Source organism: Phyllobates terribilis, unplaced genomic scaffold (assembly GCF_046119375.1).
Source record: "Phyllobates terribilis strain yellow unplaced genomic scaffold, ASM4611937v1 Scaffold_13__5_contigs__length_258822181, whole genome shotgun sequence".
In the NCBI taxonomy this organism is placed as follows: Eukaryota; Metazoa; Chordata; class Amphibia; order Anura; family Dendrobatidae; genus Phyllobates; species Phyllobates terribilis.
In genome coordinates, this window is record NW_027362773.1 from 129,266,302 (window position 1) to 129,554,659 (window position 288,358).

The window sequence follows — 288,358 nt, forward strand, 5'->3', positions numbered from 1 at the left end:
TAACAGCATCGTCATCTGCTGAGGTTTTCCTACATCCACTATCTGGGTGCACCACCATATCTGTAATCAGGGTTATCTGGTAAGGGGCCCACTCAGAAGTTTCGCCCACCCTGAACCAAAACCCTAGTTATGCCTCTGCTCATGACATTAACTAATGTGAGAGGCCTTTAGTCGCTTAGAGGTTACCTTGAGTTCCTTTGTGACCTTGCAGACTATAATAGGTCTTGCTCTTGGAGTGATCTTTCTAGGTCAACTACTCCTGGAGAGAGTAGTAATGGTCTTAAATTTCTTCCATTTATACACAATCTGTCTGACTGTGGATAGGTAGAGTACAAACTCATTACAGATAGTTTAGTAAGCTTTTCCAGCCTGGTGAGCATCAACAACTCTTCTGCTAAGGTCCTCAGAAATCTGCCTTGTTTGTGCCATGATACACACTCACTAATGTGTTGTGAAAATCAGACTTTGATAGATCCCTGTTCTGTAAATAAAACAGGTTGCCCACTCACATCTGATTGTCATCCCTTTGACTGAAAACACCAGACTCTTAATTTCACCTTCAAATTATCTGCTTCTTCTAAATTTTCACATACTTTTGCCCCTCACAGACATGAGATATTGGATCATTTTCTGAATAAAAAAAAAATGACAGAGTCTAATATTTTTAACTCCTTTATTTGATTTGGCTCTCTTTATCTACTTTTAGGACTCGTTTAACAATCTGATGCAGTTTTAGGACAAATTTATGCAGAAATAAAGAAAAAAGGAAAATTCCAAAGGGTTCACAAACTTGCAAGCACCTCTGTAGCTGAAAACATCTGGATAATGAAAATGACAAAACATTTTTGAGAAAAGCTAAAAAAAATCACAAGGACTGAAAAATGTAGTATAAAAACTATAACAAATTTTCCGCAAAAATAAAAATGCCTAAAAAACAAACTTTAGGCAAAAAAAGCACAAAAAAGAATGGTGAACCAGGGATTTGGTGTGTTAAAAAGTTGTACAACTTTTTATTATCCAATATTAATTATTCCATTATGTAAAAGCAAAGAACAGATCAATTTTCCAATAAAAAGTCTGTAAGGGTAAGTGGTCACTAGATTTTCAGGAGGTCAAATGTAAAGGGTATGTGACTGAGGAAGTCAAATCCATGCTTGGATCGGGCAGTGTTCTGGACCAGAAGTCTGATGAGGGAGCTATTTCTATTGAATCGTTCCTGTTAATAATAATAAAAAAATGTGATTAAATGTGTGTTGGTTCAAGTCGAGTAGAAGTTATACATTCCTAAATAATATATTTTAAAATTCAGCAATTTGCATTGTATCATTACTACTTACTGGCTGCCAGGTGACCGATACTGGATGAGGGTTACTGGGGGCCAGTCCTGTAAAAATAGGCATAGGAACATTTTACCTAACAATGACGCCACAAATATAGGCTTTCCAAGAAAAGACATATACACATTAGCATACGATGCAAACAATGAATAAGGACTCTTGTCAGAAACGCGTCTGCAGTTACTAATATTTGTGAATTTTAATGGATTCTGAATAAAAGAAGAATTTTACGGGACCCTTTGCTGGATTTTTGCACATTTCTTTAGTGGAATCTTTCTATACTACAAGGCTTTCCGGGCATCAGGGATCCCTCAATCCATGGATGAGCTGACTATTTATGGTCTCTGAGGGGTTTCCACATTATTTATTCTGCTGATAAGGGGGCCCTCCTACAGAGTTGGAGCTTCTAGTGGGGCCATTAGAGTGAGGGCTACTAAGGGGGCCAATATACTGTGTGGACTACTGTGGAGGCAATCATACAGTTTAGTGACTACTATGGGGGCCTACAAACAGTGAGGGGGCCATCATACAGTGAGGGTGCTACAGTGGTAATATCGTACAGTGTGGGGGAAATTATACAGTGTGGGGGCTACTAAGGCGCCGTTATACAGTATGGAGGCTACTGTGGAAGCATCATATTTTTCGGGCATTATACTGTCTGTAGTGGAACTATGGGGACATCATACTGTGTATAAGGGAGTTGTGGTGAGTCGTGACATATTGTGTAGAGGGGAGCTGTACAGGGGAAGCCTCGGGGGAAATTATTAATGTTAAGTAGACACTTATTGTTATAGGGGCACTTAGGGAATTGTGACTGTCAAAGTGCCATGCAGGGGACATTATTACTTTCTATGGGGCAAAATGTGGGCACTGTTTTCTAGGGTACTTGCACAGGGCATTATTATTTTTTAGAGATCTGTTTTACCACCTGGAGGGCACAATGAAAGTGTTTTACTTTGTAAGCGGCACAGTGGTGGCATTACTATGTAAGGCACCAAGAGGAGTGCTGTTATTGTGCCACACAGCAGGTGCAGTAATAGGGACACATACAGCAGCAGCAGCTCAGTATTGGGGTATCAGCAGGATGGGGAGTTTGTGAAGGTTGGGAATAGATGTGAATGGGGTTGGAAATGTGAGAAATCAGATGTGTCTTTGTTGTAATCTCTGCAGATGAGTTGTGGCTGGAGAAGTTGTCATGTTGGTATGGGCCAGATGGAAAAGACGGGAAAAGTGAGAGACTCCATCAGAACGAACATCAGCTGTAAGTCATTATTTAAAACTGTACTGAAATCTCTTACATGTTCAGCAGGGCTGGCATCTACGACTATATGGTCACCGTGTGGTGGTAATCTCAGTGTTGGTCTTTGTGTAGTGATTTACTATCAGTAACAGAATGGTCATCTGCTGAGGTTCCCCTATACCTATTATGAGAGTGCGCCACCATAGTTGTAATCAGGGTTACCTAGTAAGGGGTCCACTCACAAGTTTGCCCCCCCGCCTTCCCGAGCTGAACCCCCAGCTACACCTCTGCTTATACATTAGTTTTTCATGGCAAAGGTAGGAATGAAGCCTGTGTGGTGATACTTGACGCACCCCTGGGCCTGTGTCGCGCAGCGTTGCGCATGCGGGAGCTTACCCGGAGCCGGATCTGTTGAGGGTTGTAGTCTCGTGGCGGTGACCCGGTCCGTGCCCAGGGAGTCAGACTAAGTGGCGCTGTATTAGCGGTAGATGTTGTACGACTACGCCACCCGTTGAATGCAGCGAAGGAGCTGCCGCTGCAGGGCAGACCGCTGAGGCCGGTGGAAGGATTGTGCAGCGTGATAGTATCACCCCCAACGGGAGGGGTATGGCCTCAGGGCAGCCGACGTGGATGATGGGGGTAGCAGGAACCACTCGGAGACGGTACGGTGTAGTTCAGGGTCTTTACTGGTGACAAAAATAGACCCTCCCGGAGTACTGGCTAGCGATTGGGGGCCTGGTCAGTCCTTGAGCAGATGGGATCTCCCCTGGCCAGGCGGAGTTGTAGGCCTCCCAAACTGACTGTACTCTTCTGGCTACCTTGCTAGAGGCGGGTATAAGTAGCCCACGTCCCTGAGTGTACCGTGTGGTGCTCACCCGTATGGCCGGTGACTCGGGGCCTTCTGGTAGCTGCCGCTCCACGACGGCGGTGCTGGTCCCACGCGTGTGACCGTGCCTTCGGGTTTCTTGGCCGGAGGACCTGAAATCCCCTGCCGGTCGGTTTCTGCTGCTGGGTAGGAGTTAGTCCCCACAGCCTCGGACTCCGGGTCCGGTGATAGCTTCCCAGTCAGGGCGAGCTCTGCAGCTGCCAGCCCCTGACTCCTTATAGCACTGCTCCCACAGAGCTCCTGATGTTCTTTTCCTATATCTGCTTCTCTTCTCCGTCTCTACTTCTTCTCTACACACTAACCCTGCCTCAGCCCTAGGTTTATATAGGGGAAGTTCTTCCCCTCCCAGGACTGGGCAGGAGGTGTGGCATGCATAGGATCCCTGGCCAAGAGACCTCCCACCTGCTCTCAGACATAACATTGCTGTTACTGTGGAAACCAGACCCCTGGGGTGCCACATTCCCCCCTAGTGAAATTTAGTACTCCGGGACTAAACATATTTTTTAGAAAAACATAACAAGGTATAAACAATAATAATACAATAAGAAAAACACATAAAGATGGTTACGGCGTGTCCGCAACCGGGTGCAGTTTTGAAGAAAAGCAAGGTGTCCATTTCACCAAAACAGGGAGACGTAACCAGGTAGGGGTCTGTCCTGCCCCGAGTCCTTAACAGTCTTTAGTCCATTCCTAGGTTACGCTCCAACCAATTGTAAAAAGGATTCCCGGTAATCCACCAAGGACTCCTAAAAATAACTAGAAACACATAATTATTTACACGTAACAGACAGGTAACCACAAATAAAACAATTTAAACACTTCAAATCCTCCAACGTGCGGGTAACTGGCCTCTAGTGGCCCTAGTGGACCTACGGAGCTGACTGTCTGGCCCTGAACTACAGGGTGTAGGAGCTGTCAAGGGTAAACTGGGCAGCTGTCTACGGGCTCTTTGGCTCACTAGGGGTACGGCAGGCTCACTATGAGCAGAGGGTTGATCCTCCTGTTCTGCTTGTGTGGAGTCTGCTGCCTCCTGGACCGGCTGCTCTTCCAGCTCTACCTGTTGCTCCGAAGACACTTGGGATGCTGGTTGGAGGAACGTGAGGACGGGTACCACAACTGCACCATTGACTTGAGTCCAGGACCGAGGGAAGTCTCCGAGCACAGTACTAACCATATCTTCCCTCTCCTCTACGGGTCGAGGGTCTTCTTGCTCTTCTTCTGGGTTCCGTAGCTGTTCGGGACACTTCTTCAGGTGATCCCGGGATACAATGGCTGTGGTTTACCCTCCGTCTTTACTGATGGTACAAACCTTTGGGTTGTCGTGGCTTGAGGGCAGTACGGTGTACGGGTCCTTCTCCCACTGGTCGTCCAACTTGTGGAGCCGTCTCTTCCTCTTCAAGACCTGCTCTCCGGGTACCAGGGGAACAGCGGGAGCATACTGGTTGTAAGTTTTCTCTTGTCTTTCCCTAGAGAGACAGAGACTTCGCTCCACGCTCTCCTGTACTTTCCAGTACTGCTGCTGCCTCTCTGTGTCCCAGTCTGCTTCCGGTGAAGTGTCCTCGGGTGTCAGGACTCCCATCTCCAGGTCAACAGGTAGCTTACCAGGCCTTGCCCTCATTAGGTAAGCCGGGGTACAGTTGGTGGACCCTACAGGGATGTAGTTGTACAGGTCCACCAGGTCGGGCAGCTTCTCAGGCCACAGACTGCGTTCTTCCAGGGGCAACGTTTTCAGAAGATCCATTACCACCTGGTTCATTTTCTCACAAAGTCCATTAGTTTGCGGATGATAGGGTGTCGTCCTTATCTTCCGGCAGCCATACAGATTGCAGAATTCCTGGAAGACCTCCGCTTCAAAGGCAGGTCCCTGGTCCGTCAGCACTTGGTCCGGGTACCCGTGTGGACGGCAGAAGTGCTGCTGGAAGGCTCTAGCTGCTGTTTGAGCTGTTAAGTCCTTAACGGGGATGACAACCAAGAACCGGGAGTAATGATCCACAATGGTTAACGCGTAGACGTAGCCACTTCTGCTTGGGGTCAGTTTTACATGATCCAAGGCTACCAGTTCCAACGGCTGCCTGGTGACGATGGACTGAAGGGGGGTCTTCTGGCTGGCACGGTCCTTCCTTCTTAGGTTGCACGGGCCACAGTCTCTGCACCACCTCTCGATGGTTCCCCTCATGCCTACCCAGTGGAACCGCCCGCGCAGCAGGAACTCCAGCTTCTTCCATCCGAAGTGTCCAGCCCCGTCGTGGTATGCCTCCATCACCATGGCTGCGTCTCTTCGTGGCACCACTACTTGCCAGATTAGTTCATGCGTCCGGGAGTTAACCATTCTGCGGCACAACTTCCCCTTGTAAAGGAACAGTCGACTCTTCTCAGCCCACAGTTGTTTGGCTTCCTCCGGAGCGTCTGGGTCAAGGCGAGCCTCTGGCCGAGTCAGCATCTCCTTCACCAGTCGGACGGCAGGGTCACTGTCTTGCGTTTCCTCCCAGTTGTAGTGAGGCAAGGGGTTAAACGTAGCGGCTTGCTTACTCCTTACCCGATGGGAATACTGGATAGTCCCATGACGGTGGAACGCGGGGAGTTCGACTTCTTCCAGTCCCTCTGGATCTTCTCCTACGTCCGGTAGGTTTGGCATCCTGGACAGGGCGTCCGCGTTGGTATTGGAGCGTCCTGCCCGGTATTTGATTGTGAACTCGTAGTCGGACAGACGGGCCATCCATCTCTGCTCTAGGGCACCGAGTCTTGCCGTGTCCAGGTGTGTCAACGGGTTGTTATCCGTGTACACGGTGAACCGGGAAGAAGCGAGGTAGTGCTTAAAGCGTTCGGTGACTGCCCACACCACTGCCAGGAACTCTAGCTTAAATGAGCTGTAATTCTCAGGGTTTCTTTCGGTGGGTCGCAGTTTTCGACTGGCGTAAGCGATTACTCGTTCTTTCCCCTGCTGGATCTGGGACAGTACGGCTCCTAGCCCGATGTTACTTGCGTCGGTGTAGAGGATAAAGGGCTGGCTGTAATCAGGGTATGCCAGGATTTCATCCCCCGTGAGGGCCATCTTCAGCTGGCGGAAGGACTCTTCTTCTAACTTCTCCCATTTGAAGGGCGGCTTCTGGTTCTTGGCCTTCCGGGACTGGCCTATCAGGAGGTCCTGCATAGGAGCTGCCTTTTTGGTGAAACCGGGGATGAATCTGCGGTAATAGCCTACCAACCCGAGGAACTGCCGCACTTCCTTTACACTGGAGGGACTTGGCCATTCCTTAATTGCGGTGATCTTATCAGGGTCGGGAGCCACTCCGTCAGCGCTCACCACGTGTCCCAGGTACTGCACCTTTGGTTTTAGGAGGTGACACTTGGAGGGTTTTACCTTTAGGCCGTAGTTTGCCAGAGCTTCGAACACTTCCACCAGGTGTTTCAGGTGGTCCTCATAAGTCTTGGAATATACGATGACATCGTCCAGGTACAACAGGACCGTCTCGAAGTTTCTGTGGCCCAGACAGCACTCCATTAATCGTTGAAAGGTTCCTGGTGCGTTACAGAGTCCGAACGGCATGCAGGTAAACTCGCTAAGTCCCATCGGGGTGGTGAATGCGGTCTTCTCCCGGTCCGCCTCTGCTACAGGAACCTGCCAGTACCCGCTAGTGAGATCCAAGGTAGAGAAGAAGTTAGCAGATCTTAAAGCAGCCAAAGACTCCTCTATCCTTGGTAAGGGGTACGCATCCTTGTGTGTGATACGGTTGATTTTCCGGTAATCTACACACATCCTCATGGTGTTGTCTTTCTTTTTGACTAAGACTAGTGGAGCTGCCCAGGGGCTACAGCTATCCCTGATCACCCCAGCCTCCTTCATGTCCCTAAGCATCCCCTTGGCGTGTTGGTAGTGTGCAGGGGGTACGGGTCGATACCTCTCTTTTATGGGAAGATGGTCTCCCGTGGGGATGTGGTGTTCTACCCCCTTGACTCGCCCGAAGTCTAACGGGTGTTTACTAAACACTCTCTCGTACTCTTGAACCACCCGATAGACTCCCTGTCTCTGGTGTGAGGGAGTGGAGTCAATACCCAAATGTAGTTGCTGACACCAGTCCTCCATTGTTTCCTTAGAGCCGTTACCTTCCTCCGGGGAAGATGGAGGCAAGGGTCCTACGGACTGTATGGAATTTTGATTGATGGTATACAATTTGGCTAGCGTGGCATACCGGGGCAGGTACACTTCCCTCTTCCCGATATTTATTATGCGAACGGGCACCCTCCCATGGCGTACATTGACCACCCCCCGTGCTGTCAAAATGGTGGGCCTACTGTCTGAGTAAACTGGTTCTACCATTGCCTGGTAATCTCTACCTCTCAGACCAATAGCTGCCCGGCACCAAATCATCATTTCACTTTTTGGGGGCATGGCAATAGGAAAAGGGTCACACATTCTTACGCTACCAATCTCACCACCGGAGAGTTCTATCTGTTGCCGTCGCATCAGTGCCCGGATCTCTTTCTGGAGCACTCGCTGCTGGCCGGAGCTGGCGTTCTTGGCAACCTGCTGTAAAAGGAAAATCACCTCTGCAAGACAATTTTCAATTACATTAGTTCCTAGAGTTATCTTTGGGTGACTCTCGTGCTTGTCAATGTCTACAATGATCAGTCCCTGTGCCGCCAGTTCGACTCTACCGATTTTAATGGTCACCTCTTTAAATCCAATCTGTGGCACGGGCTGACCATTGCTGGTGATGATACTCAAGTCGTCGTCAGGGTAGCGGGTGATATCCGAGTCATTCCAGTACTGCTTGAAGAGCACGTACGGGATAGTGGTAACCTGTGACCCGGTGTCCAGTAGGGCACTCATAGGGATGCCATCCAGTACCACAGGCAAGACTGGACGTCCTCCCACATATTTGTCGCGCCAGTTCGATGGGCCTGATGATCTTTTTCCTGGGGTTTGGCCCTCTACCCCAGGTTGTGCCAGTTTAAAGGACAGTACCTTGCCATATGTCCGGGTTGATTGCAGCGGCGGCAGATGGGTTGTCCGTCCTCGTTGTATCGGTCGCTGGGTCTTCCTCTGGCCGGTGGGGTCCTCCTTGGTCGACGCCACGGGATGTCCTCCGGTCCGGATGCCAGCTGGATCTTCCCTGGAGTAGAAACCTGTAAAGACTGCACAGTTCGGGTTAGCGCGGCAACGCTTTTAGCTAGCTCTTGGACCTGATGGTGCAGGTCTGGAGCCGGGTGATTGTTCAAAGCCTGCGCATTAGCTCCCACAGGCCCTGCCGACAAGGGCGCCGCCTCCTGGTGGTAAGTGGTAGTGGGGCGTCTGTGGGTCACAACGCCACCTGGTGCCGGTTCTCGGAGCACCCGGATGGCTCTGTCCTTGAACTGTGCAAATCCCAGATGAGGGTCCTGTAAGGCCATTGCCCGCAACTGGGTTCGGTGGGCATTGCAATATAAACCCTCTATAAATTGTTCAGTCAACAGCCTGTCCTCGTCTCCCACGCCGTCAGGGTCGGTCTGCTTAATGGCTCTCAGGGCCTCTTGTAGGTTCAGGGCATAGTCCCTTATACTCTCGTGTGCTCGCTGCTTGCACCCGTAGAATCTAAGCTTGATCTCGGCTGAGGTGCGGGTATCAAAGGTGTCCCTCAGCCGGGTTAGTATCCCTGCAACAGTCCTCCCCCCAGGTGGCCAGGACTTTACCTCCCTTTGGGCTGCCCCGGTTAATTGGGCCACCAGGATGCTCACTTTTTGCTCTTCTGTGAGGGGATACACCTGAAAGAGGCTATCCAGCTTTTCTCTAAAGTCATGCAGGGTATGTGACTCCCCTGAGTACTGGGGTAGCCAGGCCGCTCCCGGGATATAGGGCATGGTGAAAGGCATGACTGCAGCAGCGGTGGCGCTGGCGGGGGTTGAGGCAGTGAAGCTCTCCTCCGTATCCGACATCTTCCTCCCCCCTAGTGGACCGTGGCCTACCTTGCGATGATCCTCTTCCGTAGGCCGCGGCTCCGCAGTGGATCGTCAGGGTTGAGGACCTTCCGTCGCGCTCCTGTGACGTCGGTGTCTGCTGGGCTCCTTCCAGGACCTTACGCAACGTCCGGACGTGAGGCGGGGCTTCAGTTCTCGCGCGCTTTCGGAGTCCACGCCCCTCTTCTTCCTGCGCGGCGTCTTCAAGATGGCGTCCAACGGCGGGAAAACTCCACGGATGGCGGGAAGAAGGCAGAAGATGGCGCCGGATGGCGGGAAAACTTCGCGGATGGCGGGAAGAAGGTAGAAGATGGCGCCGGATGGCGGGAAACTTCACCACTGGTAAGTTTGAACAGTCTTTTTCAGGCACGCAGTACCCGGTGGTTGCGGGCACGAGATCCTGCCGACTACGCCAAAAGTTGACGCACCCCTGGGCCTGTGTCGCGCAGCGTTGCGCATGCGGGAGCTTACCCGGAGCCGGATCTGTTGAGGGTTGTAGTCTCGTGGCGGTGACCCGGTCCGTGCCCAGGGAGTCAGACTAAGTGGCGCTGTATTAGCGGTAGATGTTGTACGACTACGCCACCCGTTGAATGCAGCGAAGGAGCTGCCGCTGCAGGGCAGACCGCTGAGGCCGGTGGAAGGATTGTGCAGCGTGATAGTATCACCCCCAACGGGAGGGGTATGGCCTCAGGGCAGCCGACGTGGATGATGGGGGTAGCAGGAACCACTCGGAGACGGTACGGTGTAGTTCAGGGTCTTTACTGGTGACAAAAATAGACCCTCCCGGAGTACTGGCTAGCGATTGGGGGCCTGGTTAGTCCTTGAGCAGATGGGATCTCCCCTGGCCAGGCGGAGTTGTAGGCCTCCCAAACTGACTGTACTCTTCTGGCTACCTTGCTAGAGGCGGGTATAAGTAGCCCACGTCCCTGAGTGTACCGTGTGGTGCTCACCCGTATGGCCGGTGACTCGGGGCCTTCTGGTAGCTGCCGCTCCACGACGGCGGTGCTGGTCCCACGCGTGTGACCGTGCCTTCGGGTTTCTTGGCCGGAGGACCTGAAATCCCCTGCCGGTCGGTTTCTGCTGCTGGGTAGGAGTTAGTCCCCACAGCCTCGGACTCCGGGTCCGGTGATAGCTTCCCAGTCAGGGCGAGCTCTGCAGCTGCCAGCCCCTGACTCCTTATAGCACTGCTCCCACAGAGCTCCTGATGTTCTTTTCCTATATCTGCTTCTCTTCTCCGTCTCTACTTCTTCTCTACACACTAACCCTGCCTCAGCCCTAGGTTTATATAGGGGAAGTTCTTCCCCTCCCAGGACTGGGCAGGAGGTGTGGCATGCATAGGATCCCTGGCCAAGAGACCTCCCATCTGCTCTCAGACATAACATTGCTGTTACTGTGGAAACCAGACCCCTGGGGTGCCACATACTCAGTGTGCCAAGAGTGGGAGGTCGAGTATGGGCGCATAGATTCAGAATTTCTACAAAGCCACAGTATAACTGTTAGATTGGTTAACTGAAGGTCAAGATATTGAAACATGGCATCTTGTGGGAATGTGTCATCAGAAAACGATCAGATTTTGTGTTGCATGTGTTTTTTTATTTGATCAATGTTTTTTTTCATATCATGATCTATATATAAAATAATATAGTAATCTTGCAATATTCAGAGTGGCCACAAGGGATTTTTTTTAGACACATACTTCCTGTCCTTTGAGGAAGAGTTAACACTAGTTTCCTTTATCATCAGAGGCAGGATTACAATGACAGATAACCCCTCTGTATCCAGCTAATAACACAGGATCCTCTAATCACAATAGATGATGCCACAGCTGCTCCTCCACCCTTCATAATGACCTGTGCACACACTTATTAGATGCCTCAATACAAAAGATAGGGTCCAAGTCTGATCATTGTGGCTAATATACATGTGTTGTTTCCTGACACATCAAAAGTATATATCTAAAAAAAAAAAACAGTGACCAGTTTGAAAACTGACATTTTTTATATAAATTGTGACATGGAAAAAAATATTGGCAAAAAAATACATTTAACATGAAAACCTGATTTAAACAGTAAGTCATTTTCCGATGATGGCTGCCCTGTACTGAAATATTTATGAACTGTTTTATTCATATGTGTGTTTCCAGAGTATCAGACTACAAACAAAAACTGTGAGAAGTCTGGTCCTGTTCAGCTGTGTTTCAGGCCATGACTATGTTGGGCTGCTAAGTAGTGATGAGTGAGCATGATCTGTTAACCCTTTCAGCGAGCATGCTCGGGTGATCGCCGAGTATCTTCAGCGTGCTCGGGTGTTATGCTTGAGTCACTCCCGTGTGCATGATTTGTGACTGTTTGACAGCTTTAATACATGTGAGGAATGCCTAAGAAACAGGCATTCCTCAAATGTATTAAAGCTGTCAAACAGTCACAAATTATGCACACAGAGTGACTTAAACATAACACCCGAGCACGCTGAAGATACTCGGAAAACACCCGAGCATGCTTGTAAATCTCGAGTAACGAGCATGCTCGATCATCACTACTGCCAAGGCATTCCGCACCTAAAATGGCATCATGCTTGGCAGAATACTTACATGTATATTGCCCTGCCATATGTTGTCTGGTCATTGAGGTTTGACTTCCCTGGCACTATAGATTGGGATATTGCTGTCTTAGTTTCTGACTTTGTCCTTTCTTTTTTGCTGTGCTTCTTTCTTGGCTTACGATACTTGTAGTGCCAGTGGTGGACACAGACTGATGAGAGACCCTGTGCAAGAACAGTACATGGGCCTTTTTCTGTGTCTGTCACAGACGTGGGCCCCTTACCTCTTTGGCCCCTGTGCAGCTGCACAGATTGCACCAATGTTATGCTGGATCCTATGTTAGTGGTACTCCTAATTCAGACTCGCAGCTTGCTCAAAACTTTGCTCCTGTCTCATTTCTTGGCCTGTCATATCCTAACTGCTCTCCTGATGATGACCCTTGTCTCTCTTTCAGACCTCACCTCACTCTGACAGTACTAACACTGACAATCTATTCATTATGCAAATAACCATTTCAGAAATGAAAATAACAGAAATCTAGTACCACTTAATGGAGGTAGCAATACTGCAAGTCAGCATTGACCATTTACCTTACCACATGACTTAGCTTAAAAAGCCAAACCAGAAATTCCATTTGTAAACACGTGTTTAGGGGTTTATGCCTCTCACCAGGGCAAAGCAGGAGAACTTGTTTGGCTGCATGAGAGGCCTGTGACAGAGGAGAGTGCCAAGTCGCCATAAGAAGACTTGTGGGTCATACAATGCTCCTCTGGGAATTTATATAATGTATTCATGGGACTGTGACCTCCAGTCTAGCCAGTACCAAATGGATTGCAGCTTACAGAGTCCACATTCCTGCGTAAAACATCTAACTAAATGTTTCTTGCTAGTCTACAGTCTGTAGAATGGGAACGTATGGGAGGAAGAAGGACAATGCACAAGGTTTGTAATCTGTACCCATGAAAATACATTCGTTTGACTAAGCTGTGAATGGAAAATGTTAGGACATTTACAATCAAAACTGTTTGTAAAATTGTTTCATGTTTTAGAGCAATAAAATCTATAGCATCTAATATTTGTAGAATTGCATAATGCTCACATAATAAATATAATAGATACCTGAATTTCTGAAGGCTAAGTAGAGCTTTGGTCTAATGCAAGTTGAGTAAGGCGACATATTCTGAGTCATCCCTAAGTCAGGGGAACCACAGGTCCTATAATAAACACAATCAACACCTGTCTATGCAAAATTTACTTAAAGGGGTGGTCCAAAACTAACATTGATTGTAATTCTAAATGTCTATCTATTGTAAAAATAAAAATTATTTTCTAATACACTTTAATTAAACAGTTCCTATCGTTCCCTCTACTCTCTCTCTGCTTTATTTTATTTTATTTTTTATTTACATCCGTTTTGATGACATTTTTTTGTTTTGTTTGAGAACTTCTGCCACATGCTGGGATACTCTAACGAAGCATCATCGGGGGCATAGGCTCCGGTCACTGCCACAGCCTCTGTCCCAACTCTGAAGTGAAGCATCATCGGTGACGTCCGTTTCAGGGGCTGGGCTAGTCCCTGTTCTACTGAGCATGTGTAGGTTGTCAATTACGACGTATGCTGAGTATGAGCTCCCTTGTCTCTGTGCTATATTCTTTTCAATGCACAATGACAGTGCACTCCCTCACTCTCTCTAATGAAAAGTGATGGGCTAGCAGGAGAGTGCACTTTCAGTGTTCACTGAAAGGAGTAAACAGGTGAGCAAAGACCAGTCCTTACACTGCAAGTGAGGTCTGTTTTGGGGCAGGGCTTGTCCCTGCTCTTCATGCTTGTCAAGTTCACTCATTACAATGCACACTGACCGTGCACTCTCTTGCCAACTCATCACTACTCATTAGAACCGGAGAGGGAGCGCACTGTCACTGTTCATTGCTAAAAATCACAAAGTATGAGAAGAGAGCTTGTTCTGAGAATACATCAGAATTGAAAACTGACGCATGCGCAATAGAGCAGGGACTAGCCCAGCCCCTGAAACAGACGTCACTGATGATGCTTCATTTCGGCGGGGGATTAGGATTAAAACCAATGTTAGTTTTAGACCACCCCTTTACCTTTACATCCAGCCAGTCACAAGCCAACCTATAATCATACAACTATAGCAAAATATGGGGAAGAGCATATCATACCAGCACTCTTATGTTACAGTATCGACAGTAGTAACTTCCAACCTTTGCACCATGTTTGAATCTATGAAACATTTTTCTTCTCTTTTTTCTTCTCATGCGGAACCTCTAAAAGACACCATTCCTATTGTATTAATGACATTTCATCATGGCGCCGTCTTCTGAGGATTCACTAACTAGATATTATGGGGTTTTTTGGAATCCCTTTTTCCAACTTTGCTGCTTATGCATTGACTTCTGGAATACTCAACATCTTGATAACTTATATAAATGTTTGCTTAATGACAGCAAGCAAAGATAGAAATGACAGAAAGGGTACTTTGTCTACACAAGTGCTACCTGTTGAGAGTAGTAGTTGGAAGAGTGGTAGAATAAACCTTGTTCTGTTCCATCACAGGTCTTATTATGGCTTTTTGATGTTTACACAGGCTTGGTCTCACTGTCTCTAGCCTGGATGGTGACTCCTTATTCCTAAGAGAAGCAACCGACTAAAACACAAGAGAAGCATAAGGTATAAAATAATAAAATGAAAGTATTTAGAAAAACACAATAAACACATTTTACAAGTACTAAATTAAGAATTATTGTTGATGGACATAGGGCACGATTCAGCAAGGTGTCTATGCCATAATTCTGGTGTAAAACACCTTGAAATGCTGCAATATTTTTGCCAAATTCGAAGTTGCGAATTTTGGTACTTTTTGGAATTATGGAGAATTTGTCTCCCATACAGACTGGCAATCACTTTATTTCGATAAGAGAAGAAGTGTTCCCGCACAAGGAACGTGAACCATATATTCTCCTCTAGAAACAATACTGTATATACCAATACTAATAATTCCATATTCATCATACCTGCCCATTTGGCTTTGTTAGAACAGTGATGCATTGTGCGTTGCTTCGGAAGTAAACTCGTCCTTTCCACACTAAATCTGTTGGTAGATTTTGAGAAACTTTTGCTCCAGATGCCCAGATCTAAACAAGATAAAAGGGGGAATCACATGACTCATACTTTTCCATAGAGAATAAAGTGGAAAAGTGGGAAAATATAAGAAAATTAAACAAGCTTTTACATTCTTTACCTTAGAGCTATGTTTTCATCCACCAGCAAATGGCTGTTTACTGTGAATTGCTGCTTATATATGAACTAGATGGTGGCCCGATTCTAACGCATCGGGTATTCTAGAATATGTCTCCCGACGGTGGCGTACTTATTTTAAATCTGCCGCCAATTGGCCGGAGACCGTGTTTAAATTTGGCGCTGATATCACTGATTGGTCGCGGCCGGTGGCTGCGACCAATCAGCAAACCGTGTTAGTGAGGACCGGGGAGCATCTACCTGCCTTATAATGCCCCATGCAGGATGTCACTCCCCCCCCCATATAATGCCCCATGCAGGATGTCACATCCCCCCTCCCTTATAATGCCCCATGCAGGATGTCACTCCCCCCACCCCCATATAATGCCCCATGCAGGATGTCACATCCCCCCTCCCTTATAATGCCCCATGCAGGATGTTACATCCCCCCCTCCCTTATAATGCCCCATGCAGGATGTCACTCCCCCCACCCCCATATAATGCCCCATGCAGGATGTCACATCCCCCCCTCCCTTATAATGCCCCATGCAGGATGTCACATCCCCCCCTCCCTTATAATGCCCCATGCAGGATAATGCCCCATGCAGGATGTCACATCCCCCCCCTATATAATGCTCCATGCAGGATGTCACATCCCCCCTCCCTTATAATGCCCCATGCAGGATGTCACATCCCCCCCCTATCTAATGCCCCACGCAGGAAGTCACATCCCCCCTATAGAATGCCCCATGCAGGATGTCACCCCCCCTATATAATGCCCCATGCAGGATGTCACATCCCCCCCTCCCTTACAATGCCCCATGCAGGATGTCACCTTTCCCTCCATATAATGCCCCATGCAGGATGTCACACCCCCCCTTATAATGCCCCATGCAGAAAGTCACATTCTCCCTATATAATGCCCCATACAGGATGTCATTCCCCCCCATATAATGCCCCATGCGGGATGTCACTTCCCCCCTATATAATGCCCCATGCAGGATGTCACCTCTCCCTCCATATAATGCCCCATGCAGGATGTCACATCCCCCCTCCCTTATAATGCCCTATGCAGGAAGTCACATCCCCCTTATATAATACCCCATGCAGGATGTCACATCCCCCCATAGTGCCCCATGCAGGATGTCACACCCCTCCTCGCTTATAATAGCCCCTCCACAATGTCACACACCCCCACCCCACCATTTAATGCCCTATGCCCCCATACAATAAAAAAAAAAATCCAATACTCACCTCTCTTCTCAGCTGCTGCTCCGGACTCCAGCGTAGCCGGCATCTTCCCGCTCTGCGCTTTGACCGATCAGGAGAGAGCGCGGTGTACAGACGTCACCGCTCCCTCTGACCTGAGACGTCACAGAGCATCAGCGGAAGACACAGGAGCTGCTGCGGAGGCACGGAGAGGGGTAAGTATGGCGCCGGGTGCCGGGGCCCTGAGCAAGCGGGGGGAGGGAAGAGGAGGACAGAGGAGGAGAGGGGAGGGGAGGGGAGAGAGGAGGAGAGGGGAGGGGGGGCATCACACTTGCCGTCGGGAGATAAGCGGCCATAGCTGCTGATCTCCCGACGGTAGCCGCATGGAAGTCAGCGGCGCCTCCGGTCGGGGGACTTATGCTGCGAGCAGCCGGCTGCATCTCCCGGCTGCATCGCCGCTGACCTCCGTGCTGCAGATGAGCCGCTAACGGCCGCCATCTTTTTATGAAATGCCGCGTCGCTGATTGGCCGCGGCCAGACCAATCAGCGACGCAGGATTTCCTGGACAGAAGGACAGACAGACAGGTTTAGGCCACAATATTAGTGATGAATATACAAAAACATTTCAACATTGTCAACAGAGAAAATAAATTTGCAGGAAGTCCTGGGATTGGACTGCAAAGGACTGGAGTAACGTTATTTTCTCTAATGAAGCCCCCTCCAGACTGAGACATCTGGAAGAATGATTGGCTGGAGAAGTAAAAGTGAGCGCTGCCATGAGTCCTATGTCTGCCAACAGTAAAGCGTCCTGGGACCATTCATGTGTGGGGGCTTTTACTCCATGGAGAGGTTCACTCTAAATTTTGCCCAAGATCACTGCCATGAATAAAGAATGGGATCTAAACATTCTCCAAGAGTAACTTCTTCCATCGACCCAAGAGCAATTTGGTGATGAACAATGTCTTTTTTTTTCCGGCATGATGGAGACCATGTCGTAAGTGATAACTGTGTGGCTCAGTGAACAAAATATTGAAATTTTGGGTTCATGACCAGGAAACACCCCAGATCTCAATCCCATTGAGAACCTGTGCTCAATCCTCAAAAAAGCAGGCGGCCAAAAAACACAGAAATTGTGATAAACTCCCAGCACTGATTAGACAAGTACGGGCAGTCATCAGTCAGGATTTGGCCAAGAAACTGATATCCAGCTGCCAGGGCGAGGGGCAGAAGTCTTAGAAAAATAAGGGTCATGCTATAAATATTGAGTCTTTACATAAGCTTATGTATTTGTTAACAAAAGTTTAAAAACTTTTGAAACGCTGATAATTGTACTTCAGTGACCAGAGAAACATCTGACTAAAAGAATGAAAAACTGAAACAACTTTGTCCCAAAAGTTGCAACTGAGCTCTAACCTTCATTATTGCTAATATTACTCAAGGGAAATACCCCCTTACCGTAATGTGCTGCAGGGAGGCCAGAAGTAGATTGTGTGGGAAGCGATACACTGATACCACCTGTCCTCCCTCCAGCTGCAGCAGCAGGTAGCCACTTATATCAATATCTTGGTCTTGAGAAGTGTTCATTATTCGGATAAAGTGACCTAAGGAATTGACTTCCACAATCTTCAAAGGACCAGATGAACTTTAATAGAAAAAAATAAATATAACTAACTTTGTTTTAGTAACACATTATTTTTTCATTCTTTATATTCATCGTACAACCACTTTGTTTGCAATCGCAAACTTGGGATCCTGTGAATAACCTAATTTATTTGACATTGTTATTGCTTGTGAACCGTAGAATGTCTTAAAATATTCAGTTGCTTCAATAAGACCCTGCAGACATGTTTCTGAATGTCTTTGCAGTGTCTGCAGCTACAGACACAGAGAAGGAAACCGGCTGCCAGAGACAGCAGGGCTCTTGATAGAGAAGGCAGAGACGGTTTATTACAGCTTCTGTCTTCCTGACCACAGAGCACAATAACAGCTATGTACATCCTTTAGTAAGTAGTGATGTGCTGTCTTCTCCAATCCTAGTGATCATGTGATTACCCGGTGCTTAGGGGCTGCAGTAGTTGCTGGGTTTTTGTAGACCTTGATCAGGATCTAGATCAGGACTATGATTAATTCTGCAGTCTTTGTCAGGAGTCTGTATTTCCCCTGTAACTTGGGCTAATATGTTAGACTGAGCTAGGCTATGTTCATCATATTACATTTACCCTCACTTCAGTGGCCCCGTTGGTGCTTACATCTGAGGTCCTGGAAAATGGTAAAATGCCTCCAGAGGTTCTTTTAAATGAAATAAGACATCACCAGAGTGAGACATGTAATAACTGACAGCCTGCTCTCCTGATCTACATGTGTCACACTGGTAATGCCTCCTTTAAATAAAAATAATCTCTGGAGGCAGATTCTCAGGGAGATCTATGTCCGGCCCATAGATCTTAACAGCTCATTTACATATAAGAAAAATGTGGATTTCTCTGGAATAAAACATCAGAACACAGATATCTTATTTATTCAGTTTCCTATGACCTACATGCCCATATAGACAACTTAGGATGGTTGATCCTACGGACAGATTCCCTTTAAACAGGACCCAACACCTCTGCTGATTAATAAATAAATAATACTTGTATTTCTAATTATTTAAAAAGTCTTGATCATCTTTTCTCAAACTCTGCATTGTGCTGTTCCTCTGTTAGGGTGCTTTCACATTGCGTTCTGTGTCCCCGTCGGGGCATACGTCCTAAAATTCCCCACAAAATGGGGTCCGGACGTATGCTGTGACGGGGCCATAGACCGCAATAGGCTGCTGCGTCTGAATGTCCGGCTCCTGTGGGCGTACACACCCGAAAAAACGCACGGCAGAGTGCACTTTCGCTCTGCCGTCACCATTGCAGTCTATGGACCCTGTCACAGCATACGTCCGGACCCCGTTTTGCGGGGAATTTTAGGACGTATGCCCCAACGGGGACACAGAAGGCAATGTTAAAGCACCCTTACTCCACCTGATTATTCATAAATAAGTTAACAAATGGGAGTTACCATTCCTCTTGTTAAAGGGGCATTTCACTTCACAGTCTAGAAGAACTGATAGGACAGTGAAGAGATACACCCCTCCCCCCCAACTGGAGAGTCCCAATTGTCAATTTATTCATACATTTCTAGGAGGAATAACAGAGGCGTAGTACAATAAGAAAATATTCTCTAGAATTGTTATTTTGTGGAGATTACAAGCATTTGCAAAGTCTGGAGAGCTGACACATTCCCTTCTTCAGAGCCTAGCAGTATTGTTCATGGCCAGCAGATGGCACTATGTAGCTGTCAATCTGCTGCACGTTTTTGCTCAGTTTGTGCCTTTGATAATTCCGTCCTAAATTTTGTTCATATTTGTTTTCCTTTTCTAACATTGTGTCAGCTTATCCCATAGCAAAATAACTGTGAATATTATAAAATATTTCTTCCCTGTTATTTCCATGCAACATAGTAGCAATTTTTGTGTGTATATGGCTGTTGTACATTTCAATACTATAAATATTGCTCATTGTATACAATAGGGAGGATGACCACCGGCATACAATATAGCAATATACTGATAGAGCTAATTCAACAGCAATGAAAAGTAGCATCACTTAGGAGGTTATATTGTAACACTTTATTAAACAGTTAGTTTATTGTAACTCTAATCCATCAAATCATAGACGCCGCATAGGAGAAGCGCTGGTTTGTAAAGTTGCTTCAGGCCCTTTTTTAATGATTTTTGCACAGTGTATATGGAAATAAGCCAAGTCAGCTATTTTCCAGTCTTGCCTGAAATCGATAATAATTATGTCTCCTCTGGTTTAAATAAGACATAAATATAATGGCCAGAAGGGGCAAGAATCACACAGTGACATTGCCTCCTGCTAATTAATGTTTCCAAGTGGAAGGAAAGAGCAAACTCTGAGGAGCACGACAACCACCCCCTACAGAATATGTATTGTGCCAGTGAAGTAACTGCCATACTAGTTATGATTGTCCTGTTAGGCTTCAGAAGTATCACAAAAAAATTCTGCTGTGAACTGACCCTTTAAAGGGAATCCGCCAATAGGTTTTTGTTATGTAATCTGAGAGCAGCATGATGTTGAGATAGAGACCCTGATTCCAGCGACGTATCACTTAGTGTACTGGGTGCAGCAGCTGTGATACAATCAGAGTTTTCTCTGCTGTAGATGCAGCAGAGCTCAGAAAGCTAACCCCGCCCACACCACAGCTCTCTGTGTACATTGTATATTGACAGTAAACTGCTAATCAGTGCTGGGGGCAACTCTGCAGTTGGGGTTGGGCCCATTAAGCTTTGGAGGAATCCGGAGATCCAACCAAGTGGTTGTAGAGCAATTCTTACACCATAAAATTTAGACAGATATTTATAGTTGACCCAGTGGAGAGAGACCTCAGAAGGAGAAGTGGTCCTGAAAGTAGCTATGGACCCTTGAGCTATTACATCTTCATGCTGACCTGCAAGTATAGACCACACTAGTCTGCTTACCTCGTAGCTGCCTCGGAGGACAATAAGTGAAATTTTGGTAAGCAGTAGTGATGAGTTAGCATACTTGCAAGTACTCGGTACTCGCCCGAGCATCTCAGTAGTCGAGATGCTCGGAGCTCGCGGAGTACTTGCGAGATGCTCGGGCGGATGCTCGGGTCCCCTCCCTGCATGTTTGGCGCTCTTTACAGATTGCCTGCCACTCACTGTAATGCCGTAGCCATGGTGGTTGTGACATTACAGTGATTGGCTGGCAGCACAGCATCATCAGGTCTATATCAGACCTGGGGCCGCCATGCTCGTCACAGTCACTCCGGAATTAGACAGTGTAGGGAGAGCTGCTGCTGTGTCAGGGAGAGATTTGCTTGTTTCTAGTTAGTGTAGGTATAGCAGCATATATAATTCACATATCCATCTCAACAAACAGTCCTTCTGAGGACTAAGCCATCTGCAGAGATATCAGGCAGGCAGTGTATATAGGCAGGGTATACAGCAGTGCACATAGCACAAGAGGCTCCATTCCAGTTCTGTCTGCTGCTCCTGTTAGACATTTCTAGACATAGGCCCAGGAATAATTTTTTTGGGGATATTAATCCTCATTATTTGCTTAAAAAACAATCCAGAGAACACCGTTTTTCTGCGCCATTTGGCACTGCAGAATACAGCCAGGTCCTTTCCATATTACAGTGCTAAAAATCCAGCTATTTAAAACTGTGGCTTCTCCGCTACACGGATCACATATACGCTTTCAGAAAATATTGCCATTTCTGGCCTCCATTGAAAATTTGTTTCAGTGTGTCAGCGAAGTTTTTGACACCAGTTTGCTGTTCGAAATAGTTACCTACAGGCCAGGTATTTAAAACTGTGTTTTCTCCGTCACACGGATCACATATAACTTCGCTCCAAATTCAGCCATTTGTAGTGAGCGTGAAAGATATTGTCCTCCATTTAAAATGGGCAAGGCGCATGGCAAGGGACGTGATGGTGATGGTGAATGCCGAGACCGAGGCCGTGGGCAAGCTGAAATTGTGCCACAACAAACACCCACATCTTCTCGCCCGACCTTCCTGTCCCAATTCCTAGGGGACCGCAGCACACCACTATTGAACACAGAGCAGTGTCAAAAAGTTGTTGGTTGGATACCGGATAATGCTTCCAGTCACTTAGCCACCACCACCACCAAAACCCTGTCTTCCACACGGTCAAGTCTCAGTAGCCATAAGTCTGAACTGCATATTCCTCACCCTGATACTCCTTCCTCCCACCATGCCGAGTGCCCGGAGACAACTGATCCCACACTTGGACACTCTGAAGAGCTGTTCACTTTTCCATTTATAGATTCGGACCTCTCGCCCAGTCCACTTGAAGCGGGGCAAGAGGAGAGCGCATGTAGCGATGCCCAAATATTTGAGCAGCCACGGTCACGCGAAGGTGACATTGGGAAAGTGTCACAAGAGGTGGACGATGATGAGACACAATTGCCAGAAAGTCAGGAGGAGGACCAGGGTGCTGAAATGGAAGACGAGGTGGTGGATGATATAGTAACTGACCCAACCTGACAGGAGGACCTGCAGACCGTGAACAGCAGCTCACAGGGGGAGGGAGGCAGAGCACCCCAACAGGCAGGAAGAAGTAGTGTCGTGGCTGTAGACAGAAGGCAGGCAACCGTTCCCCGTAACACCAACATGAAGGAAGTTGCCAGTACAACTGTTAGGTCTTCCCGAGTCTGGTTGTTTTTTAAATACTCTGCCAATAACCCCAAAAAGGCCATTTGCACCACATGCCAGGCCAGCATCAGCAGGGGTGGCAAAACTACCAGTCCACCCCCACCAGACCACCACCAGCATGATCAGGCGCATGGCAACAAAGCACCCGACTTTGTGGGCCGAACCCCAGGGTCCAGGAACAGTGTCTGCGGGTGGCACCACTGCTTCTTCCGCTGTTGTGAATGCAAGCCAATTCCCTGTCCATGGTGCATGTGAAGATGCCTCCTGCCCTGCACCTGTCGTTGCACACTCTCAAGTAGCAGCATCAGGAAGCACGTCCATGTCCTTGTCCCAGTGCAGCGTTCAGTTGTCCATACCCTAGTCCTTGGAACATAAGTGCAAATACGCAGCCAACGCCCCACAGGCCACACTACTAAATTCCCACATTTTCCGACTGCTTGCGCTCGAAATGTTGCCTTTTAGGCTCGTGGAGAAGGAAGCATTCAGCAACCTGATGGCGGCGGTCGTCCCTCGGTACTCGGTCCCCAGCCGCCACTATTCCTCCCGGTGTGCCGTCCCCGCATTACACAAGCACATGTCCTAAAACATTAGCTGTTCCCTCAACACGGACACGTAGACAAGCGCTTATGGGCAGGGACGGTACATCTCGCTGACGGCTCACTGGGTTAACATAGTGGAAGCTGGGACCCAGTCGGACCTTGGAACGGAACACGTCCTCCCGACGCCAAGGATTGCGGGCCCTAAGTCAATCAGGGTTGCTCCCACAGTCTACAGCTCCTGCACCTCATTCTCCTCAGCCTCCTCCTCCTCTTCAGCCTCCATCTCCAAAATTACCACATCAGTCACAAGCTGGAAGCACTGCAGCACTGCCTCGGCCAAGTGGTAATAGGCTGTGCTGAAGCTAAAATGCTTAGGTGACAAACCGCAAAATGCTGAAGAGTTGTGGACAGCTTTGAAAGAGCAGGCACCGCTGAACCTACAGCCAGGCATGGCTGACAATGGCCGGAACCTGGTGGCGGCTCTGAGGCGAGGCGAGCTTAAATATGAGTGTCTGAGCAAAGGGTCTGAATACTTATGACCATGTGATATTTTATTTTTTCATTTTTAATAAATTTGCAAAAATTTCTACATTTTTGTTTTTTTTTCAGTAAAGATGGGGTGCAGAGTGTACTTTAATGAGAAAAAAAATGAAATTTTTAGAATTTACGAAATGGCTGCAATGAAACAAAGAGTAAAAAATTTAAAGGGGTCTGAATACTTTCCATACGCACTGTATGTACCATCCTCCAAAACTTTGAGGACTCCACCAAGATGGTGAGCGGCGATGATGCCATAATTAGCGCACCATCCCGCTTCTCTGTCTTCTGAAACGCTCTCTGCTCACAATCAAAGAGGATGCATTGCAGGCGGAGCACGATGAGATGGAGCAAGGAACCATACAGGGTGATTTCACACAGCCCATCCTCATCTCATCACAAGGTGGATTGAGTGACAATGAGGAAGAGGAGGAGGAGGAAGAACAGGAGCTAGTTTCCTGCGCTATAGACGGCACTACCTGCACAACTGTCATACCATCTGTTCAGCGTGAATGGCCTGAGGACAGAGAAGAGGAGGAGGAGAGCATGGTCAGTCGTCCTTTTGGTGAGGACATGGAAGTCTTACCTGTTAGCAGTCTGGCACACATGGCTGAGTTTATGTTACTCTGCCTTTCCCATGACCCTTGCATTCTCAAAATTTTGGGTGACAGCCATTACTGGTTGGTGACACTTCTAGACCCACGCTACAAGGAGAACTTTATATCTTGTTCCTGAGGCGGAGAGGTCTACAAAAATGGGGCAGTACCAGAAGGCCCTTGTTGCTGAACTATTAAAAAATTTCCCATCTGAAAATGCTGGCGGCAGAGGTCATAGTTCGTTGGACAACCAAGGACTACAGGGGAGAGAGACACAACTTCAATCCAGCAGAGGCAGGGGAACACTGTCAAAGTTCTGGGAGAATTTTCTCAGCCCCTTCCATCGCACAGGTCCTGAGGCGCGGGGTACTCTCACAAGAAGTGCAAAGTTTGGGAAGATGCTGAGGGAGTACCTTGCCGACCACACCAACGTCCTCCGTGATTTCTCTATTCCTTATAATTGTTGGGTATCCAAGCTGGATACGTGGAATGAACTGGCTCTCTACGCCTTGGAGATCCTGGCCTGCCTTGCCGCTAGCGTTTTATCAGAGTGGGTTTTTAGTGCCGCTGGTGGAATTATAACTGATAAGCGCATCTGCCTGTCAACTGAAGATGCTGACAGGCTCACATGAACAAGGGCTGGATTGGGCCAGACTTCTCAACACCACCGAATGATAGCAGCGTAACATAAACTCAAATCCAGTGTCTTTTTTTGGGAGGTGTATTCCCATGCACCTTTTCACACCCACACATGGGTATACGCTTCCTGATTTTGGCTATTTGCTCTTGTCCTCCTCCTTCTCCTCATCCTTCACCACCATATCACCAGGGTGATCGTGGTCTGTGATGCAACACCCACATAATTTTTTTAAAGATTTATGATGCCCGTAAAAAAAATTTTTATACAGTATGTTCATGTATACCCCCCAGGGGTAAATGTTTGTCAGCCCATACACTTAGTGCATGGGCATTACAAGTATAGGAGACCTGCTCCTTTCTAATGGGAACATTGTTTTATGAGGCCCTCCCCCATGTCTCTTCCAAGGGGCATTGGAGTGCCTCACAATTTTTGGCAGCCCTTGAATTCACTGCATAGGCCCACACTATGGGAGACCCACTTCCTAATAATGGGAACATTTTTTCATGAGGCCCTCTACGTCTCTTCCAAGGGGCATTGGAGTGCCTCAAAATTTTTGGCAGCCCTTGCATTCACTGCATAGACCAACACTATGGGAGACCCACTTCCTAATAATTGGAACATTTTTTCATGAGGCCGTCTATGTCTCTTCCAAGGGGCATTGGAGTGCCTCCCAATTTTTGGCAGCCCTTGCATTCACTGCATAGGCAAACACAATGGGAGACCCACTTCCTAATAATGGGAACATTATTTTCAGGAAGCCCTCTGACCTCCACGTCTCTTCCAAGGGGCACTGGAGTGCCTCCAAATTTTTGGCAACCCTTGCATTCACTGCATAGGCAAACACAATGGAAGACCCACTTCCTAATAATGGGAATATTGTTTTCAGGAGGCCCTCCTCTAAGTCTCTTCAAAGGGGTATTGGGGTGCGTCCAAATTTTTAAAGGGGTTTTGGGGTGCGTCCAAATTTTAGGCAGCTCTGCCACTCACAGCATACGCAATAACAGTATAGGAGACCCACTCTTTAGTAATGGGAAAAACAAGTGAGTACCGACTGCTGCCCCTTTAAGAATAGTAAAGGCCGCCTGATGGCCTTATAAAAATAGGCTTTGTGACTTTCAGAGTCCCTCCTTCATAAATGAAACACGATGTGTCTGATGATATCTCACACACCACATGGCCAGATAAGGTTGTAAAATGTTAAAATGACATTTCCTGGTGAATGCATTTGTCATGGTTGAAAGAAATACAAAAGTTCAAAAACGCATCAAAAACGCTACGTGTGAACATAGCCCAAGGTGTGGAGGAGCATTTTTGTTTTTGGTTATTTACTTTGCCTTATATACAAGTCATTACCCTGGAAAGGATGTTCCTTTACATATTTCCCAGGAAAATCCATTTTGGTTTCGTTTTTGAACGTTTTATTGTGAGTCCGTAAAAGTGGTGTAATATTCTGACCACGTTGTTGACAGCAGTGACCTGGGAGTTAGAAATGCTTCCAGGGGTCTTCCCCATGCTGTTCCCATGTCATTTGAGCACTGTTCCCATCGATTTGGACAATTTTTAGGCCCACTGCAGACCGCCGGGGGGAGCCGCCTGAAAAATGCTTGAGTTTCCCATAGACTTACATTGGGCTCATTACTCGGGTCGAGCACCCGAGTATTCCAAAGTGCTCGACCCAAGCATTGAGCTCCCGAGCATTTTAGTGCTCGCCCATCACTAGTAAGCAGCTGTGACCTGTGCCCAGTAGAGTAACTATATTGGGCTCAAATGCTCCCAAGTACTGGAGACTACAGGAGCCAATAAGAAAAGACCAATACTTTTAAAAACATACTGTATGATAATTGGGGGCCCGTTGGAGAGTTTGCTTTGGAGGCCAGGAGCTTCAAGTTCTGCACTGTACCCCTGTGTTCTTCTGTGGCCTACACCAGTTAGTAACTTCACAGAGCAAGTGCTCCTATGTATGGGGAAGTTGCCAGAGATGGCTGTCGCCTGAACAAAGCATCGTTCGGCTGACAGCCATCTAATCTGTATGGCCAGCTTAACTGATCTAAGTAATGTGAAGGTAAGTATGTGTCACTAAGTAGTCACACGAGCCTGGGGAGAGCAAAGTTGGTCATTCCCTTGATTACCTGATGGGTCCATGACTCCATTTGTGCTATTCGATTGTCATGTAATCCAAGCATCCAAAAGGATGTGAAGCTTTACCTATATAAATCATTTACCACTTCCTACAGCTATTCTGTCAATTCTTACAGACAAATAATGACTAATCGCTATACAAAGGTCAGATGTACTTGTTCTTTTTTTCGCCATTCATGTTTTTGCAGCTCGCCTGCCAACTGAAACCTAGATTAGCATTACCCTTTGCCTCTGTTGTCATTACCGGCCATCGTTTCCCAGTAATCAGTCTGTCTGGACAATTACCTTGCTCTCTTAGTTTAAAAAGACATTTATATTTGAGAGTTCATTTTGATTTTCACATGAGAAGCACATTATTAGTGTAATAGCCCATGAAAAAAAAAACAACAAGAATTGCACCACCCCGAAAAGCAGATTATAGATTGAGTAAAATATATAATTTTTAGCACTGGGCATTAATACAAAGCTGCCATATCCCTGGTGTTTTGTCAGGGTAAAGTAAAGGGTGAGATGTTGCCTCAAGATGCACAAACTAATTTTTTATTTTTCATGGCGACCAGTTCATCAAGGTACAATTTACAGCATGAATTTGTTCCAAAATATTAAACATTTGAAGGAAGACCAACGCATTGGTGATAAGTTGTTCTAAAAAGTTAAAATTGGAAGTATTAAGACAAAATGATTACAATGATGTTGGCACTATAAGCATTGGCAATGTATAGGGGTACCTGCGTACGACATCCTGAGGCTAAATATCATGACTCTGTTGTTGGATATCCTGGGGATTCTTTCCTGTACCTAATGCTAGGGGCGCCCTAGCTATGCCTGCTCTATGGATTACTTCTAATGGTGAAGACACCGGTGCCACATGCCTTGCTGAGCTCCTGAATCAGCCCTTAATCTGTTCCCTCCCCCACCCAGGGAAGTGGGAAGTAGTAGTATATAAGAATACACAACGCAGACTAACAAGAGAAGACATAAAGGGATAAATAAAAATACCAATGATACAACTATGCACTCACAAACAACAGAGTGGAAAACTGGGGAGCGAAGTAAGAAAAAAGCAAAAATATGAGAGGAAGAGGATTTGCACACAGCCGAATCACCAAGCAACAGTCTTTAGATAAACACTCCAAATGCCTCCTCAAAAAACCAACTCCTAAAGCTCCAGAACCAGGCAGCATGAAACTAACACTGACATCCCTGACAGCCAGAGGCGAAAATATATATAGAAGAGGGGAGTGGCCAACACTGAACAGCTGAGACAATCACGGATGGAAAGCCCTAGAAGCTCTCAACTGAACAGTTTAACCCCTGTACTCGTTTAATATGATGGTGAAGTGCTTCTAATAAGTGCAGGAGTACAGGAAATCAGACACTACGATCTTCTGGCCCCGCTCTGTCACGGTAAACCCGTCACACTGAGGCTCAGTATGAGGACATCATCTTTTAGGAAAATTTGGACATACACTCTGGTAGCATGTGGGGCATTTGGAAGATCTTTGTGGCTGGCACATTCTTTAAGAAATTGTTGGCATAAAAAAGCAACTATGGAATAAAAAATGTGCTAAATACCTGCACATTTCCTGTATTGCTCCATGTGAGGCTGGCCTCTGCTGACATCCTCTTGCCGTCCTTTTCTTGCGTGCAACCTTCAATAACAGTCAAGTGTCATTAATATTACCATAGAGAACTCCTGCACAGGATCAATTCTGTATATGCAAAAATAGATAACCTAAGCAAGAGAAGTCATAAATAGCTACACCCTAGTTATTCCAGGATGTATCTCATTTCCATTTTGTGGCTTAAAGGGGCTCTTCAGACCAATAACATTGATAGCCTTATCTAAGGATATCAATGTTTGAACAGTAGGGAGTTGATACACGGGAATCTCTGAATAACAGAACAATGAAGGGCACCTATTCTTTTTTCCATAGGTATGCCAGGTCATCCATTTGAGCTGATGTTCCTGGTACTGAAGCTTTTCCCATTGACCCATAAGTGACACAGTCTCTTCATTATCCAATATGGATCCTGGAAGATTGTTATGGGGTGATTAGAAATATAACCTATGAAACCTTACTGGTGATATATTCTGTTCCCAATAATACCCAAAAAGTTTACAACGCCAAAGAACTTTGCATGTTTTGTATAGGTGGGTGTTATCACTCAGATTCATTTCCTTTGTAGGATCCAGTCTGATAGTGTCCATATTTACAGTATAAATTAGAATACTAGAATTACATTTTTTAGGTGGCAAAGACCTAAGGTATGGTGGATCAAACAAAAAAATAGTATATCAAAATAGTAGTATAGTAGTATATATCAAAATCAAAATTCAACAATCTTAAATACGCAGATGATACAACGTTGATAACAACAAGCGTAGATGGAATGAAGGTCTTATTATGGAATGTCAAGATGAAAACCTCGAACATGGGACTACTACTCAACACAAAGAAGACAAAAATATTATTGACTACTGCCAGGTACGACCAGGACACATTTGAGATGAACGGCGATGAACTGTAAGTTGTAAAAGACAACTCGGATCAATGATCACTCAAGATGCAGTGATGACACCGGAAGTCAATAGGAGTATAGCTATGGGCAAATCAACAATGAAGTCACTGGACAAGGTCTTCAAATCGAGGAGCATTTCACTGGCGATGAAGACACGACTCGGACATAGTTTAGTCTATACAATGGTAACAAATGGATGTAAAACCTAGACCATAAAGAAATAAGACAGAAAAAGAATTGACACCTTTGAAATGTGGTGCTGGAGAAGGATGTTATCAATACCATAGATGGCAAGAAGAACAAATCAATTTTGGAACAAATCAAGCCAGACATGTGACTCGAAGCAAGGATGACCAAGTTACGACTTGCCTACTTTGGACACATCATACAAAGAGAGCAAACCCTGGAGAAGGACATCATGGTAGGAAGAATTGTAGGAGCCAGCGAAGAGGAAGAATAGTAACCTGATGGCTTGATACTATCAAAAGAAGACCCTGGTGGACCTATCTAGGCTTGCACAAGATCGATCTTCCTACAGAGCGTTCATCCATGAAGTTGCCATGGCTCGAGATCTAGCTGAAGGCCTTTTAAAAAAAAGTAAATATCCTGTGAAAATACATTATACAGGGGAGGAACCACAAATGCTCCTGGCATTAAACATCAGTAGTAGCATTCCTTTTTCGAGGTCTAGAGTACATAAAGTATTGCTACATGACCGCACATGACATTATAAATATCAGACCAGACACATCATATATAATGTGCCTTGGGGATCTTCTCATGGAGATACAATCTCTGTGCTTAAAAAAAAAAGTCAGTTGAACATCTGTACATACTTGTCCTTCTACCATACACTCGGTACTTTTGGATGTGGCGGCATTTTTGCTCATATTAACATTCTGAACAAGACTTTTTACTTCTCGAATAAAAATAATAAGATTGAAGCCTCATGCATATGAGTGTTTTACGACCATGTACAAATTCCAGATGCCGAAGACTACACTTCCGAGCTTTAGGCGGCATACACATGGCGGTATCGGACTCTGTGTTGTACAGAGTCATAATCGGACACTCATAGAGCTAAATGGACCTCTACTTGGACTTTACCTCCATAGATTTCTCTTATGACAACATCTTTTATGACAAAATCAGGCAAAGCTTTTGCCTAACGTCCCCACAGCCCTTCTTCATAACTACTCAACATTCCTCCTCCAAAACCAGCTTTTCCGCCATTACAGAAGATCAACTTTCCTCTTTACTCTCCAAACCACATCTCACCACCTGTGAACTTGACCCAATCCCATCCCACCTCATCACAAACCTTACCACAGTCTGCATCCCAAGCCTAACCAACCTCTTCAACCTGTCACTAACAACTAGTGTCTTCCCCTCATGCTTCAAACATGCCTCAATCACACCCATCCTCAAAAAGCCTTCACTTGACCCATCATCTCTTTCTAGCTATCGCCCCATATCACTTCTCCCCTATGCCTCAAAACTATTGGAGCAACATGTCCATTTTGAACTGTCCTCCCTCCTCTCCTCCTGCTCCTTCTTTGACCGCTTACAATCTGGCTTCCGACCACACCATGCCACTGAAACTGCCCTGACTAAAGTCACCACTGACCTACTAACTGACAAATCCAATCCAAGCGACACTACTCTGTCCTCCTCCTACTGGACCTGTCATCTGCCTGTATCATGTTGACATGTCTTTTTAGTAATGAGTTCATATTACTGACAGTATAAATTTCTCCTGCAATGACTTAGTCCGGCCATTAGGAGTCAGCAACAAACAAGTAAAGAAAAAGCCCAGGGATCTGTAAAAAAAAGCCCGGGAAACACAGAACCAGGAGGTCCTCCGAGGAGACGAGACGTGACTGATTCCTAGGGAACGTTTGGGAGCTTGTACAGACTGAGCCAGACTGTGTGTCCAAGAAGAAGCTGTGCCTTGTGAGTAACTGAGATATGTGACCGGTCACCAACTGTGCAGTCAGTTAGGGGAAGCTAGTTAGTGATTCCAGTAGTGCTGAGAACTGCCTGGTGTATATCACTGCTGATGGACTGATCAGGCTTGATCCAGAGTTTGTGAAGGATCTGGTATACTAAGACTGTGTACGAGGATACTACAAAGGAGCCCTGTTGTGAACTACACTTTGAGACTGAGATTGATTCTAATTCCTGCTTACACCTGAACGTGCTGGAGAGCTTGGTGAGAAGGAGAAGCTGATCAAACCCTGTGGCCAGAGATCAGGGTCTAATAAAAGGTTTAGTTTGTTAACTGTATATGTATTAAGTCTGAGAGATTTCTCTTTGCTCTTGTAAGAAAAGAAACTGTATACTGTATAGGTAAATGGCTAAATATATATATGAGTTTTCTCTAAGGGGAAAACACGGGTACCCAGATCCCATTGTATTAGTGTGGGAGGGGGGTGTAAGGTTATATTCCTGGGAGGACCACGTGCCACGTCCGCAGTAACATCCTGGGTAGGCCCTGTACTGAATAAGGGTGGGAGCGGCATAGCCCAGGAGTAGTTTGGCTCATTCCCGCGAGATAGGCACTTGGGCTCTCTCGGGCTGGATAACTTGTAATTTGTGTTAGTGGCTGTTGTGGCCCATATTTTGTAGAATTGTTTAACCCTGTCATTTGTGTGACCAGTATAAAGAAAGTTATTTGCCACTGTACGAGGTCGGAGTCATTCATAGCAGCGCCATATCCATCATACACATTCGATCGGCGTTCCAGTCGTTACATGCCTTTGACACAGTGGACGATTCCCTCTACGGACTCTCTCATCTCTTGGATCACAGACTTGGCCCTATCTTGGATCTCCTCATACCTAACAAACCAAGAATCTGCAAAAACACTAGTGCATACCATCATCATCTCCCGCCACTACTACTGCAACCTCCTGCTTTGTGGCTTCCCCTCTAACACACTCGCACCCCTCCAATCTATCCTAAGCTCTGCTGCCCGACTAATCCGCCTATCCCCCCGGCCTCTCTTTTCTGTCAATTCCTTCCCTGGCTCCCCTTTGCCCAGAGACTCCAGTTCAAAACCCTAACTTTGGCATAGAAAGCCATCCACAACCTGTCTCCTCCATACATCTGTGACCTAGTCTCCCGGTACTTACCTGCACGCAACCTCCGATCCTCACAAGACCTTCTTCTCTACTCCCCTCTTATCTCCTCTTCCCACAATCGCATACAATATTTCTCCCGTGCATCCCCCCTACTGTGGAACTCTCTACCCTAAAGCATCAGACTCTCGCCTACCGTGGAAACCTTCAAAATGAACCTAAAGACCCACCTCTTCCGACAAGCCTACAACCTGCAGTAACCCTCACCCCACCATACTGCTGCACGCCCAGCTCTACCCTCACCTACTGTATCCTCACCCATCCCTTGTAGACTGTGAGCCCTCATGGGCATGGTCCTCTCTCCTCTTGTACCAGTTTGCCATTGCGTTTTTGGTCAAGATTTTTGTGAGTGTTTTTGCTATGTATGCCACTTTTTTCATATGTAAAGCTCCATGGAATAAATGGCGCTATACTAATAAATAATAATAATAATGCCTAAATCCAGCAGAAAAAAAATTCTATGTTCCATTCCATGCTGCAAGGGGAGAATTGCCACACATTTGACACCTAACATGACGTCTTACTCCACTTCACGCGGACGGCAGTATTTCTCTCAGTATTATGCAACAGTATTTATAAGGCAAAACTAGGAGTGGATCCAGAAATCAAAACAGGTGTGAATCTTTCCTTGATACTTTTTGTTTGTATAGGCGCCACTCCACAAAATTCTGTAATCCGGCCGATTACAGTGTAAAAATGGTTTCCCTAAGACTCCAGGGGATGAGTCATCATTGAATTTACATCTCTTTTTATAAGAAATTTTCTCCTTTTTTTGCCATTTTTTGCCTCTTTCATTATCTGTTTTGCACTTTTTAAAGATCTTTTCCATGTTTCTTTTTGCTGTTCATCAAAGTGGCAGTAGTTAGTCAATTCGAGATGTTTTCTCCTAATTCAATATTGCAGCTTTTTCAAAAGTTACAACTTTTTAGTGCAAATGTGTTCCACTATCCTCTTGGTGAAGCACTCTCTGATGCAACTAGCAGAGTCAGCTTCGATGAAGCGCAAGGACACTGAATCTGGCCGGATCCAGTTATATGGCTAGCTTCTGGGCAGCACTTGCAAGCTGTGTAGGAAAAAGTCTGCAAATGTGCAGTCTTTGCCTAGGAAACCAGCCACCTCTATAGACTGCAGAGGTAGCCGGTAACTATGGCATCAAGCTGTAAATTATGGAATTAAAAATCCCTTAGTTCTTGAGACCGGAGATGATTTTTAATAACTGATAAATTGCAAAGTTGCTTGTATTAACAATTTTACCAATTTAAAGGGAATCTTTCACCATGTTTTTGCTATTTAATCTGAGAGCAGAATAATGTAGTGACAGAGATGCTGATTCCAGCGATTTGTCACATACTAGGCTAGGTGTTGTTGTTTCAATAAAATCAGTCTTTTATCAGCAGGTAATTATCACAGCAGGACTAGATCTCACATGCAGTCCAGTCTGGCTCACCAGTCTGACCAAGCCCTCCTCACTGATTGGCAGCTTGCTGACAGTGTACACAGGCAGCTGCCAATCAGTGTGTGGGGGAGGTTAAACACAGCTCAGCATTCAGAGCACTGCTATATCTACAGCAGAGAAAACTGTGATTCTATGAAAACTACACTAAGCAGCTCAATAAGTGACACATCCCTGGAATCAGGGTCTGTCCCTACATTATGAAGCTCTCCGATTCCAAAGCAAAAACCTGCTGACAGATTCCCTTTAATAGGAGAAGATGACCCCTTTAAGTGAAGAAATATAGGTGGAGCTGGAGCATGCACAAAGAATTAAGCATGCCAATTCCTTCAGGGTAGATGAGCTCATCTGCGCAATCAAAATGAAAATAAATCTTCCTTCACATGACAGTTGTGGTCAGTAATTTGTACCAGTATTAATAAGCCAAAATCAGGAGTAAAATATAGAGAAATCTATAGTGAAAAGATTTGCAGCTCCTTCATATTGTGAACTTACTGCTGGTTTTGGCTTATAAATAATGATGCAAAATACTGTCCAAAATTCATCAATGGTGACCAATGGGTGCATTTACATTTGCTATTTTTTATCCTTTTTGCTGCACTAGTTTGTAAAGGTGAAACACATTTTCCTTTATGTTTTACCGGTAAAAATAGCTGTAACGAAGGGGCGTTTAATGCATTATTCGCTCCTGGCCAAAAATGTTTCTGGCGTTTCACAAATGTAAATATGCAACTCAAAATACAGCTAAAAAAAATCACAGCTCTGGCATTTTTGCATGCACTTTAAAGTTCAGAAACACAACACTGTGTAAAGGAAGCCTTCTACTTTACCTTGCTTTATGACTGACTACTGACTTTGGCTTGTAAAAAAAAAAACTGCAGAAAAAACTCTTTACATTGATTATGAAGCAGAATCAGCTCCAAAATCCACATAAAAAACTGCTTCAAATACACTTTAAATACTCTTCCGTCTTATTTTGATGAGCATTCCAGATTGCTGACAATACAGCGAGTTATTTTCTGATGAGATTTTGAAATCCTTGCCAAGGTAAAAAAAAAAGAAGTTACATATCACTTCTTTGTTGTCGATCCCTTGTGGACCCCTCTGTAATCTTTACAGTCAAGTCAAACGGCTGCAAAAGCCATGATGAATTTGAGGCGGATTTTGAAGTAGATCTGCTCCAAAAAATCACTTCAAATATTCTGAATGCTCTTCCTATGAATTTCAATGGAAATTCCATTTTGATGTTCGGAGAGTTTTTTTAGCGTTTCACTAGATTCCAGGGAGTTGATTTTAAAATCCTCAACGCTTTGAGCACCCTATCTATTGATTTCAACTGAAAATCCACTTTGCTGCTCATACAATGAGTTTTTGAGTATTTTTACCCTACAAGTTTTTGTAAACTTTTTTTGCAAAAAAAAAAATTAGTGCTATGCCGATACTTTGAGGCAGATTCCTTCTGGTATTTGCTCCAAATTAGTCAAAAGGCTGAAAAATGCTGTGTGGAAACAATGCTTCCTAAAATCTTCCAAGGCTATGTGCACATGGTGTCTTTAAGATGCCAGCAGAAATGCTGAGTTTTTCAAGGAACTTGTGTCTTTGGTCTATACTTTCAAGAGTGGGTGGATTCTAAACAAAGCCACCCCAAGAATGAACATGTTACTTCTTTCAACTGCTTCAAGGTTTCCGAACCTTGAATCGGTTAAAATAAGTGAAAAAAAACGGAACACGTGGGCAGCATTATGCTCATTTTTGCGGCGTTTTTTGTAACAATTTTTCAGGCAGAATTCACTTAAAAAATAAGCTGTGTGCACACACCCCACAAAACGTTTCAAAAACCTCTCCAAAAATGCAGTGGATTCTTCTTAAAAAATTAGTTGGATTTTTCCATTTTTAAAAAATCCAGGTGAATATACCTAAAGGGTGTATTCACACTGAGCCTTTTTGCTGAGTTTTTGGAATGGAAACTGAGTGGAAACATTCAAAAACGTAACTCTTCAAAAACTTGGAATTTCCTCTCTAAGAACTAAGTGAAAATGTACATACTTCTAAAATTAGATTCCTATTGATTTCAATGGGAAGATGCTCTTACAGTGCACATGGGGCAGTATTTTTAAGCATGCTTTTTGGAATGCTTCCCATGAAAATCAATAGGAAGCTTATTTAAAATGTTTTCTGCTGTTTATTTATAATGCACATGACAAATTTTTGTCCCATCATGGCCTTAGACCTCCCTTGGGTCATCATTACTGGAATTTGAACACCATTGGCATCTTTAATAGGGTTCGTTCACACGTCTGATTTTTACGTACGAGTGCTATCTGTGGTTTTCACGGATAGCACTCGTACCTATGATATTCTAAAATGGGGCTGTACACATGTCCGAATTATTCTTTTGAATGCAGACATGTCCAATTTTGATCAAAATAGGCAAAGCAAGTCTATGGGTCTGTAAAAAAATTGGAATGCACTTGGATGGCATCAAAGTGCGGTCTGATTTTCACAAACTGTCAAAAAAGGAGACGGTGGATAAACTTTTTAATTTTTTCTCTATGTACGAGAAAATTGGATGACACTCAGACCATACTCTGATCAAAATCTGATTAAAATCTGATCAGAATACTTGGACTCTTTTTTCTCGTACGTGAAAAAATCAGATGTTTGGATGAGCTCTTAACAGATGGATCTCACACAGTTAAAGATAAAGCCCTCTAGGCACCTTTAATGCCATAAATGCGGTTCTGATGAACTGTGGGAGGTCCAGATGTTCAGCCTGTGCTTAGACCACTTATACATATAGAGTTATATGTAGTATATGTAAACTTCTGGTTTCAACTGTATATATATATATATATATATATATATATATATATATATATATATATATACTTAGGATTTTGTGTATTATTTGTAAGGCAAAACATAAACAAAGAACATGTACCGTAATCGAAAAACATGAAACTTTTCGTAGTTCTAGAACTTTTTCAGGTTAAAGTTTACAAATACTGACAAAAATACTGTAAAAGAGCCTTGGGCTATATTCACACAGAAACCCTAACAGCATCACGGCGCGGGGACACATCTGCTGATTGTGAGGACAAATGCTTCACAGGTGAGTCATTTTGTTTTTTTGTTACTAATGCCTTAGGCACAGCACATACCAGAACTGTAAAAATGTTTTCGTCTATATCATTTTTTGCTAATTAAAAGCAGATACTGATGCATATTCCTTTTTCTTATCTGTTCTTTATTATCTGATGGCTTTTTTATGCCATTCTCTGTACATTATTATGAGGGAAATCATCCTGAGGAGCTGATGGCAGCATTCAGAGATAAGCTTTACACAATCACATGGACCTTGGGAATAAATAGTCTTTTAGACGCCGGTGTACTCGCTGAGTTTTTTTTTCCAGCCAAAACTTCAGAAAAATGCTGGCTGTGTGTTTCCTGAAGCGTCTCTTCTTCTTTTCTGAGGCTTTTTGCACTATTTTTTTTTATGTTATACCTAAAATAATAAGTGGACGAGTCATTTCATGGTTTTGGAAGCCTGAAGGGGTTAAGAACTTTATAAAGACTGACAGCAAGTCATTTTTACATTGCTGCGCATTATTAAAAGACTAAATCACTACATAGGTACACACACATAAAGTAAGTTGCAGCAACAGCCAGCAGTAGTGTTGTGGTGCGTGCGCTCTTTTAATTGGACTAGTAAAACGATTTGCAAATATTGACTTTTTTTAGACGATTTTATTTTGAATTTTTTTTTTTAATTATACCCAGCTTAAAAAAATGCAATATACCAATGGGTTCATGACTGGAAACGAGCATGAGGCAACAGCATGGTCGTAGGGTATAAAAAATTTAAATTGGGCAATTAAAACAAATATTCAAAAATTTAAATGTGCTCTTTCTTTAAAAGATTTTAAAAAAAACACCCCCAGACCTTAAAAAAAAGAAAGAAAAGAAAAAGTAGATAGGGTCACAACTCAAAAGTAAGCAATGAAGCGTGCAAATAAAAGAAAAATTACTACTCGCAGACTTTGTGTGTGAGAAAGATAATTGTGTTTAAATTTATTTATTATGGTGATTTTTCTTTTGCCTAACAAAAAAATTATGGCTTGCTTATCTCACAATCCGGGAATCACACTTTGTCTTTGCCTCAGGTTTCTGGTTAAAGGGACTTTGACTGACAGCCACCTGTGCACCGATGCACTGCAGAGGCGGCTGTCAGTCAGTGCCGGAGCGTGATTACAGCTGCCGCTCACTATGTACTAAGCAGTGACTGAAGCTGTGATGGCCACACCTCTATAACTGAAAGCCGGAGGCTGCCAGGAGATTTAAAGTTCATTTCCTCACAGCTTTCAGTGCTGTGATGGCATGGCTTTAGAATGCTATTAACCTGCAGATTAACCCCATATATGCAGGTTAATAGCACTTTTCACATGACAGGTTACCTTTAAGTAGAAAAATTAGGACAGAGGGATATGAAACTGTCCTTGTTTGGAGTAGAAAAAAAGGCTTTTATTAGGTGCAGTTACTGCAGTATATCTAAGATCAATTAATTTGTAGTCACACTGACTATACAGGTCCTGCACTTCCCTATATCACATGAATCTTTGAATTAGTATTCACTGACTATCACTTCTATTTTTAATGTGCTTTAACTCTAGCGCAGTAGTACAAAACAATACAATTTAATCGGAATCTGTCAATTTAAGCTTAATCTATTCCTACGTGGAAGGAGCTACAGTGGTGGCCAAAAGTATTGGCACCCCTGCAATTTTGTCAGATAATACTCAGTTTCTTCCTGAAAATGATTGCAATCACAAATTCTTTGGTATTATTATCTTCATTTAATTTGCTTGCAAGGAAAAAACACAAAAGAGAATGAAGCAAAAATCAAATCATTGATCATTTCACACAAAACTCCAAAAATGGGCCAGATAAAAGTATTGGCACCCTCAGCCTAATACTTGGTTGCACAACCTTTAGCCAAAATAACTGCGAACAACCGCTTCCGGTAACCATCAATGAGTTTCTTACAATGCTCTGCTGGAATTGTAGACCATTCTTCTTTGGCAAACTGCTCCAGGTCCCTGATATTTGAAGGGTGCCTTCTCCAAACAGCCATTTTGAGATCTCTCCACAGGTGTTCTATGGGATTCAGGTCTGGACTCATTGCTGGCCACCTTAGAAGTCTCCAGTGCTTTCTCTCAAACCATTTTATAGTGCTTTTGGAAGTGTGTTTTGGGTCATTGTCCTGCTGGAAGACCCATGACCTCTGAGGGAGACCCAGCTTTCTCACACTGGGCCCTACATTATGCTGCAAAATTTGTTGGTAGTCTTCAGACTTCATAATGCCATGCACACGGTCAAGCAGTCCAGTGCCAGAGGCAGCAAAGCAACCCCAAAACATCATGGAACCTCCGCCATGTTTGACTGTAGGGACCGTGTTCTTTTCTTTGAATGCCTCTTTTTTTTCCCTGTACACTCAATGTTGATGCTTTTTCCCAAAAAGCTCTACTTTTGTCTCATCTGACCAGAGAACATTTTTCCAAAACGTTTTCGGCTTTCTCAGGTAAGTTTTGGCAAACTCCAGCCTGGCTTTTTTATGTCTCGGGGTAAGAAGTGGGGTCTTCCTGGGTATCCTACCATACAGTCCCTTTTCATTTAGACGACGACGGATAGTACGGATTGACACTGTTGTACCCTCGGACTGCAGGGCAGCTTGAACTTGATTGGATGTTAGTCGAGGTTCTTTATCCACCATCCGCACAATCTTGCGTTGAAATCTCTCGTCAATTTTTCTTTTCTGTCCACATCTAGGGAGGTTAGCCACAGTGCCATGGGCTTTAAACTTCTTGATGACACTGCGCACGGAAGACACAGGAACATTCAGGTCTTGGAGATGGACTTGTAGCCTTGAGATTGCTCATGCTTCCTCACAATTTGGTTTCTCAAGTCATCAGACAGTTCTTTGGTCTTCTTTCTTTTCACCATGCTCAATGTGGTACACACAAGGACACAGGACAGAGGTTGAAACAACTTTAATCCATGTTAACTGGCTGCAAGTGTGATTTAGTTATTGTCAACACCTGTTAGGTGCCACAGGTAAGTTACAGGTGCTGTTAATTACACGAGTTAGAGAAGCATCACATGATTTTTCAAAAAGTGCCAATAATTTTGTCCACCCCCTTTTTTAGGTTTGGTGTGGAATTATATCCAATTTGGCTTTAGGACAATTCTTTTTGTGTTTTTTCATTGAAGACAAATTAAATGAAGATAATAATACCAAAGAATTTGTGATTGCAATCATTTTCAGGAAGAAACTGAGTATTATCTGACAGAATTGCAGGGGTACCAATACTTTTGGCCACCACTGTATAAGCCCTGACCTCCTATCCCTACACTAGGAAAGCCTAAAATGGCACTGCTTTGCCAACCTCCAACTTTTATACTGGCTGAAATACTCCCCCCTGATTGGCTGGGCTACACCATGTGATGAGATAGCTGCAGGCATTATGGGAAGCCCACACAGCTGCATAGTTTTTTGAAATAGAAGATGCTTCAGGAAAACGTCAGCAGTGTTTTTTCCTGAAGCGTCTTTTCTAACTTATTTTTGGATGTCTTTTGTGCAGCTTTGCGTTTTGAGGAGGATTTGGAGAGTTCTTGCTCAGTTTCTTTCTTCACCTTGGAAAACTCGGAGAGTAGACAGAGTCCCTTGATGTGGATTTTGAAGTGGTACTGCTTTACAATCCACATCAAAGAGTGAAGCGTTTCTGAAGTGCAACTGCTTCAAAATCTTCATCTAATGACTCAACAAATACATTTTTCCAACCGTATTTTCATGCTTTTTTCTTTTATACAAATGCTGCAGCCAGATGTTATATAAAATATCACAATAAGGCTGTGTGCCCACGTAGCGTTTTTCAAGCGTTTATGCTGCGGAATTTCCGCAGCGGAAACGCTTGTGAAACGCTAGGTAATCCGCACCCCATGGTCCCCAAGGGGATTCCGCATGTTCTATGCACATTCTGCGGATTTTTCCGCAGCGTTTATGCTGCGTACAAAAATCCGCAGCATGTCATTTAATTTTGCAGAAGCGCAGCGGAACTCCCGCCATTGACTTGCATTGAGACGCACAGAAACCGCGACTGTACATTTTTACAAGCGGCTTCTATGCGTCTCTATGTGCGGATGGTACCCAGTTCTGGAGGAGAGGAGACTCTCATCCAGACCTGGGTACCATTGTACCTGTAAAAAAAGAATAAAATAACAAATAAAGTTTATATTCACCTGTCCGGCGTCTTCTCTCTGAATGCCGGCATCGCTTGAGGACCTGCGGTGACGTCACAGTCATGTGACCGCAGGCCCTTCACCGCTCTGTCTCGCGATATGCCGGCAGCCGGGAACCAGCCAGGAAGCAGCGCTGCAGCCACGCCGGGGCCTCGGGGGTGAGTATAGCTTTATTTGTTTTCATTTTTACGGTTCACACTGTATAAATCCATGCTGTTTGCATGGATTTATACAGTGTGACCTAGTTGTCAAGCACTTTCCAAGTGATGCTATCGCCTGGAAAGTGCTTGTCAATCTGCATGCGGAAACGCATGTGAACCCGCATGTGGATCCGCATGTATTCTGCAGGAAAAACGCATGCACAATCTGCATGCGTTTTTTTCTGCCAGGGAGATGCAGAAATGCTGCAGAAATTTTCTGCTTCATTTCTGCATCGTGGGCACATAGCCTAAAGTAGAAAGCATATTACAAACAATTAATTTTTCCTTTGTATCGTTTTTCCAAGCATTTTGTTGCAATTTTGGTTAGTGGCATTTTTCAGTGACCTTTTTATGCTGTTCTCAGTCTGCTGGATCCCATTTTCATTCATTTTGGTCCATGTGTCCATTTTTGCCATAAGGATGGCATCTGTTTTGTTGTATTGTTGGAAAATTAAAATTCAAGCTTCTCCTTCCCATTACATTGCAAAATAAAAAGCGCCAAAATGACACACAGATGGCATTCATGGGTTGTTCATTTTTATCGCGATCCCATTGAATTAAATTGGCGAATTTGGGGGGGGGGGGTTATGCAGATCCCTCCTCTGTCACCAGTTGTCAAGGATAACAGCCGGGGGGGGGTCACACAGTGCCCACCACTGTTACCACTTTGTCACAGATTACACCGGAGAGATCACGGAAACCCCACTGCTGTCACCAGTTTGTCAAGGGAACACAACTCCACTGCCTCCAGTCATCGGGACAGTTACACAATTGGCTGACAAGGCATGGACGAGGCCACAGCTGCTTCCACTAGTAGGCCAGTTATTGGGGAACTCACAATGAACGTATGGTATATACCCCTCCGATTTCAACGCATGGAATATGTTACGGATCCGGGTGGTGGAACCTCTGTGCTTTGATGCAAGGAGGGACCAGAGGGGTGTAACGAAGTGCCTACTCGGACCAACCCAGGTCACACGGCGACTTAGTCGACTCCGTGAACCAGGGAGGGACCGGGCAAGTGGACCAGGTGCCACTCTGGGACTGACCGTGTGTGAGAGCAGGTGACTCCCACGGGTCAGATGACAGGAGCTGACCGGTACAGCGGATGAGCACGGCAGGTAGGCTGGCGGGTGATCCTGGGAGACTAGCAGGAGGGTACAGCAGGTAGCTTGGCAGATGCTCCAGGTAGGTGGGCTGGCGGGCACGGCAGTTAACTGGCAGGTGCTCTGGGTAGGCAGGCTGGCAGGCACGGCAGGTAACTGGTTGTTGCTCCAGGTAAGCAGGCTGGCGGGCATGGCAGGTAGACAGACTGGAGGGCAGGACAGTTATACAGACTGGCGGGCAGGACTGTTAGACTGGCGGGCAAGGGTCCTGAGGGCTGAGGAGAGTGTTAGAACACAAACAACAACCTTGCACAGGCACCTCCATTTTGGAGGAGGTGCTTAATATAGGGGCAGTCCTCCGGCCATTGGCTGGGGACTCTTTAAGACGGCGTGCGCGGCCCCTTTAATAGGGAGGGAGCACGCGCCCTAATCACAGTGCCCGGTAGGCTGCGTGCAGTGCGCGCCACAGCAGCAGGAGAAGAGGAAGACGCCGGACCGGGACCGCAGCGGTGAGGGGATCGGCATCTCTGCCCGGCAGGAGGCAGAGACGCCGATGCTACAGTACCCCCCCTTTACGCCCCCTCTTCTTTAAGCCCACGAGAAATTTTTCTAGAAGATGAGGGGCATGAATGCTCTCCCTGGGCTCCCAAGACCTCTCCTCAGGGCCAAACCCCTTCCAATCCACAAGAAAGAAAGTCTTTCTTCTTACCCTCTTGGTGGCCAAAATGTTTTCTACCTCAACGACGTCCTCAGCGGAGACTGGAAGTAGAGTGGTACCTGGATCGTCAGAGAAAGAATTAAGGACAACCGGTTTGAGGAGAGACACGTGAAAGGAGTTGGGAATCTGTAAGGAGGCCGGGAGTTTAAGCTTGTAAGCCACCGGGTTAATTTGGTTCAGAACCTTGAACGGACCGATGAACCGCGGACCCAACTTGTAAGATGGTATCTTAAGACGAACATATTTGGAAGAAAGCCAGACCTTATCTCCTGGACGGAATAGAGGCAGATGCAGAAGTCTCTTATCAGCATGCTTCTTCATCCACTACGAGGACTAAAGAAGCGCAGATCTAGTGTCTTCCCAAATTGCAGAAAATTCGCTGACGAGAGACTCCGCGGCAGGATTGTCCACTGAAGAGGAGACGGGAAACAAAATCCGGGGGTGTTGACCATAGACCACAAAAAACTGAGTTTTAGCAGGAGACTCGCTCTCATAGTTGTTATAGGAAAACTTGGCCCAGGGCAGGAGCTCAACCCAATCGCTATTGTGAGCGTTAACAAAGTGTCGAAGAAAACTGGTGAGGATTTGATTGATGCATTCCACTTGGCCATTGGACTGAGGATGATAGGCCGAAGAAAAATCCAAGGAGACATCCAGCAGCTTGTACGTGGCTCTCCAGAAGCGCGAAGTGAATTGAACTCCGCGATCCGAAACAATGTGGAGCGGTAGGCCGTGAAGACCGAAGATGTGATGGATGAAGTCCTTAGCCCGCACTGGTGCAGACGGAAGACCAGGCAGGGGAATGAAGTGGGCCATCTTAGAAAAGCAGTCAGCAACCACCCAAATGACAGTACAACCGGCAGAAACAGGGAGATCCGTGATGAAGTCCATTGCTATATGTTGCCACGGAGCGGAAGGCACGGGAAGAGGAAGAAGAGGAAGCAGACAGCAGCGACAAATTCCGCAATATCCTTGCACAGGGTGGGCCACCAATAATGTCGGGCAATGAGCAGAAATGTCTTCCTTTGGCCGGCGTGACCAGCCAGTTTGGACGAATGACCCCACAGTAAAACCTTCTTCTGATCCTGAACCGCTACAAAGGTCTTACCGGGAGGTAGATGAGACAGGTCAAACGGAGCAACAGTCATTATTTTGGAGGGGTCAATGGTATGTAGGGGCTCCTCCTCCTGGTCAGTAAACAAAAATGAACGGGATAGAGCATCGGCTTTAATGTTCTTCTCTGCCGGGCGGTAGTGAAGAGTAAAGCAGAATCGAGCGAAGAATAGTGACCAACTGGCCTGACGCGGGTTTAGTTTTTGGGCATTCTGCAAATAAGCAAGGTTTTTATGGTCAGTGTAGATGACTACCGGGTGCAGAGCCCCCTCCAGCAAGTAGCGCCACTCCTCCAGCGCTAATTTGATGGCCAGCAGCTCTCGATCTCCAATGGAGTAATTGCGCTCGGACGAGGAGAAGAGCTTGGAGAAGAAGCCGCAGGTTACCATTCTCCCGGACGAGGATTTCTGGGCGAGCACTGCTCCGGCCCCGGAGGGGGAGGCATCGACCTCCAGAAAGAACTGCTTGTTGCAATCCGGACGGTGTAGCACAGGAGCAGAGGAGAAGACTTGTTTTATGGAGACGAAGGCTTTCTCCGCCTCGGAAGACCACTCCCTGGGATTTTCTCCTTTACGGGTGAGAGCAGAGATGGGAGCAGTCCAGGAGGAAAAATGAGAAATGAAGAGGTGGTAATTGTTCGCAAATCCCAGAAACTGTTGAATCACCGTCAATCCCTCAAGTCGGGGCCACTTTAAGACGGCAGACACCTTCTCGGGATCCATCCGTGGACCAGTCTCGGAAATGATGTAACCAAGAAACAGCAAGGAGGTCTGCTCAAAGAGGCATTTCTCGTATTTAGCATACAGGCGATTCCTTCGGAGACTCAGCAGAACCTGACGAACATCTCCCCGGTGTGAGGGCTGATACAGGGAGAACACCAAGATGTCGTCCAGGTACACCATCACGCAGGAATACAGGAGATCTCGGAAGATGTCGTTAACTAGCTCCTGGAAGACGGCTGGAGCGTTACAGAGACCGAAGGCCATAACGCGGTATTCGCAGTGACCGTCCCGGGTGTTGAATGCCGTCTTCCACTCGTCTCCCTTGCGAATCCGGACCAGATTGTACCCCCCCCGAAGATCAAGCTTGGTGAAGATCTTCGCGCCTTTTAGGCGGTGAACTCCGAGATGAGAGGCAGGCGGTACTTATTTTTGATGGTAATCTGGTTTAGGCCCCTATAGTCAATACAAGGACGAAATGAGCTGTCTTTCTTCTTGACGAAGAAGAATCCTGCTCCAGCCGGAGAGGTGGATTTCCGGATAAATCCCCTAGCAAGATTCTCCTCAATGTACTCAGACATAGCATGGGTCTCTGCCAACGACAAGGGGTAGATTCGCCCACGAGGAGGTGAAGCACCAGGTATTAGGTCGATGGGGCAATCATACGGCCTATGAGGTGGTAGTGTCTCAGCCTCCTTTTTGTCAAAGACGTCCACATAGGATCAGTAGGGTTGACATCCACATAGGACCAGTAGGGTGCCGGCAGGCCAGGTAGGTTAGCCAGCATAGACGGGGGTCGAGCAGTATGAACCGGAACCAAACAGGATTCATAGTATTCCTGACCCCAACAGAGCACTTCACCAGATCTCCAATTCAGGACGGCCTCATGTCTCTGTAAACAGGGCAGACCAAGCTAGAGGGGATAAGAGAGACCAGACCGCACATGAAAGGAGATCTTCTCCGAGTGCAGCATTCCTACCTGAAGAGTTACAGGCTCAGTAACCAGCAAGATGGTCTCCGGAAGAAGCTTCCCATCCACTGAGGAAAACGCCAAAGGTTCAGCCAGACGTATGGTAGGAATCTGATAACGTTCCACAACAGCCTGTTAAATGAGATTCCCTGCGGCTCCGGAATCCAGAAAGGCAGTCTCAAAGAAGCAGGTCTCACCATTGGTGACAGAAATGGACAGAGTCAAGGATGAAGAGGAAGAACTCTTGCCTAGGATGACCTCTCCGAGCGGTCCTAGACACTGGAGTTTCCTGGTCTCTCCAGGCAGGAACGGATCAGATGTTCTATACTGCCACAGTAGAAGCAACTCCCCTCGGCCACGCGTCTCTCCTGGCGAGACTTGACCATCTTGGCTTGATCAATTTGCATTGGCTCTGGAGAAGACTCCCAGGGGATTGCTGGTTGCGAGACAGGCCTTTGGAAGGTTGGAGCGAGACGCGGATGTCTTCTCTCCCGGGTTGTCTCCTTAGCACGTTCCAGAAAGCAAATGTCGATCCAGGTAGCTAAAGACACCAGGTCGTCCAGGGTGGAAGGTATGTCTTAGCTGGCTAGCTCATCCTTGATCCGTCCAGAAAGGCCCTCCCAAAAGGTGGACACCTGTGCCTCATTATTCCAGGCCAGTTCAGATGCAAGGGTGCGGAAACGCACGGCATACCGTCCCACAGAAAGACTCCCTTGACGGAGTTGGAAAAGTGAGGAGGCAGTAGAAAATCTTCGCCCAGGTTCATCGAACACCTTCTGGAAAGCCGCGAGGAAAGCCTGGAGATCGGACACCAGAGGATCCGCGCTCTCCCACAGAGGGTTAAGCCACGCCAACGCCTCTCCGGTGAGGTGAGACATGATGAATGCTACCTTGGCCCCGTCGGAGATGAACTGGTGTGCCAGAAGTTCAAAGTGCAGTGTGCACTGATTTATGAAGCCCCGACATAGGACAGGGTCATCATCAAAACGTGGAGGCACAGAAAGCTGGGGTCCAAAGCCGGGTGCCACAGCGCCACAGGGTAGAGGTGCCGCCGGGGTGCGTGCCGCTGGAGTGGGTGCCGCTCGATTAGAGACGGACCCCATCGGAGTAGACAGCGTGTCCAGGCGGAAGTTGACTGTCCGCAGATAGGACAGGATAGTCTCCTGTTGGGATCTCTGAGGAGAGACATCCTGGTACAAGTCAGAGAGCGAAGGAGCCTGGGAGCCACCGGATTACATGGCCTGTGCAAACTGTTATGGATTTGGGTAGTGGAACCTCTGTGCTTTGATGCAAGGAGGGACCAGAGGGGCATAACTAAGTGCCTACTCGGACCGACCCAGGTCCCACGGCGGCTTAGTTGACTCACCTTGAACCAGGGAGGGACCGGGCAGGTGGTCCAGGTGTCACTCTGGGACCGACTTTGTTTGAGAGCAGGTGACTCCCACGGGTCAGATGACAGGAGCTGACCGGTACAGCGGATGAGCACGGCAGGTAGGCTGTCGGGTGATCCGGGTAGACTAGCAGGAGGGTACAGCAGGTAGCTTGGCAGATGCTCCAGGCAGGCGGGCTGGCGGGCACGGCAGGTAACTGGCAGGTGCTCTGGGTAGGCAGGCTGGCAGGTACAGCAGGTAACTGGCAGGTGCTCCAGGTAAGCAGGCTGGCGGGCACGGCAGGTAGACAGACTGGCGGTCAGGACAGTTAGACAGACTGGCGGGCAGGACTGTTAGATAGACTGGCGGGCAAGGGACCTGAGGACTGACGAGTGTGTTAGCACACAAAGAACAACCTTGCACAGGTACCTCCATTTTGGAGGAGGTGCTTAATATAGGGGCAGTCCTCCGGCCATTGGCCGGGGACTCTTTAGGACGGTGTGCACGTCCCATTTAAAAGGGAGGGAGCGCGCGCCCTAAGCACAGTGCCCGGGAAGCTGCGCGCAGTGCGCACCACAGCAGCAGGACAGGAAGACGCCGGACCGCGGCGGCGAGGGTAACGGCGTCTCTGCCCGGCAGGAGGCAGAGACTCTGATGCTACAGAATATATGTGTAATATATATACGTATATACCCCTGTACGGTCACTGCCAGCTTCACAATAACAAAAAAATAGGAACCACTACTAGCTGCCACCATCATTCATTTATACAGGCCGATTTAACACCCGTTACAGGTAGAGTATGGCTTCAAGGGTGCGGGTTACAGAGCAGAGGAACAGAGTTATTCCATTTTCCTGTATATATTTAATCCAGACAGGTAGGCAGTGTTTATAAAAATATACAAAGATGTTACAAAATTGGAACAAAACAATATGATACATACAATTCCATGAAATAAAAAGGAATAACGAAAGAAAATGACCTAACCTAATGTCAGGGAAATGGCTCAGAGTTTAGCGAAGGGAAGCATTCCAATTGGGAAAATGAACACTCTCAGAGTGAACTTATGTCTTCCAGAATGAACAAAGACAGAGACCCAAACTTTCATTTTTATTAGCTCAATGCTATGCCCACATACACCCCCTTGATGTGCTCATACGGGGACTGGTTGTGAAATGTGCTAGGACTTTCAGAGTTCTATAAAATCCTCAACTTACAGGATATCTTTGCCCCTAGACCCAGGTGGTAGATATTGCTGTCATGTTTCCTATTGTGATTTTATATTTTTATAGAGATGAAACATGACATGTATAGCACCACCCATTGGACTGATATTAAGTTGAAGGAGTTCTAATGGCCCTATGGTGATTCGAGTGAATGCATGATGTGAGTTCCTTTGCAAAGACGCCTAAAATATATCTCCTATAAATATCCGATCGATGCAAAACTCCAATATTCATATCTGGACACCAGAGACAATAAGTCTCATGACAGTTCTTTGATCTGAGGATGCTCTTTCCTGGGGAAGTGTATTACTCTACCTCTTTGTAAAAGAATCTCAGACTTGCAGTCTTTTTCTCAAAGCATTTCTTTGCTATAATTACCTAGATGATGCGGGAGGTCCCTTCTTCAATGGTGGTGGATGTGTCAGCACGCTCTCTCTCTCTACTTCCTCAATTTTAATTAGTTTCTCTCTCCCCTAGATATAATTAGTTTCTCTCTTCCCAGTTATAATTAATCCCATATGTTCAAAGTGAGGGGGACATGTCCTCGGCCTGGAGATGTCTGTATGGGTTTTAATTTTTTCTTTGCGACAAAATTTTACACAAATGTTCTCCAGTCCACAGTGGAGTGATTTTATGTACACCAGAAAACTTTAGCACACTAAAGTTACGCTAAGCAGTTGCAAAAAATTTTAAAAACAAAACTAAAGATGATTTTCTTATTTTTCGCAAAATTCATGACCAGCATGTGCCATTTTGAAGAACTTGGTATAAAAAATGGTAAGGACTATTTCAGGACATAAAAGAAAACTGACTTAAAAAAAAATTCGGTTGTTAATGGTTGTCTAAGGGTGCTTTCACACTACGTTCCAGCACCCGTTCAGTGGCCCCATCGGGGCTACATCTGAACCCCCCGAAAAACGGGATTCAGGCGTATGCGCCATCAGGGCCATGGACTTATAATGGTGCTGACAGAACGAATGTACATTCTGTTGTGTATCATTTTCAGGTATGTATGCTTACTGGAGATGGACACCCAGAAACAGTCTGGATTTATAACACCTGGCCACATTTTAGGACAAGAAAACACCCATAAAAAATGCATGAAAAAATTTTTTTTCTAAAAATATTTTTATTTTTGTGGAATTAGCTAAATCACTGCATATTTATAACAGTATTTTCCACTTGTCACTTACAGACAGATGATCGACTTTATAGGATCAGACTTGCCAGGGAGCACCTTTATAAATATTTTTCACATTCCCAGCATTTCTAAAGGAGGCCCCAGTCAACTAGACATATCTGCCATGTACTGTAATAATTCATATACTGTGTGTTCTGCAATACAGAACAGCATGTACTAATTGTAAATGTGTGCAAAGAATAATGTATGTGATATGTGTATATGAACGACAGCTAGCTATGGTAAAGCGCTGTTCAGACTTGCATTGGTGATTCCATTGAGGTTTCCATCAGTTTTGACAGCATGTCATTTCTTAGTATTATTCTTGATATGAAGATGGCCAAAACTGAAATCGAGCCCTCGATGCACTTTATTATAGTTTCTAACATCCTTTATTTGATGTATAGTAGATCCACCAGAGTGACTTCCACTTTTTGGAAATATTTTTGGAATAGCTTACTATTGAAAAAAACAACCACATAAATAAGAGGACATTTAGAATCAACAGTGCACTAAAATAAAATGTGCCAATTTTTACAAGATGGTGCATCTTGGAATAGTATATTGGCCACAAGATGAAATGTACTCAAGGAGCAATCTCATCAACCAACCATATCCGTGGAATGATGGGGATGAATTTTTGGCCATTCCTCCATGAAAATTTAAAAAAAAATCTCTGGAGTTAAGCACCTTATCAATGCAAAAAAGTAATTCTCCTGTGTAGTTTTTACCCCTTTCAGCCTCTTCACTCATTCATCTGTAGTTCTAGCATTTTCACTTTATGTGGATGGGCAGTAAAAATAAAAACAAAAACCCACCCCAAAAAACAGATAACCCTTAAAGCGCACCTGTCAGCAGGATTGTGCTTAATAAACTAAATACACTGTGCGCCGTTACACTGAGTAAAATGATACCTTTGTTGACGAAATCCGTCCTGCGGTTCTTTTATAATCTTTACTTTCATTTCTGCCATAATGATATGTATGTGCTCTGGTGCTCTCATTATGTATTCATGTATTCCTATCTGTGCCTTGTGACAGGTCACTATGCTTTCAGTGACCTGCCTACTATTTGAAATACTGACTGTGTAATTTGTGTGTCATTTTGAAATTTACATTCCCCAAAATAGCCGCTGCGGCCAGCGCATGCGCAGTAGTATCTCTCGTTTGCAGAGAGATGCTACTGCGCATGCGCAGGCGCCATTTTGATTTTGTAAAAATAATTTTGGTGCAGCAATATGGCGCCGTGCATGAGCAGTAGGATCTCTCGGCAACTGAGAAATGCTACTGCGCAAGCGTGGGCGGCGGGGGCCATATTGCTGCAGGCAAATTTCTTTTTTCTTTTTTTGCAGGCAAACGAGAGATACTACTGGGCATGCGCTGGCCGCCACAGCCATTTTGGGGAATGTAAATTTCAATATGACACACATATTATACAGTCAGTATTTAAAATAGTAGGCAGGTCACTGAAAGCACAGTGACCTGTCACAAGGCACAGATTGGAATACATGAATACATAATGAGAGCACCAGAGCATATACTTATCATTATGGCAGAAATGAAAGTAAAGATTATAAAAGAACAGCTGGATGGATTTCATCAACAAAGGTATCATTTTACTCAGTATAACGGTGCCAACCCGACAGTGTATGTGGTTTACTAAGCACAATCCTGCTGATAGGCGCACTTTAAGCTGCATTTACACTAAAAGATAAATGTGAACTAGCATCTCAGGATAATCTTTCAGTGTTCGTCATTCTTGTCTTGTGTAAACAACTTACCAATCAGCAGTCGTTTAGTGCCACCGGTCGGTCCGTGTAAACCAGGGGTCTCAAACACGCAGCCCGTGGGCCGCATGCGGCCCCTCCAGCTGCTTCATGCGGCCCGCAGGCACATAGACCCGGTAACGATTGCGGCTCGCTCCAGCAGCCGCCGACATCGGCGCTGTAGTGCTGTGTATTGCCACGCAGAGACCGGCTCTCTGCACAGCAATACCAGTGCCAGCTGCCGGCCTATCAGAGGCCAGCAGCTGACATCTGCGCATGGCAGTGACGTCATACGCCGCTGCGCTGGGACACAGATGTCAGCTGCTGGCCTCTGATAGGCCGGCAGTTGGCACTGGTATTGCTGTGCAGAGAGCCGGTCTCTGCGCGGCAATACACTGCACTACAGCGCTGATGCCGGCAGCTGCTGGACGGGGCCGCGATCATCAAGGGGTCTATGGTGCCTGCGGGCCACAGGTGCAGAAATTATGCCGAGGGAATGGAGGACAGGTGAGAAGAATCTTCTTTTTTTTTTCTCTGTCATGTCTATGTGAAATACAGCACAGGGGACCTATACGCAGTATAGGGGGGGGACCTGTGCGCAGTATGGGGGGGGACCTGTGCTCAGTATGGGAGGGGGAACCTGTGCGCAGTATGGGGGGGGCACCTGTGCGCAGTATGGGGGGGCTACCTGTGCACAGTATGGGGGGGGTACCTGTGCGCAGTATGGGAGGGGGAACCTGTGCGCAGTATGCGGGGGGGTACCTGTGCACAGTATGGGGGGGGATGACCTGTTGACCTGGATGGGGGACATGTCTGCAATATGGAGACCTGGATGGGGGACATGTCTGCAATATGGAGACCTGGATGGGGGACATGTCTGCAATATGGGAACCTGGATGGGGGACATGTCTGCAATATGGGGACCTGGATGGGGGACTTGTCTGCAATATGGGGACCTGGATGGGGGACATGTCTGCAATATGGGGACCTGGATGGGGGACATGTCTGCAATATGGGGACCTGGATGGGGGACATGTCTGCAATATGGGGACCTGGATGGGGGACATTACGACAAGAATGGGACCAGGATGGGGACGTTACTTCAAGATGAGGACCAGGATGGGGCCATATCTACAATATGGGAGCCAGGATGGGGATATACCTACAATATGGGGACCTGGATGGGGCACATTACTCCAAGATGGGGACCAGTTCAAAAGGAGTCTAGAAAAAAAATGGTATCACTAAAAATGTCACTTTGTCCTGCAAATAATGCGGCCCCCCAAATTAAATGTTTTTCCGTGTGCGGCCCATATACCCAGCTGAGTTTGAGACCCCTGGTGTAGACCATACACGTCAAACTCTGGCTCGTGGGTGAAATCTGACCCACAGGGTGGTTATATTTTGTTCCCAACACCAGTACTGCAACCCCTATGTGGGGCCATTATACTATATGGAGGACTATGTGGGGCCCATTATTCTGAATGGAGGACTGTGTGGGGCCCATTATTCTGTATGGAAGACTATGTGACGCCCTTTATTCTGTTTGGAGGACTATGTGGGGCCATTATACTATATGGAGGACTATGTGGGGCCCATTATTCTGAATGGAGGACCGTGTGGGGCCCATTATTCTGTATGGAGGACTATGTGGGGCCCGTTATTCTGTATGGAGGACTATGTGGGGCCCGTTATTCTGTATAGAGGACTATGTGGTGCCATTATTCAGTATGGAGGACTATGTGGGACCATTATTCTGTATGGAGGACTATGTGGGCCCATTATTCTGTATGGAGGACTATGTGGGGCCCGTTATTCTGTATGGAGGACTATGTGGGGCCCGTTATTCTGTATAGAGGACTATGTGGTGCCATTATTCAGTATGGAGGACTATGTGGGGCCATTATTCTGTATGGAGGACTATGTGAGGCCCATTATTCTGTATGGAGGACTTTGTGGGGCCATTATACTGTATGGAGGACTATGTGGGGCCCATTATTCTGTATGGAGGACTATGTGGGCCCATTATACTGTATTGAGGACTATGTCAGGCCCATTATTCTGTATGGAGGACAATGTGAGTCCATTATACTGTATGGAGGACTATGTGGGGCCAATTATTCTGTATGGAGGACTATGTGGGGCCCCATTATTCTGTATGGAGGACTATGTGGGCCCATTATTCTGTATGGAGGACTATGTGGGGCCATTATTCGGTATGGAGGAATATGTGGGACCATTATTCTGTATGGAGGAATATGTGGGACCATTATTCTGTATGGATTACTATGTGAGGCCCATTATTCATTATGGAGAACTATGTGGGGCCCATTACACTGTATAATGGTTGGCCCACGACTTTGTTCAAGTTTTTCATTTTGGTCTTCTGTGTGTTTGAGGTTGATATCCCTGGCGTAGACAGACCCTTAACAACAAGCAATTAAACTTAATTTTTAATCCATTCCAAAGCAATTTTTCTGAGAAGAAAATTAAGAGGTTCAAAGCAGATCAGCAGAGGTTGGGGAATGTTGCAGGGCAGAGTAAGTTATCTTACCTGCTGCATTGCTTCTTTAAGAGGATGAGGGGTCTGCAGGTGAAAAGTGGACTGTTTTTCCCTTATTTTATTTTTCTTCTGAATTTTCCATTTTTTTAAATCCACCATACATTTACTTAAATATGAGTCTTTTTATTTAGTGCTAATTTTTGTCATCTTTACCAAGGAGGTGTGGTTCACAGGGTAAGGGCTTGGGCAGAATACTGTATATTTGGTACCAGTGCAATCCGACAAAACATCGGATCGCACTCAGACCAATGTTATTCTATGGGGCCATGCACATGTCCGATTTTTTTCCTCAGACCAAGCCTGTTGGAGGAAAAAAAGTGCTGAATGCATGATTTGCATCCGTTCTTTGTATCACACTCGGCCATGCAAGTAAATGAGTGCGTGGAAAACATTGGACTGCACTCGGATGACATCTGAGTGCAGTCCGATTTTCACGGACTGACAGAATGGAGAAGATGGACAAATTTTCTTTTCCATCTTCTCCTCATCCGAGAGAATCGGATCACACTATGATCAAGCCCTGTGATTGGCATAATCTGACCGATTTTCGTGAATGAGAGAAAGTACTGTCGTGTGACCCTAGCCTAATAATGCAGAGCAGCCTAAAGACCCCCTCTCCCTCCCATAAAATCCTATGAGCCATGCCCCATTGGTAAAAACCCATTGGAACTATTTGGAGGGTTTTAAAAAAACAAACAAATAAATAAATAAAAAACACGGAATAGTCAGGGGAGCAGTGGAAGTAAAATATTAGCAAAATCTGGCCACTTTTGACCTCTTTAAAAAGAGAATAGAAGCTTCAATCATAAAAGAAATTCTATAGTGATTACTTGTGACCCCAAATAATAAAACAAAATTACAGTATAAAAAATAATACAAATATTATGAAACACTTCAAGTTTTTAGGACCTGTATTGTGACCTGTGTGATTTCTAATATTACCATTTACAGAAGTATTACAAGTTATGTATGTACATAAAATTATCATCTATTATGTGGACAGTCCTAATTTTGATGGATATTCTGATTGACTTTGGTTTGGGGAAATGTTAGACTTGACATGTGTTGTTTTTTTCACATAAATCCCCAACCCCGCAAGTTGTAATCTGATCTGTTTGTGCAGTGAATTCCGTGCATTATTAGATCCTTGAAAAGTGACATGTGAAAATGTCTACATGTTTATACTACGGCTGGTGACATGAAGAATTAGTGTCTCCATACAAACATGATATATTGTACCATGTTTTTATCCCTTAGGCGCCAGTTTTCCTCTGAATACTTTTCATTCACAATAATATTAAGATTGCCTGCCCAACCTTGGAAATGTACAAATGTTTCAGATCAGAAATTTGAAAAATTGTTGATCAGGATTCATGCAATTAAAGGGAATCTGTCTGTAGGATCAACCCTCCTAAGCCGTCTATATGGGCATGCAGGTCATAGAGAGTTGAATAAAATGATATCTTGATATCTGCAATCCAATGTCTTATTTCAGAAAAATCCACATTTTTTAATATGCAAATGAGCTGTTAAGATCTATGGACCGGACATAGAGCTCCTTGAGAATCTGCTTGCAGAGTTTATTTTCAATGAAAGGGTCGTTACCAGTGTGAGACATGTAATGACTGACAGTCTGCTCTCCTGATCTACTTGTCTCACACCGGTAACACTCCCTTCCATTTATAATAAACTCTGAAGATTCTCCGGGAGATCTATGTCCGGCCCATAGATCTTAACAGATGATTTACATATTAAGAAAAATGTGGATTTCTCTGGAATAAGACATCAGATCGCAGATATCAAGGTATCATTTTATTCAACATTCTATGACCTACATACCCATATAGTCGGAATAGAAGGGTTGATCCTACTGATAGATTCACTTTAAGGGCATCACTTGGGAGAACATTCTTGTCTAAACCATGGTAGTAAAATATTTAAATCAACCATTAAGTGCGGGGAAAGATGCAGGCTCAGCGTCAGAGCCCGCATCAAAGACAGGGACATGACCTTCAACGTACCTATATGCCAAAGGTCATCAAGGAGTTAATGTTACAGCCATTACTGTCTTGATATACAGTTGAAACCAGAAGTTTACATACACTATATAAAATTACACATATGCATGTTTTTTTCAATATCTGACATGAAATCAGAATAAACCTTTCCCGTTTTAGGTCAATTAGGATTACCATAATTTTTAATATTGGCCAAATGCCAGAATAATGAGAGAGAGAGAATGTTTTAAGGCATTTTTATTACTTACTGCAAAGTCAAAAGTTTACATACACTAAGATTACTATGCCTTTAAACAATTCTGAACTGCCCATATGATGATGTCATGTATTTGGAAGCCTCTGGCAACATCTGAGTTAATTAGAGACACACCTGTGGATGTATTTTAATGCACACCTGAAACACAATGCTTCTTTGTGTAGCATCATGGGAAAGTCTAAAGAAATCAGCCAAGATATCAGGAAGAGAATTGTGGACTTGCACAAGTCTGACTACAATTTCAAGATACCTGAAGGTGCCTCATTCATCTGTACAAACAATTATAAGCAAATACAAACAAGATGGGAATGTCCAGCCATCATACCGCTTGGGAAGGAGACGTGTTCTGTGTCCCAGAGGTGACCGTGCTTTGGTCCGATATGTGCATATCAACCCAAGGACAAAAGCAAAAGACCTTGTGAAGATGATGGTGAAAGCTGGTAAGATTGTGTCAATATCCACAGTGAAACATGTACTATATCAACATTGGCTGCAAGGCCACTCTGCCAGGAAGAAGCCATTGCTCCAAAAGAAATATAAAAAAGCCAGATTAATGTTTGCAAATGTACACAGGAACAAAGACCTTAATTTTTGGAGACAAGTCCTGTGGTCTGATGAAACTAAAATAGAACTTTTTGGCCATAATGACCATCGTTATGTTTGGAGGAAAAAGGGAGAAGTTTGGAAGCCTAAGAACACCATCCCAACTGTGAAACATGTTGTGGGGTTCTTTTGCTGCAGGAGGGACTGGTGTACTTCACAAAATAGATGGCATCATGAGAAAAAGAAGATTATGTGGCAATACTGAAGCAACATCTCAAGACATCAGCCAGGAAGTTAAAGCTTGGGCGAAAATGGGTCTTCCAAATGGACAATGACCCGACGCATACTGCAAAAATGGTAACAAAGTGGCTTAACAAACAAAGTCAATGTTTTGGAGTGGCCATCACAAAGCCCTGATCTCAATCCTATTGAAAATGTATGGGCAAAGCTGAAAAGGCAGGTGCGAGCAAGGCGACCTACAAACCTGGATCAGTTACACCAGTTTTGTCAGGAGGAATGGGCCCAAATTCCGACCAACTATTGTGAGAAGCTTGTGGAAGGATATCCCAAACGTTTCACCCAAGTCATTCAGTTTAAGGGCAATGGTACCAAATACTAATGAAATGTATGTAAACTTTTGACTTAGCAGTAAGTAATAAAAATGCCTTAAAACATTCTCTCTCTCTCATTATTCTGGCATTTGGCAAATATTAAAAATTATGGTAATCCTAATTGACCTAAAACGGGAAAGATTTCATGTCAGATATTGAGAAAAACATGCATATGTGTCTCCTTATATAGTGTATGTAAACTTCTGGTTTCAACTATACCTTTTGATTTCTGCTTGTGTACGGCCTATGAGCATTTTCGGCATTTGTTGCACGGATATTACCTACATCTGTACTGATTTAATTCTATCTAATATCATAATCTACTACCCATTCACTTTTTTTGCCCCTCTGCATTCCTACTTCTTTGAGTCTTCACCTTAGACCCCTTGTTTTACAATATTTTGTTTTAGTAATTAATTTTCTTATGCTGTATTTTAGATTAATTTGATATATTATAAAATGTGATTTATATTTTTCTATTTTTTATCTCTGTGGGTTTTGCAGCTCCTTATATTTATAGGACTTGTACTTTCAGTGGAGTTTTTCCCCATATAATTATATACATACTAGATGGTGGCCCGATTCTAACGCATCGGGTATTCTAGAATATGTATGCGGTCGACCAGGCGCAATCAGCAGAACGTTGTTTAAATTTGGCGCCAAAATCGCTGATTGGTCGTGGCCGGCAACCGCGACTAATCAGCAAAACGGTGTTTAAATTTGGCGGCAATATCGGTGATTGGTCACGGGTGCTGGCCGCGACCAATCAGCGAACTGTGTTAGTGAGGACCGGAGAGCTTGTTTAAATTTGGCGATAAAATCGACCAATCAGCAGAGCGTTGTTTAAATTTGCCGACAATCGCGCTGATTGGTCTCGGCCGGACGGCGGCCGGGACCAATGAGCAGAGCGGTGTTTAAATTTGGCGCCAAAATCGCTGATTGGTAGCGGTCGCCGGTGGCCGCGACCAATCAGCAGAGCGTTGTTTAAGTTTGGCGTCAATCTCGCTGATTGGTCACGGCTGGCGGCCGTGACCAATCAGCACAGCGGTGTTTACATTTGGCGCCAATCTCGCTGATTGGTCGCGGTCGGCCGGCCACCGCGACCAATCAGCAGAGCGGTGTTTAAATTTGCCGCTCATCTCGCTGATTGGTCGCGTTGGCCGGCCGCGATTAATCAGCAGAGCGGCGTTTAAATTTGCCGCCCATCTCGCTGATTGGTCGCGGTAGCCGGCCGCGACCAATTGGCAGAGCGGCGTTTAAATTTGCCGCCCATCTCGCTGATTGGTCGCGGTGGCCGGCTACCGCGACCAATCAGCAGAGCGGCGTTTAAATTTGCCGCCCATCTCGCTGATTGGTCGCGTCCGGCCACCGCGACCAATCAGCGTCGTATTAGTGTAGGCCCGGGAGCGGCGCTGCTTGTGCGGCTCTGTATTAGCGAGGACCGGGCAGCGGCGCTGCCTGTGCGGCTCCTTCTGCTGCGAGAAGCCGGGAGATGAGCGGCTGCTCGCAGCAGAAGCATCCCGACCGGCGGCGCCGCTCCCCGGTCCTCCGTTCACACTTGCTGTCGGGAGATCAGCGGGCCAAGCCGTTGATCTTCCGACGTTAGCCGCATGGAGGTCAGCGGCGCCGGTCGGGGTAGTTGTGCTGCTAGCGCCACTCATCTCCCGGCTGCATCGCCGCTGACCTCCGTCCGCCAGATGAGCCGCTAACGGCCGCCATCTTTTTTTCAGAAATCCCACGGCGCTGATTGGCCGCTGCCGGACCAATGAGCGACGCGGGATTTCCAGGACAGACAGACAGAAAGACAGACAGACGGGCTAAGACAATTATATAGTAGATTTGAGGGTCTATGGTTCCTCTATTTTTTCATATTACTTTTTATGTTTGGATAATATAATAGGGAAATAAAAAGCCCGTAAAAGCCAAATGGTGCAAAAATGTTTAATGAAACCCAATTGCAAAAATGGGTTTTACCCTCAAATACATGCACGTCAGGACCTTCTATATAAAGTGACCTCTAAGCCTGGTCAGAGAAAATAACTTTGGAAGAAATACCGGGATTGGACTGCAGAGGAAAGGGGTAAAGTCATTTACTGTGCTTAAGCTCCTTCAGACTGTTAGGAACATCTGGAAGAAAAGGTGATCATTACCATGAGTCCTGTGTCATGTCAATAGTAAGTGTCTTGAGATCATTCATGTGGCTTTTCATCCATGGAGGGTCTCAATCACAATTTTGCCTAAGACCATTGTCATGAATTTAGATTGGCAGATAAATATCCTCCAAGAGCAATTTCTCCCAACTATCCAGGACCAATTTGGTGATGAACAATGCTTTTGCCAGGATGATGGAGACCATATCTCAAGGAAAAAGTGATCACTAAGTGGCTTTGTGAGCAAAATAAACTTTAGGTGCATGACCCAAAAACTTCCCAGATCACAATCCAATTAAGAATCTGTGCTCAATCCTCAAAAAGCAGGAGGACAAACAAAAACACAGAAATTGTGATAAACTCTGAGCACTGATCAAGCAAGAATGAGTCATCATCAGGATTTGGCCCAGAAGCTGATATCCAGTCTGTAGGACTAAGGGCAGAAGTCATGAAAAATAATAGATAACTCTGTAAATATTGAGTGTTTGCAAAAACTTGATGTATTTGTCAATAGAAGTTTAAAAACTTGAAATGTTTATAATTGTACTACAGTGACCAGCGAAACATTTGACTAAAAGATCTAAAAACGCTGAAGCAGCAAAACTTTCTGAAAAACAAACTTTGTGTCAATCTCGAAACTTTAGGCCACGACTGTACTTAAATGTTGATTTATGATCATGATGCTACTACTTCTGCATTTCAGAACATGATTTTTATGGTTTGAATATATGCATGATTTATATATGTATATACCTGCTTGTCGTGTGCATTTCGGAAGAGGGCTGAGCCGTTCTCCTCTCGCCTATTCATTGTTGCAGTAAGAGGTACATTTGTGTTGATGTTACTATAACTACAATGGATCGAGTCCAGCCCGGTCATAAACCCATCCTATTAGGATGGGAGGCGGAAACTTCAGCTGAAGAACCGCAGTCATTCCTCCCTGTTATGTGATACAAGCGCTCAGAGTGCAAAGCATTAACACCATCACTGCCACATAGCACTGGCTACAGTCCCAACTAGGATTTTATAACTAGCCATTGGCAAGGGAGAGACAAAGTAGCAATCAAAAGAGTCAATATTAACTTTTAAGATTGCAACTCCCCAATAGGTGGCACTAGAGTTCTTGTCCTTTTCCTCTCTGAAGTTGCATGTGTTACTTGTGAACTTTGCAACAAATGTCCAACAAATCTAGCATGTGTGAGTCAAGGCCCTAAATGAGAGATTTATGCCTAAACCTGTTGCTATTGAGTAGCAGTAGTGAAATCTTAAGCGCTAAATACAGATCATGAAGAGTTAATACACAAAGCTTGAGAGTGGAGTTAGTAATCACATACATGGCCATATCTCTTTGGCATGTGCAGAGATGTTAGAAGGTATTGTGTTCTTTACTGAAGGAGATATGGAGACTAGTAGTCTGGCAACAAGCATGAGAGAAGAGAGCTCCATAGAAAATGTCTTAGAAAGATAGAAAAAGGGTTAATAATACTTGCCAACTGAGGTGCCACCCCAGTGAGCTAGGCTTATGCCTGAATTCCAAGGGCATCCTCTGTGCGTATGCCCAAGTGTGAAGAGGATTGCCAGCTCAAAGACTAATGTCTGTGTGAGGAACTTTGACACTGTGAGTAAGTGAGTTGGTCCCAACAGTGTGCGCAAATTGCCAGACAAAAGCTTCTGCAGGGCATTTCTGCCAGGAGAAATGACCATGAGGAGGGTCCATGACTTACATTGTGGATATGTGGGGTGCTCCATTGTGAAAGAGTCAAAGAAACTCTGCCTGAGTGAAGGAGGTGCTGCTGAAGTGATTACTAGCAGGTGTAGCCTATCACAAGTACAAGTCAAGTGTCACAAGTTTAAGCTCATTGGTATATACTAGCTTCTACTACTCAAACTTGTTGCCTCCTGGTGAATAAAATCTTCTTGAATTGTTTCTGGTTTCTGCTTGTGTAGCACCCTGAGGACTCGGCTGCTACAGGGGTATTGCACCTCAAGCCAGAGGTGTGGTATTCCACTCCCGGGTAAGGATGGAGTGTGGGACTGAGCTCAGATAGCTGCATACACTACATACATCCCATTTCCGGGGGACAGACCGACGGTACTCCCACCAGTATATGTGCAGGTACGACAGTGTCTGTCCCTGGCTGGAGTGGGAGGGGGGTGGAACATCCCAGTAGTGTAGGGGCAGATAGGGGGAGCAGTTTGGGTAAGGCTAGGAGCTCATTGGGTGCTGGTCACCTGAGCTCACACATAGAGGGAGTATATAAGGTGGGCACCATCTTAGATCAGGGTCAGTCTTCTGTAGAGGGTCAGTCAGTCCTGAGAGAGGTCCAGGAGCGCCTGCAGAGAGAAGAGAGAGAGGAGAAGAGAAGGACCCAGAGGGGGAGAAGAAGGAACCCCAAGAACCCAGTATACAACCAGAAGGGTGAAGGGTTGGCACGCAAGGGAACCGGATCCCAAATTAGTGGAGGAGAGAAACAACCCTCAACTAAGAACCGGAGGCTGCGACATTACATGTGGAGCAGCCCCTCACCAAGTCCACTAAGAAGGCACACCGAGCATAGGGTCAGGGAAGCCAAAGAAGGTTCACCCAATAGGAGACCCGAGGGAGCCGGACATAAGTGGACCCCTGGTGGGAACGGCCAGTAGAGAGGACAGTCAGAAAGGGAGCTCAGGACCACGCTCCAGAATTGCTTGGGGGTTGGCCGAGTCCAGGACCTGGTGGGCGCAGCACGGCTCGGTCGGTCACTTAAGGCCAGAGTGACCACAAGAACAGCAGTAAGTAAAAACCCTGAACTGCACAGCCCGACTCTGAGTCTTCTTACCATCCACACTGCACCACCACTACCACCATCCTCTACACCTGACCCCCTGAGGCTATACCCCTCCCGTTGGGGGTTATACTACCACAGCTGCACATATACCACCAGCCTCAGCGGACCCTGCTGCAGCGGCGGCCTTTTGACCGCAAATCAACGGGTGGCGTAGTCGACACTAAGAACAACTAATAACATCTGTAAAGACTGCCACACACTGAGTTTGACACCCTGGGCACGGACCGGGTCGCCGCCACTCGGAGACTACAACCCCCATCAGATCCGGCTCCGGGTAATCCCCAAACAGCACTGGCCCAGGGGGCGCGTCACTTGCAATTCATCTCTGTGCAGGGATACAACTCTGACCATCAAGAACCAGCATGTCAGTACCCATCACCCATGCACATTGCTTACAAACTGGAATCAGCAGAGTTTAAGATTTAATTAAAGGGGCAGAGCTAATTTTTATTTGGTCTTTATTACGCTCTTAACACCACTTCCCCGAGCAATAGATGAAGCAGCCCAATGTATCCATAGAAGAGGGAAAAGGAGAAAAAGCTAAAATCTCACAGTGAGATCAATGAAAACAATATCACCGGAGATGATAGGCATATTTTTTGCTTTATTTTTTAACTCTTTAGTTAAAAAGCATAATCCTCTAAATAAAACAAAACATATCTGTAGATAAAAGCCTTTAAGCAGCAGTTTCTTGTCAAGTTCAATAATTTACTATTTGTCCATATGTTCATCTGCAAAAGTTCTACTTAGTTCTACTTTTATTGCTGATTCTCATACAGTTACTTTTACTATTATGCATATTTAGATTTAATATGCATTCTTCGCTATGCACTGACACACTTAGGGGACGATTAGACTACGGTAATAAAAAGTGACCAACCCTTTGTAAACATAGTTAACAAGGATTAAATACTATCCGATGACCTGCTGCATACAAGTCTGGGAGGTTATAGCCATGACTGTTACCTGTCACACGTACAAGCTCAATATGATCCCTTAGAGGACGTTACGGCAGGCTGCATGGAACAGATAATGCCGGACTCTTCCGATAACCATGGGCCCACTTTTCCTCCCTAAAGAGAATCCGCTACAAATATTTTATTTTAATGGGTGGGGGTTGGCCACGGCTTTTAATAAAAAATGCATTTGCAGTTATTTATTCCAAAGATTGTGCAACCAAATATTAAGTTGAGGGTGCTAACAATTTTGTCCGTCCCATTTTCGGGGTTTTGTGTGAAATTATGTCCAATTTGCTTTTTTCTCTCAGTTTTTTTTGTGTTGTTCCAACACATACAAAGGAAATAAACATATGTATAACAAAACATGTGTAATTGCAATAATTTTGTGGAACAATTTCAAGGGTGCCAACACTTTCGGTCATGACTTTATATATAGGAGGCTATGTGGGGCTCATGCTGTATATAAGAGGCTATGTGGGGGCTCATACTGTATATTGGAGGCTCTGGGGGACTCATACTGTATATTAGAGGCTATATGGGGGCTTATACTGTATATTAGAGGCTATGTGGAGTTCATACTGTATATTGGAGGCTCTGGGGGACTCATACTGTATATTAGAGGCTATATGGGGGCTTATACTGTATATTAGAGGCTATGTGGAGTTCATACTGTATATTGGAGGCTACATTGGTGAACATAGACAGTAAAGGGCCCCTGTACAAGAAAATATATGGGCCCTTTCAAGTCGAAAAGCTCATCATAATGCACAATAATTCCATCAGCTTTCGCGGTAGATATGGCTCCCTTTTAATCTTGGCCCCTTGTGTGACTGCACAGGTTGCACCAATGATATGTCTGCCTCTGGGAGGCTATGTGGGGGATCATATTCTGCATTGGAGGCTATGAAGGGGCTCATACTCTATATAGGGGACTGTGTTGGGGCTCTTACTGTATATAGGGGGCTGTGTGTGGGCTCATACGGTATATAGGGCTATTTGAAGGCTCATATTGTCTATAGGTGCAATGTGGAGGCTCATACTGTATATAAGAGGCTATGTGGGGGCTCATACGATATATAGGGGAGCTGTGTGCAGGATCATATGGTATATAGGGGGATGTCAGCATACTTAATTCTGTTCAATATTAAGTGATACAATTAAAATTAATATAAAATAATTATTATTAATATGTTAATATTAATATTGAGCAGAATTAATTTCAGTCTATTAGTTCGGCTCTCCACAACAGTCAAGGTCTCTCATGTGGCCTCTTGGGAAAATTAATTGCCCACCCCTGCTCTTATGCATTGTCTGGTCATTGGCCGTATATCAAAACCAACAATCTGTCAATCAACCAAAGGAAGGTAGCACTAGGCTGAGCAGCTGTAAGTGCATCCTCATGCTTCACTGCACTTCCAGACTGATATACAGTGGGTACGGAAAACATTCAGACCCCTTTAAATGTTTCACTCTTTGTTTCATTGCAGACATTTGGTAAATTGTAAAAAGTTCATTTTTTTTTCTCTCATTAAAGTACACTCTGCATCCCATCTTGACTGGAAAAAAAAACAGAAATGTAGAAATTTTTGCAAATTTATTAAAAAAGAAAACTGAAATATCACATGGTCATAAGTATTCAGTCCCTTTGCTCAGTATTGAGTAGAAGCCCCCTTTTGAGCTAGTACAGCCATGAGTCTTCTTGGGAATGATGCAACAAGTTTTTCACACCTGGATTTGGGGATCCTCTGCCATTCTCACTTGCAGATCCTCTCCAGTTCCGGCAGGTTGGATGGTGAACGTTGGTGGACAGCCATTTTCAGGTCTCTCCAGAGATGCTCAATTGGGTTTAGGTCGGGGCTTTGGCTGGTCCAGTCAAGAATGGTCACAGAGTTGTTCTGAAGCCACTCCTTTGTTATTTTAGCTGTGTGCTTAGGGTCATTGTCTTGTTGGAAGGTGAACCTTCGGCCAAGTCTGAGGTCCAGAGCACTCTGGAAGAGGTTTTCATCCAGGATATCTCTGTACTTGGCCGCATTCAGTTTCCTTCAATTGCAACCAGTCATCCTGTCCCTGCAGCTGAAAAGCACCCCCATAGCATGATGCTGCCACCACCATGTTTCACTGTTGGGATTGTATTGGGCAGGTGATGAGCAGTGCCTGGTTTTCGCCACACATACCGCTTAGAATTATCACCAAAAAATTCTATCTTTGTCTCATCAGACCAGAGAATCTTATTTCTCATAGACTGGGAGTCCTTCATGTGTTTTTGAGCAAACTCAATGCGGGCTTTCATATGTCTTGCACTGAGGAGAGGCTTCCATCGGGACACTCTACCATAAAGGCCCGACTGGTGGCGGGCTGCAGTGATAGTTGACTTTGTGGAACTTTCTCCCATGTCCCAGCTCATTGGGCAGTTCCTTTGAGCTCATGATTCTCATTTAGTCTTACATGCACTGTGAGCTGTGAGGACTTATATAGACAGGTGTGTGCCTTTCCAAATCAAGTCCTATCAGTTTAATTTAAACACTGCCGGACTCCGATCAAGGAGTAGAACCATCTCAAGGAGGATCACAAGGAAATGGACAGCATGTGACTTAAATATGACTTTCTGAGCAAAGGGTCTGAATACTTATGACCATGTGATATTTCAGTTTTTCTTTTTCAATAAATTTGCAAAGATTATTACATTTCTGTTTTTTTTCAATCAAGATGGGGTGCAGAGTGTACTTTAATGCGAAAAAAAATGAACTTTTTAGAATTTACCAAATGTCTGCAATGAAACAAAGAGTGAAACATTTAAAGGGGTCTGAATACTTTCCGTACCCACTGTATACTGAACGTGGAAACGTGATTTTGCGTTGCTGGAGAAGCTCTTTGGGAAGTCTAACCTGACCGAACTCGTTCTTTCATGCGATCATCCTCTGTAACGTCAACTACTGAAATCTCTGATCTCTCTTAAATTCTCTGTGCTAATCAGGTGTGAGAGACATACAGCGCCTCATTTACAAGCAACAAAAAGCAGAATGTATCCAAAATAAAGGGAACAAAATTCTTTTTTATGTTGTCTCATCCTGTGCGTGCTTATATATGTATTCTGTGTGTTTTCTCAGACTTTCCAGCTACCTGACCTTAAAGGAAGCCTGTCAGCGCATTTTTACATATACAAGTAGTGGTATCACTGTATAGGTGTTTGTTCCTCAATATAAATGATACTTTTTGTGCAGAGATCTGATGTACCAGTCACTAAAAATCTAGCATATTAGCAACCATATCCAAATCAGGCTTGAAGTGAATTGGGGGTGTGTCACTGCACTTGGAAGAAGTCTAAAAGCGCTGACACCCCAGTGCAGTTTCGGTCTGATTTGAATATCGCTTATTTTTTTGTCATCGCACTCTAGCTAAACTACCCCAAACTGGTGTTAATAAAAACAACAACCCAATGTGCAAAAAATAAGTCCTCACCAAGCTACATGGATGAAAAATAAAAAAAATCATGGGTCTCAGAAAATGGCAACAAAACAAAAAAAAATATGTTTTTTATTACTAAGTGCAGAATTTTTTTAACCACTAAAATATAAAAAGTTTGGTATCGACAAAATCGTACTGATGTGGGGAATCATATTCTCAAGTGATTTTTACCCCATACTAAACACCATAGAAGCAAAACCCAAAATACAAAAAAGGAATTGGATTTTTTTCCACCCTTTCACCCTACTTGGAATATTTTTCCTGTTTTCCATTACATTATATTTCAAAATGAATGGAGTCCTTAACATTTACAAAACGTCCCACAAAAAACAAGCCTTCATTTGGCTATGCCAATGGAAAAATTAAAAAAAACAGAAGCAGAAAGCAAAAAAACGAAAAGAACAAAAAGGAAAAATTGCCAGGTCTTGAAAAATTGAAGGGTTTTAGGACGTTTTTTGAAAATCTATCAAGGGATTGGTATAAAATAATAAAAATAAGCATTACTTACCTCCTGAATTCCCCACAGTTCAAGCACTACAGATTTATTTGTCTATAGTAACATGGAAGACAGAATCGGAATGCTGTGTAATTTCCTGTACTATAAATAGTCTTATTAAAGAATTTCGGTCAGTTAAGATCATTCTAATAAGGATGAAGGTACAGACCCCTGCAAAAACTTAAAACCTGCGTCATGCACTATTACCAAAGTTACTCATTCTCATAAAATCCTTGACTAGAGCAGCAAAGACATCCAGGTATGAGATGGTGGCATCCAAGTTTGTGATTTACCAAGTGCCTTGTTGATGAAGTAACAGTGAAACAGTAGAACAGTTTCGGCAGTGTTCTGTTCAGACCAGATTATTTTATGATGAAGCACTGACCTGTTTTTTGTTTTTTTCTACTGCAGGAATCATCAGCACACACAGAATGAGATTTCCTACTATACACTTATGCCATGTCAGTGACTTACAATACCGTCAAAACTTTTAGGCAGCTGTAAACAAAAATACTGCAAAATAAGAATGCTTTCAAAAATAGAAAATGTTCATAGTTTCTCTTTATCAACTAACAAAATGCAAAGTTGGATTTTATGAAGAAACAGAAGCCGATATCCACTGAAGATCTGTGGTTAGTTCTCCAAGATGTTTGGAACAACCTCCCTGCCCAGTTCCTTCAAAAACTGTGTGCAAGTACAGAGGGTGATCATGACGCGCCCCCAGGGCCGTGGGGTACTTGGCAGCCGGGCCTCTGGTTGCTGGGGGATATCACGGTAGCTGGCCCGGTCCGTGACCCAGGGTGGTCAGTAAAAGGGGGATATATTTTATAGGGGATTTGGGAAAGTGTTTGTGACGCCACCTGTGGATTGCGGCTAAAGGGTGCCGCCGCTGCGGAGCAGTTCTCTGGAGCTGTTGTTACGGCAGCAGAGATGGTGTGGCTCTCCACAGGTAGAGCTAGCTCCAGGGCAGTGTAGAAGTTGCTAGTTGCGCTGGGCGTTGTAGTGCAGGGAGGGAAAGATGGCGCAGATGAAATAAGGGATGGAGGCAGTACGGTGCAGTCATCCGAGTTTTTACTCACAGTTCTTATGACAGTTCCACTGGTGCACTGTACAGTTGTCGGCCTCCCACGTTGCGCTGCGTTCACCAGGCAGGGGTTCAGCACTTCCTCAGGCAGATCAGGAGTACCTGGCAGAACCCAACTTTCTAGTGTTCCTAACTAGACCGTCTTCACGCTGGGTCTTTCTCCCTCCTGCCCTGCGCTTCCCACTCTCAATCCCGCTCGGGTGCTCTGAAGTCCCTCCTGTCTCGTCGGAGTTCCCGGACCTGCTTGACCCTCACGGGGATTAGAATGAGGCTTCAGCAACTGGCTATAGAAGCCAGAAGCCTCCGGTTTTCCCAGCCGAGACCTGAAGTAACACGGCTGGACCAGGGGCCGGTCCCCTTCTTGCAGCCTACGATCCCTCTGTCTTCTGACAGATGCGGGGCGTACAGGTGCCGTCCTGCCCTCGCCGTACCCCCTAGGATCCCTTCTTAGAACGGAGCCTACTCCTCTGCTCCCCACCTGGGCCTCTAGGACTGGGCCCTACTTGTGGAGCAGAGACTATGCTCCCTGTCTGACTGACACTCTTCTCAACTACACAACTGAACTGCCACCCTAAGATGGCTTCCCATTATATACCTACTACTATGGTGCTCCCCTAAACTACTTCCCCCACCCACACACACTACTGGTTCCCCCTACCTCTGCGTTCCCCCCCACTCCAGCCAGGGACAGGGCTCAGAAGGAAAAACACATTGCATCTTGCCCTTCCAGCCGGCCTGGAGCAGTGTAGTGTTGGATGCAGGTGTTGGGGTTCCGGGCAGCACTCCCTCCTTACCCGAGAGAAGGAGATGTGGCACCCCAGGGGTCTGGTTGCCACATTAATAGAAATATTATGTCTGATAGCAAGTGGGAGGTTTCTCTGGTCAGGAGCCCTTAAGCATGCAACACTGCCCGCCCAGACCTGGGAGGGGAGGAATCTGCCCTTAAAAACTGGGTCTGGGGCGGGATTAGGGAGTGAAGTCCCAGACAGAGACGCAGTCTGATCTGGAGGACAGCAGACACAGGGAAAGGAAGACCTAGGAGCTCTGTAGGAGCAGCAGCGAGTGCCAGGGGCTGGAAGCTAGTTAGCTCGCCCTGGCTGAAGACACTAAGTCCGGACACAGAGTCCGAGGCTGTGGGGACATCCAGGTCCAGCAGCAGAATCCAACCGGCAGGGGATTCCAGGTCCTCTGGCCATAGAAGCCCGGAGGCACGGTCACAAGCAAGGGACCAGCACCGCCATCGTGGTGCGGAGGCTAACAGAAGGCCCCAAGTCACCGGCCATACGGGTGAGCACCACACGGTATACTCAGGGACGTGGGCTACTTCTACCCGCATACAGCAAGGTAGCCAGGAAAGAGTGCAGATAGACGGGGAGGCCTACAACTCCACCTGGCCAGGGGAGATCCTACTTGCTCACAGACTGACCAGGCCCCTACTGCTAACCAGTAGTCCCGGGAGGGTCTGCCTTATAACACCAGTAAAGACCCTGAACTGCACTGCACGGACTCTGAGTTATTCCTGCTGCGCTCGTGCACCATCACTCCCATCATCCACACTAACTGCCCTGAGGCTATACTTCTCCCGTGGGGAGTCATCCCATTCTTAGCTGCACACACACAACACCGGCCTCAGCGGTCTGCCTTGCAGCGGCGGTCCCCACTGACCGCAATCCACGGGTGGCGTAGTCGGACAATTATAATACTAATAAGACTGCCACTGGTTTGACCACCCTGGGCACGGACCGGGTCATCGCCACGGAGACTACAACCCCCAGCGATCCGGCTCCGACACAGTGCACGACACAGGCCCAGGGGGCGAGTCAGAGACACCACACCTCTGGGTGAGGTGCAGTACCTCTGTGGCGACTGAACCCTCAGGGGCGCCACACTCACACCATATATTGATTTGATTTACAGTAGATTTCTCTTTTGTTCATTCACCTTGCATTTTCTTCATTGATAACAATAAACTTTGCAGTACTTTTCCCACATCTAGCTAAAATGTTTGCATTGTACCGTATAAGTTTGGACAGTGAGTGCAAGTAATGGAAACCTTACTTATTTCAGTAACAGGTGTCTCCCAGGTTCCATGTTTGCAGGAACGAGATGTACGCACATGCGTAGTCATAATTGCATTGATTTTCCAGCATTCATGTGCCGTGTTATAAAACTGCACCATATATGAACATTGAATTGCTTATTTCTTGTTTGTCAGGGGGCATAACTAGGAAGAGTGACAGGCGGGGCATTTGTCCAGGCCGCAGCCAGAAGGGGGGCACCACTGGGCCATCTAATGCGGCGGTCTGAGATGTCTCCGCAGCTGTGGCATTTCGCCTCTGCCTGGGAGTTAGATTCAACCATTCTTGGTGCCAGTTGTCAAACTTACAACAGGCTCAGAGAACATGGAAAATGCCGACTACTTGCATTCAATTGTACTCTTGTCTTTCAGGAGCAAATACAATTGAATCTCTAACCACCGACACTTCCGAGATCAGGGCGGCATCAGAAGCTTGAAGATTCAGAAGAGTTTTTTTTTATTGTGTCTGGGGTGGGGGGGATCTTATGAGGAGACAGTATGAGGGGGAAAGTGTGAGAAGACAGTATGGAGGTAAGTGTGAGGCGAAAGTATGGGGCTATGTGTGAGCGAATACTATTGGGGAAAAAGTGTGAGGGGACAGTATGGGAGGAGAAAAGAAAAGTGTAAGGAACAGTATTGGGGAGAAAAGTTTGAGGGGGCAGTATGAGAGGAAGCGTGAGATGATAGTATGGGGGGAAAAGTGTGAGTGGATAGCATGGGGGAAAATGAAAGGAGACAGTATGGGGAAAAAAAGTGTAAATGGACAGTATGAGGGAGAAAATGTGAATGTTCAGTATGGGGGGAAGAGTGAGGGGACATTATGGGGGAAGAGTGAGAGGTCAACATGGGCAGGAATGTGAGAAGACAAGATGGGGAGAAAAGTGTTAAGAGCAGTATGGGGGAAGAAAATTATGTGGGGCAGTATGGGGGATAGTGTGAAGGGACAGTATGGGGGAAGTGTGAGGGGTTAGTATGGGTCAAAAAAAGTGTGAGGGGATAGTATGAAGTAGAACACAATGAGGGGACAGCATGGATGGGAAATGTGAGAGACCAGTATGGGGGAAAGTGTGAAGGGATAGTATGGAGGTGAATAGTGGGAGGGAACAGTATGGAGGGGAGAAAAGTATGAGGGGACAGTATGGGGTTTAAAAGGTGAGAGGATGGCAGTATAGTGGGGGAAAGAGTGAGGGGACAGTATGAGTGAAAAGTATGATGGGGTAGTATGGGGGAAAATTGTGAGAGGACAGTATGAGGAGAAAAGTGGCAGTCTGAAGGTCAAATCTGAGTTTGGCCAATGCCTGAGTACCATTACCTGCCTGACTGCATTGTGTCAGCTGTAAAGTTTGGTAGAGAAGGGATAATACTATGGGGTTGTTTTTCAGGAGGTGGCGTTGGTTCCTTGTCTAGGTGAAAGGAAATCTTAATATTTCAGCATACAAGACATTTTGAACAATTGTAGCTTTCAAACTTTTGGGAGAAGTTCGTGGAAGGCCCTTTTCTGTTCCCCATGACTAGTTCCAACTGCACAAATCAAGGTCCATAAAGACAAAGTTGGGGGAGTTTGGTGTGGAAGAACATGACTGGTTGCACAGAGCCCTGATCTTAATCCCATCCCATATACCTTTTGGGATGAACTCCAAAAGAGACTGTGAGCCCGACCTCTGCTCCAACATCAGTGTCTGAACTCACAAATACTTTTCTGGATGAATGGGCAAAGAATCTCACAGACACCTCCAAAATCTTAGGCTGCGTGCCCACGTTGCGTATTACAAGCGTATATGCTGCGGAATTTCCGCAGCGTAAACGCTTGCAAAACGCATGTATATCCGCACCCCATGGTCCCCAATGGCATTCCGCAATGTCAATGCCCATGCTGCGGATTTTTCCGCAGCGTATATGCTGCGGTCAAAAATCCGCAGCATGTTCATTAATTTTGCGTTTCCGCATGCGGATGGTACCCAAGTCTGGAGGAGAGGAGACTCTCATCCAGACCTGGGTACCAAAGAACCTGTAAAAAAAAGAATAAAATAAAGTTTATACTTATCTTCTGATGTCTTCCCGGTGTTTTCCCGCCGTCGCGAGGTGTGTGAAGGACCTGCCACGTCATTGAGTCATGTGACCCATCACATGACTCAATGACGTCACCGAAGGTCCTGCACACAACAGCGTGAGCCGCTCAAGACTCCAGACGGGGCACAGAATGCATCGGTAGGTGAGTATAAACTTTATTTTTTTATTTTTTACCATTCTGATTCTTTTTTTTTAACTATTACTTGGTCACACTATATAAATCCATGCCAGTTGCATGGATTTATATAGTGTGAACAAGTTGTCAAGCACTTTTCCAAGTGATGCTTGAATCACTTGGAGAAGTGCTTGATAACCCGCATGCAGAAATGCATGCAAAGACGCTGCAAAGACGCCTCACAAACGCTTCTACCTGGCGGGAAAACCGCATGTAAAATACGCATGCGATTTTCCCGCCAGGGAGAAGCGTAAAAAATATGCTTCATTTCCGCAACGTGGGCACATAGCCTAATAGATCCTTCCCAAAAGAATGGAAGCTGTTATAGCTGCAAAGGTGGAGACCAACTCCATATTAATGTCTATGGATGTAGAAGAGGATATCCTAAAAGCTCCTGTAGGTGTAATGTGGAGGGGGCACAATACTTTTTCCCATATATTTATACTCCCAAAAAAACAAGTTAGTTTGGTGCATGTTTAGGAGGCAGGATAACTGCAAGTGACGCGCCCCCTGGGCCTGTGCTGTGCAGGGGGATACCCGGAGCCAGATCGCTGGGGGTTGTAGTTCTCCGTGGCGGTGACCCGGTCCGTGCCCAGGGCGGTCAAACCAGTGGCGGTCTTAAGTAATAACAATGTCCGACTACGCCACCCGTGGATTGCGGTCAGTGGGGACCGCCGCTGCGCTGCCGACCGCTGAGGCTGATGTTGTTTGCGCTGCCGAGTATGGGATAACTCCCCACGGGAGAAGTATTGCCTCAGGGCAGCTAATGTGGATGATGGGAGTGATGGTGTGAGCGTCCCAGTAGTAATGGTGCTGGTGCGGCGATGAAACACAGAGACGTGTGGTGCAGTTCAGGGTTTTTACTGATGGTATAAAGCAGACCCTCCCGGGAGTACTGGTTAGCAGTAGGGGCCTGGTCAGTCTGTGAGCAAGCAGGATCTCCCCTGGCCAGGTGGAGTTGTAGGCCTCCCCGACTATCTGCACTCTTTCCTGGCTACCTTGCTCTATGCGGGTAGAAGTAGCCCACGTCCCTGAGTATACCGTGTGGTGCTCACCCGTATGGCCGGAGACTTGGGGCCTTCCGTTAGCCTTCGCTTCACGATGGTGGTGCTGGTCCCTTGCTTGTGACCGTGCCTTTGGGTTTCTAAGGCCAAAGGACATGGAATCCCCTGCCGGTTGGATTCTGCTGCTGGACCTGGATGTCCCCACAGCCTCGGACTCCGTGTCCGGGTTAGTGTCTTCAGCCAAGGCGAGGTTTCTAGCTTCCAGCCTCTGGCACTCGCTCCTGCTCCTACAGAGCTCCTGTTGTAACTTTCCCTGTGTCTGCTGTCCTCCAGACCTGACTGCGTCTCTGTCTGGGACTTCACTCTAGGCTCTGACTCACCTAATCCCGCCCCAGACCCAGTTTATAAGGGCAGATTCCTCCCCTCCCAGGTCTGGGCGGGCCATGTTGCATGCTTAGGGCTCCTGACCAGAGAAACCTCCCACTTGCTCTCAGACATAATATCTCTATTCCTGTGGTAACCCAACCCCTGGGGTGCCACATTCCCCCCTAGTAAATTTTAGTACTCCAGGACTAAACACATTTTTTTTAAAGAAACATAAATACAGGGTATAACAATAATACAATAACATATTTACAAGAAGCTTTAGTTCTTTAAAGGTCACGGCGTGTCCGCAACCGGGTGTCCATATCACCCAAGGTGAAGTTTTAAGCGAAGTAGGGGACCTGTCCAAAGCAAACCCCTTGCGTTGGCCCTGGGTGTGGCTGCAAGGCTGGAGCTAACTACTTTGGGCCGCAAGGAGGCCAAGCCAGACAGGTTTTCTCTTCCGCGGCCGTCTTCGCAAGAGACACCAAGGTGCAACTATCTACAAGAATTGTTCCGGTTATCCAGTGTCCATAACCTGTTAGTCCATAGAAATCTGCAGGGTAACTGAGAAACATAATTAATAACAGGCAACAAACATAAACCATAAACAGTTAAACAGATAAATTCACAGTGCATTACTTTATATTTTCCAGCGAGCGGGCATATGACCTCTAGTGACTCTAGTGGACCTACGGAGCTCACTAACTGGTCCTGCACTACAGGGTGTAGGAGGTGTTATGGGTAAGCTGGGCAGCTGTCTGCGCACTCTTTGGCTCACTAGGGGCACGGCTGGCTCACTACTAGCAGAGGGTTGATTCTCCTGGGCTGCTGGTGTGGATTCTTCTGCCTCCTGGGCCGGCTGCTCTTCCAGCTCTACCTGGTCTTCTGTAGGCACTTGAGGGGCTGGCTGGAGAAAGGTGAGGACGGGCACCACGATAGCGTTGTTTACTTGTGTCCAGGACCGGGGAAAGTCTCCGAGTACGATGCTGATCATTTCCTCCTTTTCCTCTACGGGTTGAGGGTCTTCCTGATCTTCATCCGTGCTTTGCAACTTCTCGGGGCACTTTTTCAGGTGGTCTCTGGAGACAGTGGCTGTGGTCTCTCCTCCATCCTTGCTGATGACGTACACCTTTGGATTATTGTGGCTTGAGGGCAGTACGGTGTACGGGTCCTTTTCCCACTGGTCGTCCAACTTATGGAGCTGCCTTTTTCTTCTCAAGACCTGCTCTCCAGGTACCAGGGGAACAGCGGGAGCATGTTGGTTATAAGTCCTCTCCTGCCTTTCTCTTGATTGACAGAGACTTCGCTCGACGCTCTCCTGTACTTTCCGGTACTGCTGCTGCCGTTCCGTATCCCAGTCTGTCTCTGGTGAGGTGTCCTCGGGTATCAGGACTCCCATATCCAGGTCAACAGGCAGCTTACCAGGTCTTGCTCGCATTAGGTAAGCCGGGGTACAGTTGGTGGAACCTACCGGGATGTGGTTATACAGGTCCACCAGATCGGGCAGTTTCTCAGGCCACAGACTGCGTTCTTCCAGGGGCAATGTTTTTAGCAGATCTCTCACCACCTGGTTCATCTTCTCGCAGAGTCCATTGGTTTGGGGGTGATAGGGCATTGTTCTTATCTTCTTGCAGCCATACAGGTTGCAGAACTCCTGGAAGACCTCCACTTCGAAGGCTGGTCCTTGGTCCATCAGCACTTGGTCCGGGTACCCGTGTGGGCGGCAGAAGTGCAGCTGGAAGGCTCTGGCTGCTGTTTGTGCTGTTAAGTCTTTGACGGGGACCACCACTGAGAATCGGGAGTAGTGATCCACGATGGTTAGGGCGTAGACATACCCGCTTCTGCTTGGAGCCAGTTTAACATGGTCCAGAGCGACCAGTTCCAGCGGCTGCCTGGTGATGATGGGCTGCAGGGGAGTCCTCTGGCTGGCACGGTCCCTTCTTCTTAGATTGCACGGGCCACAGTCTCTACACCATCTCTCAATGGCTCCTCTCATGCCTATCCAGTAGAACCGCTCACGCAGCAGGAACTCCAGCTTCTTCCATCCGAAGTGCCCTGCCCCATTGTGGTAGGCCTCCAGCACCATAGCTGCGTCCCGTCTCGGTACCACCACCTGCCAGATCAGCTCATGTGTCCGGGAATTGACCATTCTGCGGCACAACTTCTCCTTGTAGAGGAACAGTCTGCTCTTCTCCGTCCACAGTTGCTTGGTCTCTTCCGGAGCGTCTGGGTCTAGGCGGGCGTCAGCCTGGGTCAGCATTTCCTTCACCAGACGGACTGCGGGGTCACTGTCTTGCGTCTCCACCCAGTTGTAGTGAGGTAAGGGGTTGAACGTAACGGATCGCTGGCCCCTTACACGGTGGGAATACTGGGTAATCCCATGACAGTGAAATGCAGGGAGTTCGATCTCTTCCAATTCTTCTGGATCCTCACCTTCGTCCGGTAGGTTTGGCATCCTGGACAGGGCGTCCGCGTTTGTATTGGAGCGTCGTGCCCGGTATTTGATCGTGAACTCAAAATTGGACAGGCGGGCCATCCATCTCTGCTCCAGGGCACCCAGTCTTGCAGTGTCCAGGTGTGTCAACGGGTTGTTGTCCGTGTACACGGTGAACCTGGAAGAGGCAAGGTAATGCTTAAAACGTTCGGTTACTGCCCACACCACTGCCAGGAACTCTAGCTTGAACGAGCTGTAATTCTCCGGGTTTCTTTCCGTGGGTCGCAGTTTTCGGCTGGCGTAAGCAATTACCCATTCTCTCCCCTGCTGGATCTGGGACAGTACGGCTCCTAGCCCGATGTTGCTTGCATCCGTGTAGAGGATAAAGGGCTGGCTGTAATCAGGGTACTCTCAATTGCAAAAAGAACTTCGGCACTCCATACATGAAAATATAAGAAATATTGTATCTAGACTAATGTCACTTTGAAAAATGAAGTTTTTTTGCGCATAATTTGGCCAATTTATGTGTGCCCATCAACCACGACAAGGTCACCTTCGTATGATGGGAAACTACGCTATGCTACCACTGGATATGCCACTCTTGGGCTGTAAGCCTGTATGGACAATATGTCTATGCTTGGGCTTTTAACTTACAATGTATGGGCTGGTAGAGCTAGTTAAAACCACCTGTGACTGAATGGGAGGGACACATGGTCAGAAAAAAGGCTGTCAAACTTCTAATAGTGTGAACACGTACCTGCTGCAATGCTCCAGGAGCGGGATCCCAAAAATGATTAATAGAAAAAAGAGAGGGGTCGCTCACTGGTCTATTCGGGTGCTCTGAAGAAAAGAGTAATCTCAATTGCAAAAAGAACTTCGGCACTCCATACATGAAAATATAAGAAATATTGTATCTAGACTAATGTCACTTTGAAAAATGAAGGTTTTTTGCGCATAATTTGGCCAATTTATGTGTGCCCATCAACCACGACAAGGTCACCTTCGTATGATGGGAAACTACGCTATGCTACCACTGGATATGCCACTCTTGGGCTGTAAGCCTGTATGGACAATATGTCTATGCTTGGGCTTTTAACCTACAATGTATGGGCTGGTAGAGCTAGTTAAAACCACCTGTGACTGAATGGGAGGGACACATGGTCAGAAAAAGGCTGTCAAACTTCTAATAGTGTGAACACGTACCTGCTGCAATGCTCCAGGAGCGGGATCCCAAAAATGATTAATAGAAAAAAGAGAGGGGTCGCTCACTGGTCTATTCGGGTGCTCTGAAGAAAAGAGTAATCTCAATTGCAAAAAGAACTTCGGCACTCCATACATGAAAATATAAGAAATATTGTATCTAGACTAATGTCACTTTGAAAAATTAAGTTTTTTTGCGCATAATTTGGCCAATTTATGTGTGCCCATCAACCACGACAAGGTCACCTTCGTATGATGGGAAACTACGCTATGCTACCACTGGATATGCCACTCTTGGGCTGTAAGCCTGTATGGACAATATGTCTCTGCTTGGGCTTTTAACCTACAATGTATGGGCTGGTAGAGCTAGTTAAAACCACCTGTGACTGAATGGGAGGGACACATGGTCAGAAAAAAGGCTGTCAAACTTCTAATAGTGTGAACACGTACCTGCTGCAATGCTCCAGGAGCGGGATCCCAAAAATTATTAATAGAAAAAAGAGAGGGGTCGCTCACTGGTCTATTCGGGTGCTCTGAAGAAAAGAGTAATCTCAATTGCAAAAAGAACTTCGGCACTGCAAAAAACCTTCATTTTTCAAAGTGACATTAGTCTAGATACAATATTTCTTATATTTTCATGTATGGAGTGCCGAAGTTCTTTTTGCAATTGAGATTACTCTTTTCTTCAGAGCACCCGAATAGACCAGTGAGCGACCCCTCTCTTTCTTGTAATCAGGGTACGCCAGGATTTCATCCCCCGTGAGGGCCATCTTCAGCTGGCGGAACGACTCCTCTTCCAGCTTTTCCCATTTGAAGGGTGGCTTCTGGTTTTTGGCCTTCCTGGACTGGCCTATCAGGAGGTCCTGCATAGGAGCTGCCTTCTTGGTAAAACCAGGAATGAATCTTCGGTAGTAGCCTACCAACCCGAGGAACTGCCGCACTTCCTTTATGCTGGATGGTCTTGGCCAGTCCTTAATCACGGTGATTTTGTCAGGGTCGGGGGCTACTCCGTCAGCACTCACCACGTGTCCCAGGTACTGTACCTTTGGCTTTAGTAGATGACACTTTGAGGGTTTTACCTTTAGGCCATAGTTTGCCAGGGCTTCAAACACTTCTGCCAGGTGTTCCAGATGGTCCTCATAGGTCTTGGAATAAACGATGACATCGTCCAGGTATAATTGGACCGTCTCGAAGTTCCGGTGTCCCAGACAGCATTCCATCAACCGTTGGAAGGTTCCTGGTGCGTTGCAGAGCCCGAACGGCATACAGTTAAATTCGCTGAGTCCCATCGGGGTGGTGAATGCGGTCTTCTCCCGGTCAGCCTCTGCTACAGGAACCTGCCAGTACCCGCTAGTGAGATCCAAAGTAGAGAAGAAGTTAGCAGATTTTAATGCAGCTAAGGACTCTTCTATCCTTGGTAACGGGTACGCATCTTTGTGTGTGATACGGTTGACCTTCCTGTAGTCTACACACATCCTCATGGTGTTGTCTTTCTTTTTCACTAAGACTAGTGGAGCTGCCCAGGGGCTACAGCTGTCCCTTATTACCCCAGCCTCCTTCATGTCTTTTAGCATCCCCTTGGCGTGTTGATAGTGTGCAGGGGGTACGGGTCAGTATCTCTCCTTTATGGGAGGATAGTCTCCCGTTGGGATGTGATGTTCTACCCCCTTTACTCGCCCAAAGTCTAGCGGGTGTTTGCTAAACACTCTCTCGTACTCTTGAACCACCCGATAGACTCCCTGTTTTTGGTGTGAGGGAGTGGAGTCAGTACCCAAATGCAGTTGCTGACACCAGTCCTCCATTGGTTTCTTAGAGCCGTTACCTTCCTCTGGTTGAGATGGAGGCAAGGGTTCCACGGCCTGTACAGAGTTCTGGTTGATGGTGAACAATTTGGCTAGCATGGCATACCGGGGCAGGTATACTTCTCTCTCCCCGATATTGATGATGCGGACGGGCACCATCCCATGGCGTACATCGACCACCCCCCGGGCTGTCAAGCGTGTCTTTCAGCCGGGCTAGTATCTCTCTGACAGTCCTCTTCTTCCCAGGTGACCAGGACTTTGCCTCCCTTTGGGCTGCCCCGATTAACTGGGCCACCAGGATGCTCACTTTTTGCTCTTCTGTGAGGGGGTATACCAGGAAGAGGATATCAAGTCTTTCCCTAAAGTCACTCAGGGTATGTGACTCTCCTGAGTACTGGGGTAGCCAGGTTGCCCCTGGGATATAGGGCATGGTGAATGGCATGACTGCTACAGCGGTTGCGCTGGCGGTGGCTGTGGCAGTGGAGCTCCCCTCGGTGTCCGACATCCTCCTTCCCCCCTAGTGGACCGTGGCCTACCTTGCGATGCTCTTCTTCCGTAGGCCGCGGCTCCGCAGTCAATCGTCAGGGTCGAGGACCTGGCGTCGCGCTCCGATGACGTCAGCGTCGCTCTTCCTCCCTTCCAGGACCTTACGCAGCGTCGGAGCGTGGGGTGGGGCGGAGCTTCGGATCTCGCACGCTTTCGGCGTCCACGCCCCTCTTCTTCCCGCGCGGCGTCCCGAAGATGGCGTCCGAAGGCAGGAAGCAGCTGCGGATGGCGGGAAGAAGGCAGAAGACGGCGGGAAACGGTCCAAGATGGCGTCTGATGGCGGGAATCGGCTCCGGATGGCGGGAAACGACTCCGGACGGCGGGAAACTTCACCACAGGTAAGTTCAAAAGTCTTTTTCAGGCACGCAGTACCCGGTGGTTGCGGGCACGAAATCCTGCCGACTACGCCAAAGTTGATGCGCCCCCTGGGCCTGTGCTGTGCAGGGGGATACCCGGAGCCGGATCGTTGGGGGTTGTAGTTCTCCATGGTGGTGACCCGGTCCGTGCCCAGGGCGGTCAAACCAGTGGCGGTCTTAAGTAATAACAATGTCCGGCTACGCCACCCGTGGATTGCGGTCAGTGGGGACCGCCGCTGCGCTGCCGACCGCTGAGGCTGATGTTGTTTGCGCTGCCGAGTATGGGATAACTCCCCACGGGAGAAGTATTGCCTCAGGGCAGCTAATGTGGATGATGGGAGTGATGGTGTGAGCGTCCCAGTAGTAATGGTGCTGGTGCGGCGATGAAACACAGAGACGCGTGGTGCAGTTCAGGGTCTTTACTGATGGTATAAAGCAGACCCTCCCGGGAGTACTGGTTAGCAGTAGGGGCCTGGTCAGTCTGTGAGCAAGCAGGATCTCCCCTGGCCAGGTGGAGTTGTAGGCCTCCCCGACTATCTGCACTCTTTCCTGGCTACCTTGCTCTATGCGGGTAGAAGTAGCCCACGTCCCTGAGTATACCGTGTGGTGCTCACCCGTATGGCCGGTGACTTGGGGCCTTCCGTTAGCCTTCGCTTCACGATGGCGGTGCTGGTCCCTTGCTTGTGACCGTGTCTTCGGGTTTCTAAGGCCAGAGGACATGGAATCCCCTGCCGGTTGGATTCTACTGCTGGACCTGGATGTCCCCACAGCCTCGGACTCCGTGTCCGGGTTAGTGTCTTCAGCCAAGGCGAGCTTTCTAGCTTCCAGCCTCTGGCACTCGCTCCTGCTCCTACAGAGCTCCTGTTGTAACTTTCCCTGTGTCTGCTGTCCTCCAGACCTGACTGCGTCTCTGTCTGGGACTTCACTCTAGGCTCTGACTCACCTAATCCCGCCCCAGACCCAGTTTATAAGGGCAGATTCCTCCCCTCCCAGGTCTGGGCGGGCCGTGTTGCATGCTTAGGGCTCCTGACCAGAGAAACCTCCCACTTGCTCTCAGACATAATATCTCTATTACTGTGGTAACCCGACCCCTGGGGTGCCACACAAGCTTATTCCATAACAGAAATAAAACCGTACAAAGTGATTTAATAATCATCAGAAACACATTGCACATCACTCATGCATGTTTTGGGACCATGCAAGGTCCTTTATAAAGTCATGATTAACAAACATTTGATATATAACTTCAGAGATATATTTTGACTTTGTATGGTCACAGGTTCACTTTGATGGTTTATAAGACGTCCAATAAAATCCCACTTCTAAGCCACTTTTCATCCAAAGTTCTTTAGTGTTTGATTCTGTGTTGTGGGTGGTGGATATGTTTAGTTATATGATGTCAATTCTTTTGAATTTTAACGACAATTTGTTGTCGACTGCATATAGAATTATGAACTGTTTTATTGCTCTTCATAGTTGACAATGACAGTATTTAGGGACACCCATTACAATGTAATGTATTCTAGTCACAAACCCAGTCCAATAAAGTCTAAAATTATGGCTAATGAATCATTAGAATTAGGTGACACTGTATTACTCTATACTAGGGGTGCATAACATTTTTTTGTCCAAGAGCCACATTGCCTTACTGAACCAATCCCAAGGGAAGCAAAAAATTTTAAAGAGGTATTTACATGAATACATCACCAGAACCACCATCAGTACATTAATACATCACCAGAACCAAGTTTTGAGTATTTGAGAAGGATTTGGAGAGTTTCTACTACAAAAAATCAGTGTGAACACGTGCTAACTTAAGCTGAGGTTTTGGAGCAAAAACTCTCTAAATCCTCCTCATAATCTCAAATCTCTAGATTTTGAGAATTTTTAAGGTTTAGCATGATCATAAAGCAGATTATGGATTGCTACATGTGTACAAGATCAGAACCACTGACAGCACATGAGTGCAGCACCAGAACCACCTTAAGTGCATGAATGCAGCACTAGAACCACTGTCAGTACATGAATGCAGCATCAGAAACACTGTCAGTACATGAATTTAGCATCAGAACCACAATCAGTACATGAATACAGCCCCAGAACCACTGTCAGTACACTAATGCAGTGCCATAACCACCGTCAGTACATTAATGCATTGCCAGAAACAGTCAGTACATGAATGCAGTTCCAGAACCACCATCAGTACAAAGATTAAGTTTAATGTCAAGTCATCCCCATATGTAACTGAATCACATGAACCTACAACTCCCAGTATGTTAGTAACAATGGTAAGGAGATACTGGGAATTGTTACCAGCTATCACTACACTATGGACTATACTAGAACCACAGTACTGATGAGACGTCGTCAGTATCACAAATATTTTCAACCAGGTACCTTATAGATGACATCTTCTCTGATGACTTTTGTCTCCATGTAGTACAGACGCCATGATAAGATTTCACACCTACAGCTCGTCTCTCCAGATTTCCCTCCTCTCAATATTCAGCAGCACAGACCGACATGGTGCTCTTAAAAAAAAGTATCATTATACTGCCCCATAAATAAAAATATATAACATGCTGTGTACCTGAATAAATAATTGCCCCTCACTGTACTTTATGTACAAAATATCCCCCCAACCCTACCCACTCCAAAATAGCCTCCCACACTGCCCCTCTCCAAAATAGTCCCACCACACACTGCCCCACTCCAAAATATCCACACCTACACTGCCCCTCTCAAAAATAGCCTCCACACTGCCCCTTTCCAAAATAGCCCCCCCACACACTGCCCCTCTCCAAATAACTCCCCTCCCTACCACTCTACAAAATAGTCCCCCAAAATGCCCCTTTCCAAAATAGCCCTCCAAACTGCCTATTTCCATAATATCTCCCATACACTGACTCTCTGCATAAAGTCCCACCCGCCCTACTACCCCTAACTATAATATGCCCCCTTTCACAATTCTCCAATTGCCCCATAATGTCCCAAATTGCCCTATAATGTCCCTCATGAGGTGGCCTTGCATTAACACAACCCTGAGTAACACAATCCTCCCCTCCCCTGGTCCACTCATGTAAAATAATACCACATTTAAGCTTCATCTCCTCCATGGAGCACTTACAGGTGCATGCTGCCTCTGTCGCCTGTGCAGTGCCGCTGGCTCCAGCTGCAGTGTGATGGGGTCAGCAGCATGCTGACCTCATTACACTGCTGCACGTCGGGGCGGGGGCTGACGAGCGCTACTCTGCCCCAGTCCCTGCGCCACAATCTTCAAATGTATTCACGCATGAAAATACATTTGAATATAGGAAAAAGGGAAGTCGCCATCCCCCGATTCCTGCAGACAGAAACAAATGTGCTGGACTTTTCTTCCACTTGGGAGAGCGCATACAATCTAAAGTTTACAGTCTCAATATGTTATCAAGTTCAGCATTACAATTTCCTAGACCAGGGATTAAAAAGTGTTTCTTAGCCCAAATAGTAGTCCCAAACTAACTACAGGTGACCAATCGAGAGTGGCCCTCTCCAACAAGGGAGTTATGAACGTACAAGCCTTATGAATATTTTGGTCTCTTCTCTTTCCCCTTTCTCCTACTTTTTGGTCTAAAACTTATTTGCTTTATTCTTATAATCATTTTTTTTTTTACTTTGTGATGTTTTTTTTTGTTCATGTGTTTATCCATTTTCTAGTTTCACACCACACAATAAGATGACATTTTCTGCAGCTTTGTTGTTAAAGTTGCCCATACACATTAGAGCAAAATCATCCAAATCAGCCAATGGTGGGTCTACTATCTAACTTGTTTGCGGGTGAGTCTAAGGATTGGTCATGTTAAAACTGAGCATGTCCAATCTTTGTTTCTACAGGAAGTAATACATTGACAAATATCTTTACCCTAATTTTTTAAAATATATAAACTTGACTTATTCTGGACAAATAGCAGGTGGATAAACGAGTGTTTGGATTTTGAAGGCGTATAGGAACATTTAGGGCTCGTGCACACGACCGACCGGTTATATCAGACGAGTGCTATCCGTGGCTTTCACTTTCATGTTATTCTATGGTGCAGTGCACATGTCCGATCTTATTTTTCCTTGGACCAACTGGTCCAAGGAAAAAAAAAAATCGATGATATGTCCGATTTTGATTCGATTGTTGGATCAAAATCAGCAATGCAAGTCTATGGGTCCATTGAAAACATTGGACTGAACTCGGATGATACCTAAGTGTCATGTGATGTTCACGGAATGAAATAATAGAGACGGTGGAGAAACTTTTTTTTCTCTCTCCACCCCTGAGAAAAACTGATTTCTCTCTGATCAGAGTCTGATCAGCATGATCAGACCATTTTTCTTGGATGGAGATAAAACGGTCATCTGCACCTACCCTTAAGCCATGACTGAGTCGGCATAAGAAGAGGATAAAATTACATTTCTGCTAAACTTCTAGATAAGGTATGAAAACAACATCGCAGGCCTTGTATGCATCTCCACTTTCAGCCCATGGTCTCTGGGGAGGAGCTGTACTCCATCACTTCCTATCGCAGTGATAGTTGGTTGACATTTCTCTGACCGTTAACTTGTATCCAATGAAGTTTTGAACTTCAATTATAAAGTTTTTCACATTGTTCTTTTTGTGTTTAAGCTAAATATGAACATACACGGAATAGCTGTAACTTTAAAACCACTGACAGATGATGTACATAACATTTATTGTGTTGTGACAACAGTACTTGTCGAAGGGTGGGCTATGTAAGCCAGAAAATGAAAAGTCGGTTCTTGATGTTGATATGTTGGAAGCAGGAACAATGATCATATGATTGACAAGAGCCAAATGGAGTTGACTAAATAACTGAGTCGGAGCATCTCCAAAATATTAGGTCTTGGAGGACGTTCTTGGTGTGAAGTGGTTAGTACCTACCAAAAGTTATCCAAGAAAGGACCACCATTGGCGCCAAATGATCTCTGATGCCCTTGGAGAGTGAAATCTAACCAATTGGATCCTATCCATAGAAGAGCTACTGTAGCACAGATTTCTGATATAGTTAATACTGGTATTATAGAAACTTGTCTGAACACACCGTTGATCACAGTTATCTCAGAATGGGATAGCATAGACACAGACCAGTCAAAGCGCCTATGCTGACACCTGTACACAGCTGAAAGTGCCTACAATGGGCTTGTGAGCATCAGACCTGGACCATAAAGCAATAGAAGAAGGTGGCTTGGCTTGATGAATAATTTTTTCTTTTGCTTAAGGTGGATGGTGGAGTGAGTGTGCATCACTCACCTGGGAAACATATGATACCAAAATGTACTATGGGAAGCAGGCAGTGTTATGCCCCCCAAACATATTAGATGGCTGTCTGCTGAATGATGGTTCGGCCAACCATTTGGCCAGCAGCTATCTATGTCGTCATTCCCATACACAGGGGTGCTCATTCGGCTGAGCGTTCCTCTGTTTTCTACATGTCAGCTGGCGGCTTATCTCTGGGAGAACAATACGATTAGCAGTCCGAAAACTGACATGCCTAATTGACATTTCCCTGGACAATCAGTCAGCCAAACATGTTGATATCGGCAAGTTCACCCTACATTGGTCTTATGTGTATGGACGGCTTTATTGTCCGGGCAAATCTCTGCTGAGAAACCTTAGGTACAACCATTCATGTAGATGTTACTTTGACATGAACTCAACTTTAACTTTAACGGCCTTTGGCACAATTTCGAGTCATGGTGACTTGGTGGATGAACGATCTGTAGGAAGATCATCTTGTGCAAGCCTAGATAGGTCCACCATGGTCTTCTCTTCCGTTATCTTGATAGCATCAGGTTATTGGTCTTCCTCTTTGCCTTGTTCCTTCTATTCTTCTGACCATGATGTCCTTCTCTAGTAATTGCTCTCTTCGTATGATGTGTCCAAAGTAGGCAAGTCGTAGTTTGGTGATCCTTGCTTCCAGTGACATGTCTGGCTTGATTTGTTACAAAATTGATTTATTTGTTCTTCTTGCCATCTATGGTATTGATAACATCCTTCTCATGGACATGAACCACCTATCTAAATATTGTTTCAGACCAAGTACATCCCTTCATGCTATTTAATATTGGCAGTGGCCTCTTCCAACCGGATAGTGTGTCCTGCCATACTGTAAAAATTGTTTAAGAGGGGTTTAAGTACCATGACAAACAGTTGGCGATATTGAAGGCCCATGAACGCCCCAACTCACAATAGCTGTCTAGGTGCCAGAAGAACGATCTACACAGTATTGGGCAGGTGGCTTTAATGTTATGGCTGATCACTACTTCAAATCAGAATTTCAATTTGCAGACACAGTGTTTCGACGTATTGCCCCTCATCAGTGCAAAGTATGAGAACTGATTTGGCTAGGTGAGAGGCTCTGGACTGAGGTCTAAGGGGTAACGTTTCTCCTTGTGGAGAGTGACATACCGGCTCTGGCATGCCAATGTAAGGAGGCTTATTCGCCAAGCAATGCTCCTCTGGGAAATTTAATATGTATATTGCCTCTTCAGAGAGGAAGAAGACTTGAATATATATATGTATATATATCCACATATATGCACACCACTAAATATTAATGCTGTGTCTCTTCGGAGTACTCACATCACTGCACTTTTTAATTGAATTGTCTATTCTTTGGCAGACGGATATTTCTCAGGTAGCAGAGTCAACATAGAAGCGGATGCTGCAATATTTGTCTTTCTAGGACGACTCATTTCTGTAGGAACATTATGAGCTAATCCAGCCGATTGTAAATAAGGATCTGAGTGCAGGAAAAGCACATGATTAAATCTGACTGTAATGTATAAACAAGACGACAAACAGATGACCAATATCACACAAAACACGACATAAACACTTCTACGTATTATGCGGCAAGTAAGGTTTTAATGGATTTCGACACTATATTAAAGGGAATGTGTCATAATTTTTTTATTTAAAGATTGGACTTTATGGTAAAAAGTTTATTAAAAAGTGTATAAACTTAAATGGTGTAATGTTTGGGTGTTTTTTTATAACTTGTTAACTCAGCCACTGGCGGCTGCCATTTATTTTTTTTGCTGGTGTATCAGAGCATGACACTTACAAACTGCAAATAGCCACAGGGCATGAAGTCACCGCCGCAGTGCTGGTGCCTGGAGCTGATGAACGCTCACCGGTAATTACTCTGATCTGAGCGCTGCAATGTCATGACAGCTCTGCTCAGATCTCAGTCCTTATCGGCGAGCTGTGTAATCATATCATATGTAATATAGTCCACAGAGCCATGCAAGAGCAATGTATCTTACCCTATCATGTGAGATGCAGTCCGCTGAGCCGTGTATCTAATCCTATCATGTGTGATACAGACCACTGAGTTGTGTATTTAATCTTAACTTGTGTGATACTGACTGCTGAACTGTGTATCTAATCCCCAGTGTTTCTCAACTCCTGTCCTCAAGACCCACCAACAGATCATGTTTTCAGGATTTCCATTCACAGTGCTCAAGTGATGGAATTATCACCTGGGCAATACTAAGGAAATCCAGAAAACATGACCTGTTGGTGGGCCTTGAGGACAGGAGTTGAGAAACATTGCTTAATTGTATGATACTGACTAATAAATGGTGTAATTACTATGATCTGAGTGTTGCAGCCGCAATGATATGACTGCTCTGCTCAGATCTCTGTAAAGACCAATGAACAGGATAGTAGCAACTCACAGAATAGGCGCTGCAAGCTCTTCTCAGTGACACTGTGATTCTAGACTTCTTTCACCCTTATCCTTTTGCAAACACCCGGAAGAGGAGGGTAGGAGTGACATCACACACATGCGAGCAGATACCCCCACATTTACTGCAGTCGTAATGCGAGCTAGCAGTGCACTAGGTTTTCATGGCAAATGTCAGCAGCTGCTCCTTCTGGTGTTTAAAAGTTGAACATAACAAAACTTTTAAAATATTTTTTCATATTTTATACCATTACAAAAAATATATAATGAAATGAAAACATTATTACTTTACAATTTTTCACTTGTTGATGACAAATTCCCTTGAAAGGAACGTTTGTAAGCTAATAGAGTGTGGTGAATTCACTGTAGTTTTTTGCCATCCAAGAACACAATTCTGCTCTGGAATTGCTCTTTCTTTTATTCTCCACCTGCTCCTGATCTTCATACTGACCTCTCCCAGCTTCAACTTGTCTGTGCAGTTTACTGCCTCGCTGTCTTTAGTTTGCAGGTGGTGCAACAACATCACCACGCTGCCTGCGTCATACAGAAGGAGCTGAGCCATGCTGCAGGGAGCTGGCTAAGGCTTCTGGCAGCTTCACTCTGCTGATATACTCAACTGCATCCATGTAAGAATGTGGCGTTGCAAAAAGCAGTAGGCAGCTCACTACGCAGCAGGAAAGAAGCAGGTGCGCCGCTGATTGTCAGGTTTGTCAGTGATAGCCGAGACACAGGTTGTCTTCTACCTCTGCTTACGCTTCGTCCTGACCCTGACTGATGTTTCCGGAGAACTTGCAGCAAAATGTCTGTCTGCCTCTAGCTCCTCCCTCCTCCATAGAACATCATAAGCACCAACTTTTATCTCCTATATCAGAAATGTGGAAATCTGTATTCACTGAAGACAGATTTTACCCATGAATTAAGAGTGAAAGATCAGTCCAGGAGAAAAAAAAAGCAGATTTCTTTGATATATTACAATTTCTTATTTTTATATCTACTATTAAATCCCTGAAAAAAAAATGAAAACCAAAACGTTTTAATGTTAGTGGTCAAACTCCCAGTCTTAGGTAGTACATTTTTTTGTTTTCTTGCAGAGTGGAATGAGTCTTGGAGGAATGTTATGAGAAGATAATCGACACAAGTCATTAGGAGAACAAGAAATGCAGAAGATAAAAGGGAAAAAAATAAACAACACGAAATCTGGAAGGTTTAGAATTGTGAACAAAAACCAGAATGCTGACACTGGCAGTGGCAACTATTAAGCTGACCATAGACAGAAGATACAAACCAGCCATCGAATCCATCAGTCATCTGACTACTCTTCACTGATAGTGTTAGAAATAGTTACAACCTTCTACTAACAACAAAAGATGAAAAAGGGAGAAACAACACATATGTTATGCCTGATGCACCTGTGTGAGTGAAAAACCACAAAAAGAAATGTTGACTAATGTTTCCATGATCTTGAATCAGTCTAGTTAGGTGGCAATAGTTCTGGCAGCAGAGGATGGATCACAGCAGTACTTTATCATTCTATTTTCAGCATCTGAATTTAAAAAGAAAGAAAATATCTTCCATGCAATAACAGTAATCAGCATGAGAAACTGGGAGGAATTCACATCTAAGTAACAGAACTTTACAGAACTTAAAGAAGCACTCCTTCTCCTATCAAAATTGTTATCTAAATATATTGCAGTTATCATATTATACAGCACTGTGCACTTACAATTGCTCATTTTGCCTTTCTACTGTTAATTATTCTCTTTTCCATTAGGTTTATGATATCACAAAATTAAAAACTGACTAGCTGAATCCTTCTAAGCTCTATGTAGAAATAGGAGGTCAATTTTCTCTGCACAAATCATGAGTCATCACTGCAAAAGTCTATGGCAAGAGGAGGAGGGAGGAACTGGGTCAGGAGGTGAAGAGGGGAATGATTCATGCAGGGACAAGAGACTTCCTGTTTCTACATACAGGAGAGAAAAGAGAAGAATTAGCTGGGTAGAAAGGCAAAATAAGCAATTGTAAGTACACAGTGCTATATAATATGATGATTGCAATATAATAGGAGGATAAAAACTTTGATGGGAGGAGGAGTGCTTCTTTAACTATGCACTTGCAAAACTGGTCAACCATGTTGCACAGAATTATAGCATTTTATGTGCAGCAAGTACCTTTTTTACTTTTTATAAAAATTATTTCCTGGAATTGGGCAAAGCATTGTTAAAAGTAAATTTGTGTTTCACCCCAAAAAATATCCTGTCTAAATGGCTAAGTCTTCATGACAATACGTGTTTGGAACTTGCACATGTTAACTATGCAGTGCAGAAATTTCTGAACCATTTCTGTATGTCTTAGCAGGCAAAACGCAGTGGCAAAAACGTGCGTTTTTGACTTGTGTTTTTGGTGCAGATTTTCCCCCACTCATTAGGCTATGTTCACACATGTTGTGTTTTTCAGCGTTTTTTTTGCTGCAGATTTTTATGCAAATTTTCAGCTGCGTTTTGCAGTACCAGCAAAGTCTACGAGAAACCAGAATTCTCTGTTCACACATCATGTTTTTTTTTGTTGCGTGTTTTGTGCCTTGGTTGGGTTTTTGGAAAATAGAGCATGTCACTTCTTTCAGTGTTTTTTCAGCATTTTTTCACCCATGGGAAGTAATGGGGGGTGAAAAAAAGGCTGAAAAAATGCATCAAAATTTGCATCAGCGTTTTTTCAGCATTTTTGATGGTATAATAGAATGGGGTTCTTTTTTTTCACAGAACTATATGTACATGCATAAATAGAGACAGAAGGACAGTGAAAAAAAACACTGAAAAAAGGCACAAAAAAAGGGTAAAAAAGTAGCAAAACCTGTGTTTTTGACGCAGCTGATTTTCTGCCAGTGATTGGGTTTTGCGATAAATTTGTGAAGCTGAAAAACCCAACATGTGTGAACATAGCTTTAGTATGGGTGAAATCTGCAGCAAAAACTCTGAAAGAATTGACACGCTGCAGATTTAAATCTGCAAGTCACAAATAAGCAGCGTGTGCATGAGACATCAGGAATCTCATTCACTTAGCTGGTATTAGGAAATCCATCAGGTTTTTTGACAAATCTGCACATAATAAAACACGATAAAAGTGTGACAAAACCGCAACATGTGCACAGACCCTAAGACAGCCCCATTTTTCGAATCTGTGGCTTTACATAATAAGGGTATGTGCACACGATGCAGAAATGCTCAGGATTTTTTCCTGAGCGTTTCTGCATCTCTCTGGCAGGAAAAAACGCATGCGGATTGTACATGCGGATTGTACATGCGGTTTCCTGCCAGGGACGTGCGGAAATGAAGCGGTCTTCACTTTCATTTCCGCATGCGGGTTGACAAGCGCTTCCCAAGCGATTTTAGCATCACTTGGAAAGTGCTTGTCAACTTCACACTATATAAATCCATGCAACCGGCATGGATTTATATAGTGTGTGAATGTCAAAAAATAAAAAATAAATCTATACTTTACCCTCTGATGGCCCCCGGTGTCCTGCTTCATCGGTCCCGGCTGCCGGCAGTGAAGACTTTAGGACCTTCCGACGTCAGCGTCACGTGACCCGTCACATGACTCTGACGTCAGCGAAGGTCCTTCATTCAACCGCGAAGTGCCCGGGAAGCCGGCAGGACGCAGCGCGGGCCGTCAGAAGGTGAGAATATATATATTTTTTATTTTATTCTTTTTTTTTTAATGGTACCTGGGTGTGGATGAGAGTCCTCTCATCCACACCCGGGTACCATCCGCACATTAGACCGCATGAAAAGCGCATCAACATATACAGTGATGCGGATTCCATGCGGTCTAATGCAAGTCAATGGCGGCAAAAGAGCAGCGTTTCCGCAAAATTAATTGACATGCTGCGGATTTTTGACCGCAGCGTTTACGCTGCGGAAAAATCCGCATCATGGGCACAGCACATGCGGATTTCCATTGGGTAACATTGCTGCCCTTCTACCATGCATTTTTCATGCGTTTCCGCGGCGTTTACGCAACTGCAAAAACGCCGCGGAAACGCATGAAAAACGCATCGTGTGAACTCAGCCTTATAGTTTGGAATGCTTTATTGATGTCAATGTGTTTTGAGTGTTTAATAAAATCTGAAATTTACTAAAAACTAGTAAAAGGTGCAGTTTCTACCCTTAAAGGGAAACTATGACTCAATTCAGGCTGCCAGGACCACAGGCACTGTTAGAATACTGGCATTGACGCCATATTCATGACCTTCCAAATAGGTAACACAGACATGTAAACTACTTGTGTAAATTAAGCTTCTTTTTTTTTTTTACATAAAAATAAAGTTCTAACTTTTTAAATGATTTTTCACATCTCTATTGTGAGTGAGATTGGGAAGTTTTCATACCCAAAACTTTTTTTCTTACTGAATAATTCTGGAATTATAAGATGTGTAATTACAGGAGACAATTTCTGCATTATTTCAGCCGCCCAGTGCACACTGCATTTTCTTGCTTTGATGATTCCAGTTTGCAGGACCTCTACCCTTACCCCCCTCCTAAATGTCCCTTTACCCTCCTCCACTCCAATCCCTCCTCTTCACAGTAATTGTTGTCCCCCCTCACGAATGCCAAGGCACTCACTCATGGCTTTCCTGATTGGTCACAAACTTCTTTTTAAATCATGGGTGTCCTTGGTAACCACAAGCCCCCTTGTAGCAAGAGATGCCCACCCACCATAGCGAGTAAGTGGGACGCAGTGCAGAATTACACCCACATATCAGAAGTTTCTTTTCCACATGCAAACAGGTCTTGACTCTTGTGCAGACATCTGACAAGGTGAGGAGAAATGATCTAGTCATAGAAGGTAATATATAGAGGTGGGTATTAATCGGACAATACTGCAACTAAGTATTTCAATTTTTCCTAGTAATTAACAATAATCTGATTATTTAGCATTTTCGCATATAATTAATAGCATGATCATGAGTGAGCTATTTTTACAAACATCTCATCAACTTTTGTACAAGACCTATATACCTTGATAAAGGGAGACTTGATGGCACCCAGCACCCAGGGAACAAGCCCCATCAGTCCCCAGCTACACCAATGCCTAGTAGACAAAATTGTAACAGAAAGCTAATTTATTAGGCACATTCCTTACTTGCCATCTTGAAATGTCCTGGATTCCATGGATACATAGTGTCAGAGTAAGAAAACCAGTCCCATGTGCCAGATAATGAAGGAACACAAAGGTTGTATATCCAGTGTTTACACAATGTTTGGTCTAAAGCTGTAAATATTTACCTTTATTTCTTAATTGTTACTTGCTTGGATAAATCTGCAATTCTCTTTTGTGCAAAAAGCAAAATAAAAGTTTAAGGACAGCAGGTGTGATAGGGGCGATGGTACAGTACATAGGCAGTGTATGTAAGCAATATACTCATAGAGATCTGCATATTTACATAAGGGTAATAATCAAGACTCACCTTCTAAAATGATATTTCAATATACATGGTACTCCTGGGGCTTGTGTATAGTTTGGTTACTCACCCCAACCTGTCATTGCCGAGCTGCTGTAAGAATATAGCTAGCATGAGCGACAGGTTAGAGACCAAGAGTTACATAGTAAGTGCATACATACCGGTGCATTACAGAAATCCAGCTGCAGATATGTGTCTGATCTCATTAAAATACACTTTGGCCGTGACACATCATGCAGCCAAAAATTGCAGGTGAATGGAGTCACATTGCAACTATCAAGGTACTGCAACTGCAACAAGTCCGTCATAAGAAAACTAACAAACTTTTTGTGTCTTACTTATAACAATATCTTGTAGGATGCAAAATGGCCCCATTCATCTGCATTAGGGCAGGTGCAGACAGCCATATTTTCGGTCCTAGTGCGATCAGACAAAACATTGGATCACACCTGAACCAATGTTAATCTATGGGACCACGCACATGTCCGATTTTTTCTCGCACAGAGTCTGTCCGAGAAAATAATCGCAGCTTGCCCAATTTACATCTGATATTCGGACAGCACACGACCATATGCAAGTCAATAAATGTGTGGAAAAAATTCGGACTGCACTCGGATGCCATTTGAGTGCAGTCCGATTTTCACTAACTGGCAGAATTGAGAAGATGGAGAAATTTAGTTTTTTGCATCTTCTCACCTGAGAGAATCAGATCACACTATAATCAAAGTCTGATGAGAGATGAGAGAATCTACGCCATCTGCACCTGCCCTTACGCTGCGATGTGGCAGCGGCATGGAGCGATCTTTGGACGTGTGACCTGAATCAAGGCCAAAGTCAGTGTATTGCCCCATAAAGAGGATTTATATGCCCTTCTGTCATGTCTGTTTTAAATATAAATACACAGTCTGACAGTGTCCATTCATTGCTAAAAGTATCAGATTTTGTATGGACAAACCTTCAACGGAAACAGCTACTTGTCAATTAATTATTACATTTCCAGGAGGAATAAGAGAATACCAGCACAACATAAAGCTGTAAGAAAAGAAGCTTCAGCATTATTATTTCATGTGGGATATAATTATTTGTTACAACGGATATGTCAGACAGATTCTGTTTATGGTAAAATGTATATATTTCATCAAAGTAGCATCAATATGACCCAAAAATGTTGTCATCTCTATACAGTGCTCCAGATTATGTTGGTGGGGAGACATGGGAGGGACCCAACCCATTATCTAAGTGCTGTGGAGTATTTTGAGGAGTATAGCCCTCAACTCTAGAATAGATTTCGATAGTACCCAATCATAACACTGATGACACATCTTGACCCCCCCCCCACTTCTAATTTGAAAATCTTTGTTCCAGAAGTTGACTAATTACCAAGTATAATGATACCCTTCCAGCACTCGGTGTACAGTCAGTGCGCTGCAGACTGGTTAGACCTGCCCTGAGAGTTTTTGTACTTTCTCCTGCAGACCATAAATATCACTATTCTAATCTAAAATATCAACCTTCCCATAAAGCTCCATAAATCACTTACTGTTCAGTCTCGACCACTTTAAACAATCACATTTACTATCAAAACATCAGCAGTAAATACAGTATAAATGCTCCCGTCATCCTTCTATTCAACCATTTCTTCAACTGGCCATAAGCATGAAACTTTTGTTGGTCAATCTGCCAACAATCCAATGTCAATGAGACCCGCCCTACAACTCCCATAACTAAAACATAGCTTATCTTTCCAATTAATTTTTGACCCATGATTAGCTGCGCCAATCATTATCTGGCAGCTGCTCATCTCACCTTAAGTGGACTTGTCATTCTTTTATAAAAAATTGAGTTAAATACCTTAAAAATCCCTGAACTCCCCTGATTCTGACGCTTTTTTCCATTTTGCACTGTGTCGCTCCATTACAAAGATATTTATATTTGTTGCTTTTGGAGCGCACTATGTGAAATCTCTGGTTCTGGTTCAACTGGGTGTTTCTTCACACTCTTCTCTGATCTAGAAGTATCAGATGCTCCCGAGCTGTGATTGACTTCATCTGAGAGGAAGGGATGAAAGCACACGCCCTCAGAGAAGACTCTCAAGAAACACCCACTTGCACTGCAAGCCGAGATTTCACATACTACGCTCCAAAAGCAAGAAATGAGATTATCTCTGCAATGGAGCGACGTAGCGCAAAATGGAAAAGAGCGACATAATTCGGGGAGCTCAGGGATTTTTACAAGGTATCTAACTCAATTTTTTTAAGCAAGTGACAGGTCCTCTTTAAACTTATATAGTAAAAACATAACTATTTACCTGGTGTAAATTCTGCTGTTCTCCTGAATATGGAATTGTTTTTCTTTTGTTCCTTCAAGTCTCCATTCCTGAGATATGGTTCTCTCTTCCCTATTTTTAAATTTAGCATTTTTAGCCAAGTGGGCGTGACATCAACTCATCTCTCTAACAAGATTAGATTTACCTACATGAAGATGGGTCATATCTCAGGAATATATAGGTGTAGGAACAAAAGAAAAACAACGCCAAATTCAGAAGATGTACCCCAGGTGAAAAAAAAAATTACATATTCACAGCAAGTGACAAATCCTCTTAAAAGAGAAAGTGTCTATCTGTCTCTAGCTTTAGTTACATCAGTTTCTTCCTTCACCTCCAATAGGTATTTATCACCCAACTATCACAGACACCTGAGTGGCAAATTTACATTGCACAGTCATACAGTTACACACCACAACAACTAATCACTGCACAATGATGGAGATTTTCTGGACAGCAAAGAGAGAATCCAGCACCATCCGTGATTGTGGCCATGTTACCATGTTATTCATCACCCAGATACAGCTAAGAAAACGCTCTCTAAATGATCCCTAATAAAAAAAATACACAGAACAGTATTACAGGTCATCTGCTGCCAGTGTGAACAGTGTGGGAGGATCCATGGCGCAGTGTGCTGTTAGTCACTGTTACCACTATGACCTTTACTAGCTGTGGAGTGGAATGTTTTGTTTGTTTTTATACAAATTCTTAAAGGTAAAGAACCAGGTGGACCTACGTGTGGGCGGGTGTATATAAACATATATATATATGCGTGTGTATATATAAATATATATATATGTGTGTGTATAAATATATATATATATATATGTATATATGTGTGTAAAGTTAATGGAGGGTAGCTGACTCTATTTAGGATATATGTGTATGTGCATATATATGGCTTAGTCTTTTCTTAATATATATTATAATAATATACTATTTATTATATATATTATATACACATACAAAATATAAAAAAAAATATAGCAGCAGTCATTAGTATAGGGTGCAAAAAAGTAATGCATGTATGTATATATGTGTGTATATATATATATATATATATATATATATATATAAATAAATAAATATATATATATATATATATATATGTACACATTAGTAGGTCCACCTACCACCTAGTGCTGTACATTTAAGAATTTGAGCAAACACAAACAGAAAAACCCCAAAAAGACTAATATAAGTAAAGTCAGCTAACCTCCATTCATTTACAGAATGTAAGGGCAGGGTCCTCACCCCTCTGTATCAGTCTGTCATTGTTACTTTGTTCACTATAATTGATATCTGTATTATGTATGTAAGCCCTCGTCATGTACAGCACCATGGAATCAATGGTGCTATAGAAATAAATAATAATACATATAGATATATATACAGTATATAGCTATAGATATGCACATATATAAGCACACATCCCAGTAGATCTGCCTGCCATCTAGTGCTTTACTTTTAAGAATTTTAGTAAAAACAAACAAAAAATGTAAGATACATATATATATATACTCACACATACCATATAAAGTCAATGTGTAATGCTAAGGTTCCTAGCTTTATATGGATATATATGATTTCTTTCTATTATACACACACATATAAAGTTAGTGGCATTAGCATTAGTGACAGAGCTGGCTATAGGGAGGTGGTGTCACAGGTCTTACCTGGGCGCGCAGGGGTTAAGCACACCTCTGCTCTCTGGAATGACATCACCCTGCAGATGACACCTGGCCCCGCCCACACCTGTACTCACAGCCGGTGACAGACACTGCGGCCGTCCCATAGGTTTCCTTACCTGTGGGCGTGGTCGGGAGGCCGGCTCTGGCCAATCAGGTGTGTGTGTGAGGTGCTGCAGGTTGCTTCCTGGCTCTCAGTCCGGGGCAGCGCAGGGTGGGGGAAGGATCAGCTGATCGGCGCTGCTGCTGGAGGTGCAGGAGTGACAGGAGCCTGGATCTCCCCGCCTGCTGGTTGGATCTTCTTCAGATCTGAGATCCATTCTGCTGGGATCCGGTAAGTTACACTCAACAGGTGACACTTCCTGCAAGTCTGGGCTGATACTTCAGTGTTTGTTTTTCCCTGTGATCCATGTTGCTGTGTTGAGTGCTGGAGTAAATATACGTCCAGTGCCAGGATTCAGTCCACTGCAGCACCTATGTATCAATATGTTTAGTAAAGTGCTGACCAGGTGAGCCCAGGTGACAGGTGCCACATCTGTCAGAAAATGACCCCATATTCAGTGACATCTCATTTTGGGGAGGAGTTACATAAACACAATATAAAGAATAAGAGAGAAATGGTTAATTTTTGTTGAAATTGTGCCTATAAGGTGGCAGTATAAGAGGCAGTGTTACAGCAGGACTCGGATTGGCTTTACGTCTTGTAATATTTTGGGGACTACAGTGGATATTTTGTATGAGTGACAGGAGACGTCCCCTTAGTCTGTATGGAGAAAATATGATCTGTGTCTGTCCCCTATTATATTATCACTGTGGGTATCACTAGTGCTGCACTCTCCATGGCAGCTTGTTGCTAAAATGACAGGAGATTTTGCCATTGGGTGAAAAAAGAGAACTACAATAGGGAATTCAAAATCCCCAAAGCTGTTATCCTGGGGCCTGGAAAATAAAGCATCAAAGGCGATATAATGCACAGGTATGGATCCATTCACAGATACAGGAGCAACAAGGGTCAGCAGGAGAGCTGCTGCAGGGATCCTCCATTCACAGATACAGGAGCAACAAGGGTCAGCAGGAGAGCTGCTGCAGGGATCCTCCATTCACAGATACAGTAGCAACAAGAGTCAGCAGGAGAGCTGCTGTAGGGAAGCTCCATACACAAATACAGGAGCAACAAGGGTCAGCAGGAGAGCTGCTGCAGGAATGTCCATTCACAGATACAGGCACTACAAGGGTCAGCAGGAGAGCTGCTGCAGGAATGTCCATTCACAGATACAGGCACTACAAGGGTCAGCAGGAGAGCTGCTGCAGGAAAGCTCCATTCACAGATACAGGAGCAACAAGGGTCAGCAGGAGAGCTGCTGCAGGAATGTACATTCACAGATACAGGCACTACAAGGGTCAGCAGGAGAGCTGCTGCAGGGAAGCTCCATTCACAGGCACTACAAGGGTCAGCAGGAGAGCTGCTGCAGGGATCCTCCATTCACAGATACAGGCACTACAAGGGTCAGCAGGAGAGCTGCTGCAGGGAAGCTCCATACACAGATACAGGAGCAACAAGGGTCAGCAGGAGAGCTGCTGCAGGGATCCTCCATTCACAGATACAGGAGCAACAAGAGTCAGCAGGAGAGCTGCTGTAGGGAAGCTCTATTCACAGATACAGGTACTACAAGGGTCAGAAGGAGAGCTGCTGTAGGGAAGCTCTATTCACAGATACAGGTACTACAAGGGTCAGAAGGAGAGCTGCTGCAGGGAAGCTCCATACACAAATACAGGAGCAACAAGGGTCAGCAGGAGAGCTGCTGCAGGAATGTCCATTCACAGATACAGGCACTACAAGGGTCAGCAGGAGAGCTGCTGCAGGAATGTCCATTCACAGATACAGGCACTACAAGGGTCAGCAGGAGAGCTGCTGCAGGAATGTCCTTTCACAGATACAGGCACTACAAGGGTCAGCAGGAGAGCTGCTGCAGGAAAGCTCCATTCACAGATACAGGAGCAACAAGGGTCAGCAGGAGAGCTGCTGCAGGAATGTCCATTCACAGATACAGGCACTACAAGGGTCAGCAGGAGAGCTGCTGCAGGGAAGCTCCATTCACAGACACAGGCACTACAAGGGTCAGCAGGAGAGCTGCTGCAGGGATCCTCCATTCACAGATACAGGCACTACAAGGGTCAGCAGGAGAGCTGCTGCAGGGAAGCTCCATACACAGATACAGGAGCAACAAGGGTCAGCAGGAGAGCTGCTGCAGGGAAGCTCCATACACAGATACAGGAGCAACAAGGGTCAGCAGGAGAGCTGTTGCAGGGACCCTCCATTCACAGATACAGGCACTACAAGGGTCAGCAGGAGAGCTGCTGCAGGGAAGCTTCATACACAGATACAGGAGCAACAAGGATCAGCAGGAAAGCTGCTGCAGGGATCCTCCATTCACAGATACAGGAGCAACAAGGGTCAGCAGGAGAGCTGCTGCAGGGAAGTGCCATACACGGATACAGGCACTACAAGGATCAGCAGGAGAGCTGCTGCAGGGAACCTTCATTTACAGATACCGGAGCAACAAGGGTCAGCAGGAGAGCTGCTGCAGGGAAGTGCCATACAAAGATACAGGAGCAACAAGGGTCAGCAGGAGAGCTGCTGCAAGGAAGCTCCATACACAGATACAGGAGCAACAAGGGTCAGCAGGAGAGCTGCTGCAAGGAAATTCCATTCATACGTACAAACACTACAAGGGTCAGTGGGAGAGTTGCTGCAGGGAACTTCAATTCACAGATACAAGCACTACAAGATTTAGCAGGAGAGCTGCTGCAGGGATCCTCCAGTCATAGATACATTTACTATGAGGGTCAGCAGGAGAGCTGCTGCAAGGAACCTCCAATCCTTGCCGCTGCGCCAGCTGCTGCAGAACTCCATGCCCTGGCATGCTAGGCAGAGGTTGCCTAAGCCAACATTATATAACTAATGTTTATATTCATGGTATGACCATAATGTTGTGAAACTGATGTGGTATGCAGGAACGATACTAAGACGAGACAGAAAATTACTAGGTTTATTATTCACGTAGTTGGATCTTCTCAATAAAGTAAATTTTTGTGAACATAAGGTTGAGTTGAGATGACTGTTATAATGTATGGGCAGGTCATGTCAGCAGCTCCGTATACTTTCCGCAGCACAGATGGGCATGTGAGCTATGTGCAGTTCTGCACAATTGAAAATAACCTGAGGTCCAGGTGGAAAATGGGTCACGTGAATTTACAAGCTTAGAATTCTACTTTTTATGAGAATACCTGGAAGTATCTCCACCCGGTGGTTTTGACATTCGTATGTGATCGTGTGAGTGAGGTTACACTACCTGACTCTTCCCTTTGCCAGATCTGCCTGGTTATGGGACCGTCACTTGACTATGTTCTTCTGGATCACTATCTGCTTGGATCAGCTTATGACCGGAATGGAACAGTAAAATGTCTCCTAAATGCGGGTTTGATGTGGTTTACAAGGTAGTCGCACTAATATCCCTCTACATGGACCATCTGCCAGGTACTTTACATGTTAATACACACATAGGGGCAGCATTATTAATCCTGTCCTATATTTAGACAGTGCAAATTTAGACTAGAAAGTCTGCAAACTGCACCTGATTCATCACCATGGCTCATGCTGTATGAAGGTGCAAATATGAAAAAAGGACTATTTTCAGTGACCATTTCCTGATGTATAGAAGCTTGAATGCCAAAGTGCAGAAGAAATTTCTCCTTATTGGACATACAATGCGTTTCGGCTACAAAATATATGTCCAATAAGGAGAGATTTCTTCCGCACTTTTGGCATCCAAGCTTTTATACGTCAGGGCATCGTATGCAAAAATAGTCCTTATTATTATGTGCCCCACGTTCAGATTGGAGGTCAAGTCGGACTATGGTGTCTTGAAACCCCTTGATTTCCTCCCATACTCAGTGGAATTGTGCCTATTCACTGCTCAATAATTCAAGGTGATCGTAATTCCTCCTCATCATCTCTTATCCTCCGAGTTATTAACTCTCGTATGTTGCACTTGGATAGCGCCTCCTCTCCTATAGCTTTCTTGCATCGTTGCTAGTCTCCATCGTATTTATGCTGGATGATCTTTAGACACTTTTTGTCTAACTTTACTACTTATTAATTGGCTTAATTTTCTTGGTTTGTTGCATGGTGCACTCTGACGCATTTTCACCATGCCCCATTCCTGAATGAGGGTCAGTGTTCTAGACATACAATGTATAGGTCTAAATCTGGAGGCAACAATTGGCACCAAAATGCTCCAAAATGTAGCTCCTCCTCCTCCAAATTTTGCACAGAGGCATAAACGCTCTTTTATACATGAGCCTGCTATTGCACTTCCGTGCGCGTCTGATTGGATATAAAGGCAACGGAAAAATGAAGCATTACTTCTGGAGGAGAATAGCTCTAAATACACAATCGCCGACTGAGCCAGTGCAGGTCTATGTTCATAAGGCTTTCAGACAAGCTCGGACTGGCCCTCGGGAGGACAGGAGAATCCTCCGGTAGGCTGCCCCTGAAAGGAGTGCTAATGATCAGTGCTATTACACTTGATTCACAATTTGCAGAAAAAGGTATAATCTAATCATTCATTAAACAAGCTAGCCAAATTAATATTACATAGATGCAAAAGTAAATTTGTTTACTAGGGTCCGGTTATTTTTACATGCAGCTGAACAGTGGGTACCAAAAATCACGGTTACTGGTGGGCCTTTGCCAACCCAGTCCCGATACTGCTTGTAGATAACTAACTGTATACATCTACTACTTACAGTATGTGCAGAGACATATGTGATCTTTTTTTTTTTTTCAAAAATAGGAACTGTGAAAATAGAGGGGAGGACGAAAACTTTTCTTCCCCCATTTTTTGTTACACTAAAATAATATTCACCAAAAATATGGGTGTATAAGTCATTAGGCACTTTTACACATTCAAGCTGCAGAACCTTTACTGGGCCACCATAAACAATGTGTGCCGCCATATGGCATCTTCATATGTGAGTAGAGACATAGAGGTACAGTTTTTCCTGCAGACCCCTATAACTGCAATATTGCAGCTTCTTACAGTTCCAGAAAAGTGGATGGGATTAATAGAAATCCCATACCCACTGATTCTGCGTAAACCTAAGGTGCATGTTTGAAATCCGCAACATGTCAATTTCTCTTGTGTGTGGATTTTCCCCAAAGATTTTCATAAAATACGGAAAATCCACAGGAAAAAAAATGCATATAATCCGCATATGACTGGATCAATAAAGTTTAATCCAAGCCAATTACGAGGAAGTATCAAAAACAAAGTAGCCTAATTTAAAACATGATAAACCAAAAGAAATAAAAATGCACTCAAAAACGCAAGTAACCTAATAACATCAAAATCTCACCAAATACTCATCATGGGAACGTAGCTTAAAGAGTATGGTGCAGGTAGCTAATGACACATGTGTATCGTGGTTCAGAAAGTGGTTGATCAATAGTTTAGTTTTATATTAGATGTCCTATGTTCTCCCTGATGTTACCTCTTGTATGTGCTATCAGTGCAGGTGTGATGGCTGGGTCCCTGGACAGTAACCAGTTACTAAACCTAGATTTATGAAGCAAATAGTTAATGACAAATTGTATCCTGGTTCAGAAAATGGTTGATCAATAGTTTAGTTTAATATTAATTGTCGCATGTTCTCCCTGATGTTACCACTTGTATATACTATCAGTGCGTATGTGATCGCTGGGTCCCTGAACAGCCCAAGAGTTACTAAACCTAGATGCATTTGTGAACTATGGTTAAAACCAGAGCACTTGGAGGAAACCTGCAAAAAATAAAGGAAGAGTATCCAACCCATGTATACATATTATCCTCAGACTAAACCCATGAATGCAGTGCTATAAACATTAATATGTCACTAATATATAAATACTCTACAGACTGAGACTTCCTATTTGTTTTGAAGCAAGTCAATGCTGGGATCTGTAGTGTCACACGAGTTGGAGAGCCACAAATATATTATCCTGTATGGTGCAGACAGCTGTAGTTCGGCTTCTTCTTGTATTTGCAGTATGTTGCATTACTCCACCATTCAGATCCAAGAATGACCTGATGATTGCAATATTGATCTCTTTATTTTCAGACAGTTTCATTCCAAATGTAATTTCTCGCCTGTAGATTATTTTGGATGCTTCCTCATTTCTATTGCTGGTTGGATTTTAGCAGCAGGTGGTGGCCGGAGGTTGACATCTTGAACCTAAACCATCAGTTGTATTGTGCTCATAGTGAAATCCAATATGCAGACAATAGGGCAATGATCATGGTATGGATGTCTGTACTGCACGGCCGCTGCTCTCGGCCCTCTCTACATGAGACAGCTGTCACAGTCTAATTAGCAACATGATGGGTGAGATCTGAGACAATACGGCTACGATAAAAAAAAATACAAGAATGGGGCCTCATTCAGATGACCTGATTCATGTATGTGTTCTATCTATTCTACACAGGTAGAACATGTACCCATTATAGCCCATGGCGATGTTCATATACCCATTGTATTTTTTATTTTATTTTTTTGCGGACAGATTCTATCTTGATCATTGTTGCAGATCAGACACCAGTGCAAGTCATAGGTTCCATAAAAAAATGGATAGCACTCAGATGTCATCAGAGTGTTGCCGTGTTTAACATTTTAGGGCTACATTCACACGTCCACATTTCTCATCCATGTCACTGACTAATAGAGTTTAAGGCAACCATTTGCACATACATTTTATTTTTATGGAATTTTTTGTCTGTTCCGATAAACTCAGTGCATGTCCTATTCTCATTGTTTTTTGTGAATTTGACTCTGAGATTGAAATTTATACTGTCAAAAAATGGCATATGTTTTTCAACAGATCCATTGCTGAGTGTCTTTTTTGGGGGGGGTGTTTTGAAAAATGTATCTCATTCAGTGTTGAAACATATATTAGAAAAAGTTTGATCTCAATGGATGTGAAAACTGAAATGGATGTGTGAATGTAGTAAGTGAATCGGAGTATATATACTGTGTGTGTGTACACGCAGTATATATACACACATACTCCTAGTCACTTGATGGATATGACAATAGGACATGCACAGAGTTTATCAGAACGGACACAAAAATCCATAAAAAATTTTTTTTTATATATATATGTGTGTGTGCGTGTTTGTATATATAGTATTTATTATTATATTTATTTATTTTTCATGAAAAATGGATGCCACACTGACCAAAACAAGGGTGGACATAGGATTGTAACCACTGTTCAAAATCGATCCATTTTTATCATATGCAAAAAACGGGTTTCCCTCAAGTTCTGATAAACTTCTGGATCATGCAGGAATGATGACAGCTGTTCTCTATATATCATGCACCATTAAAAGTCTATAAAAACCATATAGTCATAATACACTAATGTGTTTTACAGGATGCATTCTTACCTGCTTACTAGACTCACCTGTACATGTTTCAGCCTGGTTACCTGCCATAGAAGCATGTGGTCACGTGAGCAAATTGCCAGCTGCTCAGGTCACAACACCTCGGCTCGTGCCTGGTGACTGAGACCTGTGCAATGATCCAAAGGGGGAGCATCAAATGGCAATTGGGAACTTTTAGGAAGCACAATGCTAGTTTACTACTAGTCTCTTGTCACAATTTGCAGTTCTCATTGTTTTGTAACAAATCTAATATTTATCAACAAAAAACTAACTGGATCCATTACAAATGTAACAATAATGGATGAAGATTGAAACCATGCATTTTAATCCATTTCCCATAGACTTCAATGTTAAAAAAAATAAAAAAATAAATAAAAAATATTGTTTCTATCCACTTTTTGGGTCAGAGAAAACAGTTGTGCAGAATACATTTTTGATCCAATTAAAAAACTGATAGTAGATGGAAAGGAGGCAAATGGAAGACATTTCATGACCCTTCTGATGCTACAAAAATGAATGGATCCTGTACTAGAACATTTTATTTCCGTGTTTTATGATCACAAAATGGGAAAAACTACTGGACATGTGAACCGAGCCCTAGCACATCGCACCTGTCATTAAGCAGAACACATGGCAGTATATAATGCTGTGTGCCTGCAGGAATGATTTAGTTTTTTTTGCAGTGGTTCATCAGTCGGGTAAATACTATTTTCTATCTATCTTTCTCGCGCTCTCTCTCTTTTTCTTTATTTCTCACTTTTTTTTGTTTTTCTTTCTCTATTTCTTTCCTTCTCTCTCTCTTTCCCTTCTCTCTCTCTTTCCCTTCTCTCTCTCTTTCCCTTCTCTCTCTCTTTCCCTTCTCTCTCTCTTTCCCTTCTCTCTCTCTTTCTTTCCCTTCTCTCTCTCTTTCTTTCCCTTCTCTCTCTCTTTCTTTCCCTTCTCTCTCTCTCTTTCTTTCCCTTCTCTCTCTCTCTTTCTTTCCCTTCTCTCTCTCTCTTTCTTTCCCTTCTCTCTCTCTCTTTCTTTCCCTTCTCTCTCTCTCTTTCTTTCCCTTCTCTCTCTCTCTTTCTTTCCCTTCTCTCTCTCTCTTTCTTTCCCTTCTCTCTCTCTCTTTCTTTCCCTTCTCTCTCTCTCTTTCTTTCCCTTCTCTCTCTCTCTTTCTTTCCCTTCTCTCTCTCTCTTTCTTTCCCTTCTCTCTCTCTCTTTCTTTCCCTTCTCTCTCTCTCTTTCTTTCCCTTCTCTCTCTCTCTTTCTTTCCCTTCTCTCTCTCTCTTTCTTTCCCTTCTCTCTCTCTCTTTCTTTCCCTTCTCTCTCTCTCTTTCCCTTGTCTCTCTCTCTTTCTTTCCCTTGTCTCTCTCTCTTTCTTTCCCTTCTCTCTCTCTTTCTTTCCCTTCTCTCTCTCTCTTTCTTTACCTTCTCTCTCTCTCTTTCTTTACCTTCTCTCTCTCTCTTTCTTTACCTTCTCTCTCTCTCTTTCTTTACCTTCTCTCTCTCTCTCTCTCTTTCTTTCCCTTCTCTCTCTCTCTTTCTTTCCCTTCTCTCTCTCTCTTTCTTTCCCTTCTCTCTCTCTCTCTCTTTCTTTCCCTTCTCTCTCTCTCTCTTTCTTTCCCTTCTCTCTCTCTTTCTTTCCCTTCTCTCTCTCTCTCTTTCTTTCCCTTCTCTCTCTCTCTCTTTCTTTCCCTTCTCTCTCTCTCTCTTTCTTTCCCTTCTCTCTCTCTCTCTCTCTCTCTCTTTCTTTCCCTTCTCTCTCTCTCTTTCTTTCCCTTCTCTCTCTCTTTCTTTCCCTTCTCTCTCTCTCTCTCTTTCTTTCCCTTCTCTCTCTCTCTTTCTTTCCCTTCTCTCTCTCTTTCTTTCCCTTCTCTCTCTCTTTCTTTCCCTTCTCTCTCTCTCTCTTTCTTTCCCTTCTCTCTCTCTCTCTCTTTCTTTCCCTTCTCTCTCTCTCTCTCTTTCTTTCCCTTCTCTCTCTCTCTCTCTCTTTTTTTCCCTTCTCTCTCTCTCTCTTTCTTTCTTTCCCTTCTCTCTCTCTCTCTCTTTCTTTCTTTCCCTTCTCCCGCTCTGTACAGGTACACACACTTGCCACACACCATACCTATGTATCTGACTCCCAGGCGCAGGGCTGGCAGAGCTCGGCACCAGGTGAATTCCTAGCATTCCTCCTTCAGCACACTCCCCCACTTCAGAGCCAAGGAAGCTGTTCTCCCCATATCTCCAATCACTGCTGCACCTCCTGGTTGTAAGAACTATATTTCCACATGCTGAATTAGCCACTAGGCATTTTCAAGGTTGTTTGTGCAGGTGAATGTGAACTTGCAATCCCTCCTTATAGAGTATACGGCTTTATTTATATGTAGTCATGGCACCGTAGGTAAATGGAGCAATCCCAGGCGCAGGTGTACGGTATCCTAGATCATTCTCCAGCCAGCCATACACATGGGAGACACTTGTTCAGCCGTCGGCTGTCTTTCCTGGTTCCCCCACAAATATGCATACTGACAGAGCTAGCTGAGCATTATTACTTTAATAGGAAGAGGGGAATACGCTGCAATAAGACATTTCTTGTAGCAACTTATCTTTAATGCTGTGGACACAGGGAAAGAAGGATATGTGTATATGTTAAATGGAACTTGTATTTAGGTTCATGCTGCCCAAACCACGGGAAGCATGGATCAGAGTCTGGCTAAATGATTGCAGCCAGTATGTTTTACTTTGAAATGCAGCGGAAATTCAGAGATGTTTCTCTTGCAGGATTGTCCCTCCCAGTAATACAGGTTGGATGTGAGCTCTGTGTGTATTCAGGGTGCTGCTGTCTTCTTTTGCTATCATTTATCAGCATGGCTCCAGAGCTGCTTTTATTTGTTCTCCATCTGCTTTCTCCTTGTCTATACCCAGTTTTTCTCTACTCTCCATAAAACTTTAAATGCTTTCTCCTCTCTGCCTTAGAGATAGCATGCGGTTATACACAGATGTGCTGTGGAGAGAGGAGAAAGCATTTAAAGTTTTATGGAGAGTAGAGAAAACTGGGTATAGACAAGGAGAAAGCCAATGGAGAAAGCATGTGTGTGTGTGTGTGAGCAGAGTCTCTCGGATGAGAAGATGGAGAAAAAAAAAGTCTCCATCTTCTCCATTGTGTCAGTCTGTGGAAATCGGACTGCACTCAGATATCATCTGAGTGCAGTCTAGTGTTGTCCACTGACTCATTGACTTGCATGGCCGAGTGCAATCCAATACGGTCCAAGGAAGAATATCTGACATGTGCACAGCCCTGTAGAATAACATTGGTCCGAGTGCGATCCAGTGTTGTGACGGATCGCTCTCGGACCGAAAATATGGTCGTTTGCACGAGCCCTAAGGCACACAGCAGCAGCAGCATGGTAGAAAATTATGTCCCCAAATACAGTTTGTTGTAAGGAAAGAAAAAAAGTGATTAGCTCATCCTCCCCGGGTCCAGCGCTGGAATATCTGAAAATGGTTGAGCAAGTTTTTTTTTTTTTTTTCTCTGGACAAGTGAAACCAGCACAGGAACAGAAATATGATGAAAACCTGCATTACTTCTGTATTATTCGGACCCATTGCTGGTTTTGGTTTGCTACATGAAGGTGATGATAATGATGCTCTACAGGACCGGACTTGTCTTTAAAGGGCGCGTTCACAAGTTCCATGTTATTTGCATTTTGACCCCTGTGATTTATTATGGCGGAGGGAATGTAGTAAGAGAATTGCTGGAGTTAATAGTTAATATGTAGGACCATCCCGAATAGGGTCACCCTGTCGCTGGTGGGATGGCTTTTATGATTTTTTTTTTTTTTTTTATCAAAAAACAATGTTTACTAAGAACCCTATGTTATATAAATGCACTATTGCTTTTTACTTATTTAGTTACAGCAGTGTTCTCTGCTCATTTTGTTTTGTTTAGGTTAGTTATAGAATAGAAGCCTTATACAATGTATTGTGATCTCCATTGCGTTAATGAAGACTATTCCCCGAACATGAGCTTTGTTCCCCAAAATATTTTCAGCTTTATGGTGGACCGCAGAAATATCTGCAACAAAAAAATCGATTCCATGCGTCTGAACAAGGTTATTTCTGCTGCATGTGTATACGTTTTCATCAAATCTGGAGCTGCTACCTAAAGCCTCATTCAGACATTTGTGTTTCATGTTCTGTTATTTTTATGATGAACGTACCCTTTCTAGACTATGGGCTGAGTTTTTTCGCAGACCCGAGTTTCCCAAAAAAAAAACAAAAAAAACAAAGCGGACACGTTCAATTTTGATTGGAGTCATAGATCAAATTTGTGGGTCAGTGGAAAAATTTGACCAGCTCACTGATAGTGTCCTAGTTGCATCGTAGTGCAATTTATTACACTTCTTTATGCTGCGCCATCATATTGCACAGCGCTTTACAGACTATAAATTAAAAAAAAAACCGCTGGAGTGGTGCTTTAAACCGGGGGCTACACAGAGACATGGATCACACAACACTGAAATTGACAAGTGCCATAGCCTTAAAAGATGGATTTTACAAATGCAGCCCCCTATACTTTTTTTTTTTACACCATACCTTTCAAAGTTAGTAATGTCATGAGAACAATGAGTTGTTGGGTGCAGGGCTACAAAGCCAGACCAAGGAATGCTGATGGCATGACCCCCAATCGCTGGCAGGGGCTGCATTGGAGGAAAGTGTTTACGCTATACTAGAGTATATATTTGGATAACTTTTGTAGATAACCCCTAAAAAAAAAAGGGGTGAGAGACGAGGTAAATGTTTACATTTGGCAAAATGATTAGGGGTAAAAAAAAAAATAAAAATAAATAAATATATATATATCATCATGACTGCTATGAATCTACAAACCTACCCTCCTGATAAGGGGAATTCTAGGACTTGTACTTCCACAGCAATGTGATCCCCACCAATGACACGGTTTATGGGAATGTATTAGTGAAAGAACATAAAATATTCATTAAAAAAAATAAGCGATCAGTAGTAGAGTTGGAGCATTGTGCATGATATCAGTGGATTTTGAAGTAGAAGGGCTAATCGCCTCACTCCCTATAATGAGTCCTCTTCTCCCTTCAGTGCGGTCGTCACACCTGCAGATCAAAGTCAGAAGTCCTTTTATAGTCCCAGTCCTCGGTCTCCCTCCCAGCCTTTCATCATGATCTGCTCTGATGCACTGAATGAGGCGCTCTACCTACAGGTGCATCGCGCCCAAAGAGCTAGAAAACACCTCGCAGTTATATTTGTCTTTTTTTTTTTTTTCTTGCATTGAATAAGTTGTAAAAAAAAAAAACTGAAAAAACCCCCCACACAATGGAGGATCGACATTTCATAGAGTGATTTGTGGAACTTCATAAGGTCACACCACAAATGGTTGCATTAAGCGCTTGTGCACGCGACTGATTTTCTAGGACGAGCGCATTCTATGGTCTTTATGGATGGCACTCATACCCATGATATTCTATGGGGTTGTCCACACGGTCGATTATTTATTTTTTATTCCCTTGGACCGAGCGGAACACGGAAAAAAAATCCGAGACTTGTCCAGTTTTGATCCAGGTGTCGGATATTACGTCTCACTTCTGTGCTGCACATTTTGGTGCCATAAATGATGTTGCTTTGGATAAAATGTTTGCATTGTACAATGGAGTCGGTGACACAAGGTCCAGCTGGAGGTCTGGTCCAGTGAGATAACGCGACATATCGTTCGGAAAGAAAGGCGACGATTTATAGCAAACAATAAATGGCTGCCGTCTGTTCTTGTACAGATAGAGTTATAAATGTAAGTGGTGAGACATTCATCTGTGCAGATAGAAGGAAGGTTCCCATCATACAGGGGTCTCCGAGCTTGGGGAACTGTTAATAGGCGCCATGTCAGTGTTTCATAAGGAACTTGGCTCTTGTGGTTGTAACATTTGCAAGCGCGCCTTCACACTGGACTCTTTTCTCGCATTTTAAATTGCATGTAAAAAATATATTATTTTTTTAATTTTTTTATTATTATATAACCTGAATTTTTTTGTTGCATTTTTTTTTTCTTTAATATTATTTTATTGCATTTATCCGGATGTTTATCAGGTCCCATTGAAAATCCAGAACGAAATTCCATACTCAAAACGTACTGTGTTTTAAAAAAAGCAAAATCTACACCCAAAGACTTAGAATACGATTCATTATTGCATTTGCGTCTTGTTTTTTTGTACAGTTTTTAGTGTTTCGCACTTTTTTTTTTTTCACCAAGTTTATTTTTGCATTTGCGCCTTTCAAAGTCTTATTTTATGTGTTCACCTGTTTTTTCTTTTGTTCTTTTTTTATGTTTGCCATTATGGCCAAGGTTTGGGGTTATTTAGACATTTTCACTTGATTGGTGATTTTTGACTCAAAAACTCATAAAATTTGACACAAATGTACTTCAGTCCCTCCCTGTCACGTAAGGTGAGGGAAGGAATAAGTGAACAATGACGGGAAGAGGGGGAGGGCAGCCCAACAACTAGGGAAAGGGAGAGTGGAGACCCCTAGGCCGATCTAATATTACCCTGCCTACCCTACCGTCCCTCTATAGGTTCTGCACTGCCGAGCAGGAACCTAAACCCTGAATGTCCCTAGAGCTAGGCCCTAGATAGGGAGGGGACTGGGCGAGCACTAGTCAAGCCCGACTAAAGACAACAAGGTAAGCAAACAAAGGGGTAACACTTAGCTTGAGCAGACACCAGAGAGAGAATGCCATCTGTCCTCCAAGGGCACCAAAGACGAGACTAGCCGACTGCTAGTGATGCAAGCCTGCACAGAGGTACATAGAACTATCACCAGCGAGTCATTGGAGAAACTGAGGGTTTTTAACTACCCAGCAAGAATGTGTCAATCAGCAGCAGAAGGTGGAGGTCGCTGCTGGGTCCTAAAGGGAGAAGGATTATTTATTTATTTATTTTACTCACTTATATAGCACCATTAATTCCACAGTGCTTCACACACAATATCGAATATCACTATACTACAGAGATGAGAGAATCAAGAAGGCGTCTGCAATGCCAAACACAGTGACCTTCTACAGCCGGATCCAGATCGACTGTCTGTCACACCTGAGCACTCCCTGGAGAGATTTTATGTATACCCATAAGCTTGGCACAATTTTTCCAATATTTTTCAAAACATGTCTCTTTTTGAGCTAAAGCGTTGTAAAATCTTTTAATAGACTGTGAAGAGAAACAACCTTAATATACAGCATATAAATTTGGGGGCCATAAAGGGAATTGTTAGAAGGATTTTACCCCCCCCAAACTATTTATATGCACATGTAGCTCTTTTATAGATCAGTCCAATAATACCTTTACATGGCCAGTCCATTCCTCCATTACTGAGAAACCAGCGTTTGAATTGATGTGCAAATGGGGGTGAAGGACTATAGTAGATCTGAAACCTCCGTCACTCCAGCTCTATTTTCCATCCAGCGCAGCCGCCTCCTGCTTGACCGATGGTCTTTTGCCTGAAGTCACATAGCATGGAGACTGTAAGTCAAGCAGGACGAGAGGAGGCGGCGCTGGGTGGGGGATAGAGCTGGAGTGACGGAGGCTTTAGATCTACCATAGTCCTTCAGCCTCATCTGCATATAAATTCAAAGGCTGATTTCTTAATAACGGAGGAACGGACTGACCATGTAAAGCTATTGCTGGACTTGTCTATGAAAGAGCTACATGAGCGTTTCAATAGATGGGGTGTGAAATGCTGCTAAAAAGAATAAATATATGTATGTGTTTCTGCAGATTTCTTACAAGTACTCTGATCATCATGTCACATGGGTGGTCTTGGCTGGCATAAAACGTAGAATTTCCAAATGGTAGCAACCAAAGTGAGAAAAAACAAAACATTTGGATCGGTTTTTACACAAGACACCGCAGCTCTGTAACTTTTTACATTTTCTGTATACCTTCCAATATTTGCTTTTCAGCATAAGAAAACTGAATATCATGCTCTTTGCTCCCCAGATAAACCTTTCACGGGGGTCAGCTGCAGTGTTACCTCTATGCAACCTATTCCTATGCAGTTTATGTATAATAAGCTCACACTGTGCAGTGGTATGCTGAGCACTGTATGGCGGTATTGTAAAAGTAAAATCTTGCTGTGTGTTCTGTTCCCACGGGAGAGCTGCTCATTGCCAAGTGCTCGTCCTTCATAATAACGCCTTGGTTTAATGGTTAATATGTGCTTTTCATGTTGGATGGGGGGAGGAGTAGTGACCTTCCCAGTTGTACCTTTCTTATCAGGCTGGTATGTGCTCTGTAGGGATGAGGTCAGTAGTGGGGCCACAATGTGGGATAAAGATTTCCAGTCCTGCCTGGCTGACACTTTTTCCCCCCAGCATCATAATGTGATATCTGCAGGGGCGTAACTATAATAAGTGCAGGGGTTGCAATCGCACCCGGGCCCTGGAGACTAGAGGGGCCCAAAAGGTTTTTTTTGCCCCATATGAAAAGACTATTAGGGGCCCTGTTGGAGATTTTGCATTGGGGCCCATAAGCACAAAGTTACGCCATTGGATAGGTTTCTTTTATATTTAGGATCAAATCTGGATTAGGGTGATGAATGGAATGTGGTTTAAACCGGCGATACAATTTGGCACCTACTAATTTGGCCAGAACTGATTGATCTTGTATGAATGGGGGAAATAACTCCATGATGACAGATGTAGGATATCAGATCCTTTGTCAACTCCGAAGATAAACAGCATCTTATTCCTCTCTTCCCATCTTGAAATTTGTAGATGTGGACATTAAAGCCTGAGATTGCTACCTTGGCTAACAGCTATTCCTCCAAACACATTGCTCTAAATAGCTGGGACCATGATCAGGCATGTTGTAATTCATTATGCCTGACCTGTCTTATCCCACTCACCCCCTACCAAAATCTGCCATTGCCATTGGCTGATTCATCTGAAATTAGAGCCACTTTCACTTTTCAGGAATCTGATGTTTAATTATTGGAACTTTTGTCCAATGACAACACACATCTTTATAAATATAAGATTGTTATTAAATAAAGAAAATAAAAAACGTAATATAAAGTATATTTATTAGCATCTTTTATGATGTACAATAAACAAATTATTATAGTGTGGTACCGTGTTGGCTAGAAAATCACTATTAGAGTAGGTCCAGGAGGCCGTATTATCTGTCCGAGTGTGATCCGACAAAACATCGGAATAATGTTATTCCATAGGGCTGCGCACATCTGATATTCTTTTTGGTTCTGTCCGAGGACAAAATCACAGCATGCCCTAGTCTTATCCCATGTTTGGGTCTCACTCGGCCATGCAAGTCAATGAGACCATGAAAAACATCAGACTGCACTCGGATGACATCTGAGTGCAGTCCAATTTCCTTGGACTTACTCAATGGAGAAGATGGAGTAAAAAACAATTCTCCATTTTCTCCTCATCCTAGAGAATCAGGCCAAGTTTATTGACTGCGCTCTGACTGAAAAGGAAGAGTCATCTTACATTTCCGGAGGTAAAAAAAAACAAAACATTTTGCCCCTTTGACGACAGGTAAAATAAATGAAATGATCCATGTACAAGGTCTCTGTTCGTCCACCTATGTCTAAAGGCATTTTTTTTGGGACACGTTACTTCTGCCTGAAAATCTCTCATCGTTGCAGTGAGGTTATGGGATGATAGGATTAAAGCGTTAAATGTGGACAGCAGAAGGGTGAAAGCCTGATGATTAGTCAGGGCCAGTGTTTATATGTTAAAGGTCCTCAGATAAGGGATTTTCTACACTGTGTGTCTTCTGATCACCATCAGGTGGAATTTACGAAATAGCCAGGGGTGGATGTGAACGGACACTTACTCCGCACCTATCTGATGCGCTGAACTTACACTTGCACCTTCAAGGCATGCTGATGAAATACTGATCAAAAATACTTGTGTGAATTAAGGCTAATGAATAGGAGAAACTTGAATTATTTTATTTTATTTTTTCTGCATATGATGAACACTGATGATAAAAATTGAGCCATGGACCAAAAATGGATGACCATTGGATACGGCACACATATGAAAAACATGCTCTTATTTATTTTTTATTTTTTTCTCATATGCAAAAAAAAAAAAAAAAGTCAGAATAAGGCCTTAGACTAGATTTTATTTCTTTTTTGATAGGTCGCACATATGGGAAAGTGGGCAGAGGAAGCGTGTGGCCTAAATTGAGTAACTTGACTTATCTTTGGGGAATGAAATAAGCCAAGTAACAGATGATGTGAACTAGACTAGACAGACTAAAATCGCTTCACTTTGATAAATTTAGGACTGTAAAGTCTGTTTTCTCTTTGTAAAAGTTCTATGGCTTTAGTCAATCATCCAAATATATCAGCCTGCAGTCCTGGCCTATTAAATTGATTCACAAGTTTTTTTGGGTTTTTTTGCATACCATTTTTCATCATTTCGCTGGATCTGATTTTCATCTGTTCTTGGTTCGTGTCAATTTTTACCATTATTGCTGCATCATTATTTCTCATATGAAAATTGTTATTTTTTTTAAAAGTTTTCCAAACTTTTATTTATTAGACAGTGTAAACCGCACGGCAGTAAGACAACACTTGTCCTCCTACTGTCCTTTTTTTCCTTTTTATTTTCTTTCAGTCTTTTCATGAATATTGACTCGAATGGATGATGATTTATTTATTTTTTTGATCCATGAATCGGATTAAAATCGGGCATTTCTCCTTATTTGCAGACTGATGGTTCATTGACGGCAAACTGATATCTTGAAAATGGTGAGCAACTGAACCATAAGGTGCAATGGAAAGCGCGTAGCGCATTTAATTTTACTTTCTACAGTATTATTTATTTTTGCATTAGAAAACTACTAAACTTGCTAAACTCTTGTTTCAATTTGGTTTCGACAACATAATATTGCCATAAGGTGTTTTTTTTTTTCGTTGGTGATTTTTAGAGTAATGTTATGAAAACAATGGAACCATTCATCTTCGTTTCTTGGAACAGCATTATCCCCCCTATACAAAAGACCCTTTTAGTGTTCCATACAAGATAAGAGAGGGAGAGGGAGGTTAAGTATTGGGTAAAGGGGGTTGGGGGATAAGTTTTGGTGCTAAATTAAAAAAGGACGTAAAGGGAAACAAAGCGATCTGTATGGAGTATTGGCGCTTTTAGCAGATATATATGTAAAGGAAGACTAGGTGGGCTTTATCTTATCTGCAGACTTCTCAGTAGTGTAGTCTTCTTTTGAGTGAAACCATCCACCCGAGTTCTCACAACTTTGTTTTACTATATGTGATACAATGGAAAGATCGTTTTCCCATTCTTCAGCTCTCCTGCTAATAGACATTACTCCTGTCCACATTCCTTTATGGTACTCTCTGCCGCTGTCCCTTTAATTCAGGAAGCCTTGTCACTTGAGATCAGAAATGTCAAGAAATATCACAAAAGGGTGAAATCTTAATCCTGAGTATCGGCCTCATTACAATAACAATAACATTCCCATAGTTGCTTTCACTGAGAAAACGAGGGGGGCTCGTCCCTTTATTGTGATGTGAACACCGCTATAGACCCGAGACCATGAAATGCAATGACTAAAAGTCACATTGGTAAGAATGACTGATATATTGCCGGCATTGTCATCCATTTACTCACATGTTATGAATGCCCCCTGCGTTGTGACACAATACATATAATTGGAGAATTTTGAGGCACAATCCAAGGGTGATTTGTGGGAAAACTAAAGACTTACACAGTGGCATAACAACAGTCCTATCGGTGCAAAATTTGGACTGGGTTCTCAACAGCATGTTGGTCAGATATACGGGCCCCTGTAATAATGACTCCCGTCCTGGCAGATATCCTGAAATAATGTCCTCCAACCTGTAATAATGTCCTCCGTCCTGGCTCCTTACTGTAATAATGTGTCCTCTCCGGTAATAATGTCCCATCTTGGCCCCCCGTCTTTTAATAATGTCCCATCTTGGCCCCATTCTGTAATAAAGTCCTTTGTCCTGGCCCCCATCCTGTGATAGTTCTCTGTTCTGGTCCCCATCCGGTAATAGTTCTCCGTCCTGGCCTCCATCCTAATAATAATATGTCCTTTCCTGTAATAATGTTCCAACTTGGCCCCCATCTTGTAATAAAGTTCTCCGTCCTGGCCCCCATCTTTTAACTTCTTGGGCCTTTTAGTTTATAATGTCCCCCTCTCAAGCGCGCTTCTAAAACACATTAAAAAAAAATCAACGATTCTTCTTGGCTGTCCGGGCTCCTGCAGCGAGCAGTGTCCTCTTCATCCTCCGATTCCATATCTGCTATATGGTGATGGGCGGCGCATGGCAGTGACATAATGACAAACCCGCGAAGGACACGCCGACTTCAGCTTCTGGCTGGCCAGAGGTCTGCGTAGCTATTCCGGTGGAGGGAGCTGGCGGCTCTCTGCACCGCAATAGATTTCAGCCGAATGTGTGTCCAAAGATCCATATTCTACTGAAAACGGCACTGTCATCGGTGGACCCCCTGACTCTACCTGGTCAGGGTCACACCCTCTGTGACCTTAATCGTTATTCTCCTGCTTTTACATGTAGTAGACAGTCATTTATTTTTATCTTGTCTAAAATTGTAAGTAAAACGCCATAGACAAAATGTACATCCTGGTCTCCGGTCCACAGGGTAATAAGTCATTTATTGTGCTTATTATTGTTTTTTACTACTTTTGGTTGCATAAAGCTTTCTAGTTCACTTGTTCAAAATTCCTTTTCTTGTCATATCATTTTATTCTTATGTCGTTCTATTAATATTCTTTGTCACGGGGCCATAGTCATCTGCCAAATGTAATATCCGGTGCTGGATAGTTCATGCTTTTTATGTGTTTATTATATTGCATAACAAGATTTGCAGTAATTTTCTAAAATTCTAACTGTTTGGGTTTTTTTTGTGGATGGTGGGGGTTGGGTATTCATAGCCCTTCTAGTTTTTTTTTTTAATATGTTCAACCAAATATCTACATGTTTTGATCAAATGAATATATAGAATACAAAAACACGAGGTTAGGGTATGTTCACAAGTAGTTTTTTGTTGCGTCCATTTTACTATCGTTTTTTTTTCTTCCAGTTGATTTAATGGGATTTTTTTGCTTGTGTCTTTTCCATGCTGTAATGGCCTCAAGAATTGACATGATTTTTTTTTTTTTATCTTGAATCCAGCAGAGATGAACATGCCCAACCACCGCTCCATTCATTGTCTATGGGACTGCTAGAAACAACGGTCAAGTTTACTTGGCTTTCTCCATTGGTCTCAAAGACAATGAATGGATTGGAGGTCGAGCTTGCGCAACTTTGCTTCTTCCAAGACGAAGTTGTGCAGATCATGGTTCCCGAGTTGTAGAGCAGTGTTCTCCGGATTGCTGGAGGACCCATCAGTCATACCTATAGATAGGGGATAACTCACTAGTTTAAGAATAACTTAACTAAAATATTTTTCATAGCTGACCCTACTTTCATGCATTTATTAGAGTTGGTGAATGATCCAAAAATTTGGGGGTTTATCATTTATACTAAAATGGTTACAACACAAAGAATATCCCATAGTATAGGAAGGAAGTCCATGTAAGTGATGCCCATGCTCACACTGGAGGCCTTGTAAACTGGTAAGGCTGTCACATTTGCATGTGTCAGACAGAATGAACAAGTGTTAACACCACATGAGTATATTCTGCTGGCAACTTCATAAGTGACTCACTTGCTCAGAAATACAAATGATGTCATACAAGTGTTAAGGGTAGTGGACTGTGCTATCTCATTCCTGCCCCTGAAGACATCATCACTTTGTGTGTGTATTATTGTGTGTGTATTATGTTATGCATCTTTTGTACATATTGTGATGTGGCTATGTATATTGTGTAGTAATGTATAATGTAGGATGTGATACTGTAATGCATAGTGTTATAGGATTGGTAATGTAGCATAGGTAGTGACATTAGGGTAAGACAGAGTTAATGTTTGGGACTAGCTCAAAGGGGTGGGGTTAGGGTTAGGGCAAGTGACTGCTTCCTGATAATTAGGGAGTTTGGAGTGTAAAGTGAGCAGTGCTGCCTAATGGGTGAGCCATAGTAAGAGGAGACCAAAGGCAAGGGATAGCAAGAGTCTGACGAGAAGTTACCGACAAGACAGAGTGGCCTTCCAGAGAAGGGTCCTTGGAGAGGACGCAGAGTCAAGAACCACAGAGCTTGTAACGCAGAAGGTAACGGGACTGAACAGGACTGAGTATGTGGGACTAGTGGGGGTCCCAATCTGTAGATCCAGGGTGCCAGTAGTGGAAGAAATAGGACATGGAACAGCTGAGCAAGTAAGGGACTTGCTGATCAGTACTATAGCATTAAATCTGGGTTGTGGCGAAGTAGGAAGAAACAGTGTGCCTCACTAGCCCTGGAGTAAACTACAGAGTAAGGATAATGTGTGAAAGAAAATGCTTCATACTGTAGAGGAAACATTCATAGAACATTGTACCCGCTATGCCTTGTATAAACCCTTGCGAAGTTATTGTTCAGTAAAGACTTTATTTTTGCATGGTAGTCTCCCTTATTAAACTATGGAACCTAAGGTCCTGGCCAGCCTATACCATCGGCTACATGCGGCCTGCATGGGCTTAATGCCCTCACAGCACAAGTCCATGCACCCAGCCAGGACACACACTTTTATGTAGCGCGCAGGGGCGTAAAAGGAGACAAGTGCTTCGCCCGCAACTACAAAACTGTTGTAGCACCCTGAGGATTCGGCTGCTACAGGAGTATTGCACCTCAACCCAGAGATGTGATATTCCACTCCCGGGTAAGGATGGAGTGTGGATCTGAGCTCGGTAGGCTGCATGCACTACACACATCCCATTTCCGAGGAGCAGACCGACGGTACTCCCACTTAGAAATGTGCAGGTACGACCGAGTCTGTTCCTGGCTGGAGTGGGAGGGGGGTGGTACATCCCAAGTAGTGTAGGGGCAGATAGGGGGAGCAGCCTGGGTAAAGTTAGGAGCTCATTGGGTGCTGGTCACCTGAGCTCACACATAGAGGGTGTATATAAGGTGGGCACCAACTAAGATCAGGGTCAGATGCAGAGGATCAGATGCAGAGAGTCAGCTGCAGAGAACAAGTCAGGAGCAGAGGAGAGAAGAAAGAGAGAGACCCAGAGCACAGAAGAAAAGGACTCTGAGATCCCAACTAAAAGCACCGGGTGAAGAGTCGGCATCAGGGTACCGGAACCCAAGCTGGTGGGGGTAAAAACATTCCCCAGCCAGAGACCGGAGACCGTGGGCAGCGTCTGCCACGGTCACCCATCACATCCACCCCGAAGGCACACCACATGAAGGGTCAGGGAACCCAGGGCCAAGGGTGTCCCAACAGAAGGCCCGAGGGAGCTGGACCTAGGTGGATTACTGGTGGGGACGGCCAGAGAACGGGACAGAAAGAGAGCTCAGGGCCACGCTCCGGACTTGTTTGGGGGTTGGCTGGATCCAGGACCTGGTGGACGCAGCACGGCTCGGGTGGTCACTAGCAGCTGGAGTGACCAGTACAACACCTGCAGTAAGTAAACACCCTTAACTGCACAACCCGACTCTGTCTTCACTGCCGTCTGCACTACACCACCACAACCCCCATCCTCTGCGCCTGTCCCCTCTGAGGCTATACCCCTCCCGTTGGGGGTTATCCCACCAAGCTGCGCATCCACCATCAGCCTCAGCGGAACCTGCGGCAGCGGCGGCCCCAGTGACCGCATCACAACGGGTGGCGTAGTCGACACAAAAGAACTCTTAATAACATCTGTAGGACTGCCACATAACACTGAGCTTGACGCCCTGGGCACGGAGCCGGGTCACAGCCGCTCAGAGACTACAACCCCCCATCTGATCCGGTGCCGGGTATTCCCCTCAAAAAGGAATATGTCCCAGGGGGCGCGTCAACTTTGGCGTAGTCGGCAGGATAGCGTGCCCGCAACACCCGGGTACTGCGTGCCTGAAGAAAAGTGCAAGTTTACCTCAGAAAGAAGTCTCCCGCCGGTTCCGGAGGGTCCACGCCATCGGACTCCATCACCAGTCGTTTCCCGCCGATTGTCCGCCATTTCCAACTTGTTCCCGCCATCTGCAGAGTTTCCCGCCACTGGGCGACGCTTCCCGCCAAAACCGCAGATTTCCCGCCTTGGAAGAGCAGCGGACGCCATTATGGGCGTGCCAAAGGAGGGCGAGAGGCCGCCTCCCATCGTGGGCCAGGACAGAAAATGGTGCCAAAAGTGGAAACCGCCCCCACCAACAGAGACTGTGATGCTAGAGGTGTCTGTCAGCGTGAAAGAACTTCCCCTGGAGCTGACAGTCACCGAGTTGCCCCGGGACCGCCCTCGAAGTGGGAGGAGACGAGAGAAAAGAGCGAAGATGGGTGCCGCCTGGAGCAGTCTGGAGCGAGCGCACCCGGAGGCAGGAAGCCTGGAGAGGAGCAGCAGAGAAGCTCACCCGGAGATGTCCAGAGAGCAGAGCAGCACCGGCCCGCTGGCCAGGAGCCTGCTGGAAGAAGAGCAGAGCAGCACCGACCCGTTGGTCAGGAGCCTGCTGGACACCACGACCCCACTAGGCCTAGTGGAGGTCCTTGCACAGCTCCCCCGAGACCGGGAGTGTGCACAGACTGCCCTGGAGGGCCTCGCACGGAGGATGGCCCGGGTACAGCGCGAGATATTGGCGGAATGGAGCCGGGAGATGGCCCAGCAAGCTGAAACCAAGACGCAAGCTGAAAGCAAGATCCGGAGCACGCCAGCCGAGATGAGGAAGGAGACCGCCTCTGAGGATGGCGCGGGAGGACCAAAGGCCGGAGACGGCGCCGAGAAGGGAGCCGAATGCATGGAGGCAGGTAAAGGGGACGCCTATACCCCAAGCCGTGACACCGCTTACCTGCCCCAGCTCCCCGTCGCAGAGCCCGAAAGTCCCCCTGCTGTGCCCGAAAACGCCATGTCAACGACGCAGACTAGGCCCCAACCGGAAGCCGCCGCCGCGACCCCTGTGACGTCACACGCCTCGACCCCGAGCGTGACCAAGCAGGAAGTACCACCAGCCTGGTCGCAAGGCCTAGTACCCCCGGGCGCCGCAATACCAACAGCGCCCCCTACCTCCGCGGAGCCTCCGGCCTGGTCGCAAGGCCAGGTAGCCCAGGGTGCCGCCGTCCTAACGGTGCCCTTCACCTTCCAGGTGCCCCAGGCCTGGCCGCAAGGCCTGGGCAACCCGGGCGCCACCACCACCGCGCCCGCACCCGTGAAACCAAGGGTGCCGCGTCTGGGAGAGGACTTGTTTGCCCAGCACACGTGGCCGGACGGGCAGCCTTTCATCTGGCCCCAGAAGTATTACGAACTGGAGCACCAGAGGAGGGTTGGGGCCATGTGTGCACCCCTGATTCCGGCTCCGAAGCCCGTAATAAGGATCTCGCCCCCGCTAGCGGAAGCACAGTTTGAGTGGGACCCCACCGGAGAAGATCTAATGGGGTTCACTCAGGAAACTAGGGCAGCTGCAGCAGAGCGTGCGGAGTGCTGCCACCAACAGCTTGAGGAGTTTGCGAGGGAGCGGAGAGAGAGGCGGGTCCGGGAACAACAGGCCCAAATAAGGAGCGCGGAGCAGAAGAGCCGGACCAGGAGGGACCCCCGTGCAGCGCACAGTCCCCGTACCACCGGGACTGTAATCAAGTTTAACCAGCAGCACGGGTGGGGGTTCATCAGAGACAGCAACACCCCCGGCGACGTCTTTGTCACGCGCAGAGACGTGGAGTCCCATCTGCCGGAGGGGCACAGAGGTCGTGACCTCTACATCGGAGACGAGGTCACCTTCACCCGGCACAAGTGTGCCAAAGGACCTTACGCCCTCCACGTACACCGCCTGACGGAGGAGGAGTTGCGGTGCGAGGAGGAGGAGCAAGAGGACCCGGACGGGTCTGAAGTAACAACCAGCTGTAAGCAAAGAGCAGGAGGAAGACGCCGTTGAGTGCGGCAGAGAAGTGATGTAAATAGTTACCCGACCGGGTACCAAAGAAACTGTTGATACTTATATATAGTCCCCGTTGGGACCAGCTGAGTGAACTGTTTACCCGTTAACCCCTTAATCCCACAGGCTGAGGACTGTGAGCAGCCATTCCCTTCCCTCTACCTGGCCGAGGACTGAGAGCGGCCAACTTCCCCTGTATATAGTTGCGCGTCCTAAAGCGCCCCCTACCGGTTTTATAGAAAACCAGTTTTTCTAAGAGACTGTCGCACTTTTCCCGGACACACGTTGTACAGTGTCCGGAGGAGGAACCTGAAACAAGAGACGACGAGAATGTTTATATGAAAAGTTTTATATATATAATGTTTTATATGTTTTATATGTTTATATGAAAATTTTTGTATGTTTTGGTGTTTTTGTCTTTACAGCCCGAGGACGTGCTGTGATTTACCAGGGGGGAATGTAGCACCCTGAGGATTCGGCTGCTACAGGAGTATTGCACCTCAACCCAGAGATGTGATATTCCACTCCCGGGTAAGGATGGAGTGTGGATCTGAGCTCGGTAGGCTGCATGCACTACACACATCCCATTTCCGAGGAGCAGACCGACGGTACTCCCACTTAGAAATGTGCAGGTACGACCGAGTCTGTTCCTGGCTGGAGTGGGAGGGGGGTGGTACATCCCAAGTAGTGTAGGGGCAGATAGGGGGAGCAGCCTGGGTAAAGTTAGGAGCTCATTGGGTGCTGGTCACCTGAGCTCACACATAGAGGGTGTATATAAGGTGGGCACCAACTAAGATCAGGGTCAGATGCAGAGGATCAGATGCAGAGAGTCAGCTGCAGAGAACAAGTCAGGAGCAGAGGAGAGAAGAAAGAGAGAGACCCAGAGCACAGAAGAAAAGGACTCTGAGATCCCAACTAAAAGCACCGGGTGAAGAGTCGGCATCAGGGTACCGGAACCCAAGCTGGTGGGGGTAAAAACATTCCCCAGCCAGAGACCGGAGACCGTGGGCAGCGTCTGCCACGGTCACCCATCACATCCACCCCGAAGGCACACCACATGAAGGGTCAGGGAACCCAGGGCCAAGGGTGTCCCAACAGAAGGCCCGAGGGAGCTGGACCTAGGTGGATTACTGGTGGGGACGGCCAGAGAACGGGACAGAAAGAGAGCTCAGGGCCACGCTCCGGACTTGTTTGGGGGTTGGCTGGATCCAGGACCTGGTGGACGCAGCACGGCTCGGGTGGTCACTAGCAGCTGGAGTGACCAGTACAACACCTGCAGTAAGTAAACACCCTTAACTGCACAACCCGACTCTGTCTTCACTGCCGTCTGCACTACACCACCACAACCCCCATCCTCTGCGCCTGTCCCCTCTGAGGCTATACCCCTCCCGTTGGGGGTTATCCCACCAAGCTGCGCATCCACCATCAGCCTCAGCGGAACCTGCGGCAGCGGCGGCCCCAGTGACCGCATCACAACGGGTGGCGTAGTCGACACAAAAGAACTCTTAATAACATCTGTAGGACTGCCACATAACACTGAGCTTGACGCCCTGGGCACGGAGCCGGGTCACAGCCGCTCGGAGACTACAACCCCCCATCTGATCCGGTGCCGGGTATTCCCCTCAAAAAGGAATATGTCCCAGGGGGCGCGTCACTGTGCTACACCAGTCCATGAGATACCACTTGTTTAGGTATCACTCATAACTTTGTGCAGGACAAACCACCTCAAACAACATGTGGAACTGCCGCAACACATGGTAACTGTACAACAGGCTTGCGACAGTGAAAAGTATAAACCAGCAAAAGAAAAAAAAAAAAAAGGAGCGTTCCCTGTGTAAAACTGCAAGGTGATTAGGGAGTTGATGGGATGAGGATCGCTGACCTGGGTGAGTTGTGTGCAGTAGAACTCCAATATGTGCATAGGATCAAACACCAGAAGGCTGCTGCTCCAGCTGTTGCACTCGCACCCAGCGGGTGGAGAGAAAGATCAAGGCAGTAGATAGGAAAACTATTGTGGTGTCTGGGCGCTGCCAAGGATGTCACGATGAACCAGGTGTTGAAGAAACAGATTTATTTTAAAAAAAAAAAACACGTTTTGGGCTTGCATCAACTCCTTCTTAAGTTATGATTATACCTTATATCTGAAGGAGTTAATCCAACTCCGAAATGCGTTTTTTTAAATAAATCAGTTTCTTCAAAACCTGGTTCATGGTGACATCCTTAACAGCGTCGGGACACCACCTCCGTTTCGTCTCTACTACTTCAAGTATATAACATGAGAACAAAACAATAATATAATTGATGAATACTTTGTGCCCGAGTTTCGGAATTTATAGAACGTTCTCCATAGTTGTCACTATCCTGGATGACCCTAGGGCAAGTGACCCTCCTACCCACCACCAGTAGCGATTCAGTCCTGTGTGTACATGTATAGGTGTAATATTTAGGCTGTCCGGCATCCACTACGTATTTTCAGCAGTCAAATAGGTCATTTATAAAGTCCGAGCAATTTCCTTCTTTTGGCTATCACGGAAGAAAAATGTTGGACGTCAGTAAAATAACATTACAAGTTGCAGGCGGTGCGTATTCTGCGGAGTTATCTTAGTGAGGCTGCAGGCAGAATAACCCAGCCCTTCCTTCTTAAGACAATGGCTCCTTTATGATGGTGCCAGAGGGTGGAACCCGTATTCTGGCAAAAATGAACAAGAGCTTCATATATCTTGTAGAGTGTCAGTTCTTTTGGTACAGGTGTAAATGAAGCTAAAAAAAAAAAAACAAACTTTACGAATAATAAAGGGTGACCGAAATCCTATCTTGCTGAAATGAAGCCTAGATGAGGGATTCTGTGCTGGTTTGTATAGTCACACTATGTATACTTTATATTCAGCTCCGCTAACTACTTAGGGCATGTGCACACATTAAGTATTTGGTGCAGAAATTTCTGCACCATTTCTGCATCTCTTGGCATGCTCTGCAGTATGGACTTTCCACCAGAAGCCCTACTGTAAGACCGTGTTCAGATGTGGCAGATTTCTACACTGGAAATCCACAATAAGACTTGTTAACACACGCAGCGTTTTTCCGTCTGTCGCTTTTTACAGCATCCGCAAAATGAATTGGATTGTTAAAATCTCATTCACACAATGCCTTTTTTCCCATTGCGTTGTTTTTTTTTTTGTTTTTTTTTCGTAAAAACACACTATATCTGCATTTTTTACTGCAGTTCTTTAGCTTTTGGCATGAATGAGGCTAAACATGGGGAAAAAAGTGCACCAAAAAATAAGCAAAAGATGCAACAAAAAAAGTACGAAATTCTCGCTGCAGTTTTCCACCCATAGACAGCATATTTGATGCTGTTTTTTTTTTCTGCATGAAAAAAACACAAGATGTGAACATGCGCCTATAGTAGAGCACAAAGCCACTGAATAGGGTTTTATATTAACCAATTGAAACAAGACTGTGAAAGTATTGTAGATTTTCATGTAGTGACAACCAGCAGAACTGTGAATGCAGCTCTGGAATACAATACAGACTTTTGATGATTCAGGATCACTACAAGATAAATGATTTAGAGGGGGTTGGTGGGGGCTAAAATATTGATGAGCTATACATAGGATAGGTCATCAAAATGAGATTGGCGTGGGTAGCAGGTGTCGAACCCCCACCAATCTGCTTCAGGGGCAGCTTGATGTTATCAGTGTATGGAGCGGAGCTTTCCCAGCTCTCTACATTGTTAAGTAGCTGCTGCTGGGACATATATTAGCTGATCAATGGGATAACACCAATCTCTTACTGATCACCTATAGGATAAGTCAATACTTTGATCCTAAACAACCCCTTTAATTTACACTCCGATGAACTGTACATGGTATTTAAAGGTGGAGATGCCTTTTAATTCTACATGTAGGTGCAGACGTATTTGTTTAGTTTACTTCACCTGTCATTCTTGACTGTAAAAACTGCTGATTGATTTTTATTTTCTTTATGTGGAAACTGTAATTCATTGTTTCTCGCTGACCTAGAATGTGATTTTTCAAATCTGCAAGAATGTTCATACAGAGGTGAACAATGAGGAAGAGCGCAGATAACGGCGGTCCAGCTCAACACTCTCTGCTCAACCTGTTTGACAGGCTTACCGACACAGTGGCTTCGAGGGCTATGATCACAAAAAAATGAACTCGCAAGTGGCATCTGATCTAACCACAGATTGACTGCTTAAGGCTCTCCAAACATGAGACCATGAGAAGTCTTGGAAGTAGAAGACAAAGGTCTTGTGTGTTCATTAGTCACCTAGCGCTGAGTACAGAGAGGACTCTTCAGGAACTGCCGAGGAGCCCTTGTCTGTCGCCAAGTGTTGCGTATATTTACTCAGATTGGTGGCCATATTAGCTTTCCCCTTCATACACGATGCTGCACCTGAACTTGGCATACAAACACAAAAGTTTCTTAAGTTCTTCAAGGTCTCAACTTCAACCTCATTGTTTATACAGGTAGCCGAGTCCATCAGATAAGATTTATTTCGTCCAACGGGCAAGGCAATTATTGCTATTGTTTAAGTTGACAGACTGGTAAGGGCAGAAGGTTGATCTACATGTTTAATCAGGGAATGACCACCTATTGTTTAAATCAGGCTTTTGTGTTTAAATGTTTTATTTTTTTTTAATTTTTGGAATTTTTTCTCCCTTTAATCACAATCTGTGTTAAAAAAAAAAATACATGTTGAATTCAAGCAATTTTGCACAATGGCCACTGGGGCGATTTTAACTTTGTTTCAATAAATTCACATGTACATTAGCAGCAATAGATTGACCCAGACCCGGTCTTGTATTGCAGCATCTAATGAGCATGTGCAAAGAACATTATTAAGGGAGGAGGAGGTGAGCTGTGACATCACCTATTGTGATTGGTGGATCCTGTGTTACCAGCTGTATATATATATAGAGCTATGTTATCTATCATAGTAATCCTGTCTCTGATGATAATGAACCTGCTGTAAACACTTCCTGGAAGCACAGGAAGTATGAGTCTAAAAAAGCCCAGGCTGTGTAAGGGCTATTTGACCAAGAAGGAGAGTGATGGGGTGCTACGCCAGATGACCTGGCCTCCACAGTCACCAGACCTGAACCCAATCGAGATGGTTTGGGATGAGCTGGACCGCAGAGTGAAGGCAAAAGGGCCAACAAGTGCTAAGCATCTCTGGGAACTCCTTCAAGATTGTTGGAAGACCATTTCCGGTGACTACCTCTTGAAGCTCATCAAGAGAATGCCAAGAGTGTGCAAAGCAGTTATCAAAGCAAAAGGTGGCTACTTTGAAGAACCTAGAATATAAGACATATTTTCAGTTGCTTCACACTTTTTTGTTAAGTATATAATTCCACATGTGTTAATTCATAGTTTTGATGCCTTCAGTGTGAATGTACAATTTTCATAGTCATGAAAATGCATAAAAATCTTTAAATGAGAAGGTGTGTCCAAACTTTTGGTCTGTACTGTGTGTGTGTGTGTATGTATATATATATATATATATAAAATTTTTTTTTTTTTTTTACAATAAAATACTGGACAAGGTGATTGGAGCCCCAACAGACTATGTAATGGTTATAGTTGTTGGTGTCCATCATATGATGCATAGTTGACAACTATCCAATATTTCCAGGGACACCTAGACTGAAAGCAGTGTGGGTGTTCCATGATGAATTAGGGGCTTTCTCAAGAGGGATGATGGGGAAGGGTTGAGGTAGTGTATAAAAAAAAAAAAGTTAAAATAATACAAAAATTTGCCAATTATGATGATGGGTCGTGCATACCCTCATTTTTGGTTTTGTGCTCCTATGATAGCACAGAAAACAGGATGTTTAACACATTGAATGTATTTGGCTGCACAACTAGGATGAAATTTGGTGTGGCCAGGGTCGCCGTGTGTGGCCATGGTCGCCGTGTGGAGCCGGGTCGCCTTGTAGGCCGAGTCGCCGTGTAGCCCAAGCCTAAAAACTTTTATATATAAATTTTCTGAAACAAACCAGATGCTTTAAAATGTGACCCGACTGTGGTTGCATGCTCCGTGCACAATGAGACAGCAGGGTGACCAGCGTGTCTGGATGGCTTTCCTCTTACTGTGTCCTGACTATACAATTAATCACAGGTAATATAATGTTACCGCGGTCACATGACCTGTACACGCCATTGTTATGGACAGGCGACTAGGTAACAGGAAGTTTTTATCCTCACACTGACAACCTGGAGAGTTTCCAGAGGTACAAATCATAGCAACTGAAAAACACTGCACATTATATTAGCATTAGGTTCCAAAGTAAAAAAAAATATATAGTAAAAGTGTCATCTGGGGGAGAAGCATCGTCTCCAAGACTTTCGCCACTTTTTTTTTGTATATAATTTTGTCCAGCATAGAAAGTTATGAAACTTTGTGCAAATCCCTTGATTAGAGGATTTGTCTTCATTCCTGTAAAACAAACAAAAAATAATTTTAATTCCATATAAACAGATTGCAAACCGCTGCTTTTCCTTCTTCCCTTTCCCTGAGCCGAGTGAGTGTTTGCCCAAGCAAGAATATTTATTCCATGTGGTGAATGCAAAAATCTGGGGGGGGGGGGGGATAAAATAAAAATGCCAGAATTCTTATTTTTTGGCCTACCTAAAAAGAAAAATGGAATAAAGAGATCAAAAATTTTAATATTGGACCTTAAAATGGTAGCAGTAAAAACTATAGCGCGCCCAGAAATAAACATGCACTCATACAATTTATTTGAAAAATAAACGCTATCGCTCTCAAATTTATATAATTTTTCTTATGATGTAAAAACCAAGCTCTCACATTGCAGTATGGACGGAAAAATGAAAAGAGAATGCTTTTGGAACAAAGGGAGTAAAAAACCAAAAGTATGAAAAATTGCCTTATCGGGTTAAGGAAAATTCGCACAATATGTTCACTGTATTGCAGAATTCTACAGTCAGTATATGCCAGTATTATTTTGGCACTTTGCGGCAGTATTATGTCTATATTCTTTTTTTCATTCATTTACTTTCTAGTACATTATTTGTATAATAATGGTTTCGCCTCAATTGTTAGTGTCTTCTGGGTTGCCGTGAATTAAGAGTGTCCGAGTCCAGTCTAGTCTTGGAGTGTTCTCCTGGACTTGTGCTTCCCCATGGACACGGAAGACATATGTGTCTTGTATCTAGATTTATAATAACAGATACTGAGTTGCAGTAGTGTTGGCTTTGGAAAAAAAATACTGTGGTTTGTATCAGCCCTATGAGGAAATTTTAATTTGCAGGACTTTACCAGGGTTTTCCAAGATTAGGAAATCAGAGTTAGGTCCAGGAATGGCACTGTGCCTGTTCATGGCCTTTATCTGGTATTGAAGATTAGTCCTGTTCACTTAAATGGGACCTGAGTATCTCCTTCAATAGCTGCTGCGCCACTGATTTTGGAACAGTTTTCTTTTTTCTTCTGTGCCCCTCCATTCCAAAGTTATTCTCCCCCCAGTAATAATGATGCCTATTTTCCCTTTAATCAACAGAGTGTATGGCGCAGAACTTCTATGGGCGTGGCCATGTTTTGATTGGCCAGCATCAGAGGAGAAAAAGCAATCAAAACATGGCCACGCCCAGAAAGAAGTTCCATCCCTTGTTGTTTTAAGAGCAAATTTGCATCTTTATTTCTAGGGGGCATAACTTTGGAACGGAGGGGCACAGAAGAAAAACAAAAACTGTTCCAGAATCAGTGGAGCAGCAGCAATTGGAGGAGGTACTAAATTTAAATAAAAAAATCAGTGAAAGATCTTCTTTTAAATTGATATGAGCTGCAATACCACACACAGCCAGTGGCCCGGAATGGCACTGTTGCTGGAAAAGAAGAGCCCTTCGTAAATTAGATGATTTCCTAAGCAATACTTTCATAGACTGATATTTTTCAAGGAGGACTGTTCCTGAATAAAATGTTCTTGTTTCATATAATGGAGTTGTCTCTGCAGTAGATAACATACTATGACCTGTATCAGTGCTGGTCACTACAGGAATTTATTTTTAACAGTTCATATAAATGACCCCCTTTCTTTAGCCCATGACTGCTATAGGCGGATTAAAGTAAGACAGAGCCATCACTGCATGCATGTTTCTTTTGATGTAGACTGTGAGATACAGTTGATTGACTATAGTTGGTAAGTGCCAACATTTCTGTGTTTTGTATCATGGCGGAAATCCAGAACTGTCACATGACGTTACCTTAGGTGAACTCTAATAGTGATAAGTGTTAGCATTTTCCCAAGGTAAATTACAGTGTCTGCTGAAAACATGGTAGTCTGCTGGCCGGAGCCACATAACATGGGATGTCAGTCCTAGCTGAGGTCATCTGTGGTCAAACGAGTATGACAAGGACCAGCAGAATACCAAAGGCCATCATTCTCATTAGCAGCTGCAAGGTTTGCTCTATGAGCTCTCCTGGAGGAGAAGCCAGGGCCCACCAGAGGATTCTCCGGTTCTCTGGTGGGCCAGTCCAACCCAGTCGAAAGTGAGTTATGTGGAAACCTCCAGTGGCTTCTTCATCTGCAATAAACTACATTTTTGTTACTTGGAAGCAGTAGACAATGTATTTCTCATGCACATTTAACATTGTTGTCTTTTCGGGACCCATCTTTGCATGGATGGATGACCTTTGCTCATGAGGAAAGGTCATCCATGCAAAGATAGGTCATGAAAAGACAAGTTCTCACAAGGGACTTAATCTTAAACATTTGTTATTGACACCTTGTACCATTCCGAAAGACAGTTTTCAGCCCCCTCTCCTCTATAATGTGAAAGGAAAGCTTTATTATTAATGACTTTGGGAAAAACCTACAGGATGGGATTCATTCCTGTCCTTGGTGCAATTTTTTTTTGTGCCAAAACCTGATCAAATAGAATGTTTTTTTTTCACTGAACTTTATGTATATGCATAAAGAGACAAAAGGACAGTGAAAAAAAAACGCACCAAAAGTGCAGCAAAAAAAAAGCAAGAAAAATCCTGAACAAACCTCCGGGCAAGAGATCAGGTTTTGCTGCTGAAAAAAAAATGCTGAAAAAACACAATGTGTGAACATATCCTAAGTTGCCAAACTATACAGGTGTTAACAATGACACTGCTTTATCCTGGAATCCATCGGTAAACTGTTGCAAATCCAACTACGTCCAAAGATGTGTTTAGGTTTTTAGACATTTTTAAATATATTGGGCATCAAAAACCTGACCCTAAAATTTGACCACACAGGTACCATGACTGCATGAATTTCCATAATCTGAAAAACGCTGCATGTCCCCAACCATAACTATTAACAAGTATTTAATTAAACATATTATCCAATTTGTAAATCCCCCAATCACAATAAGCGTCTGTGAAAATATTACTTGGATTCTGATCTGTCCTCCAAGCTAAGATGAGGGTCCTGAACTAGGGAATACCCATCTATTAACTCAGAGTTCCCAAATAGGGTAGTGAAAAATTGGTCTTCTAAATCCTATACTTCAGATGAATGGGACAGCAGGCTGACCATCGAATGTGTATGTGGCTCTCACAACTTTTCCCATCCACAGATGTCATGGGAAAGCAGGGGTCAGGCATGTTGGATTTCAACATGCCTGATCTTTTGTTCTCACAGGAGATAGTTCAAATATATGAATAAAAGATAATGGATTTCTATACATACAGTGAAATCATCAGCCAGCCCAATAAACCACGGAAGATGGCTAACCTTGCACTGACACAATGACTTGAGGTCTTTGCACAAAAGCAAATTGTATTTAAATGAAGCTCTTTAGATAAAGTATTTACTGAGCAAATAGGAACAAAAGCGCAAGTTTATCATCTGGATACAAAGAGAAAGATAAAGTGGGGCTGTTTGTAGAAGCTTAGGGACTTATCCTATAGAATAGTTACTTTCCGGTCAGATGTGATCGGATACCACAATGCCGCCTACTGTATCTTTGTCTTCAGATCCATCTTATCATCTCTCCTAATGAAGGTAAACTCCAAAGGCAAAAATCCATTTCCCCTCTATAATTGGCCTTTAATTACTGGAGTAATTGGGACTAATTTGCCTCCGAGCCCCTCGCTCAGCACATAGCTTCATTGTCTCCCCTATTAAACAATATCTGGTAATGAGGTCACATCGGTGAATTATTTCTCACTCTGTAAATTCCACATAGGAAATGATGTGTAAGAAAAATGTGTTGGGAATTGGTGGACCTCGCAGAGAACTTGAAAAAAAATTAGGCATTACCCGTGGATAATATTAGTTGCAATCCTCAAGCTTATGCAGTGGAAAAAAGTTGCACAATATTGTTAATGGTTGTGCCAAAGCTGAGCTTCGATTAAACCCTCATTCAGATGTCCGCTTTTTACATTAGTGTGGCAAAGAGCAATATATGGGCCCTTTGCAGTCCAGTAGCTCATCATAATGCACAATTGCTTTGGAGGTGGTAGTGGCCCCCTTGCCACTTGGCCTCCTTGGGGGCTGCACAGATTGCACCAATGGTATGTCCGAGCCTGTGCCAATCGCTATTTAGGACCCTTTTCGGAAGGCCACGTGGCAATTATCAACCATCGATTTACATTGTAGGGCAGAAGGTCATAGTTCCTGATCTAAACATACACATGCTCACTCAGTCAAGCATACATGTATTCTCAGTAACCACTGCCAGAGACCCCTGACCAGTTTATCTCCACTGAGAACAAAATGATTAGGCATGTTGACATCCAACCTGCCACCTACTTCTTTCCATTTATAAACACCCTCATACATAATAGATGGTCAGTTGATCTCCCTGAAATTGATGGGTTCCCTACTAGTATTTATCTTTTTAAAACAAGAGATTTGGGAAAACTTAGCAGGAACTCAATGTCTGGTCATCTCTAATTACTCAACTGTACGTCTACAATCTTATTCATGTTTCTCAATGATAACTACAATGCTCGATCACACCCAAACAGCTTAGGAAAACACACGATAAATTAATTTACATGTATACATAATACACTTAATGTTCTACAAGAAACCATTCCATTGAGATACCCTTAAGTGAGATGCACCTGTAGAACGATACTTGAGAGGCTTTATTGTTATGTACAGGAGGGAGTGAATACCTGGGAGGAGGTGAAAGTTGCTGATGTTCTCATTGTTGATGATTAGACACCTGTCCACAGTCTACTAGGTTTCTTCTTCCATTGATTTGTCTAAGGCTAGGGTGACATCAGGATATATTCTCTCATCCGAGAGAATCGGGCCAATTATTCTGATCGTGCTCTGATCTGCTCCCAGCCCCTCACACTCTGATCTGCTCCCAGCCCATCACACTCTGATCTGCTCCCAGCCCCTCACACTCTGATCTGCTCCCAGCCCATCACACTCTGATCTGCTCCCAGCCCATCACACTCTGATCTGCTCCCAGCCCATCACACTCTGATCTGCTCCCAGCCCATCACACTCTGATCTGCTCCCAGCCCATCACACTCTGATCTGCTCCCAGCCCAGATCTGCTCCCAGCCCATCACACTCTGATCTGCTCCCAGCCCATCACACTCTGATCTGCTCCCAGCCCATCACACTCTGATCTGCTCCCAGCCCATCACACTCTGATCTGCTCCCAGCCCATCACACTCTGATCTGCTCCCAGCCCATCACACTCTGATCTGCTCCCAGCCCATCACACTCTGATCTGCTCCCAGCCCATCACACTCTGATCTGCTCCCAGCCCCTCACACTCTGATCTGCTCCCAGCCCCTCACACTCTGATCTGCTCCCAGCCCCTCACACTCTGATCTGCTCCCAGCCCCTCACACTCTGATCTGCTCCCAGCCCCTCACACTCTGATCTGCTCCCAGCCCATCACACTCTGATCTGCTCCCAGCCCATCACACTCTGATCTGCTCCCAGCCCATCACACTCTGATCTGCTCCCAGCCCATCACACTCTGATCTGCTCCCAGCCCATCACACTCTGATCTGCTCCCAGCCCATCACACTCTGATCTGCTCCCAGCCCCTCACACTCTGATCTGCTCCCAGCCCCTCACACTCTGATCTGCTCCCAGCCCCTCACACTCTGATCTGCTCCCAGCCCCTCACACTCTGATCTGCTCCCAGCCCCTCACACTCTGATCTGCTCCCAGCCCAGATCTGCTCCCAGCCCCTCACACTCTGATCTGCTCCCAGCCCATCACACTCTGATCTGCTCCCAGCCCAGATCTGCTCCCAGCCCATCACACTCTGATCTGCTCCCAGCCCATCACATTCTGATCTGCTCCCAGCCCAGATCTGCTCCCAGCCCATCACATTCTGATCTGCTCCCAGCCCATCACGCCCAGATCTGCTCCCAGCCCATCACGCCCAGATCTGCTCCCAGCCCCTCACACTCTGATCTGCTCCCAGCCCCTCACACTCTGATCTGCTCCCAGCCCCTCACACTCTGATCTGCTCCCAGCCCCTCACACTCTGATCTGCTCCCAGCCCCTCACACTCTGATCTGCTCCCAGCCCCTCACACTCTGATCTGCTCCCAGCCCCTCACACTCTGATCTGCTCCCAGCCCCTCACACTCTGATCTGCTCCCAGCCTCTCACACTCTGATCTGCTCCCAGCCTAGATCTGCTCCCAGCCCATCACACTCTGATCTGCTCCCAGCCCAGATCTGCTCCCAGCCCATCACACTCTGATCTGCTCCCAGCCCAGATCTGCTCCCAGCCCATCACACTCTGATCTGATTCTCTTGGATGAGAAGATGGAATAAAAAATGTCTCCATCTTAACTATTCTGTCAGTCCATAGAAATTGGACTGCGCTCAGACATCATCCGAGTGCAGTCTGATGTTTTCGACAGACTCATTGACTTGCACGGCCGAGTGTGATCCGATAATCAGATCCAACTCTGTCATGCTGCTATTTTTTTTTTTTTATCTTTGGACCGGCTCTGTCCGAGGAAAAAACTCACATATGCACAGCCCCTTAGAATAACATTGGTCAGAGTGCGATCCAATGTTTTGTTGGATCGCACTCTGACCAAAAATACAGTTCTGTGCACGAGCCCTAAAAGTGTCACTAGGGCAAGGGGGTAGTGGGGGGCATCTACCTTCTGTATCATTGAATGAGTCCATCCCGGGTAACTCAATTATCATTGGACAATAAAACAAAGTTTAGGGATCTACCCTGTTTACACAACTGTTTGGAAAACTTGCTTAGAAACTATTAATGCAGTAGTTTCTTTCAACAGGGATTAATACATAGCATTTATATGTTCTTCTTAAGTTGTGTTTTACACAATAGTATACTGAAGCGCCCAACCGGTTGATCCGTGTAAGGTGGGTCTACACATTTCAGTGTAATTGATTCCAGCATTTGAAAACGGCACCAATTTTTTGTATGAGTGCAGGTTAGCTAGAACTCTTCGGCCATGATGCAATCAGCAACCAAATCATGCCCATTGCCTTCGGATTTTAGATCACCACAATAGTATAAAATTATACTGTTCTCTCTAAGCATTAGGTAGCGTTCACACATTGCAGCCAGTGTTCTGTTATTGCAGCAGTATTCCAAATGAGAGAAAAAAAATTCTAGTTTCGCCGCCATATCATAAGGCAGGGTTGACCTCACGTTTCACCCTACATTTGAGACTTCATCAGGGGCTTCCATCTAAAGTCCTGAAATAAGGTATTAGGATGAAACTTCCTGCAGAGCCATCGTACTGTCAGTCCATTTTTTCAGGTGGACACAAGTGTGGTCTGCTTTGCTTTTGTGTCTGCCTTCGAGAAAAAAAAAAATATAGAAATGAGAAAAGACCGTTTTGCTGCCAAAATATTCAAGCACTTTATTCTCATTGGACATTTTATGTTTACAAGTGGCAACATTATATAGATTTTCAGTGTGGAAGCATTAAAATATATTAAGGAGGGCTTGGTGTATGGACGCTCTCATGCATGCAAAATTGAGATGGATTTTTGCTGCAAATTAAGCACTTTACATTGCAGGAAATTCTCTGAATTTGCACATCTGACCTCTGCAATAATTTTTTTTTTTTTCTGCGATGGTCATTATTTATACAGTAAGCCCTGACGTATTATGTGCATCAACAATAGTAAACCTATCCATCTCTGCAAATCCACCTTGACCTAAAACCAATTTTACCTGTCCACTAGTAGCACACGGATAATATAATGTTGGCTACTATATCCCCTTTGTTTAAAGGAGGCTGGTTCGACAAGTCCAGCTGCCACACCCCAGTCCCGTTTACCCTGAAACTGGGGAGGGGGAAAGAGCAGAGGGTGGGAGCTTAATAAATCAGGCTTTTCAAGGGCAGATTGAGATCCATTTCCAGGCAGGACAGTAGCCGACATCATCTGACCCATAGCTCATATGGACTTTATCTCAGCGGAGCAGAACAGGGTCTTGGTGTCTTAGGTGAGAATAGGCGATGCTTAGAAAACCTACGTTAAAAATATGAGATGTTCTGGAAAATCTAAGACGTTCTTGTAGCTGGACAGGTCGATGTGTGTAGAAGTCTCGTAAAACAGGTGACTCACCCACAAGAAGTATCTGAGGAATCTGTAAGTATGCTGCTGGAAATAGTCTTCAGTAACCGATTTTAGAGTAATTCCTTCCTGTATAATTATTAACCAAAGCCTTAATTCTACCGCAAATTATCAGTAATGGATGATTATCCATTATATTGTAAAAGTTATGGCTGATTTCCTCTGCTTGTTTAGACTGAGCGAGGCTGACTGATATTTTGTGCATTGACGTCTTAATCTTTGACTTTAAACCAAGGGTTTGTCCAAAATGTAAAAAAAAATGTTTTCTTCCGAAAGTGGCGCCACACCTGTCATAGCCTCCTATGGCGCCTCCTATGACCATACTGTACCTCTTCATGCCTTTAACTTTACACACAAGTATAAAAAAAAAAAGTAGGTGTCTTGTTTTTTTTTTTTATTATTTCTTAAGACCACAAAAGCCACTAAGTACATTTTAAATTGTGTTTTTCCTCTCCATAATAATTATTTTCAAATATCAGACATATCTTTAGTTATTTACATCAGGGTAGGACTAGAAACTAAGGAGGTTTGGACTGGCAGGGACTTTCTTTTTTAATTTTTGTGTATGAATTTATTCTAAAATATATATATATATATATATATATATATATATATATATATATATATATATATATATATATATATATATATATATATATATATAATTTAATTAATTATTTCAACCCATAAGGTCTTTAAAAAATTATGTATTTAAAATGTGGAAATGCTCCAAAATGTCTTATTACTGATTTACCCTGTAACTGGTGTTGGCATATTAGCCCCAGTTACAGGGCAAACTCCGCCTTTTATCTACAATGTTATGCTGATCTGGGTTTGCTAACACCCAGCAGCTTGTACTCCCTCTCAACACCCGGTGTTAGCTTGAAAAAGCGCTGTTTGTGTTTCTGAAACTGTATGCCCCATGTTCATACAGGAACGATCTGGAAGGCAGAGATGGTAATAAACCATGTCTGCCTTCTCAATGGAGAGTCTGGTATCTTTGACCGCCGATTCCCCACACCTCTAGCTGCACGATCTCCATACAGCTACTGAATTTGCATGGATGTTCTAAAATGTCCTTGTAGAGTCATATGTGGACCAGCCTGACGTCTTAAGACGTTAGGTAGTCCACAAGTACACTATTTCACAAGTAACATATCAAACCTCTCCAGAGCTCAATTTATACTAATTGGGAGGTAGACCAGAAATACATTCAGATTTCTTTATACTTCAAAGCTGAAATCTCCTAGAATTTCCTACTTGTTTAAAGGGGTATTATTATCTTAAATATTTATGCCATATCCACTATGTAAAAAGTCGCTGCTAGACACATCTGGCAGCGGCTTATGCTTACTGAGAACAAATGGATCGAGCATGTTGAAATCCAGGTTAGGAGGTCTTTCTAAACATTAGATCCCAAATAAATAGTCCAGTTCGTTAATCTAATGTGTACAGCCAACTTCACTGTCCCATTATATTTCTAGCTTAGCTCTTATAATGTATCTGTCGCCAATATTGTTGACTTTCCACTAGTGACCAAGCGGAACCATTAGTGTAGCTCTGGACCACAGAACAGGCTGTAACTTGGGATAAGTAAAGCAAAGTATTCACAAAGTTACTCAACTTTATATAAATATTGTATCGATGTATAAACCGTAAATGGTGTTTTATGATGGGCATGTGCTATAAATATATCCTTACTTGTATTAGCAGCATAGTTATCATGTTAATTGCATCAATTATATTTCCTAAGGGATTGGTTCCTGCTATTGCAGCTTTTTCTTCTGGTGACCTCATACAATTCATTACCTTTAGATAGCTGTGTCTGCATTCTTCACATTATTTGTGTATTTCCATATGCAAATTGCACCATTAATACGTGTTTCTCGTAACTATTTAACCCATTCAGTGCTTTAAAAGTTATATACGTATTAGAGGTCCTTTAAAATATAGATATATATATTTAATTATGATATCTGAATATTTGCACTTCCGGGATAACAATGATTACCAGTTAAAATAATCAGCTAATAATGCAGTTTCGCTGATTGGTTTGAGTTAGGACAATGACCATTTCTGAAAAGTGACATGCTTGCTGAAAATCCAGGAGGGCTGTGTGCAGTTCAATGGGATAGATTCAATGTGTTTCACTACATTGAGTAGAACATAAAGGGTTTGTCCCCTCCAAAAAAAAAAAGTATCAAATGTATCTGCAGGTAGTACAATTCCTGGGGGTCTGCTGCGGAATCCAAATAACGGTGAGCCCAAAGTCCTCGATGCGAATGGAATCGTAGTGCACATGTGCGACCACCACTTCCATATATAGTGTATGGAGCAGTGGTCGCACATGTTCACACTCTCACTGATCACACAGGGGACTTTAGGACCCTTGTTCTTGTGATGCCAGCAATCGTACCCCCAATAATCATACATTTACCACATACTGTACCAAAAGTTCCAGAATCTATAATAAAATAATTGTGGCTTTTGATTCAGATTCTAGGCTGGTTAGACCTTGTTTTACCATTGCTGTGTGTGAACCCGGCTAACATGTCCAACTACATGTAATAATACTTAAGAAAAACTGCTCATAGGGTCCACTATTGTGATCCATTTATCCAGATCTGATGGTATGAAAAAGATAAAGTATTGAGTTGAATAATCTGGTTCCATTTCATACAGAGAAATGATCTCCCCTTCTTCCTAGCATGACCTAGCATTGTGATGTCACTTCTATTTTCTGCCCGGTCTGTCTCTTATTGTGTAGGTCCTGTAATGACTCGATACCATGAGGCATGGTGTTGTGTACCTGCATAGATATAAATATACATGCACTTGATTTGTATGTCATGTCTCAGGATTTTTCTATGGTGACTCATTGACTCTCCTCCCGTTTTGACAAATTGCACTCATTGTTCCTTCCACCTTCTCCAAGTTTTTCTGATTATTAACACATTCCGGTCTCAAGGTAGCGACACGTCACTATTCCCACCCCATGGATGTCGATAAGACTACTTCCTCACGTGGACTGGGTACATATTATTGTCTTCTAGATTGCACAATGGTACTTCTCATAGTAGAGGAAATAGTATCTAATCTGTTCAGAACTTCAAAAATAATTATTGTTTTTTCCAGGCTTCTTGTATCGGCATGCAATCACGTAAACATTTACTGTAGACTTAATTTCTGAAGGACTTTGGAGTTGGACATGTTGCTTCCCAGAAATCCTAAATGTCATACTCTTTCTTCCTGCCCCCTCTATCCTCAATTTTCATCCAATGAGTACATCTCCTATGATTTAAATAACTTCATAATTCCCTGATTGACCGATTAAATTACGGCTTCCCAATGCGAACTGGGAATTGAACTATGGCACAATGTTTCTGTTCTTTTTGATGATTTTGGTAATGTAAGTGAGTATGACTATTGCTCTATCTAACTCTTATTTTCTTCTCCTCAGGTTTACATCTTGGGAACTGTGATGAGATACTAAAGTGACCATCATCCATTTTGCCCAGTCTTCTTTCCAGCACCAAATCACCTGTCTACATCATGGAATTAAAAGTTTGGGTAGATGGGGTCCAAAGAGTTGTGTGTGGGGTAACAGAGCAGACATCCTGCCAGGACGTGGTCATCGCCTTGGCCCAGGCCATTGGTGAGTGTTGGGTTTTACTGTTTTGTCTAGCCAATGGTCATGAATACTGACATAGAAATTTCGTTGATGGAGCAATTCCGTAAAGTGACTTAAATTTTTTAACCATCTAGTTCAGAATGGGAGTTGCCTAAAGCTATGTGCACACGATGCAGAAATTCTCTGGATTTTTCCTGAGCGTTTCTGCATCTCCCTGGCAGAAAAAACGCATGCGGATTGTACATGCGGATTGTACATGTGTGGCACCCCAGGGGTCTGGTTTCCACAGTAATAGCAATATTACGTCTGAGAGCAGGTGGGAGGTCTCCTGGTCAGGTTCCCTAAGCATGCCACACCTCCTGCCCAGTCCTGGGAGGGGAAGAACTTCCCCTATATAAACTGGGGGCTGAGGCAGGGTTAGGAGAGAAAGAGAAGAAGAGGAGTCCCAGACAGAGACACAGTCTGGTCTGGAGTGGAGCAGCTATAGGGAAAGAGAGATCAGGAGCTCTGTGGGAGCCGTGCTAAAAGAGGTCAGGGGCTGGAAGCTGTAGAGCTCGCCCTGATTGAAGAGTTCGCACCGGACCCGGAGTCCGAGGCTGTGGGGACTAATCCTTACCCAGCAGCAGAAACCGACCGGCAGGGGATTTCAGGTCCTCTGGCCAAGAAACCCGAAGGCACGGTCACACGCAAGGGACCAGCACCGCCGTCGTGAAGCGGAAGCTACCAGAAGGCCCCGAGTCACCGGCCATACGGGTGAGCACCACACGGTACACTCAGGGACGTGGGCTACTTTTACCCGCCTCTAGCAAGGTAGCCAGAAGAGTACAATTAGTTGGGGAGGCCTACAACTCCGCCTGGCCAGGGGAGATCCCATCTGCTCACGGACTGACCAGGCCCCGATCGCTAGCCAGTACTCCGGGAGGGTCTATCTTTGCCACCAGTAAAGACCCTGAATTACACCGCACCGTCTTTGAGTGTTTCATCATCCACGTCCGCTGCCCTGAGGCCATACCCCTCCCGTTGGGGGTTATACCATCCACGCTGCACAACCGTACCACCGGCCTCAGCGGTCTGCCCTGCAGCGGCGGTCTCATGACCGCATTCAACGGGTGGCGTAGTCGAACAATATAACATCTTATGCCAAGCATCGCCACTTAGTTTGACTCCCTGGGCACGGACCGGGTCACCGCCACGAGACTACTACCCCTATCGGATCCGGCTCCGGGTAGGCCCCCGCGTGCGCAACGCTACACAACATGGCCCAGGGGGCGCGTCAACTTTTGGCGTAGTCGGCAGGATTTCGTGCCCGCAACCACCGGGTACTGCGTGCCTGAAAAAGACTGTTAAACTCACCTGTAGTGAAGATTCCCGCCATCTGACGCCATCTTCTACCTTCTTCCCGCCATCCGTGGAGTTTTCCCGCCATTGGACGCCATCTTCTGCCTTCTTCCCGCCATCCGTGGAGTTTTCCCGCCGTTGGACGCCATCTTGAAGACGCCGCGCGGGAAGAAGAGGGGCGTGGACTCCGAAAGCGCGCGAGAACTGAAGCTCCGCCTCCCGTCCGGACGTTGCGTAAGGTCCTGGAAGGAGCCCAGCAGACGCCGACGTCACAGGAGCGCGACGGAAGGTCCTCAACCCTGACGATCCACTGCGGAGCCGCGGCCTACGGAAAAGGATCATCGGAAGGTAGGCCACGGTCCACTAGGGGGGAGGAGGATGTCTGATACGGAGGAGAGCTTCACTGCCACAGCCACCGCCAGCGCCACTGCTGCTGCGGTCATGCCTTTCACCATGCCCTATATCCCGGGGGCAGCCTGGCTACCCCATTACTCAGGGGAGTCACATACCCTAACTGACTTCAGGGAAAAGCTGGATAGCCTCTTCCAGGTGTACCCCCTCACAGAAGAGCAAAAAGTGAGCATCCTGGTGGCTCAATTAACAGGGGCAGCCCAACGGGAGGTAAAGTCCTGGCCACTTGGAAGGAGGAGGACTGTCGCAGAGATACTAGCCCGGCTGAAGGACACCTTTGATACCCGAACCTCAGCCGAGATCAAGCTTAGATTCTACGGGTGCAAGCAGCGAGCACATGAGAATATAAGGGACTATGCACTAAACCTACAAGAGGCCCTGAGAGCCATTAAGCAGGCCGACCCTGACGGCGTGGGAAACGAAGACAAGTTGTTGACTGAACAATTTGTAGAGGGTCTACATTGCAATGCCCACCGAACCCAGTTGCGGGCAATGGCCTTACAGGACCCTCATCTGGACTTTGCACAGTTCAAGGACAGAGCCATCCGGGTGCTCCGAGAACCGGCACCAGGTGGCGCTGTGACCCACAGACGCCCTACTACCACTTACCACCAGGAGACGGCGCCCTTGTCGGCAGGGCCTGTGGGAGCTGATGCGCAGGCTTTAAACAATGACCCGGCTACAGACCTGCACCATCAGGTCCAAGAGCTAACTAAAAGCGTTGCTGCGCTAACCCGAACTGTGCAGTCTTTACAGGTTTCTACTCCAGGGAAGATCCAGCTGGCATCCGGACCGGAGGATATCCCGTGGCGACGACCAAGGAGGACCCCACCGGCCAGAGGAAGACCCAGCGACCGATACAACGAGGACGGACAACCCATCTGCCGCCGCTGCAATCAACCCGGACATATGGCAAGGTACTGTCCTTTAAACTGGCACAACCTGGGGTAGAGGGCCAACCCCTAGGAATAAGATCACCAGGCCCATCAAACTGGCGTGACAAATACGTGGGAGGACGTCCAGTCTTGCCTGTGGTACTAGATGGCATTCCTATGAGTGCCCTACTGGACACCGGGTCACAGGTCACCACCATCCCGTACGTGCTCTTCAAGCAGTACTGGAATGACTCGGATATAACCCGCTACCCTGACGACGACTTGAGTATCATCGCCAGCAATGGTCAGCCCGTGCCACAGATCGGATTTAAAGAGGTGACCATTAAAATCGGTAAAGTCGAACTGGCAGCACAGGGACTGATCATTGTGGACATTGATAAGCGCGAGAGTCACCCAAAGATAACTCTAGGAACTAATGTGATTGAAAATTGTCTTGCAGAGGTGATTCTCATTTTACAGCAGGTTGCCAAGAACGCCAGCTCCGGCCAGCAGCGAGTGCTCCAAAAAGAGATCCGGGCACTGATGCGACGGCAACAGGTGGAACTCTCCGGTGGTGAGATTGGTAGTGTGAGAATGTGTGACCCTTTCCCTATTGCCATGCCCCCGAAAAGTGAAATGATGATTTGGTGCCGGGCAGCTATTGGTCTGAGAGGTAGAGATTACCAGGCAATGGTAGAACCAGTCTACTCAGACAGTAGGCCCACCATTTTGACGGCACGGGGGGTGGTTGATGTACGCCATGGGAGGGTGCCCGTTCGCATAATAAATATCGGGAAGAGGGAAGTGTATCTGCCCCGGTATGCTACGCTAGCCAAATTGTATACCATCAACCAAAATTCTGTACAGACCGTGGAACCCTTGCCTCCATCTCATCCAGAGGAAGGTAACGGCTCTAAGAAACCAATGGAGGACTGGTGTCGGCAACTACATTTGGGTACTGACTCCACTCCCTCACACCAGAAACAGGGAGTCTATCGGGTGGTTCAAGAGTACGAGAGAGTGTTTAGTAAACACCCGTTAGACTTCGGGCGAGTAAAGGGGGTAGAACACCACATCCCCACGGGAGACCATCCTCCCATAAAGGAGAGATACCGACCCGTACCCCCTGCACACTACCAACACGCCAAGGGGATGCTTAGAGACATGAAGGAGGCTGGAGTAATCAGGGATAGCTGTAGCCCCTGGGCAGCTCCACTAGTCTTGGTTAAAAAAAAGGACAACACCATGAGAATGTGTGTAGATTACCGGAAAATCAACCGTATCACACACAAAGATGCGTACCCCTTACCAAGGATAGAGGAGCCTTTGGCTGCTTTAAAATCTGCTAACTTCTTCTCCACTTTGGATCTCACTAGCGGGTACTGGCAGGTTCCTGTAGCAGAGGCGGACCGGGAGAAGACCGCATTCACCACCCCGATGGGACTTAGCGAGTTTACCTGCATGCCGTTCGGACTCTGCAACGCACCAGGAACCTTCCAACGATTGATGGAATGCTGTCTGGGACACCGGAACTTTGAGACGGTCCTGCTGTACCTGGATGATGTTATAGTTTATTCCAAAACCTACGAGGACCACCTGAAACACCTGGCGGAAGTGTTTGAAGCCCTGGCAAACTACGGTCTGAAGGTGAAACCGTCGAAGTGTCACCTGCTAAAACCAAAAGTGCAGTACCTGGGACACGTGGTGAGTGCTGACGGAGTGGCTCCCGACCCTGATAAGATCACCGCGATTAAGGAATGGCCAAGACCCTCCAGCGTAAAGGAAGTGCGGCAGTTCCTCGGGTTGGTAGGCTACTACCGAAGATTCATCCCCGGTTTCACCAAAAAGGCAGCTCCTATGCAGGACCTCCTGATAGGCCAGTCCAGGAAGGCCAAGAACCAGAAGCCGCCCTTCAGATGGGAGAAGCTGGAAGAAGAGTCCTTCCGCCAGCTGAAGATGGCCCTCACGGGGGATGAAATCCTGGCGTACCCTGATTACAGCCAGCCCTTTATCCTCTACACCGACGCAAGTAACATCGGGCTAGGAGCCGTACTGTCCCAGATCCAGCAGGGGAAAGAACTGGTAATTGCTTACGCCAGCCGAAAACTACGACCCACCGAAAGAAACCCTGAGAATTACAGCTCATTCAAGCTAGAGTTCCTGGCAGTGGTGTGGGCAGTCACCGAACGCTTTAGGCACTACCTCGCCTCTTCCCGGTTCACCGTGTACACGGATAACAACCCGTTGACACATCTGGACACTGCAAGACTCGGTGCCCTGGAGCAGAGATGGATGGCCCGCCTGTCCAACTACGAGTTCACGATCAAATACCGGGCAGGACGCTCCAATACCAACGCGGATGCCTTGTCCAGAATGCCAAACCTACCGGACGTAGGGGAAGATCCAGAGGAACTGGAAGAAGTTGAACTCCCCGCGTTCCACCGTCATGGGACTATCCAGTATTCCCACCGTGTAAGGGGTAAGCAATCCGCTACGTTTAACCCCTTACCTCATTACAACTGGGCGGAAACGCAAGACAGTGACCCCGCTGTCCGACTGGTGAAGGAGATGCTGACTCAGCCAGATGCCCGCCTTGACCCAGACGCTCCGGAGGAGACCAAGCAACTGTGGGTTGAGAAGAGTCGACTGTTCCTTTACAAGGGGAAGTTGTGCCGCAGAATGGTTAACTCCCGGACGCATGAACTGATCTGGCAAGTAGTGGTGCCAAGAAGAGACGCGGCTATGGTACTGGAGGCATACCATGACGGAGCTGGGCACTTCGGATGGAAGAAGCTGGAGTTCCTGCTGCGCGGGCGGTTCCACTGGGTAGGCATGAGAGGAACCATCGAGAGGTGGTGCAGAGACTGTGGCCCATGCAACCTAAGAAGGAAGGACCGTGCCAGCCAGAAGACTCCCCTGCAGTCCATTGTCACCAGGCAGCTGTTGGAACTGGTAGCCTTGGACCATGTAAAACTGACCCCCAGCAGAAGTGGCTACGTCTATGCGCTAACCATCGTGGATCACTACTCCCGGTTCTTGGTTGTAGTCCCCGTCAAGGACTTAACGGCTCAAACAGCAGCTAGAGCCTTCCAGCAGCACTTCTGCCGTCCACACGGATACCCAGAGCAGGTGCTGACAGACCAGGGACCTGCCTTTGAAGCGGAAGTCTTCCAGGAGTTCTGCACTCTGTATGGCTGCCGGAAGATAAGAACAACACCCTATCATCCGCAAACCAATGGACTCTGCGAGAAGATGAACCAGGTGGTGATAGACCTTCTGAAAACATTGCCCCTGGAAGAACGCAGTCTGTGGCCTGAAAAACTGCCTGATCTGGTGGACCTATACAACCACATCCCTGTAGGTTCTACCAACTGTACCCCGGCTTACCTAATGAGAGCAAGACCTGGTAAGCTGCCTGTTGATCTGGATATGGGAGTCCTGACACCCGAGGACACTTCACCAGAAGCAGACTGGGACACAGAGAGGCAGCAGCAGTACCGGACAGTACAGGAGAGCGTTGAGCGAAGTCTCTGTCAAGCAAGAGAAAGACAGGAGAAGACTTACAACCAGTATGCTCCCGCTGTTCCCCTGGTACCTGGAGAGCAGGTCTTGAAAAGGAAGAGACGGCGCCACAAGTTGGACGACCAGTGGGAGAAGGACCCGTACACCGTACTGCCATCGAGCCATGAAAACCCAAAAATCTGCACAATCAGTAAGGATGGAGGAGAAACCACAGCCATTGTCTCCCGAGATAACCTGAAGAAGTGTCCCGAGCAGCTACGAAACCCTGAAGAAGATCAAGAAAACCCTCGAACCGCAGAGGAAAGGGAAGAGATGGTCAGTACTGTACTCGGAGACTTCCCTCGGTCTTGGACACAAGTGAATGGCGCTGTTGTGGTACCCGTCCTCACCTTCCTCCAGCCAGCATCCCAAGTGCCTACGGAAAAACAGGTAGAGCTGGAAGAGCAGCCGGTCCAGGAGGCAGAAGACCCCACACAAGCAGACCAGGAGAATCGACCCTCTGCTTATAGTGAGCCTGCCGTGCCCCTAGTGAGCCAAAGAACCCGTAGACAGCTGCCCAGCTTACCTTTGACAGCTCCTACACCCTGTAGCTCAGGACCAGTCAGTCAGCTCCGTAGGTCTACTAGGGCCACTAGAGGCCAGTTGCCCGTACGTTGGAGGATCTAAAGTGTTTAGACTGTTTTATTTGTATGTACCTGTTTATAGTTGCTTGTAAATAATTATGTATTTCTAGTTATTTTATAGGTGTTTTTTTATGGATTATCCGGAATCCTTTGTATATATGTTTGGAGCGTAACCCAGGAAAGGACTAAGACTGTTAAAGACTCGGGGTAGGACAGACCCCTACCTGGTTACGGCTCCCTGTTCTTTGGTGAAATGGACACCCTTGTTTTCTTCAAAAACTGCACCCGGTTGCGGACACGCCGTGACCATCCTAATGTGTTTTTCTTTATTGTACTGTTTCTGTTTATAACTTGTTATGTTTACAAAAAAAAAAATATGTTTAGTCCCGGAGTACTAAATTTTACTAGGGGGGAATGTGGCACCCCAGGGGTCTGGTTTCCACAGTAATAGCAATATTACGTCTGAGAGCAGGTGGGAGGTCTCCTGGTCAGGAATCCTAAGCATGCCACACCTCCTGCCCAGTCCTGGGAGGGGAAGAACTTCCCCTATATAAACTGGGGGCTGAGGCAGGGTTAGGAGAGAAAGAGAAGAAGAGGAGTCCCAGACAGAGACACAGTCTGGTCTGGAGTGGAGCAGCTATAGGGAAAGAGAGATCAGGAGCTCTGTGGGAGCCGTGCTAAAAGAGGTCAGGGGCTGGAAGCTGTAGAGCTCGCCCTGATTGAAGAGTTCTCACCGGACCCGGAGTCCGAGGCTGTGGGGACTAATCCTTACCCAGCAGCAGAAACCGACCGGCAGGGGATTTCAGGTCCTCTGGCCAAGAAACCCGAAGGCACGGTCACACGCAAGGGACCAGCACCGCCGTCGTGAAGCGGAAGCTACCAGAAGGCCCCGAGTCACCGGCCATACGGGTGAGCACCACACGGTACACTCAGGGACGTGGGCTACTTTTACCCGCCTCTAGCAAGGTAGCCAGAAGAGTACAATTAGTTGGGGAGGCCTACAACTCCGCCTGGCCAGGGGAGATCCCATCTGCTCACGGACTGACCAGGCCCCGATCGCTAGCCAGTACTCCGGGAGGGTCTATCTTTGCCACCAGTAAAGACCCTGAATTACACCGCACCGTCTTTGAGTGTTTCATCATCCACGTCCGCTGCCCTGAGGCCATACCCCTCCCGTTGGGGGTTATACCATCCACGCTGCACAACCGTACCACCGGCCTCAGCGGTCTGCCCTGCAGCGGCGGTCTCATGACCGCATTCAACGGGTGGCGTAGTCGAACAATATAACATCTTATGCCAAGCATCGCCACTTAGTTTGACTCCCTGGGCACGGACCGGGTCACCGCCACGAGACTACTACCCCTATCGGATCCGGCTCCGGGTAGGCCCCCGCGTGCGCAACGCTACACAACATGGCCCAGGGGGCGCGTCAACTTTTGGCGTAGTCGGCAGGATTTCGTGCCCGCAACCACCGGGTACTGCGTGCCTGAAAAAGACTGTTCTCTTGATGAGCTTCAAGAGGTAGTCACCGGAAATGGTTTTCACTTCACAGGTGTGCCCTGTCAGGTTTAATAAGTGGGATTTCTTGCCTTATAAATGGGGTTGGGACCATCAGTTGTGTTGTGCAGAACTCTGGTGGATACACAGCTGATAGTCCTACTGAATAAACTGTTAGAATTTGTACTATGGCAAGAAAAAAGCAGCTAAGTAAAGAAAAATGAGTGGCCATCATTACTTTAAGGAATGAAGGTCAGTCAGTCTGAAAAATTGGGCAAACTTTGAAAGTGTTCCCAAGAGCAGTTGCAAAAACCATCAAGCGCTACAAAGAAACTGGCTCACACGAGGACTGCCCCAGAAAAGGAAGACCAAGAGTCACCTCTGCTTCTGAGGATAAGTTTATCCAAGTCACCAGCCTCAGAAATCGCAGGTTAACAGCAGCTCAGATTAGAGACCAGGTCAATGCCACACAGAGTTCTAGCAGCAGACACATCTCTACAACAACTGTTAAGAGGAGACTTTGTGCAGCAGGCCTTCATGGTAAAATAGCTGCTAGGAAACCACTGCTAAGGACAGGCAACAAGCCGAAGAGACTTGTTTGGGCTAAAGAACACAAGGAATGGACATTAGACCAGTGGAAATCTGTGCTTTGGTCTGATGAGTCCAAATTTGAGATCTTTGGTTCCAACCACTGTGTCTTTGTGCGACGCAGAAAAGGTGAATGGATGGACTCTACATGCCTGGTTCCCACCGCGAAGCATGGAGGAGGAGGTGTGATGGTGTGGGGGTGCTTTGCTTGTGACACTGTTGGGGATTTATTCAAAATTGAAGGCATACTGAACCAGCATGGCTACCACAGCATCTTGCAGAGGCATGCTATTCCATCCGGTTTGCATTTAGTTGGACCATCATTTATTTTTCAACAGGACAATGACCCCAAACACACCTCCAGGCTGTGTAAGGGCTATTTGACCAAGAAGGAGAGTGATGGGGTGCTGCGCCAGATGACCTGGCCTCCACAGTCACCAGACCTGAACCCAATCGAGATGGTTTGGGGTGAGCTGGACCGCAGAGTGAAGGCAAAAGGGCCAACAAGTGCTAAGCATCTCTGGTCACTCCTTCAAGATTGTTGGAAGACCATTTCCGGTGACTACCTCTTGAAGCTCATCAAGAGAATGCCAAGAGTGTGCAAAGCAGTCATCAAAGCAAAAGGTGGCTACTTTGAAGAATCTAGAATATAAGACATATTTTCAGTTGTTTCACACTTTTTTGTTAAGTATATAATTCCACATGTGTTAATTCATAGTTTTGATGCCTTCAGTGTGAATGTACAATTTTCATAGTCAAGAAAATACAGAAAAATCTTGAAATGAGAATGTGTGTCCAAACTTTTGGTCTGTACTGTATATCTATCCAACCGGCATGGATTTATATAGTGTGACCGTAAAAGAATGGTAAAAAATAAATATATACTTACCTTCTGATGGCCCCCGGAGTCTTTATCCGATGCGTCCTGGCTTGCCGGCAGCTCGCGGTACACTAAAGGACCTGCCGACGTCAGCGGTCGTGTGACCCGTCACATGACTAAATGACGTCATGGCAGGTCCTTTTCAGACCATCACGAGCTGCCGGCAAGCCGAGACACACCGCTAAAGACACCGGGGGCCATCAGAAGGTGAGTATAATGTATATTTTTTATTTTATTCTTTTTTTTACAGGTACTATGGTACCCGGGTCCGGAGGAGAGTCTCCTCTTCTCCAAACCCGGGTACCATCCGCACATTGAAACGCATGCTTTCCATGCGCTCCAGTGCAAGTCAATGGCGGCGAAAACGCCGCGCTTCCGCAAAATAATTGGTAGTGCTGTGGATTTTTCTGCAATGATAATCCGCAGTGGAAATTTCCGCAGCATGTGCATTGGGGAACATTGCAGCGGAATTGCCGCTGCGGAAATGCTTAAAAAACGCATACTGTGCACACAGCCTAAAGAGCGGTGGTATTTTATGTAAGTCCCATAGATTTTACGACCACTCGAAATTGGCGTAGGATCTCTGTTCTCCCAATAGATGACAGTCCTAGTGGAGGAACTTGCACCTATCATGCGTTTATGACCTAACCAATGGAAGCGCCTATTTATCAATTAGCTATAAACCATCCAATTAATATTTTATATTGATTATATGGTTTTGCGGTTATGCTATGTATTAAATACTCTTGAAAAGTCAATTGGTTATATCACAAATGTGGATGATTGGTGGCTGGCGATGACAGCTTCGTCTTAGGAATGCTCGTTCCCAATAATCAACCAGTAAAAGTGCCCTTCTACCAATCACTCGACAAACAAACAGAAGGCTTGTTTGTCTGGTGATGTTTATATTTAAGCTTGCTTAAAAATCATCATTCTCGGCAGGACATCATTTTTTGTAAACAGGATGATGTGCTGCTGAGAAAATGACAGGAAATACCATTTTGGTTTTTTTCTATGTTCATGATCAGGTCAGTCTGTCTAAACGGGCTATTAAAGGACCACAAATTGGCTTCTATGTAGCTGTTCATTTTTTTTTGTTTCTTAACGCCATGATTTGGCAAATCTTAATGCAGCTTAACTTTCTATCTTTACTTTTCACTATATTACAGGTCAGACAGGACGATATGTCCTTATCCAGACTCTAAGGGAGAAAGAAAGGCAACTTCTGCCTCACGAAAAACCACTGGAATTCTTGTCCAAGAGTGGACAATATGCCAATGATGTCCATTTTGTATTAAAGCGCACTGGACCCAGCTTAACCGAACGCCCTTCTTCAGACAGTGTTCCTCCTCCTCCAGAAAGAACTTTTGTCAGGTCTAGTTTGCCTCTTAATCCTCGGGCACTTAGTACAGAAGTTACAAAGTCAAAAGAACCCAAAAAATCTTTGACGTTTAATTTGGGACCTATGAGTTCAAATGATATTTTGCTTAAGCATAGACAAAAGTATCAAAATGGCACCGCCGGTAAAGACACTGCCCCGAGACAACCAACCAAAGAGGAAATATTCAAGCAGGTGCTTCAACAACAAGAGCAACTCAAAGCCCTGGAAATGCAAAATTCCTCCATCGGCAAGGACATTCAAACATGGGAAAGGGGCAGAGCTGGCGGACCTCACGAGGAGGATGATGAGATCGCTTATTTGGAACGACTTATCCGCCGAAATGATGCTGAGCTGGCAGAGGAGATGTTCTGGTTGGATGAACTCGAAAGAGAAAGGCTAGATGAGCAAAAAAGACAAGATAAAATGAGACAATTAAGAGCGACAATGGAGGATTACACCCGTAAAATTAAAGAGCTGACCGAAAGGACTGAGGCCTTAGAGCAGGAAATTCAGAAGGAAACCTCAAAAAGAGTTTTAGGGCAACCCAGTCCTGCTGATATTGATGAAATGGTAACAAAAATGAGAAAAGAATTGGAAGCCAAAATTGGACACAGTCAAGAACTGGAAAGTAATCTGTCTAATGTGGAAAGAGCTTGTGAGGAGGCCAGAAGAAACCTAGAGGTAGGCTTACTGCTTATCTGTAGTAAAGCCAGGCTTGGCTTATGCATGTGAAATGCTACAAGGCTATTCCTTTCATATGGACCTTCTCTATCTGAATATTCTATTTAGACTGACTCGAATTAAGCTACAGCCATGACAGACGAGCATATGCTCAATCAAAAAGAACATAGACGACGGGACGTTGTGTTTTTCTTGGCATAGAATGAGACTATAGAATAAAAGAATAGTTTTATTTTCCTCATTGGTCTTTTCTAGGTGAACATGACATGACCCGTGCAACGCCAAATGTTCCTGTATTACACGAGATTAATATTTTTGGAAATTGTTAATCTGTCCATAGAACATTGTTGGTAGTTTGCAGAACTTGTCTGTTCCTTGATTTCAATGAATTGTCCTCAAGATACAGAGGCCAAAACATTTTTTTTTTTTTTTTGCTTCAAGCTGAGATTTCTCAAGTTATAGGTCAAATGTCAGATTTTTTTGTTTTGTTTCTTTGCTGAATGTAACAAATGTAGTGTCTGATCCTCTGTGGATTCTACAAGATCTGCAGAATAATGTGAAACATGAGCTTTGCACCTATGTTTCACCAGCATAGCTCACTATTTAGTATTTGCCCTTTTGAATAAAATATTTCTAAAATGTATCAAGGTTAGTTTGTGATGCTTTTTCGTTGTGCTCCTAGGAGTAATTTTATGGCCTTTATTTTCACCACTGTTAGTGATATGTTTAGTTTTAAAAAATGATTCCATATCTACAAATGAAACGCGTTTTGATGTTACGAAATAATCTCAGTATTTTTACTCTGAGCGAGAAATAAGACGGAAGGGCACCTTCTGTTTTTTTGTTTTTTAAATTTTATTAACTCAATTACTCCCTCTTGTGGACTTTATTTAAATTGTCCTCTTAAGATACAAAGCTGGATACTCCATGTGACAGCCCTTCTCTAATGTTAGGCCAGACAAAGAAGATTAAAATAAAAGGACGTGGCGAATAAAAGGCTAAAACAGTCTTTTACTTTATTTTTTTCTGTAAAAACTACCAATTTAATATTTACTAAAGTGTGACAGCCCCGATTGCAAATATGGTTATGCCTGTTTGCAAGAATCCAATCACTCAATGGTATTATATGGATCTTATGGTAAAATGGACTTCTATATTGGAAGAATGAGCTAAGGTACCATATATACTCAGGAGATTGGATATCAGATTCACAATGCTACTTATTCAATACCATCTAAAATATGGATCTGCTCAGACAGTGTGCGTGAACAGTGTGTATGTATAGGTGCATCTCACTAAATTAGAATATCATCAAAAAGTTAATTTATTTCAGTTCTTCAATACAAAAAGTGAAACTCATTATATAGAGTCATTACAAACAGAGTGATCTATTTCAAGTGTTTATTTCTGTTAATGTTGATGATTATGGATTACAGCCAATGAAAACACACAAGTCATTATCTCAGTAAATTAGAATAATTAACAAAAACCACCTGCAAAGGCTTCCTAAGCGTTTAAAAAGGTCCCTTAGTCTGTTTCAGTAGGCTCCACAATCAGTGGGAAGACTGCTGACTTGACAGGTGTCCAGAAGGCAGTCATTGACACACTCCACAAGGTCCCAGAGTTCCAATTTTCATTTGGAAATCAAGGTCCCAGAGTCTGGAGGAAGAGTGGAGAGGCCACAATCCAAGCTGCTTGAGGTCTAGTGTGAAGTTTCCACAATCAGTGATGGTTTGGGGAGCCATGTCATCTGCTGGTGTAGGTCCACTGTGTTTTATCAAGACCATAGTCAGAGCAGCCGTCTACCAGGACATTTTAGAGCACTTCAAGCTTCCCTCTGCCAACAAGCTTTTTGGAGATGGAAATGTCATTCTCCAGCAGGACTTGGCACCTGTCCACACTGCCAAAAGTACCAATACCTGGTTTAAAAACAACAGTATCACTGTGCTTGATTGGCCAGCAAACTCACCTAACCTTAACCCCATAGAAAATCTATGGGGTATTGTCAAGAGGAAGATGAGGGACACCAGACCCAACAATGCAGACGAGCTGAAGGCTGCTATCAAAGCAACCTGGGCTTCCATAACACCTCAGCAGTGCCACAGGCTGATCACCTCCATGCCACGCCGCATTGATGCAGTAATTGATGCAAAAGGAGCCCCGACCAAGTATTCAGTGCATTTACTGAACATACATTTCAGTAGGACAACATTTCGGATTTTAAAAACCTTTTTCAAGCTGTTGTTATAAAGTATTCTAATTTACTGAGATAATGACTTTTGTGTTTTCATTGGCTGTAATCCATAATCATCAACATTAACAGAAATAAACACTTGAAATAGATCACTCTGTTTGTAATGACTCTATATAATATATGAGTTTCACTTTTTGTATAGAGGAACTGAAATAAATTAACTTTTTGATATTCTAATTTTATGAGATGCACCTGTGTATGTGTGTGTAATAAATATATATATATATATATATATATATATATATATATATATATATATATATATATATATATATATATATATATATATATATATATTACAGTCATGGTCAAAAGTGTTGGCCCCCTTGACATTATTCCAAAAGATGAAGTATTTCTCCCAGAAAATTATTGCAATTACACATCTTTAGTTATATAGATGTTTATCTCCTTTGTATGTATTGGAACAACACAAAAAAAAATTTGAAAAAAATGCAAATTGAACAAAATTTCAGATAAAACCCTAAAAAATGGTCCAGACAAAATAGTTGTCACTTTTCTAAAATTGTGGCTAAACCACTTTGTTTCAAGCATGTGATGCTAGTTCAGACTCACCTGTGGCAAGTAACAGGTGTGGGTAATATGAAAATCACACCTGAAACCAGATAAAAAGGGGAGAAGTTGACTCAATCTTTGCATTGTGTGTCTGTGTGTGCCACACTAAGCATGGAGAACAGAAAGAGGAGAAGAGAACTGTCCGAGGACTTGAGAACCAAAATTGTTGCACAATATCTACAATCTCAATGGTACAAGTCCATTTCCAGAGATCTTGATGTTTCTTTATCCACGGTGCGCAGCATAATCAAGAAGTTTACAACCCATGGCACTGTAGCTAATCTCCCTGGCCGTGGACGGCAGAGAAACGGGATAGTCTGGATGGTGGATAAGCAGCCCCAATCAAGTTCCAAAGAAATTCAAGCTGTCCTGCAGACTCAGGGTGCATCTTTGTCAGCGTGAACTATACATTGAATGAAATGAAATGCTATTGCAGGAGACCCAGGAGGATCCTGCTGCTGACAGAGACATAAAAAAAACTACTGCAGTTTGCAAAAATGTATGTGAGTAGGCCAAAATACTTCTGGGAAAGTGTCTTGTGGACAGATGAGACCAAGATAGAGCTTTTTTGTAAAGCACATCATTCTACTGTTACCGAAAATGGAATGAGGCCTACAAAGAAAAAACACAGCACCTACAGTCAAATATGGTGGAGGTTCAAAGATGTTTTGGGGTTGTCTTGCTGCCTCTGGCACTGGGTGCCTTGACTGTGTGCAAGGCATCATGAAATCTGAAGACTACCAAAGGATTTTGGATCACAATGTAGTGCCCAGTGTCAAAGCTGGGTTTGCGTCCTAGGTCATGGGTCTTCCAGCAGGACAATGACCCCAAACATACTTCAAGAAGCACCCAGAAATGTATGTAAACAAAGCGCTGGAGAGTTCTGAAGTGGCAGCAATGAGTCCAGATCTAAATTTCATTGAACACCTGTGGAGAGATCTTAAAATTGCTGTTGGGAGAAGACGCCTTCACATATGAGAAACCTGGAGAGTGATCCAAAATTCCATTTGAGAGGTGTAAGAAGCTTGTAGATGGTTATAGAAAGCGATTGATTGCAGTTATTTATTCCAAAGGATGTGCAGCCAAATATTAAGTTGAGAGTGCCACCACTTTTGTCCGGCTCATTTTTGGGTCGGCGCTCATAGCAAGTCAGCATTTCTGCTACACACAGGCGATCTGATCATTGCCTGTGTGTAACAGAAGGAATCCGATAATTGCAGCTTCTGGTCTCCTATGGAGACTATAAAAAGAAAGCGAAAAGTAAAAAATAAAAAGTTTAAAAATATTTAAAAAATTTAAATCACCCCCCTTTCAAAATAAAACACTAAAAATACGTATTTGGTATCGCCGCGTTCAGAATCTCCCAATCTATCAATATAAAAGAATAATGAATCCAATTGGTAAACGGCGTAACGGGAAAAAAATTCAAAAGGCCAGAAATAGGGTTTTTTTGGTGGTCGCTACATTGCAATAAAATGCAATAGCGGGCGATTCGTATCTACACCAAAATTGTATAAATAAAAACGTCAGCTCGGTGCACAAAAAAAAATAAGCCCTCACCCGGCCCCAGATTCCTGAAAATGAAGACGCTATGGATCTCGGAAAATGGCACCAATTTTTTTAACAAACTTTGGATTTTTTTCACCACTTCAATAAAAAAGAACCTATACATGTTTGGTATCTACCAACTCATAATGACCTGGAGAATAATAATGGCAGGACAGTTTTACCATATAGTGAACGTGGTAAAAAACCAAACAACTACTGTGGAATTGCACTTTTTTTGCAATTTCACCCAACTTGGAATTTTTTTCCGTTTTCTAGTACATTATATGGTAAAATTAATGGCGTCATTCAAAAGTACAACTCGTCGAGCAAAAAACAAGCCCTCACATGGCCATATTGACGGAAAAATAAAAACGTTATGGCTCTGTGAAAAAGGGGAGCAAAAAACTAGAACGCAAAAACGGAAGATGGCTCAGTCGTGAAGGGGTTAAATGGAATCCGCCAGTAGGATGAACTCTCCTAACTCATTATTTATGGGCATGTAGGTAAGTTGAATAAACTGATACCTTGATATCTGCAATCCGATGTCTTATTCCCGAGAAATCCATGTTATTCTTAATATGTAAATGAGCTGTTAAGATCTCTGGGCCGGATATAGATCTTCCTGAGAATCTGAGTTCAGAGCTTATAATAAATGGAAGGGGACGTTACCAGTGAGAGACATGTAATGACTGACAGTCTACTCTCCTGATCTACACAATGGTAACGCCTCCTTTCATTTATAATAAGCTCTGGAGGCAGATTCTCAGAGAGATCTATATTCGGCCCATAGATCTTAACAGCTCATTTCCATATTAAGAAAAATGTGGATTTCTCTGAAATAAGACATCGGATCACAGATATCAAGGTATCTTTTTATTCAACTTTCTATGACCATAGGACGGTTGATCCTACTGACAGATTCCCTTTAATGTATAGATCTTTGCTGGGCATCAGTTGAAGGGCACTTGTAAAGAAGCATAGACTGGGCATTAAAGCAGCATAGTGTTTGGGGGAGAAATAAGAAAGATAAGGTAATGAAGTATGTTACAAGAGTTCATAACTTTGCAATATCTGGAGGATAAATAGCAGTTTAGTTAATCTGTAACTTGCTTTTGGCATGGATTTACAAGTCTGTGAACAATGTGGAAGGAAAAATGTGAGAAGAAAAAACACTGAAACCCATTGAAATGGGCATTACATTTTGAAGTCCAAAACTTCCTAAAGAATGTTATTCACACTTGTGTAAATACTTTTTGGAAGTTCTTTAAACTATAGAGACTAGTGATTAGGAAAGCAAACATGTTTCGGGACTTTTTGTTGTGAAGCCTACAGTCTTCTCCTCCTCAGTCTGAATGGCCACTTATCGAAAACAATAGATTGTATTGTACTGCGCAGAAATGTCACTACCTGGTCAAAAGCTGTATATATCACCACCATGTCACTGCTTGGTCAGACCTGGTGTATATCTCATTACTATGGGTTAGTTCAGTATTCATTTCCAAAGCTATACTGGCAGAATCGCTTGCACTTTTCTAAGGAGGCTTTCTGCACCTTGCCGAAAGAGACTGTTCCTACAGAGCTATAATGTCATAACATAAAATCTCCTAGAGAATTAAGAATTCTTAACAAAGAGATCCATCATCTGATGCAAACCTTGGAAAATTGCCCCAGATCTTCATCCCCCTTTTGGCAATTTATACAGTACTTTGTGATGGATCAGTATTCCCATGGTCTTAAAAATCAAATCCAAATTTGTTGTCAGACTGACAATTGGTGACGTGATTGACCATGGCCAAGAAAAGCATTTTCGGTCCAATAAAACATGCATTGTATTTGCCAACTTTTCCGGAGCATCTGATGGCTCTCAGAATAGGAAGTGGACCTCAACTAACTTCCCCAAAAACTTCCAAGAAACTGGCACTTCTGGAAGGTCCATTTATTAGGCAAAGCATGAAACGGAGCTTGGAGACATGGGAAATGGATGCGGTGAGGGGGCAGGAGTGGTTTCACCGAAGGGGTATGGTACAGCCGTAAATGTCTTCTCCTCAGGGATCCTTTCCTTGTAAATTTGGCAAGCATAGCACTTCATCACACACGCTTGCCATTTGTGCCTTTTTCAGTAGGACAGTCTCTTTGGAAATTGCATGTTCTCTTTTATGCATCTAAAATTGCCAAATCCACCAATTAGTAGGGAGGTCTCCATACTTTCGCCTATTTAGTATAGCATAGACTTTATTTTCAGTGTCCGTTTAATGGCCGTATATGACCATTGTTTGCCTATGTGGCAGAGTAAATGAGTTATCCCAACTGGAGAGCCATTGTCCTCCACAAAGACAACATCTACCACCCAACCCAAAATTAAGCCATAAGGACCGCGGTGCCATCGTATAGTTCTCACATCTGATCATACGGTTTGACTTTTCGTTTCTCTCTTCCGTTTTTGGAAACCAACAACCGGAAGTGTCCAAAATGGATCCCTCACATAACTGATGTGAATGGAAGCAGTGGGACTCCATTGATTATTACGGGGTCTGTCTGGGTTCTATTTTATGGCAGTTTTTGGAACGGGGGGGGGTTCTCCATGATGGGCCTAAACATGGGCACATAACGGAACACAGACAGAGCCCATAATAGTGGATAGGACTTTTCCACTTCCTTTTACATGTGTAAGGCAATGAATCCGTTTTGGCCGTTAAATTCCATTTTTCTGTTCCCCAAAAAGGAAGAGAGAAGCTGAAAGTGTGAATGTAGCTTTACAGAGAAACTTTTGAAGGGTTTATCTGGGACTTTTAAAATTGATGGCTTATCTCTAAGGTTGATGGGGATCAGACTCTCGTCCGCCCCCTTCCAGGCAGCATTTTGAAGGGGCTTTGTCCTCTTTATTTTTTCCCCATTATTTACCTAAGGGTACGACAGCAATTTCAAGGTCTTGGATGCAGTTTTGATATAATCCCTGTTCTCTCTGCTGTAGATGTAGCAGTGCTCTAAATGCTGAGCTGTGTATAACCCCGCCCACACCACTGATTGGTAGATTCCTGTGTACACTTGCCAGCAAGCTGCCAATCAGTGGTGGAGGCTTGGTTATACAGATTAGCCTGACTGTCTGGCACGTGAGATGTAGTCCGGCAGTGATAATCTCCTCCTGATAAAACACTGATTGTATTGAAACTACAGCAAACAGCCTAATAAGTGTCACATCCATGCTCTCTGCATTATGCGGCTCTCCAATTAAATGGTGAAAACCTTCTGGCAGATTCCCTTGTGGTTTGTCCTGATGAAGTTATATACTTCGAAACGTGTTGACTAATAAAACCACCTGAAATTGGATCAGCATCATTCATTTTTCCACGGCAGCGCAGAAAAACCCATTTGTTTCTCCAGTTCTATAGATTCGCTTTAAAGAAACAGTTTCATTTTTTTTTTAGCAAATAGTGCCACTCTTGTCAATAGGTTATGTCTGGTATTGCCACTCGCTTGAAATTTTAAAGCTGCACATACACACTTTATTGTTCCCAGTGATACCTACTGAAAAGGTAATTTCATGTTTTATTTTCTCTCTAGACAAGGAATCTGGAGCTGGAGGAGCTTAATAAGGACCTCAGACAGTGCAACCTCCAACAGTTCATCCTACAGACCGGTTCTACAGTCACGAATGGCCAAGGACGACTAGACGAAGAGTCTTTTTCTGACCAAAGCAGCTCACAATGGGAAGAAGTGCACAGAAGTAGAGGTACGAATGCCTGGCCATACATCTTACCCTAGTGCATGATGTTCAATGGAAGGATACAATGGCGACATATTCCTTTCTTTCTAGGACGCACAGATTCTCTTCCACGACCAACCCCCAACCATCTCACAGGTCACCCACGGAACTTGCTTGACCCTCTACTCTCCACCCGGAACCCTGAGGGTGTGTATGTGTGACGCCCTCGCTCTCTGCACACTGCTTCTTCCTCCCTTGGTGGTGGGTGCTTTCCGCATGTCAATCATTATTTTTTTTTTTGTCTAGCACAACCTCAGAATGATTCGGTAATTGACATTTAATTAAGAAAAAAAAAATGATTTGCAAAATTTAAAAATATTCTCATACTCTACTATCTTCATCAGTCTCATACATGGCCACCTTTCCATCCATAGTACATTTATCCTGTTAGATGAAGAAAGTTTTTCATAGGCCGCCAACCCCTTTTAAGGAAAAAATTTGTAGCAGCAACAGATTCCCTGGTGGGAACTTTATCAATCCGCAGTCTGATTATTGGGAACTGATGTCCATCTTTGTCACTGAGCACCAATGCCTGAAAGTGCTGGTGATTAATCTATTGATCCCAGTCATTAACTGTTAGGCTATGTTCACACGTTGCATTTTTACAGCGTGTTTTTTTTTTTTTTTTTTTTGTGCAAATTAAAAGCTGCGTTTTATAGTACAGGCAAAGCTATGAGATATCAAAAATCTCATGCACACAATTGCTTTTCTTTACCGACTGAATTAGAAAACTGCAGCATGTCAATTCATTGTTTTTGCATCGTTTTTTCACCATAGAAAGCGATGAGAAAGTGCAAAAACAAATGCAACGTTGCATTTTTGCTGCTTTTTTGGTGAATGAAACAGTAGACAAACGACACACCTAATCTGCAGCAAAAAATGCAGTGAAACCTTTTTGTAAGCAGCTTTTTACTGCCAAAAGAGCAAGTTTTGGCTGCAACAAAAAAGCAACATGTGAACATAGCCTTAGACATGTTTTACTCATCTGACATTCATCATCCAAGTCCAGACCGGCTCCAGGTCTCCTGACCTAAACTCAGCAGCCTCGTAGGCATATATATGAGGCTGTTGATTTGGGGTCCAGACACCTGCTGCCAATCTAGACATCGCAGTCTCTGCCGGGACCATGAATGGACTGATGAACAGAACAGATAATAGTTAATCAATGATCGGGTTGGATTTTCCTCTTTATTATTCGCAGGCTCATTCTAGGTGTGGCGCAGATAGGCATCTATCATCCTGAGGCTGTGTTTGGTGTTAATTATTTACTTTTTATAATCACTTTAATTTCTATAATCTCCTCTATTAAATTTTTGCCTCTTGCGGGGATTTTCCAGCTTTATGTAACTGCAGCTTATTCATTGTATAAAGAAAGGTTGTGCAACTGATTTATTAGTTCATCTGCATTGTCAAGATCTATTCTTGCTGTAAGTGAGAAAAGACATTGAGTGTTTGCATTCATTGTTGGAGTACCTGTCCTCACCGTGTCCTGGCTCATTAGAAGACCCACCTCTGATAAGACCCTTTTATAGAGGCCGACGAGCGGGTGAACAATTTTTGTTGGCACATGTGTAGTCATGTCTGCTAATCAAAGAGGGAGATGCTCGATTGGTGGTATATTTTATACAGACATTAAAATTGTTTGCATCACATCCCCTCAATTGCTCCATGAAAGCACCGAGAGCCTCGCTGGTTCATTGATCGGTGCTTGATTTGGGTGGAAAGACTCTTAACAAGCCATGCCGTGGCCTTTTTTTTTTTTTTTTGGACAGGTTTTCATTCCTTGAATGCAAATTTAGAATGTTTGATGGAGAACTTGGAAAACTGACAAAATTAATTTGCTTACATTTTTTTTTTTATAAAACAATGAAGTTTTATTTGTAAATGTTGATGGTAAATTCCCAGGATAAACCATTAAAGTGGAATCTGTCAGCAGGTTTGTGCCATGTAATCTCAGGGCTTAGATCCTGATTCCTGGGATATGACCCTTATTAGTCTGTGTGCTGTGGTTTCAATACAATCAGTGTTTTATCAGCAGGAGATTATCACTGCCTGGACTAAGTGTCTCCTGCCATCTGGTCCGACCACACACCCCCAGCACTGATTAGCAGCTTACTGTCAATATACATTGTACACTGAGAGCCTAGTGTAGGCGGAGTTAGCTTTCTCAGCTCTGCTACATGCTACATCTAAAAGCTCTGATTGTGCCATAACTTCTGCACCCAGTAAACTAAGTGATACATCGCTGGAATCAGGGTCTCTGCCCCTACATTATGCTGCTGTCAGATGAGGTAGAAAAAAACCTGCTCATAGATTCCCTCTAATATCCCACACTGTGTGACTCAGCAGATTGGTAGGGGTCCTGCACCTGCAGGAGGGTGGGCAGGTGCCAATGGAAAAATATTTTCTCACAACAATGAAGCAACCTTTTACATATCATACATTGAGATGCTCTGAATATATCATCTGCTGTGCCAATCAATCCCTTGTGCACATTCCTTAGGGCTAAAAAAAAAAAAAGTTACAATTTCAAAAAAAAGTAATTGATTACAATGGATAGGAGAAACTTTACAATTTTCATTTTATTTTATTTGCATACAAAAAAAATCTTGATGAAACACTGATGGTAAAAACTTACAGAATGAAATGGACATCTAAATGAGACATTACATTTAATATCAAAGCCGGCTGGAGCCTTTGTGATTCCACTCCTTTGCATGGCATTTTCTGAGTCCCAATCTCTCACCATACTCAGCCGCAGGCTTTCTAATCTCTAGCCATTTCCTGTGGCTTCACCTACAGTAGCATGTAAAAGTTTGGGCACCCCTGGTCAAAATTACTGTTACTGTGAACAGTTAAGCAAGTTGAAGATGAAATGATCTCTAAAAGGCCTAAAGTTAAAGATCACACATTTCCTTTGTATTTCAGGCAAAAAAAAATATTAATATTTTCATCTTTTACATTTTACAAAATTACAAAAAAGGAAAATGGGTCGATGCAAATGTTTGTGCACCCTTGGAGATTTGTGTGATCAGATAACTTTGACCACGTTTTCAGACCTTAATTGGCCTGTTAGGGTTATGGCTTGTTCACTATCATTGTTAGGAAAGGCCAGGTGATGCAAATTTCCCAGCTTTATAAAAACCCAGCCAGTTCTAACCTTGTGCCCAAAACAGCAGCCATGGGTTCTTCTAAGCAGCTGCCTAGCACTCCGAAAATGAAAATGGTGGAGGTCCACAAAACAAGAGAAGGCTATAAGAAGATAGCAAAACATTTTCAAGTTGTCCTTTCCTCAGTTCGAAATGGCAGATAATAAGAACAGTGGGGGTCAAGATAAGGTCTGGAAGACCAAGCAAAATTTCAGTGAGAGCTGCTCGTAGGATTGCTAGAGAGGCAAATTGGAACACCCTGCTTGACTGCAAAAGACCTTCAGAAAGATTTAGCAGACTCTGGAGTTGTTGTGAATTGTTCTGCTGTTCTGAGACACCTGCACAAATATGGCCTCCATGGAAGAGTCATCAGAAGAAAACCTCTCCTGCATCCTCACCATAAAATTCAGGGTCAGAAGAAAGCAAAAGAACATCTAAGCAAGCCTGATGCATTTTGGAAGAAAGTCCTGTGGACCGATGAGGTTAAAATAGAACTTTTTGGCCACAATGATCAAAGGTATGTGAGAAAAAGTGAGAAAAAGGGCACAGAATTTCAGGAAAAGAAGATCTTGCCAACCATTAAGCATTGGGGTGGATCAGTCATGCTTTGGAGTGGTGTTGCAGCCAATGGCACAGGGAACATTTCACAGGTATAGGGAAGAATGGATTCAATGAAATTTCAACAAATTCTTCATGCAAACATGACACCATCTATATAAAAGCTGAAGGTGAAAAGAGGATGACTTCTACAAATGGATAATGATCCTAAACACACGTCAAAATCCACAATAAACAACCGCAAAAGGTGCAAGCTGAAGGTTTTACAATGGCCCTCACAGTCCCATGATCTGAACATCATTGAAAATCTGTGGCCAGATATCAAAATAGCAGTGCATGCAAGACGATCCAGGAATCTCACAGAACTGGAAGAATTTTCCAAGGAAGAGGGGATGAAAATCTCTCAAACAAGAATTGAAAGACTCTCTTGGCTGGCTCCAAAAAGTATTTACAATCTGTGTTACTTTCAAAAGGGGGTGCTACTAGATACAAACCATGCAGAGTGCCCAAACTTTTGTATTGGCCCATTTTCCTTTTTGTAATTTTTAAAATTTGTAAAAGATGAAAATATATATATATTTGCCTAAAATACCAAAGAAATGTGTCGTCTTTAACTTTAGGCCTTTTAGAGATCATTTCATCTTCAACTTGCTTAAAGAAGTTGTCCACTACTTTTTCATTGATACCCTATACTTAGGATAGGGCATCAATGTTTGATCGGCCGGGGTCCGACACCCCGCACCCCCGCCGATCCGCTGTTATCGATGGCTACGGCTACCGGTCGGAAGTACTTGGTGCTTGGCTGTTTAGTTGTAGTGGCCGCCGCAGGGTACTGCACATCCGCCTCCCATTGAGTTGAATAGGAGGCAGATGTACAGTACCCCGTGGCGTCGCTGGCATCGATAACAGCTGATCGGCGGTGGTGCCGGGTGCAGGACCCCAGCTGACCAAACATTGAAGCCCTATCCTATGGATAGGGCATCAATGAAAAAGTAGTGGACAACTTCTTTAACTGTTCACAATAACAGTAATTTTGACCAGGGGTGCCCAAACTTGTACATGCCCATGTACGTGTGGTTCTGACCTCTTATGATGCCATGAGGCACTTCTTGACTTTGTGGCTCAATTCCACGCATCTATGGATTTTTTATTTGGCACAGTAGTTCCTGGAAGAACATTTGTGTCTTATTTGCCTGTTCTACAAGTCAGACACGATTTCTCCCCTACTAATCTTCTGTTTTCGGATCTTTTTATAGTTTTACCGTCCCGGGATACCTCTTGGACTTGAAGGATCTTATCGAAACAACGACCAGTATCTCCACTTTGTTTAAATGCTATATCTATGTATGAAATGACATTATGTTGAAAAATATATATCTATATATTATGTGTACATATCTAATTGTTTATATAATTTTGTATTATACATTTCTTTTGATACAGATGTGTATAAAGAAATATATCTAGAGGTTTAATATGAAATATGCTACATGTATTTGAGAGGGTGGGAAAAAGTTGGAATATTAAAAATGTGAAAAAAAAACAAAGCTAAAACTTTCTTGCGTCCATTTAGTATCCTGTGTAACTTTTCACATCTGTGGATTTATTTCAGTAATATCTACAGTTTAATCCTGTTGTGTCCATGAATGTCATAAAAGGTAGCAAACAATATAGATCTCATAATTAAAGAGAAACTGTCACCAGGTGAAAAGTGGCCAGTTTTATGCTTTACTTTATTCCTGCTTCACTAAGCCCACTTTAAAAAAAAAATAAAAAATCTGCCATATGGTTAAAGAGATATGGGCCTTTTTATTTAGTGTTAATTTTATTGGTTTTTATTAAGAAGGTGTGGCTCACCGGATCCTCTGGGGCATGTCTTTAGGTTGCATAATTACACTGTGAGCCACACCCCCTTGGTAAAAACCATAAAAATTAGCACCAATTAAAAAATCCCATAAGTCTGAAACCATATGGTGGATTAAAAAAAGCCCCCCCCCCAAAAAGGGAATACTCATTGGAGCAGTAGGTATAAAATAGGAGCGAAAACTGGACACTTTTGATTTGGTGACAAGTCCTCTTTAAAGGGACACCGTGGTCTGCTTTAGTCCTTGTGGATGGTAGTGACTCACAGCAGCCTAGCATCTCCTATGAATTGTAGTAAAGTATGGCATACTGCCGCTGAAATTGTTATCCTTCAATTTTACCATAATTTTTGGGTACTGCTAATTCACCCTGGCTAAACGAACATCTTTTAAGAAAAGACTTATGTGCTCATTCAGAGTTAAGTTGGTTATACACATTAGATGGCTGTCGGACGAAAGGTCGTTCATCTCAGCCAACTCTCCCATACACAGGAGTGCACGTTCCGGCAACCGTTCTTGTGTTCTCTGAGGAAGCCACCAACTGACGCGTTGGCCGGCGGCTTATCTTAGGGACGACAATATGATTGGCAGTCCGCAATCAGGCATGCCTGATCGACATCTCTCCCGATAATCAATTGTCCAGGCCCCCATAAACATTAGATCATTGGCCGAACCTGTCGATGTTGGGGAGTTTGGCCAACATAGGTCTAATGTGTATGGCCAGATTTTGGAAGATCTGTGCGCCTATCCTTTTCTCAGTGGAAAGAGAAAAATTTGACAACATTGCTAGCTTATTTGAAGGGGCTACTTAATTACTTACTGGGGCTACCTAACTGCTTCTGACCAGTAAGACTAGAAGAAAGGGACGGAGCAAGAAGAAAAAGCCGAGAAGCATCAGGCGGAAGAGTGAAGAGACGAGAGGTGCTCCGCAGCTGGACAGGAAGGGAGAGCATTAATCAGAAAGCGGAGACCCCAGAGGAAGCAACGAAAGCTGGGACTGGAAACAGCTTTGGACCAGTTGGTCATTATCAGACATTTTTACCTTTTTTTTAATGAAATAGGAAAGTCATAAAAATGGTGACTAATTGAAGTATATGGAATATTGGCAGGAAGCACCATTTTTGATTTATGGAGCAAATGAGCTTTGTATAGATCAGTTTTAAGCCAAGTTCACACAACCTTATTTTTGGTCGGAATGCTGCTAGTGAACAAAACAAATGACATCACAGGACCAATGTCATTCAATAGGGCTGATTAGCGTTTTTTTTTAATTCAAACTGAATCTGCACGTGAAAAAAAAAAAAAAATCGCAGCGTGTATGTCAGATGGGATTCGCCTATTCTAGCGTGCAAAATAAATCCGTTCCCATATGAGTCATCCATTATAGAATCTTCATTTTTTATGGATCCAATTCTTTACTATGTTAAACTGTATTTGGTCTAGTAAATTTTAATAACTGCTGATGCATAAAAAAGAATGTCCATACGGATGAAAATTGAGATGAAACGGAATTTCTTTTTTTATACACTCTGACTTAATGTGAAAAAAAAAACCTAAGTATTTCTGATCAGTTTCTTTTTATTCAAAGGTAATAATGCAGGGTGAAAGTCTTAAGATTGAAATACATGAATTACATTGAGCCACCATTTAAAGAAGCACTCTTCCTCCCATCAAAGTTTTTATCCTCTTAATATATTGCAGTCATCATATTATATAGCCCTCTGTACTTACAATTGCTCATTTTGCCTTTCTACCCAGCTAATTCTTCTCTTTTCTCTGCTCTGTGTAGAAATGGGAAGTCTCTTTGACCTGCATTTATCATTCTCCTCTTCACCTCTTGACCCAGCTGCACTGCTACTCCTTCTGCCAGGGACTTTTGCAGTGATTCATGACTTGTGCAGGGAAAATTGACCTCCTATTTCTACATACAGCTTAGAAGGATTCAGCTAGTCTGTTTTTAATCATGTGATGTCAGACCTAATGGAAAAGAGAATTAGCTGGGTAGAAAGGCAAAATGAGCAATTGTAAGTGCACAGTGCTATATAGTATGATGATTGCATTATATTAAGGGGATAAAAATGTTGATGGAAGGAGGGCTTCTTTAGTGTGAGGCATTGGAATAGGGATGCTATAATAATATAGACTGTAAGCTTGCGAGCAGGGCCCTCGCTCCTTTCGATATGATATATGCTTTTTCTGTATTGTCTGTATAAGTCCCCCCTAAAATTGTAAAGTGCTGTGGAATGTGTTGGCGCTATAAAAATTAAAAAATTATTCTTAAATTATTATAATCGTGACTACTTGGGTGCTCGTATCAGGGGGGTTTGTCTTGCAATGAATAGATTCTCACATTACAATTGCAAAGAAACAGCCACTTGTATGAGAACATGAAGTATTGCATGGAGTCAGACAGACGGGATACACAATAAATGGAGTAAACCACACATAAATAAGCCGTCAGCAATCCTTAGAGTCACAGGATCATTCATAACTGATTGTCATATTTCCCGTACTTCTGGAATGATGACCTCACCCGGTACAGATAAGGATGATCTCGGGGTGACACGTGTCACATTCGGGAACAGGCCTTTTATTATATTTAGCTTTGCTTAGTTGACGAGGATTAGGCAGATACTTTAGCTTAACGTTCTGGGCATGTGAAGTCACTTATTAACAATGATCCCTGGGTCATGAGTAATATACAGTATCAGGTAGGAGGACGTAAAGGATTATTACATAATAGTTACAAATAGTTTGTCTCTTCCAATGAATACAAATTAAATGGAGTATTCAGCTTCCCCACGTTATGGCTTTTTACTGAAGTCAGGTTCAACAATCTATTCTGATCTTATAAGAAATCTATTTTTCTAAGACCACGTTCAGTATTTGGTCAGTATTTTACATCAGTATTTGTAAGCCAAAACCAGGAGTGGGTGAATAATACAGAAGTGGTGACGTGTTTCTATTATACTTTTCCTCTGATTGTTCCATTCCTGGTTTTGGCTTACAGATACTGATGTAACACACTGATCAAATACTGAATGTGTGAACAAGGCCTAAAGAGTCACAAATCTTTCCCTTCACTGTGGCACAGGTAAAGCGGTTGACCAAGTCGGTCAACCCTTGTTATACGAGCACCCACTAGTGATCAGTAGATGGTTGCGGATGGCCGCATGTTTCTACTGCAGGTAAAATGTGGTTCTCTGCTCATTCAGATATCTTTTTTTTTTTCACGTATGAGAAAAACGGTCCTAGTTTCATCATTGGTTTTGTGCAGAAAGCCCTCATATTATCATCATCAGAGTTTCATCAGTTTTTCTAGGATAAGAAAAAAAAAAGTTTCTTCACCTTTTATCTACCGGTTTGTGAAAAATGGACCGCACATGGATGGCGTCCGAGTACTATTTGATTTTTTTTTTCACAGACTCATGGATTTGCATTTTCGAATTTGATCCGACACTACTCAATATAGGATATCACCTCGATTTAGCGAAGATCACTCGGTTCGCAAAAAAAAAATTGGACATGTGAGCAGCCCCATAGTCTATCATAGGTACGATGGCTATCTGAGATAATCACGGATAAAAATTTTGCTCAAAAAATGATTGTTGAGGGAGATAAGGATCTGGTATATCCAATTTTGGATTGCTGATCCTTTTGTTCTCTAGAGATAAGTATCCATCAGAGATGTCCGGCAGCAGCTGTTACGATACTGGTGTAGTACTGCTGGAAACCAGTGGCCAAAAGAGTACAACCAGGAACAGCAAGCAGTAGTAAAAGTTCTTGAAGATAGCAAGGAGTTTGTAGGAAACAATTCATACATGAATAGAACAGTCTGGGTAAGAATGTTCAAGAGCTGGAGATGGAAACTAGGCTAACAGCTAGACACAATACTCAAGCAATGAGTGAGAGATCCAGATGGCTTTAAGAAGGCCCAAACAGGAAACAAGATGGATTACATAGATTCAGAATCCGCCATCTTGGTAAAGGGCAATTGCAGAACACAACAGCAGCCTCCAGTGGCAAGCCGTGAAACTGCAGCACAATATTAAAGTGAACAGTAGCGGCCACTAGTGGTCAAACTCTAGAAGGGCAATAAAAATCCTGACAGCAGCTCTCAGTAAACACAGAAGCACTCCGCCGAGCGAGCGCTCTTATGTATGGGAGAGGCGGTTGAGATCCAGCCATCTAATGTGTATAGGGAGGTCTAACACTTAGAAAGATTTTTGGGCACAGAAATGACTGTCCAAGCTATACTTTCGCTATGATCTTTCTCAATTACTTTTGAAAAATTGCAGCATATTCTCCTAAGGAAAACTAAAAGGTAAAGAAACAGAAGAAAAAGCTAAAACTTCAGTAACTTTAATGACTGCGAGCACTCTAGGCTGTTTACTAACTTGGCCTTGATGATGGTAACGATTCATCAAAGATTAGGTCAATTTGGATGCCTAAATGTGCCTGTACATGGCAGATACTTCCCGATAGGGCTGGTTGTATGGACACTGAGAGAAGTCAAAAGTCTCAGGCACCAGCTTGTATTCATGCAATGCTCGCGCACAACCTGAGTTTCATCAAACAGTTAAATTTGTCAGTTTTATTTGCTATCCAATATATACTACAAAAAAACATATCAACAAATATACAAAGCAACTTTGTTATTTTTCTCAATTTATGATGTTTAAAGGGTTATTCCCATCTTCCTGGATGAATAATGCTGAGAAAAACAAGAACTTTTGAAATTTACTTCTCATTAAGATTTGCATCTGCTTTCTAGTAAACTCAGCACTAAAGCTGATAACCGTGCACTCCAGCTTCAAAACAGAAAAGAGCTCTGCTATGTGCTCACGATGCAGAAATGCTCCGGATCTTTCCTGAGCGTTTCTGCATCTCCTTGGCAGAAAAAACGCATGCGGATTGTACATGCGGATTGTACATGCGGATTGTACATGCGTTTTTCCTGCCAGGGACAAGCGGAAGCGAAGCGTTCTTCACATGCATTTCTGCATGTGGGTTGTCAAGCGCTTTCCAAGCCATTTTAGCATCACTTGGAAAGTGCTTGTCAACTTGGTCACACTATATAAATCCATGCAACCAGCATATATAGTGTGACCAAGTTATAGTAAAAGAATGGTAAAAAATAAACATTATACTCACCTTCCGATGGCCCCCGGTCTCCTTGTCCGATGCGTCTGGTGTGCTGGGCGGCCCTCGGTGGTCTAAAAGGACCTTCCATGGCATCATTTAGTCATGTGACAGGTCACGTGACCTCCAACGTCAGCGGTTGCGTGACCTGTCACATGACTAAATGACGTCATGGAAGGTCCTTTTATACCATCGTGAGCCGCCGGGAAGCCAGGACGCATCGCTATGGAGAGCGGGGGCCATCAGAAGGTAAGTATAATGTATATTTTTTATTTTAATTCTTTTTTTTTTTTTTTTACAGGTACTATGGTACCCGGGTCTGGAGGAGAGTCTCCTCTTCTCCAAACCCGGGTACCATCCGCACATTGAATTGCTTAATATCCGCATGTGCACATGTAGTCATGCGGATATTAAGTGATTAAATGCAAGTCAATGGCGGCGAAAACCCCGCGATTCGCAAAATAATTGGTAGTGCGGCGAATTTTTCTGCAATGGTAATCCGGAGCGGAAATTTTCGCAGCATGTCCACAGCACATGCGGATTACCATTGGGGAACATAGTAGACCTTCTACCAAGCGTTTTTTAAGCATTTCTACAGCGGAATTGCCACAGCAGAAACGCTTAAACGCATAGTGGGCACACAGCGTTAGAGCACTGCACATATTCTGCTTAGCAGTGGTGGTCGGTTTCCAAGACGAGCTGTAAACAAAAGCTTTAATAAGTCAAGAATGGCTAAATTTTTTTTAAAAAGCAGCAAATTGCAAACTTATTTTTATTTACAAGCGATATCTGACAATATCCATATGTGAAGATAAGAATAACCTTTTGTACAACTTATTATTGTTTTTCCTTGCATGTTACCAATTGTGTGGATCATCTAGTTTCTCTCTAATCTTGCCAGCTGCACTTTAGGCTCATATACAGTGGGTACAGAAAGTATTCAGACCCCTTTAAATTTTTCACTCTTTGTTTCATTGCAGACATTTGGTAAATTCTAAAAAGTTCATTTTTTCTCATTAAAGTACACTCTGCACCCCATCGTGACTGAAAAAAAACAGAAATGTAGAAAGTTTTGCAAATTAATTGAAAAAGAAAAACTGAAATATCACATGGTCATAAGTATTCAGACCCTTTGCTCAGTATTGAGGAGAAGCCCCCTTTTGAGCTAGTACAGCCATGAGTCTTCTTGGGAATGATGCAACAAGTTTTTCACACCTGGATTTGAGGATCCTCTGCCATTCTTCCTTGTAGATCCTCTCCAGTTCCGTCAGGTTGGATGGTGAACATTGGTGGACAGCCATTTTCAGGTCTCTCCAGAGAAGCTCAATTGGGTTTAGGTCAGGGCTCTGGCTGGGCCAGTCAAGAATGGTCACAGAGTTGTTCTGAATCCACTCCTTTGTTATTTTAGCTATGTGCTTAGTGTCATTGTCTTGTTGGAAGGTGAACCTTCAGCCAAGTCTGAGGTCCAGAGCACTCTGGAAGAGGTTTTCATCCAGGATATTTCTGTACTTGGCCGCATTCATGTTTCCTTCAATTGCAACCAGTCGTCCTATACCTGCAGCTGAAAAACACCCCCATAGCATGATGCTGCCACCACCATGTTTCACTGTTGGGATTGTATTGGGCAGGTGATGAGCAGTGTGTGGTTTTCTCCACGCATACCACTTAGAATTATCACCAAAAAGCTCTTTGTCTCATCAGACCAGAGAATCTTATTTCTTATAGTCTGGGAGTCCTTCATTTGTTTTTGAGCAAACTCTATGTGGGCTTTCATATGTCTTGAACTGAGGAGAGGCTTCCGTCGGGCCACTCTGCCATAAATGACTGACTGGTGGAGGGCTGCAGTGATGGTTGACTCTCCCTACTGTATCTCTAGAGCTCAGCCACAGTGATCTTGGGGTTCTTCTTTACCTCTCTCACCAAGGTTCTTCTCCCATGATTGCTCAGTTTGGCTGGATGGCCAGGTCTAGAAAGACTTCTGGTGGTCCCAAACTTCTTCCATTTAAGGATTATGGAGGCCACTGTGCTCTTAGGAACCTTGAGTAATGCAGAAATTCTTTTATAACCTTGGCCAGATCTGTCCCTTGCCACAATTCTGTCTCTGAGCTCCTTGGGCAGTTCCTTTGAGCTCATGATTCTCATTTGGTCTGACATGCAGAGCTGTGAGGTCTTATCTAGACAGGTGTGTGCCTTTCCAAATCAACTATCAGTTTAATTAAACACAGCTGGACTCCAATGAAGGAGTAGGACCATCTCAAGGAGGATCACAAGGTAATGGACAGCATGTGATTTAAATATGTGTCTGAGCAAAGGGTCTGAATACTTATGACCATGTGATATTCAGTTTTTCTTTTTTAATAAATTTGCAAAAATTTCTACATTTGTTTTTTTCAAGATGGGGTGCAGAGTGTACTTTAATGAAAAAAAAAATGGACTTTTTAGAATTTACCAAATGGCTGCAATGAAACAGAGTGAAACATTTAAAGGGGTCTGAATACTTTCCGTACCCACTGTATACATGAGCTTCATTTATAAGAATAAGTGCAAATTTCTAATGGTATTAGTTTATTTTGCTGAATTTTATAAAAACTTTTTAAAGTTTCCATAACTGATGGTTCCAAAGTTTGAAAGAGCTGGCAATGTTCTGATGAAAACTTCTACATGGCCTAAATGGTGTTTTCTGGCATGGCACACGCCAAAGCTTCATTTCTTACTACAGCACCCCTATTCCAGACCCCTATTGCCCATGGCGTTTGTTTATAACCAGTGGATGCCAGTGTCTGCTGCGTTTATTGCTCCCAAGATTCACCAATTTCACCTCCCATCAGTTGCATTCTCCATTTGCTGCAGGCAGCATAACCTCTTGCAGTTAAATGTATGTTAAACAGTTGCAGCCAGGGAAGCGGTTATGTGGGTAAATAAGTGTTATTATATTTACTGGTCTTCAGTTCGATCTCGAGTAGTGTTGAGCGAGTATGTTCTGTTAACCCTTTCGGCGAGTACGCTCGGCCGAGCTCCGAGTATTTACAGCTGCTCGGTGATATGGTTGAATCGCTCCCGTGTGCATGATTTGCGACTGTGTGACAGCTTTATTACATGTGAGGAATGTCTATTTCTTACACATTCCTCACACGTAATAAAGCTGTCAAACAGTCGCAAATCATGCACACGGGAGCGATTCAACCATATCACCGAGCAGCTGTAAATACTCGGAGCTCGGCCGAGCGTACTCAGACAGAACTTACTCGCTCAACACTAATCTCGACCCATGGCGATTTGATGGATGAACAGAGCGTAGGAATATATATGTAGGAATATCGATCTTGCCAAGCCTAGATAGGTCCACCAAGATCTTCTCCGCCTAAATAGGTCAACCAAGGTCTTCTCCACCGTTATCTTGACAGCATCAAACCATGGGGTTGCTGGTCTTCCTCTTCGCCTTGTTCCTTCTATTCTTCCAACCATAATGTTCTTCTCAATGATAAGACCAGCACCATATTTAAACCTAAAGACATGACACATGCCATCATCCACACACGGGCATCATTGGCAGAGGGGAGTGGGAAACGATCTTAGAGTTTCCAGGGAAAAAATAGCCTAACTTAGAGGGGTTGTCACTCTTCATTAGGATGGCACTGTGAAGCTGATTGGCGATCTCTGATTGGCTGCAGTGTTCACGTGATATTGTTTATTTTACTAGATTGGAAGGGCACACAGGACACAAAGCCAAAGAGAATCGCTGGTATGTGAAGTAAGCATGCTTCTCATTTTAAGCAGCACACTGGGGACATTCAAAAGGGTTTATCCAATAGTGAATAACCTCTTTAAGGATGATGGCAGCCACTGTGTTCTTTGGCACAACATTTTTTTTTTTGTACCCTTCAACAAATGTCTGCTTTGGGCCAAAGCTTCTGTCTATTGCCAATTCCTTCCCGACATAGTGCATGTTGGGAAACATTTTCAACTGTACAACTTTTCTTTTTTCAGTTTTGCCACAAATTATTATTTATTTATTTTTTTTTTACAGCATTTACAAAATGATTAAAGGGTACGTAGTAGTGATGAGCGAGCATGTTCTGTTAACCTTTTCGGCGAGCATGCTTGGGTGTTTTCCGAGTATCTCCGGTGTGCTCGAATGTTATGTTTGAGTCATTCCGGGTGCATGATTTGTGACTGTTTGACAGCTTAATACATGTGAGAAATGCCTGTTTCTTAGGCATTTCTCACATGTATTAAAGCTGTCAGTCGCAAATCATGCACACAGGAGTGATTCAAACAAAACATTCGAGCACACCGGAGATGCTCGCTGAGCACCCGAGCATGCTCGCCGAAAAGGTTAACAGAACATGCTCGCTCATCACTAGTGCTTACGCATTGCGTTCCGGCAGCCGTACAGTGGCCCCATCGGAGCATACGTCCGAACCCCTCACAAAACAGTATCCGGACATATGTGCCAACAGGACCATAGACTGTAATGGTGCCAGCAGAGCGAACGTGTGCTCTGCTGTGCATAATTTTCGGGCATGTACGCCTACCGGAGGCGGACACCAAGACAAAGACTATTGCATCTGGGTGTCCGCCCGAAAATAATGCAACGTTCGCTCTGCCGGACCATTATAGTCTAAGGTCTCGTCGGCGCATACGTCTGAATCTCGTCTTGCGGGGGAAGGTGGTTCAGACTTTAGCCCCAACGGGGCCACCGAATGGGTACCGGAATGCAATGTGAATTCACCCTAACAAATATACCCTGAAGACAAAGAGAACATAATTCACAAGATATTCTATTTTTATTTTTTTTCTATTAATTTTTTTCAAAACAAATAACAAAATTGCAGCAAAAGGGCATGCGTGATCCCACTCTGCAGATTTGGTCGCTGAAATTTCTTCAATAAATCGGTACCATTCTGAATGTTTCCGTTTTCAGGTGAATGGGCGATTTGCAGAACTTTCTGCAACAAAAGCCACAGTGTGAGAATTCACCATGTACTTAAAAGGAACCGGTCACCAGGTTTTCCCAATTTTACCGCAGTCCAGCAACCTGTATATAAGCCCACAACCCCATTTGCATATCCCAAAAAGAAAAAAATATGCCGCTGCTCTTGCTCGGCACCTCCTCTATCCCCACAATCGCGTTTTTCCTGCCTTGATTGATGTGGATGACGTAGTCTACAAAGCGCCGCCAATCTCGCTCCTGTGCAGTTATAGCACAGACCTGCTCTTGGTCCTCGCCGGTGCACGCACTTTACAGGACTTTGCTCTGATCTCAGCAGAGTAGAACCACTCCTGTGCAGGAGCGAGAGCGGCGGTGCTGTAGGGAAGACAGAATCAGAGGGGCAAATTTATTTCATTTATTAAGACTTGTATTTGAGTTAATTACACAAAATGTTTTTAAAAGGTGCACTTTTTTTTTTTTTTAAAGTAATGATCAATTCAGCCAATTGTGCCATTACTGGGTGCAAAGCTATATTAAAAATAAAAAGTTACCAATGGTGAAGCTGTATTTTTATATACAAAGGAATCATGTTATTAAAAGCAGCAAACACAAATTGGGACTAAACCCACATGTAATTACATGCATTTTATTTTAATCACAGGTAATACATTAACGTCAAGTTCTATCAGTGTTACTATAAAGCAGGGGTCTCAAACTCGGCTGGGTATATGGGCCGCAAATGGAAAAAAATTGAATTTGGGGGGCCGCATTTTTTGTTCAATGTGACATTTTTAGTGATACCATTTTTTTGTATACACCTTTTGAACATTTTTGCCGTGTTTATTTTTTTATAGCTTGGGTGCTTATGGATGTGGCGATAATAAACGTGTACTTTTTTGTGTTTACTTTAGTTTACATATAAAACAGCATTTTTAGTGCCCAATATTTTTTCATGCTTTATTTTTATTTTTTGGATTTTTACAATTTTGTTTCCCCCAATTGGCCACATACAGTAAAATTGTCTTACAATTAGCATCATATAGTAATAATGGCAAACATCTTGTAGTAATGTCCCCATCCTGTGGCTATGTGACCCATCCAGGTCCCCATCCTGTGGCTATGTGACCCATCCAGGTCCCCATCCTGTGGCTATGTGACCCATCCAGGTCCCCATCCTGTGACAATGTTCCCGATCCAGGTCCCCATCCTGTGACAATGTTCCCGATCCAGGTCCCCATCTTGTGGCAATGTTCCCCATCCTTGCCCCCATCTTGTACTAATGTGCCTCATCCAGGTCCCCATCATGTGGCAATGTTCCCCATCCAGGTCCCCATCATGTGGCAATGTTCCCCATCCAGGTCCCCATCATGTGGCAATGTTCCCCATCCAGGTCCCCATCTTGTGGCTATGAGCCCCATCCAGGTCCCCATCTTGTGGCTATGAGCCCCATCCAGGTCCCCATCTTGTGGCTATGAGCCCCATCCAGGTCCCCATCTTGTGGCTATGTGCACCATCCAGGTCCCCATCTTGTGGCTATGTGCCCCATCCAGGTCCCCATCTTGTGGCTATGTGCCCCATCCAGGTCCCCATCTTGTGGCTATGTGCCCCATCCAGGTCCCCATCTTTTGGCTATGTGCCCCATCCAGGTCCCCATCTTGTGGCTATGTGCCCCATCCAGGTCCCCATCTTTTGGCTATGTGCCCCCTGTGCTGTTCTTCACACACATAAAAAAAAAAAAAAAGATGATTCTCACCTGTCCTCCGTTCCCTCGGCGGCCTTCCTGCAGATGTGGCCCGCAGGCACCACAGAGTCCGACCCCTTGACGATCCCGACCTGGTCCAGGAGGAGCCGCCGACAGCAGCGCTGCATTGCCGCACAGAGACTGTCTCCCAGCACAGCATTTCCAATGCCAGCCGCCGGCCAATCAGAGGCCAGCAGCTGACATCAGCATACGGCAATGACGTCATACTCACTGCGCCGACACGCAGATATCAGCTGCTGGCCCCTGATTGGCCAGCGGCTGTCATTGGAAATGCTGTGCTGGGAAACAGTCTCTGTGTGTCAATTCAGCGCTGCTGTCGGCGGCTCCTCCTGGACCTGGTCAGGATCATCAAGGGGTCTGTGCCTGCGGGCCGCATAAAGCAGCCTCAGGGGCCGCATGCGGCCCGCGGGCCGCGTGTTTGAGACCCCTGCTATAAAGCATCCAATATCTACTAGAACAGCACCATCTGCTGGTAAAAGGATGATTTTACAAGGCTTATTCTACAAGGTGTCCCGAAAGTCTGGAAATTGTCTCTTCAGAGAGGAGAACTAGAACTCAAATGTCACCTTTAGGAAGTAGCCGTCCTAAAAGTCAATATCTACTCTCTAATGAGCCTTGCCACATGACTTAGGATAATAGCCAAAACCACAATATCAATTTGCGGACACAGTGTTTCGGGGTACTGCCCCTCGTCAGTGCAAAGTGTGAGATCTGGAGAAAGTCTGGACACATAGTTAATGAGAATTCCTGTAATTTTAATGAATTTACTATAATAGAATTTTGCAAAGCGAATCAACCTTTGCATCGCAAACGATGGAAATCATATTGAAGACGTTATTTAAAAATATTCCAATTGAATAAAATATTAATAATTTTCATTTCTTGATGGATATGGATTTTTGCCTATGTGTCCAGACTTTTAGGACACAAAAACCTACCAGTCGTATCGGCCTAAAATACTAAATCTAGTAATTTTAGATAAACAAACATTTAAAGATTAAGAAAAACTACAATTTCCACAAATAAACTTTATTAAATAGATGTCCCAAAGTACAAAAAATAGACATATTTGGTATCCATACAAAATATACAACACGTGATGATCAGGACGCGGAGTAAACAATGATTGAGTTCTACTTTCCTCCCAAATATAAACACAATGTATAGGAACAAGAGGAAAAAGTACAATCAGATAAGTGATGACTTAAACAGCCAAAACTGAGAAAGGTTTTGGGGTCATCAAGGTGAACATGATTATTCATTTCATCATTAAAGGGGTTGTCCAGGTTTGGGATAAAAGTCTGCAGCCACTAAGTGCTGTCACGATACCCTTATAGAGCGAGTGGCCACTCGCACGGGGAATACCGAGAAATTGTGACGGCGTGTCACAGTGACTGCAGACTTTTGTCCCCTTTAAAAGGGGTTGTTTGGTGTATGATGTATCACCTAACCATTGGATACTTGATAACTTGCTGATTAGTGGGTGTCCGACTGCTGGGACCAGCATTGATCGGCAGAATGGGGCACTTTTATTGCCGTTAGAATGGAGCGGCAGCGTCCATATGAGACTGGAGCGCACGTCATTCCCTACGGGGCTGCCGAGTACGGTTGTCAGATTTTTTTCCAGCAGCCCCATAGAGAATAAATACAGCAATAGTTGAGCATCCATTCTAACGGGATTGGTAAAGGTCCCAGCAGTCAGACCCTCAACAATCAACTCAAATCTATCCTTTGTTTTTAATGAAGAATCCCTTTAATTCCATAGAACTGTACATATGACATACAAAAATGGCATAAGTGCATAAAATATAACAAGAAAGAGGAGTGGCAGACTGATCCAGAAGAAGACCCTGCCCATGAGGGCCTCCACTCTACAAGAGAGGGATGATGGAGACACTAAGTAAGGGCAGAGGCATTAAAGGTTTGTGCCATTCTCGGTGCTTGGGAAGGCTTTGCCAGTGGGAGAGTCTGACCCTTTGGGGGTTCTGAGCGTCAGAGTTTAGGGGTTGCAAGTGAGAAGTATCGACAAATATGTAAGAAGCAGACGAAACGAGAGCAGAGAAGGTGTTGTGAGAACCGGAGGTTACACGTGGGGAGGCAGCAGGAGATACATTGAAGGGGCAGGGGATTGTCATCTTTGTATGTCACGTAATGCTTCGACTACAGTTTGCTGGGCAAGTAGCCAGTGAAGAGACTGGCGGAGGGGAGAAGCTGTGGATGAATAATGGGGAAGATATATAATAGGGACTTAGAGTTGGGTGTGGATTGCAGGGATACAAGAGTGTTTATATAGGAAGCCATGGAGGATGGTGTTGCAGTAGTCTATGCGGGAGATGATGAGGGCACATGTTACCATTTTTATTGTCTCAATGTTAAGAGCAGATTCGAGAAACGTTTTTTGAGGTTGAAGTGGCAAAAGCTTAGACATGCAGAATGAAAGACAAGGTGGAATCAAAAGTTGCCCTGGGGCCGACGTGAAGAAGTAAATAGTGATGGATACGTCTGGTGGATAGCGGTAGAGAGAATTCAGTTTTTTTTCCATGTTAACTTTTAGGAAGCGGCAGGAGAAAAACTTGATCGACACATCGGAATAATGGATAGAAGAAAGCGAATATGTAGAACAGGACCCTTGTGGGAAGGATGGGGGAAAAGTAAAGTAAAAGAGAAAGGTACCCCCCCACTGCATCTCATGACTAGCAGCAGGATTGTTTCCATACATGTTAAGGAGGCCAAATTGTCAAGCCCCCATTAGATTACCTTGAACTTGCCTAACAATACAGGAAACAATCTGTTATAGAAGAAATCAAGGTTAAGAAATGAATGCATGTATTCTTTACAGGGGCACCAACAGTGGGGGCTTCACTTTAAATATAACATTTTTAAATGTTTATGTAGGGAACCACATAGAGAAGAAACTAATATGTGAGGGTCTCTGACCATTGAAAGAAATTTTACAAAATTTCTTACTTCTTCACCAAACTTGATAAGGAGAGAATAAAATTACAAATGATCCTATTATTCAATGGAACTGTAGACCAAAAAGTAAGTGTGAACTGGCAGTAATGACCAGGAGTGGCGGGTACTTCCAAGAGGCTGGTTAGCCGCTGTCACACGCACAGTGGCATTTATATAGAAGCGCAATGTGCGTTAGTCAGTGGCTTACCTGCGTCTGGAGACTTATGGTTGCAGGTGTAGAATCTTCTGGATCGAGCGGCTCCGCCACCATTATAGCGCCGAAATGTCTGCAATAACAGAAACATATTAAAATATCATAAGTAAAAACCTTTGTTCAGAAGAGGCGTGCACCCCTCATGTTCATTACACAAATGAATGTTAAAACGTAAAACCTGCTGCAGTGTTTTTGAGAAAGATAGTTGAAAGTGCGACCTGGCATAAAGTGACTAGTCCTAGAGGCATAAAGTGACTAGTCCAAGAGGCGGGTCCCCGACAACTTCTCCCCACCCACTCAGCTAGACTGACAGGTCTCTATTAGTGATGAGCGCAAGTACTCATTACTCGAGTTTACCTAGGGTGCTAAGGGTATGCACAGAGTATCGTGGGCGCGTGAAATGTTCCAGTCCTAGCGGCCGCATGTTTCGTGACTGTTAAGACTGCCACAAAACATTTAGGGGTTGCCTGACAAAAACGGGCAATCCCTGCATGTTTTTTGAGTGTCTAACAGCCGCAAAACATGCGGCCGCCAGGACTCGAACATCTCACTCGAGCACCCGCGATACTCTGTGCATACCGAGCACCTTAGGCAAACTTGAGTAATGAGCACTTGCGCTTATCACTGGTCTCTACGCACATAAGAGACCGGTCACCAGGGATGAGCGGACGCATGGAAGTTCAGGTTCTGGTACCCGACCGAACAAATGTCCAAAGTTCGGTACAGGTACCAGAACTTTACCCGAACCCTATTGAAATGTATAGGGACCTGAAAATTTCGCTCTCTCTCACTCTGGAACTCCGAACATTAAAACAGACTTCCGGGAGAAGTCCGTGTTCGGAGTTCAGCACCAGACACTAAGTGTCTGGTTGGAACCCCAAATTTTAAAGTTCAGGTTCGCTCATCTCTACCGGTCACTCTAGCTGAGCGGGTGGGGAGAAGCTGTCAGAGACCCGTCTCTAGGACTAGTCACTTCGTCCCTGGCCACGTCCCTGCTTCGTGGTGTCCATGGTTTGGGTAACACGAATCAGGCAGCAGGTTTTCTTTAGTTGTTAAACTCATATGTCACCAGGGTTGCACCCAGCGATAAATGGCCACCATATCAGCAACCAAAAAAGGACAGAATAATAGTAAAAAAGAAAAATTAAAGGGTCTGCCTGGGATCAACAAGAAAAGGCCACTCCAGCATGTGACTATGTGGCGACTACATGCGGACATGTGCATCGATGTGACAAGATTATTGCAGCAAAGAATAGGGAGGGGACTGGGTTAACAGGCAAGTACGGCTTGTTTTATTACTGCCCGGTTTTGTTGATCTCGGATACCTAAGATTAGGTTCCCACTTTGCGGCCACACCCTAGCCAAGGTGCACCCACCATGCAGTCAAAAAACCTGCTGAAGTGCAGATTGGCATAGGCTTCTAATTCATTGCAGCTGAAAGCAGTGTCATTGGTTTTGCTGAGCAATAACCTGCAGCTTTGCTGCATAACCACACAACTATTAACAATTAAATGCCTTTGGCTGCAATTAATTTGAAAAACACTCTATTTGAACATTCGCACTGTTTTTTTGGTGACCATGCACCACAGCCGCAACATGCAAACCCAACCTTGGATTTGTACAGAAGAAGTAGTACAGTGATCACACTATTCATTGTTTCCGGTCGACTATTGGAAGTTAAATCTTTTGAGGCCAAAATTCTACTGAAAATTCATAAAATTGTTCCAAAGCCGCCAAAATGTCAAACTAAAATATTAAGCAAAGGAGTTGGCCCGGATAATGTTTTATTTCACCATTGACCTACAAAGGTCTAAAATAGCTCTCCCTCTCTGCTGCTGCCCTTTGTTTACAGACTGCAGTGGTGACCTCACAGCTATAGTGCTGCAGCCAATCGCTTGTGCCATCTACAGCAGCAAAAGCCACTGAGCCAAGCAATGAGAGACACTGTCATGTGCACTGTAGGTGTGACGTTACCACTGCAGCCTGTAAACAAGAAAAGGGCAGTGGCAGAGAGGCAGCGCTGGCTTATTTACAGGCTGCAGCGGTAATGTCATAACTACAGAGCTTTTATCCGCTGCAGCCAATCACTTGGTTCAGAGACTTGTTCCATCTACACCAGCCCAGCTTTTCCCATGCCCTGTAGTTGTGCCTGTAAAAGAAGATTTGGGCAGCTGCGGAGAGGCAGCGCTGGACCCGGTGAGGATGAGTAACAACTGTGTTTGGCATTTTTAATACACCCTTTTACTATAGATACAGCAAGTTGTTACATGTAAGGGAAAATCCACAGGAGACGAATCATTAGAGGCAAAATATGCACCAAATTAAGAGGATTTTGTTATGGAAATACAGTGCAAAGTGTCTTAACAAAGATTTCCAAAGTTTAGTGCATGGATGAAATTTCATAAAATCTCATGCACAATAATCTGCTAAGTATCTGCTCAGTGTGCACATACTCCAAAATACAGAAGCAGCTGCTGGAGGCTGTAAATCACATCTTATATCTGGTCAGCAATCTGCATGCAGTTCATATACATTTTCCAGATGTCGGCATCTCTGCGCTCTGACCTGGTGGTCTGCAGTGGTGTGAAGAGTGCTGCACTTACAGGGTCACAGCTTCATTATATAGGATAGGGCCAGGAATAGCCGCTGGTGCTAACAGCCTGGATGCAGCCCACACGTGACTGCCGGTGACACGCATAGGCTTCTATGGACGATGTATTGACTGCAATGCAGCACATGAGTAATATAGAGAGCCACACACAGGAATCAATCAGTTCCTGCCATGGCTTGCTGCAGTAGTGCCTCCTGGAATATCATATTTTTAATAAAACACGGTGGAGGAATGCTCAGAGCGAGACCTATAAAAGGGTATAAAGGGGAACTAGGTCAGATTTATAAGAAGTCATTGTCTTGTGGGTAAATTTACACTGCAAAGTCCCCAGAGGCGCCTTTTCATTTTATGACGGGTGGGTAAACTGTGGGTGTAATCTAGGAATTTGCGCAGGTAAAATCCTCTGAAGAGTACAGTAAGAGGCCTGAGGTTGACAGGTTCACAAATGTCATTCCCGTGATGTGGAATCTTTCTGCACCGAAATTGATGTGCATTGGAAAAATTTGCAATTTTTGGACCCAACTTTCGTCTCGTCTTTTCCAACAATTCCCAATAGTAGTAAAGTAAAAGCATTTCTACACTCTGTATTGGCTTCAGAGCAAGAAGTACATTGCAAACTGGCTGGAGGAGGGCGTCACCGGATACGCCCATTGCCCATACGGCCTCATTAACAAGTTTCGGATTGCTGGGAGGTGGTTTGACCGCTGGGATCACCCCCTCCTCCCTCCAATCCTTAGAATGGGGCTTTGCATGTATGCACACCTCTGTTCTATTCATTATCTATGCTGAAAATAGCCAAATACATCAGGCAGGGATTGTAGGGAGGGTCATAGGATATTCCCATTGCCCATAGGGCCTCATTAACAAGTTTAGGATTGCTGGGAGGTGGTTTGACCTCTGGGATTCCCCTCCTCCAATTCTGAGAATAAGGCTTGGCATGCATGCACGCACAACTTTGCTCTATTCATTATATATGAGATTGCTACAAGTAGCCAAACAGGGATTGTAGGGGGTCCCAGAAATGTATAATTTACAGCTTTGGTACAACCCCTTTAAGAGGCAATATGTGACACTAGTTTTGCTCAATCAATACTTTAAGGTGTTTAGCAATACCAAATGATCTTCTTTACACCCAATTCAATCTTCCTTGACTAACCAAGGTTATAGGACGTGCCACTCCGACCCTCCCAAGTTAAAATCCTGAAAATGGTGTGTATAATATATATATATATATATATATATATATATATATATATATATATATATATATATATATATATATATATATATATATATATATATATATATATATATATATATATATATATATTTAGATGGGTTGTCCACTTCTATAATACAGATGACCTGTCCATAGGAAAGGTCATTCATATCAGACAGTGACAGTCTGGTACCCGGCACCCCCATCAGTCATCTCCAGTATCAGCCTTTAAAGTCCTTTAAGAAACATACAAACTGAGATGCATTGTACCTGGTGTCTTTTCTAATGATTAAAAAACACAGTAAAAAAAGTAATACAAAAACGGCACAGGAAGCCGGACGATTTTCTGATAAAACCAATCTAAAGTCAAGACTGTGGGAGGAACTATATTATATTATATTTAGTCATCCCTATCCCACACCCAAAGGCAAATATTGTGTTTTATTAGCTCTCGCAATTGCTGACTCTGTGTCCTACTCACAGAGTCAGAGACAGAAATGAGGCACTTTATGGTACAGGCTATAAATGCGAGTCTAAATGCAGAGCTGAAAAGTTTGAAAGTTTTGAAAAGTTCTCTACATCACATTACCACTGACTTTAGGACAATATGTGCTGTGGTTGTAGTAACTCGGGCTATGTGGGTCCAATCCAGCGATCAATTTTTTTTAAAGATTTTGCATCTATTTTATGTGATGTTGGGTGGTCAATATGACAAAATATTGCCCTATGTAGTCTAATTATGGAATTCATGGAAACCTACAGCCATCCTTTATAGCAGGCCCGATAGATAGATTACATTGGCCAAAAAGGACCCCTGTGCAAGAACAATACATGCACAATTCCACCAGCTTTGGGGGCAATCAATAGTGGCCCCCTAATCTCTTGGGCCCTTGTATGGCTGCACCAATGGTATGTCTGCCTCTGATAGATATATATATATATATATATATATAGCCATGCACTGACACTGTCCTGACGTCTGCAGATGCTTTCAGTCTACAGATTGGTAACCTCCTACATTCCTCCACAGGGGGCTTGACACATACAGCCAAAGAAATCTATAGATCCAATACAGACATGACAGGACTCTGCTTCCTTCCATCTCATGTATATATAGGCTTGTTTACAGGCAGCCATTTCTTCTCCTCAAATAAGAAACAAGTGGCAAGACTAACAAATAAATCAATGTGATTTCTTTTATTTTTCTTGTTTTTTTTTCCCCTTTACATGACTGCTAACATTTTTCTAAATTTCTCTGACGGATTAAACGCTTCTTTTTTTTTTTCTGGATTTCGTGTTGCTAATTATTCGCTACATTAAAGAGACAGAGAAAAAAAAGCCTCCTGAGCCCATAGGAGGGAACCGCATTCTCTGTTTAACCCTTTGTAAACGAGTCAGAAAATCCAAAGTAATGGATGTATTCCTAGAAAGCAAAGGATAGAGAGCATCCAGTGTGTATAATTACGTTTTGTGGATCCTGTAATATATTATATATATATATGCACAGATATGAAATAACTTATGTGCAGCAATTATAGATCTACTGACAATAAAATTCTATTCAATTAGTTTTCTTTAAACATTTAAACAAATGTAAATATTTACTATAAATAATGACCACATGACCACATAGAACTGGAGCAATTCTGATCGGCCATAGCACAGCAGGCGATGTGCCATGGATCAGGCTCTCTCCAGGGCTCACTTACTTGCCTCCTGCTGCACAGCCGCACTCCCATCAGTTCTCCTGCTCATTCACATTATTGCTATAGCATTAAATGTAAAAGTAAGTTTGCCATCCTGGGATGCATCACACACACACTGTAAGTTACAGCTGGACCAGCCCTGCCCACAACACCTGCCACCCGCAACAGCTTCATCCGCCCTTCTCATCTAGCGTTTAAACGACCAATCAGATTCCAGTATCGGGCTCAATCTCCCCGCCTGCTTGTAAAGCTCCACCAATGAGGATAGAAATGGGCGTGTCCCACTTGCTCGGTCTCCTCCCAGCCGGCTGGTTGGGGTGCGGTGCGTTCGATTCTGCACGTCTTACATGAAGGAGTGTACCAACTGACACCCCACCCCGGGGTGGAACTTGAATAGTCTCGCTAGTTGTCAAATAAAGAATCCTCCACGTAGGACTCTAAGCAGCACGCTGCGGCTTCGTTATACAGACTCATACCTACAGTGGGCTGTTTAGTCCCAGAAGAGGCGTTTCTGGAGTGTTATTTTAGAAAACATATAAATAGATCCCTCCGTCACGTAGGTGGGAGTTCCCATACCAGAGGTTAGGAATGTTTTGCCATGAGTACTGTGTCAGTGCGCACGTACCCCGGTAGCTGCCTGACGTGGGTGGGCGTGGCTTTATGTGAAGGGGGTGTGTTTTAAAAAGGCGGGAAAGGAGAAAATAAAGAAGGGAAATGTGACTGAGGCTGGTGCTGACTCCCTGAGGAGAAGCGCCCCTCATGGTGGAGGCAGGGAGAGGCCTGGGAAAACCTTATATATTACACACACACATATATATATATATATATATATATATATATTTTTATTTATTAAAACATTTGTTATTTCACTTTTTTTAGTCCCATTAAGGGGAGTTTAACCTGCAGTCATTTGATTGCTTATACTATATATTGTTTTATATACTTAAACTGAGGTTTTATGAAGCCCAGCAGCCCCATGGGGCAATTGCGCCATTTAACTGCCATTGACAGCAGCATTTAAACGATAAACCAGCAGCGATCGGCTCTAGCTCCGTTTGCTGCTTTTACGGGCAGATTCCGGCTATGTGACACACCTGGCACATGCCGTGCATGGTGCGGGCTCAGTCCCTGAGCCTCCACGCACCCCCTGCATTCAAATGACGTAACTTCACATGGTTGTGAAGAGGTTAACACCTGACGGCATATGAGGTTCGTCATTGGATGGGGTAGTTGCGTTCCTAATTACTGGCATTATGGCTCAGCAGGAAAGGAGAATTCCCATCACATTTTTTAATTTGCTAAACCTAAATACGTGTGTAGAGAAAGTGCAGAGATACTCACTGATCGCCGTCTTCCCCTGTTCCCAGCACCGCATCTCTCCTCTTCTGGGTCTCGTGACTTATTCCGACTCGCTGTGGTTTATGTGTGAGCCACTAGTCACTATTAGGCCACGGCCCCACTATCAGTATTCGGTCAGTATGTTTTCTCAGGAGTGGGAGCCAAAACCAGGAGTGGGTGATAAATGCAGAATTGGTGACTTGTTTCTATTATATCTTTTCTCTGATTGTTCCTCACCTGGTTTTGGCTCCCACTCCTGAGAAAAAATACTGACCGAACACTGATCAAATACGGATAGTGGGGCCATGGCCTTACAATGCAAGTCTATGGAGCGTCAGAACGAGGATCCATAGGCATAAAAGGGACTTCTGGTACCCAGTGGGAACCGACGAGTCACATGAGTGAGAAGAGGAGCAGAGCGGAGCTGGAATCTGAGGAAGATGGCGATCGATATCTCATTGCATGTACATTACACTACACACGTATTCAGACAGGTCATTTCTTGGGAGAGCTTCTTTAGGGCACCTTCATAACGCTATTAACCTGTAGATTAACACTATGTATGCTGATTAATAGGAACCTGTCATTATTAGGATAACATGTTCAATATAACAGCGCCTTTAGTTTATTTAATAGGTGCCTACTGTGTAGAAATCCAGAGGCTGGTTGTTTTTTAATTATCATTAGAAGTTTGGGTGCAATAAGCTCTTCGTGCATCAGGGTGGGACTGTGGCTAGTGTCTTCGGCTCTGCCGCTGGCGCCGTCCTAACCACGGATTAGAGTGCCGAATCCTTTTTTATGTCCTAAACACGGACGGCGCTTGCACACATTGAGATCTCGGTGGGCTTCAAGAAAATGGTGCTGGTGTCAGTGCATGCGCATACTGACCTACTGGTGGTCTTCAGTAAAATAGCGCTTGTGGTGGTGCATTTGCAGATTGAGATCTCAGCTCGTCATTAAGCAAAGATCTAAATCTGCGCAGGTGCAGACACCAGCGTCATTTTCTTGAAGCCCACCATGAGATCAATGTGCGCAAGCGGCGCCCGTGGTTGGTACGGCTTTGGCGCAAAATTTTAAACAAGAAGATACACCATAGCCAGCGGAGGGACCATGGCAGAGCCGAAAACCCTATCCACAGTCCCACCCAGATGCACAAAGAGCTTATTGCACCCAAACGTCCAAGGATAATTGTCGCCCTCTGTGAGAATCGGCGACACCTATGAACGTTTTTGTTATGGACGTCACCGCTGTTCAAAGCCACCGGGTCTCGCGGAGCGCAGCATGAGACAGCAACTCTGATGAGCGGTGACATCAGTACCCGGAGACTGAATAGCAGTAACGTTACTGCTATTCACAGTCGCCGGATTCGGTGAACGCTGGACTACGTCCGACCTGAGTGGGAACATTTTTTCTAAAAAATTGGTGAACGAGGGACAGTGTCTTGTTTTTATGTTTTGCAGGTTTCCATTTGTCGACTACATCGGATTCCCAGGACTACGTCAGACCTGGATAGTTTTTTGTTTTTAATAAATTGGTGAACCAGGAAAAGTTTCGGGGAGTGTTTATTCAAATACATTGTGTGTGTGTTTTTGGATTAATGGGTTAATAATGGGGGTGTCTGCTAGACACGTTTCCATTACTAAGACCAGGGCTTGATGCCAGCTGTGATTTTGGACAAATCGTTGCTGACATCAACCCCAACTACCATTACCCCAATTGCCAACGCACCAGGGCATTCGGGAAGAGCCGAGGCAAAGCGTCAGAACTGGCGCATCTAATGTGATGTGCCAACTCTGGGGTGGCTGCGAGCTAGCATTTTTTAGGCTGGGAAGGGCCCAATAACCAGGGACCTTCCCAGCCTGATAATATGAGCCCCCAGCTCTCTGCTTTACCTTTGCTGTATATCAAAAATGGGGGGGACCCCATGTAATTTTTTTCATTTATTTATTAGCTTAATACATGTACAGTAAACTACACACGCAAAGCACTTATTATATATTTCACGGATATCTATTTACCCCATATCTATCTATATCTTTGCACATCTTTAACACCTAATCATCTGTAATTTGTATTCTGCATTCTATGCACACGGACGACGCACACGTACCACAAGTATTTCACATGGACACCCAACGCTGATAACATCGGTACTGGCTTTTCCAGTACCGGTAAAATCAGAATGTGTGTAGAATATGGCCGAAGACGGGGTTCTTAGGGTTCTGGTTAGTGGGATAACGTGATTTTGGGAAATCCCTTTAATCCATGTGACGCGCCCCCTGGGCCTGTGCTGTGTAGGGGATACCCGGAGCCGGATCGCTGGGGGTTGTAGTCCTCCGTGGCTGTGACCCAGTCCGTGCCCAGGGCGGTCAAACCAGTGGCAGTCTTGGGTAATAACAATGTCCGACTACGCCACCAGTGGATTGCGGTCAGTGGGGACCGCCGCTGCGCTGCAGACCGCTGAGGCTGATGTTGTTTGCGTAGCCGAGTATGGGATAACTCCCCACGGGAGAAGTATTGCCTCAGGGCAGCTAGTGTGGATGATGGGAGTGATGGTGTGAGCGTCCCAGTTCTGATGGTGCTGGTGCGGCGATGAAACACAGAGACGTGTGGTTGCAGTTTCCAATGCTTTACTCACAGTTGTTATTCGTGTCAATCCTGCAGGCGATGACTGCCCAAGCCGTGCTGCGTCCACCAGGTAAGGGACTCGACCAACTCCCAGGCAATTCCAGAGCGTGGCACAGGGCTCCCTTCCTTTCCTTTCTCTGGCCGTCCCCACCAGTGACCCACCTTTGTCCAGCTCCCTCGGGCCTTCTGTTGGCGAAACCTATCTCCGGCTTCCTTGACCCTATGCGGTATGCTTTCCTGGTGGATGTAGTGGGGGGGGTCGCACCAAGATGTGGTCACAACCTCCGGTCTTTGGCTGAGGAATCTGTTGCCTCCACCAATTTGGGTTCCGGTACCCTGCTCTGCCAACCCTTCACCCTGTATCTCCTGGGCATATGGGGTTCCTTCTTTACTCGCGTCTCTGGGCCTTTCTCTGTGTTCCTTGCTTCCTTTCTCCTCTGTTCCAGTTCCTTTCTTACTTTCCTTTCCGTTCCTTCTCCTCTCTTTCTGCTGTTTCTGGCCTCCACTCCAGGCCTGCCTCTGGAGCTGGGCCCAGACTGAGCCACAGCTCCCTGTCAGCCCTCTCTGGCTGAACTCCTCTCTGAACTGAACTGAACTCTGTTCTAAGATGGTGCCCACCTTATATACCTCCCTTATGTGTGAGCCCAGGTGACTAGCAACCAATGGGCTCCTACCTATGCCCACAAACCCACCCCTATCTGCTCCTACACCACTGGGTTTACTTTCCCCTCCCCACTCCAGCCAGGAACAGATGCTGTCATGCCTGCACTTCTGTCTAGTGGGAGCACCGTTGAGCTGTCCCTCGGAAATGGGGTGTGTGGTGCATGCAGCCTACAGAGTCCTAGTCCACACTCCATCCTTATCCAGGAGTGGAATATCACACCTCTGGTTTAAGGTGCAATACCCCTGTAGCAGCCGAGCCCTCGGGGGGCTACACATGCATACAGATTCTGGTACAGCCGTGTGTCCTGTAATTCCCAATTGATCAGATAACTCTAGGTCACTGCAGTCCACACCACTGAACACCAGCAAAAGCAGTAAAGGCAAGTGTCAATCACTGAGTGAAAATGTGCACTTTCTAATAGAACCAATGATAACTATTTTTATAGCATCACAATTTATGATTAGTGATAGTTTTATCATTGATGGGAGACTGTCGAAGGAGTGAAATTGTAGGCTTCTAGGTACATAGGTGGGAAGATGTACGTCACTACAGAATACAGAGCTGAATATTTCTTGTTAAGTAAAGTGAAATATCAAGTACTACGTGGAAACATCACAGTGCTTTCAGGAAATTGGTCCTCTGTGTGTGTGGGTGTGACAGCAGTGACTAAAAGCACGAACAAAGTTAGCGTGATAATGTTTTATACAGGTCACATTTTTAGCATTCCTAAATGCCTGTAAACTACCAGTGATAAATCATGAGCATAAGTCAATGAAATCTGATGAGAGACTACTTGACGCAGGCTAAATGCACAGAACTAGTGACATGAAGTGTAAGGCCACGTTCACACGTTCAGTATTTGCCATCAGTATCTATAAGCCAAAACCAGGAGTGAAAGAATCAGAGAAAAAGTATAATAGAAACTGTGAAGACAAGGGTCTTCCGTGGGCAGAACACTAGTCGGACAACACAGGGTGACGGTAAACAGTGTGGCAGTAATTTATTGAACCACCAGCAATGACTAACATAGAACAATCCCAGCAAATGCACGAGATGGTGCAAATTACAGTCTCACCCTTCTGCTGGCCCACTGGGATTAGAGCAGTGAAGTACATGGTCAGGTGACCTGATTGTCCCAACCTGGATTCTTCAAATGGTCTCTTGAGAGTTCAGCAATGGTCAATAGAGAAGATCTGTATCTTTCCAGCCAGGGCTGTGGTCCCTTAGGCTATGTGCCCACGATGCAGAAATTAAGCAGAAAATTTCTGCAGCATTTCTGCATCTCTCTGGCAGAAAAAACGCATGCAGATTGTGCATACGTTTTTCCTGCAGAATACATGCGGATTCACATGCGTACCCACATGCGTTAACGCATGTGTTTCCGCATGCAGACTGACAAGCACTTTCCAGGCGATAGCATCACTTGGAAAGTGCTTGACAACTAGGTCACACTGTATAAATCCATGCAAACAGCATGGATTTATATAGTGTGACCGTAAAAATAAAAAAAATAAAGCTATACTTACCTCCGATGCCCCGCCGCGTGTGCTGTCGCGCTCCTTCCTGGTTCCTTCCTGGCTTGCCAGCATCTCGCGAGACAGCCTACGGTCACATGACCACGACGTCATCTCAGGTCCTGGAAGGAGAAGCGCTGCAGGGGCGCCGGACAGGTGAATATAAACTTTATTTATTATTTTATTCTGTTTTTCACAGGTACAATGGTACCCAGGTCTGGATGAGAGTCTCCTCTCCTCCAGAACTGGGTACCATCCGCACATTGAACCGCATATAATCCGCTTGTACAAATGTACAGACATGGATTCTATGCGTCTCAATGCAAGTCAATGGCGGCCATTCCGCTGCGCTTCCGCAAAATTAATGAACATGCTGCGGATTTATGAGCGCTGCAGAAAAATCCGCAGCATGGGCATTGACATTGCGGAATGCCATTGGGGACCATGGGGTGCGGATTACCATGCGTTTTTGATGCGTTTCCGCTGCGGAAATTCCGCAGCATAAACGCATGAAAAACGCATCATGTGCACGCAGCCTTAGGATGACATCCTGTAGTGTCTTCTTGAACAGACACAGAGACCCCCTTTTTATAGTTCACCTTTGTCCTTTCAAGCCACCACTCACAGGTCAAGTGTCAGGGATCATGATTAATTCACAGTGCTCGAGTATCCACAGCTCATCCCCCAATGTTGGCTGGCAAACTCCCTACAATGGTAACATATCGTAGCAAACATCCATTGTTCAGAGTCCCTGTATTGCAAAACTGGCAGACGATATGTTGTAAGCAGTGATGAGCGAGCATGATCATTACTCGAGATTTATGAGCATGCTCGGGTGTTTGAGTATCTTTGGCGTGCTCGGGTCTTATATTTGAGTCACGCTGTGCTCATGATTAGCGACTGTTTGACAGCTTTAATACATGTGAGGAATGCCTGTTTCTTAGGCATTCCTCACATGTATTAAAGCTGTCAAACAGTCGCAAATCATGCACAAGGAGTGACTAAAACATAACACCCGAGCACGCTGAAGATACTTGGCAAGCACCCGAGTATGCTCGCCGAAAGGGTGCACAGAACATACTCGCTCATCACTAGTTGTAAGAGCTAATATAAGATGTGAATAGCAGCCATTCTTCAATTACCAATATCACCTTAAGTGATCAGCATTCAGGTTTATACGAACAATAGTCTGTGTTGAGCAACCAAAGAACACAGGTTCAAAAGTCAACATAAAAATAAAGGTATATTGCTCCTGGTCTACAGAAAGTATGTCTGGCATAATTAAGAAGAAAAGTGGTGTCTTCACAGAAACATGTCACCACTAGTGATGAGTGAGCGTGTTCTATTAACCCCTTCGGCGAGCACACTCAGGTGCTCGGCGTTTCATTCATTGTCGCTGCGCCTGCAAGTGTCACGGCTGTTCGCCAGGCTACCTCTGCATGTGTCACAGTTGTCTAACAGCCGTGACACTTGCAGGCACGGCGACATTAAAAGAAATGCCGAGCACGCCAAAATACTAGGCGAGCACCCGAGCGTGCTCGCCGAAGAGGTTAATGGGGACTTGCTAGTGTTCATCCCCCCTTCCCCAGCCAGGGCCTATCTCTAGGGAAATACAGGGTTTAAGTTTCTGTGCGGCGATTGGTGAGGAACCAATGTAGAGACATTAGGGTTGACAGGGTGATATCAGATCAGCCTAGGAGGTCTCCACTCCCCCTTTCCCTAGTGTCTGGGCTCCCTTCCCCTCATCCCTTCGTGTTGCACTTAGTCTTTCCTACACCTTGCGTGACAACATGTGAATGAACCCTAAGGCTATGTTCACACATCATGTTTCTTTTGGTGTCAATTTTCTGCAGCAAAACCCGATCTTCAAGGGCATTTTGTTCAAGATCTTTATTGCAGTTTTGGTGCTTTTTTATGTGTTTTTGGTGCGTTTTTTTAACTGTCCTGCTGTCTCTTTTTATGCATGTACATAAAGTTCTGTGAAAAAAAGATCCCCATTCTATTTTGGCATCAAAAACGCTGATACAAATTTTGATGCGTTTTTTTTTCCACCGCCCATTACTTCCTATGGGTGAAAAAACACTGAAAGAAGTGACATGCCCTATTTTCCAAAAAATCATGCAAGGCACAAAATCCTGAACCCCAAAAAAAAAACATGATGTGTGAACAGAGAATTCTGTTTTCTCATAGACTTTGCTGGTACTGCAGCTGAAAATTTGCATAAAAAACTGCATCAAAAAACCATAATGTGTGAACATAGCCTAAGAGTGGCATGAGCAATGCTGGTCTAATGAATCGGCCCCATTGTGCCTGTGTAGCTGTTTGCATGCTCGGTGTTTCTAGTGTAGAATTGAAGTCTGGAGTACGAGTTCCTTTTGTATAATGGAGGTTTGTGCTGTAGCTTAACTTTGACATGATCTTGGGGTTGCTACACAACATTTTTCCAATAAGGAAACACTCAGGTTGAGCATTGAGTAATAGTGGTTTAACAGGGTCCAAAGGTCTGGCTTTGAAATTGGAAATCCCCACTGATCCGGGCAATGAAGGCAACAGCATTGGTGTAGGTGATTTTCCTTGCTGCAATACCCTGCACAGCCAGCAGGCTTGGCCCGCCGATGTGCAGGAAAAACTTTGAAGGGGATGCAGCAGTATAACAGTGCTCCCTTTAATTCTACGCAGAGGTAGGGGTCCCAAAGTTCCCACCAATCATAGTACTATCACTTTTTAACCCCTTCACTACCCTGGCGATTTTCCGTTTTTTTTCATCCCCTTCCTCCAAGAGCCATAACTTTTTTATTTTTCCGTCCCCATACGCGTATGAGGGCTTGTTTTTCGTGGGCCGAGTTGCACTTTTGAACAGCACCATTTATTTTACACAATAGTGTACTGGAAAATGGGGAAAAAAAATCCAAGGCGGCTGAAATTGCAAAAAAAAGTACAATTCCACAAATGTTTTTTTGGTTTTTTTTATTCACCATGTTCACTATACTGGTGATATCACTGGGAGAATTTTGTATACTTGATCTGTATTGCAGCTACTAACCCCACAGGCAGATTATACTGAGACATAGAGATACATTGTATAGAACAGTGTATTTTTATGTCCCTTTATTCTAGAGAGAGAATAAAAGATTTTTTTTTCTTCCTATAAAATTACTAAAAAATGATGAAAGACAATTACGCAAATGTCATTTTTAAAAAATAATAAACATCACAAATCAGCAAATAACATGGACATAGTTGGTGTCCCTGTAATCGCAACGACCCGCACAACACAGTGATCAGATTATTTACAGCGATCGGTAAATGGTTTAAAAAAATATATATTTTTTCTCTATTAAACCCTTAAAAAAATGGAATAAAAATGTAACGCTGAGGCCATGTTCACACGTAAATGCTACGTTCTTTCTATTGCGTTTTTTTTCTGCAGGTGTCCGCACCACATGACGAAATAACAATCTTCTCCTGATTATTGCGTGTATGCTGTGTTTCTTTTATGCACGTTTCTCCATATTTAATGAGCTTTTGGTGCAGATGTGAATCTGCATTTTTAATGCTTTTTAATAGTACAGAAAAGCATTGATTCTGCTCTTAAAATTGCATCTGAGGTTTTTTTTAGGCTCCACATTGAAGCCTATAGAGGAAAAAAAAGCACCAAAACCGCAGAGTTCAGCAGTGAGGGCAGGAAATTACATGAAATCACATCCACTTAACTTGGACATTTAGGACCATGTTCACATGTAGTGTAAATGTTGCGTATTTTCTGATGCTTTTTTTGCACAGAAATTCTGCTGTGTTGAACTGTTCAAGCAAAGTGGATGTGATTTCATGAAAACTGCGCCCGCTGTGGTCTAAAGACGAGGCTGAACTGTGCGGTTTTGCTGCTCTTTATCCTCTGGAGGCGTCTATGTGGAGCCTAAAAAAAACACACGTAAAAAATGCAAGTTACTTTTTTAGGGCTCATACTTATCTGTGATAAAAATGGATGAGTGCAATCTGATTAAAAAAAATAAATAAATAAATAAAAAAATCGGATTGCACTCTGACTAATTTAATTCTATGATTCCCTGATCATCAGCGATTTTTTTTTTCAGCTCAAATCGGACTGAGAAAAAAAAAAAAAAAAAAAATCGAAGCAGGCTGCGAGTGGCCTCGTATATCGGACGAGACTCATGAATGCAAGTCAATGGGTGCAAGAGAAAAAAAAAAATTGCATGGTAGAAAGTTCTCGCGCTGACATCTTTGAGGTGAATGGAGTTCATTGGCTCCGAATTCCGCTCACCTTATTCCCGTCACCCGAGTCATTGAGCTGTGCTAGCATGCGCAGCTCAGTGACTCTGCTGGATGTCAGGCTGAACGGTGGCATCATGCCAGCATTCAGCAAGACATTTAGATGTAGCAGAGCTAGACTCGTCAAAGGACAAATGGATTATCTTCTTGTCGGACATGTGAGGATATATGGTGGTTTATAATTTTTGGTCTTTTACAGGGGACATGGGCTTCAGTGGATTATCTTCTCATTGGACAGGTAAGTATAAGTTTACTTTTTTATTTTTAATTTTTCTGATTAAATGGGTAAAAGAGTGACAGTAAGTGTTTATTTCAATAAAGGAGTCTGTTATTATTTCAAATAAAGGACTTTATTCTGGCTGTTTTTTTATTTATAATATGACTATGGGGTTAGTAATGGGGGCGTCTTATAGACGCCTCTCCATTGCTAACCCCTTGGCTTGATATCAGCAGCCAATACAAAGCGGACATCAACACCAACCTTATTACCCCACTTGCCACTGCAAGAGGGCAAGTGGGAATAGTGGAGGCTAAGTACCAGAATTGGTGCATCTTATGGATGCGCCATTTTTTGGGGCGGCTGAGAGCTGATGTTTTTAGTCTGGGAGGGGGCCAATATCCATGGCCCCTTCCTATCCTATTAACATCAGCCTGCAGCTGTCTGCCTAGCCTTTGCTGGTTAACACCACGTCATGTTTTTTGGGGTTCCCTATTTTAATAACCAGTAAAGACTAAATATACCGGATCTAAAAAAAAAAGAACAAGACCTTGTACTGCTAGGCTATGTTCACACGTTGCGTTTTTTTTTCTGTCTTTTTATGCAAATTTTAAGCTGCGTTTTACAGTACCACTAAAAGCTATGAGAAATCTCATGTCCACGCATCGTTTTTTTCCGTGACTGATTTGGAAAACTTTAGTTTTTGCAAACTGCAGCATGTCACTTCTTTCAGCCTTTTTTCACCCATAGAAAACAACGAGTAAGTGCAAAAACACAGCAAAAAACGCAGGTATCAGGTTTTGCTGAGTTTTTGGTGCCAAAACTTGAAGGAAGTTGTATCATTTTTTTTGGGAGGGGGGGGCACTAAACTTTATCAGCATGCACAAGCGACAATAAAAAAGCAGCAAAACCAGCTTCTTCACTGCTAAGAGAGCCTGTGGGGGGGGGGGGGGAAGCAGCAAAAATGCAACGTGTGAACATGGCCTTAATAATAATAAAAAATGTTATGGCTCTTGGAGAAAAAAAAAGAAGGCACAAGAAAGGGGTGGGGGTGGGGGTGTCAATGTTGGGAAGGGAGGGGTTAATTAGGCCCCACTAATCACAAAAAAGAAAAAAAAAATATTCTCAGTAAGTGAATGCGAAAAAATAAAACCGCATGGATATATAAAAAAAATAAATAAACGGTAAAAAATAAAGTTATTTTTTTATCTCTAATTGTCAGTGACTGGTAGTAATGGCTGCACGCAGTGTGTACGGTCCGCGGTGTGTACGGTCCGCGCACATCCCCCAAGTACAGACGTGACGGCTTCCGCCTCGGCCCTCAGTATCCATAGTAACCAGGGAATCTCACACGCGCCGTGACATCACGCCGGGGGCTGTCCCCGCTGCCTACCTGACGTCACCACCCACCAGTGTGACCCGGAAGGAGATCTCCTTGTGCTGCTGGCATCCGGACGCTGATTGCCAGAGTAGGGCCGACCACACGAAGTATGCGGTGAGCAGACCCCGGAGGGTGAGGGACGCTGTGCTCTGCAACCTAAGACACGTCTACACTGTGCCGGGTGCGTTACCTGCGTGCTGTGGCGTGACGTCACTGCGCCTACCTGCTGTGCTACCTTATATAACAACAGTGGTGACGTCACAGCCACGCTGTTATTATGGCTGCCAGCCTGACATTGGCTTATCTAGGGTCATTCCTAGTTGAGGTGTTGTTGTGGTACTAGAGGTCCCAGCAGGTGTGGTAGGACCTAGTGCACACTAAGGCTTCCACATCTGGCGTTTATTACTTTAGTGCCCCCTTATCAGCAGAACTCTTCTGCCCGTTGTGACATGAGCACCTACCAGCACAGATCGCTGCAGTCTGATTGGCTGCAGCGCATCACCAGATGTTTTATGACACTACATGCCTCAAAGTCACTTGACTGCTGCAGCCAATCACAGACCGCAGCGGTCCGGCAGCTGGTGAAGCAGTGACGTCATTACTTCCTGACCATGGGACGCCCCATGCTGAATCCAGGCCGGTGCCTTTTTTTTTTTTTCCTACCCCCCACCCAAGATAACATTTCTTTTTTTTTAATGAAAATTGTATCCAGCACAATATTGGAAAAATCCCTGACATGTGAATGAGGCCCTAAGTCCCGTTTACAGGAACCAATAGTTGGTGACTGACGTTTCTCCTATCTACCCCGACTACAGGCGGCAGTCACCCAGGTAGTCAGCAAAATGCTTGTTTGTTGCTGGTAAAGATCAGTGTAATGGGCTGCAGGTTGTCTTGTGTGATTAGGAGGTGTGACTGTGTGTGTGTGGGGGGGACACGGTGATCTTATGCCAGATCTGTCCTCAGCACTGCTCTGTGTAGACCGGTAATCCACGGTCAGATCCATTTGTGTATAGTCCATCGAGGGGGCACTCAGTGACCTGGACCGGCATACGTAAAGGGGGCACCAGAGTGTCAGGCTTACATTTCTCTGCTCTGCCCCTTGTTCTGTTCTCGTCAGTCGGCAAATAAGCCTCAATATTCTGCTAATGGGATGAAGATTATATATTCAAATTCTCCGTAATGTAGAGACGCAGCAGCTGCTGGAGCTCTTACAAGGACTTGGTCACAGATTAAGGGTCAATTTACACTGTGCAGTTTTACACAACTGCTGACTGGTAACATGCTTGTCCGTTGTTTAAAGGGTTATCCAGGGCTATTTAATTCCATTTTTTTTATTATTATTTATTTATTTATTTATTTATTTATTTTTTTACTACAGGCCTAAAATTTGACAGGTCTGTTGTGCCCAGATCCGATGTCTGCTGGCACAGAATGATCACAGACCGCTCCTGGTGGCGATTGAGCGTCTTCGGCATCAGTGTCGACTGAGCAGTGGCTTCTCTTCCTCTCTTCTGTTGATGAGGCATGACTGCCTATGTCATGATGATTGACAGCCGGCTCCCTGCTGCCTAATTGCGGGGAGCCAGTTGTCAATCTGCATGACGTCGACAGTCACACCCTGTCGACAGAGCGAAAGAGGAAGAGCTGCTGTCATGGAGCAATGTGTGACTGCTCTGAGCTGGCGCCGGGTTGAACAGGCAGCTAGTTAGCGACTACCTACCTGTTAGTTCTTAGTAAAAATAGATAAAATTGTCCTTGATCACCCCTTTAATAGTCTAAAGATCTACAGATGCATTAATCGTTCAGTGCGCACAGGCTGCCATTGTTCACACAGTATGACATCCTGCCAAGAACCATGAACGTTTGGGCAGCCTGTTTACACTGCACAATTATCAGGGGATGAGCGTTTTTAGGAATATTTTTTCACGTTACCCGTGCTGGGTAAATTCACCTTTTGGATTTTCGCCGTTGATGTAAATAGAAGCCCATTCATTCACATGTTACTTTTGCTGTGGCTTTTAGATGTGGATGTTAGTTCTGCCGCGCCAATACTGCAATGTGTGAACATAGCGTTTCACTACACCAGGGAATCGCTAGTTTAGTAATTCTCCAATATATTTGATGGTCTGAGCGAGGAGACGCTCGGCAGTGGCAGAGTAATTAATACTGACAACTGTGGCGAGGGCAGCAGTGGGGACTCTTCTCTGCAGCTGTCTATCTCCATTTACCGACCAACAGTTTTCTGACCTCAAAACCTGGTATTCTCTGGCCTTTGGAACTGATTATGTAAGAAAATGTATCCCTTTGCAAATACAAGGACTTTAACTCTCTTGCTGCCAGGACAGGGTTAAGAAAACACAGATGCTAAGCGATAAGAAGAAAGTATAGGCTATGTGCCCACAATGCAGAAATGCTCCGGATTTTTCCTGAGCGTTTCTGCATCTCCCTGGCAGAAAAAACGCATGCGGATTGTACATGCGGATTGTACATGCGTTTTCCTGCCAGGGAAATCCGGATGTGAAGCGTTCTTCACATGCATTTCCGCATGCGGGTTGACAAGCGCTTTCCAAGCAATTTTAGCATCACTTGGGAAGTGCTTGACAACTTGGTCACACTATGTAAATCCATGCAAACGGCATGGATTTATATAGTGTGACCCGAGAGAATGTAAAAAAATAAAAAATAAATCTATACTTACCTTCTTATGTCCCCCAGTGTCTTTATTCGATGCGTCCTGGCTTGCCGGCAGCTCGCGGTACACTGAAGGACCTGCCGTCATCAGCGGTCGGGTGACCCATCACATGTCTAAATGACATCATGGTTGGTCCTTGAGTCCACCGCGAACTGCCGGCAAGCCAAGACAAAGACACCTGGGGCCATCAGAAGGTAAGTATAATGTATATTTTTTATTTTATTCTTTTTTACAGGTTGTGGACAGGAGAGTCTCCTGTCCTCCACACCCGGGTACCATCCGCACATTGAAACCCATGGATTCTGCATCTACAGATGCAGTGATGCTGATTCCATGCATTCCAATGCAAGTCAACGCAGCGCTTCCGCAAAATAATTGGTAGTGCTGCGTATTTTTCCGCAATGATAATCCGCAGCGGAAATCTCAGCAGCATGTGCACAGCACATGTGGATTATCATTGGGGAGCATGGCAGGCCTTCTACCATGCGTTTTTTAAGCGTTTCTGCAGTGGAATCGCCGCTGCGGAAATGCTTAAAAAAACGCATAGTGGGCACACAGCCTAAGGCTATGTTCACACGTTGCATTTTTGCTGCGTTTTTTTCCTGCAGGCAAAACCTGCTCTCTTGGCAGTAAAGAAGCTGCTTAGAAAAAGCAGTTTTTGCTGTGTATTTACTGCGTTTTTATTGTTTCTATTGTTAGTGCCCCCCCAAAAAAGATGTTGCAACTTCCTTAGGTTTTTGCACCAAAACTGCAGCAAAGCCTGACACCTGTGTTTTTTGCTGCCTTTTTGCTCTTACTCATTGTTCACTATGCATGAAGAAACGCTGAAAGAATTGACATGCTGCAGTTTGCAAAAAGGCAGCAGTTTTCCAATTCAGTCAAGAAAAAAAAACAGTGTGTGCATGAGACTTCTGAAATCTCACAGCTTTTACTGGTACTGTAAAAGGCAGCTTAACATTTTCATAAAAAACGCAGCAAAAACGCAACATGTGAACATAGCCTAACTGTTAAATCCAGAAACATACACTGCATTGTGAAAGTATTTGGCCCCCTTGAACTTTTCTACCTTTTGCCACATTTTTGGCTTCAAACATAAAGATATAAAATTCTAATTTTTTGGGGAAAAATCAACAACAAGTTGGACACCATCGTGAAGTGGAACGAAATTTATTGGATATTTTAAACTTTTTTAAAAAATGAAAAACTGAAGAGTGGGGCGTGCAATATTATTCGGCCCCCTTGAGTTAATACTTTGTAGCGCCACCTTTTGATGTGATTACAGCTGCAAGTCGCTTGGGGGGGCGCTATGTCTCTATCAGTTTTGCACATCAAGAGGCTGAAATTCTTGCCCATTCTTCCTTGCAAAACAGCTCGAGCTCATTGAGGTTGGATGGAGGGCGTTTGTGAACAGCCTTTTTCAGCTCTTTCCACAGATTTTCGATTGGATTCATGTCTGGACTTTGGCTTGGCCATTCTAACACCTGGATACGTTTATTTTTGAACCATTCCATTGTAGATTTTGCTTTATGTTTGGGATCATTGTCTTCTTGGAAGATAAATCTTTTTCCCAGTCTCAGGTCTTTTGCAGACTCCAACAGGTTTTCTTCCAGAATGGTCCTGTATTTGGCTCCGTCCATCTTCCCATCAATTTTAACCATCTTCCCTGTCCCTGCTGAAGAAAAGCAGGCCCAAACCATGATGCTGCCACCACCATGTTTGACAGTGGAGATGGTGTTTTGAGGGTGATGAGCTGTGTTGCTTTTACGCCAAACATATCGTTTTGCATTGTGGCCAAAAAGTTCGATTTTGGTTTCATCTGACCAGAGCACCTTATTCCACATGTTTGGTGTGTCACCCAGGTGGCTTGTGGCAAACTTCAAACAAGAGTTTTTGTGGATATCTTTGAGAAATGGCTTTCTTCTTGCCACTCTTCCATAAAGGCCAGATTTGTGCAGTGTACGAGTGACTGTTGTCCTATGGACAGACTCTCCCACCTCAGCTGTAGATCTCTGCAGTTCATCCAGAGTGATCTTGGGCCTTTTGGCTGCATCTCTGATCAGTCTTCTTCTTGTTCGAGATGAAAGTTTAGAGGGACGGCCGGGTCTTGGTAGATTTGCAGTGGTCTGATACTCCTTACATTTCAATATGATCGCTTGCACAGTGCTCCTAGAGATGTTTAAAACTTGGGAAATCTTTTTGTATCCAAATCCGGCTTTAAACTTCGCCACAACAGTATCTCAGACCTGCCTGGTGTGTTCCTTGGTCTTCATGATGCTCTCTGCACTTGAAACAGAACCCTGAGACTATCACAGAGCAGGTGCATTTATACGGAGACTTGATTACACACAGGTGGATTCCATTTATCATTACCAGTCATTTAGGACAACATTGGATCATTCAGAGATCCTCACTGAACTTCTGGAGTGAGTTTGCTGCAACTCGTTAAAGGCTTGATAGTGACTTTTAGGATCGCTGCTTCCATCAACCCTTTAACGAGTTGCTGTATGACTTAGGATAATATTGCAAGATTCGTTAGAGGGTCGATAGTGACTTGTAGTATTGCTGCTTCCAACAGGTGGCGCTATAGAGCTCAAGTCCTCTTCCTCTCTGAAGAGGCAATTTGCATATTATATTTCCCAGAGGAGCATTGCACGGCGAATAAGCCTCTTTACATTGGCATGCCAGAGCCGGTATGTCACTCTCCACAAGGAGAAACGTTACCCCTTAGACTTTAAGATTCTGGGCATTGACATATCACGGTAAGGTCCCTTTGTTCCTCTTTTAAATGGTCTGCCTTTCATGGCCAAGATGGGAATAACTTTCCTGCCACCTGAGGGTATGGAAACAGCTGATCGCAGCTGCTCTGTGCTGTTTGTGTAACTCCTTTAAGGCTATGTGCCCACAATGCAGAAATGCTCCGGATTTTTCCTGAGCGTTTCTGCATCTCCCTGGCAGAAAAAACGCATGCGGATTGTACATGCGGATTGTACATGCGGATTGTACATGCGGATTGTACATGCGGATTGTACATGCGTTTTTCCTGCCAGGGACAAGCGGATGTGAAGCGTTCTTCACATACGTTTCCGCATGCGGGTTGACAAACGCTTTCCAAGCCATTTTAGCATCACTTGGAAAGTGCTTGTCAACTTGGTCACACTATATAAATCCATGCAAACGGCATGGATTTATATAGTGTGACCGAAAGAATGGTAAAAAATAAATATATACTTACCTTCTGATGGACCCCGCAGTCTTTATCCGATGCTTCCTGGCGTGCCAGCAGCTCGCGGTACACTAAAGGACCACCTGCTGACGTCAGCGGTCGCGTGACCCGTCACATGAATAAATGACGTCACCGCAGGTCCTTGAGTCCACCGCGAGCTGCCGGAAAGCCAGGATAAAGACACCGGGGGCCATCAGAAGGTAAGTAGAATATTTATTTTTTATTTTATTCTTTTTTTTTTACAGGTTCTATGGTACCCGGGTCCGGAGGGGAGTCTCCTCTTGTCCAGACCCGGGTACCATCCGCACATTGAAAAGCATGGATTCTGCATGTACAGATGCAGTGATGCGGAATCCATGCGTTCCAATGCAAGTCAATGGCGGCAAAAACGCAGCACTTCCGCAAAATAATTGGTAGTGCTGCGTATTTTTCTGCAATGGTAACCCGCAGCGGAAATTTCCGCAGCATGTGCACAGCACATGCGGGTTATCATTGGGGAACATGGCACGCCTTCTACCAAGCGTTTTTTAAGCGTTTCTGCTGCAGAATTGCCGCTGCGGAAATGCTTAAAAAACGCATAGTGGGCACACAGCCTTAGTTTCTGCAACTCCCATTCCTTTCTAAGTATGGAAATAAAAGATTGTCATTATGTTTTGCCTGTGAGTATATACTCAATGGTGCGATGGGGGAGAGATAGGAGGTAGCCAAAGCGTCCGTTTACATGGATCGACCGGGTGTGATAAGACCGCCTATCTAACCCTTTCCTGATCGGCAGTGGTTTAAATACCTGTTCACACAGGACGACCAAAGTAATCAATGCGCACTGAGCCACCTGCAGTAAATTGCATAGTGCACATAGGCTGCCATAGTTCTCACCAGCACGACGCCTGTTTACCTGACAAACAAGAGTTTTTCTCGATCATCAGGTGATCGGCAGCCTGTTTACTCGGAAAGATTATCATGAAACGATTATCTTTCAGTGTAAATGCAGCTTTAGAAAGTAAAGCAAATATTTCATCATAAAACACCGGTTATTATAACATGACTATGTAAAGATGTGTCCATAAAAAAAAATGTACTAAAACCAAAAATTAAAGGACAGGTTCTCTTTAAATAACAGCTGTCTATTAGGCACAGGTCTCCTGTTTATGAACTTTGCTCTTTGTGATCTTTGCCCTTATGTTCAGTTTTTTTCTCTTTTATTGTTTAATGTTAGTCCTGTCTTCTGTGGTTTTAATTGGCACTGAGTCATGGCGTTCACAAGTAGACGCCTGGGCAATGAGAATAAACTTATCAGGGGGTGTAGCTGTGTCACACTTCCGAGTTTCACAGTTCGTACACAGACCATGTTTTCCAGCCTTGCCGCGGGTCTCCTGACCCGAAATCAACAGCCTCATATATGTCTTTGGGGCTGCTGAGTTTGAGTTAAGAGCCCCACGGCCGTTCTGGAAACCTGGCGGTGCTTATATCAGGGGGAGGGGTGGTTGCTGGCTGGCGGACCCTCACTGATCTAATATTAAAGGGAACCTGTCACCAGAAAAGGCACTATTAACCTGCAGATATGGGGGTAATCTGCAAGTTAATAGCTTTACTAACCTGCCTGCACTTAGCCGAATGCCACAGGGAGAATATTAACTTTACTCCCCCCGCAGTGTTCCATTTTCAGTCACTGGGGCGGCGCTGGTTCAGCCACGGTTCTGAGTATACAGAGCGGCGTCTGTAACCGCACCCCTTGCCCTAACTAACACTGGATGGGGTCTGGCTGTCAGTCAGTGGCGGGGGTGCTGTTAGGGTGCCGCCCACCGTGACTGAAACCAGATCACTGCGGGGGGAAATAAAGTTCAGTTTCTTATGTTTTTTTTTCTGGTGACAGGTTCCCTTTAATGACATTGGGCTGATTATGCAAATGATGCTCTGGTCAAGCGCTCTGGTCAAGCTTGTTAGAATGTAATACTATTCTCTTGGATGAGCAGAAGATAGAAAAAAATATTCTCCATAGTCTCCATTCTATCAGTCCGTGGATATTGGACTGCACTCAGATGTCACCCGAGTGCAGTCTGATGGTTTCCACGGACTCATTGACTTGCATCCGAATATCTGATCAAACTCAGGCATGTTGCGACTTTTTACTCTGTCCCAGGTAAAAATCGGACATGTGCAGGCCCATAGAATAACTTTGGTCCATGGGCGATCTGATGTTTTGTCGGACCAAAAATATGAGCCTTAAGGAATGGTCATCAAACAACCCCGTTAACTGTTGCGTAGTAACACAGAAATTACCAACAATTTGAAAAATGTATTTTCCAACTATGTTACTTCCTTTATTATACAATACCCTACACTTCTTCCTTTCTATCTATCTTCCCTGAAGCCCCGCTATGTGTAGCACAGGAGGCGATCGGACAATCGCAGCTTCATGTTTCCTAAGGAAACTATTGAAGTCAGTAAAAATTGTGAAATTTATTAAAAAAAATAAAAAAAAATGCAAGTTCAAATCACCCCATTTTTGCCCCATTGAAAATAAAATCAAAAAAATACGCCTATTTGGTATTGCTGAATTCAGAAACGTCCGATCTATCAAAACATAAAAAGAATTGATCTGATCGGTAAACGGTGTAATGAGAAAAAAGATCAAAACCCCAGAATTTTTTTTTTTTTGGCTAGTGCAGCATTGCAATAAAATGCTATAAGAGGCGATTAAAACATCACATCTACACCAAATTGGTATCAGTAAAAAACGTCAGCGAAATCCGCAAAAAAATAAGCCCTCACCCAGCCCCAGATTCTGAAAAATGGAGACGCTACGGGTCTCAGAAAATGGCAACATAGGCGAAAAAACCTCCACATGTTTGGTATCTGCGTACTCTCATTGATCTGGACAATCATATTACTAGGTCAGTTTTACCATATAGTGAACATGCTAAATAAAAAAACAATTGTTTAATTGCACTTTTTTTTTGCAATTTCACCACTCTTGGATTTTTTTCCCATTTTCCAATATATTATGTGGTAAAATCAATGATGTCATTCAAAAGTACAACTCATCCTGCAAAAAACAAGCCCTCATGTGGCTATATTGATGGAAAATAAAAGTTATGGCTCTTGGAAGAAGGGGAGGAAAAAACGAAAGCGCAGAAACGGAATTTGGGTTAATTGATGGATCGCGGGAATAGCCCATGCTGCCCCTTTAAAGAGCATTTGAGAAAATTGTCCAATTACTTTTTATCCTTTTAAAAAGAGGCAGCTCCAAATAATAATTCCAGTGTGTACAAGCGTGTGACATTGCAGTATTTACCAGCCTCTGGTATTGACTCTTTCTGCTGTTTGCAGGGGATGTTTTTCTGATGCATAACCATGGATGATGAAGAGAATCAGGATCAGCTGATTAACAGGAACACCTCACAGGGGAAAAGCCGACGACAAGGGCCATTTGTAGTTAGTGATGATGGTAATGTTTGGATTTCCTCCAGAAATTGAAAAAGAAAATGTCATTGATAAATTCCTAAATTCCTTTTATTTAGTAAGTCACGTTAGTTTGGACTCAGAAGGTAATATCTGTATTACATCAAAATGGCTGCGGTCTTGTTACACTGACATAAACCTGTGATAGGACATGTTCTGTGAGCATGTGCAGTAGAAACTCCGATTTGGTAACCTGAAGATTACCTATACCACATGCTGTCAAGCTATCTCCAGGTCACGGCATCTGTTCAGCATTCGGAAAGACATGGTGGACAGCAGTGTGAGCAGCCTCTTCTTATCTCAGCACCTCTGGTTTCTCCAGCATTAGATCAGATAGACAGGGTGGACAGCAGTGTGAGCAGCCTCTTCTTATCTCAGCACCTCTGGTATCTCCAGCATTAGATCAGATAGACACGGTGGACAGCAGTGTGAGCAGCCTCTTTTCTCAGCACCTCTGGTATCTCCAGTATTAGATCAGATAGACATGGTGGACTGCAGTGTGAGCAGCCTCTTCTTCTTTTCTCAGCACCTCTGGTAGCTTCAGTGTTAGATCACATCAACATGGTTGACAGCAGTGTGAGCAGCTTCTTCTTTTCTCAGCTTCCCTTGTATCTCTAGTATTAGATCAGATAGACAAGATGGACAGCAGTTTGAACAGCCTCCTCTTACTTCAGCACTCCTGGTATTTCCAGAGTTATATCAGAGAGACAGGATGGACAGTAGTGTGTGCAGCCTCATCTTACTTTAGCACCTCTGGTATCTCCAACATTAGATTAGATCAGACCAGACAGACAGTGTGGACAACAGTGTGAGCAGTCTCTTCTTACCTCAGCACTCCTGGTATCTCCACGAATAACTATCCTAGTATCCACTGACAACACCTCTTCCTACACATGAAGGGAGGGGCCGGGGCTTCCTACTGCACATGCTCATAAGCACATCTCCAAATAACATTCTTGGACAGGTTTATGTCATTGTTACAACACTATGGCCATTTGGATGTAGCACAGTGATTGCCTCCTTAGACAAAGACACAGTGATTTGCTAATTAAAGATAGATAAGAATTTAAGTATAAATTATATTCTCTCCTATTTTATGTTTTTCTTTTTCCAGCGAACCCCTTTATATTAGTTGACCATTTTGCCCCCAAAATGTCTGTCATGTGAAAATCTAATTATATTTTGCCTTTTAATACTGTTATTTTTCTGGTTACAGAGGATGTTGAGGAATCTGATGGTTCTGGAAGCGAAGGCGAGGATGATATGGATGAAGAAGACGGTGAGGAGGAAGATGGTGAGGAGGAAGATGGGTCTGGTGAGTATAAACAATATAAGCAACCAGCTATTTACAGACCTCATCATCATCACTGTCCCCATTGGGGCTCACAGTCTACATTCCCTATGTGTTTGGAATGTGGGAGGAAACCGGAGCAAACACGGGGAGACCATGCAATCCTCTTCATTACATAAGCTGACCAGTCTGTCTATATTGTTTTGTTAGGTTCAGTAGAGGAGGAGGAGGATGAGGATGAAGAGGACCTTCCGATGGGAAACTCTGATCCCACGGCTTCTACTACAGATTTAGCTGAAGCTATGAGTTCTGATGAGGAACGAGAGAACTGCCCCATCTGTCTGAATGGCTTCAGAGATCAGGTTGTGGGGACGCCGGAAAACTGTAACCATTATTTCTGCCTGGACTGCATTCTCGAGTGGTCAAAGGTTAGTAAAGTGATCTGAAGCGTTACAGCACATGCAGCCAATGTTCATTGTGGCATTCATAACAGAAACAAATCTTTATATATAAAATATAAAGGGGAACCCCTTTCTGCTGTCAATTCGTGGCTCCAGTTGTGGCCAACTCAAGCTGTCCTCCAAAGAGCGATCAAAAAGTAGTATGTAACCAAAAAAGGTATTGATAAAACAAAAACGCTCGCCATGGAAAAAAACAAGGCCTCACATAGCTCAATTTATAGAAAAAATTATGCTATTGCTTTCAGAAAATGGCGACCTATTTGGCATTTTTTTGCTAACGTTCAGAATCTTTTAAGGTACTAAAATAGTGAAAACTGTGCATGTTTGGGTTTGCCATGATCGTTAGTGTTCGTACGCTGAAATGCTCGAATCGAGTAGCGAGCATAATGGAAGTGAATGGCAAACTCGAGCATTCAAATAGGCTTTATTGGCAGGACCGAAATATCATTAGTGTGACCGGGTAGGGGATTGGGGATGGGATGGTTGGGGGGGCACAGTTTGGGGCAGTAATAGTCCATTCGGGAGTCTTGTGTTCCTCTCAGCTTATGACATGTGACATATTGAGCAACGATCTCCACCAAATGATTCCACTTTCCCCAGTAGGATGCGGAGTTTCCTCTCCTCGTCCATGGATGGGAAGTCCGGGATGTGAGTGGAGAGTCTCTGGAAATAGGAGGCCCTCACTGCTGAGTATTTGTTGCAGTGCAGCAGGAAGTGCGCCTCGTCCTCCAGGGCCCCCTGCTGGCAGTGCTGGCACAGTCTGTTCTCCTGCGGCTTGTATGTCTGTTGGTGCCGCCCTGTTTCCACCTCTAGCCTGTGGGCACTCCGTCTGTACAGACTCAGGGTCTGCCTGACTTTGGGGTGGCGTAACCTCTCCAGATATGGGCCCAAAGTGTAGTTCCTCTGTAGTGACCGGTAGATGGTGAGTTTCTGGGCGTTCTCTAATTCACTCTTCCATCCCTTTTATGTATTGCTGTTTGCTGATCTCTGAGGTCCTCTTTATTTGGGCCTTTGTCAGGGTGTGCTGCTGATTTTGGCTGGACTGGCTGCCGGGGTTCCTGGCTTGACAGGGCTTTATGATGGTAGGAGCTGGCGTTACTGCTCTGTATGTGTGCCTGGAGTGATAGCGCCCTCTTGTGTATAGTGAGCCATATAGGGAATCGGCCCAGCTCTGCACTACAGGCTATGTTTGAGGTGCTATGATGGATCTGGAGGAGATACTTGCAGAACTTCAGGTGGAAGACTTCAGTTGGACTGAGATCCCACTTTGTCTGGTCTGGGTGGGTTGGTCTCTGGGCTCCATACCTCGCTGCTGTACAGCAGTATAGGGGTGATGACGCTGTCAAATATCTTGAGCCAGACTTCACCGGTGGTTTGAGGTGGTACAGTTGTCTTCTGTTGGTGTAGAAGGTTCTGCACGCTTTTTTTTTTTTTCAGGGCTTCTGCTGCTTGCTTGAGGCTCCCGGTTTGGCTTAGCTCCAGACCGAGGTAGGTATAGCTGCTGGTCTTCTCCAGCGTGGAGCCATTTAATGTGAGGGAAGGAATAAGGGTTTTGTTCTGGTTCCTTCTCTGAAACACCATGATTTTGGTCACCTTTTGGTTGTTGGGCAGCGCCCATATGGTGCTGAATGTTTCCAGCACTGCCAGGCTATCTTGGAGGCCTCTCTCTAGGTTGTGGAGAGTAGCAGGAGGTCATCTGCCTACAGCAAGAACTTCACCTCTTGGTCGTGCAGACTGAGGCGGAGGAGGATTCTCTCTCCTCTGCCTTCCCCGTCTCCTCTGCCTTCCCCGGCGCCCTTGTCATAATTTAAAATGAGGTTCTTACGGTAACTTGAGCATCACGCGATACTCTGAACTGCTTGATACTCGATCGAGCACCCCGATGCTCGATCAAGTATCGAGCATTGCTAAGCACTCTCTCCCCTCACTAATAATTGTATTGACCTGGAAAATCATGTTACATGGTCATTTTCACTGCCCAATTAATGAAGCACTCCCATAATACTTTGTGTACCCTTAACCTGGGTAAAATGTATATGTAGTGTTATTGCGTTGATAGACTCACAGATCGTTGTCTTCTCCGGTTTCCCGCACCGCTCAGGTCCTTTTCTCACTCACGTGACCTCAGTTCTGACTCGCCCGATCAGTCTGGGGTTTGTGTGAGCCGGAAGTCGCGTTTAGAAGCCTTTGGAGCCTCGTTGTCTCTCTCTATAGATTTACATTGTGAAAGCGACTTCCGACTCGCACATAAACCCCAGTCTTATCTGGCGAGTCAGAATTGCAGTCCCGTGACAGAGAAGAGGGAAAAAAGTGGCGTCGGAAACTGAGGAAGATGGCGATCTGTGAGTATATTCTTGCAGCTACACACACATTTACACAGATTTAGGGCATAAAACATTTCATGGGAGTGCTTCTTTAACTCCATACAAATTAAACCCCAAAAACCATTGTTGGGATTGCATTTTTTAATTTTCATTTTATTGCACATGGAATTATTTTACTGTACAGTCATGGCCAAAAGTATTGAGAATGAGACAAATAGTAATTTTTCCAAAGTTTACTGCTTCATTTTTTGTAATGGCAATTTGCATATACTCCTGAATGTCAAAGAGTGATCAGCTTAACAGCAATTACTGTACTTGCAAAGTCAATATTTGCCCAGAAAATGAACTTTAACCCCCAAAACACATTTCAACATCATTGTAGTCCTGCCTTAAAAGGAGCAGCTAACATCGTTTTAGTGATTGATCCATTAACACAGGTGTGGGTGTTGATGAGGACAGGGCTGGCGATCAATCAGTCATGGTTAAGTAAGAATGACATCACTGGACACTTTAAAAGGAGGCTGGTTCTTGGTATCATTGTTTCTCTTCAGTTAACCATGGTTATCTCTAAAGAAACACGTGCAGCCATCATTGCACTGCACAAAAATGGCCTAAGGCTGTGTGCCCACGTAGCGTTTTTCAAGCGTATATGCTGCGGAATTTCCGCAGCGTAAACGCTTGAAAAACGCATGTAGATCCGCACCCCATGGTCCCCAATGGCATTCCGCAATGTCAATGCCCATGCTGCGGATTTTTCCACAGCGTATATGCTGCAGTCAAAAATCCGCAGCATGTTCATTAATTTTGCGGAAGCGCTGCGGAATCAATGTGCGGATGGTACCCAAGTCTGGAGGAGAGGAGACTCTCCTCCAGACCTGGGTACCAAAGAACCTGTAAAAAAAAGAATAAAATAAAGTTTATACTTATCTTCTGATGTTTTCCCTCCGTCGCGCTGTTGTCTGAAGGACCTGCCACGTCATTGAGTCATGTGACCCACCACATGACTCAATGACGTCACCGCAGGTCCTGCACACAACAGCGTGAGCCGCTCAAGACTCCGGACGGGGCAGAGAATGCATCAGAAGGTGAGTATAAAGTTTATTTTTTTATTTTTTACCATTCTGAACAAGTTGTCAAGCACTTTTCCAAGTTGCTTGGAGAAGTGCTTGATAACCCGCATGCGGAAATGCATGCAAAGACGCCTCACAAACGCTTCTACCTGGCGGGAAAACCGCATGTAATATCCGCATGCGATTTTCCCGCCAGGGAGAAGCGTAAAAAATATGCTTCAGGTCCGCAACGTGGGCACATAGCCTAACAGGGAAGAGTATCGCAGCTACAAAGATTGCACCTCAGTCAACAATCTATTGCATCATCAAGAACTTCAAGGAGAGAGCTTCCATTGTTGTCAAAAAGGCTCCAGGGCGCCCAAGAAAGACCAGCAAGCGCCAGGACCATATCTTAAAACTGTTTCAGCTGCGGGATCGGACTACCAGCAGTGCCGAGCTTGCTCAGGAATGGCAGCAGGCTGGTGTGAGTGCTTCTGCACGCACTGTGAGGCGGAGACTCTTTGAGCAAGGGCTGGTTTCAAGGAGGGCAGCAAAGAAGCCACTTCTCTCCAGAAAAAACATCAGGGACCGACTGATATTCTGCAAAAGGTACAGGGAGTGGACTGCTGAGGACTGGGGCAAAGTCATTTTCTCTGATGAATCCCCTGTTCTATTGTTTGGGACATCTGGAAAACAGCTTATTCGGAGAAGAAGAGGTGAGCGCTACTACCAGTCTTGTGTCATGCCAACTGTAAAGCATCCTGAAACCATTCATGTGTGGGGTTGCTTCTCAGCCAAGGGAATTGGCTCACTCACAGTCTTGCCTAAAAACACAGCCATGAATAAAGAATGGTACCAGAATGTCCTCCAAGAGCAACTTCTCCCAACCGTCCAAGAGCAGTTTGGCGCCCAAAAATGCCTTTTCCGGCATGATGGAGCACCTTGCCATAAAGCAAAGGTGATAACTAAATGGCTCATGGAACAAAACATAGAGATTTTGGGTCCATGGCCTGGAAACTCCCCAGATCTTAATCCCATTGAGAACTTGTGGTCAATCATTAAGAGACGGGTGGACAAACAAAAACCAACAAATTCTGGCAAAATGCAAGCATTGATTATGCAAGAATGGACTGCTATCAGTCAGGATTTGGTCCAAAAGTTGATTGAGAGCATGCCAGGGAGAATTACAGAGGTCTTGAAGAAGAAGGGGCAACACTGCAAATATTGACTTGCTGCATTAACTCATTCTAACTGTCAATATAACCTATTGGTACTCATAATATGATTGCAATTCTATTTCTGTATGTGATATAAACATCAGACAAACACTAATAAAAACCAGAGGCCAGCAGATCATGTGAAAATATAATTTTGGTGTCATTCTCAATACTTTTGGCCATGACTATATGGTAGATAGTAAAATGAATGGTGTCTTTCAAAACTACAACTTGTCCCGCAAAAAAGAAACGCTCATTGGATAAAACAAAAAAAAGTTATGGCTCTTTGAAAAATGGAGGGTTGGGGGGAACTGAGCTGCAACAGTGAAAATTGCCTCCTTAAAGGGTTGATGAAAATAATCTTGCAGTTAAATGATTATCCTTTACTGTCTCGTGGCCACATTGAGTGAGCGATGCTAACCCTGGTCTGTGCTTCTTTCTTCTCGCAGAATGCTAATTCATGCCCCGTGGACAGAATCACCTTTTCATGCATTCATATCAGGGCTCATTATGGTGGAAAGATCCTGAAAAAGGTGACTATGTGGACGTGTGAAATATAACTATTATTTTTTTTTATTTTTTACTTTATCAGTGACAATTGCCAGTAGTATAGTGTGTGGTGTACAAACTGCAATCATTTTTCTCATCCTGTGCTTGACCTAGGTCCCGATACAAAGTAAAGCAGAGGAGAGTTTGATAGAAGAGGACCCTACAAATTGTGAAGTCTGCGGGCGTAGTGACCGAGAGGATCGGCTGCTGCTGTGTGATGGCTGTGACGCCGGGTACGTGCCCTTATGTACCCATTGCTAGAATGCTGGACTCGCCCTCTGTTCTCCTCTGATTCTCCCCTGCCTCCAAGACCTTGGCTATGAGTTGCATTGAGTTCAGGTCTATGGCACTGAAGCTTGACTTTCTTCGTAAGTGTCATTGACTTGTGTTGTGGGTAGGGAGAACCAAGGGTGAACAGGAGACAATCAGTGGAGGTCCCATTGGTGGTACCCACACTGATCTACCAACACCTATCTTGTGAATAGGCATATGAATACCCCTTCAATACTATTCCAAACTTGATGTAACTAGTTTCCTCTTGCAAACTCTAACTATTCCTGACTCCTTTCGTGAAGAATAGCAAAAAAAAAAAAAGGGAATTACAGGGCATTTAATTTTATATAAAAGGTGTAATATTTATTATTGCAAAATCAATCATTAAAATACATACAAAAAAAATTGAAAAGGAGAGAAACGCGGGCTAACTAGGTCTAAGCCTATCATGATACAATGTGAAAAATGTACGTAAACACAAGCCCCACGTGCAGAACCTAATAAATGACAATATATTCCCCTGACAAAGCCATAGTGCAGTGGCGAAACGCGCATCAAGGTTGCCTCTGCCCCACATACAGACCAGGATGATGTCTAAAGGTATCCTTTTGTTTGGGGATATATTATATAGTTTTAATTACTAATGCATGGCGAGGGTTACTGGTATAGAAAAATTCAGCACTGTACTGACTGTGGGGCTCGTGCTAACGTTCATTTTGTAAATTGTATCGTGATAGGCTTAGACCTTTTTAGGCCACCTTGCTGTCCTTTTCAAATTTTGTATGTTGTTAATTATTGATTTTGCAATAATAAACATTCGTTTATGATGTAACATTAAATTGCCTGTAATTCCCATATTTGGCTGAGGCTAAATTGATTGCCCCCTTTCCTTCGTTGGTATTCAAGCCTTCACTTCCATGCTATTATTTTTCTGAAACCATATATTGACTGCAGCATCTAATGCAGTACTTTAAAGGGACTCCGTCACCAGGTTTTTTCTATGGAGTCTGAGAGCAGCATGATGTAGAAGCAGAGAGCCTGATTCCAGCGATGTGTCACTTACTGGGCTGCTTGGTGCAGTTTTGATAGAATCCCTGTTTTCTCTGCTGTAGGATATAGCAGAGCTCAGAATGGTGAGCCCTGTATAACTCCGCCCACACCCCTAATTGGCAGCTTCCTGTGTACACGGTCACCAAGCTGCCAATCGGTGCTGGGGGCGGGGTTACACACATTAGATGAACTGCCTATAGTGATAATCTCCTGCTGATAAAATACTGATTGTATTGAAACTACAGCACACAGCATTAAAGTTGAATGTGCAGGGAAGAGCCTGTGAAAGCCAAAATGTGCAACGTTTTTTAATGAAACCCAACTGCTAAAATGATTTTTAGCCGAAATAAATGCAATTAAGTATAAAACCAAATTTGTCTCCAGAAGTGGACAACCTGTTTATTCTTTTTCATCTAAGGTCTCCATTATAAAGGGCCTGAAATGCTGTTACACATTCAAGTCATTAAAATAGAGATAATGACGAGATCTTTAGCACCGTCTTGTACTTGTTATATGATTATTGCTGACATAGCATCACACTGTAGTTCTCACAATTTGGTCACAATTAATACATTTGGGAAACTTAGCTGTGATCTTTTTGGACAACACATTGTAGAGAACAGTTTCAGTAGCCAAATTGTGAGTTGTACATTAGAAAAATCTTTCCATACGTCCTATTATATATATAATATAGTGAGATTATTTTGGCGTGTAATGTAATTTTGCTTCGTTCAGGCACTGGATCGATGACACTCTCTATAATATATGTTTTAGGTACCACATGGAATGTCTCACACCTCCCCTCAACGCTATTCCTGTAGATGAATGGTTCTGCCCTGAATGTGCCGCCACCAATCAGCCTGAGGACGGTAAGTCCTATGTGCCATCTATAGGGGGCAGGAGCTTGAGGTGAGATGGACATTGCTCCCTTTCTGTCTGTGTGTGGGTGAATATATATGTGTATATATATATGTACACACAGAGAAAGGTGTGTATATATCTTCATGCACATGTGTGTATGTATATTCACCTTTCTATGTGCGTGCGTGTATATATGTGTGTATATATACATACACACACACACACACACACACACACACACACACACACACACACACACACACACACACACACACATATATGACTTATTTTTCGGACTGTAAGACGCACTTTTTTCCTCCGAAATTTTGGAGGAAAATGGGGGGGGGGGGGTGCATCTTATAGTCCTAATGTTGGGGGGTGTATATATATGTGTGGGGGGAGAAGTAGCGGTGGAGGAGCGGGGCACAGGCAGCAGCAGCCGCCCGCTGCAGCCTACACTGTCCCCTCTGCTAAGGAAAGTGAATATTCACTGCTCCCCACTCCCATGGGGCGTGGGGAGCACTGAATATTCATGCTCCTTAATAGCGGTATACAGTGTAGCCGCGCTGCGGCTCCTGCTGCTGCAGGAATCGCCTGTGCCCGCTGTTAAGGGGCATGAATATTCAACCTCTCTCCACGCCTATGGGCGTGGGGAGGGGTGAATATTCATGCCCTTTAATAAGCGGGCACACGCGATAGCCCGGCAGCAGGAGCTGCGCTGCAGGTACGCTGTGTGCCGGCTATGAAGGAGAGTGAAGTCACTGCTCCCCGCGCACACAGTCCCGGCGTGGGGAGCAGTGACTTCGGCAGCTGATCTCTCCTTGTGAGCCGCGCATGGCAGTGACGTAATGCGCCACTTACATGGAGAGATCAGTGCGGGCAGACAGGACGCAGCGCTGGAGGAGAGAAGAAAGGTGAGTAGGAGTGTTATTTATTTATTTATTTTTTTATGTGCAGCCTGATGGGGATTAGTGGGACCATGCATACCAGGGTAACGCTGAGGGGGCCATACATACCAGGGTAACGCTGAGGTGGCCATACATACCAGGGTAACGCTGAGGTGGCCATACATACCAGGGTAACGCTGAGGGGTGCCATACATACCAGGATAGGGATGAGGGGTGCCATGCATACCAGGATAGGGATTAGGGGTGCCATGCATTCCAGGATAGGGATTAGGGGTGCCATGCATACCAGGATAGGGATTAGGGGTGCCATGCATACCAGGACAGGGATGGGGGGTGCCATGCATACCAGGACAGGGATGGGGGGTGCCATGCATACCAGGACAGGGATGAGGGGTGCCATGCATACCAGTATAGAGATGAGGGGTGCCATGGAAACCAGGATGGGGATGGGGAGCATATATACCAGGATAGGGGATATTGTCAGAATTGGGGGATATTACCAGTGTCAGCAGAAGACCCCCTCCCCCTTAAAAGTGCATCATGAACACATTTTTTGCTTAAAATTTATTTTTATTTTCCTCCTCTAAAACCTAGGTGCGTCTTATGGTCTGGTGCGTCTTATAGTCCGAAAAATACGATATATATATGTATGTATGTATGTATGTATGTATGTATGTATGTATGTATGTATGTATGTATGTATGTATGTATGTATGTATGTATGTATGTATGTATGTATGTATGTATGTGCGTGTGTGTGTATATACATACTTGTGTGTGTTTGTAATATATATTATTGCAATGTACCTTTTCTTTCCGCAGATGCAGTTAGTGAGGAAGAAGTGGCCAGCCTGCTAGCAGATGTAGTTCCCACCACAAGCCATCTGAGGACCAGCGTGGTTAGAACTCGTGCAATCGCTCGCACCAGACAAAGTGAGAGGGTGAGAGCCAATGTTAACAGGATCCGCACCACGGCACGCCGTAGCCAGGTATGAATGCAAGAAACGTGCTTCTGTTAGTCATGCATGTCACTGGTAATAATTTCTCTTGCCTGGATGTTCAGCATTTTCTATTTTTGTGCCCACCAATGATCCATTTGACTACGAAGTCATTCTCGCAATTTAAAGGGGTTGTCCCCTTTCGGATACTGTCCAGCCCCGGCTACAGTTTGTTAAAAAACAATAACTGCACTGTACTTCCCTTCCCCAGATCCACTGGAGAGTTTCCGATGCTGCGATCACTGTTTGGCATTGGCCGTGACACTGACGTCATGTTGACAGCGCTGCGGCCAATCAGTATGCTCATCGACTCTGAAGAGGGCGGTTTGTCTAAACTGGTAAAGCCGCTACGCTAAGTGATTGGCTGCCCAATGTCAGTGTGTCGTCAGTAGTGTTGAGCCACCCCCGTAGTGTTCGGGTTCGGTTCGTCGAACACTGGGATGTTCGTGGAACTGTTCGTTGAACACCGTTAAAACCAATGGCAGGCAAACAAAAACACATAGAAAACACCTTCAAAGGTGTCCAAAAGCTGACAAACTACTCAGAAGACACTCTCTTTAAAAAAGCCGGCCGGCAATTCAGCATCGGTACCCGACAATTTAGAACAGAAAGAATAGAGCATCACACATAGATTAGATAGATAGAAACATGTCAGTCACATATAGAAGTAGTACAGTGATAGTGTTGATTACTGTACTTGTCATTTAGTGTTAAAATAAAGGTTTTATTAAAAAAAAAAAATTGGCGTGGGGTTCCCCGTAATTTTAGTCTCTAGCGGAGGTTAAGCAGACGGCTGGGGCAGATGTTTGAAGCCTGGGAAGGGGGTAATACGCACGGAGCTTCCCAGGCTACTAATATCAGCCCCCAGCTGAATACCTAGCCTTTACTAGCTAATAAAATGGGGGACCCAAAAAAAAATGACGTGGGGTCCCCCCTATTTTAATAGCTAGCAAAGGCTAGGCAGACAGCTGGGGGCTGATATTAATAGCCCAGGAAGGGTGCCATGAATATTGGCCCCCTCCCAGGCGAGAAACACCAGCTGTCAGCCGCCCCAGAAATGGCGCATCCATAGGATGCGCCAGTTCTGGCACTTAGCCTCGCTCTTCCCACTGACCTGTAACCGTGTCAGTGGGGTAATAGGGCTGGGGTTGATGTCAGCTTATAATGCCAGCTGACATCAAGCCCAGGTTAGTAATGGAGAGGCGTCTATAAGACACCCCCATTACTAACCCCATAGTCAAAGTTAAAAAAAAACACAAACACCCAGAATAAAATCCTTTAATTGAAATAAACACACAGTTCTTTAATGTTCTAAATTAAACCATACTTACCGTCACGCCCATTCCAGCTGAAGCCGACGATCTCCTGCAATAAAAATAAAATAATAAACCAACCTCATCCTTACCTTTCCATGGTTCCCAGGACAGCTTCAGCTCTACTACATTCACATGACAGGCTGAATCGCAGCCGAAAGCTGCCATCCAGCTTGCCATGCCGCAGAGACTGAGAAGCGCAGGCATGCTTGCGCTCCTCAGTGTCTGGCTGTGACGGCATCCAGATGAGCCGAGTTCATGTCCAATGAACTCAGCTCACCTCATGCACGTCACTGACAGCGTGGGAGAATTCTCCTGCGCTTGCCGTGAGCGCAGGAGAATTCTCTCACGCTCACCGCATGCCCAGGAGAATTCTCCCACGCTGTTAGTGACGTGCATGAGGTGAGCAGAGTTCATTGGACATGAACTCTGCTCATCTGGATGCCGTCACAGCCAGACACTGAGGAGCGCAAGCATGCCTGCGCTTCTCAGTGTCTGCGGGATGACAGGCTGGATGGCAGCTTTCGGCTGCGATCCAGCCTGTCATGTGAATGTAGCAGAGCTGGAGCCGTCCTGGGAACCATGCAAAGGTAAGGATGAGGTTGCTTTATTATTTTTCTTTTATTGCAGGAGATCGTTGGCTTCAGCTGGAATGGGCGTGATGGTAAGTATGGTTTAATTTAGAACAATAAAGAATTGTGTCTTTATTTCAATTAAAGGATTTTATTCTGGGTGTTTGTGTTTTTTTTTAACTTTGACTATGGGGTTAGTAATGGGGGTGTCTTATAGACGCCTCTCCATTACTAACCTGGGCTTGATGTCAGCTGGCATTGTAAGCTGACATCAACCCCAGCTCTATTACCCCACTGCCACCGCTACAGGGCAGTGGGAAGAGCGAGGCTAAGTGCCAGAATTGGCGCATCCTATGGATGCGCCATTTCTGGGACGGCTGACGGCTGGTGTTTCTCGCCTGGGAGGGGGCCAATATTCATGGCACCCTTCCTGGGCTATTAATATCAGTGCCCAGCTGTCTGCCTAGCCTTTGCTAGCTATTAAAATAGGGGGGACCCCACGTCATTTTTTTTTTTTTTGGGTCCCCCATTTTAATAGCTAGTAAAGGCTAGGCAGACAGCTGGGGGCTGATATTAGTAGCCTGGGAAGCTCCGTGGGTATTACCCCCTTCCCAGGCTTCAAACATCTGCCCCAGTCGTCTGCTTAACCTCCGCTAGAGACTAAAATTACGGGGAACCCCACGCCAATTTTTTTTTTAATAAATCCTTTATTTTAACACTAAATGACAAGTACAGTAACCAACACTATCACTGTACTTATTATATATGTGACTGACATGTTCCTATCTATCTAATGTATGTGTGATGCTCTATTCTTTCGGTTCTAAATTGTCGGGTACCGGTGTATGCCGCTGATGAATTGCCGGCTTTTCATGTTTCACTGTGAGCACTGTTCTCATCGATTTGGGCAACCACTGTAATGCCACAACCACCATGGCTGAGACATTACAGTGAGTGGCAGACAATCCCTGCATGATGTGAAAAAATCCAGTTACGCTTTTGGTGCACGAGCAGTTATCGAACATAACCTCGAACAGCCGAATTTTTTGCAAATCGTTCGTGTTCGTCGAACACCGCCCAAAACAGCTCGAATTTGAGATTGGCGAACAGTTCTAGTCGAACACCGCTCATCTCTAGTCGTCAGCGCTGCTGCCAATGCCAGATACCGGTAGCAGCGACTGAGACGCTGGTGGACCCAGGAAAGGCAAGTACTGCACAGTTTGTTTTTATAGCAAACTGCAGCCAGGGCAGAACATTGTCTGAAAGGAGACAACCCCTTTAAGTCTGAGACTCACAATGAGGCTCTTTTACATTGAAAAATAAACTTCCAGACATAACACAGTAGTTGTGGTGCAGAAGAGGACCAAGACTGCATTTGGTAAGAATATTAACACATGCACATTGTACAATACAGTTATTACAAGTGGAATAAGACATAACATTTAGGTGGGAGTGCTACTTTAATGATTGTTTTGCTGCAATTGATACAATAGTTCAGCATCATTGAATATTTTCTCTTTCTTTGCAGAATGTTCCTAGGTATTTGTTGTCGTCTCTTCTTGATGAAACCATTGAGGCGGTTGTAGCCGGACTCAATACTGCTGTCTACCAACGAAACCTAACTCCTCGCACCACCACCACACGGCGGAAAAGAAGAACTGGTGCGTATCCTACATAAGTGGACAGAAAGTTGATTTATTCAGGGAAATGTCGATTTAGTTTCTCGTGAAACTGTGTTAATTTTCTAGACTTTATACTAAACATCTGTTATGCTCAGCTGAGATCTTAATTCATTTTCCACTCAAAATTTCAAAGGAAAGAAAACTGGTCAGTCGAAGGCGTCTAAAGGAAACCACGGTGTACGAAGAAGGCGAAAACGACGGGTTAAAAGACGAAAAGGACGGAGGCAAATAGTGAGTAATAGCGGCTATTGGTCGGACATGACAGATGTTAGCTGCAGATTCCTCACCGAGCCTATTCACATGTGGTGTAAAAATTTGCCGCAACCGTATTATCTAAAAATTCAGGATATGTGTGGCATACTTATGATGCTTTAAAGGGAGCCATTCATGTTCAAAAAGCTCTATTTACCTTTAGATACAGGGTTAATCTGCAGGTAAATAGGGTTACAATGCTGTGTGGCTCCATTCCTGGAAGAGCAGATAAAATGAACTTTTATCCTCCCAGGAGCAGCTAACTTTATCATAGGGTCATTCTTAATGAGCGGCCGCTGTAATCACTCCCTGGGACTTCGACAGCCCTAACTGCAACGTGTTTTTACAGAATGGGCTAGTAATTAATGTCCCTGGGAGTGACTACCGCTGCTCACAATATAGTGAGCGGGGACAGTAGCCACTTCGAGCACGCCTGACAGAAAGCCGGTGGCTGCAGGGAGGATATAAATTAATTTCCTCCCAGTATCTGCACTTCTCTGTAAGGCTGTCAGGCAGCATTTTTTAATACTATGTACCTGCAGATTAACTCTAAATCTACAGGTAAACAGAATTTTTACACATGACTGGTTCCCTTTAATAAGCGTCTTGCTGTTCTATAACTAAATCTCTTTTGTTGGGGAAAGGTATTCACTGTTTCCCAATCATAATCAATTTTTCTGAGAGAACTGCGCCTTTAGATTATGTATTTTTGCATAAACTCAGTAAGTTGATATTTTTTTTGTCTATTAAATACCATAAGTAATAGAAAGGTATGCAGTGTCGTTATGCATTTCATATAAGCTTTGCCTTTGAATTTATGCCTTCTCTTTTCAGAATCGAAAAGTTCCAACTTCTCAGAGCCGCATTGCCAGATCGTTGGGTATATGCAGCCCCCCGCGGGGGTCTTCGATACCTCGCATGCAGAGGGCACCAGAACACACACTAGGCTCTATGAGACAGGACATTGGTGCTGCCTCCCTCTCGGTGTTTGGTAACCCAAACGACTTTGATCCATTTGACAGGTAAATCCTTTACTCTCTGCTTACTAGAATAAGGCTCTGTTAACATTAGAAAGCAAACTTCTGAGGTCTGTTTTTCAGAGATTACTTTCTCTGCGGAGAGCAAAAAAATTAATGTTCGTGGGTCAGATTATCTGAAAATAGAGACAATCATTCGCCACACTAAAAAAGCCCAGAGGACTTCAGTTTTTATTTTTATCTCACTTATCGACTTGTGAAGCTGATCTGATTATATTTTTTAGTTATCAGCGGAGTTATATGATTCTCTTCCTGGTATAATGTTAAAGAGGACTTGTTGGTTTGGAGAAAAAAATGACCGTAGATGAAATTCTAAGACTTTTCTCATATACATGTCATCAGCAAATCAGTTGGTTTCCTTCAGTATTAGGCCACGTTCAGTATTTGGTCAGTATTTTACATCAGTATTTGTAAACCAAAACCAGGAGTGGGTGATAAATACAGAAGTGGTGACGTGTTTCTATTATACTTTTCCTCTGATTGTTCCTCTACTGGTTTTGACTTAAAAATAATGATGTAAAATACTGACTCAATACTGGACTTGTGAACGTGGCCTTAAAGCGATGCAGGTTTTACCAGAGTACGTGCAGAATCTGGGGAGATTCTTTTCTGGGAGATGCAACACTGATATATTGCTTCACAAACACGGTGAATTGATTCCCCAGCGAGCGTCGTCAAACACACGTCAGGCAAAAATGTTCCTCCTTTTTAGGCTTCTGGTTAAACGTTGCTACATATTAAATATTGTTATATATCAGTCATGTAATGATATTCTCTCGATATTCATCAGCGCAACCCACAAAGAGGACCTAGCTGCTTCTCAAAGGTTAATCTGCAGGAAAATGTAGCTGTTTCTAAAGAGTTAATGTCTAAAAATAAGAACACTGCTGCCTGAAAAGGGTTAATTTGTCTTTTATTTCATACTGTATAGAGGGAGCAGCAGCCCAACCACACAGAGTAGGTTTCGCTGCTTCTACCCTGCTGCTCTGTAAAATACAGGATATAGAGATGATTGAATCTGCAGAGATTTGAATTCAGCAAAAGGCTTGAATTTTTCTGGGAAATTAGATTTGCATCAAACTTATTAGACCCCCAGCGCATAATAAACATGGATGTAAAAAATATTGATTCTCACCACTTCCCCATCCCGCAACTCCTGCAGCCCGCCTTCCGGTCATTAGCGCCTTTTTGTTTCATTTTCCTTTTGTTGTACGCATCTTCTCTGGCCTCACTTCTGGCTTGACTAGACGTCTGACATCTCTGCACTGTGCCATTGTAGCACATGTCGTGATGTCACAACAAGCACCGTGACAGCATGGCATGTAGGGATGTTAGAGGCCTAGCTGACCTGGAAGCTGCGGCCCAGAGTGAAGCAGGCCGAAGAAGATGCGCGAAATTGGGGGTGGAGGAGGGAGGTGAAAAGGAGAGGCCAATGACAAGGTGGCAAAACCGATGAGCGGTAAGGCAAGAATTGCCTGTCCTCTACAGTTCAGTGTAAAGGTCGGACGGCTATTTGGTTGAGCGAATTCCAAAAAATATTTATTCTGGAGGAAAAGAGGAGGATTCCAATGCACTTTAATAAATTCTCTCATCGCTAAGCGTAATCAATCTTGTATGGCTTCTTACTAGTGTTGAGCGAGCACTAAAATGCTCGGGTGCTCGAAGCTCGGGCCGAGCTCGCCGTGATACTCGGGTGCTCGACCCGAGCAACGAGCCCAATGTTAGTCTATGGGAGACTCGAGCATTTTTGCGGTGGCATCCCCGGCAGTCTTGTAAAAGCCTAACAAGTGCCCAAAACGATAGTGACAGTGCTCAAATGACATGGGGACAGCATGGGGATCGCCCCAGGAAGCATTTCTGACCCCCAGGTCACTGCTGTCAACAACGTGGTCAGAGGTATTAAGCCACTTTTACGGGTTCACAATAAAACGTTCAAAAACGAAAGTGAAACTTTTTTCCTGTGAAATATGTTAAGGAACATCCTTTCCAGGGTAAAGACTTGTGTATAAGTTAAAATAAATGACCAAAAACAAAAATACTCCTCCACACCTTCGGCTATGTTCACAAGTAGCATTTTTTATGCGTTTTTGCACTTTTGTATTGCTTTCAACTATGACAAATGCATTCACCGGGAAATGTCATTTTAACATTTTACAACCTTATCTGGCCATGTGCTGTGTGACACATGCATAATGTGCTGAAAAGACATGGGAACAGCATGGGGAAGACCCCTGGAAGCATGTCGGACTCCCAGGTCACTGTCTAAAAGTGTGCCCATCATAAGTGATCCTTGCCGCATCAGAAGATGCAGACTTGCAACTATCCCCATGCAAGTTCTAGTCCCAGGGCAGTGTTCAATTGTACCTCCCCCATTCCTTGCAATGCAAGCGCAAGTATGCAGCCTGCCACCCACCCACCCCCAGGCTGCAATACTATACTGCTTGCTTGCTTGAACTTGAAATTGGGCCTTTTAGGCATGTGGAGGCGGAATCTGGCCACCACGTCATGGCTGTGTTGGCGGCCTGGAATCCATACTCAGTCCCCAGCTGCCCGGCGGCCGGGTGTCCATACTCTGTCCCCAGCCGCCCCGCGGCCGGGTGTCCACACACGGTCCCCAGCCGCCCCTATTTCTCCTTGGAACATCCCCCCACACACTTTTCTTAGCCCGGCCTGCTTTAGGCAGCATTAGACGAGCCCACCAGAGAACCAGACTCCTCCGGTGGGCCCTGACTTCTCCATCGGTGGAGTTGAGAGTGCCAAGGTGAGGAGCATGATGATGATGATGACAGAAGTTAGCATCTGCTATGTTTTCTTTTAATGCAAGTGTAAGTGTGCAGCCTGCCACCCACCCACCCCCAGACTGCAATTCCATACTGCTAGCTTGCACTTGAAATGGGGCCTTTTAGTTTGGAGGAGGCCGAAGCTGGCCACTACCTCATGGCTGCTTCGGCAGCGAGGTATCCATACTCAGTCCCCAGCTGCCCCTATTTGTCCTGGTGTGCCTTATACATAAGATTAAGCGCGTATACCAAAACATTACCTGTGCCCTCCCCAGTGCATTTAGTGGGAAGGAGAGCCTATTCCGCTGTAGTGTGTGCATGCCAAACCCCTGTTCATGGTACATGCGAAGATGCCTCCCACCTTGCACCTGTCGTTGCAGACTTGCAACTATCCCCATTCAAGTCCTTGTCCCAGGGCAGTGTTCAATTGTACCTCTCCCATTCCTTGCAATGCAAGCGCAAGTATGCAGCCTGCCACCCACCCACCCCCAGGCTGCAATACCATACTGCTTGCTTGCTTGCACTTTAAATTGGGCCTTTTAGGCATGTGGAGGCGGAATCTGGCCACCACGCCATGGCTGTGTCGGCGGCCTGGTATCCATACTCAGTCCCCAGCCGCCTGGTGGCCAGGTGTCCCCGCTTGCTCCCCAGCCTCCAGGGGGTGGCCGGGTGTCCATACTCTGTCCCCAGCCACCCCTATTTGTCCCGGTAACCTTTCCCACACTTTTCTTAGCCTGGCCTGCTTTAGGGCAGCATTGGCCAAGCCCACCGGACTATCAGACTCCTCCGGTGGGCCTTGGCTTCTCCATCAGGGGAGTTGAGAGTGCCAAGGTGAGGAGCATGATGAGGATGATAGAAGTTAGCATCTGCTTTGTTTTGTTGTAATGCAAGCGCATGTATGTAGTAGCGGCTAGGCCTGAGGTGGTCCGCTTTTTGGCGCATATCCTACCTCCTCTGAGGATTGCTGGATGTTTTCCTGCTACTATCCCAGTTCTATGACTCCCGTTAAAACAAAGCTTCAGATGATGAATGATGGATGAGGTAGTGGCAAAGGAGAAAGAGCAGGAGGAACAGGGACCATTCACATCAATATCAGGCCAGTCAACCAGATATGTCTTGTAGGATATGTTTCTGTAACAAAAGGAGCGGTTCGGCTACACAGTTATAGGGCATACAGTGAGTGCAATGCCTACCAAAAATTTCGAGGCACTCCAATGTCCCTTGGAAATGACATGGAGGTCAGAGGGCGTTAACTAAACCTTTTTTTCCATTTATAGCAACTGGGTCTCCTGTGCACTGTTGGCCTAAGCAGTGAATGGAAGGCTTTCCAAAAATTATGAGGAACTGCAATGCCCCTTACAAGAGCCATGTGTGGCACCCCAGGGGTCTGGTCACCACAGTAATAGAGATATTACGTCGGAGAGCAAGTGGGAGGTTTCCTGGTCAGGATCCCTTAAACATGCAACATCCTCCTGCCCCAGTCCTGGGAGGGGAGAATTCTGCCCTTATAAACTGGATCTGGGGCGGGGTTGAGTGAGTCAGAGAACAGTCAGAGTCAAAGTGAGAGCAAGGGAAAGTAACAGCAAGGAGCTCTGTAGGAGCTAAAGACCAGGGGCTGGAAGCTGAGCAGAGCTCGCCCTGGCAGAAGACAATAGGAACCGAACACAGGAGTCCGAAGCTGTGAGCACTTAAATATCCAGCAGCAGAAAGCAGCCGGCAGGGGATTTCCGGTCCTCTGGCCTTAGAAGCCCGGAGGCTCAGTCACAAGCAAGGGACCAGCACCGCCATCGTGGAGCGGAGGCTAACAGAAGGCCCCAAGTCACCAGCCATACGGGTGAGCAGTACACGGTACACTCAGGGACGTGGGCTACTTCTACCCGCTTACAGCAAGGTAGCCAGGAAGAGTGCAGACAGATGGGGAGGCCTACAACTCCACCTGACCAGGCCTCTTATGCTAGCCAGTACTCCTGGGAGGGTCTACCTTATAATCATCAGTAAAGACCCTGAACTGTACTGCAAAGACTGAGTATTTCCTGCTGCGCTCGTGCACCATCACCCCCATCATCCACACTCCCTGCCCTGAGGCTATACTCCTCCCGTGGGGAGTTATCCCATTCTCTGCTGCGCACACAACACCAGCCTCAGCGGTCTGCCTCGCAGCGGTGGTACTCCCTGACCGCAATCCACGGGTGGCGCAGTCGGACAATTAACCTCAAAACCTAAGAAAGACTGCCACGGGTTTGACCAGCCTGAGCCACGGGACCGGGTCACCGCCACTTAGACTACAGACCCCAGAGACCCGGCATCGGGTATCCCACACACGTGTACACACGGCCCAGGGGGCGCGTCACATGCAGTACAGCATATTACAAACATAAGTCCCGTTATTGGGGAGTGGGTGTCCCATAGTATTTGCTTATGCCTTGCAAGCAAAAGCTGCCAAAAATAAGGACGGAGGAACTTGCAATGCTGGCACCCTGGTGGTATAGTGGTGGTGGAGGCTGAGGATAAGGAGAAGAAGATTAAACAGCCGAAAAGAGGAAGCGTATACCCATGTGTGGGTGTGAAGCGGTGCATGTGAATACACCTCCCGAAATAACACAGTGGATTTGACTTTGTTACTCTGCTGTCATTTGGTGGTGATGAGAAGTCTGGCCCAATCCAGCCCTTGTTCATTTTGATAAGGGTCAGCTTGTCAGCATTGTCAGTTGACAGGCGAGTGCGCTTATCAGTTATAATTCCCCCAGCGGCACTATAAACACGCTCCGATAACACGCTAGCGGCAGGGCAGGCCAGGACCTCCAAGGCGTACAGAGCGAGTTCATTCCAAGTGTCCAGCTTGGATACCCAATAATTAAAAGGCACAGAGGAATCACGGAGGACGCTGGTACGGTCGGCAAGGTACTCCCTCACCATCTTTTGAAACTTTCCACTCCTTGTGAGAGTACCCCGCGACTCAGGGCCTGTAAGCTGGGCGGGTGTCAGAAAACTGTCCCAGAACGTTGACAGTGTTCCCCTGCCTCTGCTGGATTGGAGTTGCATCTCTCTCGCCTGTACGCCTTGGTTGGGCAACTTACTGTGACTTCTGCCGCTTGCGTGTTCAGATGGGAATTTTTTTGAGTTCTGCAGCAAGGGCCTTCTGGTACTGCCCCATTTTTGTGGACCTCTCCACCTCAGGAATAAGAGAGTGAAAGTTCTCCTTGTAGCGGGGGTCTACAAGTGTCACCAACCAGTAATGACTGTCACCCAACATTTTGACAACGCGAGGGTCACGGTTAAGGCAGCGTAAAATAAAGTCAGCCATGCGTGCCAGACTGGTAACGGGCAAGATTTCCGTGTCCTCACCAAGATGACGACTGACCATGCTCTCCTCCTCCTCCTCTTCCTCCTCCCCCCTGTCCTCAGGCCACCCACGCTGAACCGACGGTATGACACTTGTACAGGTACTACCGTCTACAATGCATGATAGCAGCTCCTGTTCCTCCTCCTCCTCCTCCTCCTCTCCCTCATTGTCCCCCAATGCACGTTGGGATGAGATGAGGCTGGGCTGTGTGTAATCGCCCGCTACGACTTCTTGATCCATATCATCATACTCTGGCTGCAATGCCTCCTCTTTAATTCTCTGCAGAGAGCGTTGCAAAAGACAGACAAGTGGGATGCTGACACTAATGATGGCGTCATCGCCACTCACCATCTTGGTGGCCCCCTCAAAGTTTGTCAGGATGGTACATATGTCAGACATCCAGGTCCACTCCTGAGGTCTTATGTGTGGAGTCTGACCTGAATATCGACGGCCTTGTTGCAGCTGGTACTCCACAACTGCTCTCTTCTGCTCACAAATCCTTTGCAACATGTGGAGGGTAGAGTTCCAACGTGTGGGGACATCACACACCAGTCGGTGTGCCGGAAGCTGCAAACGCTGCTGCAACACAGCAAGGGCGGCGGAAGCTGTAGCCGACTTGCGAAAATGAGCTGACAGGCGGCGTACTTTCACGAGCAGATCTGGCAACTCGGGGTACGATTTAAGAAACCGCTGAACCACGAGGTTAAGCACATGAGCCAGGCATGGTACGTGTGTGATCTCACCTCGCCTCAGAGCCGCCACCAGGTTACGGCCATTGTCACACACGACCATGCCGGGATGTAGGTTCAGCGGTCTCAGCCACAGATCTGCCTGCTCTTTCACAGCTGTCCACAACTCACAAGCAGTGTGAGGTTTATCACCTAAGCTTATGAGTTTCAGCACAGCCTGTTGCCGCTTGGCGGAGGCAGTACTGCAATGATTCCAGCTTGTAACTGATGTGGTGATATCTGAGATGGAGGCTGAACATGAGGAGGAGGAGGATGCGCAGGAGCTGTACACTGTGGGGGCAACTCTGACTGACATAGGGCCCGCAATCCTCGGTGTGGGGAGGATGTGTTCCGTCCCAAGGTCCGACTGGGTCCCGGCTTCCACTATGTTTACCCATTATGCCGTCAGAGAGATGTACCGTCCCTGGCCACAAGCACTTGTCCACGTGTCCGTTGTCAGGTGGACTCTCCCAGTAACTGCGTTGTTGAGGGCACGGCAGATGCTTTGGGACACGTGCTTGTGTAGTGCGGGGATGGCACACCGGGCAAAATAGTGTCGGCTGGGGACCGAGTACCGAGGGACGGCCACCGCCATAAGATTGCGGAAGGATTCCGTCTCCACCAGCCTAAAAGGCAGCATTTCCAATGCAAGCAGTCGTGAAATGTGCGAATTTAGGACTGTGGCCTGTGGGGCGTTAGCTGCGAATTTCCGCTTTCGTTCAAAGGTCTGGGATATGGACAATTGAACGCTGCGGTGGGACGTGGACGTTGATGCTGTTTCTTGAGAAACTGCCATAACAAGTGAAGACTGAGAGGAGGGGGCATCTTTTTGCAGTATGGACAGGGGATTGCCTTGCACACACAACAGGGGGTTCTATTGCACGCACAACAGTGGAAGAAGCAGTGGTGACACCCACTGACACTGGTCGTGGACCCTGGGTTTCGCCCCACAAAGTCGGGTGCTTTGCTGCCATGTGCCTGATCATGCTGGTGGTGGTCAGGCTGGTAGTTTTGTCACCCCTGCTGATGCGGGCATGGCAGGTGGAACATATGGCCTTTTTGGGGTTATCAGCAGAGTCTTTAAAAATATTCCAGACTCTGGAAGACCTACCGCTTGTACTGGCAACGTCCCTCGTGTTGGTGTTACGGGGAACGGTTGCCTGCCTTCTGTCTGCGGCCACCACACTGTGTCTTCCTGCCTGTTGGGGTACTCTGCCTCACTCTGCATGTCCTCCTTCCACATTGGGTCAGTTACTAGATCATCCACCACCTCCTCCTCTTCCACTTGCGCACCACGATCCTCCTCCTCACTTCCTGGCAATTGTGTCTCGTCATCGTCCACCTCTTGTGACAGATTGCCAACGTCAACTTCCTGTGGCCGTGGCTGTTCAAATATTTGGGCATCGCAACATGGGATCTCCTCTTCCACCACTTCAAGCGTATCAGGCGAGGGGCCCAAATATGGAAATGGACCAGTGAACAGCTCTTCAGAGTGTCCAAGTGTGGGATCACTTGCTGTCTGACTACACTCGGCATGGTGGGAGGAAGGAGCATCAGGGTGAGGAGGAGTATGCGGTCGAGACTCACGGCTACTAAGAGTTGACCGTGTGGAAGACAGACCGGAGGTGGTGGTGCCCAGGTAACTGGAAGTATTATCTGCTATCCAATTAATAACCTGTTCACACTGATCAGTTCTCAATACTGGTGGTGTTCTGTGCTTCCCTAGTAATTCGATCAAGAAGTGGGAGCGAGAAGATGTGGCTGTTGGTTGTGGCACATTTTCACCTTGGCCACGGCCCCGTCCTCTGCATACACCATCACCAGAACGTCCACTTCCAAGTCCCTTGCCACGCGCCTTGCCCATTGTAAATGAAGTAAAATAGCTTACACTTGCACTATCAATGGAAAAAGGGTAATAAAGAGTAGATTAGAACCGTGGAAGAGGAAAACCACAGTTATTGTTTACTGGGGTATACCACACTTTTTTAAATAGATATATTTGCGGCTGAACAGTGAGCGACACACTCAAACTGCTTTTTTTTTTTAGATACAAATGGCCCAAAATGGATAATACAGCGATTTGAACCGTGGAAGTGCAAAACAACACTTCTGTTTCTCTAGCCTACACCAGACTATTTTCAACAGTTATATTTGTGTCAGAAAAATCAGAGACACGCTTTTTTTTGGGGGGGGGGGGGGGGACACACCAAAAGGTTAATAAGACTGGTATTTGTACAGTGTGAAGGAGGAAAAAAAAGGAGGATTTCGATGAAAAAAAAGGATTTTTCCTGGCCCCCGACACCTGGTGCTAAGTCCAGCAATTTCAGCAACAGGAGCACAGGACTGTAATGCAGCGTTTGCTGGTATAACCACTGTGTCTCCTATACAGCCTGCCTGCCTGTTATCTGGGATGGATATTAGTCCTGAAAAGGACTGTTTGTTTGTTCTGGCAGCCTTTACAGACCCTACACTAACTATTTTGCAGTTTATATCTCTCCCTAAATCAGCAGCGCTGTCCCTACACTGTCTAATCCGGAGCGACTGTGTCCAAGATGGCGGCGCCCAGTTTTAAATACTCGAGGTGACGCTGTGCGGCCAGCCAATCACTGTAATGCCCACAACCAACATGGCTGCAGCATTACAGTGACTGGCTGGCAATCCCTGCATGTTCATTGGCTCTGTAAAGAGCGCCAAACATGCAGGGCGGAGACCCGAGCTCCCGCCCGAGTAACCCGGAAATGTTCGGTGCTCGCCGAACATCCCGAGTAGCGTGATGCTCTGGCGAGTACTGAGCAGTGTCGAGCATGTTCGCTCAACACTACTTCTTACATGACAAATGAAGTTATTTAACAGCACAGATCTTCCCTGTGTTTCAATGCTGGACAGTCACAGATCTCTCCCCCCACAGTAGTTTCTCACAACTTAGCAACAGGAAGTCTCACAGAGCTGTAAAATTGGTGAGACAACGGAGAGCCCAGACTTCAGTCTCTCTCTCCCCTAGATGGTCAGAGCTTTCATCACTAAATTAGTTTGGAAATGTTCAGAAATGTTTATATTTGGTTGTCTTTTATTTTGAGGTTTCCCATGAAGTGATAGGTCTTCTGTAATGCTTTGTGTACAAAGAGTTTTTTTTTAGGAGTTTTTGGCACAGAAACTGAACAGAAACTTTCCAGATCAAAAACCTCAGCAAAAAGACTGTGTTCACATAGCCTCAGTCGTAAAGCTAAGTAGGAAGATCCCGGCACTCACGTGTATACGATCAATTCACTAACCACCAACCACTAACAAGGACTACGGAGTGCCGACTATTTCTTTTATATCTATATCAGTCGTAAAGCTTGCTGTACACAGTAGATGAATTTTGACCAAAATGACTAATTATCATTTAAGAATTTTATTTCACCCTACAGCCCACTCTTTGATTACATTATAACTATATTGTAACACCATCAGTAGGAAACTGTATTAAACAACAAGCTGCATTTTTCTGTTTTTCTATAGTAACGACGGCCCAGTCAGTAACCCCTCATCTCCGCTGACCGCTAAGCGAAGGATCCTTTCTCGTTCTGCATTGAGGTCGCATCAACCTGTTGCAAGGCCCATCTCCGTTGGACTGTCACGGTATGAGAAAATTAATTTTTTAGTGGAATTTTATACCGGTGATGTCAGGGATTATGCACACTCACAATCCCGATTACTCACTACGTAGCTATCAGCAAGCGAGCAGTGAGCGTATGGCGTACACACCTCCGGATTCCTTCGCATGGAATATGTGTATATGCCCCGTACGATCATTGCCAGCTTCACGACAGCCCAATTAAGATTATTCACTGCCACCACCAATCAGATTTAAATATTCAAATACAAGACAGGCCTGACTGGACGCCTGCTTTCTGGTAGCATATATGGCTTCGGGGGAGGAACGATTACAAAACAGAAGAAACAGAACTATTACAATTTTATATTTAATCTAACAGGAAGGCAGTGTTTATGAAAAATAAACAAAAGATTTTACATAGGGGGACAATACCATACATGTACAGTTGCACAAAATAAAATGGATTAATAGAAAAAACTTACTAGACAGATCGGAGAGACTATTCAGTTTAGCTGGAAGGGAGGCGCTCCAATGGACCATTATCGAACGGGACCCTTGCTTACAAAATATGCATCTCCCGGCATGTGTATAAATCCTGGCTCAGCTCGTTCTTTTATCCCGAAGGGTTGACCCTGCCCACACACTCCCCTGTGATGACCTCACGTGGGCTGGTCTCTGCCCTTCATGGTTTTATTAAATCTCTAACTTCTGTGATTACTTCACGCTGGTTGATCGCAGAGGTTAGCAAGTGATGCCATATTTTTTATTGCGAATTTACCTTTCTTTAGAGACCAGACATGACCTCACTGCTGTCCGTTATTTTTGTACTTTTGTGTTTATAGCTCACCAGCAGGGCATACAGATACGGAAAAATAGCTAACCCTGACACTAAAAATGTGTCCCATCGCAATCGGAATTATAGAACTTCCGATGTTCCATATTTTATGCCTGCAAGACTGCAGATTCCACACGTGCAAATGGAAACGTCCTGGCTATTGTGCGGGGTGATGTAGATTTCCTTTGAGTCTTAACTAGTGTTGAGCCGAGTATGTTCTGTCCGAGTATGCTCAGACCGAGCTCCGAGTATTTACAGCTACTCGGTGATATGGTTGAATCGCTCCCGTGTGCATGATTTGCAACTGTTTGACAGTTTTATTACATGTGAGGAATGTGTAAGAAATAGACATTCCTCACATGTAATAAAACTGTCAAACAGTCGCAAATCATGCACACGGGAGTGATTCAACCTTATCACCGAGCAGCTATAAATACTCAGCTATAAATACTCGGAGCTCGGCCCGAGCATACTCTGCGAAAGGGTTAATAGAACATACTCGCTCAACGCTAGTCTTAACGAGCGGTTTCCTATTTAGCTCGGTGTCTACTCATCACAGGTCTCTTCTAATAGGGGCTACATTCGTATGGTAATTAGCCTGGATAATTGAGCTTGCCACCTCTTGTGTGTATAGACCCAGCTGTTTAGATTGCGAGCTCTTGCTCCTTTAACAAATGGTAGATAGAGGAGGGGGGAAGAGTGAGAGGGATTTCAGAAGGAGAGATTTGGAATATTTTTTAATATTTCCTGACAGGCGAGTCCAGAAGTATTTGGTCAGTGTTGAACTTAAAGTGATTCTGTCAGCAGGTTTTTGCTATGTAAACTGAAGACCGCATGCTGTAGGGGTTAAAACACAGATTTCAATGATGCCTCTCTTATGGAGCTCAGTGGTTTTGTTTGCTTGCAGTGATTGTTTTAGCACCAGGAGCTTCTGACACACCCCCTCCTGTGATAGCCACCTCACTGTCTATGGACATTGTATATATAGAGCCTGGTGTGGGCAGGGTTAGCTTCCTCAGCTCTGCTGTATTGCTAAACCTAAAAACTGTGTCAGAACGGCTGCACACAGTAATATAAGTGATACATCGTTGGATTCAGCTTCTCTTTGCCTACATCGGGCTGCTGTCAGATGAGGTAGCAAAAACCTGCTGACAGATTCCCTTTTAATGCAATTTCACTTCTGTGCATCAAAGCAATGAATTTAAAACAAAGTCATCAAGATGTGAGTGAAGGGCAGATTTTCAGCTCTTAATTCATAAGGCTTTACAAAAATATTGTTTAACTGCTTAGGAATTACGGACATTTTCTAGTGTCCCTCTGTTTCCGCACAATAAAAAGTAATTGACCTCCTGTAGGTTGGTGCTTACCAAATACTATTCATCATTGCCATTGTGCCTGTTTTTTTCTCTAGCTTCATTATTCTGGATGCGCCTTTTTTAAGTCTATTTTGTATCTTCCCACGTGTTTTTTTTTTTTCCTATATTTTTATCTATTTTTTGTTTTCTGCTTTGTGGGCAGAATTTAGCGATTTGCATATATTTTTAGCTGATTCATTAGAATCTGAGAATTTGCCGCACTTTCACTCCAGTTTCCCCACTGGTGTAGTTCCTCAGAACGCCAAAATTTTGGGGAACTTTTGACTTTTAACAACATGTGCCGTACAAGTACGGCACATGGCGTATCTCTCTCTTTGGCACGGCTCCGGCGATGAGGCCGCACCTTTCCGGGGACATGCCAGCTGATCTGATCAGTTGTCAGGTGCCCCTAACAGCTGTGGGAGGAATCGCGATCCACCTACGGCTGTTAACATGTTAAATGCCGCTGTTCATCTCTGACAGCGGCATTTAACATGGCCGCTGCGGAAGTATATCACTAGTCCCGTCCATCGGAGCCCGTGTCACATGACTGTGGGTCGCTGATGAATTGGCATGACAACCCGGGGTCTGCAGGAGACCCCTGCGTTTGTCATTGCCAGGAGGCCATGAGCACCGCCCAGCGGTCAGCGCTCATAGCATGAGCATTTCTGTTGCACACAGGCGATCTGATCATCGCTTTTGTGTAACACAGGCAATCAGATATCATAGCTTCTAGTCTCCCATGGAGACTATTGAAGCTTGTGTAAAATAAATAAAAAAAATTGTAAAAAATATAAAAGTTGAAATCACCCCCCCCCCCTTTTGCCCCATTCAAAATAAAACAATAAAAAAATTCAAACATACACATATTTGGTATCGCCTTGTTCAGAATCACCCGATCGATCAATATAAAAAAAGAATTAATCTGATCGGTAAACTGCATAACAAGAAGAAAAATCAAAATGCCAGAATTGCGTATTTTTGGTCGCAATAAAATGCAATAACAGGCGATGAAAAACAACACATCTGCTCCATAATGGTATCAATAAAAACGTCAGCTCACCTCGCAAAAAATAAGCCCTCACCCGGCCCCAGATCCCGAAAAATTAAGACTCTACGTGTCTGGGGAAAATGATGACTTTTTTTTTTGTTAACAAACTTTGGATTTTTTTGTGTGCACCAATTAAATGAAAAATAACCTGTACATGTTTGGTGTCTACGAACTCATAATGACCTGGAAAATCATAATGGCAGGTCAGTTTTACCATATAGTGAAAATGGTAAAAAAAAAAAAAAAAAAAAAAAAAAGCAACTGTGGAATTGAACAACTTTTTTTAAGATTTCACCGAATTGGAATATTTTCCTTGTTTTCCAGTACATGATATAGTAAAACCAATGGTGCTGTTCAAAAGTACAACTCGTCCCGCAAAAAGTAATCCCTCACATGGCCATATTGACAGAAAAATAAAAAGGTTATGGCTCTGGGAAGAAGGAGCGCAAAAACGGAAAATGGCCCGGGGTGAAGGAGTTAAGATGCGATTGTAAAAACTGAAGCATAAATCAAAAATGTCTGTAATTCCTATACAGTTTAATAATTTGGTAACACTCCTTGGATTAATGCTAATGATCTACACATATGTCACATCTAGATAGGTCTATTTCAAGTCAAGTGAATGATGTACTGAGGCTGAATTATGGAGATTGTGTCGCTTTCCACGTATTTCTGGACCCAACTGTATCCCGTGCTTTATGATGGGAAACGTATATGACTTTGCATTTTTATTCAGGGGCACAGCATCTCCTTTATCTGCTGGTTCGGCGTCCGTCGCAGATCCTGTGCCAGATCTCCTGGGAAGTATCCTGTCTGGGCAGAGCATGCTCATGATGAAGAGTTCTGAAATTAGGATCAGCCGAGATGGATCTTTAACAGCAAAGAATCCTGGTGAGACATTTATGCTGTTACTTGGTTTCTCCTTGGTTTATATTATGTATCTTTTTATTATATTGTTGGACTTAGTTTTAGCTCTTGAAGGGATTGGCCACTACTGAACAAGCCCTTTTTATTTGCTAAATTGACTCACATAATATAAAATATAAAAACATATCCTCGCCTCCAAGACCAGTATCGCTCCTCTGATGTCTACTGTGTCTTCCGGTGGTCACTTGATGTGATATGTCACATAACCGCTGCAGCCAATAATCACTTAACCACCGGGAGACACAACGCCGACATCGTAAGAGCGGTGATAGTCCAGGAATTGAATATACTTTATCATTTTATGAGGGGTAGTTTAGCAGCGAAGGAGGGGTTGTCCAATAGTGGAAACCCTTTTAACTGGACATGAAGACAAGCTTGCTCCATACCTGTCAGGTGATGGCTACGATAAATCGGCCACTGATTGGTTGCAGGCCTACGTGACATAATGTCACGCAAGCCCCGGGAGATCTAGGATCTACACTGGAGGCGAGTAGGGGCTGTTTTATTTTCCATTGGGGAATATAGTAATTGAGAAGGGGTTGTCTAAATAGTGAACATCCCCTTTAATGTTTGCTACTAAAACATTTCTCACTAACCCACAGGGTAAGGCCCCCTTCATACCTCAATGTCTCCAGTACGTGTGATGAAACTTTTCAAACGTACTAGAGACACATACACCTGCATACCCATTATAATCTATGGAGCTGTACACATGTCCGTATATTCACACAGACCGTGTGACCCACACGTAGACATGTCCGTTCTTTTCCGGCAGCACAGATGTCAATAGATCCCGCACATGTGCACACTGTTGTCCTAAGGTGTGCCGCCCCTGTGACACGTACCTGAATATAATGCAGAATAGAAATTACTGATGTTTAGGTGTTAAATATGTGCAAAGCTAGATATAGATATGGGTAGATGGATATCCATGAGATATATAATTAGTGCTTTGTCGTGTATAGTAATAAATAAATGAATGAAAAAAAGAAAAACGATGTGGGGTCCCCCTTATTTTTGATAACCAGCAAAGATAAAGCAGATGGCTGTGGGCAGATATTATCATGCTGGAAAGGTCCTTGGTTATCAGGAAGAGCCGGGCAAATTACACAAATTGGCGCATCTAATGGATGTGCCAATTCTGGAGCGACTGCGGGCTGATATTTTTAGGCTGGGAAGGGCCCAATATCTGTGATAATATCAGCCCCCAGCTGTCTGCTTTACCTTTGCTGGTTATCAAAAATAGAGGGTACCTTTTTAGGTTGTTTTTTATTTATTAGCTAATTAAAAGTACAGTAAACTACACACGCACGACACTAATTATATATCTGAGTCTATTCTGCATTCTATTCCAGTACGTGTCATATGGATGGTGCGCACGGATAGCACTGATACTGTTTTTTTCCAGTACCAGAAATATCAGGACTTGTGAAGAGGTCCTCATTGTTAGAATGATGGCCAACATTAGATTTGAAACTTAGTGTTGTGACTGATGGCAGACAGTTTATAAACTCTGCAATGGCTGTGTCTGTCAGAAATGCCTGAATCCACTAGATAGGAATTTGGGAATGGGTGAAGAGATGTGGTAACTCTTATGTGGAAGGACTATTCATGCAATTAAAGGGGTTGTCCATGCATAAAATATTGATTACTTGTACTTAGGATAGTTCACTAGTATCAGGTCGGTGGGGGTCTACCCCACCGATCAGCTGTTACATGATCCAACAGCGATGACTGTTCAGTGTGCAGCGGTCCCTTTTAAGAACTGCAGATCAGATCTTATTCTTTTTAATAAGAGCTGATCTTGAGTATCCGACAGCGGCCGCTACACGTAAGACAGAGCTGAGCCATTCAGCGTCTGCCGGAGCTAATAACATCTGGTGGGTAGAGGTGTCGGACCCCACCAATGTTATATTGATGACCTATCCTAAGAATACTTTATGCCCCAACAACCCATTTAAGTCCATAATTTGTGACTATGTATATTCAGGCATACTATAGAGTTGTACTGATAAATCCTTGATTGTACGCTAACTTTTCATGAATTATTTCTAGGTGAAATTCCTTCACAGGACTCAAAATCTAGAGAAGAAGTAACGCCGCGTGACTTCATGGAACCAAGCCCATCTCACTCAGGGTCCCCAACATTCTCCTCCTCAATAAATACATGGAAACCTGTTGTACAGCCACCACATCTCAGTTTTCCATCGTCTGAACTATACTCCCTGTCCCCTTCATCATCACCTCCTCCAACATCATCCTCTTCTAGAGACATGGATAGATTATCTGTGCCCGACTCGTCAATGCCTGGGATTTCTCCTTTCAGGTTAAAAAATGCTTTTACTCCACGGGTTGTCCAAGTGCAGACCTCTGCTGGACGTTTTGCCTCTAAAGGAGCCGAGCCGCATCGTTTCAATGGAAGTCTTTACAAGCCAGAGTGGCCCAGCCTAAATGATCCAATCCCTCCAAAACCACCAGAGGTCAAGCATCCGAGCAAGCCACCGGCAAAAAGACTTGACATTTCTGAATTTCCTCGAATACCAAAGATCAAAAAGGAGGCAGACACCAGTCCTAATGATGAAAGTAGTAGACGATTGGACTCTGCCAACCAAGGGCCAAGTGTGAACCAACTGACTGGGCGAGGCGAGAGTAAGCAGGTAGGCAGGTTTGCTACAGCAGAAAATACAGAAAAAAATACTCCCCACGAATCTCAAGCACCTTCAAGGCACTCTGGTGGGATATCGTCTGGTCATACACCCTCAAACAGCAGCAAAGCGCCCCTTTGTTCTAACTCATCAAGGAATGTGGGTTCCTCGGATTCAGAAAGAGGAGGACTTAGAATAACAATCAGCGGTAGTTCTAGTAATTCATGTAGGCAGTTCAGTCCAAGTGCAAAACACCCCTTCCGCACATCAGAAGGAAAAGCTCAACAAAAGTCCACCCCTCAATATCCTTCAACTATCAAAACAGAAAAAACTGTTAAAAACGAAATTTACGATCCTTTTGAGCCAACGGGTTCAGATTCAGGGTCTGAGAATAACAGTCCTGAAAGGCCTGTTTCTCCACCTTTACCCTCCACGTCCACAGAAAACCCTATCCCAGCTCAATCCAGCGGTGTGAAAGTGGGAGCATTTCGGAGCTTTAAGTTCACCACCCACTCCAGTAGAGTGGGTGTATCTAAACTTGGGCCTGACTTTTCTGGGCTGTCGCCTAACAGCAGAGAGTCACCAGAAATTAAAAGTCCTGAAAATGTAAGCCCGGTATCACCCCCTCCCCTTAATGTGGATAAGGAAATCAAAAAGGAAATTAAGGAGGAAATGACTGAACATACTTCTTTTAGAATACCCTGCCCATTGTCTGGGCTAAAGATTACTTCTGATCTCAAGGGGGGTGGTACGCGCGGCTTCCACTTTGACGTAGCAGGTCAGCCTAAAATTTCTATTAAATCCGATCCAGACATACTTCCAAACAGGACTTTTCATCTGAGTACTGCAAGTAATAGAGTGGTTTGGGAGGCAGAGAACTCCTCAGAGCCCTGCTCGTTATCTGTTAGTCACAGCATAGAACCACAGAAAAGGAAAATCGTTATTAAAGAGGAACCAAAGTCACGATCAAGATCTAGAACAAGGTCACAAGAGCGAGAATCGAGGTCCCGAGAACGAGAATCGAGATCCGCTTCATTGACTACAGATGATAGGGAAAGAAAATCCAAATCAAAGTCCCACAAGATAAAGAGATCACGTAGTGACAGGTCGAGCTCTGGAAGCTGTGAACGTTCTAAGAAGAAGCGTCAAAAAGATAGGAAGAAAGAAAAGAAAAAGAAGAACTCTGAGTCCAGAGAGAGAAAAAGGTCCAGATCTAGCAGTCGAAGTAGCTCGTCCCACAGGGCATATAACAGTAAGAAGAAAAAGAAAAAAAAGCGTGATTCAAGAAGTGGATCTGTAGGCCGACCCATTAGTCCCGAAAAAGAAAAAAAGCGGAAACATAAAAGTGACAAGAATTATTCCTACAAAGAAGGCAGTTCTAAAGTGAAAGAGAAAAAGAAGCCTAAGGAAGACCGGGGAAAGCAAAAATCAAGGTCTCAACCCATGACCAAGGCTTTCAAATCTCACAAGTCAAAGGACAGATCTCCTCCCGCGTTTAGAGATCAAGAAGTAACTAGACATATTGTCTTGTCCCCTAATGACAACGAAACTACTATAACATGTACTGTTAGCTTCAAATCTGAGTCTCCCACAACTGTTCAAGAGTCAAAAAAGTCTGTGCTTCTTATACCCGAAGAAGAAGTACAAGAAAGACAAACATTCCAGTACTTAGAAGATGATAAGGTTTCCTCTGAAAAGGAAATAGATGAGGAACTATCTGACAGTGATGAGGAAGTTAAGATGGAAACAGAAAGCCCACCCTGGTCTCCCTCTCTTTTGGATTCTTTGGTTCCTGAACACAAGAATGAAGACGTCCAAGAACCTCCTTCTCCGAAGGAATCTTCTCCTTTAATTAATGTACTTGCTTCGTCTGCGGTCAGTCCTCAAGCTTCATCTTTGTCTACTGGCACAGAGCCTGATAGTCCAAAGCTTCCTAGTCCACAGCCATCTTCTCCTGGGGATCCTACAAAGTCTACTGCTGTTCTCACCGTCAAGAAAGAAGAGGATGATCTTCAGTGGTCGCCATCCCATTTAGATGACTTCCTGTTTAATGATCTCTCTGATGATGTGTGCTCAGTGGGTGCTGACAGCCCAGATGATGTAGATCTTGAAGAAGCGATACTGATGAAGAGGGAAGGCGATGTTAAGGTAAATAGCGTTACCAGAGAAAATTATCTTATGGTTATTCACCTTTTGAACAATTTTACTTCCAATGACTGATTTCTAATTACCAGTCGCCAATATTACAAATTGTGCCAGTTGTCCATAGCAGGGCTGTGGAGTCGGTAAGCCAAACCTCCGACGACTCAATTTCCATGACACTGACTCCACGACTCCGACTCCCTCACACATGGCTCATGTTTAAGTTTAAGTGATAAATTTAATGTAGTAAAATGGTACTATTAGGCTTTTAATCATTATTATGATACAATAATCAAGCCATTTAGATAGAGCATAAAATATATTTATGAGCTAAGAGGAAAAACAAACTAAAACATCAAGCATACAGAGACAACCTATACTGGACTATTGATTTATGCACAGTTTATTTAAAGTTTAGATATGCTTTAAGAAGTACTTGCCTTAATCCTGCTTTCCTGTTCACTCCAGCAGTTCTGAGATGAGTGCAGGCATGTCTTCCCTGTGTGTTTGTTTTTTTTTCCCCTTATCTGTAGAGGAGGAGCTTCACTACTTATCATGTACATAAACTGTAGCACAGATTCATCTCAGCTAAAAGTCTAGACCCTTAGATCAGGAATAGGACAGACATTTATAGGACATTTCTTAACTTTCCCAAACTTTTATGAAATAATATTCCCCACAAACTGCATGGAACTACTGTACCCAATTTATTATATATTTTAGGAGTCGGTCCATTTTATACCGTTGTCCACTCCACCAAAATGGACACAGACTCCACAGTCCTGGTTTTGGCCCCCAGTTCTCTAGATCAGTGGTGGTCTCCGCTACCCAGACAGAGCAGGGCATGCAGACCCTACACTGTGCACCTTGCTTAAGAAACCAACCACCTCTGATAGACTAAAGCAGTGGCCGGTAACCCAGGCAACGAGCAGTACACAATGGAATTAAAATTCCTGTCAATTCTTGAGAGAAGAGATGCTTTTTAATAAGGGGGAAATTGCAAAGTTGCTTGATTTTACAAGCATTTTCCAATCCTACCCATTCTTGATGATGAGGAAACCTTTTTTAAGTGTCCGATGTTTTGTCTATTATTGGCCATCTCATCTGAAATCTTACTTTTTATATATTCTAGGAGCCTAATGAAATTAACTTCTCTGTAAAGTCAGTCATACCTTTTCTAAAAGATGTTAAAAAGTCAAGTGATGTGGGAGCAGGAAACCATATTGATGAAAAGACTACAACAAATAAGAACTCCAAATTGGAAGTTAGCAAGTCCGATGGCCTTAAGGAAGCCGCCCCTTCTTCTATCCCGAAAGCCAAGCCCCAGATTAAGAGAGTGACTTGGAACCTTCATAAAGATCCTCCTAAGAACGTCGCCGCAGAGGAGTCTGTGTGTAAGTACCCGAACACCGGCATGTGGGGTTTTATTCTGTTCATAGCACTTTGAAAAACTCGTATCCTTCTTACATATTGGACCCCAATCATGGATCAATGTGGAACCCGGTCCAAGCCTAACAAGGGGAACTCATTACCAATCTAGATATATTATTTGATTTCAGTGAGACAACCATTATCAATTATATTTGGTTAGGTTTTTATCAGTCTTTACCACTGAAAATGATTTTACTCTGTCGCCTCATTGGGGGACACAGGACCTTGGGTGTTATGCTGCTGTCCACTAGGAGGCGACACTATGCTTATCTGAAAAAGATTAAGCGTGGCTCCTCCTCTGCAGTATACACCCCCTGACGGCATCAGCCTACTCCAGTTTTTGCTTAGTGTCGCAAGGAGGCACACCTCAGACCTTCACTCGTCCCTCGCTTCAGCACAGGATTACAGATGAAGAAAAGAGGGTCTCTTAAGAGACCCCCGGCATGGCTCCTTCCTCTGCCCTCTACTACGGGGTGCACAGTTGAAGTTGAGATGGCGTAGCCACCATGCTGCTCCTTCTCCGGCCCCTCGGGTCAGGCTCGAAGTTGAGAACCCCCCTCCTTCCCCAATTCCCTCGGTCTTGGTCCGAAGTTGAGGCGAGGACTAAGCCCCCTGACAGGTGACAGCGGCACCCTCCCTAATCCCCCCCCTGGGGGTATTAGGTTGAGACACCATCAGGTAGGGCCTGGACGGCAGCATCTGCAGCTCTCACCAGACCGCACACCGCAGCCGAGGACCAGCAGCAATACAGGAGCCCCAGTCTTTCTGTGGGACCCTGTAGGAGCCGGGGGGAGTGCAGGCAGCCATGGCACACACAGGCCCTGCACCTGCGGCAGCTTTTCATCTTAAGCGCCTAAGGGGGACTCTTTTCAGAGACCCCCTTCCACTTATGTCCCCACCGCCATTCTGCCTTTCAATCCGGGGGGGTCCGGTTTTAATCCGAGCCCCCCCCCCCGGACTACCGCGCTGGTCTGGAGCCCTTTTGGGCACAGAAAATAAATTTACACCGCGGCTTCGGCCTAGCCGCCGCCTATTTTCCGCCCCCCCCCCCCCCAGATGACGATTTTTACTCACTGCGGTGTCACAGGGGGCGGATCTAGGCTGCAGGGCGCGCATCTCCATAGCAACTGCCGCCCTTGCAGCGTTCCGCCCCCCTTCTCCTTCATCTCTGCAAGCAGGAGAAGAGCCACGGCGGCCATCATAAGCTGCAAGACGCATACAGGCCAGCCAAGTCTCCGGGGAGGCACAGGACCAGGCTCTTTCAGCGCTGTTCACAGGGGCACATTGGTGGGGTAAGTTCACAGTCTGAGTTACCTCAGCTGCGAATTTTATCACTCTGTATCCTCCTCTGCACAGTTAGCCCCCTTGCATAGCCACTCCAGGTGCACTATGCCAGGCTCAAAGTCTAAGAAAACCAAGCAGGACTGCTTTTACGCTTTCTGTACAGCCTGCAGTAATGCTCTTCCCAGCGGCAGCTCATATCCGCATTGCAAGGATTGTACTCAGACTACTGTGCCAGAGTCCCAAGTAGCCCCTACCAACCCTTCAGTGTCTAATGCTACGCCGGAATGGGTCACTCAAATGTCACAATCTATGACACAGTCCATAGATAACATGACCTCCAAATTGCTTCAGGCTCTGCAAAGCCATACCTCGACTATGAATGCTACCCAACAAAGGGAAAGCCGGACTCGGTCACATACTGACCCAGGCACATCCATGTCAAGGTCAGGACGCAAGCGCACCCATAGGTCACGCTCATCTGCGTCATCCCATAGCACACGGTCATCCCTGTCTAGGGAGAGATACCGTAGTCACAGGTCATCTACACAGTCCCCTACCAGGGACAGACATGATATTTCTCCGCACCAATCTCCGTCCAGAGAAATCCCTCATTCTGGGTCACCTAGGACACACCTTAGTGATACACAGGAGTCAGAAGGCGTCTGCGATTCTGACTCAGACAAGGAAACTGATGGATCCCTAACTCCAATCCCACCTAGCAATGCAGCGCTAGTTGAGGACATAATCTCGTCCATACATCGGGTGCTGGATATCTCTGATCCGATGCCGGACGCACCACAAAATAAGATTTCATTTGAAGGAGCTCTGAAACCACCTAAGGTTTTCTTGGATCATCCAGAATTTAAATCTATCCTCACAAAACAATTCTCACAGCCCCACAAGAAGCTTAACAATTGCAAGTTTCTGGAGGCCCGTTACCCCTTTCCAAAGGAAACCACCAAAGAATGGGCAGACCCACCGGCAGTGGACCCCCCAGTCTCCAGGCTGGCTGCACAGACACTTCTTTCACTGCCAGATAGCTCAACCCTTAGGGATGCAGCAGACAGGCAGGTAGAAAGTATGGCTCGCTCAATTTGCGAAACCACAGGGGCCTCCCTAGCCCCCGCGTTCGCTTCAGTCTGGGCAACCAAGGCCATACTGGCTTGGGCAAAAAATGTACAAACTGGCCTCCAAGCTTCTGCCCCTGAACTGTCGGACCAAGCAGTTCAGATAGCAGTTGTGGCAGATTACATGCTTCATGCAGCTCTGGATTCTGCAAGAGGTGCAGCGGGCGCAATATCACACGCCATCACAATTCGGCGTATCCTTTGGCTGCGTGAATGGAAAGCGGACGCAGCCTCAAAGAAGTCCCTCACGCACCTTCCTTACCTCAGCGGTCGACTTTTCGGTGAAAGCTTGGACACGATGATATCCAACGCCACAGGGGGTAAGAGTACCTCTCTTCCCCAACTGAAACACAAGTGCAATTATAACAAGCGTAACCAAGCTCGATTCCGATCATTTCGGAACTCTTCTGGCCGGTCCGTTTCACGGCCACCACAAAATAACAGCCACTTCACACGCAGGGAAGACTCGAGGCCGACACAAAGGTCGGACAAATCCTGGCAGTCAAAAGCAGGCCACTCAAAATCAAAAGGAGGAAAATCTAAGAATTTCTCCTCGTCATGAATCACGGACTCAGGAAGACACTCCACCTGTAGGAGGCCGACTTTTACTCTTTCATCAAGTCTGGCTACCTATTACAGAAGACAAGTGGGTCAGGGAACTAGTATCTTCAGGATACAAAATAGAGTTCACCTCCAACCCACCAAACAGTCTCCTTATATCTGTTCCCCCAAAATCGCCAGTAAAAGCTTGCGCCTTCCACCAAGCGGTCTCATCGCTTCTTCAAGCACGAGTCATAATACCTGTTCCCGCAGCCGAGCGCTTACAGGGGTTCTACTCCAATCTTTTCGTAGTCCCCAAGAAAGGAGGAGGGGTACGCCCCATACTAGACCTAAAACAACTCAACAAATATGTACGAGTACGTCACTTCCGTATGGAGTCCCTCCGGTCAATCATTGCATCCATGGAAAAAGGAGAATATCTCGCCTCCATAGACATACAAGATGCATACCTGCATATACCGATTGCACCTGCCCATCAGAGATTTCTCAGGTTCGCAATCGACCAGGACCACTACCAGTTCGTGGCTCTCCCGTTCGGACTCGCCACGGCTCCCAGAGTGTTTACCAAAGTCATGGCAGCCACCATGCACGTTCTACACTCCAGAGGCATAGTAGTCTTTCCATACCTGGACGATCTTCTCGTCAAGGCTTCTACCTTCAAGGACTGCGAGCTCAGTGTCTCAATCACACTCGACACCCTGAGTCGCCTGGGTTGGTTAGTCAACCTACAAAAGTCATCACCAACCCCAAACCAGTCTCTGACATTACTGGGAATGCTATTCAATACCTCCAAGGGCCTAGTGCTTCTCCCCAAAGACAAGGCACTGCCTCTCCGTCTAGGAGTTCGCACCCTTCTCAGCAAACCCCCTCGATCTCTCCGGTTTGCAATGAGAGTCCTTGGCAGGAAGGTGGCGGCAATAGAAGCGGTTCCATTTGCCCAGCTTCACCTCAGACCTCTCCAACTAGACATTCTCAAGTCATGGGACAGGAACCCTTCTTCTCTCGACAGGAAGTTCCAGCTGAAGTCGTCAACCAGGAAGTCCCTTCACTGGTGGCTCAACCGGACCTCTCTAACAAAAGGGAAATCTTTTCTCCCAGGTCAATGGAAGGTCCTGACCACCGACGCAAGCCTGACAGGTTGGGGTGCAGTACACCTACACCACAGAGCACAGGGCAAGTGGTCCCCAGCGGAAGCAACCTTGCCCATCAACATCCTGGAGATTCGTGCCATCCTCCTGGCGTTGAGAGCCTTCCATCACTTACTGGCAGCCTCTCACGTCAGAGTACAATCGGACAATGCCACAGCCGTGGCATATGTCAATCACCAAGGGGGAACCCGCAGTGCCAGAGCGATGCGAGAGGTGACACGCATCCTTCACTGGGCGGAGAAAACGAGCTCCATTATCTCTGCGGTCCACATTCCGTGTGTAGACAACTGGGAAGCAGACTTTCTCAGGAAATAGACTCGGGAGAGTGGGCTCTCCATCCCGAAATCTTCCAACAGATCTGCGATCGTTGGGGCACTCCGGATGTGGACCTAATGGCGTCTCACCTCAATGCCAGAGTCTCCAACTTCATGACCAGAACACGCGACCCGAGAGCTCTAGCGGCGGACGCCCTGGTTCAGGACTGGACCCAGTTCCAGATCCTGTACATTTTTCCACCTCTCCCCCTGATTTCCAGAGTGGTGAGAAAGATCAAACAGGAAGGAGTTCCAACCATCCTAATCACACCGGACTGGCCCAGGCGTACATGGTACACCGACATCGTACGACTCACAGCAGACGTTCCCTGGCGTCTTCCCGACCGCCCGGATCTTCTGTCACAAGGCCCGTTCTACCACCAGAACTTAGAGGCCCTCAATTTGATGGCGTGGCCATTGAGACCTGGGTTCTAACCCAGGCAGGTTTTTCGCCAGACGTCATTAAAACCATGATCAGAGCACGAAAACCTACCTCTGCCAAGATTTACTACCGTGCCTGGAAAACTTTCTTTACCTGGTGCGAATCTCGTAACCAGACACCACTCCCTTATTCCCTACCCAGGGTACTCGGTTTTCTCCAATCGGGTCTGGAAGCCAGACTATCCCTGGCCTCCCTTAAGAGCCAGGTGTCAGCTCTTTCAGTGCTTTTTCAAAAACGCATTGTTCATATACCGCAAGTAAGAACATTTCTCCAGGGGGTTTCCCGATTGGTTCCCCCCTACAGACGACCTCTAGAAGCGTGGGACCTCAACCTGGTGCTGACAGCATTACAGGAAAAACCCTTTGAACACCTTAGGGAACTCCCACTCCGTCTTCTATCCCAGAAAGTGGTTTTCCTCGTGGCAATCACTTCGCTACGCAGGGTGTCTGAACTCACGGCACTCTCCTGCAGACAGCCTTTCCTGATTTTTTTCCAGGACAAGGTAGTCCTTCGTACGGTTCCATCCTTCCTTCCGAAGGTTGTATCCAGCTTTCATCTCAATGAAGAAATTTCACTACCATCCCTCTGTCCGGTTCCGGTTCATAGAGTGGAAAAGGCTTTGCATACGCTTGACCTTGTCAGGGCACTGCGTATCTATGTGTCTAGGACTACGCCCTTCCAGAAGTCTGATTCTCTTTTCCTTCTTCTGGAAGGCGGCCGCAAGGGTCTACCAGCTTCCAAAGCTACCCTTGCCAGGTGGATCAAATCCACCATACAAGAGGCCTACCGCCTCAAAAATTCGCCTATTCCAGCAGGTATTACGGCACATTCTACACGTGCGGTAGGGGCCTCCTGGGCCCTTCGGCACCAGGCTTCGGCACAAGAAGTGTGTAAGGCAGCCACCTGGACTAGCCTACACACGTTTACAAAACACTACAACGTTCATACCCAGTCCTCAGCAGATGCAAGCCTGGGCAGACGTGTTCTGCAGGCGGCGGTGCCCCAATTGTAGGGACCCGTCTACACAATATTCGTCCATTGCTTCCCACCCAGGGACTGCTTTGGGATGTCCCAAGGTCCTGTGTCCCCCAATGAGGCGACAGAGTAAAGGAGATTTTTGTGTACTCACCGTAAAATCTTTCTCTTAGCCTCTAATTGGGGGACACAGCACCCACCCTTTGCCCGTTCCGGGCTGTTAAGTTGAGTTCTCATATTGGTTTTCCTTTGAGTTCTTACATAGTTGCTTTCTTATAGGCATGGTTATGTTATCTATGTTGCGTTCCTCCTACTGCTTTTGCACAAAACTGGAGTAGGCTGATGCCGTCCTTGGGTGTATACTGCAGAGGAGGAGCCACGCTTAATCTTTTTCAGATAAGCATAGTGTCGCCTCCTAGTGGACAGCAACATAACACCCAATGTCCTGTGTCCCCCAATTAGAGGCTAAGAGAAAGAGATTTTACGGTGAGTACACAAAAATCTCCTTATTTTTGATGTCAGCTTTGGTATAGCTTGACTTTGGATAGTTTCTACTTTTTCAAACTAGAAGAGCAAGAGAATCCAGTTGGTGATTTTTTTGTAAGAGGATAGATTCACATCATAGACAGAACTCTGTTGTTACCATTTACATTTTATTTTCCTGTATTGTATATTATTATGTTGCTTGTATATACCTTCTGTTATTTCTAATATACGGTATATGTTTCTATGAAAGCTTCCCCTTTCTGTGATGCTCCTGTGGAGGATTGGGCAGCCTCACCCAAGTTTACTGATGATCAAGTCACCAGTCACAAAACAGATCCTTCAAGTGACACTTCTAGCCCTCTTGACTGGAACACCCTGGATGCATCCTTGCAGGAATCTGTGCCCCAATCAGTGAGTCAGGGGTCATGGAATATAGGAAACAGAGCCCAAAATAACATTCTTGATAAGCCTGAAGTCAAACCCATAGCTGTGGACAGACAGATCACCCTGGAAAGACAAGTAAAGGACACCAGGTCGATCCCATGGCTCGCCACGGATACTCCTCTTCAGGTACTGTATGGACGAAATGTCCTGAGTGTAAAGGTATTTGTCTGCTTGTTACAGTAGTTTTTAAGCTCGACTTTTTTCATTAAAGGGGGGCTTCCATGAATACATATTTTAACCGCATTGGCTTGCTCTAAGTAAAAATAATATTGGAAGTAGCAATCCTAAAAGTCAATATCGACCCTTTAACGAGCCTTGCAACATGTCTTCAGAAAGAAGCCAAACTAGATACTCTATTTGCAGACACGTGTTTCGGGGTGTTTAACCCTCTTCAGTGCAAAGCAAGCATTCTGATTTAGCCATTATGAGAGGCCTCTGACTTGGGCCTAATTGGTAACGTCTCTCCTTATGGAGAGAGACATGCCTGGAATGCCAGTGTAAGGAGACTGATAGGCCATGCAATGTTCCTTTGTGTAATTAAATATGCTCTTTTTAAATTGCCTCTTTAAAGAGGAAGAGGACTGGAACTCTAGTGGCAATTTTTGGAAGGTGTAGTCCTAAAGTGAATATCAAACCTTTAGCGAGCTTTACACTGGCATGTCACTCTCCTCGAGGAGAGATGTTACCCCTTAGAACCCAGTGAAAGGCCACTCGTACAGCCAAATCAGATCTCTTGCTTTGCACTGAGGAGGGTTAAACACCTGAAACGCTTGTCTGCAAATAGGATAATAGTCAAACCAGATACTCTGTCAAGTGGCAAGGCTCGTTAAAGGGTCTATATTGACTTTTAGGATCACTACTTCCAATAGGTGGCGCTATAGAGTTATAGTCATCTTTAACTCTGAAGAGGCAATTTGCATATTAGAGGATGGATATCAATGTATATTTTTTTTAACAAAATGTCCCAATTTTCTTCAGCAGGTGTTCCCACAGACCTTGCCTCCATTACCTCTTCCACCGGTCTTTCTCCCATATGCCCCCATTAGTGAGCCCACAGTGCCCTGCATAATTCAGAGCAGCCGAACCATGCCTAGCCAAACACCAAAACCCGGCAGTCTAGCCACAGCAAATGAACCCAAGATGCAGGCAGCAAGCACAGGTGAGAGTCCATATAATTAATTTGTATCCTTATTTCCATGACTTAAAAAGTAACCCTTCATAAATCAATAGTACACATGAAAATAAGGAACTTTGTAATATATTTTATCAGAGGAATCCGCTTCTTTTTCCTCCTGGACTGGTCATTTGTTGTTTAAAATTCTCAATTCACTGGTAAAATCTGTCTTCATTGAATACAAATTTCCCTTTACTGAGATAGGAGATGATAGTTGGTGCTCATAAAGTTCTATGGAGAACTGTAAGTGACATATCAGGAGAACTTGCAGCTGAATGTCTGTGTGGTCATCCAGCTCCTCCCTCTCCATAGAATTTTCAAAGAACCAACTGTCATCTCCTATCTCAGTAATGGGAACTGAAAACAGACTTTACCCATGAATTGAGTGTGAAATAGGTTACATATTTGCTTATTTTCATGTGTACTATTGATTTATGAAAGAAAAATTAAACTGATGGTTACTCTTTAAAGGGAATCTTGTCAGTAGGCTTTTGCTACCCCATCCGAGAGCAGCGTGATGTAGGGGCAGAGACCCTGATTCCAGTGATGAGTCACTTACTGGGCTGCTTGCTGTGGTTTTTTATAAAACCACTGTTTTATCTGCTGCAGAGCGACCAGTTTTCTGAAATTCGAGCTCTATAAAACATTCTGAGAACTGGTAGATCTGCAGCATGTATATTTTCTGTGTCTTTTTTTTTTTTTTTATCAGGTAAAGGAAAATCGAAGCCAAAAAAAGATGAAAAAGGAAAAAATGAAGAGGTAATGTGCAGATACTTGTAGGAAGGACATGTCCCCGAGTCATTTTTACATTTTATTTTCGGTACACTTTTAATTATTGATGTTTCACTTCTACAATATTGCTACATCTAGTTTATCACCTATACTTGCACTAAATGGACAAAAGTATCTGGCACTTGCACTATATGGACAAAGCACTGTTTGTTTAAAAAAGAAAAATAATGAAAAAATGTGCCGCTCCCAGTGTCTGTTACGTCTGCAGAACTGAAGTCATGCTGCAGCCCATCACTGAGTCCAGAGGCTCTTCCTGTGTACATGGTACGAGTCGCTAAGTTCACTGATTGGCTGCAGTGCTGTTAGCGTGATGTCAGCACTGCAGACACTGAGCTGCGGCGGAGACTCAGGAAGGGACAGGTGTTTTTATTTTCAAGGTCCATAAAGACATTGTTGGGGGATTTTGGTCTGGCTGCACACTGCCCTGACCTCCGCTTCAGTCAACACTTTTGGGATGGATGAACTAGAGCGGAGACTTTGAGCCCCGCCGTCTCCCCAACATCAGTGCCTGACGTCACAAATGATCCTCTGGATGAAGGGACAAAAAAAAATCCCACAGACACCTCCAAAATCTTGTAGATCCTTCCTAGAAGAGCGGAAGCTGTTATAACTGCAAATGGAGGACCAGCTCCATATTCTGGTCTATGGATGCAGAATGGGAGGTGATAAAGCTCCTGTAGGTGTAATTTGTTTGTCCATATACTGTATTATTTCGTTCTTTTTAGGACTGTCCAGTTTAGGAGATGCCTAATAAGGAAATACAAGACATTTTTATAGCATTATAAGTGTTATTTTAATGCTGGTGGTATCTATATATCCTTCATAGGAAATAACTTGGTCTTGATGTATTGGACTCTGCTTCCCATTATGCCAGTTGCCACTATTGCTGTTCTCCTCCATCTGACACATTGGCTGTGGTTTTCCCTTTTTCAGTACATGAAGAAACTTCACGTGCAGGAAAGAGCAGTAGAGGAGGTCAAACTGGCCATCAAACCATTTTACCAGAAGAGAGAGATCACAAAGGATGAATACAAAGAGATCCTGCGTAAAGCTGTGCAGAAGGTGGGTGCGGAAACAAGAGGCCAGTATGGCTGGGCGTGATTACTCGCTATCATTCAGCTGCTGTAAAAGCCGTAACTTCCAACATGCTGCGAGTTGTAGTTTCCCAACAGCCGGAGAACTATGGGTTGTAGACTGCTGCCCTTAGGAGAGCCAACATTTCTGTAAATGTTATATTAAAATATTATTAAAGGGCATCTTGTTGGCATGTTTTTACTTTGTAAAATGAGAGAAGCAGGATGTTGAGCTAGAGACACCGATTCCAGCAATGTGTCACTTACTAGGCTGTGTTTTGGTGTTTCAATAAACTCAGTGTTTTATCAGCAGGAGATTATCACTACAGGGCTAAATGTTTCTCGACTCCTGGTCCAACCACACCCCTACCACTGATTGGCAGTTTTCTGTCAATATACAGTGTACACAGAAATCAGCCAATCAGTGATGTGGGCGGGGTTATACACAGCTCAGCATTCCGAGCTCTGCTAGATCTGCAGCAAAGAAAACTGTGACTCTATCACAACCGCTGCACCCAGTAAACTAAGTGATGCATCGCTGGAATCAGGGTCTTAACCCCTGCATTGTGCTGCTGTCAAATTACATAGCGAAACCTTTAACCCCTTAGTGACCAATAGACGTCTTTTTACTGACCTGAGATATAAGAGGCTAACGTTCCCCGACAGGTGACAATCCTGTAGCTGTCAGCTGTATACTATAGCTGACAACATTCTGCATCAGCCACGATCAGTGTTGGCACCGACCATGCACGTTTAACCCCTTAGATTATGCTGTCAATAGTGACTACAGAATCTAGATAGATAACCGTGTGGGGGCTCCCTCTCTAACCCCATCGGCATCCTGAGATCTTGATTGTGTGGTCCTGATATTTGCCTTGGCAGTTCATGGCCAAATAACGGCCTTAGAGTCTTCCGGCTATAGAGGCCTGTACAGAAGTTATCAAAATTTAGGTGGTAAAAATAAACTTTTTCATTCTTGTCATGCCACTTTCCATTACTTCCTGAAAAGAACCAGAAGGGTTAATGAACTACATGAAAGCAGTTTTGAATACGTTGAGGGGTGCGGTTTTTAAACTGGTATCACTTTTGTGTGGTTTCCAACATATAGGACCCCCAAAGTAAAAAAAAAAAAAAAAAAAGTTTTGTAAATTTCCTTGGAAAAAAAAACATTTTTAAATGCTAACAAAATAAAACAACACTTTGCAAATGGAGCTGATGTAAAGCAGACATGAGGGAAATGTTATTTATTAATGTTTTTGTGTGGTATGACTATTGGGATTAAAGGGATCGTCATGAAAAAGTTTGAAAATTGCAATTTTTAAAACATTTTTGTAAAATTTCTGATATGTTTTGCGTTTATTTATAAAAATATCAACCTAAATTTATCGTTATTATAAAGTATCATGTGTCACAAAAAATAGTCTTAAAATCAATTGGATACGTTGAAGCGTTCCAGCGTGTGGCACAGAACGTCCAAATTGGACTAACAGGTAAACGTTACATTTTTCCCAAAAGCTAAAGTGATAAAATGCATATGTGCCGTATATCTGATAACACTCCCTTTTATCTATTGCAGATCTGTCACAGCAAGAGTGGGGAAATAAATCCAGTGAAAGTGGTGAACTTGGTGAAAGGCTACGTGGATAAGTACAAACACATCAGAAATAAACAGAGGAAATCGGGAGCGTTCGAAGATCATGACTTAGGCCGCGATTCTCCCATATAAATAAAGTCTTTTGTGAAATCGCAGCATAACGGACTTAAGTAGACATCGTAAATTGGAGGTCGTCTGGTCACACTCCTCCCCCCCCCCCCCCCCCCCCCTGCTCAGTGGATAATCTGTAATATAGAGAGGAGATAATTTTCATTTTTCAAGATGGAAAATGCCTGATTTATTCTTCTAAACTTCTTCTGGGTTCTTTTTTGTTTGCCGGTTTTTAACCATATTGCCATATACTGCAAACCAGTCTGCCAGCTTTTATTTCACACGGGTCCTTGCTAGAAACATGGAGGACAATACCGAGGCACAGGGCAGTAACATCGTCTCCTTAAGACTTTGGGATTATTGCTGACAGCTGTTGTTATATCCCTTTGTAGTTTGCGTTCCTAAAGTATACACGGAAAAATGAATAGATACATTTGTAAGAAACTTCTTTTTTTTTTTTTCTGTGGGTATACTTTTTATTGGCATGGAACAGAGGTGAAGAACCCAGCCTTTAATATTGGAGATCGATGAAAGGATATATTCTGGAATAAAGATTAGTCCTTTGACAATGAAATGTGTACGAAGGAAAATTTATGATTTTAATAAGATGTTTCTTTGTTTTAAGTTTACTTCAGAGTCTTGAACTTCTTTTGAGAAACTGGAGCCCTGTGTTTAAAGAGGTTAATCTAGTTGTTGCAATCTTCTTCTTAGGAGAGCCACCCCCCCCTTCCCGAAACAAAAGGGATCATAGGTTTTCCTGCTGCTAGGACCCCAGCAATGGCCTGTGATCTGCAGGGGGAACATGGTAAAGATTGTTCAACGTCCCTGCAGCGCCACCACAGAGGAAACAAAGTATTACATGCTATCTACCTGAATCAATGTGTAGCCTGGTCCTCCTGGCTCCTGCAGAGAGCGGATCTTTGTAGCTGCTCTCTGTAATTCATGTAGGTCTTGGATTATTACTGATTTCCATAATAGAATATTTGAAAATGTGTTTTTTTTTTTTTTGTCCTTTTAAAATCAGACAAACCCCTTTAATTTAGCTTGACCATACAGTTATATGAAAAAGTTTTGGCACCCCTATTAATCTTAAGCTTAATGTTTTATAAAAATTGGTGTTTTTGCAACAGCTATTTCAGATTGATATATGTAATAACTGTTGGACACAGTAATGTTTCTGCCTTGAAATGAGGTTTATTGTACTAACAGAAAATGTGCAATCTGCATTCAAACAAAATTTGACAGGTGCATAAGTATGGGCACCTCACCAGAAAAGTGACATTAATATTTAGTAGATCCTCCTTTTGCAAAAATAACAGCCTCTAGTCGCTTCCTGTAGCTTTTAATGAGTTCCTGGATGCTGGATGAAGGTATTTTTGACCAGTCCTCTTTACAAAACAATTCCAGTTCAGTTAAGTTTGATGGTCGCCGAGCATGGACAGCCCTCTTCAAATGATACCACAGATGTTCAATGATATTCAGGTCTGGGGACTGGGATGGCCATTCCAGAACATTGTAATTGTTCCTCTGCATGAATGCCTGAGTAGATTTGGAGCGGTGTTTTGGATCATTGTCTTGCTGAAAGATCCATCCCCTGCGTAACTTCAACTTTATCACTGATTCTTGAACATTATTGTCAAGAATCTGCTGATACTGAGTGGAATCCATGCGTCCCTCAACTTTAACAAGATTCCCGGTGCCGGCATTGGCCACACAGCCCCAAAGCATGATGGAACCTCCACCAAATTTTACTGTGGGCAGCTAGTGTTTTTCTTGGAATGCTGTGTTTTTTTGACGCCATGCATAACGCCTTTTTGTATGACCAAACAACTCAATCTTGGTTTCATCAGTCCACAGGACCTTCTTCCAAAAAGAAATTGGCTTCTCCAAATGTGCTTTTGCACACCTCAGCCGACTCTGTTTGTGGCGTGCTTGCAGAAAAGGCTTCTTTCGCATCACTCTCCCATACAGCTTCTTCTTGGGCAAAGTGCGTTGTATAGTTGACCGATGCACAGTGACACCATCTGCAGCAAGTTGATGCTGCAGCTCTCTGGAGGTGGTCTGACGATTGTCCTTGACTGATCTCACCATTCTTCTTCTCTGCCTTTCTGATGTTTTTCTTGGCCTGCCACTTCTGGCCTTAACAAGAACTGTCCCTGTGTTCTTCCATTTCCTTACTATGTTCCTCACAGTGGAAACTGACAGGTTAAATCTCTGAGACAGCTTTTTGTATCCTTCCCCTGAACAACTATGTTGAATAATCTTTGTTTTCAGATCATTTGACAGTTGTTTTGAGGAGCCCATGATGCCACTCTTCAGAGGAGATTCAAACAGGAGAACAACTTGCAAGTGGCCACTTTAAGTAGCTTTTCTCATGATTGCATACACCTGGCTCTGAAGTTCAAAGCTCAATGAGGTTACAAAACCCAAAAAAGTGCTTTAGTAAGTCAGTAAAAAGTATGTAGGAGTATTTAAAACAAGAAAATGATAAGGGTGCCCATACTTATGCACCTGTCAAATTTTGTTTGAATGCAGATTTCACATTTTCTGTTCGTACAATAAACCTCATTTCAAGGCAGAAACATTACTGTGTCCAACAGTTATTACATATATCAAACTGAAATAGCTGTTGCAAAAACACCAATTTTTATAAAACATTAAGCTTAAGATTAATAGGGGTGCCCAAACTTTTTCATATAACTGTATTTAGTAATTCCACATCATGACGTTATTAGACTTAAAGGGTATTTATTATCAGAAAATTACATAATTTTTTTTTGTGTTAAATGTATTTAAAGGGAAATTGATTATGAGGGATAACGCTATTAATCTGCAGATACGAGGTTAATCTGTTAATATTGTTGCCACTGTACTGAACAAGACGGAAATGTAGTACGGTGCGGCTCTACAAAGACAGTTAGGAATTTGAAGATTTGTTCTTCCTTACAAAGAAAGAAAATAAGGATGATTGCTCTACATGGTAATGATGCACCTTCCTACCGGGGCTGTTTACTCTCGAAGTCTGCGTCAGTCGGTATAAAGTGGACAGACGCCGAAAATATATAATAAATTGGGTACAGTAGTACAATGCAGTATGTGCTGTATATGTTTTCATAAGAATTTGGGAAAGTTATGAAATGTCCTAGAAATGTCTGTTCTATTCCTGATCTAAGGGTCTAGACCAGTGGTTCTCAACTCCAGTCCTCAAGACCCACCAACAGATCATGTTTTTAGGATTTCCTTAGTATTGCACAGGTGATGGAATTATTACCTGTGCAATACTAAGGAAATCCTGAAAACATGATCTGTTGGTGGGCCTTGAGGACTGGAGTTGAGAACCGCTGGTGTCGACTTTTAGTTGAGATGAATCTGCTGCACTTTATGTCCATGCTTAGTAGTGAAGCTCCTCCAGTGTTGTGGAGTCAGTCTTGGAGTTGAAAGTAAGGGAAATTGAGTCAGTCGGAGGTTTGGCTTACCTACTCCACAACCCTGCTTCCTACTACCAAGTAAAGTTTTGGGACAAGCAGTTTAGATGGGGAAAGGAATCAATTGAATATGACCCCCATTCAGGGCGACCTGTCGAAGCATCTGCAAAGGAAATGTGCCTTACGATGGAGGCCATGATTATGGAAGATTGTTTGGTCAAAGTCAGTGTGTAGCTCATGGATTGTGGGCATTTCAGTTTGATACCATAAAAACATCATGAATGATGCTAGGAACTATCCAAAGGGCAGTTCCCGATGGGTGCTGCAAATTTTGACAATAGGTGATGTCTTAGCTGCCCATGTGCCCTCTACCTTCACAATGACCTTTGCACACGCTCATTAGATGCTTTCATACAAAATATTGGGTGTGAGACATTCTATTGTGAATTTACTGAAAGATCAGGAAATAAATATATTTACGGATAAGAAAACCCTTTTAACATCTTCTTATTGCCAACATTTAAAAACATTAGCAACATTAAGAAATAAAAATACATTCAACATAAAAGCCTGATTTTAACCAGTGGATCATTTCCTGATTACACATTCCCTTTCAGCGGTGGAGATGACTAGAGGAAAAATGAAGAACATCATCTGCACATTTGGGAAAGAATCAACTATATATGAGGGGTGTTCAACAAGTTATCTACATGTTCTGTCAGTGTTAGAGAGTTGAGGTTCTCTGTGTATGTTAAGACATTTCTGGACATGCAACAGACACAGCAGAAGTTCAGTCTAATAAAAGCACTGGAAGTGACAGGATGGCAAGTGCAGTACAGTGCGGCTCTACAAAGAAAATGAGGGATTTGTAGATAAGTTCCTTGATTACATTTCTTAAGAATGAAGAAAAGAAGTATGATTGCTGTATATGGTGATTATGCACCTTCCTACTACCAAGTAAAGTTTTTGGCCAAGCAGTTTAAATGGGGTAGGGAATCAATGTTCAAGGTGACATGTCAAAGCATCTTCAGAGGAAATATGCCATAAAGTGGAGGCCATGATTTTGGAAGATCATCTGGTCAGTGTTACAGGCCATGAGTTAGGCATTTCGGCTTGCATGGTTTCCAGTATCATTCATGATGTTTTGTTGATGTCAAAGGGTCCGGAGTAAAAAAAACATGTCGCCAGCAATTTAGCCAAGAGAATTTAGACATGCTTAGAGAAAATCCAGGAAACATGTATTCTCAAATTATTACGGGTGATGAAACATGGGTTCACCACCATGATCCTTAGACCAAACAAGAGTCCATGCAATGAAAGCACATGGGGTCACCAACTCCAAATAAATTTTGTGTCCAGCAGTCAGCTGAAAAGAACATGGCAACAGGTTTTTTTTTTTTGAGGCACAGAAGAAGTTTTATTACTAGAAGTCATGCCACACAAGACAACAATTACTGGAGACACCTATGCTTTAATAATGAAGGCATAATGTAAGGCAATCAAAGAGAAACGCCGTGAGAAGTTGTCTGTAGCCATGAATCTCTCAAATCACAAGCTGCTATCAGGAAATGCTTCTTCATGGAGCTTAACCTTCCGTCTTACAGTCCAGACCGGGCTCCCACTGATTACTTTCTATTTCAGGACCTGAAGAAACCTCTGCATGGGAAACGATTTCCTGACAATAATGCCGTCAAAAAAGCAGTGACGGGGTTATTGCAGCAGCAAGAAGTCTCCATCTATTCTGAGGGCATCCCATCACTGGAAGCAAACTGGAAAAAGTTTCTAGTAGGAAGTTCAAATTTTTTCAAAGTTTTGCTTTCGTATTCAAGTAGATAACTTATTGAACACCCCTCATATTTATAGAATTTTCTATTTCTTGGTCAATAATTAAACTAAATACGGGACATTAAGTGATGGATTATTGGATTAATTCATGCATTTCTGACCACATTATGAAAGCACCAATGTGTTATATTTCTAGGGCGTGCAAATGCATTATATCATCGATGTAGTACTATTCAAGACTAATCTAGCTCTGTGCAAGGTAGTTTTCTCTGAATACGCTTTGCTCTGTTGAATAAAAAGCCGACACATCTGGTAATAAGAAAACCTTTTAAAATCTTCTCATCATAAGTGTGAAATAATGCAAAGTTACTGTAAAAACGTTGCTATCTACTTCTTATTAAAAATCTTCTCCATTCCTTAGTTTACTTGCCACCTCATCAGTGGCCGGTCTCCGAGGCAAGGAGCACAATGCTTTACAATCTATTCTATAGAGCTTGTAAGTGCTGCTCTGACGCGGTCACTATATCCAGCCAGCTTCAGTGCTCCTGCACTCTTCCGATGCTGCAGAGACAAAGCTGCCTTATATAGAGCCATTGAAAGGAACACAGTTTGAAAAGAGCAGTGGCACTGGTATGAAATGTTGATCAGGAGTCCACCACCACTGGTATGCACGAAGCTGGGAGAGGGAAATGGTGCACTCTTGAAGAATGATCATGGGAATAACCCCGGTGGAAATAGGCTGTTAACCATATACAAGTGCTTCTCACAAAATTAGAATATCATTAAAAAGTTAATTTATTTCAGTTCTTCAATACAAAAAGTGAAACTCATATTATATAGAGTCATTACAAACAGAGTGATCTATTTCAAGTGTTTATTTCTGTTAATGTTGATGATTATGGCTTACAGCCAATGAAAACACAAAAGTCGTCATCTCAGTAAATTAGAATAATTAAAAAACATCTGCAAAGGCTTCCTACACGTTTAAAAAGGTCCCTTAGTCTGTTTCAGTAGGCTCCACAATCATGGGGAAGACTGCTGACTTGACAGATGTCCAGAAGGCAGTCATTGACACTCCACAAGGAGGGTAAGCCATAAAAGGTCATTGCTAAAGAAGCTGGCTGTTCACAGAGTGCTATATCCAAGCATATTAATGGAAAGTTGAGTGGAAGGAAAAAGTGTGGTAGAAAAAGATGCACAAGCAACCGGGATAACTGCAGACTTGAAAGGATTGTTAAGAAAAGGCCATTCGAAAATTTGGGGGAGATTCACAAGGTGTGGACTGCTGCTGGAGTCATTGCTTCAAGAACCACCACACACAGACGTATCCAGGACATGGGCTACAAGTGTCGCATTCCTTGTGTCAAGCCACTCATGACCAATAGACAACGCCAGAAGCGTCTTACCTGGGCCAAGGAGAAAAAGACCTGGACTGATGATCAGTGGTCCATGGTGTTGTTTTCAGATGAAAGTAAATTTTGCATTTCATTTGGAAATCAAAGTCCCAGAGTCTGGAGGAAGAGTGGAGAGGCCACAATCCAAGCTCCTTGAGGTCTAGTGTGAAGTTTCCACAATCAGTAATGGTTTGGGGAGCCATGTCATCTGCTGGTGTAGGTCCACTGTGTTTTATCAAGACCAAAGTCAGTTCAGCCGTCTACCAGGAAATGTTAGAGCACTTCATGCTTCCCTCTGCTGACAAGCTTTTTGGAGATGGAAATTTCATTCTCCAGCAGGACTTGGCACCTGTCCACACTGCCAAAAGTACCAATACCTGGTTTACACACAACAGTATCACTGTGCTTGATTGGCCAGCAAACTCGCCTGACCTTAACCCCATAGAGAATCTATGGGGTATTGTCAAGAGGAAGATGAGACACCAGACCCAACAATGCAGACGAGCTGAAGGCTGCTATCAAAGCAACCTGGGCTTCCATAACACCTCAGCAGTGCCACAGGCTGATCGCCTCCATGCCACGCCGCATTGATGCAGTAATTGATGCAAAAGGAGCCCGACCAAGTATTGAGTGCATTTACTGTACATACATTTCAGTAGGCCAACATTTCGGATTTTAAAATCATTCTTCAAGCTGTTGTTATAAAGTATTCTAATTTACTGAGATAATGACGTTTGTGTTTTCATTGGCTGTAAGCCATAATCATCCATATTAACAGAAATAAACACATGAAATAGATCACTCTGTTTGTAATGACTCTATATAATATACGAGTTTCACTTTTTGTATTGAAGAACTGAAATAAATTAGCTTTTTGATGATATTTTAATTTTGTGAGAAGCACCTGTAGGTTTGTAGTACCTTATTATCAGGGAGCCGTCCAAAAAATATGTTAACAATCATTTTATTACCAGTAACTTCACAAGTGAATTTAAGTACAAAAATAAAAAATCATGACCTCAACAATCAACCGCAGTAACGTTTGTGGATACATCATTTTACTGGATATCGCTGAATTTCTGCGTTTACATCTGCTGTGTTTTGTCCTGAAAAGGCAATTAACTGAGGATAAAATACCGTTTTACTGCATCAACGATCTTTAGAGCGGAATCTATATTATCTGAAATCCTCCTCTTTCTTCACACTTCAAGTGTCTGTTTTCATTTAATGATGTTGCAATCAGTCCTGTTGAGACCAGTAGTCCACAAGAGATCGCTGTAAACAATACTGTATTGAGTTTCTGTTAACTACTTCTGGATTGCCCATAAACTATAAACATCTGGGTGGTTCCCAGTTTACTCTGCTCTGATATTTTAAAATGTCATTCCAGAGTAAGCAGCTTGTAGGAGATTGGGTTGTCGGCTATCAGACTTATCTAGACTCCCCACCGAGAAAAGGCAAACATGGTTTATTAGCCTATATGCCTTTTCGTTCATTGTATACACAATGCTGAACCAGAAATTGTGTATACAGATTAAGAAGCACTGACAGTGCTTCCTCCTCTGTACCCAGTGGTCATATGATCACTGGGTCCTTGGAGACCTAGTCATCTCTGCTATTCAGCCAGGAGACTGAATTTACCCTGTAACGGGAGCTAGTACAAGAGAAATCAACAATGAAAATAATGTATTAAGATTTTAAAAAGGGTGTGCAGTAAATGAAAAAGAAATTAAAAAAGCAATAAAAAAAAAAAACAACTCAAAAAAATAAGGGACCATGCCAATCGCTGTTTCTAGCCCTGGGATGAAGTCATCGGGGACCAGCCTCTAGGACTAATCATGGCACGGTGTCAGAGTAAAACATATCTGCCAGAGCTGACAGAGCCGGACTCTGATTCATGATGCACATAATTCGGGCAGCATGAATCAGCTTTCAGGTTCCCTTTAAGCATTTCCTGACAGGATGACAAACTCATTTTGTTTGACGAACACGTGAATCTATAAGGAAATGAAACTTCATGTTGAAAAAAATGGAGCCTCGCCTCAAAGAGGAATACATGGAAAGAAAAAGTAAGTATTTCAGAGATCTCTGTAGCTGTGAGCTGGTTGATACTGATAGATCAATTGAATTAACAAGGCTTAAGATCATTCATTTATAACTGCTTTAGTTAAAAAGTAAATTCAGGCTGCTGACTGGGTGAATTGTGGGCGACGATTGCTATGTATGTAGTGCTGAACAAACTTCCTCATAAGCTAAGAACCTTGAAAAATGAAAATGTTCAAAATCTATAGTCATAGATTTCACAGCAGTCACACTCAAGAAAAGGGATTGTATAATGTACACGATTGTTATTTAATCACATGGGGCCTATTGATGAAACGACACCTATCAATTAGTTAAAGTCTGTAGGGAAACCCAATAGGACAAACATGCACCATATTTTTCTATAGAGGCGAATAAGTGTTATCAGACAAGTACACTCATTTTTGTGTTCATTCCCCTTATTTTGCTTCTTCAACTAAAGGTTCATTTGCACTGCATGAATAATTTGAACCTTCGTTTCCTGATAATCGTGCAGGATAAACAGGCTGCCAATCACCCAATAAACAAGTAAAATGTTTTTACTTCGGGAGAAAATAATGTTTGGTTCCCTTTAAAAGATCTTCGTTCGCCGCAGCTCGTCTTCCTGTGCTCTTGAGAACAATGGCAGCCTATGTGCAGAGAACAATCTAGTTTTGATCGTCCTGTGTGCATGTTCAATGTTTTCTGCGTGTCTAAACAGACTATTAAACAGCATAGTTGATAGGCTATTTAATGCAGAAAGTTGGATGGTGTGAGTCCAGCCTTTAATCCAGGATAACAAGAAATTCCCCAAGGAACTGAGCTCATACACACTTCACTACTGCAAACCACTGGAGTTACAGTGGTACACTAGATGCCCACCAAGGGATTCAATGCTGAGTTCTTCCCTTGACCCCTTGGCATAGGAGACCCCCAAATTCAGATTCGGAAAACTAGGCTTCATGGAACTTGTCTTTTTTGTTCCCTTTTGTCTGCAAATATACACTGCTCAAAAAATTAAAGGGAACACTTAAACAACAGAATATAACTCCAAGTAAATCAAACTTCTGTGAAATGAAACTGTCCACTTAGGAAGCAACACTGATTGACAATCAATTTCACATGCTGTTGTGCTAATGGAATAGACAATAGATGGAAATTATTGGCAATTATCAAGACACCCTCAATGAAGGAGTGGTTCTGCAGGTGGGGACCACACACCACATCTCAGTACCAATGCTTTCTGGCTGATTGTTCGGTCACTTTTCTCAATCTATACCCTTGGCCTGGGACAGCTCATAAAATCCCATGGCTTCCAGTACCATCTGTACGCTGATGACACCCAGATCTACCTCTCTGGCCCAGATGTCACCTCTCTGCTGTCCAGAATCCCAGCATGTCTACCAGCCATATCTTCCTTCTTCTCCTCCCGCTTCCTCAAGCTCAATGTGGACAAAACTGAACTCATCATCTTTCCCCCATCTCGCATATCTTTCCCACCTCATCTTTCTATCACAATAAATGACATCACTCTTTCCGCTGTACCGACAATCCGCTGCCTCGGAGTAACCCTTGACTCTGCTCTGTCCTTCAAACCCCACATCCAAGCTCTCGCTACCTCCTGTCGCCTCCAGCTCAAAATATTTCCAGAATCCGTCCTTTCCTCAACCCTCAATCTACTAAACTGCTTGTGCATGCCCTCATCATCTCCTGCCACAACTACTTCAACATCCTCCTCTGTGGCCTACCTGCTAACACTCTCGCACCCCTCCAGTCCATCCTCAACTCTGCTGCACGACTTGTTCATTTCTCGCCTCGCTACTCCTCTGCTACCCTCCTTTGCAAATCCCTTCACTGGCTCCCATTTCCCCAGCGTATCCAGTTCAAACTACTAACACTGACCTACAAAGCCATCCATAACCTCTCTCCTCCGTACATCTCTGAACTAATCTCCCGATATATTCCCTCACGTAACCTCCGGTCCTCCCAAGACCTCCTTCTCTCCTCCACACTTATTCATTCTTCACGCAATCGCCTCCAGATTTCTCCCGAATATCCCCCGTCCTATGGAATTCTGTGTCTCAACACGTCCGATCCGGATCCTTCAGATGGAAACTGAAAACCCATCTCTTCAAACAAGCTTACAGCTTGCCATGAACTTACTTGCTGCCACCCCCAACAACACCTGAGCTACTGCAACCCCTCAACCTACTGTCTCCTCCCCCATTCCTGTAGAATGTAAGCCCTCAAGGGCAGGGTCCTCTTCCCTCCGTACCGTTCTATCATTGTTAGTTTGTTTTGGTATGTAACCCCTTCTTATGTACAGTGCCATGGAAGCAATGGCGCTATATAAATTAATAATAATGTTGGTTGTGCTTTCACACTCGTGGTAGCATGAGACGGACTCTATAACCCACAGAAGTTGTTCAGGAAGTGCAGCTCATCCAGGATGACACATCAATGCGAACTGTGGCAAGAAGGTTTGCTGTGTCTGTCAGCGTAGTGTCCAGAGGCTGGAGGCGCTACCAGGAGACAGGCCAGTACACCAGGAGACGTGGAGGAGGCCATAGGAGGGCAGCAACCCAGCAGCAGGACCACTACCTCCGTCTTTGTGCTAGGAGGAACAGGAGGAGCACTGCCAGAACCCTGCAAAATGACCTCCAGCAGGCCACAAATGTGCATGTGTCTGCACAAACGGTTAGAAACCGACTCCATGAGGGTGGTATGAGGGCTTGACGTCCACAGATGGGGGTTGTGCTCACAGCCCAACACCATGCAGGACACTTGGCATTTGCCACAGAACACCAGGATTTGCAAAGTCGCCACTGGCCCCCTGTGCTCTTCACAGATGAAAGCAGGTTCACACTGAGCACATGAGACAGACGTGACAGAGTCTGGAGACGCCGTGGAGAGTGATCTGCAGCCTGCAACATCCTTCAGCATGACCGGTTTGGCAGTGGGTCAGTAATGGTGTGGGGTGGCATTTCTTTGGAGGGCCGCACAGCCCTCTATTTGCTCACCAGAGGTAGCCTGACTGCCATTAGGTACCGAGATGAAGACCCCTTGTGAGACCTTATGCTGGTGCGGTTGGCCCTGGATTCCTCCTAATGCAGGACAATGCCAGACCTCATGTGGCTGGAGTGTGTCAGCAGTTCCTGCAAGATGAATGCATTGAAGCTATAGACTGGCCCGCCCGTTCCCCAGACCTGAATCCGATTGAGCACATCTGGGACATCATGTCTCTCTCCATCCACCACAGACTGTCCAGGAGTTGGCGGATGCTTTAGTCCAGGTCTGGGAGGAGATCCCACAGGAGACCATCCGCAACCTCATCAGGAGCATGCCCAGGCATTGTAGGGAGGTCATACAGCCACGTGGAGGCCACACACAATACTGAGCCTCATTTTGACTTGTTTTAAGGACATTAGATCATGGTTGGATCAGCCTGTAGTGTGTTTTTCCACTTTAATTTTGGGGGTGACTCCAAATCCAGGCCTCCATTGGTTAATATATTTGATTTCCATTGATGATTTTTGTGTGATTTTGTTGTCAGCACATTCAACTTTGTACAGAACAAAGTATTCAATGAGAATATTTCATTCAGATCTAGGATTTGAGTGTTCCCTTTATTTTTTTGAGCAGTGTATATATCTATATCATGATAACAGTTGATGGTTTCCCACATAAAATAGTGTGGTAATCTAGACTTGCTTTCTTCCTGTTAGGTTTTTGTTTGCTAGTGATAAAAAAAGGGGCAGATTTATCAAGTTTTTGCCAGTTTTCTAATTCATGAAATCCCAATGCCATTTTGAATTTTGTTGGATACAGCGAGCGGTGCTTCAAAGTTAGGCAAAGTACAACTCATCTACTAATATTTTCTTCCACTTTCTAAATGGGTCCCACCTGGTGTCTTCAACTTTTGCTTTGCCAAAGCTTTTCGCTGCCATTCATCCTGGCTTTTTTCCAGTCAGGCCTTGACTCCGGTTTATCCCTCAATACCCTCAAGGGTCAAGTCTAGTTTTTGATTCTGTTTCAACATCACTTGGCTTCTCGTCCTCAGGTAAAGACTTTCCTTCAAGGTGTTGCTTGCCTGGCACCACCGTATCCCCGACCCATGGCATGGGACCTTAAGCTTGTTTTAAGTGTTCTTCAGAAACCTCCCTTCGAACCCATTTAAGACATCACATTGTCCCTTCTCTCCTGGAAGGTTGCCTTTTTGCTAGCCATCACGTCCATCAGAAGAGGATTCCATCAGAGAAAATAACTGTGCTGAAGGTCATGGATTGCACTGCAGAGGACTGGATTGCACTGCAGAGGACTGGAGTAAAGTTATTTTCTCTGATGAAGCCCCTTCAGACTGCTTGGGACATCTGGAAGAATGATTGTGTGGAGACGAAAAGGTGACCGCTACCATGAGTTGTGTGTCATGCCAACAGTAAACCATCCTGAGACCATGTGTAGGGGCTTTTCATCCAGAGGAGTGGGCCATGAATAAAGAATGGGATTAGTGTTGAGCGAACATGCTCGACACTGCTCGGTACTCGCCCAAGCATCACGCTACTCGGGATGTTCGGCGAGCACCGAGCATTTCCGGGTTACTCGGGCGGGAGCTCGGGTCTCCACCCTGCATGTTTGGCGCTCTTTACAGAGCCAATGAACATGCAGGGATTGCCAGCCAGTCACTGTAATGCCGCAGCCATGTTGTTTGTGGGCATTACAGTGATTGGCTGGCCGCACAGCGTCACCTCGAGTATTTAAAACCGGGCGCCACCATCTTGGACACAGTCGCTCCGGATCAGACAGTGTAGGGACAGCGCTGCTGATTTAGGGAGAGATATATCCTGCAAAATAGTTAGTGTAGGGTCTGTAAAGGCTGCCAGATCAAACAAACAGTCCTTCTCAGGACTAATATCCATCCCAGGTATATCAGGCAGGCAGGCAGGCTGTATAGGAGACGCAGTGGTTATACCAGCAAACGCTGCATTACCGTCCTGTGTGCTGCTCCTGTTGCTGAAATTGCTGGACTTAATCCTCTTTTTTTTCCCTCCTTCACAATGTACAAATGCCCATCTTATTAACCTTTTGGTGCCCCCCCCCCCCCCAAAAAAAAAAGTGTGCCTCTGATTTTTCAGACACAAATATATCTGTTGAAAATAGTCTGGTGTAGGCCAGAGAGACAGAAGTGTGCTTTTGCTGTTCCACGGTAAAAAATCTCTATTATCCTGCTTTTTGAATTTTTTGCTGTAAAAAAAAAAAAAATTGTGTCTCCCTGATTTTTCAGACACAAATATATCTGTTGAAAATAGTCTGGTGTAGGCCAGAGAGACAGAAGTGTGCTTTTGCTGTTCCACGGTAAAAAATCTCTATTATCCTGCTTTTTGCATTTTTTGCTGTAAAAAAAAAAAAAAATAGTGTCTCCCTGATTTTTCAGACACAAATATATCTGTTGAAAATAGTCAGGTGTAGGCCCGAGAAATACAAGTGTGGTTTTGCGGTTCCACGGTACAAACCTCTGTATTATCCACTTTTGGGCCATTTGTATCTAAAAAAAACAGTTTGAGTGTGTCGCTCACTGTTCAGCCGCAAATATATATATATTTTAAAAAACCTGGAAAACACCAGTAAATTATAACTGTGGTTTTGCTGTTCCACGGTAAAAAATCTCTATTATTCAGGTTTTGGTAGTTTTTTCCGTAAAGAAAAACAGTAGTGTCTCCTGACTGTTGTGACACAAAAATATATCTGTTGAAAATAGTCTTGTGTAGGCCCGACATCCCAGTGTGGTTTCGCAGTTCCACGGGTCAAATCGCTGTACTATCCAGTTTTGGGCCTTTGGTATCTAAAAAAAAAGCAGTTTGAGTGTGTCGCTCACTGTTCAGCCGCAAATATATCTATTTAAAAAAGTGTGGTATACCCCAGTAAACAATAACTGTGGTTTTCCTCTTCCACGGTTCTAATCTACTCTTTATTACCCTTTTTCCATTGATAGTGCAAGTGTAAGCTATTTTACTTCATTTACAATGGGCAAGGCGCGTGGCAAGGGACGTGGAAGTGGACGTTCTGGTGATGGTTCGTGCAGAGGACGGGGCCGTGGCCAAGGTGAAAATGTGCCACAACTAACAGCCACATCTTCTCGCTCCCACTTCTTGACCGAATTACTAGGGAAGCACAGAACAACACCAGTATTGAGAACTGATCAGTGTGAACAGGTTATTAATTGGATAGCAGACAATACTTCCAGTTACCTGGGCACCACCACCTCCGGTCTGTCTTCCACACGGTCAACTCTTAGTAGCCGTGAGTCTCGACCGCATACTCCTCCTCACCCTGATGCTCCTTCCTCCCACCATGCCGAGTGTCGTCAGACAGCAAGTGATCCCACACTTGGACACTCTGAAGAGCTGTTCACTGGTCCATTTCCATATTTGGGCCCCTCGCCTGATACGCTTGAAGTGGTGGAAGAGGAGATCCCATGTTGCGATGCCCAAATATTTGAACAGCCACGGACAAAGGAAGTCGACGTTGGCAATCTGTCACAAGAGGTGGACGATGACGAGACACAATTGCCAGGAAGTGAGGAGGAGGATCGTGGTGCGCAAGTGGAAGAGGAGGAGGTGGTGGATGATCTAGTAACTGACCTAACGTGGAAGGAGGACATGCAGAGTGAGGCCAGCAGCACACAGGGGGAGGGAGGCAGAGTACCCCAACAGGCAGGAAGAAGCAGTGTGGTGGCCGCAGACAGAAGGCAGGCAACCGTTCCCCGTAACACCAACACGAGGGACGTTGCCAGTACAAGCGGTAGGTCTTCCAGAGTCTGGAATTTTTTTAAAGACTCTGCTGATAACCCCAAAAAGGCCATATGTTCCACCTGCCATGCCAGCATCAGCAGGGGTGACAAAACTACCAGCCTGACCACCACCAGCATGATCAGGCACATGGCAGCAAAGCACCCGACTTTGTGGGGCGAAACCCAGGGTCCACGACCAGTGTCAGCGGGTGTCACCACTGCTTCTTCCACTGTTGTGCGTGCACATTAGAACCCCCTGTTGTGTGTGCAAGGCAAACCCCTGTCCATACTGCATGTAAAGATGCCCCCTCCTCTCAGTCTTCACTTGTTATGGCAGTTTCTCAAGAAACAGCATCCACGTCCACGTCCCACCGCAGCGTTCAATTGTCCATATCCCAGACCTTTGAACGAAAGCGGAAATTCGCAGCTAACGCCCCACAGGCCACAGTCCTAAATTCGCACATTTCACGACTGCTTGCATTGGAAATGCTGCCTTTTAGGCTGGTGGAGACGGAATCCTTCCGCAATCTTATGGCGGTGGCCGTCCCTCGGTACTCGGTCCCCAGCCGACACTATTTTGCCCGGTGTGCCATCCCCGCACTACATAAGCACGTGTCCCAAAGCATCTGCCGTGCCCTCAACAACGCAGTTACTGAGAGGGTCCACCTGACAACGGACACGTGGACAAGTGCATGTGGCCAGGGACGGTACATCTCTCTGACGGCACACTGGGTAAGCATAGTGGAAGCCGGGACCCAGTCGGACCTTGGGACGGAACACATCCTCCCCACACCGAGGATTGCGGGCCCTATGTCAGTCAGAGTTGCCCCCACAGTGTACAGCTCCTGCGCATCCTCCTCCTCCTCCTCATGTTCAGCCTCCATCTCAGATATCACCACATCAGTTACAAGCTGGAAGCATTGCAGTACTGCCTCCGCCAAGCGGCAACAGGCTGTGCTGAAACTCATAAGCTTAGGTGATAAACCTCACACTGCTTGTAAGTTGTGGACAGCTGTGAAAGAGCAGGCAGATCTGTGGCTGAACCTACATCCCGGCATGGTCGTGTGTGACAATGGCCGTAACCTGGTGGCGGCTCTGAGGCGAGGTGAGATCACACACGTACCATGCCTGGCTCATGTGCTTAACCTCGTGGTTCAGCGGTTTCTTAAATCGTACCCCGAGTTGCCAGATCTGCTCGTGAAAGTACGCCGCCTGTCAGCTCATTTTCAAAAGTCGGCTACAGCTTCCGCCGCCCTTGCTGTGTTGCAGCAGCGTTTGCAGCTTCCGGCACACCGACTGGTGTGTGATGTCCCCACACGTTGGAACTCTACCCTCCACATGTTGCAAAGGATTTGTGAGCAGAAGAGAGCAGTTGTGGAGTACCAGCTGCAACAAGGCCGTCGATATTCAGGTCAGACTCCACACATAAGACCTCAGGAGTGGACCTGGATGTCTGACTTATGTACCATCCTGACAAACTTTGAGGAGGCCACCAAGATGGTGAGTGGCGATGACGCCATCATTAGTGTCAGCATCCCACTTGTCTGTCTTTTGCAACGCTCTCTGCAGAGAATTAAAGAGGAGGCATTGCAGCCAGAGTATGATGAAATGGATCAAGAAGCCGTAGCGGGCGATTACACACAGCCCAGCCTCATCTCATCCCAACGTGCATTGGGGGACAATGAGGGAGAGGAGGAGGAGGAGGAGGAGGAAGACCAGGAGCTGCTATCATGCGTTGTAGACGGTAGTACCTGTACAAGTGTCATACCATCGGTTCAGCGTGGGTGGCCTGAGGACAGGGGGGAGGAGGAAGAGGAGGAAGAGGAGGAGGAGGAGGAGAGCATGGTCAGTCGTCATCTTGGTGAGGACACGGAAATCTTGCCCGTTACCAGTCTGGCACGCATGGCTGACTTTATGTTACGCTGCCTTAACCGTGACCCTCGCGTTGTCAAAATGTTGGGTGACAGTCATTACTGGTTGGTGACACTTGTAGACCCCCGCTACAAGGAGAACTTTCACTCTCTTATTCCTGAGGTGGAGAGGTCTACAAAAATGGGGCAATACTAGAAGGCCCTTGCTGCAGAACTCTTAAAAAAATTCCCATCTGAACACGCTAGCGGCAGAGGTCACAGTTCGTTGCCCAACCAAGGCGTACAGGCGAGAGAGATGCAACTCCAATCCAGCAGAGGCAGGGGAACACTGTCAACGTTCTGGGACAGTTTTCTGACACCCGCCCAGCTTACAGGCCCTGAGGCGCGGGGTACTCTCACAAGGAGTGGAAAGTTTCAAAAGATGGTGAGGGAGTACCTTGCCGATCGTACCAGCGTCCTCCGTGATTCCTCTGTGCCTTTTAATTATTGGGTATCCAAGCTGGACACTTGGAATGAACTCGCTCTGTACACCTTGGAGGTCCTGGCCTGCCCTGCCGCTAGCGTGTTATCGGAGCGTGTTTTTAGTGCCGCTGGGGGAATTATAACTGATAAGCGCACTCGCCTGTCAACTGACAATGCTGACAAGCTGACCCTTATCAAAATGAACAAGGGCTGGATTGGGACAGACTTCTCATCACCACCAAATGACAGCAGAGTAACATAAATTCAAATCCACTGTGTTATTTCGGGAGGTGTATTCACATGCACCGCTTCACACCCACACATGGGTATACGCTTCCTCGTTTCGGCTGTTTAATCTTCTTCTCCTTATCCTCAGCCTCCACCACCACTATACCACCAGGGTGCCAGCATTGCACGTTCCTCTGTCCAATTTTTTGGCAGCTTTTGCTGGAAAAGCATAAGCAAATACCATGGGACACCCACTCCCCAATAATGGGACTTATGTTTGTAATATGCTGTACTGCATGGCTCTTGTAAGGGGCATTGCAAGTTGCTCCGTACTAATTTTTGGCAGCTTTTGCTGGGAAAGCATAAGCAAATACTATGGGAGACCCACTCCCCAATAATGGGACTTATGTTTGTAATATGCTGTACTGCATGGCTCTTGTAAGGGGCATTGCAAGTTGCTCCGTCCTAATTTTTGGCAGCTTTTGCTTGCAAGGCATAAGCAAATACTATGGGACACCCACTCCCCAATAATGGGACTTATGTTTGTAATATGCTGTACTGCATGTGACGCGCCCCCTGGGCCGTGTGTACACGTATGTGGGATACCCGGTGCCGGGTCTCTGGGGTCTGTAGTCTCCGTGGCGGTGACCCAGTCCCGTGGCTCAGGCTGGTCAAACCAGTGGCAGTCTTTCTTAGGTTTTGAGGTTAATTGTCCGACTGCGCCACCCGTGGATTGCGGTCAGGGAGTACCACCGCTGCGAGGCAGACCGCTGAGGCTGGTGTTGTGTGCGCAGCATAGAATGGGATAACTCCCCTCAGGAGGAGTATAGCCTCAGGGCAGTGAGTGTGGATGATGGGGGTGATGGTGCACGAGCACAGCAGGAACGACTCAGAGTCTTTGCAGTGTAGTTCAGGGTCTTTACTGATGATTATAAGGTAGATCCTCCCGGGAGTACTGGCTAGCATAAGAGGCCTGGTCAGTCTGTGAGCAAGCAGGAGTTCCCCTGGCCAGGTGGAGTTGTAGGCCTCCCCGTCTGTCTGCACTCTTCCTGGCTACCTTGCTGTAAGCGGGTAGAAGTAGCCCACGTCCCTGAGTGTACCGTGTAGTGCTCACCCGTATGGCTGGTGACTTGGGGCCTTCTGTTAGCCTCCGCTCCACAACGGCGGTGCTGGTCCCTTGCTTGTGACTGAGCCTCCGGGCTTCTATGGCCAGAGGACCTGAAATCCCCTGCCGGCTGGTTTCTGCTGCTGGATATATAAGTCCTCACAGCTTTGGACTCCTGTGTTCGGTTCCTATTGTCTTCTGCCAGGACGAGCTCTGCTCAGCTTCCAGCCCCTGGTCTTTAGCTCCTAGCTCCTACAGAGCTCCTTGCTGTTACTTTCCCTTGCTCTCACTTTGACTCTGACTGTTCTCTGACTCACTCAACCCCGCCCCAGATCCAGTTTATAAGGGCAGAATTCTCCCCTCCCAGGACTGGGGCAGGAGGATGTTGCATGTTTAAGGGATCCTGACCAGGAAACCTCCCACTTGCTCTCCGACGTAATATCTCTATTACTGTGGTGACCAGACCCCTGGGGTGCCACACATGGCTCTTGTAAGGGGCATTGCAGTTCCTCATAATTTTTGGAAAGCCTTCCATTCACTGCTTAGGCCAACAGTGCACGGGAGACCCAGTTGCTATAAATCGAAAAAAAAGGTTTAGTTAACGCCCTCTGACCTCCATGTCATTTCCAAGGGGCATTGGAGTGGCTCGAAATTTTTGGTAGGCATTGCACTCACTGTATGCCCTATAACTGTGTAGCCGAACTGCTCCTTTTGTTACAGAAACATATCCTACAAGACATATCTGGTTGACTGGCTGATATTGATGTGAATGGTCCCTGTTCCTCCTGCTCTTTCTCCTTTGCCACCACCTCATCCATCATTTATCACCTGAAGCTTTGTTTTAACGGGAGTCATAGAACTGGGATAGTAGCAGGAAAACATCCAGCAATCCTCGGAGGAGGTAGGATATGCGCCAAAACGCGGACCACCTCAGGCCTAGCCGCTACTACATACATGCGCTTGCATTCCAAGAAAACAAAGCAGATGCTAACTTCTATCATCATCATCATGCTCCTCACCTAGGCACTCTCAACTCCCCTGATGGAGAAGCCAGGGCCCACCGGAGGAGTCTGGTTCTCTGGTGGGCTCGTCCAATGCTGCCCTAAAGCAGGTCAGGCTAAGAAAAGTGTGGGGGAAGGTGACAGGAGAAATCAGGGCGGCTGGGGACAGAGTATGGACACCTGGCCGCCACCTGGCGGCTGGGGACCGAGCGTGGACACCCGGCCGCCGGGCGGCTGGGGACAGAGTATGGATACCTCGCTGCCGAAGCGGCCATGAGGTAGTGGCCAGCTTCGGCCTCCTCCAAACTAAAAGGCCCCATTTCAAGTGAAAGCTAGCAGTATGGTATTGCAGCCTGCGGGTGGGTGGGTGGTTGTAGCGTCGGCGTCCCTGCCCTCTGCTAGGCAGGGACGCTGTTCCCCTCACCTTTCTGCTCCGAGCCCGGCGTCCTCCTCCCGCTCTGCTGGCAGCGCGCGCTCCTTCCCGGCCACCGTGCTTAGGGCGCGCGCGCTCCCTCCCTCTTAAAGGGGCCGCGCGCGCCGTCCTAAGGAGTCCCCGGCCAATGGCCGGAGGACTTCACCATATATAAGGCACCTCCTCCAAAATGGAGGTGCCCGAGCAATGTTGTTGCACTGTTCACTACTCTGCTTCAGCCCTCAGGTCCCATTGCCAGTTACCTGCCAGTTACCTGCCTGATTCCTGCCAGAGTCCTGCCAGTTTGCTGTCTGTTTCCTGCCAGATATTCCTGCTACCTGCTTGCTAGCCTGAGGTCCGACGGTCTGCCTTCCTACTCCTGTCAGTCTGTCTATGGACCAGCTTGCCCGCTCACCTGGGAGCGCTCCTCTGCTACCTGCCTGCTTGCCTACCTGGAGGCTCCGCCGTCACGTGCTGTGACCACCTGCTATTCCAGAGACTCTTGCCCGCTCACCTGGGAGCGCTCCTCCGCTACCTGCCTGCTTGCCTACCTGGAGGCTCCGCCGTCACGTGCTGTGACCACCTGCTATTCCAGAGACTTTTGCCCGCTCACCTGGGAGCGCTCCTCCGCTACCTGCCTGCTTGCCTACCTGGAGGCTCTGCCGTGACGTGCTGTGACCACCTGCTATTCCAGAGACTCTCGCTTGCTCACCTGGGAGCACACATCTTCCATCTGCCTGCTAGCCTACCTGGAGGTTCAGCCATCACAGGTCGTACCTACCCTTTACCCAGAGACTGCCCCGGTCACTTGCCGTGACCTCCTGCCCGTTCACCCAGAGACTGTCCCGGTCACCTGCTGTGACTGCCTGCCCGTCTTCCCTGGTCGCCACCCGCTCCCTTACAAGGACCGCCCCCTTGTATAGTAGCTCAGAGGTTCCGCCTACCTGACCCGTTACAGTTTGCTCGGGCCATGGAACCCGGTGGCACCCAAGCTCCCTCGCTCTCGGACCTCTGTCATGAACTGTCCCGTCAGAGGTCCCAACAGGAGTCCATCCTGGGTCACCTGCAGAATGTCAATTCTCGCCTGGACACTCTGACTGCTCCACCAGCAACCACCGCCAGTGCCATGACTCGCAACCCGGCAGCTCCGCTGCCCACCAATACCATGGTATCCTACCCCGGACCCCGGCTTTCTGCTCCTCCTCGCTTCGGAGGCGACTCCGCTCAGGCTCGGGGCTTCATAAATCAGTGCACCCTGCACTTTGAACTCCTGTCCCACCAGTTTAACTCCGACCGGGCCAAAATTGCCTTCATCATGTCCCATCTCACCAGGGAGGCCCTGGCCTGGCTAAATCCTCTATGGGAGAGAGGAGACCCCCTGGTGTCCGACTTGCCTGCCTTTCTCACGGCTTTCCGGAAAGTCTTCGACGAACCCGGACGGAAGACCTCATCCGCATCATCTCTGCTACGCCTCCACCAGGGAAATCTCACCGTGGGCCAATATGCCATACGGTTCCGTACCCTTGCCTCGGAGCTGGCTTGGGATAACGACGCTCTGGTATCTGTCTTCTGGGAGGGTCTGTCCGGCCGTATTAAAGATGAACTCGCCGGTCGGGACATTCCAACCACTCTCGATGACTTAATAACCCTTGCCACCCGGATTGACCTACGGTTCCAGGAGCGTGCCAAAGAGGTCACCCGTGAGAGGAGGTTTCCACGTCTAGCTCCTACTTTTCAGAAACCCGTCACTCCCTCCGTTTCTCCCCAGGTACACTCTCCTGAGCCTATGCAGGTCGACCAGACCAAGATGGTCAAAACCCGTCAGGACTTACGCCGTGCCGAAGGGAGCTGCTTCTACTGTGGCAGTAAGGAGCACCGGATCCGTGCCTGCCCAGAGAGGTCGGGAAACGCCTGTGTCTAGGTTCGCTCAGAGAGGTCCACCTAGACAAGAATAAATCCTCTCCATCTCTGCTACTGTCAGTCTCTATTATCTGCGGGGAGAATCGTTATTTCGAACTAGCCCAACTTGACTCTGGAGCGGCCGGGAATCTTATTTCACAGTCCCTGGTAGAAAAATACCGCATTCCCACCAAACCTCTGGCTGTACCATTATCTGTCGCTGCTGTGGATGGGGGCCTCTTACCACGTCCCATCCAACTCATCACCGAATCCATAACTCTGCAGGTGGGAATGCTGCATTCTGAGAACATCTCTTTTCATGTTCTACCTGGACTCTCTCACGCCCTCTTACTAGGTCTACCTTGGCTCCAGAGACATGCACCCGTGCTTGACTGGCAGACCGGAGAAGTCCTTCGCTGGGGACAGGACTGTCATAAGACTTGTTTGGTTCCTGTTCATCCCGTCCGTCCTTCTCCTACCCCAACTAATCTACCTGGACTTCCGATTCCCTATTGGTCATTTGCTGATGTCTTTAATAAAAAGGAGGCAGAGACATTACCCCCTCATAGACCATACGACTGTCCTATCGACCTGTTACCCGGTACTACTCCTCCCCGTGGGCGTATTTACCCATTGTCCGCTGCTGAGACCCGGTCGATGTCCGAATATATTGAGGAGAATTTGGCCAGGGGATTCATCCGGAAATCTACCTCCCCGGCGGGAGCAGGCTTCTTCTTCGTAAAAAAGAAGGACGGCTCTCTCCGTCCCTGTATAGACTATAGAGGCCTTAACCAGATCACGGTGAAGAATAAGTACCCCCTTCCGCTCATTCCAGAATTATTTGATCGCCTGAGGGGGGCTAGAGTCTTCACCAAACTGGACCTCCGTGGGGCGTACAACCTGGTCCGTATCCGTCAAGGGGATGAATGGAAGACTGCATTCAACACCCGGGACGGCCACTATGAATATCTGGTAATGCCCTTTGGTCTCTGTAACGCTCCTGCCGTCTTTCAAGAGTTGGTCAATGACATCTTCCGGGACCTTCTCTACTCCTGCGTTGTGGTGTACCTGGACGACATCTTGGTCTTCTCTCCGGATCTCCAGACTCACCGGAGGGACGTTCGTCAGGTCCTGCTCAGGCTCAGGCAGAATCACCTCTTCGCTAAATACGAGAAGTGCCTCTTTGAGCAGACCTCGCTTCCGTTTTTGGGCTACATTATTTCTCAGACCGGCCTACGAATGGATCCAGAGAAACTGTCTGCCATCGAGAAATGGCCCCGACCGGAGGGGTTGAAGGCCATTCAGCGGTTCCTGGGCTTCGCCAACTACTACCGCCTCTTCATACCACACTTCTCTTCCCGGACTGCCCCAATTTCCGCGCTCACCCGTAAGGGTACTAATCCCAAGGAGTGGCCGTCCGAAGCAGAGGAGGCCTTTCTTTCCTTAAAACAGGCCTTCTCTTCCGCCCCGGTGCTGCATCGTCCGGACGGCAACAAGCAGTTCTTCCTGGAGGTTGACGCCTCCTCCTCTGGAGCCGGAGCTGTACTTACTCAAAAATCATCTTCCGGGAGGATGGTAACTTGCGGCTTTTTCTCCAAACTCTTCTCCTCTTCTGAGCGCAATTATTCCATAGGAGACCGAGAGTTATTGGCCATCAAGCTGGCATTGGAGGAGTGGCGTTACCTACTCGAGGGGGCTCTTCATCCGGTAATAATCTACACTGACCACAAGAACTTGGCTTACCTCCAGCATGCCCAGAGACTTAACCCGCGCCAAGCCCGGTGGTCCTTGTTTTTTGCTCGCTTTGATTTTGTTCTACATTTTCGCCCGGCTGACAAGAACATCAAAGCGGACGCCTTGTCCCGATCCTTTCTGGTATCTGACCTCGAGGAGGAACCTAAACATATCATCAATCCCGCCAGAGTAATGCAGGTGGCTCCCGTGAGTCTAAATCGTCTCCCTCCCGGTAAGACGTTCGTATCGGTACCTGATCGGGAGAAGATCCTACACTGGGGTCATTCGTCTAAACTAGCTGGCCACGCCGGTCAGAAAAAGACCCTCCAGCTTATTACCCGGCACTACTGGTGGCCTAACCTGCACAAGGATGTAATAGACTTTGTTTCTGCCTGTGTGTCCTGCGCCCGCAACAAAGTTCCGAGACACCTGCCAGCCGGTCGCCTCCTTCCTCTGCCAGTACCTGCTGCCCCCTGGCAGCATATAGCGATGGACTACATAACTGATCTTCCCGTCTCTGCCGGTTGTACGGTCATTTGGGTGGTAGCTGACCGCTTTTCCAAGATGGCTCACTTCATTCCCCTGCCAGGCCTCCCGTCTGCACCCGAGCTGGCTAAAGACTTTATCCGCCACATCTTCCGTCTTCATGGCCTGCCCCGTCACATCGTGTCGGATCGTGGGGTACAGTTCACTTCTCGTTTCTGGAGAGCCACTTGTAAATTGCTAGACGTCACCCTGGACTTCTCCTCCGCTTACCACCCACAGTCTAATGGTCAAGTGGAGCGGATCAATCAGATCCTGACCAGTTACCTCCGGCACTTCTTTAATGCCCACCATTCTGACTGGGTGGATCTCCTGCCATGGGCCGAATTCTCGTACAACAATCACGAGAGCGAATCCTCCTCCAAATCCCCGTTTTTTGTAGTCTTCGGTCAGCATCCTCGGATCCCGTTTCCCGTCTCCACCTCGGTGGACAATCCGGCTGCGGAATCTCTTGTTAACAAATTTTCCTCCATATGGGAGAGTACCCGGTCCGCACTCCTTCTGTCATCCGAGCGTATGAAAAGACATGCTGACAAAAAACGTCTGGATCCTCCTCAATTCCGTCCAGGGGATAAGGTCTGGCTCTCGTCCAAGTATGTCCGGCTCAAGATTCCTTCCTATAAGTTAGGGCCTCGGTTCATCGGTCCTCTGGAGGTCATCAGTCAGATCAACCCGGTGGCCTATAAATTGAAACTCCCGGCCAACTTGCGGATCCCTAACTCCTTCCATGTATCTCTCCTCAAACCCGTGGTACTTAACTCTTTTTCCAAGTCTACAGGTACGCCTCCTGCTCCGGTTTCCGCTGAAAACGAATTTGAGGTAGAGAACATTCTGGCCACCAAAAGGGTAAGAGGGAAGACCTTTTTTCTAGTAGATTGGAAGGGGTTTGGTCCTGAAGAGAGAACGTGGGAGCCCCGGGAGAACATCCATGCCCCTCTCATCCTTGCTAAATTTCTGTCTGGCCTAAAAAAGGGGGGGCCTAAAGGGGGGGTACTGTAGCGTCGGCGTCCCTGCCCTCTGCTAGGCAGGGACGCTGTTCCCCTCACCTCTCTGCTCCGAGCCCGGCGTCCTCCTCCCGCTCTGCTGGCAGCGCGCGCTCCTTCCCGGCCACTGTGCTTAGGGCGCGCGCGCGCGCGCTCCCTCCCTCTTGAAGGGGCCGCGCGCGCCGTCCTAAGGAGTCCCCGGCCAATGGCCGGAGGACTTCACCATATATAAGGCACCTCCTCCAAAATGGAGGTGCCCGAGCAATGTTGTTGCACTGTTCACTACTCTGCTTCAGCCCTCAGGTCCCGTTGCCAGTTACCTGCCAGTTACCTGCCTGATTCCTGCCAGAGTCCTGCCAGTTTGCTGTCTGTTTCCTGCCAGATATTCCTGCTACCTGCTTGCTAGCCTGAGGTCCGACGGTCTGCCTTCCTACTCCTGTCAGTCTGTCTATGGACCAGCTTGCCCGCTCACCTGGGAGCGCTCCTCTGCTACCTGCCTGCTTGCCTACCTGGAGGCTCCGCCGTCACGTGCTGTGACCACCTGCTATTCCAGAGACTTTTGCCCGCTCACCTGGGAGCGCTCCTCCGCTACCTGCCTGCTTGCCTACCTGGAGGCTCTGCCGTCACGTGCTGTGACCACCTGCTATTCCAGAGACTCTCGCTTGCTCACCTGGGAGCACACATCTTCCATCTGCCTGCTAGCCTACCTGGAGGTTCAGCCATCACAGGTCGTACCTACCCTTTACCCAGAGACTGCCCCGGTCACTTGCCGTGACCTCCTGCCCGTTCACCCAGAGACTGTCCCGGTCACCTGCTGTGACTGCCTGCCCGTCTTCCCTGGTCGCCACCCGCTCCCTTACAAGGACCGCCCCCTTGTATAGTAGCTCAGAGGTTCCGCCTACCTGACCCGTTACAGTGGTTGGTTGCATATTTTCGCTTGCATTGCAAGGAATGGGGGAGGTACAATTGAACACTGCCCTGGGACAAGGACTTGCACGGGGATAGTTGCAAGTCTGCATCTTCTGATGCGGCAAGGATCACTTCTGATGGGCACACTTTTAGACAGTGACCTGGGGGTCAGAGATGCTTCCAGGGGTCTTCCCCATGCTGATCCCTTGTCTTTTCAGCACTGTATGCATGTGTCACACAGCACATGGCCAGATAAGGTTGTAAAATGTTAAAATGACATTTCCCGGTGAACGCATTTGTCACGGTTGAAAGCAATACAAACGTGCAAAAACGCATAAAAAATGCTACTTGTGAACATAGCCCAAGGTGTGGAGGAGTATTTTTGTTTTTGGTTATTTATTTTACCTTATACACAAGTCTTTACCCTGGAAAGGATGTTCCTTAACCCCTTTCCGACCTGGTCAGTAATAGTACGCACCAGGTCGGGAAGGCCGGTTCAGCGGGGGCTCCGGCGGTGAGGCCGCACTGAAGCGAGCACATGTCAGCTGATTATTGGAATCGCAATCCACCCGCGGCTGTTAACATGTTAAATCTCTGACAGTGGCATTTAACTCGCGCTTCCGGGAGTCCTAAGCCCCGTCCATCAGTGACCCCGTCACGTGATCGCGGGTCACCAATGGGTGGGCATGACAACTCAGGGTCTGCAGCAGACGCCTGTGGTTGTCATGTCTCAATTGCTATGAGCGCCACCTAGTGGTCAGCGCTCATAGCAAGTGAGCATTTCTCCTGCATACAAGCGATCTGCTCATCGCTTGTATGCAGTAGAAGCAATCAGACAACTGCTGCTTCTAGTCTCCTCTGGAGACTATAGAAGCAAGCAGAAAGTGTAAAAAAAAAGTTTTTAAAAAAATAAAAAAAATAAAAAATATATAAAGGTTTAAGTCACCCCCCTTCCGCCCCATTCAAAATAAAATATATATATATAAAAAAAAAAAAACACATACACATATTTGGTATCGCCGCATTCAGAATCGCCCGATCTATCAATATAAAAGAAGAATTAATACAATCAGTAAACGGCGTAACGAGAAAAAAAATTTAAACGCCAGAATTAAGTTTTTTTGGTCGCTACAACTTTGCAATAAAATGCAATAACGGGCGATCAAAACATCGGATCTACCCCAAAATGGTATCAATAAAAACGTCAGCCCGGCACGCAAAAAATAAGCCCTCACCTGGCCCCAGATCCCGAAAAATGGAGAAGCTAAGGGTCTCGGAAAATGGCGTCATTTTTTTTTGTTTTTTTAGCAAGCTTTGGATTTTTTTTCACCGCTTAAATAAAAAAGAACCTATACATGTTTAGTGTCTATGAACTCGTAACGACCTGGAAAATAATGATGGCAGGTCAGTTTTAGCAATCTGTGAACGTGGTAAAAAAAGGACCCAAAAAACAACTGTGCAATTGCATTTTTTTTGCAGTTTCACTGCACTTGGAATTTTTTTCCCATTTTCCAGCACACGATATGGTAAAACCAGTGATGGTGTTTAAAAGTACAACTCGTCCCACAAAAAATAAGCCCTCATATGGCCATATTGAACGAAAATTAAAAAAGTTCTGGCTCTGGGAAGAAGGGGAGCAAAAAAGGAAAACACAAAAACAGAAAGACCCATGGTCGTTAAGGGGTTAACATATTTCACAGGAAAGAACTTTCACTTTAGTTTTTGAACGTTGTATTGTGAGCCTGTAAAAGTGGCTTAATACCTCTGACCACGTTGTTGACAGCAGTGACCTGGGGGTCAGAAATGCTTCCAGGGGCGATCCCCATGCTGTCCCCATGTCATTTGAGCACTGTCACTATCGTTTTGGGCACTTTTTAGGCTTTCTACAGACTGCCGGGGGTGCCGCCGCAAAAATGCTCGGGTCTCCCATAGACTAACATTGGGCTCGTTGCTCGGGTCAAGCACCCGAGTATCACAGTGAGCTCGGCCCGAGCTTCGAGCACCCGAGCATTTTAGTGCTCGCTCAACACTAAATGGGATCTAAACATCCTCAAAGAGCAACTTCTCCCAATGATCCAGAAGCAATTTGGTGATGTACAAATCTTTTTCCTGCATGATGGAATATCACAGGGCAAAAGTGATGTGTCTCAATGAGCAAAATATCGAAAATATTGGATCGATATTCGGGAAACTCCCCAGATATCAATCGCATTGAGAACCTGTGGTTAATCCTCAAAAATCAGGCTGACAAACAAAAATACAGAAATTGCCCAATCGACATTTCCCCCAATAATCAGTTGTCCGGCACCCCCATACACATTAGACTGTCGGTCAAACCTGTTGATGTCCTTGAATGCTGCTCGTATTAGTTTAATGCGAATGGGGGCTTTAACAAGGTGAACCCCTTCTTCTCATCATGTATTACTGAAAAGATCAAATATAAAGGAGGAGGAAAGTTCCCTAACTGCTGAAAACAGCCGAGTGAGCACAATCAAATGTTTACAACACTATTTCACCTTTATAGAAGGAGTATTAATACAGATATTACACAGTGAATAATTTCTGTTAAAACCAATTACATAAAGGAAAACTGAGTAAACTAAAAACAGAGGTTTTTAGTCAAAGAATCCATGTGATCCCATAGGTATGGAATAAAAAACTCCTCTAAGATGTAATAATTCTCTTTTCCATTTTCCTAACAGGTAAAGAAACTTTGCCATTAAATCAAAGGGACTTGTCTCTCAGGAGATTGAAGGTCATTCCATTAGACATTCTGTTTGATACCAAAATTCAGTCCCTTAATCTTGATAGAAACAAACTTAAAAGTGTCTGTGGGATTGACCATCTTCAACAGCTGAAGATTTTAATTCTCTCCAAGAACGAGCTAACTGATTTCCCCACGGAAATTCAGAGTTTGACCCATTTAGAAAAGTTGGAGCTAAACCAAAATAAAATAAAGACCATTCCCACTGGAATATTTTCCAACCTAACAGATCTTAAACATCTCAAATTAAACAACAACCGCCTTTCAAAACTACCAGTAGACTTGAGTTGTTGTTCCAAGCTACAGTACCTAAACGTATCCCACAATCTATTTACTGATTTTCCTGAATGTATCTTAGAAATAAATTGTTTGAAAGAAGTCTATATGGGGAACAATAAGCTACAAAAACTACCTGCTAAACTTTTCCTTGATCTGTCCTTGAAAAAGTTGGTGGTTTCCTACAACCCTTTGAGGGAGCCTCCTGATGAAGTTTGTGTGGGTGGCCTCAAACAGATCCGCAGTTACTTTCTTCAACTACAAGAAACCAAAGCCAAGGAAGACAAGAAGGCAAAAGTCATTTTTTTAGGTGCAAGTTTGGCGGGGAAGACCACCATAAGCCGGAGTCTTACACAAGGTCACATTGTTCCTGTATCTTTGAAAGAAAGGACTGTTGGCATAGAGATCAGTGAATTTCACATCCAAGACCTCACCTTTTTATTCTGGGACTTTGCCGGACATCTTGAGTATTACGTGACTCATCACGTTTTTATTACTCCATATGCTCTTGTCATTCTTGTTGTTAATCTACACAGGTGAGTTCAGATGGAAAATTACAAAAATATAGAGACAAAATTGACTTTGAGCTTTCGATATGATCCTGACTGATCAAATACATTAATAAGGGGGTCTTTCAGATTTCCATTGGTGTCCTCCCCTGCTGGAACCACTGTTACATAGCGAATGATGCCCATGTGGACAGACCAAACAATTCTGTTCCTACTAGCAGAGGGTTCTGAATAATGGAGATTGTGTTGTTTTTTAGTGAGTGCAGAGATTTTGAACAGATTCTTTCAGACAGTGTAAGGTCTTAGATACAGCGGATGAAATAAGTATTGAACTTGTCACCAATTTTCTAAGTAAAAATATATTTTTAAAGGTCATAAATCATGAGGAAGGGGAAAAAAGAGGAAAAGAGTGTAAATAGATATAAAATATAACTTTTAATATTAATTCAATTAAAATACTAAGATTTTTATATAGATATAAAATCAAATTCTTACATACATCTAAATGGATGCATATGGGGTCAATATTAAATTGTAAGCTCAGACCCTGTAAGTCCTGGATTGTGTATCACAGCCAATAAATTTATACAAATCCACCACCCATGTCCCTCAAAGTTAGAGGTGGAGAATTATATTGTATTGTCCCTATTAGGTGTATGTTTCCCTATTAACTCCACATTAATCACAATGAAAAATAATTGTGGGTCACCGCTATATTCTAATTAAGATGAATATAAATAAATATACAGTTTGGAAACTGTGGATTACCATAAATGTAACAG

General features: G+C 44.9%; 4 protein-coding genes across 12 annotated transcripts in view; 3 read left to right on the top strand and 1 right to left on the bottom strand.

The window, feature by feature from the left end:
- Positions 1 to 672: 672 nt before the first annotated feature.
- On the bottom strand, positions 673 to 60,883 carry LMNTD2 (lamin tail domain containing 2). 4 transcript variants are annotated; one of them, XM_073659540.1, is made up of 8 exons: positions 60,785 to 60,883; positions 28,686 to 28,762; positions 17,860 to 18,046; positions 14,973 to 15,092; positions 14,457 to 14,605; positions 13,056 to 13,150; positions 1,338 to 1,384; positions 673 to 1,216 (listed from the first exon to the last, which is right to left on the bottom strand). In XM_073659540.1, exons 1-8 carry the CDS (start codon positions 60,839 to 60,841, stop codon positions 1,097 to 1,099), a joined length of 852 nt encoding a protein of 283 aa, XP_073515641.1. In that variant the 5' UTR covers positions 60,842 to 60,883; the 3' UTR covers positions 673 to 1,096. The 4 variants fall into 4 exon arrangements, with proteins under 4 accessions (XP_073515641.1, XP_073515643.1, XP_073515644.1 ...); XM_073659542.1 differs by lacking the exon at positions 28,686 to 28,762 and having other exon boundaries at positions 60,785 to 60,868; XM_073659543.1 differs by lacking the exons at positions 28,686 to 28,762; positions 60,785 to 60,883 and adding an exon at positions 27,101 to 27,203.
- A 32,539-nt stretch (positions 60,884 to 93,422) lies between these two features.
- RASSF7 (Ras association domain family member 7) lies at positions 93,423 to 167,585 on the top strand. 3 transcript variants are annotated; one of them, XM_073658640.1, is made up of 6 exons: positions 93,423 to 93,446; positions 141,607 to 141,801; positions 152,681 to 153,573; positions 161,510 to 161,678; positions 161,763 to 161,858; positions 166,675 to 167,585. In XM_073658640.1, the coding sequence occupies exons 2-6, from the start codon at positions 141,699 to 141,701 to the stop codon at positions 166,704 to 166,706; spliced, it is 1,293 nt and encodes a 430-aa protein (XP_073514741.1). In that variant the 5' UTR covers positions 93,423 to 93,446; positions 141,607 to 141,698; the 3' UTR covers positions 166,707 to 167,585. The 3 variants fall into 3 exon arrangements, with proteins under 3 accessions (XP_073514741.1, XP_073514739.1, XP_073514740.1); XM_073658638.1 differs by lacking the exon at positions 93,423 to 93,446 and adding an exon at positions 98,266 to 98,435; XM_073658639.1 differs by lacking the exon at positions 93,423 to 93,446 and adding an exon at positions 137,929 to 138,161.
- A 32,229-nt stretch (positions 167,586 to 199,814) lies between these two features.
- Positions 199,815 to 258,002, top strand: PHRF1 (PHD and ring finger domains 1). 4 transcript variants are annotated; one of them, XM_073658642.1, is made up of 20 exons: positions 199,815 to 199,968; positions 209,100 to 209,217; positions 210,448 to 210,546; positions 210,733 to 210,950; positions 216,023 to 216,106; positions 216,237 to 216,355; positions 218,220 to 218,314; positions 220,037 to 220,203; positions 223,626 to 223,758; positions 223,913 to 224,010; positions 224,866 to 225,053; positions 235,421 to 235,540; positions 239,495 to 239,649; positions 241,741 to 244,478; positions 245,605 to 245,866; positions 252,491 to 252,810; positions 253,663 to 253,843; positions 254,568 to 254,617; positions 255,584 to 255,712; positions 257,300 to 258,002. In XM_073658642.1, the coding sequence occupies exons 2-20, from the start codon at positions 209,124 to 209,126 to the stop codon at positions 257,447 to 257,449; spliced, it is 5,400 nt and encodes a 1,799-aa protein (XP_073514743.1). In that variant the 5' UTR covers positions 199,815 to 199,968; positions 209,100 to 209,123; the 3' UTR covers positions 257,450 to 258,002. The 4 variants fall into 4 exon arrangements, with proteins under 4 accessions (XP_073514743.1, XP_073514744.1, XP_073514742.1 ...); XM_073658643.1 differs by having other exon boundaries at positions 199,836 to 199,986; XM_073658641.1 differs by having other exon boundaries at positions 199,866 to 200,035.
- Positions 258,003 to 265,989: 7,987 nt separating this feature from the next.
- Positions 265,990 to 288,358, top strand: part of LOC141174602 (malignant fibrous histiocytoma-amplified sequence 1 homolog) — a 53,623-nt gene continuing 31,254 nt past the window's right edge. The window contains exons 1-2 of the mRNA XM_073659544.1: positions 265,990 to 266,101; positions 286,730 to 287,603. Coding sequence (XP_073515645.1) covers positions 266,050 to 266,101; positions 286,730 to 287,603 — 926 coding nt within the window. The 5' untranslated portion in view covers positions 265,990 to 266,049. The remainder of the gene's footprint in view (positions 266,102 to 286,729; positions 287,604 to 288,358) is intronic.

Coding starts and splice junctions, on each gene's coding strand:
- LMNTD2 (XM_073659540.1), bottom strand. CDS start 60,841: ATGAATAGGCGAGAGGAGAACGGCTCAGCCCTCTTCCGAAATGCACAC. Junction 14,606..14,972: donor TAACAAAGCCAAATGGGCAG/GTATGATGAATA, acceptor CTTGTGTTTTAG/TCGGTTGCTTCTCTTAGGAA. Junction 13,151..14,456: donor CCAACTACTACTCTCAACAG/GTAGCACTTGTG, acceptor TGTTTATTATAG/GACCTGTGGTTCCCCTGACT.
- RASSF7 (XM_073658640.1), top strand. CDS start 141,699: ATGGAATTAAAAGTTTGGGTAGATGGGGTCCAAAGAGTTGTGTGTGGG. Junction 161,679..161,762: donor AGAAGTGCACAGAAGTAGAG/GTACGAATGCCT, acceptor CTTTCTTTCTAG/GACGCACAGATTCTCTTCCA. Junction 161,859..166,674: donor CTCCACCCGGAACCCTGAGG/GTGTGTATGTGT, acceptor ATCTTTTTATAG/TTTTACCGTCCCGGGATACC.
- PHRF1 (XM_073658642.1), top strand. CDS start 209,124: ATGGATGATGAAGAGAATCAGGATCAGCTGATTAACAGGAACACCTCA. Junction 224,011..224,865: donor GAAAAGGACGGAGGCAAATA/GTGAGTAATAGC, acceptor TTCTCTTTTCAG/AATCGAAAAGTTCCAACTTC. Junction 239,650..241,740: donor TTTAACAGCAAAGAATCCTG/GTGAGACATTTA, acceptor AATTATTTCTAG/GTGAAATTCCTTCACAGGAC.